This window comes from Diorhabda sublineata, chromosome 10, assembly GCF_026230105.1.
Source record: "Diorhabda sublineata isolate icDioSubl1.1 chromosome 10, icDioSubl1.1, whole genome shotgun sequence".
NCBI lineage: Eukaryota > Metazoa > Arthropoda > Insecta > Coleoptera > Chrysomelidae > Diorhabda > Diorhabda sublineata.
In genome coordinates, this window is record NC_079483.1 from 2,150,293 (window position 1) to 2,438,650 (window position 288,358).

At 34.8% G+C, this 288,358-nt stretch overlaps 1 protein-coding gene across 1 annotated transcript; it reads left to right on the forward strand.

Annotated features, from left to right (window-relative positions):
- Positions 1–287,006: 287,006 nt before the first annotated feature.
- On the forward strand, positions 287,007–287,342 carry LOC130449817 (DNA-binding protein HEXBP-like). Its single transcript, XM_056787851.1, has one exon. It carries the CDS (start codon positions 287,007–287,009, stop codon positions 287,340–287,342), a length of 336 nt encoding a protein of 111 aa, XP_056643829.1.
- Positions 287,343–288,358: the final 1,016 nt, after the last annotated feature.

The following is a 288,358-nucleotide window of genomic DNA, read 5'->3' on the forward strand; positions in this document are numbered from 1 at the left end:
AAAGTGACAATCGACCTCATTGGGCTTCAATGGATGTTAATCGACGATATCTGACGAAGTTAGACTCAAACTAACTCAAATATATGAGAAATGCTGGGACTCGACTTCAAATTAGGAAGATAGACTTTGAAAATTTTCAATCAACACAAAGTGACAGTCGACCTCAGTGGCCTCCAATGGATGTTAATCCACGATATCTGACGAAGTTAGATGCAAACTCTCTCAAATATATGAGAAATGTTGAAATTCGACTTCAAATTAGGAAGATAGACTTTGAAAATTTCCAATTAACACAAAGTGACAATCGACCTCAATGGGCTTCAATGGATGTTAATCGACGATATCTGACAAAGTTAGATGCAAACTAACTCAAATATATGAGAAATGTTGAAACTCGACTTCAAATTAGGAAGATAGACTTTGAAAATTTCCAAACAACACAAAGTGACAATCGACCTCAATGGGCTTCAATGTATGTTAATCGACGATATCTGACGAAGTTAGATGCAAACTCTCTCAAATATATAAGAAATGTTGAAATTCGACTTCAAATTAGGAAGACAGACTTTGAAAATTTTCAATCAACACAAAGTGACAATCGACCTCAATAGGCTCCAATGGATGTTAATCGACGATATCTGACAAAGTTAGATGCAAACTAACTCAAACATATGAGAAATGTTGAAAGTCGACTTCAAATTAGGAAGTTAGACTTTGAAAATTTTCAATCAACACAAAGTGACAATCGACCTCATTGGGCTTCAATGGATGTTAATCGACGATATCAGACGAAGTTAGACTCAAACTAACTCAAATATATGGGAAATGCTGGAACTCGACTTCAAATTAGGAAGATAGACTTTGAAAATTTTCAATCAACACAAAGTGACAATCGACCTCAATAGGCTCCAATGGATGTTAATCGACGATATCTGACAGAGTTAGATGCAAACTAACTCAAACATATGAGAAATGTTGAAACTCGACTTCAAATTAGGAAGTTAGACTTTGAAAATTTTCAATCAACACAAAGTGACAATCGACCTCATTGGGCTTCAATGGATGTTAATCGACGATATCTGACGAAGTTAGACTCAAACTAACTCAAATATATGGGAAATGCTGGAACTCGACTTCAAATTAGGAAGATAGACTTTGAAAATTTTCAATCAACACAAAGTGACAATCGACCTCATTGGGCTTCAATGGATGTTAATCGACGATATCTGACGAAGTTAGACTCAAACTAACTCAAATATATGGGAAATGCTGGAACTCGACTTCAAATTAGGAAGATAGACTTTGAAAATTTTCAATCAACACAAAGTGACAATCGACCTCAATGGGCTTCAATGGATGTTAATCGACGATATCTGACAAAGATGGATGCGAACTCACTCAAATATATCAGAAATGTTGAAACTCGACTTCAAATTAGGAAGATAGACTTTGAAAATTTTCAATCAACACAAAGTGACAATCGACCTCAATGGGCTTCAATTGATGTTAATCGACGATATCTGACAAAGATGGATGCGAACTCACTCAATATATGAGAAATGTTGAAATTCGACTTCAAATTAGGAAGATAGACTTTGAAAATTTCCAATCAACACAAAGTGACAATCGACCTCAATGGGCTTCAATGGATGTTAATCGACGATATCTGACGAAGTTAGATGCAAACTCTCTCAAATATATAAGAAATGTTGAAATTCGACTTCAAATTAGGAAGACAGACTGAAAATTTTCAATCAACACAAAGTGAAAATCGACCTCAATAGGCTCCAATGGATGTAAATCGACGATATCTGACAAAGTTAGATGCAAATTAACTCAAACATATGAGAAATGTTGAAACTCGACTTCAAATAAGGAAGATAGACTTTGAAAATTTTTAATCAACACAAAGTGACAATCGACCTCAATGGGCTTCAATGGATGTTAATCGACGATATCTGACAAAGATGGATGCGAACTCACTCAAATATATGAGAAATGTTGAAACTCGACTTCAAATTAGGAAGATAGACTTTGAAAATTTCCAATCAACACAAAGTGACAATCGACCTCAATGGCCTCCAATGGATGTTAATCGACGATATCTGACAAAGTTAGATGCAAACTCACTCAAATATATGAGAAATGTTGAAATTCGACTTCAAATTAGGAAGATAGACTTTGGAAATTTTTAATCAACATAAAGTGACAATCGACCTCAATGGCCTCCAATGGATTTTAATCGACGATATCTGACGAAGTTAGATGCAAACTCTCTCAAATATATAAGAAATGTTGGAATTCGACTTCAAATTAGGAAGATAGACTTTGAAAATTTTCAATCAACACAAAGTGACAATCGACCTCAATGGGCTTCAATGGATGCTAATCGACGATATCTGACAAAGTTAGATGCAAACTAACTCAAATATATGAGAAATGTTGAAACTCGGCTTCAAATTAGGAAGATAGACTTTGAAAATTTCCAATCAACATAGAGTGACAATCGACCTCAGTGGCCTCCAATGGATGTTAATCCACGATATCTGACGAAGTTAGATGCAAACTCTCTCAAATATATAAGAAATGTTGAAATTCGACTTCAAATTAGGAAGATAGACTTTGAAAATTTCCAATCAACACAAAGTGACAATCGACCTCAATGGCCTCCAATGGATGTTATATGATATCTGACGAAGATGGATGCGAACTCACTCAATATATGAGAAATGTTGAAATTCGACTTCAAATTAGGAAGATAGACTTTGAAAATTTCCAATCAACACAAAGTGACAATCGACCTCAATGGGCTTCAATGGATGTTAATCGACGATATCTGACGAAGTTAGATGCAAACTCTCTCAAATATATAAGAAATGTTGAAATTCGACTTCAAATTAGGAAGACAGACTGAAAATTTTCAATCAACACAAAGTGAAAATCGACCTCAATAGGCTCCAATGGATGTAAATCGACGATATCTGACAAAGTTAGATGCAAATTAACTCAAACATATGAGAAATGTTGAAACTCGACTTCAAATTAGGAAGATAGACTTTGAAAATTTTTAATCAACACAAAGTGACAATCGACCTCAATGGGCTTCAATGGATGTTAATCGACGATATCTGACAAAGATGGATGCGAACTCACTCAAATATATGAGAAATGTTGAAACTCGACTTCAAATTAGGAAGATAGACTTTGAAAATTTCCAATCAACACAAAGTGACAATCGACCTCAATGGCCTCCAATGGATGTTAATCGACGATATCTGACAAAGTTAGATGCAAACTCACTCAAATATATGAGAAATGTTGAAATTCGACTTCAAATTAGGAAGATAGACTTTGGAAATTTTTAATCAACATAAAGTGACAATCGACCTCAATGGCCTCCAATGGATTTTAATCGACGATATCTGACGAAGTTAGATGCAAACTCTCTCAAATATATAAGAAATGTTGGAATTCGACTTCAAATTAGGAAGATAGACTTTGAAAATTTTCAATCAACTCAAAGTGACAATCGACCTCAATGGGCTTCAATGGATGCTAATCGACGATATCTGACAAAGTTAGATGCAAACTAACTCAAATATATGAGAAATGTTGAAACTCGGCTTCAAATTAGGAAGATAGACTTTGAAAATTTCCAATCAACATAAAGTGACAATCAACCTCAGTGGCCTCCAATGGATGTTAATCCACGATATCTGACGAAGTTAGATGCAAACTCTCTCAAATATATAAGAAATGTTGAAATTCGACTTCAAATTAGGAAGATAGACTTTGAAAATTTCCAATCAACACAAAGTGACAATCGACCTCAATGGCCTCCAATGGATGTTATATGATATCTGACGAAGATGGATGCGAACTCACTCAATATATGAGAAATGTTGAAATTCGACTTCAAATTAGGAAGATAGACTTTGAAAATTTCCAATCAACACAAAGTGACAATCGACCTCAATGGGCTTCAATGGATGTTAATCGACGATATCTGACGAAGTTAGATGCAAACTCTCTCAAATATATAAGAAATGTTGAAATTCGACTTCAAATTAGGAAGACAGACTGAAAATTTTCAATCAACACAAAGTGAAAATCGACCTCAATAGGCTCCAATGGATGTAAATCGACGATATCTGACAAAGTTAGATGCAAATTAACTCAAACATATGAGAAATGTTGAAACTCGACTTCAAATTAGGAAGATAGACTTTGAAAATTTTTAATCAACACAAAGTGACAATCGACCTCAATGGGCTTCAATGGATGTTAATCGACGATATCTGACAAAGATGGATGCGAACTCACTCAAATATATGAGAAATGTTGAAACTCGACTTCAAATTAGGAAGATAGACTTTGAAAATTTCCAATCAACACAAAGTGACAATCGACCTCAATGGCCTCCAATGGATGTTAATCGACGATATCTGACAAAGTTAGATGCAAACTCACTCAAATATATGAGAAATGTTGAAATTCGACTTCAAATTAGGAAGATAGACTTTGGAAATTTTTGATCAACATAAAGTGACAATCGACCTCAATGGCCTCCAATGGATTTTAATCGACGATATCTGACGAAGTTAGATGCAAACTCTCTCAAATATATAAGAAATGTTGGAATTCGACTTCAAATTAGGAAGATAGACTTTGAAAATTTTCAATCAACACAAAGTGACAATCGACCTCAATGGGCTTCAATGGATGCTAATCGACGATATCTGACAAAGTTAGATGCAAACTAACTCAAATATATGAGAAATGTTGAAACTCGGCTTCAAATTAGGAAGATAGACTTTGAAAATTTCCAATCAACATAAAGTGACAATCGACCTCAGTGGCCTCCAATGGATGTTAATCCACGATATCTGACGAAGTTAGATGCAAACTCTCTCAAATATATAAGAAATGTTGAAATTCGACTTCAAATTAGGAAGATAGACTTAGAAAATTTCCAATCAACACAAAGTGACAATCGACCTCAATGGCCTCCAATGGATGTTATATGATATCTGACGAAGTTAGATGCGAACTCTCTCAAATATATAAGAAATGTTGAAATTCGACGAATTAGGAAGATAGACTTTGAGAATTTTCGATCAACACCAAGTGACAATCGACCTCATTGGGCTTCAATGGATGTCAATCGACGATATCTGACAAAGTTAGATGCAAACTCTCTCAAATATATAAGGAATGTTGAAATTCGACTTCAAATAAGGAAGATAGACTTTGAAAATTTTCAATCAACACAAAGTGACAATCGACCTCAATGGGCTTCTATGGATGTTAATCGACGATATCTGACAAAGATAGATGCAAACTCACTTAAATATATAAGAAGAGTGGGAATTCGACGAATTAGGAAGATAGACTTCGAAAATTGCCAATCAACACAAAGTGACAATCGACCTCAATGGCCTCCAATGGATGTTAATCGACGATATCTGACGAAGTTAGATGCAAACTCTCTCAAATATATAAGAAATGTTGAAATTCGACGAATTAGGAAGATAGACTTTGAGAATTTTCAATCAACACCAAGTGACAATCGACCTCATTGGGCTTCAATGGATGTCAATCGACGATATCTGACAAAGTTAGATGCGAACTCACTCAAATATATGAGAAATGTTGAAATTCGACTTCAAATTAGGAATATAGACTTTGAAAATTTTTAATCAACACAAAGTGACAGTCGACCTCAATGGGCTTCTATGGATGTTAATCGACGATATCTGACAAAGTTAGATGCGAACTCACTCAAATATATGAGAAATGTTGAAATTCGACTTCAAATTAGGAAGATAGACTTTGAAAATTTTCAATCAACACAAAGTGACAATCGACCTCAATGGGCTTCTATGGATGTTAATCGACGATATCTGACAAAGTTAGATGCAAACTCACTCAAATATATGAGAAATGTTGGAATTCGACTTCAAATTAGGGAGATAGACTTTGAAAATTTTCAATCAACACAAAGTGACAATCGACCTCAATGGGCTTCTATGGATGTTAATCGACGATATCTGACAAAGTTAGATGCAAACTCACTCAAATATATGAGAAATGTTGAAATTCGACTTCAAATTAGGAAGATAGAGTTTGAAAATTTTCAATCAACAAAAAGTGACAGTCGACCTCAATGGGCCTCAGTGGATGTTAATCGACGATATCTGACAAAGTAAGATGCAAACTAACTCAAATATATGAGAAATGTTGAAACTCGACTTCAAATTAGGAATATAGACTTTGAAAATTTTCAATCAACACAAAGTGACAATCGACCTCAATGGCCTCCAATGGATGTTAATCGACGATATCTGACGAAGTTAGATGCAAACTCACTCAAATATATAAGAAAGGTTGAAATTCGACGAATTAGGAAGATAGACTTTGAGAATTTTCAATCAACACCAAGTGACAATCGACCTCATTGGGCTTCAATGGATGTCAATCGACGATATCTGACAAATTTAGATGCAAACTCTCTCAAATATATAAGAAATGTTGAAATTCGACTTCAAATAAGGAAGATAGACTTTGAAAATTTTTAATCAACACAAATTGACACTCGACCTCAATGGGCTTCAATGGATGTTAATCGACGATATCTGACAAAGTTAGATGCGAACTCACTCAAATATATGAGAAATGTTGGAATTCGACTTCAAATTAGGAAGATAGACATTGAAAATTTTCAATCAACACAAAGTGACAGTCGACCTCAATGGGCTTCAATGGATGTTAATCGACGATATCTGACGAAGTTAGATGCGAACTCACTCAAATATATGAGAAATGTTGAAACTCGACTTCAAATTAGGAAGATAGACTTTGAAAATTTCCAATCAACACAAAGTGACAATCGACCTCAATGGCCTCCAATGGATGTTAATCGACGATATCTGACGAAGTTAGATGCAAACTCTCTCAAATATATAAGAAATGTTGAAATTCGACGAATTAGGAAGATAGACTTTGAGAATTTTCAATCAACACCAAGTGACAATCGACCTCATTGGGCTTCAATGGATGTCAATCGACGATATCTGACAAAGTTAGATGCGAACTCACTCAAATATATGAGAAATGTTGAAATTCGACTTCAAATTAGGAAGATAGACATTGAAAATTTTTAATCAACATAAAGTGACAATCGACCTCAATGGGCTTCTATGGATGTTAATCGACGATATCTGACAAAGTTAGATGCGAACTCACTCAAATATATGAGAAATGTTGAAATTCGACTTCAAATTAGGGAGATAGACTTTGAAAATTTTCAATCAACACAAAGTGACAATCGACCTCAATGGGCTTCTATGGATGTTAATCGACGATATCTGACAAAGTTAGATGCAAACTCACTCAAATATATGAGAAATGTTGAAATTCGACTTCAAATTAGGAAGATAGACTTTGAAAATTTTCAATCAACAAAAAGTGACAGTCGACCTCAATGGGCCTCAGTGGATGTTAATCGACGATATCTGACAAAGTAAGATGCAAACTAACTCAAATATATGAGAAATGTTGAAACTCGACTTCAAATTAGGAATATAGACTTTGAAAATTTTCAATCAACACAAAGTGACAATCGACCTCAATGGGCTTCTATGGATGTTAATCGACGATATCTGACAAAGTTAGATGCAAACTCACTCAAATATATGAGAAATGTTGAAATTCGACTTCAAATTAGGAAGATAGAGTTTGAAAATTTTCAATCAACAAAAAGTGACAGTCGACCTCAATGGGCCTCAGTGGATGTTAATCGACGATATCTGACAAAGTAAGATGCAAACTAACTCAAATATATGAGAAATGTTGAAACTCGACTTCAAATTAGGAATATAGACTTTGAAAATTTTCAATCAACACAAAGTGACAATCGACCTCAATGGCCTCCAATGGATGTTAATCGACGATATCTGACGAAGTTAGATGCAAACTCACTCAAATATATAAGAAAGGTTGAAATTCGACGAATTAGGAAGATAGACTTTGAGAATTTTCAATCAACACCAAGTGACAATCGACCTCATTGGGCTTCAATGGATGTCAATCGACGATATCTGACAAAGTTAGATGCAAACTCTCTCAAATATATAAGAAATGTTGAAATTCGACTTCAAATAAGGAAGATAGACTTTGAAAATTTTTAATCAACACAAATTGACACTCGACCTCAATGGGCTTCAATGGATGTTAATCGACGATATCTGACAAAGTTAGATGCGAACTCACTCAAATATATGAGAAATGTTGGAATTCGACTTCAAATTAGGAAGATAGACATTGAAAATTTTCAATCAACACAAAGTGACAGTCGACCTCAATGGGCTTCAATGGATGTTAATCGACGATATCTGACGAAGTTAGATGCGAACTCACTCAAATATATGAGAAATGTTGAAACTCGACTTCAAATTAGGAAGATAGACTTTGAAAATTTCCAATCAACACAAAGTGACAATCGACCTCAATGGCCTCCAATGGATGTTAATCGACGATATCTGACGAAGTTAGATGAAAACTCTCTCAAATTTATAAGAAATGTTGAAATTCGACGAATTAGGAAGATAGACTTTGAGAATTTTCGATCAACACCAAGTGACAATCGACCTCATTGGGCTTCAATGGATGTCAATCGACGATATCTGACAAAGTTAGATGCAAACTCTCTCAAATATATAAGGAATGTTGAAATTCGACTTCAAATAAGGAAGATAGACTTTGAAAATTTTTAATCAACACAAAGTGACAATCGATCTCAATGGGCTTCAATGGATGTTAATCGACGATATCTGACAAAGATAGATGCAAACTCACTTAAATATATAAGAAGAGTGGGAATTCGACGAATTAGGAAGATAGACTTCGAAAATTTCCAATCAACACAAAGTGACAATCGACCTCAATGGGCTTCTATGGATGTTAATCGACGATATCTGACAAAGTTAGATGCAAACTCACTCAAATATATGAGAAATGTTGAAATTCGACTTCAAATTAGGAAGATAGACTTTGAAAATTTTCAATCAACAAAAAGTGACAGTCGACCTCAATGGGCCTCAGTGGATGTTAATCGACGATATCTGACAAAGTAAGATGCAAACTAACTCAAATATATGAGAAATGTTGAAACTCGACTTCAAATTAGGAATATAGACTTTGAAAATTTTCAATCAACACAAAGTGACAATCGACCTCAATGGCCTCCAATGGATGTTAATCGACGATATCTGACGAAGTTAGATGCAAACTCACTCAAATATATAAGAAAGGTTGAAATTCGACGAATTAGGAAGATAGACTTTGAGAATTTTCAATCAACACCAAGTGACAATCGACCTCATTGGGCTTCAATGGATGTCAATCGACGATATCTGACAAAGTTAGATGCGAACTCACTCAAATATATGAGAAATGTTGAAATTCGACTTCAAATTAGGAAGATAGACATTGAAAATTTTCAATCAACACAAAGTGACAGTCGACCTCAATGGGCTTCAATGGATGTTAATCGACGATATCTGACGAAGTTAGATGCGAACTCACTCAAATATATGAGAAATGTTGAAACTCGACTTCAAATTAGGAAGATAGACTTTGAAAATTTCCAATCAACACAAAGTGACAATCGACCTCAATGGCCTCCAATGGATGTTAATCGACGATATTTGACGAAGTTAGATGAAAACTCTCTCAAATATATAAGAAATGTTGAAATTCGACGAATTAGGAAGATAGACTTTGAGAATTTTCGATCAACACCAAGTGACAATCGACCTCATTGGGCTTCAATGGATGTCAATCGACGATATCTGACAAAGTTAGATGCAAACTCTCTCAAATATATAAGGAATGTTGAAATTCGACTTCAAATAAGGAAGATAGAATTTGAAAATTTTTAATCAACACAAAGTGACAATCGATCTCAATGGGCTTCAATGGATGTTAATCGACGATATCTGACAAAGATAGATGCAAACTCACTTAAATATATAAGAAGAGTGGGAATTCGACGAATTAGGAAGATAGACTTTGAAAATTTCCAATCAAAACAAGGTGACAATCGACCTCAATGGCCTCCAATGGATGTTAATCGACGATATCTGACGAAGTTAGATGCAAACTCACTCAAATATATAAGAAAGGTTGAAATTCGACGAATTAGGAAGATAGACTTTGAGAATTTTCAATCAACACCAAGTGACAATCGACCTCATTGGGCTTCAATGGATGTCAATCGACGATATCTGACAAAGTTAGATGCAAACTCTCTCAAATATATAAGAAATGTTGAAATTCGACTTCAAATAAGGAAGATAGACTTTGAAAATTTTTAATCAACACAAATTGACACTCGACCTCAATGGGCTTCAATGGATGTTAATCGACGATATCTGACAAAGATAGATGCAACCTCACTTAAATATATAAGAAGAGTGGGAATTCGACGAATTAGGAAAATAGACTTTGAAAATTTCCAATCAAAACAAGGTGACAATCGACCTCAGTGGCCTCCAATGGATGTTAATCGACGATATCTGACAAAGTTAGATGCAAACTCTCTCAAATATATAAGAAATGTTGAAATTCGACTTCAAATTAGGAAGATAGACTTTGAAAATTTTCAATCAACACAAAGTGACAATCGACCTCAATGGCCTCCAATGGATGTTAATCGACGATATCTGACGAAGTTAGATGCAAACTCTCTCAAATATATAAGAAATGTTGAAATTCGACGAATTAGGAAGATAGACTTTGAGAATTTTCAATCAACACCAAGTGACAATCGACCTCATTGGGCTTCAATGGATGTCAATCGACGATATCTGACTAAGTTAGATGCGAACTCACTCAAATATATGAGAAATGTTGAAATTCGACTTCAAATTAGGAAGATAGACATTGAAAATTTTCAATCAATCCAAAGTGACAGTCGACCTCAATGGGCCTCAGTGGATGTTAATCGACGATATCTGACAAAGTTAGATGCAAACTAACTCAAATATATGAGAAATGTTGAAACTCGACTTCAAATTAGGAATATAGACTTTGAAAATTTTCAATCAACACAAAGTGACAATCCACCTCAATGGCCTCCAATGGATGTTAATCGACGATATCTGACGAAGTTAGATGCAAACTCACTCAAATATATAAGAAAGGTTGAAATTCGACGAATTAGGAAGATAGACTTTGAGAATTTTCAATCAACACCAAGTGACAATCGACCTCATTGGGCTTCAATGGATGTTAATCGACGATATCTGACAAAGTTAGATGCGAACTCACTCAAATATATGAGAAATGTTGGAATTCGACTACAAATTAGGAAGATAGACATTGAAAATTTTCAATCAACACAAAGTGACAGTCCACCTCAATGGGCTTCAATGGATGTTAATCGACGATATCTGACGAAGTTAGATGCAAACTCACTCAAATATATAAGAAATGTTGAAATTCGACTTCAAATAAGGAAGATAGACTTTGAAAATTTTCAATCAACACAAAGTGACAATCGACCTCAATGGCCTCCAATGTATGTTAATCGACGATATCTGACGAAGTTAGATGCAAACTCTCTCAAATATATAAGAAATGTTGAAATTCGACTTCAAATTAGGAAGATAGACTTTGAAAATTTTCAATCAACACAAAGTGACAATCAACCTCAATGGGCTTCAATGGATGTTAATCGACGATATCTGACGAAGTTAGATGCAAACTCTCTCAAATATATGAGAAATGTTGAAATTCGACTTCAAATTAGGAAGATAGACTTTGAAAATTTTCAATCAACACAAAGTGACAATCGACCTCAATGGCCTCCAATGGATGTTAATCGACGATATCTGACAAAGTTAGATGCAAATTCTCTCAAATATATGAGAAATGTTGAAATTCGACTTCAAATTAGGAAGATAGACTTTGAAAATTTTCAATCAACACAAAGTGACAATCGACCTCAATGGGCTTCAATGGATGTTAATCGACGATATCTGACAAAGTTAGATGCAAACTAACTCAAATAATGAGAAATGTTGAAACTCGACTTCGAATTAGGAAGATAGAATTTGAAAATTTCCAATCAACACAAAGTGACAGTCGACCTCAATGGGCTTCAGTGGATGTTAATTGACGATATCTGACAAAGTTAGATGCAAACACACTCGAATATATAAGAAATGTTGAAACTCGACTTCAAATTAGGAAGATAGACTTTGAAAATAATTAATCAACACAAAGTGACAGTCGACCTCAATGGGCTTCAGTGGATGTTAATTGACGATATCTGACAAAGTTAGATGCAAACTCACTCGAATATATAAGAAATGTTGAAACTCGACTTCAAATTAGGAAGATAGACTTTGAAAATAATCAATCAACACAAAGTGACAGTCGACCTCAATGGGCTTCAGTGGATGTTAATTGACGATATCCGACAAAGTTAGATGCAAACTCACTCAAATATATGAGAAATGTTGGAATTCGACTTCAAATTAGGAAGATAGACATTGAAAATTTTCAATCAACACAAAGTGACAGTCGACCTCAATGGGCTTCAGTGGATGTTAATTGACGATATCTGACAAAGTTAGATGCAAACTCACTCGAATATATAAGAAATGTTGAAACTCGACTTCAAATTAGGAAGATAGACTTTGAAAATAATTAATCAACACAAAGTGACAGTCGACCTCAATGGGCTTCAGTGGATGTTAATTGACGATATCTGACAAAGTTAGATGCAAACTCACTCGAATATATAAGAAATGTTGAAATTCGACTTCAAATTAGGAAGATAGACATTGAAAATTTTCAATCACACAAAGTGACAGTCGACCTCAATCGGCTTCAGTGGATGTCAATTGACGATATCTGACAAAGTTAGATGCAATCTCACTCGAATATATGAGAAATGTTGGAATTCGACTTCAAATTAGGAAGATAGACATTGAAAATTTTCAATCAACACAAAGTGACAGTCGACCTCAATGGGCTTCAGTGGATGTTAATTGACGATATCTGACAAAGTTAGATGCAAACTCACTCGAATATATAAGAAATGTTGAAACTCGACTTCAAATTAGGAAGATAGACTTTGAAAATAATTAATCAACACAAAGTGACAGTCGACCTCAATGGGCTTCAGTGGATGTTAATTGACGATATCTGACAAAGTTAGATGCAAACTCACTCGAATATATAAGAAATGTTGAAACTCGACTTCAAATTAGGAAGATAGACTTTGAAAATAATCAATCAACACAAAGTGACAGTCAACCTCAATGGGCTTCAGTGGATGATAGACGACTTATCTGACAAAGTTAGATGAAAACTCACTCAAATATATGAGAAACGTTGAAATTCGACTTCAAATTAGGAAGATAGAATTTGAAAATTTCCAATCAACACAAAGTGACCGTCGACCTCAATGGGCTTCAGTGGATGTTAATTGACGATATCTGACAAAGTTAGATGCAAACTCACTCGAATATATAAGAAATGTTGAAACTCGACTTCAAATTAGGAAGATAGACTTTGAAAATAATTAATCAACACAAAGTGACAGTCGACCTCAATGGGCTTCAGTGGATGTTAATTGACGATATCTGACAAAGTTAGATGCGAACTCACTCGAATATATAAGAAATGTTGAAACTCGACTTCAAATTAGGAAGATAGACTTTGAAAATAATCAATCAACACAAAGTGACAGTCGACCTCAATGGGCTTCAGTGGATGTTAATTGACGATATCCGACAAAGTTAGATGCGAACTCACTCGAATATATGAGAAATGTTGAAATTCGACTTCAAATTAGGAAGATAGACATTGGAAATTTTCAATCAACACAAAGTGACAGTCAACCTCAATGGACTTCAGTGGATGTTAGACGACTTATCTGACAAAGTTAGATGCAAACTCACTCAAATATATGAGAAATGTTGAAATTCGACTTCAAATTAGGAAGATAGACTTTGAAAATTTTCAATCAACACAAAGTGACAGTCGACCTCAGAGGGCTTCAGTGGATGTTAATTGACGATATCTGACAAAGTTAGATGCAAACTCACTCGAATATATAAGAAATGTTGAAACTCGACTTCAAATTAGGAAGATAGACTTTGAAAATTTTCAGTCAACACAAAGTGACAGTCGACCTCAATGGGCTTCAGTGGATATTAATCGACGATATCTCACAAAGTTAGATGCAAACTCACTCAAATATATGAGAAATGTTGAAATTCGACTTCAAATTAGGGAGATAGACATTGAAAATTTTCAATCAACACAAAGTGACAGTCGACCTCAATGGGCTTCAGTGGATGTTAATTGACGATATCCGACAAAGTTAGATGCAAACTCACTCGAATATATGAGAAATGTTGAAATTCGACTTCAAATTAGGAAGATAGACATTGAAAATTTTCAATCAACACAAAGTGACAGTCGACCTCAATGGGCTTCAGTGGATGTTAGTTGACTTATCTGACAAAGTTAGATGCAAACTCACTCAAATATATGAGAAATGTTGAAACTCGACTTCAAATTAGGAAGATAGACTTTGAAAATAATCATTCAACACAAAGTGACAGTCGACCTCAATGGGCTTCAGTGGATGTTAGAAGACTTATCTGACAAAGTTAGATGGAAACTCACTCAAATATATGAGAAATGTTGAAATTCGACTTCAAATTAGGAAGATAGACATTGAAAATTTTCAATTAACACAAAGTGACAGTCGACCTCAATGGGCTTCAGTGGATGTAAATCGACGATATCTCACAAAGTTAGATGCAAACTCACTCAAATATATGAGAAATGTTGAAATTCGACTTCAAATTAGGAAGATAGACTTTGAAAATTTTCAATCAACACAAAGTGACAGTCGACCTCAATGGGCTTCAGTGGATGTTAGACGACTTATCTGACAAAGTTAGATGCAAACTCACTCGAATATATGAGAAATGTTGAAACTCGACTTCAAATTAGGAAGATAGACTTTGAAAATAATCAATCAACACAAAGTGACAGTCGACCTCAATGGGCTTCAGTAGATGTTAGACGACTTATCTGACAAAGTTAGATGCAAACTCACTCAAATATATAAGAAATGTTGAAATTCGACTTCAAATTAGGAGGATAGAATTTGAAAATTTTCAATCAACACAAAGTGACAGTCGACCTCAGAGGGCTTCAGTGGATGTTAATCGACGATACCTCACAAAGGTAGATGCAAACTCACTCAAATATATGAGAAATATTGAAATTCGACTTCAAATTAGGAAGATAGACATTGAAAATTTTCAATTAACACAAAGTGACAGTCGACCTCAATGGGCTTCAGTGGATGTTAATTGACGATATTTGACAAACATAGATGCAAACTATCTCGAATATATAAGAAATGTTGAAACTCGACTTCAAATTAAGAAGATAGACTTTGAAAATTTTCAATCAACACAAAGTGACAGTCGACCTCAATGGGCTTCAGTGGATGTTAGACGACTTATCTGACAAAGTTAGATGCAAACTCACTCAAATATATGAGAAATGTTGAAATTCGACTTCAAATTAGGAAGATAGACTTTGATAATTTTCAATCAACACAGAGTGACAGTCGACCTCAATGGGCTTCAGTGGATGTTAATTGACGATATCCGACAAAGTTAGATGCAAACTCACTGGAATATATGAGAAATGTTGGAATTCGACTCCAAATTAGGAAGATAGACTTTGAAAATAATCAATCAACACAAAGTGACAGTCGACCTCAATGGGCTTCAGTGGATGTTAGACGACTTATCTGACAAAGTTAGATGCAAACTCACTCAAATATATGAGAAATGTTGAAATTCGACTTCAAATTAGGAAGATAGACTTTGAAAATTTTCAATCAACACAAAGTGACAGTCGACCTCAGAGGGCTTCAGTGGATGTTAATCGACGATATCTCACAAAGTTAGATGCAAACTCACTCGAATATATAAGAAATGTTGAAACTCGACTTCAAATTAGGAAGATAGACTTTGAAAATTTTCAATCAACACAAAGTGACAGTCGACCTCAATGGGCTTCAGTGGATGTAAATCGACGATATCTCACAAAGTTAGATGCAAACTCACTCAAATATATGAGAAATGTTGAACTTCGACTTCAAATTAGGAAGATAGACTTTGAAAATTTTCAATCAACACAAAGTGACAGTCGACCTCAATGGGCTTCAGTGGATGTTAGACGACTTATCTGACAAAGTTAGATGCAAACTCACTCGAATATATGAGAAATGTTGAAACTCGACTTCAAATTAGGAAGATAGACTTTGAAAATAATCAATCAACACAAAGTGACAGTCGACCTCAATGGGCTTCAGTAGATGTTAGACGACTTATCTGACAAAGTTAGATGCAAACTCACTCAAATATATAAGAAATGTTGAAATTCGACTTCAAATTAGGAGGATAGAATTTGAAAATTTTCAATCAACACAAAGTGACAGTCGACCTCAGAGGGCTTCAGTGGATGTTAATCGACGATACCTCACAAAGGTAGATGCAAACTCACTCAAATATATGAGAAATATTGAAATTCGACTTCAAATTAGGAAGATAGACATTGAAAATTTTCAATTAACACAAAGTGACAGTCGACCTCAATGGGCTTCAGTGGATGTTAATTGACGATATTTGACAAACATAGATGCAAACTATCTCGAATATATAAGAAATGTTGAAACTCGACTTCAAATTAAGAAGATAGACTTTGAAAATTTTCAAGCAACACAAAGTGACAGTCGACCTCAATGGGCTTCAGTGGATGTTAGACGACTTATCTGACAAAGTTAGATGCAAACTCACTCAAATATATGAGAAATGTTGAAATTCGACTTCAAATTAGGGAGATAGACTTTGATAATTTTCAATCAACACAGAGTGACAGTCGACCTCAATGGGCTTCAGTGGATGTTAATTGACGATATCCGACAAAGTTAGATGCAAACTCACTCGAATATATGAGAAATGTTGGAATTCGACTCCAAATTAGGAAGATAGACTTTGAAAATAATCAATCAACACAAAGTGACAGTCGACCTCATTGGGCTTCAGTGGATGTTAGACGACTTATCTGACAAAGTTAGATGCAAACTCACTCAAATATATGAGAAATGTTGAAATTCGACTTCAAATTAGGAAGATGGACTTTGAAAATTTTCAATCAACACAAAGTGACAGTCGACCTCAGAGGGCTTCAGTGGATGTTAATCGACGATATCTCACAAAGTTAGATGCAAACTCACTCGAATATATAAGAAATGTTGAAACTCGACTTCAAATTAGGAAGATAGACTTTGAAAATTTTCAATCAACACAAAGTGACAGTCGACCTCAATGGGCTTCAGTGGATGTAAATCGACGATATCTCACAAAGTTAGATGCAAACTCACTCAAATATATGAGAAATGTTGAAATTCGACTTCAAATTAGGAAGATAGACTTTGAAAATTTTCTATCAACACAAAGTGACAGTCGACCTCAATGGGCTTCAGTGGATGTTAGACGACTTATCTGACAAAGTTAGATGCAAACTCACTCAAATATATGAGAAATGTTGAAATTCGACTTCAAATTAGGAAGATAGACTTTGAAAATATTCAATCAACACAAAGTGACAGTCGACCTCAGAGGGCTTCAGTGGATGTTAATCGACGATATCTCACAAAGTTAGATGCAAACTCACTCAAATATATGAGAAATGTTGAAATTCGACTTCAAATTAGGAAGATAGACTTTGAAAATTTTCAATCAACACAAAGTGACAGTCGACCTCAATGGGCTTCAGTGGATGTTAGACGACTTATCTGACAAAGTTAGATGCAAAATCACTCAAATATATGAGAAATGTTGAAATTCGACTTCAAATTAGGAAGATAGACTTTGAAAATTTTCAATCAACACAGAGTGACAGTCGACCTCAATGGGCTTCAGTTGATGTTAATTGACGATATCCGATAAAGTTAGATGCAAACTCACTCGAATATATGAGAAATGTTGGAATTCGACTTCAAATTAGGAAGATAGACTTTGAAAATAATCAATCAACACAAAGTGACAGTCGACCTCAGAGGGCTTCAGTGGAAGTAAATCGACGATGTCTCACTAAGTTAGATGCAAACTCACTCAAATATATGAGAAATGTTGAAATTCGACTTCAAATTAGGAAGATAGACTTTGAAAATTTTCAATCAACAAAAGTGACAGTCGACCTCAATGGGCTCCAGTGGATGTTAGACGACTTATCTGACAAAGTTAGATGCAAACTCACTCAAATATATGAGAAATGTTGAAATTCGACTTCAAATTAGGAAGATAGACTTTGAAAATTTTCAATCAACACAAAGTGACAGTCGACCTCAATGGGCTTCAGTGGATGTTAATTGACGATATCCGACAAAGTTAGATGCAAACTCACTCGAATATATGAGAAATGTTGGAATTCGACTTTAAATTAGGAAGATAGACTTTGAAAATAATCAATCAACACAAAGTGACAGTCGCCCTCAATGGGCTTCAGTGGATGTTAGACGACTTATCTGACAAAGTTAGATGCAAACTCACTCGAATATATGAGAAATGTTTAAATTCGACTACAAATTAGGAAGATAGACATTGAAAATTTTCAATCAACACAAAGTGACAGTCGACCTCAGAGGGCTTCAGTGGATGTTAATCGACGATGTCTCACTAAGTTAGATGCAAACTCACTCAAATATATGAGAAATGTTGAAATTCGACTTCAAATTAGGAAGATAAACATTGAAAATTTTCAATCAACACAAAGTGACAGTCGACCTCAATGGGCTTCAGTGGATGTTAGACGACTTATCTGACAAAGTTAGATGCAAACTCACTCAAATATATGAGAAATGTTGAAATTCGACTTCAAATTAGGAAGATAGACTTTGAAAATTTTCAATCAACACAGAGTGACAGTCGACCTCAATGGGCTTCAGTTGATGTTAATTGACGATATCCGATAAAGTTAGATGCAAACTCACTCGAATATATGAGAAATGTCGGAATTCGACTTCAAATTAGGAAGATAGACTTTGAAAATAATCAATCAACACAAAGTGACCGTCGACCTCAATGGGATTCAGTGGATGTTAGACGACTTATCTGACAAAGTTAGATGCAAACTCACTCAAATATATGAGAAATGTTGAAAATCGACTTCAAATTAGGAAGATAGACTTTGAAAATTTTCAATCAACACAGAGTGACAGTCGACCTCAATGGGCTTCAGTGGATGTTAATTGACGATATCCGACAAAGTTAGATGCAAACTCACTCGAATATATGCGAAATGTTGGAATTCGACTTTAAATTAGGAAGATAGACTTTGAAAATAATCAATCAACACAAAGTGACAGTCGACCTCAATGGGCTTCAGTGGATGTTAGACGACTTATCTGACAAAGTTAGATGCAAACTCACTCAAATATATGAGAAATGTTGGAATTCGACTTCAAATTAGGAAGATAGACATTGAAAATTTTCAATCAACACAAAGTGACAGTCGACCTCAGAGGGCTTCAGTGGATGTTAATCGACGATGTCTCACTAAGTTAGATGCAAACTCACTCAAATATATGAGAAATGTTGAAATTCGACTTCAAATTAGGAAGATAGACATTGAAAATTTTCAATCAACAAAAGTGACAGTCGACCTCCATGGGCTACAGTGGATGTTAATTGACGATATCTGAAAAAGTTAGATGCAAACTCACTCGAATATATAAGAAATGTTGAAACTCGACTTCAAATTAGGAAGATAGACTTTGAAAATTTTCAATCAACACAAAGTGACAGTCGACCTCAATGGGCTCCAGTGGATGTTAGACGACTTATCTGACAAAGTTAGATGCAAACTCACTCAAATATATGAGAAATGTTGAAATTCGACTTCAAATTAGGAAGATAGACTTTGAAAATTTTCAATCAACACAAAGTGACAGTCGACCTCAATGGGCTTCAGTGGATGTTAATTGACGATATCCGACAAAGTTAGATGCAAACTCACTCGAATATATGAGAAATGTTGGAATTCGACTTTAAATTAGGAAGATAGACTTTGAAAATTTTCAATCAACACAAAGTGACAGTCGACCTCAATGGGCTTCAATGGATGTTAATTGACGATAACTGACAAAGTTAGATGCAAACTCACTCCAATATATAAGAAATGTTGAAACTCGACTTCAAATTAGGAAGATAGACTTTGAAAATAATCAATCAACACAAAGTGACAGTCAACCTCAATGGGCTTCAGTGGATGATAGACGACTTATCTGACAAAGTTAGATGCAAACTCACTCAAATATATGAGAAACGTTGAAATTCGACTTCAAATTAGGAAGATAGAATTTGAAAATTTCCAATCAACACAAAGTGACCGTCGACCTCAATGGGCTTCAGTGGATGTTAATTGACGATATCTGACAAAGTTAGATGCAAACTCACTCGAATATATAAGAAATGTTGAAACTCGACTTCAAATTAGGAAGATAGACTTTGAAAATAATTAATCAACACAAAGTGACAGTCGACCTCAATGGGCTTCAGTGGATGTTAATTGACGATATCTGACAAAGTTAGATGCAAACTCACTCGAATATATAAGAAATGTTGAAATTCGACTTCAAATTAGGAAGATAGACATTGAAAATTTTCAATCAACAAAAGTGACAGTCGACCTCAATGGGCTACAGTGGATGTTAATTGACGATATCTGAAAAAGTTAGATGCAAACTCACTCGAATATATAAGAAATGTTGAAACTCGACTTCAAATTAGGAAGATAGACTTTGAAAATTTTCAATCAACACAAAGTGACAGTCGACCTCAATGGGCTCCAGTGGATGTTAGACGACTTATCTGACAAAGTTAGATGCAAACTCACTCAAATATATGAGAAATGTTGAAATTCGACTTCAAATTAGGAAGATAGACTTTGAAAATTTTCAATCAACACAAAGTGACAGTCGACCTCAATGGGCTTCAGTGGATGTTAATTGACGATATCCGACAAAGTTAGATGCAAACTCACTCGAATATATGAGAAATGTTGGAATTCGACTTTAAATTAGGAAGATAGACTTTGAAAATAATCAATCAACACAAAGTGACAGTCGACCTCAATGGGCTTCAGTGGATGTTAGACGACTTATCTGACAAAGTTAGATGCAAACTCACTCAAATATATGAGAAATGTTTAAATTCGACTTCAAATTAGGAAGATAGACATTGAAAATTTTCAATCAACACAAAGTGACAGTCGACCTCAGAGGGCTTCAGTGGATGTTAATCGACGATATCTCACAAAGTTAGATGCAAACTCACTCAAATATATGAGAAATGTTGAAATTCGACTTCAAATTAGGAAGATAAACATTGAAAATTTACAATCAACACAAAGTGACAGTCGACCTCAATGGGCTTCAGTGGATGTTAGACGACTTATCTGACAAAGTTAGATGCAAACTCACTCAAATATATGAGAAATGTTGAAATTCGACTTCAAATTAGGAAGATAGACTTTGAAAATTTTCAATCAACACAGAGTGACAGTCGACCTCAATGGGCTTCAGTTGATGTTAATTGACGATATCCGATAAAGTTAGATGCAAACTCACTCGAATATATGAGAAATGTCGGAATTCGACTTCAAATTAGGAAGATAGACTTTGAAAATAATCAATCAACACAAAGTGACAGTCGACCTCAATGGGATTCAGTGGATGTTAGACGACTTATCTGACAAAGTTAGATGCAAACTCACTCAAATATATGAGAAATGTTGAAAATCGACTTCAAATTAGGAAGATAGACTTTGAAAATTTTCAATCAACACAGAGTGACAGTCGACCTCAATGGGCTTCAGTGGATGTTAATTGACGATATCCGACAAAGTTAGATGCAAACTCACTCGAATATATGAGAAATGTTGGAATTCGACTTTAAATTAGGAAGATAGACTTTGAAAATAATCAATCAACACAAAGTGACAGTCGACCTCAATGGGCTTCAGTGGATGTTAGACGACTTATCTGACAAAGTTAGATGCAAACTCACTCAAATATATGAGAAATGTTGGAATACGACTTCAAATTAGGAAGATAGACATTGAAAATTTTCAATCAACACAAAGTGACAGTCGACCTCAGAGGGCTTCAGTGGATGTTAATCGACGATGTCTCACTAAGTTAGATGCAAACTCACTCAAATATATGAGATATGTTGAAATTCGACTTCAAATTAGGAAGATAGACATTGAAAATTTTCAATCAACAAAAGTGACAGTCGACCTCAATGGGCTACAGTGGATGTTAATTGACGATATCTGAAAAAGTTAGATGCAAACTCACTCGAATATATAAGAAATGTTGAAACTCGACTTCAAATTAGGAAGATAGACTTTGAAAATTTTCAATCAACACAAAGTGACAGTCGACCTCAATGGGCTCCAGTGGATGTTAGACGACTTATCTGACAAAGTTAGATGCAAACTCACTCAAATATATGAGAAATGTTGAAATTCGACTTCAAATTAGGAAGATAGACTTTGAAAATTTTCAATCAACACAAAGTGACAGTCGACCTCAATGGGCTTCAGTGGATGTTAATTGACGATATCCGACAAAGTTAGATGCAAACTCACTCGAATATATGAGAAATGTTGGAATTCGACTTTAAATTAGGAAGATAGACTTTGAAAATAATCAATCAACACAAAGTGACAGTCGACCTCAATGGGCTTCAGTGGATGTTAGACGACTTATCTGACAAAGTTAGATGCAAACTCACTCAAATATATGAGAAATGTTTAAATTCGACTTCAAATTAGGAAGATAGACATTGAAAATTTTCAATCAACACAAAGTGACAGTCGACCTCAGAGGGCTTCAGTGGATGTTAATCGACGATATCTCACAAAGTTAGATGCAAACTCACTCAAATATATGAGAAATGTTGAAATTCGACTTCAAATTAGGAAGATAAACATTGAAAATTTACAATCAACACAAAGTGACAGTCGACCTCAATGGGCTTCAGTGGATGTTAGACGACTTATCTGACAAAGTTAGATGCAAACTCACTCAAATATATGAGAAATGTTGAAATTCGACTTCAAATTAGGAAGATAGACTTTGAAAATTTTCAATCAACACAGAGTGACAGTCGACCTCAATGGGCTTCAGTTGATGTTAATTGACGATATCCGATAAAGTTAGATGCAAACTCACTCGAATATATGAGAAATGTCGGAATTCGACTTCAAATTAGGAAGATAGACTTTGAAAATAATCAATCAACACAAAGTGACAGTCGACCTCAATGGGATTCAGTGGATGTTAGACGACTTATCTGACAAAGTTAGATGCAAACTCACTCAAATATATGAGAAATGTTGAAAATCGACTTCAAATTAGGAAGATAGACTTTGAAAATTTTCAATCAACACAGAGTGACAGTCGACCTCAATGGGCTTCAGTGGATGTTAATTGACGATATCCGACAAAGTTAGATGCAAACTCACTCGAATATATGAGAAATGTTGGAATTCGACTTTAAATTAGGAAGATAGACTTTGAAAATAATCAATCAACACAAAGTGACAGTCGACCTCAATGGGCTTCAGTGGATGTTAGACGACTTATCTGACAAAGTTAGATGCAAACTCACTCAAATATATGAGAAATGTTGGAATTCGACTTCAAATTAGGAAGATAGACATTGAAAATTTTCAATCAACACAAAGTGACAGTCGACCTCAGAGGGCTTCAGTGGATGTTAATCGACGATGTCTCACTAAGTTAGATGCAAACTCACTCAAATATATGAGATATGTTGAAATTCGACTTCAAATTAGGAAGATAGACATTGAAAATTTTCAATCAACAAAAGTGACAGTCGACCTCAATGGGCTACAGTGGATGTTAATTGACGATATCTGAAAAAGTTAGATGCAAACTCACTCGAATATATAAGAAATGTTGAAACTCGACTTCAAATTAGGAAGATAGACTTTGAAAATTTTCAATCAACACAAAGTGACAGTCGACCTCAATGGGCTCCAGTGGATGTTAGACGACTTATCTGACAAAGTTAGATGCAAACTCACTCAAATATATGAGAAATGTTGAAATTCGACTTCAAATTAGGAAGATAGACTTTGAAAATTTTCAATCAACACAAAGTGACAGTCGACCTCAATGGGCTTCAGTGGATGTTAATTGACGATATCCGACAAAGTTAGATGCAAATTCACTCGAATATATGAGAAATGTTGGAATTCGACTTTAAATTAGGAAGATAGACTTTGAAAATAATCAATCAACACAAAGTGACAGTCGACCTCAATGGGCTTCAGTGGATGTTAGACGACTTATCTGACAAAGTTAGATGCAAACTCACTCAAATATATGAGAAATGTTTAAATTCGACTTCAAATTAGGAAGATAGACATTGAAAATTTTCAATCAACACAAAGTGACAGTCGACCTCAGAGGGCTTCAGTGGATGTTAATCGACGATGTCTCACTAAGTTAGATGCAAACTCACTCAAATATATGAGAAATGTTGAAATTCGACTTCAAATTAGGAAGATAGACATTGAAAATTTTCAATCAACAAAAGTGACAGTCGATCTCAATGGGCTACAGTGGATGTTAATTGACGATATCTGAAAAAGTTAGATGCAAACTCACTCGAATATATAAGAAATGTTGAAACTCGACTTCAAATTAGGAAGATAGACTTTTGACAGTCGACCTCAATGGGCTTCAGTGGATGTTAGACGACTTATCTGACAAAGTTTAGATGCAAACTCACTCAAATATATGAGAAATGTTGGAATTCGACTTCAAATTAGGAAGATAGACATTGAAAATTTTCAATCAACACAAAGTGACAGTCGACCTCAGAGGGCTTCAGTGGATGTTAATCGACGATGTCTCACTAAGTTAGATGCAAAACTCACTCAAAATATATGAGAAATGTTTGAAATTCGACTTCAAATTAGGAAGATAGACATTGAAAATTTTCAATCAACAAAAGTGACAGTCGACCTCAATGGGCTACAGTGGATGTTTAATTGACGATAATCTGAAAAAAGTTAGATGCAAACCTCACTCGAATATATAAGATATGTTGAAACTCGACTTCAAAATTAGGAAGATAGACTTTGAAATTTTTCAAATTCAACACAAAGTGACAGTCGACCTCAATGGGCTTCAGTGGATGTTAATTGACGATATCCGACAAAAGTTAGATGCAAAACTCACTCGAATATATGAGAAATGTTTGGAATTCGACTTTAAATTATAGGAAGATAGACTTTGAAAATAATCAATCAACAACAAAGTGACAGTCGACCTCAATGGGCTTCAGTGGATGTTAGACGACTTATCTGACAAAGTTAGATGCAAACTCACTCAAAATATATGAGAAAATGTTGAAATTTCGACTTCAAATTTAGGAAGATAGACTTTTGAAAAATTTTCAATCAACACAAAGTGACAGTCGACCTCAGAGGGCTTCAGTGGATGTTAATCGACGATATCTCACAAAGTTAGATGCAAACTCACTCAAATATATGAGAAATGTTGAAATTCGACTTCAAATTAGGAAGATAAACATTGAAAATTTTCAATCAACACAAAGTGACAGTCGACCTCAATGGGCTTCAGTGGATGTTAGACGACTTATCTGACAAAGTTAGATGCAAACTCACTCAAATATATGAGAAATGTTGAAATTCGACTTCAAATTAGGAAGATAGACTTTGAAAATTTTCAATCAACACAGAGTGACAGTCGACCTCAATGGGCTTCAGTTGATGTTAATTGACGATATCCGATAAAGTTAGATGCAAACTCACTCGAATATATGAGAAATGTCGGAATTCGACTTCAAATTAGGAAGATAGACTTTGAAAATAATCAATCAACACAAAGTGACAGTCGACCTCAATGGGATTCAGTGGATGTTAGACGACTTATCTGACAAAGTTAGATGCAAACTCACTCAAATATATGAGAAATGTTGAAAATCGACTTCAAATTAGGAAGATAGACTTTGAAAATTTTCAATCAACACAGAGTGACAGTCGACCTCAATGGGCTTCAGTGGATGTTAATTGACGATATCCGACAAAGTTAGATGCAAACTCACTCGAATATATGAGAAATGTTGGAATTCGACTTTAAATTAGGAAGATAGACTTTGAAAATAATCAATCAACACAAAGTGACAGTCGACCTCAATGGGCTTCAGTGGATGTTAGACGACTTATCTGACAAAGTTAGATGCAAACTCACTCAAATATATGAGAAATGTTGGAATTCGACTTCAAATTAGGAAGATAGACATTGAAAATTTTCAATCAACACAAAGTGACAGTCGACCTCAGAGGGCTTCAGTGGATGTTAATCGACGATGTCTCACTAAGTTAGATGCAAACTCACTCAAATATATGAGATATGTTGAAATTCGACTTCAAATTAGGAAGATAGACATTGAAAATTTTCAATCAACAAAAGTGACAGTCGACCTCAATGGGCTACAGTGGATGTTAATTGACGATATCTGAAAAAGTTAGATGCAAACTCACTCGAATATATAAGAAATGTTGAAACTCGACTTCAAATTAGGAAGATAGACTTTGAAAATTTTCAATCAACACAAAGTGACAGTCGACCTCAATGGGCTTCAGTTGATGTTAATTGACGATATCCGATAAAGTTAGATGCAAACTCACTCGAATATATGAGAAATGTCGGAATTCGACTTCAAATTAGGAAGATAGACTTTGAAAATAATCAATCAACACAAAGTGACAGTCGACCTCAATGGGATTCAGTGGATGTTAGACGACTTATCTGACAAAGTTAGATGCAAACTCACTCAAATATATGAGAAATGTTGAAAATCGACTTCAAATTAGGAAGATAGACTTTGAAAATTTTCAATCAACACAGAGTGACAGTCGACCTCAATGGGCTTCAGTGGATGTTAATTGACGATATCCGACAAAGTTAGATGCAAACTCACTCGAATATATGAGAAATGTTGGAATTCGACTTTAAATTAGGAAGATAGACTTTGAAAATAATCAATCAACACAAAGTGACAGTCGACCTCAATGGGCTTCAGTGGATGTTAGACGACTTATCTGACAAAGTTAGATGCAAACTCACTCAAATATATGAGAAATGTTGGAATTCGACTTCAAATTAGGAAGATAGACATTGAAAATTTTCAATCAACACAAAGTGACAGTCGACCTCAGAGGGCTTCAGTGGATGTTAATCGACGATGTCTCACTAAGTTAGATGCAAACTCACTCAAATATATGAGATATGTTGAAATTCGACTTCAAATTAGGAAGATAGACATTGAAAATTTTCAATCAACAAAAGTGACAGTCGACCTCAATGGGCTACAGTGGATGTTAATTGACGATATCTGAAAAAGTTAGATGCAAACTCACTCGAATATATAAGAAATGTTGAAACTCGACTTCAAATTAGGAAGATAGACTTTGAAAATTTTCAATCAACACAAAGTGACAGTCGACCTCAATGGGCTCCAGTGGATGTTAGACGACTTATCTGACAAAGTTAGATGCAAACTCACTCAAATATATGAGAAATGTTGAAATTCGACTTCAAATTAGGAAGATAGACTTTGAAAATTTTCAATCAACACAAAGTGACAGTCGACCTCAATGGGCTTCAGTGGATGTTAATTGACGATATCCGACAAAGTTAGATGCAAATTCACTCGAATATATGAGAAATGTTGGAATTCGACTTTAAATTAGGAAGATAGACTTTGAAAATAATCAATCAACACAAAGTGACAGTCGACCTCAATGGGCTTCAGTGGATGTTAGACGACTTATCTGACAAAGTTAGATGCAAACTCACTCAAATATATGAGAAATGTTTAAATTCGACTTCAAATTAGGAAGATAGACATTGAAAATTTTCAATCAACACAAAGTGACAGTCGACCTCAGAGGGCTTCAGTGGATGTTAATCGACGATGTCTCACTAAGTTAGATGCAAACTCACTCAAATATATGAGAAATGTTGAAATTCGACTTCAAATTAGGAAGATAGACATTGAAAATTTTCAATCAACAAAAGTGACAGTCGATCTCAATGGGCTACAGTGGATGTTAATTGACGATATCTGAAAAAGTTAGATGCAAACTCTCTCGAATATATAAGAAATGTTGAAACTCGACTTCAAATTAGGAAGATAGACTTTGAAAATTTTCAATCAACACAAAGTGACAGTCGACCTCAATGGGCTTCAGTGGATGTTAGACGACTAATCTGACAAAGTTAGATGCAAACTCACTCAAATATATGAGAAATGTTGGAATTCGACTTCAAATTAGGAAGATAGACATTGAAAATTTTCAATCAACACAAAGTGACAGTCGACCTCAGAGGGCTTCAGTGGATGTTAATCGACGATGTCTCACTAAGTTAGATGCAAACTCACTCAAATATATGAGAAATGTTGAAATTCGACTTCAAATTAGGAAGATAGACATTGAAAATTTTCAATCAACAAAAGTGACAGTCGACCTCAATGGGCTACAGTGGATGTTAATTGACGATATCTGAAAAAGTTAGATGCAAACTCACTCGAATATATAAGAAATGTTGAAACTCGACTTCAAATTAGGAAGATAGACTTTGAAAATTTTCAATCAACACAAAGTGACAGTCGACCTCAATGGGCTTCAGTGGATGTTAATTGACGATATCCGACAAAGTTAGATGCAAACTCACTCGAATATATGAGAAATGTTGGAATTCGACTTTAAATTAGGAAGATAGACTTTGAAAATAATCAATCAACACAAAGTGACAGTCGACCTCAATGGGCTTCAGTGGATGTTAGACGACTTATCTGACAAAGTTAGATGCAAACTCACTCAAATATATGAGAAATGTTGAAATTCGACTTCAAATTAGGAAGATAGACTTTGAAAATTTTCAATCAACACAAAGTGACAGTCGACCTCAGAGGGCTTCAGTGGATGTTAATCGACGATATCTCACAAAGTTAGATGCAAACTCACTCAAATATATGAGAAATGTTGAAATTCGACTTCAAATTAGGAAGATAAACATTGAAAATTTTCAATCAACACAAAGTGACAGTCGACCTCAATGGGCTTCAGTGGATGTTAGACGACTTATCTGACAAAGTTAGATGCAAACTCACTCAAATATATGAGAAATGTTGAAATTCGACTTCAAATTAGGAAGATAGACTTTGAAAATTTTCAATCAACACAGAGTGACAGTCGACCTCAATGGGCTTCAGTTGATGTTAATTGACGATATCCGATAAAGTTAGATGCAAACTCACTCGAATATATGAGAAATGTCGGAATTCGACTTCAAATTAGGAAGATAGACTTTGAAAATAATCAATCAACACAAAGTGACAGTCGACCTCAATGGGATTCAGTGGATGTTAGACGACTTATCTGACAAAGTTAGATGCAAACTCACTCAAATATATGAGAAATGTTGAAAATCGACTTCAAATTAGGAAGATAGACTTTGAAAATTTTCAATCAACACAGAGTGACAGTCGACCTCAATGGGCTTCAGTGGATGTTAATTGACGATATCCGACAAAGTTAGATGCAAACTCACTCGAATATATGAGAAATGTTGGAATTCGACTTTAAATTAGGAAGATAGACTTTGAAAATAATCAATCAACACAAAGTGACAGTCGACCTCAATGGGCTTCAGTGGATGTTAGACGACTTATCTGACAAAGTTAGATGCAAACTCACTCAAATATATGAGAAATGTTGGAATTCGACTTCAAATTAGGAAGATAGACATTGAAAATTTTCAATCAACACAAAGTGACAGTCGACCTCAGAGGGCTTCAGTGGATGTTAATCGACGATGTCTCACTAAGTTAGATGCAAACTCACTCAAATATATGAGAAATGTTGAAATTCGACTTCAAATTAGGAAGATAGACATTGAAAATTTTCAATCAACAAAAGTGACAGTCGACCTCAATGGGCTACAGTGGATGTTAATTGACGATATCTGAAAAAGTTAGATGCAAACTCACTCGAATATATAAGAAATGTTGAAACTCGACTTCAAATTAGGAAGATAGACTTTGAAAATTTTCAATCAACACAAAGTGACAGTCGACCTCAATGGGCTCCAGTGGATGTTAGACGACTTATCTGACAAAGTTAGATGCAAACTCACTCAAATATATGAGAAATGTTGAAATTCGACTTCAAATTAGGAAGATAGACTTTGAAAATTTTCAATCAACACAAAGTGACAGTCGACCTCAATGGGCTTCAGTGGATGTTAATTGACGATATCCGACATAGTTAGATGCAAATTCACTCGAATATATGAGAAATGTTGGAATTCGACTTTAAATTAGGAAGATAGACTTTGAAAATAATCAATCAACACAAAGTGACAGTCGACCTCAATGGGCTTCAGTGGATGTTAGACGACTTATCTGACAAAGTTAGATGCAAACTCACTCAAATATATGAGAAATGTTTAAATTCGACTTCAAATTAGGAAGATAGACTTTGAAAATAATCAATCAACACAAAGTGACAGTCGATCTCAATGGGCTTCAGTGGATGTTAGACGACTTATCTGACAAAGTTAGATGCAAACTCACTCAAATATATGAGAAATGTTGAAATTCGACTTCAAATTAGGAAGATAGACATTGAAAATTTTCAATCAACACAAAGTGACAGTCGACCTCAGAGGGCTTCAGTGGATGTTAATCGACGATGTCTCACTAAGTTAGATGCAAACTCACTCAAATATATGAGAAATGTTGAAATTCGACTTCAAATTAGGAAGATAGACTTTGAAAATTTTCAATCAACACAAAGTGACAGTCGACCTCAATGGGCTTCAGTGGATGTTAGACGACTTATCTGACAAAGTTAGATGCAAACTCACTCAAATATATGAGAAATGTTGAAATTCGACTTCAAATTAGGAAGATAGACTTTGAAAATTTTCAATCAACACAAAGTGACAGTCGACCTCAGAGGGCTTCAGTGGATGTTAATCGACGATATCTCACAAAGTTAGATGCAAACTCACTCAAATATATGAGAAATGTTGAAATTCGACTTCAAATTAGGAAGATAGACATTGAAAATTTTCAATCAACACAAAGTGACAGTCGACCTCAATGGGCTTCAGGGGATGTTAATTGACGATATCCGACAAAGTTAGATGCAAACTCACTCGAATATATGAGAAATGTTGAAATTCGACTTCAAATTAGGAAGATAGACATTGAAAATTTTCAATCAACACAAAGTGACAGTCGACCTCAATGGGCTTCAGTGGATGTTAGACGACTTATCTCACAAAGTTAGATGCAAACTCACTCGAATATATAAGAAATGTTGAAACTCGACTTCAAATTAGGAAGATAGACTTTGAAAATTTTCAATCAACACCAAGTGACAGTCGACCTCAATGGGCTTCAGTGGATGTTAGACGACTTATCTGACAAAGTTAGATGCAAACTCACTCGAATATATAAGAAATGTTGAAACTCGACTTCAAATTAGGAAGATAGACTTTGAAAATAATCAATCAACACAAAGTGACAGTCGACCTCAATGGGCTTCAGTGGATGTTAGACGACTTATCTGACAAAGTTAGATGCAAACTCACTCAAATATATGAGAAATGTTGAAAATCGACTTCAAATTAGGAAGATAGACTTTGAAAATTTTCAATCAACACAGAGTGACAGTCGACCTCAATGGGCTTCAGTGGATGTTAATTGACGATATCCGACAAAGTTAGATGCAAACTCACTCGAATATATGAGAAATGTTGGAATTCGACTTTAAATTAGGAAGATAGACTTTGAAAATAATCAATCAACACAAAGTGACAGTCGACCTCAATGGGCTTCAGTGGATGTTAGAGGACTTATCTGACAAAGTTAGATGCAAACTCACTCAAATATATGAGAAATGTTGAAATTCGACTTCAAATTAGGAAGATAGACATTGAAAATTTTCAATCAACAAAAGTGACAGTCGACCTCAATGGGCTACAGTGGATGTTATTTGACGATATCTGAAAAAGTTAGATGCAAACTCACTCGAATATATAAGAAATGTTGAAACTCGACTTCAAATTAGGAAGATAGACTTTGAAAATTTTCAATCAACACCAAGTGACAGTCGACCTCAATGGGCTTCAGTGGATGTTAATCGACAATGTCTCACTAAGTTAGATGCAAACTCACTCAAATATATGAGAAATGTTGAAATTCGACTTCAAATTAGGAAGATAGACATTGAAAATTTTCAATCAACAAAAGTGACAGTCGACCTCAATGGGCTACAGTGGATGTTATTTGACGATATCTGAAAAAGTTAGATGCAAACTCACTCGAATATATAAGAAATGTTGAAACTCGACTTCAAATTAGGAAGATAGACTTTGAAAATTTTCAATCAACACCAAGTGACAGTCGACCTCAATGGGCTTCAGTGGATGTTAGACGACTTATCTGACAAAGTTAGATGCAAACTCACTCAAATATATGAGAAATGTTGAAATCGACTTCAAATTAGGAAGATAGACTTTGAAAATTTTCAATCAACACAAAGTGACAGTCGACCTCAATGGGCTTCAGTGGATGTTAATTGACGATATCCGACAAAGTTAGATGCAAACTCACTCGAATATATGAGAAATGTTGGAATTCGACTTCAAATTAGGAAGATAGACTTTGAAAATAATCAATCACCACAAAGTGACAGTCGACCTCAATGGGCTTCAGTGGATGTTAGACGACGATGTCTCACTAAGTTAGATGCAAACTCACTCGAATATATGAGAAATGTTGAAATTCGAATTCAAATTAGGAAGATAGACATTGAAAATTTTCAATCAACACAAAGTGACAGTCGACCTCAATGGGCTTCAGTGGATGTTAATTGACGATATCCGACAAAGTTAGATGCAAACTCACTCGAATATATGAGAAATGTTGAAATTCGACTTCAAATTAGGAAGATAGACATTGAAAATTTTCAATCAACACAAAGTGACAGTCGACCTCAATGGGCTTCAGTGGATGTTAATTGACGATATCTGACAGAGTTAGATGCAAACTCACTCGAATATATAAGAAATGTTGAAACTCGACTTCAAATTAGGAAAATAGACTTTGAAAATTTTCAATCAACACAAAGTGACAGTCGACCTCAATGGGCTTCAGTGGATGTTAGACGACTTATCTGACAAAGTTAGATGCAAACTCACTCAAATATATAAGAAATGTTGAAATACGACTTCAACCTAGGAAGATAGACTTTGAAAATTTTCAATAAACACAAAGTGACAGTCGACCTCAGAGGGCTTCAGTGGATGTTAATCGACGATACCTCACAAAGTTAGATGCAAACTCACTCAAATATATGAGAAATGTTGAAATTCGACTTCAAATTAGGAAGATAGACATTGAAAATTTTCAATTAACACAAAGTGACAGTCGACCTCAATGGGCTTCAGTGGATGTTAATTGACAATATTTGACAAACATAGATGCAAACTCTCTCGAATATATAAGAAATGTTGAAACTCGACTTCAAATTAAGAAGATAGACTTTGAAAATTTTCAATCAACACAAAGTGACAGTCGACCTCAATGGGCTTCATTGGATGTTAGACGACTTATCTGACAAAGTTAGATGCAAACTCACTCAAATATATGAGAAATGTTGAAATTCGACTTCAAATTAGGAAGATAGACATTGAAAATTTTCAATCAACACAAAGTGACAGTCGACCTCAATGGGCTTCAGTGGATGTTAATTGACGATATCTGACAAAGTTAGATGCAAAATCACTCGAATATATAAGAAATGTTGAAACTCGACTTCAAATTAGGAAGATAGACTTTGAAAATAATCAATCAACACAAAGTGACAGTCGACCTCAATGGGCTTCAGTGGATGTTAGACGACTTATCTGACATGGTTAGATGCAAACTCACTCAAATATATGAGAAATGTTGAAAATCGACTTCAAATTAGGAAGATAGACTTTGAAAATTTTCAATCAACACAGAGTGACAGTCGACCTCAATGAGCTTCAGTGGATGTTAATTGACGATATCCGACAAAGTTAGATGCAAACTCACTCGAATATATGAGAAATGTTGGAATTCGACTTCAAATTAGGAAGATAGACTTTGAAAATAATCAATCAACACAAAGTGACAGTCGACCTCAATGGGCTTCAGTGGATGTTAATTGACGATATCCGACAAAGTTAGATGCAAACTCACTCGAATATATGAGAAATGTTGGAATTCGACTTTAAATTAGGAAGATAGACTTTGAAAATAATCAATCAACACAAAGTGACAGTCGACCTCAATGGGCTTCAGTGGATGTTAGACGACTTATCTGACAAAGTTAGATGCAAACTCACTCAAATATATGAGAAATGTTGAAATTCGACTTCAAATTAGGAAGATAGACATTGAAAATTTTCAATCAACACAAAGTGACTGTCGACCTCAGAGGGCTTCAGTGGATGTTAATCGACAATGTCTCACTAAGTTAGATGCAAACTCACTCAAATATATGAGAAATGTTGAAATTCGACTTCAAATTAGGAAGATAGACATTGAAAATTTTCAATCAACAAAAGTGACAGTCGACCTCAATGGGCTACAGTGGATGTTATTTGACGATATCTGAAAAAGTTAGATGCAAACTCACTCGAATATATAAGAAATGTTGAAACTCGACTTCAAATTAGGAAGATAGACTTTGAAAATTTTCAATCAACACCAAGTGACAGTCGACCTCAATGGGCTTCAGTGGATGTTAGACGACTTATCTGACAAAGTTAGATGCAAACTCACTCAAATATATGAGAAATGTTGAAATCGACTTCAAATTAGGAAGATAGACTTTGAAAATTTTCAATCAACACAAAGTGACAGTCGACCTCAATGGGCTTCAGTGGATGTTAATTGACGATATCCGACAAAGTTAGATGCAAACTCACTCGAATATATGAGAAATGTTGGAATTCGACTTCAAATTAGGAAGATAGACTTTGAAAATAATCAATCACCACAAAGTGACAGTCGACCTCAATGGGCTTCAGTGGATGTTAGACGACGATGTCTCACTAAGTTAGATGCAAACTCACTCGAATATATGAGAAATGTTGAAATTCGAATTCAAATTAGGAAGATAGACATTGAAAATTTTCAATCAACACAAAGTGACAGTCGACCTCAATGGGCTTCAGTGGATGTTAATTGACGATATCTGACAGAGTTAGATGCAAACTCACTCGAATATATAAGAAATGTTGAAACTCGACTTCAAATTAGGAAAATAGACTTTGAAAATTTTCAATCAACACAAAGTGACAGTCGACCTCAATGGGCTTCAGTGGATGTTAGACGACTTATCTGACAAAGTTAGATGCAAACTCACTCAAATATATAAGAAATGTTGAAATACGACTTCAACCTAGGAAGATAGACTTTGAAAATTTTCAATAAACACAAAGTGACAGTCGACCTCAGAGGGCTTCAGTGGATGTTAATCGACGATACCTCACAAAGTTAGATGCAAACTCACTCAAATATATGAGAAATGTTGAAATTCGACTTCAAATTAGGAAGATAGACATTGAAAATTTTCAATTAACACAAAGTGACAGTCGACCTCAATGGGCTTCAGTGGATGTTAATTGACAATATTTGACAAACATAGATGCAAACTCTCTCGAATATATAAGAAATGTTGAAACTCGACTTCAAATTAAGAAGATAGACTTTGAAAATTTTCAATCAACACAAAGTGACAGTCGACCTCAATGGGCTTCATTGGATGTTAGACGACTTATCTGACAAAGTTAGATGCAAACTCACTCAAATATATGAGAAATGTTGAAATTCGACTTCAAATTAGGAAGATAGACATTGAAAATTTTCAATCAACACAAAGTGACAGTCGACCTCAATGGGCTTCAGTGGATGTTAATTGACGATATCTGACAAAGTTAGATGCAAAATCACTCGAATATATAAGAAATGTTGAAACTCGACTTCAAATTAGGAAGATAGACTTTGAAAATAATCAATCAACACAAAGTGACAGTCGACCTCAATGGGCTTCAGTGGATGTTAGACGACTTATCTGACATGGTTAGATGCAAACTCACTCAAATATATGAGAAATGTTGAAAATCGACTTCAAATTAGGAAGATAGACTTTGAAAATTTTCAATCAACACAGAGTGACAGTCGACCTCAATGAGCTTCAGTGGATGTTAATTGACGATATCCGACAAAGTTAGATGCAAACTCACTCGAATATATGAGAAATGTTGGAATTCGACTTCAAATTAGGAAGATAGACTTTGAAAATAATCAATCAACACAAAGTGACAGTCGACCTCAATGGGCTTCAGTGGATGTTAATTGACGATATCCGACAAAGTTAGATGCAAACTCACTCGAATATATGAGAAATGTTGGAATTCGACTTTAAATTAGGAAGATAGACTTTGAAAATAATCAATCAACACAAAGTGACAGTCGACCTCAATGGGCTTCAGTGGATGTTAGACGACTTATCTGACAAAGTTAGATGCAAACTCACTCAAATATATGAGAAATGTTGAAATTCGACTTGAAATTAGGAAGATAGACATTGAAAATTTTCAATCAACACAAAGTGACTGTCGACCTCAGAGGGCTTCAGTGGATGTTAATCGACAATGTCTCACTAAGTTAGATGCAAACTCACTCAAATATATGAGAAATGTTGAAATTCGACTTCAAATTAGGAAGATAGACATTGAAAATTTTCAATCAACAAAAGTGACAGTCGACCTCAATGGGCTACAGTGGATGTTATTTGACGATATCTGAAAAAGTTAGATGCAAACTCACTCGAATATATAAGAAATGTTGAAACTCGACTTCAAATTAGGAAGATAGACTTTGAAAATTTTCAATCAACACCAAGTGACAGTCGACCTCAATGGGCTTCAGTGGATGTTAGACGACTTATCTGACAAAGTTAGATGCAAACTCACTCAAATATATGAGAAATGTTGAAATCGACTTCAAATTAGGAAGATAGACTTTGAAAATTTTCAATCAACACAAAGTGACAGTCGACCTCAATGGGCTTCAGTGGATGTTAATTGACGATATCCGACAAAGTTAGATGCAAACTCACTCGAATATATGAGAAATGTTGGAATTCGACTTCAAATTAGGAAGATAGACTTTGAAAATAATCAATCACCACAAAGTGACAGTCGACCTCAATGGGCTTCAGTGGATGTTAGACGACGATGTCTCACTAAGTTAGATGCAAACTCACTCGAATATATGAGAAATGTTGAAATTCGAATTCAAATTAGGAAGATAGACATTGAAAATTTTCAATCAACACAAAGTGACAGTCGACCTCAATGGGCTTCAGTGGATGTTAATTGACGATATCTGACAGAGTTAGATGCAAACTCACTCGAATATATAAGAAATGTTGAAACTCGACTTCAAATTAGGAAAATAGACTTTGAAAATTTTCAATCAACACAAAGTGACAGTCGACCTCAATGGGCTTCAGTGGATGTTAGACGACTTATCTGACAAAGTTAGATGCAAACTCACTCAAATATATAAGAAATGTTGAAATACGACTTCAACCTAGGAAGATAGACTTTGAAAATTTTCAATAAACACAAAGTGACAGTCGACCTCAGAGGGCTTCAGTGGATGTTAATCGACGATACCTCACAAAGTTAGATGCAAACTCACTCAAATATATGAGAAATGTTGAAATTCGACTTCAAATTAGGAAGATAGACATTGAAAATTTTCAATTAACACAAAGTGACAGTCGACCTCAATGGGCTTCAGTGGATGTTAATTGACAATATTTGACAAACATAGATGCAAACTCTCTCGAATATATAAGAAATGTTGAAACTCGACTTCAAATTAAGAAGATAGACTTTGAAAATTTTCAATCAACACAAAGTGACAGTCGACCTCAATGGGCTTCATTGGATGTTAGACGACTTATCTGACAAAGTTAGATGCAAACTCACTCAAATATATGAGAAATGTTGAAATTCGACTTCAAATTAGGAAGATAGACATTGAAAATTTTCAATCAACACAAAGTGACAGTCGACCTCAATGGGCTTCAGTGGATGTTAATTGACGATATCTGACAAAGTTAGATGCAAAATCACTCGAATATATAAGAAATGTTGAAACTCGACTTCAAATTAGGAAGATAGACTTTGAAAATAATCAATCAACACAAAGTGACAGTCGACCTCAATGGGCTTCAGTGGATGTTAGACGACTTATCTGACATGGTTAGATGCAAACTCACTCAAATATATGAGAAATGTTGAAAATCGACTTCAAATTAGGAAGATAGACTTTGAAAATTTTCAATCAACACAGAGTGACAGTCGACCTCAATGAGCTTCAGTGGATGTTAATTGACGATATCCGACAAAGTTAGATGCAAACTCACTCGAATATATGAGAAATGTTGGAATTCGACTTCAAATTAGGAAGATAGACTTTGAAAATAATCAATCAACACAAAGTGACAGTCGACCTCAATGGGCTTCAGTGGATGTTAATTGACGATATCCGACAAAGTTAGATGCAAACTCACTCGAATATATGAGAAATGTTGGAATTCGACTTTAAATTAGGAAGATAGACTTTGAAAATAATCAATCAACACAAAGTGACAGTCGACCTCAATGGGCTTCAGTGGATGTTAGACGACTTATCTGACAAAGTTAGATGCAAACTCACTCAAATATATGAGAAATGTTGAAATTCGACTTCAAATTAGGAAGATAGACATTGAAAATTTTCAATCAACACAAAGTGACTGTCGACCTCAGAGGGCTTCAGTGGATGTTAATCGACAATGTCTCACTAAGTTAGATGCAAACTCACTCAAATATATGAGAAATGTTGAAATTCGACTTCAAATTAGGAAGATAGACATTGAAAATTTTCAATCAACAAAAGTGACAGTCGACCTCAATGGGCTACAGTGGATGTTATTTGACGATATCTGAAAAAGTTAGATGCAAACTCACTCGAATATATAAGAAATGTTGAAACTCGACTTCAAATTAGGAAGATAGACTTTGAAAATTTTCAATCAACACCAAGTGACAGTCGACCTCAATGGGCTTCAGTGGATGTTAGACGACTTATCTGACAAAGTTAGATGCAAACTCACTCAAATATATGAGAAATGTTGAAATCGACTTCAAATTAGGAAGATAGACTTTGAAAATTTTCAATCAACACAAAGTGACAGTCGACCTCAATGGGCTTCAGTGGATGTTAATTGACGATATCCGACAAAGTTAGATGCAAACTCACTCGAATATATGAGAAATGTTGGAATTCGACTTCAAATTAGGAAGATAGACTTTGAAAATAATCAATCACCACAAAGTGACAGTCGACCTCAATGGGCTTCAGTGGATGTTAGACGACGATGTCTCACTAAGTTAGATGCAAACTCACTCGAATATATGAGAAATGTTGAAATTCGAATTCAAATTAGGAAGATAGACATTGAAAATTTTCAATCAACACAAAGTGACAGTCGACCTCAATGGGCTTCAGTGGATGTTAATTGACGATATCCGACAAAGTTAGATGCAAACTCACTCGAATATATGAGAAATGTTGAAATTCGACTTCAAATTAGGAAGATAGACATTGAAAATTTTCAATCAACACAAAGTGACAGTCGACCTCAATGGGCTTCAGTGGATGTTAATTGACGATATCTGACAGAGTTAGATGCAAACTCACTCGAATATATAAGAAATGTTGAAACTCGACTTCAAATTAGGAAGATAGACTTTGAAAATTTTCAATCAACACAAAGTGACAGTCGACCTCAATGGGCTTCAGTGGATGTTAGACGACTTATCTGACAAAGTTAGATGCAAACTCACTCAAATATATAAGAAATGTTGAAATACGACTTCAACCTAGGAAGATAGACTTTGAAAATTTTCAATAAACACAAAGTGACAGTCGACCTCAGAGGGCTTCAGTGGATGTTAATCGACGATACCTCACAAAGTTAGATGCAAACTCACTCAAATATATGAGAAATGTTGAAATTCGACTTCAAATTAGGAAGATAGACATTGAAAATTTTTAATTAACACAAAGTGACAGTCGACCTCAATGGGCTTCAGTGGATGTTAATTGACAATATTTGACAAACATAGATGCAAACTCTCTCGAATATATAAGAAATGTTGAAACTCGACTTCAAATTAAGAAGATAGACTTTGAAAATTTTCAATCAACACAAAGTGACAGTCGACCTCAATGGGCTTCATTGGATGTTAGACGACTTATCTGACAAAGTTAGATGCAAACTCACTCAAATATATGAGAAATGTTGAAATTCGACTTCAAATTAGGAAGATAGACATTGAAAATTTTCAATCAACACAAAGTGACAGTCGACCTCAATGGGCTTCAGTGGATGTTAATTGACGATATCTGACAAAGTTAGATGCAAAATCACTCGAATATATAAGAAATGTTGAAACTCGACTTCAAATTAGGAAGATAGACTTTGAAAATAATCAATCAACACAAAGTGACAGTCGACCTCAATGGGCTTCAGTGGATGTTAGACGACTTATCTGACATGGTTAGATGCAAACTCACTCAAATATATGAGAAATGTTGAAAATCGACTTCAAATTAGGAAGATAGACTTTGAAAATTTTCAATCAACACAGAGTGACAGTCGACCTCAATGAGCTTCAGTGGATGTTAATTGACGATATCCGACAAAGTTAGATGCAAACTCACTCGAATATATGAGAAATGTTGGAATTCGACTTCAAATTAGGAAGATAGACTTTGAAAATAATCAATCAACACAAAGTGACAGTCGACCTCAATGGGCTTCAGTGGATGTTAGACGACTTATCTGACAAAGTTAGATGCAAACTCACTCAAATATATGAGAAATGTTGGAATTCGACTTCAAATTAGGAAGATAGACATTGAAAATTTTCAATCAACACAAAGTGACAGTCGACCTCAGAGGGCTTCAGTGGATGTTAATCGACGATGTCTCACTAAGTTAGATGCAAACTCACTCAAATATATGAGAAATGTTGAAAGTCGACTTCAAATTAGGAAGATAGACATTGAAAATTTTCAATCAACAAAAGTGACAGTCGACCATAATGGGCTACAGTGGATGTAAATTGACGATATCTGAAAAAGTTAGATGCAAACTCACTCGAATATATGAGAAATGTTGGAATTCGACTTCAAATTAGGAAGATAGACTTTGAAAATAATCAATCACCACAAAGTGACAGTCGACCTCAATGGGCTTCAGTGGATGTTAGACGACTTATCTGACAAAGTTAGATGCAAACTAACTCAAATATATGGGAAATGTTGAAAATCGACTTCAAATTAGGAAGATAGACTTTGAAAATTTTCAATCAACACAGAGTGACAGTCGACCTCAATGGGCTTCAGTGGATGTTAATTGACGATATCCGACAAAGTTAGATGCAAACTCACTCGAATATATGAGAAATGTTGGAATTCGACTTTAAATTAGGAAGATAGACTTTGAAAATAATCAATCAACACAAAGTGACAGTCGACCTCAGAGGGCTTCAGTGGATGTTAATCGACGATGTCTCACGAAGTTAGATGCAAACTCACTCAAATATATGAGAAATGTTGAAATTCGACTTCAAATTAGGAAGATAGACATTGAAAATTTTCAATCAACAAAAGTGACAGTCGACCTCAATGGGCTACAGTGGATGTTAATTGACGATATCTGAAAAAGTTAGATGCAAACTCACTCGAATATATAAGAAATGTTGAAACTCGACTTCAAATTAGGAAGATAGACTTTGAAAATTTTCAATCAACACAAAGTGACAGTCGACCTCAATGGGCTTCAGTGGATGTTAGACGACTTATCTGACAAAGTTAGATGCAAACTCACTCAAATATATGAGAAATGTTGAAATTCGACTTCAAATTAGGAAGATAGACTTTGAAAATTTTCAATCAACACAAAGTGACAGTCGACCTCAATGGGCTTCAGTGGATGTTAATTGACGATATCCGACAAAGTTAGATGCAAACTCACTCGAATATATGAGAAATGTTGAAATTCGACTTCAAATTAGGAAGATAGACATTGAAAATTTCCAATCAACAAAAGTGACAGTCGACCTCAATGGGCTACAGTGGATGTTAATTGACGATATCTGGAAAAGTTAGATGCAAACTCACTCGAATATATAAGAAATGTTGAAACTCGACTTCAAATTAGGAAGATAGACTTTTAAAATTTTCAATCAACACAGAGTGACAGTCGACCTCAATGGGCTTCAGTGGATGTTAATTGACGATATCCGATAAAGTTAGATGCAAACTCACTCGAATATATGAGAAATGTTGGAATTCGACTTCAAATTAGGAAGATAGACTTTGAAAATAATCAATCACCACAAAGTGACAGTCGACCTCAATGGGCTTCAGTGGATGTTAGACGACTTATTTGACAAAGTTAGATGCAAACTAACTCAAATATATGGGAAATGTTGAAAATCGACTTCAAATTAGGAAGATAGACTTTGAAAATTTTCAATCAACACAGAGTGACAGTCGACCTCAATGGGCTTCAGTGGATGTTAATTGACGATATCCGATAAAGTTAGATGCAAACTCACTCGAATATATGAGAAATGTTGGAATTCGACTTCAAATTAGGAAGATAGACTTTGAAAATAATCAATCACCACAAAGTGACAGTCGACCTCAATGGGCTTCAGTGGATGTTAGACGACTTATCTGACAAAGTTAGATGCAAACTAACTCAAATATATGGGAAATGTTGAAAATCGACTTCAAATTAGGAAGATAGACTTTGAAAATTTTCAATCAACACAGAGTGACAGTCGACCTCAATGGGCTTCAGTGGATGTTAATTGACGATATCCGACAAAGTTAGATGCAAACTCACTCGAATATATGAGAAATGTTGGAATTCGACTTTAAATTAGGAAGATAGACTTTGAAAATAATCAATCAACACAAAGTGACAGTCGACCTCAGAGGGCTTCAGTGGATGTTAATCGACGATGTCTCACGAAGTTAGATGCAAACTCACTCAAATATATGAGAAATGTTGAAATTCGACTTCAAATTAGGAAGATAGACATTGAAAATTTTCAATCAACAAAAGTGACAGTCGACCTCAATGGGCTACAGTGGATGTTAATTGACGATATCTGAAAAAGTTAGATGCAAACTCACTCGAATATATAAGAAATGTTGAAACTCGACTTCAAATTAGGAAGATAGACTTTGAAAATTTTCAATCAACACAAAGTGACAGTCGACCTCAATGGGCTTCAGTGGATGTTAGACGACTTATCTGACAAAGTTAGATGCAAACTCACTCAAATATATGAGAAATGTTGAAATTCGACTTCAAATTAGGAAGATAGACTTTGAAAATTTTCAATCAACACAAAGTGACAGTCGACCTCAATGGGCTTCAGTGGATGTTAATTGACGATATCCGACAAAGTTAGATGCAAACTCACTCGAATATATGAGAAATGTTGAAATTCGACTTCAAATTAGGAAGATAGACATTGAAAATTTCCAATCAACAAAAGTGACAGTCGACCTCAATGGGCTACAGTGGATGTTAATTGACGATATCTGGAAAAGTTAGATGCAAACTCACTCGAATATATAAGAAATGTTGAAACTCGACTTCAAATTAGGAAGATAGACTTTGAAAATTTTCAATCAACACAGAGTGACAGTCGACCTCAATGGGCTTCAGTGGATGTTAATTGACGATATCCGATAAAGTTAGATGCAAACTCACTCGAATATATGAGAAATGTTGGAATTCGACTTCAAATTAGGAAGATAGACTTTGAAAATAATCAATCACCACAAAGTGACAGTCGACCTCAATGGGCTTCAGTGGATGTTAGACGACTTATTTGACAAAGTTAGATGCAAACTAACTCAAATATATGGGAAATGTTGAAAATCGACTTCAAATTAGGAAGATAGACTTTGAAAATTTTCAATCAACACAGAGTGACAGTCGACCTCAATGGGCTTCAGTGGATGTTAATTGACGATATCCGACAAAGTTAGATGCAAACTCACTCGAATATATGAGAAATGTTGGAATTCGACTTTAAATTAGGAAGATAGACTTTGAAAATAATCAATCAACACAAAGTGACAGTCGACCTCAGAGGGCTTCAGTGGATGTTAATCGACGATGTCTCACGAAGTTAGATGCAAACTCACTCAAATATATGAGAAATGTTGAAATTCGACTTCAAATTAGGAAGATAGACATTGAAAATTTTCAATCAACAAAAGTGACAGTCGACCTCAATGGGCTACAGTGGATGTTAATTGACGATATCTGAAAAAGTTAGATGCAAACTCACTCGAATATATAAGAAATGTTGAAACTCGACTTCAAATTAGGAAGATAGACTTTGAAAATTTTCAATCAACACAAAGTGACAGTCGACCTCAATGGGCTTCAGTGGATGTTAGACGACTTATCTGACAAAGTTAGATGCAAACTCACTCAAATATATGAGAAATGTTGAAATTCGACTTCAAATTAGGAAGATAGACTTTGAAAATTTTCAATCAACACAAAGTGACAGTCGACCTCAATGGGCTTCAGTGGATGTTAATTGACGATATCCGACAAAGTTAGATGCAAACTCACTCGAATATATGAGAAATGTTGAAATTCGACTTCAAATTAGGAAGATAGACATTGAAAATTTCCAATCAACAAAAGTGACAGTCGACCTCAATGGGCTACAGTGGATGTTAATTGACGATATCTGAAAAAGTTAGATGCAAACTCACTCGAATATATAAGAAATGTTGAAACTCGACTTCAAATTAGGAAGATAGACTTTGAAAATTTTCAATCAACACAAAGTGACAGTCGACCTCAGAGGGCTTCAGTGGATGTTAATCGATGATATCTCACAAAGTTAGATGCAAACTCACTCAAATATATGAGAAATGTTGAAATTCGACTTCAAATTAGGAAGATAGACATTGAAAATTTTCAATCAACACAAAGTGACAGTCGACCTCAATGGGCTTCAGTGGATGTTAATTGACGATATCCGACAAAGTTAGATGCAAACTCACTCGAATACATGAGAAATGTTGAAATTCGACTTCAAATTAGGAAGATAGACATTGAAAATTTTCAATCAACACAAAGTGACAGTCGACCTCAATGGGCTTCAGTGGATGTTAATTGACGATATCTGACAAAGTTAGATGCAAACTCACTCGAATATATAAGAAATGTTGAAACTCGACTTCAAATTAGGAAGATAGACTTTGAAAATAATCAATCAACACAAAGTGACAGTCGACCTCAATGGGCTTCAGTGGATGTTAGCCGACTTATCTGACAAAGTTAGATGCAAACTCACTCAAATATATGAGAAATGTTGAAAATCGACTTCAAATTAGGAAGATAGACTTTGAAAATTTTCAATCAACACAGAGTGACAGTCGACCTCAATGGGCTTCAGTGGATGTTAATCGACGATATCTGATAAAGTTAGATGCAAACTCACTCAAATATATGAGAAATGTTGAAATTCGACTTCAAATTAGGAAGATTGACTTTGAAAATTTTCAATCAACACAAAGTGACAGTCGACCTCAGAGGGCTTCAGTGGATGTTAATCGACGATATCTCACAAAGTTAGATGCAAACTCACTCGAATATATGAGAAATGTTGAAACTCGACTTCAAATTAGGAAGATAGACTTTGAGAATTTTCAATCAACACAAAGTGACAGTCGACCTCAATGGGCTACAGTGGATGTAAATTGACGATATCTGAAAAAGTTAGATGCAAACTCACTCAAATATATAAGAGATGTTGAAACTCGACTTCAAATTAGGAAGATAGACTTTGAAAATTTTCAATCAACACAAAGTGACAGTCGACCTCAGAGGGCTTCAGTGGATGTTAATCGACGATATCTCACAAAGTTAGATGCAAACTCACTCAAATATATGAGAAATGTTGAAATTCGACTTCAAATTAGGAAGATAGACATTGAAAATTTTCAATCAACACAAAGTGACAGTCGACCTCAATGGGCTTCAGTGGATGTTAATTGACGATATCCGACAAAGTTAGATGCAAACTCACTCGAATATATGAGAAATGTTGAATTTCGACTTCAAATTAGGAAGATAGACATTGAAAATTTTCAATCAACACAAAGTGACAGTCGACCTCAATGGGCTTCAGTGGATGTTAATTGACGATATCTGACAAAGTTAGATGCAAACTCACTCGAATATATAAGAAATGTTGAAACTCGACTTCAAATTAGGAAGATAGACTTTGAAAATTTTCAATCAACACAAAGTGACAGTCGACCTCAATGGGCTTCAGTGGATGTTAATCGACGATATCTGATAAAGTTAGATGCAAACTCACTCAAATATATGAGAAATGTTGAAATTCGACTTCAACCTAGGAAGATAGACTTTGAAAATTTTCAATCAACACAAAGTGACAGTCGACCTCAGAGGGCTTCAGTGGATGTTAATCGACGATGTCTCACTAAGTTAGATGCAAACTCACTCAAATATATGAGAAATGTTGAAATTCGACTTCAAATTAGGAAGATAGACATTGAAAATTTTCAATCAACAAAAGTGACAGTCGACCTCAATGGGCTACAGTGGATGTTAATTGACGATATCTGAAAAAGTTAGATGCAAACTCACTCGAATATATAAGAAATGTTGAAACTCGACATCAAATTAGGAAGATAGACTTTGAAAATTTTCAATCAACACAAAGTGACAGTCGACCTCAATGGGCTTCAGTGGATGTTAGACGACTTATCTGACAAAGTTAGATGCAAACTCACTCAAATATATGAGAAATGTTGAAATTCGACTTCAAATTAGGAAGATAGACATTGAAAATTTTCAATCAACACAAAGTGACAGTCGACCTCAGAGGGCTTCAGTGAATGTTAATTGACGATATCTCACAAAGTTAGATGCAAACTCACTCAAATATATGAAAAATGTTGAAATTCGACTTCAAATTAGGATGATAGACATTGAAAATTTTCAATCAACACAAAGGGACAGTCGACCTCAATGGGCTTCAGTGGATGTTAATTGACGATATCTGATAAAGTTAGATGCAAAATCACTCGAATATATTATAAATGTTGAAACTCGACTTCAAATTAGGAAGATAGACTTTGAAAATAATCAATCAACACAAAGTGACAGTCGACTTCAATGGGCTTTAGTGGATGTTAGACGACTTATCTGACAAAGTTAGATGCAAACTCACTCGAATATATAAGAAATGTTGAAACTAGACTTCAAATTGGTAAGATAGACATTGAAAAGTTTCAATCAACACAAAGTGACAGTCGACCTCAGAGGGCTTCAGTGGATGTTAATCGACGATATCTCACAAAGTTAGATGCAAACTCACTCGAATATATGAGAAATGTTGAAACTCGACTTCAAATTAGGAAGATAGACTTTGAGAATTTTCAATCAACACAAAGTGACAGTCGACCTCAATGGGCTACAGTGGATGTAAATTGACGATATCTGAAAAAGTTAGATGCAAACTCACTCAAATATATAAGAGATGTTGAAACTCGACTTCAAATTAGGAAGATAGACTTTGAAAATTTTCAATCAACACAAAGTGACAGTCGACCTCAGAGGGCTTCAGTGGATGTTAATCGACGATATCTCACAAAGTTAGATGCAAACTCACTCAAATATATGAGAAATGTTGAAATTCGACTTCAAATTAGGAAGATAGACATTGAAAATTTTCAATCAACACAAAGTGACAGTCGACCTCAATGGGCTTCAGTGGATGTTAATTGACGATATCCGACAAAGTTAGATGCAAACTCACTCGAATATATGAGAAATGTTGAATTTCGACTTCAAATTAAGAAGATAGACATTGAAAATTTTCAATCAACACAAAGTGACAGTCGACCTCAATGGGCTTCAGTGGATGTTAATTGACGATATCTGACAAAGTTAGATGCAAACTCACTCGAATATATAAGAAATGTTGAAACTCGACTTCAAATTAGGAAGATAGACTTTGAAAATTTTCAATCAACACAAAGTGACAGTCGACCTCAATGGGCTTCAGTGGATGTTAATCGACGATATCTGATAAAGTTAGATGCAAACTCACTCAAATATATGAGAAATGTTGAAATTCGACTTCAACCTAGGAAGATAGACTTTGAAAATTTTCAATCAACACAAAGTGACAGTCGACCTCAGAGGGCTTCAGTGGATGTTAATCGACGATGTCTCACTAAGTTAGATGCAAACTCACTCAAATATATGAGAAATGTTGAAATTCGACTTCAAATTAGGAAGATAGACATTGAAAATTTTCAATCAACAAAAGTGACAGTCGACCTCAATGGGCTACAGTGGATGTTAATTGACGATATCTGAAAAAGTTAGATGCAAACTCACTCGAATATATAAGAAATGTTGAAACTCGACATCAAATTAGGAAGATAGACTTTGAAAATTTTCAATCAACACAAAGTGACAGTCGACCTCAATGGGCTTCAGTGGATGTTAGACGACTTATCTGACAAAGTTAGATGCAAACTCACTCAAATATATGAGAAATGTTGAAATTCGACTTCAAATTAGGAAGATAGACATTGAAAATTTTCAATCAACACAAAGTGACAGTCGACCTCAGAGGGCTTCAGTGAATGTTAATTGACGATATCTCACAAAGTTAGATGCAAACTCACTCAAATATATGAAAAATGTTGAAATTCGACTTCAAATTAGGATGATAGACATTGAAAATTTTCAATCAACACAAAGGGACAGTCGACCTCAATGGGCTTCAGTGGATGTTAATTGACGATATCTGATAAAGTTAGATGCAAAATCACTCGAATATATTATAAATGTTGAAACTCGACTTCAAATTAGGAAGATAGACTTTGAAAATAATCAATCAACACAAAGTGACAGTCGACTTCAATGGGCTTTAGTGGATGTTAGACGACTTATCTGACAAAGTTAGATGCAAACTCACTCGAATATATAAGAAATGTTGAAACTAGACTTCAAATTGGTAAGATAGACATTGAAAAGTTTCAATCAACACAAAGTGACAGTCGACCTCAGAGGGCTTCAGTGGATGTTAATCGACGATGTCTCACTAAGTTAGATGCAAACTCACTCAAATATATGAGAAATGTTGAAATTCGACTTCAAATTAGGAAGATAGACATTGAAAATTTTCAATCAACACAAAGTGACAGTCGACCTCAATGGTCTTCAGTGAATGTTAATTGACGATATCTGACAAAGTTAGATGCAAACTCACTCGAATATATGAGAAATGTTGGAATTCGACTTCAAATTAGGAAGATAGACATTAAAAATTTTCAATCAACACAAAGTGACAGTCGACCTCAATGGGCTTCAGTGGATGTTAATCGACGATATCTGACAAAGTTAGATGCAAACTCACTAAAATATATGAGAAATGTTGAAATTCGACTTCAAATTAGGAAGATTGAAAATTTTCAATCAACACAAAGTGACAGTCGACCTCAGAGGGCTTCAGTGGATGTTAATCGACGATATCTCACAAAGTTAGATGCAAACTCACTCAAATATATGAGAAATGTTGAAATTCGACTTCAAATTAGGAAGATAGACATTGAAAATTTTCAATCAACACAAAGTGACAGTCGACCTCAATGGTCTTCAGTGAATGTTAATTGACGATATCTGACAAAGTTAGATGCAAACTCACTCGAATATATGAGAAATGTTGGAATTCGACTTCAAATTAGGAAGATAGACATTAAAAATTTTCAATCAACACAAAGTGACAGTCGACCTCAATGGGCTTCAGTGAATGTTAATTGACGATATCTGAGAAAGTTAGATGCAAACTCACTCGAATATATGAGAAATGTTGAAATTCGACTTCAAATTAGGAAGATAGACTTTGAAAATTTTCAATCAACACAAAGTGACAGTCGACCTCAATGGGCTTCAGTGGATGTTAATCGACGATATCTGATAAAGTTAGATGCAAACTCACTCAAATATATGAGAAATGTTGACTTCAAATTAGGAAGATAGACATTGAAAATTTTCAATCAACACAAAGTGACAGTCGACCTCAATGGGCTTCAGTGGATGTTAATTGACGATATCCGACAAAGTTAGATGCAAACTCACTCGAATATATGAGAAATGTTGGAATTCGACTTCAAATTAGGAAGATAGACATTGAAAATTTTCAATCAACACAAAGTGACAGTCGACCTCAGAGGGCTTCAGTGGATGTTAATCGACGATACCTCGCAAAGATAGATGCAAACTCACTCAAATATATGAGAAATGTTGAAATTCGACTTCAAATTAAGAAGATAGACTTTGAAAATTTTCAATCAACACAAAGTGACAGTCGACCTCAATGGGCTTCAGTGGATGTTAGACGACTTATCTGACAAAGTTAGATGCAAACTCACTCAAATATATGAGAAATGTTGAAATTCGACTTCAAATTAGGAAGATAGACATTGAAAATTTTCAATCAACAAAAAGTGACAGTCGACCTCAATGGGCTTCAGTGGATGTTAATTGACGATATCTGACAAAGTTAGATGCAAAATCACTCGAATATATTATAAATGTTGAAACTCGACTTCAAATTAGGAAGATAGACTTTGAAAATTTTCAATCAACACAAAGTGACAGTCGACCTCAATGGGCTTCAGTGGATGTTAATTGACGATATCCGACAAAGGTGGGTGCAAACTCACTCGAATATATGAGAAATGTTGAAATTCGACTTCAAATTAGGAAGATAGACATTGAAAATTTTCAATCAACACAAAGTGACAGTCGACCTCAATGGGCTTCAGTGGATGTTAATTGACGATATCCGACAAAGTTAGATGCAAACTCACTCGAATATATGAGAAATGTTGAAATTCGACTTCAAATTAGGAAGATAGACATTGAAAATTTTCAATCAACACAAAGGGACAGTCGACCTCAATGGGCTTCTGTGGATGTTAATTGACGATATCCGACAAAGTTAGATGCAAACTCACTCGAATATATGAGAAATGTTGAAATTCGACTTCAAATTAGGAAGATAGACATTGAAAATTTTCAATCAACACAAAGTGACAGTCGACCTCAATGGGCTTTAGTGGATGGTAATTGACGATATCTGACAAAGTTAGATGCAAACTCACTCAAATATATGAGAAATGTTGAAATTCGACTTCAAATTAGGAAGATAGACATTGAAAATTTTCAATCAACAAAAGTGACAGTCGACCTCAATGGGCTACAGTGGATGTTAATTGACGATATCTGAAAAAGTTAGATGCAAACTCACTCGAATATATAAGAAATGTTGAAATTCGACTTCAAATTAGGAAGATAGACATTGAAAATTTTCAATCAACACAAAGTGACAGTCGACCTCAATGGGCTTCAGTGGATGTTAATCGACGATATCTGATAAAGTTAGATGCAAACTCACTCAAATATATGAGAAATGTTGAAATTCGACTTCAAATTAGGAAGATAGACTTTGAAAATTTTCAATCAACACAAAGTGACAGTCGACCTCAATGGGCTTCAGTGGATGTTAATTGACGATATCCGACAAAGTTAGATGCAAACTCACTCGAATATATGAGAAATGTTGGAATTCGACTTCAAATTAGGAAGATAGACATTGAAAATTTTCAATCAACACAAAGTGACAGTCGACCTCAATGGGCTTCAGTGGATGTTAATTGACGATATCTGACAAAGTTAGATGCAAACTCACTCGAATATATAAGAAATGTTGAAACTCGACTTCAAATTAGGAAGATAGACTTTGAAAATTTTCAATCAACACAAAGTGACAGTCGACCTCAATGGGCTTCAGTGGATGTTAATTGACGATATCTGACAAAGTTAGATGCAAACTCACTCAAATATATGAGAACTGTTGAAATTCGACTTCAAATTAGGAAGATAGACTTTGAAAATTTTCAATCAACACAAAGTGACAGTCGACCTCAGAGGGCTTCAGTGGATGTTAATCGACGATATCTCACAAAGTTAGATGCAAACTCACTCAAATATATGAGAAATGTTGAAATTCGACTTCAAATTAGGAAGATAGACATTGAAAATTTTCAATCAACACAAAGTGACAGTCGACCTCAATGGGCTTCAGTGGATGTTAATTGACGATATCCGACAAAGTTAGATGCAAACTCACTCGAATATATGAGAAATGTTGAAATTCGACTTCAAATTAGGAAGATAGACATTGAAAATTTTCAATCAACACAAAGTGACAGTCGACCTCAATGGGCTTCAGTGGATGTTAATTGACGATATCTGACAAAGTTAGATGCAATCTCACTCGAATATATAAGAAATGTTGAAACTCGACTTCAAATTAGGAAGATAGACTTTGAAAATTTTCAATCAACACAAAGTGACAGTCGACCTCAATGGGCTTCAGTGGATGTTAGACGACTTATCTGACAAAGTTAGATGGAAATTCACTCAAATATATGAGAAATGTTGAAATTCGACATCAACCTAGGAAGATAGACATTGAAAATTTTCAATCAACACAAAGTGACAGTCGACCTCAGAGGGCTTCAGTGGATGTTAATCGACGATACCTCGCAAAGATAGATGCAAACTCACTCAAATATATGAGAAATGTTGAAATTCGACTTCAAATTAAGAAGATAGACTTTGAAAATTTTCAATCAACACAAAGTGACAGTCGACCTCAATGGGCTTCAGTGGATGTTAGACGACTTATCTGACAAAGTTAGATGCAAACTCACTCAAATATATGAGAAATGTTGAAATTCGACTTCAAATTAGGAAGATAGACATTGAAAATTTTCAATCAACAAAAAGTGACAGTCGACCTCAATGGGCTTCAGTGGATGTTAATTGACGATATCTGACAAAGTTAGATGCAAAATCACTCGAATATATTATAAATGTTGAAACTCGACTTCAAATTAGGAAGATAGACTTTGAAAATTTTCAATCAACACAAAGTGACAGTAGACCTCAATGGGCTTCAGTGGATGTTAATTGACGATATCCGACAAAGGTGGGTGCAAACTCACTCGAATATATGAGAAATGTTGAAATTCGACTTCAAATTAGGAAGATAGACATTGAAAATTTTCAATCAACACAAAGTGACAGTCGACCTCAATGGGCTTCAGTGGATGTTAATTGACGATATCCGACAAAGTTAGATGCAAACTCACTCGAATATATGAGAAATGTTGAAATTCGACTTCAAATTAGGAAGATAGACATTGAAAATTTTCAATCAACACAAAGTGACAGTCGACCTCAATGGGCTTTAGTGGATGTTAATTGACGATATCTGACGAAGTTAGATGCAAACTCACTCAAATATATGAGAAATGTTGAAATTCGACTTCAAATTAGGAAGATACACATTGAAAATTTTCAATCAACAAAAGTGACAGTCGACCTCAATGGGCTACAGTGGATGTTAATTGACGATATCTGAAAAAGTTAGATGCAAACTCACTCGAATATATAAGAAATGTTGAAACTCGACTTCAAATTAGGAAGATAGACTTTGAAAATTTTCAATCAACACAAAAAGTGACAGTCGACCTCAATGGGCTTCAGTGGATGCTAGACGACTTATCTGACAAAGTTAGATGAAAACTCACTCAAATATATGAGAAATGTTGAAATTCGACTTCAATTTAGGAAGATAGACTTTGAAAATTTTCAATCAACACAAAGTGACAGTCGACCTCAGAGGGCTTCAGTGAATGTTAATTGACGATATCTCACAAAGTTAGATGCAAACTCACTCAAATATATGAAAAATGTTGAAATTCGACTTCAAATTAGGATGATAGACATTGAAAATTTTCAATCAACACAAAGGGACAGTCGACCTCAATGGGCTTCAGTGGATGTTAATTGACGATATCCGACAAAGTTAGATGCAAACTCACTCGAATATATGAGAAATGTTGAAATCCGACTTCAAATTAGGAAGATAGACATTGAAAATTTTCAATCAACACAAAGGGACAGTCGACCTCAATGGGCTTCTGTGGATGTTAATTGACGATATCCGACAAAGTTAGATGCAAACTCACTCGAATATATGAGAAATGTTGAAATTCGACTTCAAATTAGGAATATAGACATTGAAAATTTTCAATCAACACAAAGTGACAGTCGACCTCAATGGGCTTTAGTGGATGGTAATTGACGATATCTGACAAAGTTAGATGCAAACTCACTCAAATATATGAGAAATGTTGAAATTCGACTTCAAATTAGGAAGATAGACATTGAAAATTTTCAATCAACACAAAGTGACAGTCGACCTCAATGGGCTTCAGTGGATGTTAATTGACGATATCTGACAAAGTTAGATGCAATCTCACTCGAATATATAAGAAATGTTGAAACTCGACTTCAAATTAGGAAGATAGACTTTGAAAATTTTCAATCAACACAAAGTGACAGTCGACCTCAATGGGCTTCAGTGGATGTTAGACGACTTATCTGACAAAGTTAGATGGAAATTCACTCAAATATATGAGAAATGTTGAAATTCGACATCAACCTAGGAAGATAGACATTGAAAATTTTCAATCAACACAAAGTGACAGTCGACCTCAGAGGGCTTCAGTGGATGTTAATCGACGATACCTCGCAAAGATAGATGCAAACTCACTCAAATATATGAGAAATGTTGAAATTCGACTTCAAATTAAGAAGATAGACTTTGAAAATTTTCAATCAACACAAAGTGACAGTCGACCTCAATGGGCTTCAGTGGATGTTAGACGACTTATCTGACAAAGTTAGATGCAAACTCACTCAAATATATGAGAAATGTTGAAATTCGACTTCAAATTAGGAAGATAGACATTGAAAATTTTCAATCAACAAAAAGTGACAGTCGACCTCAATGGGCTTCAGTGGATGTTAATTGACGATATCTGACAAAGTTAGATGCAAAATCACTCGAATATATTATAAATGTTGAAACTCGACTTCAAATTAGGAAGATAGACTTTGAAAATTTTCAATCAACACAAAGTGACAGTCGACCTCAATGGGCTTCAGTGGATGTTAATTGACGATATCCGACAAAGGTGGGTGCAAACTCACTCGAATATATGAGAAATGTTGAAATTCGACTTCAAATTAGGAAGATAGACATTGAAAATTTTCAATCAACACAAAGTGACAGTCGACCTCAATGGGCTTCAGTGGATGTTAATTGACGATATCCGACAAAGTTAGATGCAAACTCACTCGAATATATGAGAAATGTTGAAATTCGACTTCAAATTAGGAAGATAGACATTGAAAATTTTCAATCAACACAAAGTGACAGTCGACCTCAATGGGCTTTAGTGGATGTTAATTGACGATATCTGACGAAGTTAGATGCAAACTCACTCAAATATATGAGAAATGTTGAAATTCGACTTCAAATTAGGAAGATAGACATTGAAAATTTTCAATCAACAAAAGTGACAGTCGACCTCAATGGGCTACAGTGGATGTTAATTGACGATATCTGAAAAAGTTAGATGCAAACTCACTCGAATATATAAGAAATGTTGAAACTCGACTTCAAATTAGGAAGATAGACTTTGAAAATTTTCAATCAACACAAAAAGTGACAGTCGACCTCAATGGGCTTCAGTGGATGCTAGACGACTTATCTGACAAAGTTAGATGGAAACTCACTCAAATATATGAGAAATGTTGAAATTCGACTTCAATTTAGGAAGATAGACTTTGAAAATTTTCAATCAACACAAAGTGACAGTCGACCTCAGAGGGCTTCAGTGAATGTTAATTGACGATATCTCACAAAGTTAGATGCAAACTCACTCAAATATATGAAAAATGTTGAAATTCGACTTCAAATTAGGATGATAGACATTGAAAATTTTCAATCAACACAAAGGGACAGTCGACCTCAATGGGCTTCAGTGGATGTTAATTGACGATATCCGACAAAGTTAGATGCAAACTCACTCGAATATATGAGAAATGTTGAAATCCGACTTCAAATTAGGAAGATAGACATTGAAAATTTTCAATCAACACAAAGGGACAGTCTACCTCAATGGGCTTCTGTGGATGTTAATTGACGATATCCGACAAAGTTAGATGCAAACTCACTCGAATATATGAGAAATGTTGAAATTCGACTTCAAATTAGGAATATAGACATTGAAAATTTTCAATCAACACAAAGTGACAGTCGACCTCAATGGGCTTTAGTGGATGGTAATTGACGATATCTGACAAAGTTAGATGCAAACTCACTCAAATATATGAGAAATTTTGAAATTCGACTTCAAATTAGGAAGATAGACATTGAAAATTTTCAATCAACAAAAGTGACAGTCGACCTCAATGGGCTACAGTGGATGTTAATTGACGATATCTGAAAAAGTTAGATGCAAACTCACTCGAATATATAAGAAATGTTGAAATTCGACTTCAAATTAGGAAGATAGACATTGAAAATTTTCAATCAACACAAAGTGACAGTCGACCTCAATGGGCTTCAGTGGATGTTAATCGACGATATCTGATAAAGTTAGATGCAAACTCACTCAAATATATGAGAAATGTTGAAATTCGACTTCAAATTAGGAAGATAGACTTTGAAAATTTTCAATCAACACAAAGTGACAGTCGACCTCAGAGGGCTTCAGTGAATGTTAATTGACGATATCTCACAAAGTTAGATGCAAACTAACTCAAATATATGAAAAATGTTGAAATTCGACTTCAAATTAAGATGATAGACATTGAAAATTTTCAATCAACACAAAGGGACAGTCGACCTCAATGGGCTTCAGTGGATGTTAATTGACGATATCTGATAAAGTTAGATGCAAAATCACTCGAATATATTATAAATGTTGAAACTCGACTTCAAATTAGGAAGATAGACTTTGAAAATAATCAATCAACACAAAGTGACAGTCGACCTCAATGGGCTTTAGTGGATGTTAGACGACTTATCTGACAAAGTTAGATGCAAACTCACTCGAATATATAAGAAATGTTGAAACTAGACTTCAAATTGGGAAGATAGACATTGAAAATTTCCAATCAACACAAAGTGACAGTCGACCTCAGAGGGCTTCAGTGGATGTTAATCGACGATGTCTCACTAAGTTAGATGCAAACTCACTCAAATATATGAGAAATGTTGAAATTCGACTTCAAATTAGGAAGATAGACATTGAAAATTTTCAATCAACACAAAGTGACAGTCGACCTCAATGGGCTTCAGTGGATGTTAATCGACGATATCTGACAAAGTTAGATGCAAACTCACTAAAATATATGAGAAATGTTGAAATTCGACTTCAAATTAGGAAGATAGACTTTGAAAATTTTCAATCAACACAAAGTGACAGTCGACCTCAATGGGCTTCAGTGAATGTTAATTGACGATATCTGACAAAGTTAGATGCAAACTCACTCGAATATATGAGAAATGTTGAAATTCGACTTCAAATTAGGAAGATAGACTTTGAAAATTTTCAATCAACACAAAGTGACAGTCGACCTCAATGGGCTTCAGTGGATGTTAATCGACGATATCTGATAAAGTTAGATGCAAACTCACTCAAATATATGAGAAATGTTGAAATTCGACTTCAAATTAGGAAGATAGACTTTGAAAATTTTCAATCAACACAAAGTGACAGTCGACCTCAGAGGGCTTCAGTGGATGTTAATCGACGATATCTCACAAAGTTAGATGCAAACTCACTCGAATATATAAGAAATGTTGAAACTCGACTTCAAATTAGGAAGATAGACTTTGAGAATTTTCAATCAACACAAAGTGACAGTCGACCTCAATGGGCTACAGTGGATGTAAATTGACGATATCTGAAAAAGTTAGATGCAAACTCACTCAAATATATAAGAAATGTTGAAACTCGACTTCAAATTAGGAAGATAGACTGTGAAAATTTTCAATCAACACAAAGTGACAGTCGACCTCAATGGGCTTCAGTGGATGTTAGACGACTTATCTGACAAAGTTAGATGCAAACTCACTCAAATATATGAGAAATGTTGAAATTCGACTTCAAATTAGGAAGATAGACATTGAAAATTTTCAATCAACACAAAGTGACAGTCGACCTCAATGGGCTTCAGTGGATGTTAATTGACGATATCCGACAAAGTTAGATGCAAACTCACTCGAATATATGAGAAATGTTGAAATTCGACTTCAACCTAGGAAGATAGACATTGAAAATTTTCAATCAACACAAAGGGACAGTCGACCTCAATGGGCTTCTGTGGATGTTAATTGACGATATCCGACAAAGTTAGATGCAAACTCACTCGAATATATGAGAAATGTTGAAATTCGACTTCAAATTAGGAAGATAGACTTTGAGAATTTTCAATCAACACAAAGTGACAGTCGACCTCAATGGGCTACAGTGGATGTAAATTGACGATATCTGAAAAAGTTAGATGCAAACTCACTCAAATATATAAGAAATGTTGAAACTCGACTTCAAATTAGGAAGATAGACTTTGAAAATTTTCAATCAACACAAAGTGACAGTCGACCTCAGAGGGCTTCAGTGGATGTTAATCGACGATATCTCACAAAGTTAGATGCAAACTCACTCGAATATATAAGAAATGTTGAAACTCGACTTCAAATTAGGAAGATAGACTTTGAGAATTTTCAATCAACACAAAGTGACAGTCGACCTCAATGGGCTACAGTGGATGTAAATTGACGATATCTGAAAAAGTTAGATGCAAACTCACTCAAATATATAAGAAATGTTGAAACTCGACTTCAAATTAGGAAGATAGACTTTGAAAATTTTCAATCAACACAAAGTGACAGTCGACCTCAATGGGCTTCAGTGGATGTTAGACGACTTATCTGACAAAGTTAGATGCACACTCACTCAAATATATGAGAAATGTTGAAATTCGACTTCAAATTAGGAAGATAGACATTGAAAATTTTCAATCAACACAAAGTGACAGTCGACCTCAATGGGCTTCAGTGGATGTTAATTGACGATATCCGACAAAGTTAGATGCAAACTCACTCGAATATATGAGAAATGTTGAAATTCGACTTCAACCTAGGAAGATAGACTTTGAAAATTTTCAATCAACACAAAGTGACAGTCGACCTCAGAGGGCTTCAGTGGATGTTAATCGACGATGTCTCACTAAGTTAGATGCAAACTCACTCAAATATATGAGAAATGTTGAAATTCGACTTCAAATTAGGAAGATAGACATTGAAAATTTTCAATCAACAAAAGTGACAGTCGACCTCAATGGGCTACAGTGGATGTTAATTGACGATATCTGAAAAAGTTAGATGCAAACTCACTCGAATATATAAGAAATGTTGAAACTCGACATCAAATTAGGAAGATAGACTTTGAAAATTTTCAATCAACACAAAGTGACAGTCGACCTCAATGGGCTTCAGTGGATGTTAGACGACTTATCTGACAAAGTTAGATGCAAACTCACTCAAATATATGAGAAATGTTGAAATTCGACTTCAAATTAGGAAGATAGAATTTGAAAATTTTCAATCAACACAAAGTGACAGTCGACCTCAGAGGGCTTCAGTGGATGTTAATCGACGACATCTCACAAAGTTAGATGCAAACTCACTCAAATATATGAGAAATGTTGAAATCCGACTTCAAATTAGGAAGATAGACATTGAAAATTTTCAATCAACACAAAGGGACAGTCGACCTCAATGGGCTTCAGTGGATGTTAATTGACGATATCCGACAAAGTTAGATGCAAACTCACTCGAATATATGAGAAATGTTGAAATTCGACTTCAAATTAGGAAGATAGACATTGAAAATTTTCAATCAACACAAAGTGACAGTCGACCTCAATGGGCTTTAGTGGATGTTAATTGACGATATCTGACAAAGTTAGATGCAAACTCACTCAAATATATGAGAAATGTTGAAATTCGACTTCAAATTACGAAGATAGACATTGAAAATTTTCAATCAACAAAAGTGACAGTCGACCTCAATGGGCTACAGTGGATGTTAATTGACGATATCTGAAAAAGTTAGATGCAAACTCACTCGAATATATAAGAAATGTTGAAATTCGACTTCAAATTAGGAAGATAGACATTTAAAATTTTCAATCAACACAAAGTGACAGTCGACCTCAATGGGCTTCAGTGGATGTTAATCGACGATATCTGATAAAGTTAGATGCAAACTCACTCAAATATATGAGAAATGTTGAAATTCGACTTCAAATTAGGAAGATAGACTTTGAAAATTTTCAATCAACACAAAGTGACAGTCGACCTCAGAGGGCTTCAGTGAATGTTAATTGACGATATCTCACAAAGTTAGATGCAAACTAACTCAAATATATGAAAAATGTTGAAATTCGACTTCAAATTAGGATGATAGACATTGAAAATTTTCAATCAACACAAAGGGACAGTCGACCTCAATGGGCTTCAGTGGATGTTAATTGACGATATCTGATAAAGTTAGATGCAAAATCACTCGAATATATTATAAATGTTGAAACTCGACTTCAAATTAGGAAGATAGACTTTGAAAATAATCAATCAACACAAAGTGACAGTCGACCTCAATGGGCTTTAGTGGATGTTAGACGACTTATCTGACAAAGTTAGATGCAAACTCACTCGAATATATAAGAAATGTTGAAACTAGACTTCAAATTGGGAAGATAGACATTGAAAATTTCCAATCAACACAAAGTGACAGTCGACCTCAGAGGGCTTCAGTGGATGTTAATCGACGATGTCTCACTAAGTTAGATGCAAACTCACTCAAATATATGAGAAATGTTGAAATTCGACTTCAAATTAGGAAGATAGACATTGAAAATTTTCAATCAACACAAAGTGACAGTCGACCTCAATGGGCTTCAGTGGATGTTAATCGACGATATCTGACAAAGTTAGATGCAAACTCACTAAAATATATGAGAAATGTTGAAATTCGACTTCAAATTAGGAAGATAGACTTTGAAAATTTTCAATCAACACAAAGTGACAGTCGACCTCAATGGGCTTCAGTGAATGTTAATTGACGATATCTGACAAAGTTAGATGCAAACTCACTCGAATATATGAGAAATGTTGAAATTCGACTTCAAATTAGGAAGATAGACTTTGAAAATTTTCAATCAACACAAAGTGACAGTCGACCTCAATGGGCTTCCGTGGATGTTAATCGACGATATCTGATAAAGTTAGATGCAAACTCACTCAAATATATGAGAAATGTTGAAATTCGACTTCAAATTAGGAAGATAGACTTTGAAAATTTTCAATCAACACAAAGTGACAGTCGACCTCAGAGGGCTTCAGTGGATGTTAATCGACGATATCTCACAAAGTTAGATGCAAACTCACTCGAATATATAAGAAATGTTGAAACTCGACTTCAAATTAGGAAGATAGACTTTGAGAATTTTCAATCAACACAAAGTCACAGTCGACCTCAATGGGCTACAGTGGATGTAAATTGACGATATCTGAAAAAGTTAGATGCAAACTCACTCAAATATATAAGAAATGTTGAAACTCGACTTCAAATTAGGAAGATAGACTTTGAAAATTTTCAATCAACACAAAGTGACAGTCGACCTCAATGGGCTTCAGTGGATGTTAGACGACTTATCTGACAAAGTTAGATGCAAACTCACTCAAATATATGAGAAATGTTGAAATTCGACTTCAAATTAGGAAGATAGAATTTGAAAATTTTCAATCAACACAAAGTGACAGTCGACCTCAGAGGGCTTCAGTGGATGTTAATCGACGATATCTCACAAAGTTAGATGCAAACTCACTCAAATATATGAGAAATGTTGAAATTCGACTTCAAATTAGGAAGATAGACATTGAAAATTTTCAATCAACACAAAGTGACAGTCGACCTCAATGGGCTTCAGTGGATGTTAATTGACGATATCCGACAAAGTTAGATGCAAACTCACTCGAATATATGAGAAATGTTGAAATTCGACTTCAACCTAGGAAGATAGACTTTGAAAATTTTCAATCAACACAAAGTGACAGTCGACCTCAGAGGGCTTCAGTGGATGTTAATCGACGATGTCTCACTAAGTTAGATGCAAACTCACTCAAATATATGAGAAATGTTGAAATTCGACTTCAAATTAGGAAGATAGACATTGAAAATTTTCAATCAACAAAAGTGACAGTCGACCTCAATGGGCTACAGTGGATGTTAATTGACGATATCTGAAAAAGTTAGATGCAAACTCACTCGAATATATGAGAAATGTTGAAATTCGACTTCAACCTAGGAAGATAGATTTTGAAAATTTTCAATCAACACAAAGTGACAGTCGACCTCAGAGGGCTTCAGTGGATGTTAATCGACGATGTCTCACTAAGTTAGATGCAAACTCACTCAAATATATGAGAAATGTTGAAATTCGACTTCAAATTAGGAAGATAGACATTGAAAATTTTCAATCAACAAAAGTGACAGTCGACCTCAATGGGCTACAGTGGATGTTAATTGACGATATCTGAAAAAGTTAGATGCAAACTCTCACTCGAATATATAAGAAATGTTGAAACTCGACATCAAATTAGGAAGATAGACTTTGAAAATTTTCAATCAACACAAAGTGACAGTCGACCTCAATGGGCTTCAGTGGATGTTAGACGACTTATCTGACAAAGTTAGATGCAAACTCACTCAAATATATGAGAAATGTTGAAATTCGACTTCAAATTAGGAAGATAGAATTTGAAAATTTTCAATCAACACAAAGTGACAGTCGACCTCAGAGGGCTTCAGTGGATGTTAATCGACGATATCTCACAAAGTTAGATGCAAACTCACTCAAATATATGAGAAATGTTGAAATTCGACTTCAAATTAGGAAGATAGACATTGAAAATTTTCAATCAACACAAAGTGACAGTCGACCTCAATGGGCTTCAGTGGATGTTAATTGACGATATCCGACAAACTTAGATGCAAACTCACTCGAATATATGAGAAATGTTGAAATTCGACTTCAAATTAGGAAGATAGACATTGAAAATTTTCAATCAACACAAAGTGACAGTCGACCTCAATGGGCTTCAGTGGATGTTAATTGACGATATCTGACAAAGTTAGATGCAAATTCACTCAAATATATGAGAAATATTGAAATTCGACTTCAAATTAGGAAGATAGACATTGAAAATTTTCAATCAACAAAAGTGACAGTCGACCTCAATGGGCTACAGTGGATGTTAATTGACGATATCTGAAAAAGTTAGATGCAAACTCACTCGAATATATAAGAAATGTTGAAACTCGACATCAAATTAGGAAGATAGACTTTGAAAATTTTCAATCAACACAAAGTGACAGTCGACCTCAATGGGCTTCAGTGGATGTTAGACGACTTATCTGACAAAGTTAGATGCAAACTCACTCAAATATATGAGATATGTTGAAATTCGACTTCAAATTAGGAAGATAGACTTTAAAAATTTTCAATCAACACAAAGTGACAGTCGACCTCAGAGGGCTTCAGTGGATGTTAATCGACGATATCTCACAAAGTTAGATGCAAACTCACTCAAATATATGAGAAATGTTGAAATTCGACTTCAAATTAGGAAGATAGACATTGAAAATTTTCAATCAACACAAAGTGACAGTCGACCTCAATGGGCTTCAGTGGATGTTAATTGACGATATCCGACAAAGTTAGATGCAAACTCACTCGAATATATGAGAAATGTTGAAATCCGACTTCAAATTAGGAAGATAGACATTGAAAATTTTCAATCAACACAAAGTGACAGTCGACCTCAATGGGCTTCAGTGGATGTTAATTGACGATATCCGACAAAGTTAGATGCAAACTCACTCGAATATATGAGAAATGTTGAAATTCGACTTCAAATTAGGAAGATAGACATTGAAAATTTTCAATCAACACAAAGTGACAGTCGACCTCAATGGGCTTTAGTGGATGTTAATTGACGATATCTGACAAAGTTAGATGCAAACTCACTCAAATATATGAGAAATGTTGAAATTCGACTTCAAATTAGGAAGATAGACATTGAAAATTTTCAATCAACAAAAGTGACAGTCGACCTCAATGGGCTACAGTGGATGTTAATTGACGATATCTGAAAAAGTTAGATGCAAACTCACTCGAATATATAAGAAATGTTGAAATTCGACTTCAAATTAGGAAGATAGACATTGAAAATTTTCAATCAACACAAAGTGACAGTCGACCTCAGAGAGCTTCAGTGAATGTTAATTGACGATATCTCACAAAGTTAGATGCAAACTCACTCAAATATATGAGAAATGTTGAAATTCGACTTCAAATTACGAAGATAGACATTGAAAATTTTCAATCAACAAAAGTGACAGTCGACCTCAATGGGCTACAGTGGATGTTAATTGACGATATCTGAAAAAGTTAGATGCAAACTCACTCGAATATATAAGAAATCTTGAAATTCGACTTCAAATTAGGAAGATAGACTTTGAAAATTTTCAATCAACACAAAGTGACAGTCGACCTCAGAGGGCTTCAGTGAATGTTAATTGACGATATCTCACAAAGTTAGATGCAAACTCACTCAAATATATGAAAAATGTTGAAATTCGACTTCAAATTAGGATGATAGACATTGAAAATTTTCAATCAACACAAAGGGACAGTCGACCTCAATGGGCTTCAGTGGATGTTAATTGACGATATCTGATAAAGTTAGATGCAAAATCACTCGAATATATTATAAATGTTGAAACTCGACTTCAAATTAGGAAGATAGACTTTGAAAATAATCAATCAACACGAAGTGACAGTCGACCTCAATGGGCTTTAGTGGATGTTAGACGACTTATCTGACAAAGTTAGATGCAAACTCACTCGAATATATAAGAAATGTTGAAACTAGACTTCAAATTGGGAAGATAGACATTGAAAATTTCCAATCAACACAAAGTGACAGTCGACCTCAGAGGGCTTCAGTGGATGTTAATCGACGATTTCTCACTAAGTTAGATGCAAACTCACTCAAATATATGAGAAATGTTGAAATTCGACTTCAAATTAGGAAGATAGACATTGAAAATTTTCAATCAACACAAAGTGACAGTCGACCTCAATGGGCTTCAGTGGATGTTAATCGACGATATCTGACAAAGTTAGATGCAAACTCACTAAAATATATGAGAAATGTTGAAATTCGACTTCAAATTAGGAAGATAGACTTTGAAAATTTTCAATCAACACAAAGTGACAGTCGACCTCAGAGGGCTTCAGTGGATGTTAATCGACGATATCTCACAAAGTTAGATGCAAACTCACTCAAATATATGAGAAATGTTGAAATTCGACTTCAAATTAGGAAGATAGACATTAAAAATTTTCAATCAACACAAAGTGACAGTCGACCTCAATGGGCTTCAGTGAATGTTAATTGACGATATCTGACAAAGTTAGATGCAAACTCACTCGAATATATGAGAAATGTTGAAATTCGACTTCAAATTAGGAAGATAGACTTTGAAAATTTTCAATCAATACAAAGTGACAGTCGACCTCAATGGGCTTCAGTGGATGTTAATCGACGATATCTGATAAAGTTAGATGCAAACTCACTCAAATATATGAGAAATGTTGAAATTCGACTTCAAATTAGGAAGATAGACTTTGAAAATTTTCAATCAACACAAAGTGACAGTCGACCTCAGAGGGCTTCAGTGGATGTTAATCGACGATATCTCAAAAAGTTAGATGCAAACTCACTCGAATATATAAGAAATGTTGAAACTCGACTTCAAATTAGGAAGATAGACTTTGAGAATTTTCAATCAACACAAAGTGACAGTCGACCTCAATGGGCTACAGTGGATGTAAATTGACGATATCTGAAAAAGTTAGATGCAAACTCACTCAAATATATAAGAAATGTTGAAACTCGACTTCAAATTAGGAAGATAGACTTTGAAAATTTTCAATCAACACAAAGTGACAGTCGACCTCAATGGGTTTCAGTGGATGTTAGACGACTTATCTGACAAAGTTAGATGCAAACTCACTCAAATATATGAGAAATGTTGAAATTCGACTTCAAATTAGGAAGATAGAATTTGAAAATTTTCAATCAACACAAAGAGACAGTCGACCTCAGAGGGCTTCAGTGGATGTTAATCGACGATATCTCACAAAGTTAGATGCAAACTCACTCAAATATATGAGAAATGTTGAAATTCGACTTCAAATTAGGAAGATAGACATTGAAAATTTTCAATCAACACAAAGTGACAGTCGACCTCAATGGGCTTCAGTGGATGTTAATTGACGATATCCGACTAAGTTAGATGCAAACTCACTCGAATATATGAGAAATGTTGAAATTCGACTTCAAATTAGGAAGATAGACATTGAAAATTTTCAATCAACACAAAGTGACAGTCGACCTCAATGGGCTTCAGTGGATGTTAATTGACGATATCTGACAAAGTTAGATGCAAACTCACTCGAATATATAAGAAATGTTGAAACTCGACTTCAAATTAGGAAGATAGACTTTGAAAATTTTCAATCAACACAAAGTGACAGTCGACCTCAGAGGGCTTCAGTGGATGTTAGTCGACGATATCTCACAAAGTTAGATGCAAACTCACTCAAATATATGAGAAATGTTGAAATTCGACTTCAAATTAGGAAGATAGACATTGAAAATTTTCAATCAACACAAAGTGACAGTCGACCTCAATGGGCTTCAGTGGATGTTAATTGACGATATCCGACAAAGTTAGATGCAAACTCACTCGAATATATGAGAAATGTTGAAATTCGACTTCAAATTAGGAAGATAGACATTGAAAATTTTCAATCAACACAAAGTGACAGTCGACCTCAATGGGCTTCAGTGGATGTTAATTGACGATATCTGACAAAGTTAGATGCAAACTCACTCGAATATATAAGAAATGTTGAAACTCGACTTCAAATTAGGAAGATAGACTTTGAAAATTTTCAATCAACACAAAGTGACAGTCGACCTCAATGGGCTTCAGTGGATGTTAGACGACTTATCTGACAAAGTTAGATGGAAATTCACTCAAATATATGAGAAATGTTGAAATTCGACTTCAACCTAGGAAGATAGACATTGAAAATTTTCAATCAACACAAAGTGACAGTCGACCTCAGAGGGCTTCAGTGGATGTTAATCGACGATACCTCACAAAGATAGATGCAAACTCACTCAAATATATGAGAAATGTTGAAATTCGACTTCAAATTAGGAAGATAGACATTGAAAATTTTCAATTAACACAAAGTGACAGTCGACCTCAATGGGCTTCAGTGGATGTTAATTGACGATATTTGACAAACATAGATGCAAACTCTCTCGAATATATAAGAAATGTTGAATCTCGACTTCAAATTAAGAAGATAGACTTTGAAAATTTTCAATCAACACAAAGTGACAGTCGACCTCAATGGGCTTCAGTGGATGTTAGACGACTTATCTGACAAAGTTAGATGCAAACTCACTCAAATATATGAGAAATGTTGAAATTCGACTTCAAATTAGGAAGATAGACATTGAAAATTTTCAATCAACACAAAGTGACAGTCGACCTCAATGGGCTTCAGTGGATGTTAATTGACGATATCCGACAAAGTTAGATGCAAACTCACTCGAATATATGAGAAATGTTGAATTTCGACTTCAAATTAGGAAGATAGACATTGAAAATTTTCAATCAACACAAAGTGACAGTCGACCTCAATGGGCTTCAGTGGATGTTAATTGACGATATCTGACAAAGTTATATGCAAACTCACTCGAATATATAAGAAATGTTGAAACTCTACTTCAAATTAGGAAGATAGACTTTGAAAATTTTCAATCAACACAAAGTGACAGTCGACCTCAATGGGCTTCAGTGGATGTTAATTGACGATATCCGACAAAGTTAGATGCAAACTCACTCGAATATTAGAGAAATGTTGAAATTCGACTTCAAATTAGGAAGATAGACATTGAAAATTTTCAATCAACACAAAGTGACAGTCGACCTCAATGGGCTTTAGTGGATGTTAATTGACGATATCTGACAAAGTTAGATGCAAACTCACTCAAATATATGAGAAATGTTGAAATTCGACTTCAAATTAGGAAGATAGACATTGAAAATTTTCAATCAACAAAAGTGACAGTCGACCTCAATGGGCTACAGTGGATGTTAATTGACGATATCTGAAAAAGTTAGATGCAAACTCACTCGAATATATAAGAAATGTTGAAACTCGACTTCAAATTAGGAAGATAGACTTTGAAAATTTTCAATCAACACAAAGTGACAGTCGACCTCAGAGGGCTTCAGTGAATGTTAATTGACGATATCTCACAAAGTTAGATGCAAACTCACTCAAATATATGAGAAATGTTGAAATTCGACTTCAAATTACGAAGATAGACATTGAAAATTTTCAATCAACAAAAGTGACAGTCGACCTCAATGGGCTACAGTGGATGTTAATTGACGATATCTGAAAAAGTTAGATGCAAACTCACTCGAATATATAAGAAATCTTGAAATTCGACTTCAAATTAGGAAGATAGACTTTGAAAATTTTCAATCAACACAAAGTGACAGTCGACCTCAGAGGGCTTCAGTGAATGTTAATTGACGATATCTCACAAAGTTAGATGCAAACTCACTCAAATATATGAAAAATGTTGAAATTCGACTTCAAATTAGGATGATAGACATTGAAAATTTTCAATCAACACAAAGGGACAGTCGACCTCAATGGGCTTCAGTGGATGTTAATTGACGATATCTGATAAAGTTAGATGCAAAATCACTCGAATATATTATAAATGTTGAAACTCGACTTCAAATTAGGAAGATAGACTTTGAAAATAATCAATCAACACAAAGTGACAGTCGACCTCAATGGGCTTTAGTGGATGTTAGACGACTTATCTGACAAAGTTAGATGCAAACTCACTCGAATATATAAGAAATGTTGAAACTAGACTTCAAATTGGGAAGATAGACATTGAAAATTTCCAATCAACACAAAGTGACAGTCGACCTCAGAGGGCTTCAGTGGATGTTAATCGACGATGTCTCACTAAGTTAGATGCAAACTCACTCAAATATATGAGAAATGTTGAAATTCGACTTCAAATTAGGAAGATAGACATTGAAAATTTTCAATCAACACAAAGTGACAGTCGACCTCAATAGGCTTCAGTGGATGTTAATCGACGATATCTGACAAAGTTAGATGCAAACTCACTAAAATATATGAGAAATGTTGAAATTCGACTTCAAATTAGGAAGATAGACTTTGAAAATTTTCAATCAACACAAAGTGACAGTCGACCTCAGAGGGCTTCAGTGGATGTTAATCGACGATATCTCACAAAGTTAGATGCAAACTCACTCAAATATATGAGAAATGTTGAAATTCGACTTCAAATTAGGAAGATAGACATTAAAAATTTTCAATCAACACAAAGTGACAGTCGACCTCAATGGGCTTCAGTGAATGTTAATTGACGATATCTGACAAAGTTAGATGCAAACTCACTCGAATATATGAGAAATGTTGAAATTCGACTTCAAATTAGGAAGATAGACTTTGAAAATTTTCAATCAATACAAAGTGACAGTCGACCTCAATGGGCTTCAGTGGATGTTAATCGACGATATCTGATAAAGTTAGATGCAAACTCACTCAAATATATGAGAAATGTTGAAATTCGACTTCAAATTAGGAAGATAGACTTTGAAAATTTTCAATCAACACAAAGTGACAGTCGACCTCAGAGGGCTTCAGTGGATGTTAATCGACGATATCTCACAAAGTTAGATGCAAACTCACTCGAATATATAAGAAATGTTGAAACTCGACTTCAAATTAGGAAGATAGACTTTGAGAATTTTCAATCAACACAAAGTGACAGTCGACCTCAATGGGCTACAGTGGATGTAAATTGACGATATCTGAAAAAGTTAGATGCAAACTCACTCAAATATATAAGAAATGTTGAAACTCGACTTCAAATTAGGAAGATAGACTTTGAAAATTTTCAATCAACACAAAGTGACAGTCGACCTCAATGGGTTTCAGTGGATGTTAGACGACTTATCTGACAAAGTTAGATGCAAACTCACTCAAATATATGAGAAATGTTGAAATTCGACTTCAAATTAGGAAGATAGAATTTGAAAATTTTCAATCAACACAAAGAGACAGTCGACCTCAGAGGGCTTCAGTGGATGTTAATCGACGATATCTCACAAAGTTAGATGCAAACTCACTCAAATATATGAGAAATGTTGAAATTCGACTTCAAATTAGGAAGATAGACATTGAAAATTTTCAATCAACACAAAGTGACAGTCGACCTCAATGGGCTTCAGTGGATGTTAATTGACGATATCCGACTAAGTTAGATGCAAACTCACTCGAATATATGAGAAATGTTGAAATTCGAATTCAACCTAGGAAGATAGACTTTGGAAATTTTCAATCAACACAAAGTGACAGTCGAACTCAGAGGGCTTCAGTGGATGTTAATCGACGATGTCTCACTAAGTTAGATGCAAACTCACTCAAATATATGAGAAATGTTGAAATTCGACTTCAAATTAGGAAGATAGACATTGAAAATTTTCAATCAACAAAAGTGACAGTCGACCTCAATGGGCTACAGTGGATGTTAATTGACGATATCTGAAAAAGTTAGATGCAAACTCACTCGAATATATAAGAAATGTTGAAACTCGACATCAAATTAGGAAGATAGACTTTGAAAATTTTCAATCAACACAAAGTGACAGTCGACCTCAATGGGCTTCAGTGGATGTTAGACGACTTATCTGACAAAGTTAGATGCAAACTCACTCAAATATATGAGAAATGTTGAAATTCGACTTCAAATTAGGAAGATAGACTTTGAAAATTTTCAATCAACACAAAGTGACAGTCGACCTCAATGGGCTTCAGTGGATGTTAGACGACTTATCTGACAAAGTTAGATGCAAACTCACTCAAATATATGAGAAATGTTGAAATTCGACTTCAAATTAGGAAGATAGACTTTGAAAATTTTCAATCAACACAAAGTGACAGTCGACCTCAGAGGGCTTCAGTGGATGTTAATCGACGATATCTCACAAAGTTAGATGCAAACTCACTCAAATATATGAGAAATGTTGAAATTCGACTTCAAATTAGGAAGATAGACATTGAAAATTTTCAATCAACACAAAGTGACAGTCGACCTCAATGGGCTTCAGTGGATGTTAATTGACGATATCCGACAAAGTTAGATGCAAACTCACTCGAATATATGAGAAATGTTGAAATTCGACTTCAAATTAGGAAGATAGAAATTGAAAATTTTCAATCAACACAAAGTGATAGTCGACCTCAATGGGCTTCAGTGGATGTTAATTGACGATATCTGACAAAGTTAGATGCAAACTCACTCAAATATATGAGAAATGTTGAAATTCGACTTCAAATTAGGAAGATAGACATTGAAAATTTTCAATCAACAAAAGTGACAGTCGACCTCAATGGGCTACAGTGGATGTTAATTGACGATATCCGACAAAGTTAGATGCAAACTCACTCGAATATATGAGAAATGTTGAAATTCGACTTCAAATTAGGAAGATAGACATTGAAAATTTTCAATCAACACAAAGTGACAGTCGACCTCAATGGGCTTCAGTGGATGTTAATTGACGATATCTGACAAAGTTAGATGCAAACTCACTCAAATATATGAGAAATGTTGAAATTCGACTTCAAATTAGGAAGATAGACATTGAAAATTTTCAATCAACAAAAGTGACAGTCGACCTCAATGGGCTACAGTGGATGTTAATTGACGATATCTGAAAAAGTTAGATGCAAACTCACTCGAATATATAAGAAATGTTGAAACTCGACTTCAAATTAGGAAGATAGACTTTGAAAATTTTCAATCAACACAAAGTGACAGTCGACCTCAATGGGCTTCAGTGGATGTTAGACGACTTATCTGACAAAGTTAGATGCAAACTCACTCAAATATATGAGAAATGTTGAAATTCGACTTCAAATTAGGAAGATAGACTTTGAAAATTTTCAATCAACACAAAGTGACAGTCGACCTCAGAGGGCTTCAGTGGATGTTAATCGACGATATCTCACAAAGTTAGATGCAAACTCACTCAAATATATGAGAAATGTTGAAATTCGACTTCAAATTAGGAAGATAGACATTGAAAATTTTCAATCAACACAAAGTGACAGTCGACCTCAATGGGCTTCAGTGGATGTTAATTGACGATATCCGACAAAGTTAGATGCAAACTCACTCGAATATATGAGAAATGTTGAAATTCGACTTCAAATTAGGAAGATAGACATTGAAAATTTTCAATCAACACAAAGTGACAGTCGACCTCAATGGGCTTCAGTGGATGTTAATTGACGATATCTGACAAAGTTAGATGCAAACTCACTCAAATATATGAGAAATGTTGAAATTCGACTTCAAATTAGGAAGATAGACATTGAAAATTTTCAATCAACAAAAGTGACAGTCGACCTCAATGGGCTACAGTGGATGTTAATTGACGATATCTGAAAAAGTTAGATGCAAACTCACTCGAATATATAAGAAATGTTGAAACTCGACTTCAAATTAGGAAGATAGACTTTGAAAATTTTCAATCAACACAAAGTGACAGTCGACCTCAATGGGCTTCAGTGGATGTTAATTGACGATATCTGACAAAGTTAGATGCAAACTCACTCAAATATATGAGAAATGTTGAAATTCGACTTCAAATTAGGAAGATAGACATTGAAAATTTTCAATCAACACAAAGTGACAGTCGACCTCAATGGGCTTCAGTGGATGTTAATTGACGATAACTGACAAAGTTAGATGCAAACTCACTCGAATATATAAGAAATGTTGAAACTCGACTTCAAATTAGGAAGATAGACTTTGAAAATTTTCAATCAACACAAAGTGACAGTCGACCTCAGAGGGCTTCAGTGGATGTTAATCGACGATATCTCACAAAGTTAGATGCAAACTCACTCAAATATATGAGAAATGTTGAAATTCGACTTCAAATTAGGAAGATAGACATTGAAAATTTTCAATCAACACAAAGTGACAGTCGACCTCAATGGGCTTCAGTGGATGTTAATTGACGATATCCGACAAAGTTAGATGCAAACTCACTCGAATATATGAGAAATGTTGAAATTCGACTTCAAATTAGGAAGATAGACATTGAAAATTTTCAATCAACACAAAGTGACAGTCGACCTCAATGGGCTTCAGTGGATGTTAATTGACGATATCTGACAAAGTTAGATGCAAACTCACTCGAATATATAAGAAATGTTGAAACTCGACTTCAAATTAGGAAGATAGACTTTGAAAATTTTCAATCAACACAAAGTGACAGTCGACCTCAATGGGCTTCAGTGGATGTTAGACGACTTATCTGACAAAGTTAGATGGAAATTCACTCAAATATATGAGAAATGTTGAAATTCGACTTAAACCTAGGAAGATAGACATTGAAAATTTTCAATCAACACAAAGTGACAGTCGACCTCAGAGGGCTTCAGTGGATGTTAATCGACGATACCTCACAAAGATAGATGCAAACTCACTCAAATATATGAGAAATGTTGAAATTCGACTTCAAATTAGGAAGATAGACATTGAAAATTTTCAATTAACACAAAGTGACAGTCGACCTCTATGGGCTTCAGTGGATGTTAATTGACGATATTTGACAAACATAGATGCAAACTCTCTCGAATATATAAGAAATGTTGAATCTCGACTTCAAATTAAGAAGATAGACTTTGAAAATTTTCAATCAACACAAAGTGACAGTCGACCTCAATGGGCTTCAGTGGATGTTAGACGACTTATCTGACAAAGTTAGATGCAAACTCACTCAAATATATGAGAAATGTTGAAATTCGACTTCAAATTAGGAAGATAGACATTGAAAATTTTCAATCAACACAAAGTGACAGTCGACCTCAATGGGCTTCAGTGGATGTTAATTGACGATATCCGACAAAGTTAGATGCAAACTCACTCGAATATATGAGAAATGTTGAATTTCGACTTCAAATTAGGAAGATAGACATTGAAAATTTTCAATCAACACAAAGTGACAGTCGACCTCAATGGGCTTCAGTGGATGTTAATTGACGATATCCGACAAAGTTAGATGCAAACTCACTCGAATATTAGAGAAATGTTGAAATTCGACTTCAAATTAGGAAGATAGACATTGAAAATTTTCAATCAACACAAAGTGACAGTCGACCTCAATGGGCTTTAGTGGATGTTAATTGACGATATCTGACAAAGTTAGATGCAAACTCACTCAAATATATGAGAAATGTTGAAATTCGACTTCAAATTAGGAAGATAGACATTGAAAATTTTCAATCAACAAAAGTGACAGTCGACCTCAATGGGCTACAGTGGATGTTAATTGACGATATCTGAAAAAGTTAGATGCAAACTCACTCGAATATATAAGAAATGTTGAAACTCGACTTCAAATTAGGAAGATAGACTTTGAAAATTTTCAATCAACACAAAAAGTGACAGTCGACCTCAATGGGCTTCAGTGGATGCTAGACGACTTATCTGACAAAGTTAGATGCAAACTCACTCAAATATATGAGAAATGTTGAAATTAGACTTCAAATTAGGAAGATAGACATTGAAAATTTTCAATCAACACAAAGTGACAGTCGACCTCAATGGGCTTCAGTGGATGTTAATCGACGATATCTGATAAAGTTAGATGCAAACTCATTCAAATATATGAGAAATGTTGAAATTCGACTTCAAATTAGGAAGATAGACTTTGAAAATTTTCAATCAACACAAAGTGACAGTCGACCTCAGAGGGCTTCAGTGAATGTTAATTGACGATATCTCACAAAGTTAGATGCAAACTCACTCAAATATATGAAAAATGTTGAAATTCGACTTCAAATTAGGATGATAGACATTGAAAATTTTCAATCAACACAAAGGGACAGTCGACCTCAATGGGCTTCAGTGGATGTTAATTGACGATATCTGATAAAGTTAGATGCAAAATCACTCGAATATATTATAAATGTTGAAACTCGACTTCAAATTAGGAAGATAGACTTTGAAAATTTTCAATCAACACAAAGTGACAGTCGACCTCAATGGGCTTCAGTGGATGTTAGACGACTTATCTGACAAAGTTAGATGCAAACTCACTCAAATATATGAGAAATGTTGAAATTCGACTTCAAATTAGGAAGATAGACTTTGAAAATTTTCAATCAACACAAAGTGACAGTCGACCTCAGAGGGCTTCAGTGGATGTTAATCGACGATATCTCACAAAGTTAGATGCAAACTCACTCAAATATATGAGAAATGTTGAAATTCGACTTCAAATTAGGAAGATAGACATTGAAAATTTTCAATCAACACAAAGTGACAGTCGACCTCAATGGGCTTCAGTGGATGTTAATTGACGATATCCGACAAAGTTAGATGCAAACTCACTCGAATATATGAGAAATGTTGAAATTCGACTTCAAATTAGGAAGATAGACATTGAAAATTTTCAATCAACACAAAGTGACAGTCGACCTCAATGGGCTTCAGTGGATGTTAATTGACGATATCTGACAAAGTTAGATGCAAACTCACTTAAATATATGAGAAATGTTGAAATTCGACTTCAAATTAGGAAGATAGACATTGAAAATTTTCAATCAACAAAAGTGACAGTCGACCTCAATGGGCTACAGTGGATGTTAATTGACGATATCTGAAAAAGTTAGATGCAAACTCACTCGAATATATAAGAAATGTTGAAACTCGACTTCAAATTAGGAAGATAGACTTTGAAAATTTTCAATCAACACAAAGTGACAGTCGACCTCAATGGGCTTCAGTGGATGTTAATTGACGATATCTGACAAAGTTAGATGCAAACTCACTCAAATATATGAGAAATGTTGAAATTCGACTTCAAATTAGGAAGATAGACATTGAAAATTTTCAATCAACACAAAGTGACAGTCGACCTCAATGGGCTTCAGTGGATGTTAATTGACGATAACTGACAAAGTTAGATGCAAACTCACTCGAATATATAAGAAATGTTGAAACTCGACTTCAAATTAGGAAGATAGACTTTGAAAATTTTCAATCAACACAAAGTGACAGTCGACCTCAGAGGGCTTCAGTGGATGTTAATCGACGATATCTCACAAAGTTAGATGCAAACTCACTCAAATATATGAGAAATGTTGAAATTCGACTTCAAATTAGGAAGATAGACATTGAAAATTTTCAATCAACACAAAGTGACAGTCGACCTCAATGGGCTTCAGTGGATGTTAATTGACGATATCCGACAAAGTTAGATGCAAACTCACTCGAATATATGAGAAATGTTGAAATTCGACTTCAAATTAGGAAGATAGACATTGAAAATTTTCAATCAACACAAAGTGACAGTCGACCTCAATGGGCTTCAGTGGATGTTAATTGACGATATCTGACAAAGTTAGATGCAAACTCACTCGAATATATAAGAAATGTTGAAACTCGACTTCAAATTAGGAAGATAGACTTTGAAAATTTTCAATCAACACAAAGTGACAGTCGACCTCAGAGGGCTTCAGTGGATGTTAATCGACGATATCTCACAAAGTTAGATGCAAACTCACTCAAATATATGAGAAATGTTGAAATTCGACTTCAAATTAGGAAGATAGACATTGAAAATTTTCAATCAACACAAAGTGACAGTCGACCTCTATGGGCTTCAGTGGATGTTAATTGACGATATTTGACAAACATAGATGCAAACTCTCTCGAATATATAAGAAATGTTGAATCTCGACTTCAAATTAAGAAGATAGACTTTGAAAATTTTCAATCAACACAAAGTGACAGTCGACCTCAATGGGCTTCAGTGGATGTTAGACGACTTATCTGACAAAGTTAGATGCAAACTCACTCAAATATATGAGAAATGTTGAAATTCGACTTCAAATTAGGAAGATAGACATTGAAAATTTTCAATCAACACAAAGTGACAGTCGACCTCAATGGGCTTCAGTGGATGTTAATTGACGATATCCGACAAAGTTAGATGCAAACTCACTCGAATATATGAGAAATGTTGAATTTCGACTTCAAATTAGGAAGATAGACATTGAAAATTTTCAATCAACACAAAGTGACAGTCGACCTCAATGGGCTTCAGTGGATGTTAATTGACGATATCCGACAAAGTTAGATGCAAACTCACTCGAATATTAGAGAAATGTTGAAATTCGACTTCAAATTAGGAAGATAGACATTGAAAATTTTCAATCAACACAAAGTGACAGTCGACCTCAATGGGCTTTAGTGGATGTTAATTGACGATATCTGACAAAGTTAGATGCAAACTCACTCAAATATATGAGAAATGTTGAAATTCGACTTCAAATTAGGAAGATAGACATTGAAAATTTTCAATCAACAAAAGTGACAGTCGACCTCAATGGGCTACAGTGGATGTTAATTGACGATATCTGAAAAAGTTAGATGCAAACTCACTCGAATATATAAGAAATGTTGAAACTCGACTTCAAATTAGGAAGATAGACTTTGAAAATTTTCAATCAACACAAAAAGTGACAGTCGACCTCAATGGGCTTCAGTGGATGCTAGACGACTTATCTGACAAAGTTAGATGCAAACTCACTCAAATATATGAGAAATGTTGAAATTAGACTTCAAATTAGGAAGATAGACATTGAAAATTTTCAATCAACACAAAGTGACAGTCGACCTCAATGGGCTTCAGTGGATGTTAATCGACGATATCTGATAAAGTTAGATGCAAACTCATTCAAATATATGAGAAATGTTGAAATTCGACTTCAAATTAGGAAGATAGACTTTGAAAATTTTCAATCAACACAAAGTGACAGTCGACCTCAGAGGGCTTCAGTGAATGTTAATTGACGATATCTCACAAAGTTAGATGCAAACTCACTCAAATATATGAAAAATGTTGAAATTCGACTTCAAATTAGGATGATAGACATTGAAAATTTTCAATCAACACAAAGGGACAGTCGACCTCAATGGGCTTCAGTGGATGTTAATTGACGATATCTGATAAAGTTAGATGCAAAATCACTCGAATATATTATAAATGTTGAAACTCGACTTCAAATTAGGAAGATAGACTTTGAAAATAATCAATCAACACAAAGTGACAGTCGACCTCAATGGGCTTTAGTGGATGTTAGACGACTTATCTGACAAAGTTAGATGCAAACTCACTCGAATATATAAGAAATGTTGGAACTAGACTTCAAATTGGGAAGATAGACATTGAAAATTTCCAATCAACACAAAGTGACAGTCGACCTCAGAGGGCTTCAGTGGATGTTAATCGACGATGTCTCACTAAGTTAGATGCAAACTCACTCAAATATATGAGAAATGTTGAAATTCGACTTCAAATTAGGAAGATAGACATTGAAAATTTTCAATCAACACAAAGTGACAGTCGACCTCAATGGGCTTCAGTGGATGTTAATCGACGATATCTGACAAAGTTAGATGCAAACTCACTCGAATATATAAGAAATGTTGAAACTCGACTTCAAATTAGGAAGATAGACTTTGAAAATTTTCAATCAACACAAAGTGACAGTCGACCTCAGAGGGCTTCAGTGGATGTTAATCGACGATATCTCACAAAGTTAGATGCAAACTCACTCAAATATATGAGAAATGTTGAAATTCGACTTCAAATTAGGAAGATAGACATTGAAAATTTTCAATCAACACAAAGTGACAGTCGACCTCAATGGGCTTCAGTGGATGTTAATTGACGATATCCGACAAAGTTAGATGCAAACTCACTCGAATATATGAGAAATGTTGAAATTCGACTTCAAATTAGGAAGATAGACATTGAAAATTTTCAATCAACACAAAGTGACAGTCGACCTCAATGGGCTTCAGTGGATGTTAATTGACGATATCTGACAAAGTTAGATGCAAACTCACTCGAATATATAAGAAATGTTGAAACTCGACTTCAAATTAGGAAGATAGACTTTGAAAATTTTCAATCAACACAAAGTGACAGTCGACCTCAATGGGCTTCAGTGGATGTTAGACGACTTATCTGACAAAGTTAGATGGAAATTCACTCAAATATATGAGAAATGTTGAAATTCGACTTCAACCTAGGAAGATAGACATTGAAAATTTTCAATCAACACAAAGTGACAGTCGACCTCAGAGGGCTTCAGTGGATGTTAATCGACGATACCTCACAAAGATAGATGCAAACTCACTCAAATATATGAGAAATGTTGAAATTCGACTTCAAATTAGGAAGATAGACATTGAAAATTTTCAATTAACACAAAGTGACAGTCGACCTCAATGGGCTTCAGTGGATGTTAATTGACGATATTTGACAAACATAGATGCAAACTCTCTCGAATATATAAGAAATGTTGAATCTCGACTTCAAATTAAGAAGATAGACTTTGAAAATTTTCAATCAACACAAAGTGACAGTCGACCTCAATGGGCTTCAGTGGATGTTAGACGACTTATCTGACAAAGTTAGATGCAAACTCACTCAAATATATGAGAAATGTTGAAATTCGACTTCAAATTAGGAAGATAGACATTGAAAATTTTCAATCAACACAAAGTGACAGTCGACCTCAATGGGCTTCAGTGGATGTTAATTGACGATATCCGACAAAGTTAGATGCAAACTCACTCGAATATATGAGAAATGTTGAATTTCGACTTCAAATTAGGAAGATAGAAATTGAAAATTTTCAATCAACACAAAGTGACAGTCGACCTCAATGGGCTTCAGTGGATGTTAATTGACGATATCTGACAAAGTTAGATGCAAACTCACTCGAATATATAAGAAATGTTGAAACTCTACTTCAAATTAGGAAGATAGACTTTGAAAATTTTCAATCAACACAAAGTGACAGTCGACCTCAATGGGCTTCAGTGGATGTTAATTGACGATATCCGACAAAGTTAGATGCAAACTCACTCGAATATTAGAGAAATGTTGAAATTCGACTTCAAATTAGGAAGATAGACATTGAAAATTTTCAATCAACACAAAGTGACAGTCGACCTCAATGGGCTTTAGTGGATGTTAATTGACGATATCTGACAAAGTTAGATGCAAACTCACTCAAATATATGAGAAATGTTGAAATTCGACTTCAAATTAGGAAGATAGACATTGAAAATTTTCAATCAACAAAAGTGACAGTCGACCTCAATGGGCTACAGTGGATGTTAATTGACGATATCTGAAAAAGTTAGATGCAAACTCACTCGAATATATAAGAAATGTTGAAACTCGACTTCAAATTAGGAAGATAGACTTTGAAAATTTTCAATCAACACAAAAAGTGACAGTCGACCTCAATGGGCTTCAGTGGATGCTAGACGACTTATCTGACAAAGTTAGATGCAAACTCACTCAAATATATGAGAAATGTTGAAATTAGACTTCAAATTAGGAAGATAGACATTGAAAATTTTCAATCAACACAAAGTGACAGTCGACCTCAATGGGCTTCAGTGGATGTTAATCGACGATATCTGATAAAGTTAGATGCAAACTCATTCAAATATATGAGAAATGTTGAAATTCGACTTCAAATTAGGAAGATAGACTTTGAAAATTTTCAATCAACACAAAGTGACAGTCGACCTCAATGGGCTTCAGTGGATGCTAGACGACTTATCTGACAAAGTTAGATGCAAACTCACTCAAATATATGAGAAATGTTGAAATTAGACTTCAAATTAGGAAGATAGACATTGAAAATTTTCAATCAACACAAAGTGACAGTCGACCTCAATGGGCTTCAGTGGATGTTAGACGACTTATCTGACAAAGTAAGATGCAAACTCACTCAAATATATGAAAAATGTTGAAATTCGACTTCATATTAGGATGATAGACATTGAAAATTTTCAATCAACACAAAGGGACAGTCGACCTCAATGGGCTTCAGTGGATGTTAATTGACGATATCTGATAAAGTTAGATGCAAAATCACTCGAATATATTATAAATGTTGAAACCCGACTTCAAATTAGGAAGATAGACTTTGAAAATAATCAATCAACACAAAGTGACAGTCGACCTCAATGGGCTTTAGTGGATGTTAGACGACTTATCTGACAAAGTTAGATGCAAACTCACTCGAATATATAAGAAATGTTGAAACTAGACTTCAAATTGGGAAGATAGACATTGAAAATTTCCAATCAACACAAAGTGACAGTCGACCTCAGAGGGCTTCAGTGGATGTTAATCGACGATGTCTCACTAAGTTAGATGCAAACTCACTCAAATATATGAGAAATGTTGAAATTCGACTTCAAATTAGGAAGATAGACATTGAAAATTTTCAATCAACACAAAGTGACAGTCGACCTCAATGGGCTTCAGTGGATGTTAATCGACGATATCTGACAAAGTTAGATGCAAACTCACTCGAATATATGAGAAATGTTGAAATTCGACTTCAAATTAGGAAGATAGACTTTGAAAATTTTCAATCAACACAAAGTGACAGTCGACCTCAATGGGCTTCAGTGGATGTTAATCGACGATATCTGATAAAGTTAGATGCAAACTCACTCAAATATATGAGAAATGTTGAAATTCGACTTCAAATTAGGAAGATAGACTTTGAAAATTTTCAATCAACACAAAGTGACAGTCGACCTCAGAGGGCTTCAGTGGATGTTAATCGACGATATCTCACAAAGTTAGATGCAAACTCACTCGAATATATAAGAAATGTTGAAACTCGACTTCAAATTAGGAAGATAGACTTTGAGAATTTTCAATCAACACAAAGTGACAGTCGACCTCAATGGGCTACAGTGGATGTAAATTGACGATATCTGAAAAAGTTAGATGCAAACTCACTCAAATATATAAGAAATGTTGAAACTCGACTTCAAATTAGGAAGATAGACTTTGAAAATTTTCAATCAACACAAAGTGACAGTCGACCTCAATGGGCTTCAGTGGATGTTAGACGACTTATCTGACAAAGTTAGATGCAAACTCACTCAAATATATGAGAAATGTTGAATTCGACTTCAAATTAGGAAGATAGACATTGAAAATTTTCAATCAACACAAAGTGACAGTCGACCTCAGAGGGCTTCAGTGGATGTTAATCGACGATATCTCACAAAGTTAGATGCAAACTCACTCAAATATATGAGAAATGTTGAAATTCGACTTCAAATTAGGAAGATAGACATTGAAAATTTTCAATCAACACAAAGTGACAGTCGACCTCAATGGGCTTCAGTGGATGTTAATTGACGATATCCGACAAAGTTAGATGCAAACGCACTCGAATATATGAGAAATGTTGAATTTCGACTTCAAATTAGGAAGATAGACATTGAAAATTTTCAATCAACACAAAGTGACAGTCGACCTCAATGGGCTTCAGTGGATGTTAATTGACGATATCTGACAAAGTTAGATGCAAACTCACTCGAATATATAAGAAATGTTGAAACTCTACTTCAAATTAGGAAGATAGACTTTGAAAATTTTCAATCAACACAAAGTGACAGTCGACCTCAATGGGCTTCAGTGGATGTTAGACGACTTATCTGACAAAGTTAGATGCAAACTCACTCGAATATATAAGAAATGTTGAAACTCTACTTCAAATTAGGAAGATAGACTTTGAAAATTTTCAATCAACACAAAGTGACAGTCGACCTCAGAGGGCTTCAGTGGATGTTAATCGACGATGTCTCACTAAGTTAGATGCAAACTCACTCAAATATATGAGAAATGTTGAAATTCGACTTCAAATTAGGAAGATAGACATTGAAAATTTTCAATCAACAAAAGTGACAGTCGACCTCAATGGGCTACAGTGGATGTTAATTGACGATATCTGAAAAAGTTAGATGCAAACTCACTCGAATATATAAGAAATGTTGAAACTCGACATCAAATTAGGAAGATAGACTTTGAAAATTTTCAATCAACACAAAGTGACAGTCGACCTCAATGGGCTTCAGTGGATGTTAGACGACTTATCTGACAAAGTTAGATGCAAACTCACTCAAATATATGAGAAATGTTGAAATTCGACTTCAAATTAGGAAGATAGACTTTGAAAATTTTCAATCAACACAAAGTGACAGTCGACCTCAGAGGGCTTCAGTGGATGTTAATCGACGATATCTCACAAAGTTAGATGCAAACTCACTCAAATATATGAGAAATGTTGAAATTCGACTTCAAATTAGGAAGATAGACATTGAAAATTTTCAATCAACACAAAGTGACAGTCGACCTCAATGGGCTTCAGTGGATGTTAATTGACGATATCTGACAAAGTTAGATGCAAACTCACTCAAATATATGAGAAATGTTGAAATTCGACTTCAAATTAGGAAGATAGACATTGAAAATTTTCAATCAACAAAAGTGACAGTCGACCTCAATGGGCTACAGTGGATGTTAATTGACGATATCTGAAAAAGTTAGATGCAAACTCACTCGAATATATAAAAAATGCTGAAACTCGACTTCAAACTAGGAAGATAGACTTTGAAAATTTTCAATCAACACAAAGTGACAGTCGACCTCAATGGGCTTCAGTGGATGTTAATTGACGATATCTGACAAAGTTAGATGCAAACTCACTCAAATATATGAGAAATGTTGAAATTCGACTTCAAATTAGGAAGATAGACATTGAAAATTTCCAATTAACACAAAGTGACAGTCGACCTCAATGGGCTTCAGTGGATGTTAATTGACGATATCTCACAAAGTTAGATGCAAACTCACTCAAATATATGAGAAATGTTGAAATTCGACTTCAAATTAGGAAGATAGACATTGAAAATTTTCAATCAACACAAAGTGACAGTCGACCTCAATGGGCTTCAGTGGATGTTAATTGACGATATCCGACAAAGTTAGATGCAAACTCACTCGAATATATGAGAAATGTTAAAATTCGACTTCAAATTAGGAAGATAGACATTGAAAATTTTCAATCAACACAAAGTGACAGTCGACCTCAATGGGCTTCAGTGGATGTTAATTGACGATATCTGACAAAGTTAGATGCAAACTCACTCGAATATATAAGAAATGTTGAAACTCGACTTCAAATTAGGAAGATAGACTTTGAAAATTTTCAATCAACACAAAGTGACAGTCGACCTCAATGGGCTTCAGTGGATGTTAAACGACTTATCTGACAAAGTTAGATGGAAATTCACTCAAATATATGAGAAATGTCGAAATTCGACTTCAACCTAGGAAGATAGACATTGAAAATTTTCAATCAACACAAAGTGACAGTCGACCTCAGAGGGCTTCAGTGGATGTTAATCGACGATACCTCACAAAGATAGATGCAAACTCACTCAAATATATGAGAAATGTTGAAATTCGACTTCAAATTAGGAAGATAGACAGTGAAAATTTTCAATTAACACAAAGTGACAGTCGACCTCAATGGGCTTCAGTGGATGTTAATTGACGATATTTGACAAACATAGATGCAAACTCTCTCGAATATATAAGAAATGTTGAATCTCGACCTCAAATTAAGAAGATAGACTTTGAAAATTTTCAATCAACACAAAGTGACAGTTGACCTCAATGGGCTTCAGTGGATGTTAGACGACTTATCTGACAAAGTTAGATGCAAACTCACTCAAATATATGAGAAATGTTGAAATTCGACTTCAAATTAGGAAGATAGACATTGAAAATTTTGAATCAACACAAAGTGACAGTCGACCTCAATGGGCTTCAGTGGATGTTAATTGACGATATCCGACAAAGTTAGATGCAAACTCACTCGAATATATGAGAAATGTTGAAATTCGACTTCAAATTAGGAAGATAGACATTGAAAATTTTCAATCAACACAAAGTGACAGTCGACCTCAATGGGCTTCAGTGGATGTTAATTGACGATATCCGACAAAGTTAGATGCAAACTCACTCGAATATATGAGAAATGTTGAAATTCGACTTCAAATTAGGAAGATAGACATTGAAAATTTTCAATCAACACAAAGTGACAGTCGACCTCAATGGGCTTTAGTGGATGTTAATTGACGATATCTGACAAAGTTAGATGCAAACTCACTCAAATATATGAGAAATGTTGAAATTCGACTTCAAATTAGGAAGATAGACATTGAAAATTTTCAATCAACAAAAGTGACAGTCGACCTCAATGGGCTACAGTGGATGTTAATTGACGATATCTGAAAAAGTTAGATGCAAACTCACTCGAATATATAAGAAATGTTGAAATGCGACTTCAAATTAGGAAGATAGACTTTGAAAATTTTCAATCAACACAAAAAGTGACAGTCGACCTCAATGGGCTTCAGTGGATGCTAGACGACTTATCTGATAAAGTTAGATGCAAACTCACTCAAATATATGAGAAATGTTGAAATTCGACTTCAAATTAGGAAGATAGACTTTGAAAATTTTCAATCAACACAAAGTGACAGTCGACCTCAGAGGGCTTCAGTGAATGTTAATTGACGATATCTCACAAAGTTAGATGCAAACTCACTCAAATATATGAAAAATGTTGAAATTCGACTTCAAATTAGGATGATAGACATTGAAAATTTTCAATCAACACAAAGGGACAGTCGACCTCAATGGGCTTCAGTGGATGTTAATTGACGATATCTGATAAAGTTAGATGCAAAATCACTCGAATATATTATAAATGTTGAAACTCGACTTCAAATTAGGAAGATAGACTTTGAAAATAATCAATCAACACAAAGTGACAGTCGACCTCAATGGGCTTTAGTGGATGTTAGACGACTTATCTGACAAAGTTAGATGCAAACTCACTCGAATATATAAGAAATGTTGAAACTAGACTTCAAATTGGGAAGATAGACATTGAAAATTTCCAATCAACACAAAGTGACAGTCGACCTCAGAGGGCTTCAGTGGATATTAATCGACGATGTCTCACTAAGTTAGATGCAAACTCACTCAAATATATGAGAAATGTTGAAATTCGACTTCAAATTAGGAAGATAGACATTGAAAATTTTCAATCAACACAAAGTGACAGTCGACCTCAATGGGCTTCAGTGGATGTTAATTGACGATATCCGACAAAGTTAGATGCAAACTCACTCAAATATATGAGAAATGTTGAAATTCGACTTCAAATTAGGAAGATAGACATTGAAAATTTTCAATCAACAAAAGTGACAGTCGACCTCAATGGGCTACAGTGGATGTTAATTGACGATATCTGAAAAAGTTAGATGCAAACTCACTCGAATATATAAGAAATGTTGAAACTCGACTTCAAATTAGGAAGATAGACTTTGAAAATTTTCAATCAACACAAAGTGACAGTCGACCTCAATGGGCTTCAGTGGATGTTAATTGACGATATCTGACAAAGTTAGATGCAAACTCACTCAAATATATGAGAAATGTTGAAATTCGACTTCAAATTAGGAAGATAGACATTGAAAATTTTCAATTAACACAAAGTGACAGTCGACCTCAATGGGCTTCAGTGGATGTTAATTGACGATATCTCACAAAGTTAGATGCAAACTCACTCAAATATATGAGAAATGTTGAAATTCGACTTCAAATTAGGAAGATAGACATTGAAAATTTTCAATCAACACAAAGTGACAGTCGACATCAATGGGCTTCAGTGGATGTTAATTGACGATATCCGACAAAGTTAGATGCAAACTCACTCGAATATATGAGAAATGTTAAAATTCGACTTCAAATTAGGAAGATAGACATTGAAAATTTTCAATCAACACAAAGTGACAGTCGACCTCAATGGGCTTCAGTGGATGTTCATTGACGATATCTGACAAAGTTAGATGCAAACTCACTCGAATATATAAGAAATGTTGAAACTCGACTTCAAATTAGGAAGATAGACTTTGAAAATTTTCAATCAACACAAAGTGACAGTCGACCTCAATGGGATTCAGTGGATGTTAGACGACTTATCTGACAAAGTTAGATGGAAATTCACTCAAATATATGAGAAATGTTGAAATTCGACTTCAACCTAGGAAGATAGACATTGAAAATTTTCAATCAACACAAAGTGACAGTCGACCTCAGAGGGCTTCAGTGGATGTTAATCGACGATACCTCACAAAGATAGATGCAAACTCACTCAAATATATGAGAAATGTTGAAATTCGACTTCAAATTAGGAAGATAGACATTGAAAATTTTCAATTAACACAAAGTGACAGTCGACCTCAATGGGCTTCAGTGGATGCTAGACGACTTATCTGATAAAGTTAGATGCAAACTCACTCAAATATATGAGAAATGTTGAAATTCGACTTCAAATTAGGAAGATAGACTTTGAAAATTTTCAATCAACACAAAGTGACAGTCGACCTCAGAGGGCTTCAGTGAATGTTAATTGACGATATCTCACAAAGTTAGATGCAAACTCACTCAAATATATGAAAAATGTTGAAATTCGACTTCAAATTAGGATGATAGACATTGAAAATTTTCAATCAACACAAAGGGACAGTCGACCTCAATGGGCTTCAGTGGATGTTAATTGACGATATCTGATAAAGTTAGATGCAAAATCACTCGAATATATTATAAATGTTGAAACTCGACTTCAAATTAGGAAGATAGACTTTGAAAATAATCAATCAACACAAAGTGACAGTCGACCTCAATGGGCTTTAGTGGATGTTAGACGACTTATCTGACAAAGTTAGATGCAAACTCACTCGAATATATAAGAAATGTTGAAACTAGACTTCAAATTGGGAAGATAGACATTGAAAATTTCCAATCAACACAAAGTGACAGTCGACCTCAGAGGGCTTCAGTGGATATTAATCGACGATGTCTCACTAAGTTAGATGCAAACTCACTCAAATATATGAGAAATGTTGAAATTCGACTTCAAATTAGGAAGATAGACATTGAAAATTTTCAATCAACACAAAGTGACAGTCGACCTCAATGGGCTTCAGTGGATGTTAATTGACGATATCCGACAAAGTTAGATGCAAACTCACTCAAATATATGAGAAATGTTGAAATTCGACTTCAAATTAGGAAGATAGACATTGAAAATTTTCAATCAACAAAAGTGACAGTCGACCTCAATGGGCTACAGTGGATGTTAATTGACGATATCTGAAAAAGTTAGATGCAAACTCACTCGAATATATAAGAAATGTTGAAACTCGACTTCAAATTAGGAAGATAGACTTTGAAAATTTTCAATCAACACAAAGTGACAGTCGACCTCAATGGGCTTCAGTGGATGTTAATTGACGATATCTGACAAAGTTAGATGCAAACTCACTCAAATATATGAGAAATGTTGAAATTCGACTTCAAATTAGGAAGATAGACATTGAAAATTTTCAATTAACACAAAGTGACAGTCGACCTCAATGGGCTTCAGTGGATGTTAATTGACGATATCTCACAAAGTTAGATGCAAACTCACTCAAATATATGAGAAATGTTGAAATTCGACTTCAAATTAGGAAGATAGACATTGAAAATTTTCAATCAACACAAAGTGACAGTCGACATCAATGGGCTTCAGTGGATGTTAATTGACGATATCCGACAAAGTTAGATGCAAACTCACTCGAATATATGAGAAATGTTAAAATTCGACTTCAAATTAGGAAGATAGACATTGAAAATTTTCAATCAACACAAAGTGACAGTCGACCTCAATGGGCTTCAGTGGATGTTCATTGACGATATCTGACAAAGTTAGATGCAAACTCACTCGAATATATAAGAAATGTTGAAACTCGACTTCAAATTAGGAAGATAGACTTTGAAAATTTTCAATCAACACAAAGTGACAGTCGACCTCAATGGGATTCAGTGGATGTTAGACGACTTATCTGACAAAGTTAGATGGAAATTCACTCAAATATATGAGAAATGTTGAAATTCGACTTCAACCTAGGAAGATAGACATTGAAAATTTTCAATCAACACAAAGTGACAGTCGACCTCAGAGGGCTTCAGTGGATGTTAATCGACGATACCTCACAAAGATAGATGCAAACTCACTCAAATATATGAGAAATGTTGAAATTCGACTTCAAATTAGGAAGATAGACATTGAAAATTTTCAATTAACACAAAGTGACAGTCGACCTCAATGGGCTTCAGTGGATGTTAATTGACGATATTTGACAAACATAGATGCAAACTCTCTCGAATATATAAGAAATGTTGAATCTCGACTTCAAATTAAGAAGATAGACTTTGAAAATTTTCAATCAACACAAAGTGACAGTCGACCTCAATGGGCTTCAGTGGATGTTAGACGACTTATCTGACAAAGTTAGATGCAAACTCACTCAAATATATGAGAAATGTTGAAATTCGACTTCAAATTAGGAAGATAGACATTGAAAATTTTCAATCAACAAAAAGTGACAGTCGACCTCAATGGGCTTCAGTGGATGTTAATTGACGATATCTGACAAAGTTAGATGCAAAATCACTCGAATATATTATAAATGTTGAAACTCGACTTCAAATTAGGAAGATAGACTTTGAAAATTTTCAATCAACACAAAGTGACAGTCGACCTCAATGGGCTTCAGTGGATGTTAATTGACGATATCCGACAAAGTTAGATGCAAACTCACTCGAATATATGAGAAATGTTGAAATTCAACTTCAAATTAGGAAGACAGACATTGAAAATTTTCAATCAACACAAAGTGACAGTCGACCTCAATGGGCTTCAGTGGATGTTAATTGACGATATCCGACAAAGTTAGATGCAAACTCACTCGAATATATGAGAAATGTTGAAATTCGACTTCAAATTAGGAAGATAGACATTGAAAATTTTCAATCAACACAAAGTGACAGTCGACCTCAATGGGCTTTAGTGGATGTTAATTGACGATATCTGACAAAGTTAGATGCAAACTCACTCAAATATATGAGAAATGTTGAAATTCGACTTCAAATTAGGAAGATAGACATTGAAAATTTTCAATCAAAAAAAGTGACAGTCGACCTCAATGGGCTACAGTGGATGTTAATTGACGATATCTGAAAAAGTTAGATGCAAACTCACTCGAATATATAAGAAATGTTGAAACTCGACTTCAAATTAGGAAGATAGACTTTGAAAATTTTCAATCAACACAAAAAGTGACAGTCGACCTCAATGGGCTTCAGTGGATGCTAGACGACTTATCTGACAAAGTTAGATGCAAACTCACTCAAATATATGAGAAATGTTGAAATTCGACTTCAAATTAGGAAGATAGACTTTGAAAATTTTCAATCAACACAAAGTGACAGTCGACCTCAGAGGGCTTCAGTGAATGTTAATTGACGATATCTCACAAAGTTAGATGCAAACTCACTCAAATATATGAAAAATGTTGAAATTCGACTTCAAATTAGGATGATAGACATTGAAAATTTTCAATCAACACAAAGGGACAGTCGACCTCAATGGGCTTCAGTGGATGTTAATTGACGATATCTGATAAAGTTAGATGCAAAATCACTCGAATATATTATAAATGTTGAAACTCGACTTCAAATTAGGAAGATAGACTTTGAAAATAATCAATCAACACAAAGTGACAGTCGACCTCAATGGGCTTTAGTGGATGTTAGACGACTTATCTGACAAAGTTAGATGCAAACTCACTCGAATATATAAGAAATGTTGAAACTAGACTTCAAATTGGGAAGATAGACATTGAAAATTTCCAATCAACACAAAGTGACAGTCGACCTCAGAGGGCTTCAGTGGATGTTAATCGACGATGTCTCACTAAGTTAGATGCAAACTCACTCAAATATATGAGAAATGTTGAAATTCGACTTCAAATTAGGAAGATAGAATTTGAAAATTTTCAATCAACACAAAGTGACAGTCGACCTCAGAGGGCTTCAGTGGATGTTAATCGACGATATCTCACAAAGTTAGATGCAAACTTACTCAAATATATGAGAAATGTTGAAATACGACTTCAAATTAGGAAGATAGACATTGATAATTTTCAATCAACACAAAGTGACAGTCGACCTCAATGGGCTTCAGTGGATGTTAATTGACGATATCCGACAAAGTTAGATGCAAACTCACTCGAATATATGAGAAATGTTGAATTTCGACTTCAAATTAGGAAGATAGACATTGAAAATTTTCAATCAACACAAAGTGACAGTCGACCTCAATGGGCTTCAGTGGATGTAAATTGACGATATCTGAAAAAGTTAGATGCAAACTCACTCAAATATATAAGAAATGTTGAAACTCGACTTCAAATTAGGAAGATAGAATTTGAAAATTTTCAATCAACACAAAGTGACAGTCGACCTCAGAGGGCTTCAGTGGATGTTAATCGACGATATCTCACAAAGTTAGATGCAAACTTACTCAAATATATGAGAAATGTTGAAATACGACTTCAAATTAGGAAGATAGACATTGATAATTTTCAATCAACACAAAGTGACAGTCGACCTCAATGGGCTTCAGTGGATGTTAATTGACGATATCCGACAAAGTTAGATGCAAACTCACTCGAATATATGAGAAATGTTGAATTTCGACTTCAAATTAGGAAGATAGACATTGAAAATTTTCAATCAACACAAAGTGACAGTCGACCTCAATGGGCTTCAGTGGATGTTAGACGACTTATCTGACAAAGTTAGATGCAAACTCACTCAAATATATGAGAAATGTTGAAATTCGACTTCAAATTAGGAAGATAGACATTGAAAATTTTCAATCAACAAAAAGTGACAGTCGACCTCAATGGGCTTCAGTGGATGTTAATTGACGATATCTGACAAAGTTAGATGCAAAATCACTCGAATATATTATAAATGTTGAAACTCGACTTCAAATTAGGAAGATAGACTTTGAAAATTTTCAATCAACACAAAGTGACAGTCGACCTCAATGGGCTTCAGTGGATGTTAATTGACGATATCCGACAAAGTTAGATGCAAACTCACTCGAATATATGAGAAATGTTGAAATTCGACTTCAAATTAGGAAGATAGACATTGAAAATTTTCAATCAACACAAAGTGACAGTCGACCTCAATGGGCTTCAGTGGATGTTAATTGACGATATCCGACAAAGTTAGATGCAAACTCACTCGAATATATGAGAAATGTTGAAACTCAACTTCAAATTAGGAAGATAGACTTTGAAAATTTTCAATCAACACAAAGTGACAGTCGACCTCAATGGGCTTCAGTGGAAGTTAATTGACGATATCTGACAAAGTTAGATGCAAACTCACTCAAATATATGAGAAATGTTGAAATTCGACTTCAAATTAGGAAGATAGACATTGAAAATTTTCAATTAACACAAAGTGACAGTCGACCTCAATGGGCTTCAGTGGATGTTAATTGACGATATCTCACAAAGTTAGATGCAAACTCACTCAAATATATGAGAAATGTTGAAATTCGACTTCAAATTAGGAAGATAGACATTGAAAATTTTCAATCAACACAAAGTGACAGTCGACCTCAATGGGCTTCAGTGGATGTTAATTGACGATATCCGACAAAGTTAGATGCAAACTCACTCGAATATATGAGAAATGTTAAAATTCGACTTCAAATTAGGAAGATAGACATTGAAAATTTTCAATCAACACAAAGTGACAGTCGACCTCAATTGGCTTCAGTGGATGTTCATTGACGATATCTGACAAAGTTAGATGCAAACTCACTCGAATATATAAGAAATGTTGAAACTCGACTTCAAATTAGGATGATAGACTTTGAAAATTTTCAATCAACACAAAGTGACAGTCGACCTCAATGGGCTTCAGTGGATGTTAGACGACTTATCTGACAAAGTTAGATGGAAATTCACTCAAATATATGAGAAATGTTGAAATTCGACTTCAACCTAGGAAGATAGACATTGAAAATTTTCAATCAACACAAAGTGACAGTCGACCTCAGAGGGCTTCAGTGGATGTTAATCGACGATACCTCACAAAGATAGATGCAAACTCACTCAAATATATGAGAAATGTTGAAATTCGACTTCAAATTAGGAAGATAGACATTGAAAATTTTCAATTAACACAAAGTGACAGTCGACCTCAATGGGCTTCAGTGGATGTTAATTGACGATATTTGACAAACATAGATGCAAACTCTCTCGAATATATAAGAAATGTTGAATCTCGACTTCAAATTAAGAAGATAGACTTTGAAAATTTTCAATCAACACAAAGTGACAGTCGACCTCAATGGGCTTCAGTGGATGTTAGACGACTTATCTGACAAAGTTAGATGCAAACTCACTCAAATATATGAGAAATGTTGAAATTCGACTTCAAATTAGGAAGATAGACATTGAAAATTTTCAATCAACAAAAAGTGACAGTCGACCTCAATGGGCTTCAGTGGATGTTAATTGACGATATCTGACAAAGTTAGATGCAAAATCACTCGAATATATTATAAATGTTGAAACTCGACTTCAAATTAGGAAGATAGACTTTGAAAATTTTCAATCAACACAAAGTGACAGTCGACCTCAATGGGCTTCAGTGGATGTTAATTGACGATATCCGACAAAGTTAGATGCAAACTCACTCGAATATATGAGAAATGTTGAAATTCGACTTCAAATTAGGAAGATAGACATTGAAAATTTTCAATCAACACAAAGTGACAGTCGACCTCAATGGGCTTCAGTGGATGTTAATTGACGATATCCGACAAAGTTAGATGCAAACTCACTCGAATATATGAGAAATGTTGAAATTCGACTTCAAATTAGGAAGATAGACATTGAAAATTTTCAATCAACACAAAGTGACAGTCGACCTCAATGGGCTTTAGTGGATGTTAATTGACGATATCTGACAAAGTTAGATGCAAACTCACTCAAATATATGAGAAATGTTGAAATTCGACTTCAAATTAGGAAGATAGACATTGAAAATTTTCAATCAACAAAAGTGACAGTCGACCTCAATGGGCTACAGTGGATGTTAATTGACGATATCTGAAAAAGTTAGATGCAAACTCACTCGAATATATAAGAAATGTTGAAACTCGACTTCAAATTAGGAAGATAGACTTTGAAAATTTTCAATCAACACAAAAAGTGACAGTCGACCTCAATGGGCTTCAGTGGATGCTAGACGACTTATCTGACAAAGTTAGATGCAAACTCACTCAAATATATGAGAAATGTTGAAATTCGACTTCAAATTAGGAAGATAGACATTGAAAATTTTCAATCAACACAAAGTGACAGTCGACCTCAATGGGCTTCAGTGGATGTTAATCGACGATATCTGACAAAGTTAGATGCAAACTCACTAAAATATATGAGAAATGTTGAAATTCGACTTCAAATTAGGAAGATAGACATTGAAAATTTTCAATCAACACAAAGTGACAGTCGACCTCAATGGGCTTCAGTGAATGTTAATTGACGATATCTGACAAAGTTAGATGCAAACTCACTCGAATATATGAGAAATGTTGGAATTCGACTTCAAATTAGGAAGATAGACATTAAAAATTTTCAATCAACACAAAGTGACAGTCGACCTCAATGGGCTTCAGTGAATGTTAATTGACGATATCTGACAAAGTTAGATGCAAACTCACTCGAATATATGAGAAATGTTGAAATTCGACTTCAAATTAGGAAGATAGACTTTGAAAATTTTCAATCAACACAAAGTGACAGTCGACCTCAATGGGCTTCAGTGGATGTTAATCGACGATATCTGATAAACTTAGATGCAAACTCACTCAAATATATGAGAAATGTTGAAATTCGACTTCAAATTAGGAAGATAGACATTGAAAATTTTCAATCAACACAAACTGACAGTCGACCTCAATGGGCTTCAGTGGATGTTAGACGACTTATCTGACAAAGTTAGATGGAAATTCACTCAAATATATGAGAAATGTTGAAATTCGACTTCAACCTAGGAAGATAGACATTGAAAATTTTCAATCAACACAAAGTGACAGTCGACCTCAGAGGGCTTCAGTGGATGTTAATCGACGATACCTCACAAAGATAGATGCAAACTCACTCAAATATATGAGAAATGTTGAAAATCGACTTCAAATTAGGAAGATAGACATTGAAAATTTTCAATTAACACAAAGTGACAGTCGACCTCAATGGGCTTCAGTGGATGTTAATTGACGATATTTGACAAACATAGATGCAAACTCTCTCGAATATATAAGAAATGTTGAATCTCGACTTCAAATTAAGAAGATAGACTTTGAAAATTTTCAATCAACACAAAGTGACAGTCGACCTCAATGGGCTTCAGTGGATGTTAGACGACTTATCTGACAAAGTTAGATGCAAACTCACTCAAATATATGAGAAATGTTGAAATTCGACTTCAAATTAGGAAGATAGACATTGAAAATTTTCAATCAACAAAAAGTGACAGTCGACCTCAATGGGCTTCAGTGGATGTTAATTGACGATATCTGACAAAGTTAGATGCAAACTCACTCGAATATATGAGAAATGTTGAAATTCGACTTGAAATTAGGAAGATAGACATTGAAAATTTTCAATCAACACAAAGTGACAGTCGACCTCAATGGGCTTTAGTGGATGTTAATCGACGATATCTGACAAAGTTAGATGCAAACTCACTCAAATATATGAGAAATGTTGAAATTCGACTTCAAATTAGGAAGATAGACATTGAAAATTTTCAATCAACAAAAGTGACAGTCGACCTCAATGGGCTACAGTGGATGTTAATTGACGATATCTGAAAAAGTTAGATGCAAACTCACTCGAATATATAAGAAATGTTGAAACTCGACTTCAAATTAGGAAGATAGACTTTGAAAATTTTCAATCAACACAAAAAGTGACAGTCGACCTCAATGGGCTTCAGTGGATGCTAGACGACTTATCTGACAAAGTTAGATGCAAACTCACTCAAATATATGAGAAATGTTGAAATTCGACTTCAAATTAGGAAGATAGACATTAAAAATTTTCAATCAACACAAAGTGACAGTCGACCTCAGAGGGCTTCAGTGGATGTTAATCGACGGTATCTCACAAAGTTAGATGCAAACTCACTCGAATATATAAGAAATGTTGAAACTCGACTTCAAATTAGGAAGATAGACTTTGAGAATTTTCAATCAACACAAAGTGACAGTCGACCTCAATGGGCTACAGTGGATGTAAATTGACGATATCTGAAAAAGTTAGATGCAAACTCACTCAAATATATAAGAAATGTTGAAACTCGACTTCAAATTAGGAAGATAGACTTTGAAAATTTTCAATCAACACAAAGTGACAGTCGACCTCAATGGGCTTCAGTGGATGTTAGACGACTTATCTGACAAAGTTAGATGCAAACTCACTCAAATATATGAGAAATGTTGAAATTCGACTTCAAATTAGGAAGATAGAATTTGAAAATTTTCAATCAACACAAAGTGACCGTCGACCTCAGAGGGCTTCAGTGGATGTTAATCGACGATATCTCACAAAGTTAGATGCAAACTCACTCAAATATATGAGAAATGTTGAAATACGACTTCAAATTAGGAAGATAGACATTGAAAATTTTCAATCAACACAAAGTGACAGTCGACCTCAATGGGCTTCAGTGGATGTTAATTGACGATATCCGACAAAGTTAGATGCAAACTCACTCGAATATAAGAGAAATGTTGAATTTCGACTTCAAATTAGGAAGATAGACATTGAAAATTTTCAATCAACACAAAGTGACAGTCGACCTCAATGGGCTTCAGTGGATGTTAATTGACGATATCTGACAAAGTTAGATGCAAACTCACTCGAATATATAAGAAATGTTGAAACTCTACTTCAAATTAGGAAGATAGACTTTGAAAATTTTCAATCAACACAAAGTGACAGTCGACCTCAATGGGCTTCAGTGGATGTTAGACGACTTATCTGACAAAGTTAGATGCAAACTCACTCGAATATATAAGAAATGTTGAAACTATACTTCAAATTAGGAAGATAGACTTTGAGAATTTTCAATCAACACAAAGTGACAGTCGACCTCAGATGGCTTCAGTGGATGTTAATCGACGATGTCTCACTAAGTTAGATGCAAACTCACTCAAATATATGAGAAATGTTGAAATTCGACTTCAAATTAGGAAGATAGACATTGAAAATTTTCAATCAACAAAAGTGACAGTCGACCTCAATGGGCTACAGTGGATGTTAATTGACGATATCTGAAAAAGTTAGATGCAAACTCACTCGAATATATAAGAAATGTTGAAACTCGACATCAAATTAGGAAGATAGACTTTGAAAATTTTCAATCAACACAAAGTGACAGTCGACCTCAATGGGCTTCAGTGGATATTAGACGACTTATCTGACAAAGTTAGATGCAAACTCACTCAAATATATGAGAAATGTTGAAATTCGACTTCAAATTAGGAAGATAGACTTTGAAAATTTTCAATCAACACAAAGTGACAGTCGACCTCAGAGGGCTTCAGTGGATGTTAATCGACGATATCTCACAAAGTTAGATGCAAACTCACTCAAATATATGAGAAATGTTGAAATTCGACTTCAAATTAGGAAGATAGACATTGAAAATTTTCAATCAACACAAAGTGACAGTCGACCTCAATGGGCTTCAGTGGATGTTAATTGACGATATCCGACAAAGTTAGATGCAAACTCACTCAAATATATGAGAAATGTTGAAATTCGACTTCAAATTAGGAAGATAGACATTGAAAATTTTCAATCAACAAAAGTGACAGTCGACCTCAATGGGCTACAGTGGATGTTAATTGACGATATCTGAAAAAGTTAGATGCAAACTCACTCGAATATATAAGAAATGTTGAAACTCGACTTCAAATTAGGAAGATAGACTTTGAAAATTTTCTATCAACACAAAGTGACAGTCGACCTCAATGGGCTTCAGTGGATGTTAATTGACGATATCTGACAAAGTTAGATGCAAACTCACTCAAATATATGAGAAATGTTGAAATTCGACTTCAAATTAGGAAGATAGACATTGAAAATTTTCAATCAACACAAAGTGACAGTCGACATCAATGGGCTTCAGTGGATGTTAATTGACGATATCTGAAAAAGTTAGATGCAAACTCACTCGAATATATAAGAAATGTTGAAACTCTACTTCAAATTAGGAAGATAGACTTTGAGAATTTTCAATCAACACAAAGTGACAGTCGACCTCAGATGGCTTCAGTGGATGTTAATCGACGATGTCTCACTAAGTTAGATGCAAACTCACTCAAATATATGAGAAATGTTGAAATTCGACTTCAAATTAGGAAGATAGACATTGAAAATTTTTAATCAACAAAAGTGACAGTCGACCTCAATGGGCTACAGTGGATGTTAATTGACGATATCTGAAAAAGTTAGATGCAAACTCACTCGAATATATAAGAAATGTTGAAACTCGACATCAAATTAGGAAGATAGACTTTGAAAATTTTCAATCAACACAAAGTGACAGTCGACCTCAATGGGCTTCAGTGGATGTTAGACGACTTATCTGACAAAGTTAGATGCAAACTCACTCAAATATATGAGAAATGTTGAAATTCGACTTCAAATTAGGAAGATAGACTTTGAAAATTTTCAATCAACACAAAGTGACAGTCGACCTCAGAGGGCTTCAGTGGATGTTAATCGACGATATCTCACAAAGTTAGATGCAAACTCACTCAAATATATGAGAAATGTTGAAATTCGACTTCAAATTAGGAAGATAGACATTGAAAATTTTCAATCAACACAAAGTGACAGTCGACCTCAATGGGCTTCAGTGGATGTTAATTGACGATATCTCACAAAGTTAGATGCAAACTCACTCAAATATATGAGAAATGTTGAAATTCGACTTCAAATTAGGAAGATAGACATTGAAAATTTTCAATTAACACAAAGTGACAGTCGACCTCAATGGGCTTCAGTGGATGTTAATTGACGATATTTGACAAACATAGATGCAAACTCTCTCGAATATATAAGAAATGTTGAATCTCGACTTCAAATTAAGAAGATAGACTTTGAAAATTTTCAATCAACACAAAGTGACAGTCGACCTCAATGGGCTTCAGTGGATGTTAGACGACTTATCTGACAAAGTTAGATGCAAACTCACTCAAATATATGAGAAATGTTGAAATTCGACTTCAAATTAGGAAGATAGACATTGAAAATTTTCAATCAACAAAAAGTGACAGTCGACCTCAATGGGCTTCAGTGGATGTTAGACGACTTATCTGACAAAGTTAGATGCAAACTCACTCAAATATATAAGAAATGTTGAAATTCGACTTCAAATTAGGAAGATAGACATTGAAAATTTTCAATCAACACAAAGTGACAGTCGACCTCAATGGGCTTCAGTGGATGTTAATTGACGATATCTGACAAAGTTAGATGCAAAATCACTCGAATATATTATAAATGTTGAAACTCGACTTCAAATTAGGAAGATAGTCTTTGAAAATTTTCAATCAACACAAAGTGACAGTCGACCTCAATGGGCTTCAGTGGATGTTAATCGACTTATCTGACAAAGTTAGATGCAAACTCACTCAAATATATGAGAAATGTTGAAATTCGACTTCAAATTAGGAAGATAGACTTTGAAAATTTTCAAACAACACAAAGTGACAGTCGACCTCAGAGGGCTTCAGTGGATGTTAATCGACGATATCTCACAAAGTTAGATGCAAACTCACTCAAATATATGAGAAATGTTTAAACTCGACTTCAAATTAGGAAGATAGACATTGAAAATTTTCAATCAACACAAAGTGACAGTCGACCTCAATGGGCTTCAGTGAATGTTAATTGACGATATCTGACAAAGTTAGATGCAAACTCACTCGAATATATGAGAAATGTTGAAATTCGACTTCAAATTAGGAATATAGACATTAAAAATTTTCAATCAACACAAAGTAACAGTCGACCTCAATGGGCTTCAGTGAATGTTAATTAACGATATCTGACAAAGTTAGATGCAAACTCACTCAAATATATGAGAAATGTTGCAATTCGACTTCAAATTAGGAAGATAGACTTTGAAAATTTTCAATCAACACAAAGTGACAGTCGACCTCAATGGGCTTCAGTGGATGTTAATCGACGATATCTGATAAAGTTAGATGCAAACTCACTCAAATATATGAGAAATGTTGAAATTCGACTTCAAATTAGGAAGATAGACTTTGAAAATTTTCAATCAACACAAAGTGACAGTCGACCTCAGAGGGCTTCACTGGATGTTAATCGACGATATCTCACAAAGTTAGATGCAAACTCACTCAAATATATGAGAAATGTTGAAATTCGACTTCAAATTAGGAAGATAGACATTGAAAATTTTCAATCAACACAAAGGGACAGTCGACCTCAATGGGCTTCAGTGGATGTTAGACGACTTATCTGACAAAGTAAGATGCAAACTCACTCAAATATATGAGAAATGTTGAAACTCGACTTCAAATTAGGAAGATAGACTTTGAAAATAATCAATCAACACAAAGTGACAGTCGACCTAAATGGGCTTTAGTGGATGTTAGACGACTTATCTGACAAAGTTAGATGCAAACTCACTCGAATATATCAGAAATGTTGAAACTAGACTTCAAATTGGGAAGATAGACATTGAAAATTTTCAATCAACACAAAGTGACAGTCGACCTCAGAGGGCTTCACTGGATGTTAATCGACGATATCTCACAAAGTTAGATGCAAACTCACTCAAATATATGAGAAATGTTGAAATTCGACTTCAAATTAGGAAGATAGACTTTGAAAATTTTCAATCAACACAAAGTGACAGTCGACCTCAATGGGCTTCAGTGGATGTTAGACGACTTATCTGACAAAGTTAGATGCAAACTCACTCAAATATATGAGAAATGTTGAAATTCGACTTCAAATTAGGAAGATAGACATTGAAAATTTTCAATCAACACAAAGTGACAGTCGACCTCAATGGGCTTCAGTGGATGTTAATTGACGATATCTGACAAAGTTAGATGCAAAATCACTCAAATATATAAGAAATGTTGAAACTCGACTTCAAATTAGGAAGATAGACTTTGAAAATTTTCAATCAACACAAAGTGACAGTCGACCTCAGAGGGCTTCAGTGGATGTTAATCGACGATGTCTCACTAAGTTAGATGCAAACTCACTCAAATATATGAGAAATGTTGAAATTCGACTTCAAATTAGGAAGATAGACATTGAAAATTTTCAATCAACAAAAGTGACAGTCGACCTCAATGGGCTACAGTGGATGTTAATTGACGATATCTGAAAAAGTTAGATGCAAACTCACTCGAATATATAAGAAATGTTGAAACTCGACTTCAAATTAGGAAGATAGACTTTGAAAATTTTCAATCAACACAAAGTGACAGTCGACCTCAATGGGCTTCAGTGGATGTTAGACGACTTATCTGACAAAGTTAGATGCAAACTCACTCAAATATATGAGAAATGTTGAAATTCGACTTAAAATTAGGAAGATAGACTTTGAAAATTTTCAATCAACACAAAAAGTGACAGTCGACCTCAATGGGCTTCAGTGGATGCTAGACGACTTATCTGACAAAGTTAGATGCAAACTCACTCAAATATATGAGAAATGTTGAAATTCGACTTCAAATTAGGAAGATAGACATTAAAAATTTTCAATCAACACAAAGTGACAGTCGACCTCAGAGGGCTTCAGTGGATGTTAATCGACGATATCTCACAAAGTTAGATGCAAACTCACTCGAATATATAAGAAATGTTGAAACTCCACTTCAAATTAGGAAGATAGACTTTGAGAATTTTCAATCAACACAAAGTGACAGTCGACCTCAATGGGCTACAGTGGATGTAAATTGACGATATCTGAAAAAGTTAGATGCAAACTCACTCAAATATATAAGAAATGTTGAAACTCGACTTCAAATTAGGAAGATAGACTTTGAAAATTTTCAATCAACACAAAGTGACAGTCGACCTCAATGGGCTTCAGTGGATGTTAGACGACTTATCTGACAAAGTTAGATGCAAACTCACTCAAATATATGAGAAATGTTGAAATTCGACTTCAAATTAGGAAGATAGAATTTGAAAATTTTCAATCAACACAAAGTGACCGTCGACCTCAGAGGGCTTCAGTGGATGTTAATCGACGATATCTCACAAAGTTAGATGCAAACTCACTCAAATATATGAGAAATGTTGAAATACGACTTCAAATTAGGAAGATAGACATTGAAAATTTTCAATCAACACAAAGTGACAGTCGACCTCAATGGGCTTCAGTGGATGTTAATTGACGATATCCGACAAAGTTAGATGCAAACTCACTCGAATATAAGAGAAATGTTGAATTTCGACTTCAAATTAGGAAGATAGACATTGAAAATTTTCAATCAACACAAAGTGACAGTCGACCTCAATGGGCTTCAGTGGATGTTAATTGACGATATCTGACAAAGTTAGATGCAAACTCACTCGAATATATAAGAAATGTTGAAACTCTACTTCAAATTAGGAAGATAGACTTTGAAAATTTTCAATCAACACAAAGTGACAGTCGACCTCAATGGGCTTCAGTGGATGTTAGACGACTTATCTGACAAAGTTAGATGCAAACTCACTCGAATATATAAGAAATGTTGAAACTCTACTTCAAATTAGGAAGATAGACTTTGAGAATTTTCAATCAACACAAAGTGACAGTCGACCTCAGATGGCTTCAGTGGATGTTAATCGACGATGTCTCACTAAGTTAGATGCAAACTCACTCAAATATATGAGAAATGTTGAAATTCGACTTCAAATTAGGAAGATAGACATTGAAAATTTTCAATCAACAAAAGTGACAGTCGACCTCAATGGGCTACAGTGGATGTTAATTGACGATATCTGAAAAAGTTAGATGCAAACTCACTCGAATATATAAGAAATGTTGAAACTCGACATCAAATTAGGAAGATAGACTTTGAAAATTTTCAATCAACACAAAGTGACAGTCGACCTCAATGGGCTTCAGTGGATATTAGACGACTTATCTGACAAAGTTAGATGCAAACTCACTCAAATATATGAGAAATGTTGAAATTCGACTTCAAATTAGGAAGATAGACTTTGAAAATTTTCAATCAACACAAAGTGACAGTCGACCTCAGAGGGCTTCAGTGGATGTTAATCGACGATATCTCACAAAGTTAGATGCAAACTCACTCAAATATATGAGAAATGTTGAAATTCGACTTCAAATTAGGAAGATAGACATTGAAAATTTTCAATCAACACAAAGTGACAGTCGACCTCAATGGGCTTCAGTGGATGTTAATTGACGATATCCGACAAAGTTAGATGCAAACTCACTCGAATATATGAGAAATGTTGAAATTCGACTTCAAATTAGGAAGATAGACATTGAAAATTTTCAATCAACACAAAGTGACAGTCGACCTCAATGGGCTTCAGTGGATGTTAATTGACGATATCTGACAAAGTTAGATGCAAACTCACTCAAATATATGAGAAATGTTGAAATTCGACTTCAAATTAGGAAGATAGACATTGAAAATTTTCAATCAACAAAAGTGACAGTCGACCTCAATGGGCTACAGTGGATGTTAATTGACGATATCTGAAAAAGTTAGATGCAAACTCACTCGAATATATAAGAAATGTTGAAACTCGACTTCAAATTAGGAAGATAGACTTTGAAAATTTTCAATCAACACAAAGTGACAGTCGACCTCAATGGGCTTCAGTGGATGTTAATTGACGATATCTGACAAAGTTAGATGCAAACTCACTCAAATATATGAGAAATGTTGAAATTCGACTTCAAATTAGGAAGATAGACATTGAAAATTTTCAATCAACACAAAGTGACAGTCGACATCAATGGGCTTCAGTGGATGTTAATTGACGATATCCGACAAAGTTAGATGCAAACTCACTCGAATATATGAGAAATGTTGAAATTCGACTTCAAATTAGGAAGATAGACATTGAAAATTTTCAATCATCACAAAGTGACAGTCGACCTCAATGGGCTTCAGTGGATGTTAGACGACTTATCTGACAAAGTTAGATGCAAACTCACTCGAATATATAAGAAATGTTGAAACTCTACTTCAAATTAGGAAGATAGACTTTGAGAATTTTCAATCAACACAAAGTGACAGTCGACCTCAGATGGCTTCAGTGGATGTTAATCGACGATGTCTCACTAAGTTAGATGCAAACTCACTCAAATATATGAGAAATGTTGAAATTCGACTTCAAATTAGGAAGATAGACATTGAAAATTTTTAATCAACAAAAGTGACAGTCGACCTCAATGGGCTACAGTGGATGTTAATTGACGATATCTGAAAAAGTTAGATGCAAACTCACTCGAATATATAAGAAATGTTGAAACTCGACATCAAATTAGGAAGATAGACTTTGAAAATTTTCAATCAACACAAAGTGACAGTCGACCTCAATGGGCTTCAGTGGATGTTAGACGACTTATCTGACAAAGTTAGATGCAAACTCACTCAAATATATGAGAAATGTTGAAATTCGACTTCAAATTAGGAAGATAGACTTTGAAAATTTTCAATCAACACAAAGTGACAGTCGACCTCAGAGGGCTTCAGTGGATGTTAATCGACGATATCTCACAAAGTTAGATGCAAACTCACTCAAATATATGAGAAATGTTGAAATTCGACTTCAAATTAGGAAGATAGACATTGAAAATTTTCAATCAACACAAAGTGACAGTCGACCTCAATGGGCTTCAGTGGATGTTAATTGACGATATCCGACAAAGTTAGATGCAAACTCAGTCGAAAATATGAGAAATGTTGAAATTCGACTTCAAATTAGGAAGATAGACATTGAAAATTTTCAATCAACACAAAGTGACAGTCGACCTCAATGGGCTTCAGTGGATGTTAGACGACTTATCTGACAAAGTTAGATGCAAACTCACTCGAATATATAAGAAATGTTGAAACTCTACTTCAAATTAGGAAGATAGACTTTGAGAATTTTCAATCAACACAAAGTGACAGTCGACCTCAGATGGCTTCAGTGGATGTTAATCGACGATGTCTCACTAAGTTAGATGCAAACTCACTCAAATATATGAGAAATGTTGAAATTCGACTTCAAATTAGGAAGATAGACATTGAAAATTTTCAATCAACAAAAGTGACAGTCGACCTCAATGGGCTACAGTGGATGTTAATTGACGATATCTGAAAAAGTTAGATGCAAACTCACTCGAATATATAAGAAATGTTGAAACTCGACATCAAATTAGGAAGATAGACTTTGAAAATTTTCAATCAACACAAAGTGACAGTCGACCTCAATGGGCTTCAGTGGATGTTAGACGACTTATCTGACAAAGTTAGATGCAAACTCACTCAAATATATGAGAAATGTTGAAATTCGACTTCAAATTAGGAAGATAGACTTTGAAAATTTTCAATCAACACAAAGTGACAGTCGACCTCAGAGGGCTTCAGTGGATGTTAATCGACGATATCTCACAAAGTTAGATGCAAACTCACTCAAATATATGAGAAATGTTGAAATTCGACTTCAAATTAGGAAGATAGACATTGAAAATTTTCAATCAACACAAAGTGACAGTCGGCCTCAATGGGCTTCAGTGGATGTTAATTGACGATATCCGACAAAGTTAGATGCAAACTCACTCGAATATATGAGAAATGTTGAAATTCGACTTCAAATTAGGAAGATAGACATTGAAAATTTTCAATCAACACAAAGTGACAGTCGACCTCAATGGGCTTCAGTGGATGTTAATTGACGATATCTGACAAAGTTAGATGCAAACTCACTCAAATATATGAGAAATGTTGAAATTCGACTTCAAATTAGGAAGATAGACATTGAAAATTTTCAATCAACAAAAGTGACAGTCGACCTCAATGGGCTACAGTGGATGTTAATTGACGATATCTGAAAAAGTTAGATGCAAACTCACTCGAATATATAAGAAATGTTGAAACTCGACTTCAAATTAGGAAGATAGACTTTGAAAATTTTCAATCAACACAAAGTGACAGTCGACCTCAATGGGCTTCAGTGGATGTTAATTGACGATATCTGACAAAGTTAGATGCAAACTCGCTCAAATATATGAGAAATGTTGAAATTCGACTTCAAATTAGGAAGATAGACATTGAAAATTTTCAATCAACACAAAGTGACAGTCGACCTCAATGGGCTTCAGTGGATGTTAATTGACGATATCCGACAAAGTTAGATGCAAACTCACTCGAATATATGAGAAATGTTGAAATTCGACTTCAAATTAGGAAGATAGACATTGAAAATTTTCAATCATCACAAAGTGACAGTCGACCTCAATGGGCTTCAGTGGATGTTAATTGACGATATCTGACAAAGTTAGATGCAAACTCACTCGAATATATAAGAAATGTTGAAACTCGACTTCAAATTAGGAAGATAGACTTTGAAAATTTTCAATCAACACAAAGTGACAGTCGACCTCAATGGGCTTCAGTGGATGTTAGACGACTTATCTGACAAAGTTAGATGGAAATTAACTCAAATATATGAGAAATGTTGAAATTCGACTTCAACCTAGGAAGATAGACATTGAAAATTTTCAATCAACACAAAGTGACAGTCGACCTCAGAGGGCTTCAGTGGATGTTAATCGACGATACCTCACAAAGATAGATGCAAACTCACTCAAATATATGAGAAATGTTGAAATTCGACTTCAAATTAGGAAGATAGACATTGAAAATTTTCATTTAACACAAGGTGACAGTCGACCTCAATGGGCTTCAGTGGATGTTAATTGACGATATTTGACAAACATAGATGCAAACTCTCTCGAATATATAAGAAATGTTGAATCTCGACTTCAAATTAAGAAGATAGACTTTGAAAATTTTCAATCAACACAAAGTGACAGTCGACCTCAATGGGCTTCAGTGGATGTTAGACGACTTATCTGACAAAGTTAGATGCAAACTCACTCAAATATATGAGAAATGTTGAAATTCGACTTCAAATTAGGAAGATAGACATTGAAAATTTTCAATCAACACAAAGTGACAGTCGACCTCAATGGGCTTCAGTGGATGTTAATTGACGATATCCGAAAAAGTTAGATGCAAACTCACTCGAATATATGAGAAATGTTGAAATTCGACTTCAAATTAGGAAGATAGACTTTGAAAATAATCAATCAACACAAAGTGACAGTCGACCTCAATGGGCTTCAGTGGATGTTAGACGACTTATCTGACAAAGTTAGATGCAAACTCACTCAAATATATGAGAAATGTTGAAATTCGACTTCAAATTAGGAAGATAGACATTGAAAATTTTCAATTAACACAAAGTGACAGTCGACCTCAATGGGCTTCAGTGGATGTTAATTGACGATATCTGACAAAGTTAGATGCAAACTCACTCGAATATATAAGAAATGTTGAAATTCGACTTCAAATTAGGAAGATAGACTTTGAAAATAATCAATCAACACAAAGTGACAGTCGACCTCAATGGGCTTCAGTGGATGTTAGACGACTTATCTGACAAAGTTAGATGCAAACTCACTCAAATGTATAGGAAATGTTGAAATTCGACTTCAAATTAGGAAGATAGAATTTGAAAATTTTCAATCAACACAAAGTGACAGTCGACCTCAGAGGGCTTCAGTGGATGTTAATTGACGATATCTGACAAAGTTAGATGCAAACTCACTGGAATATATGAGAAATGTTGGAATTCGACTTCAAATTAGGAAGATAGACATTGAAAATTTTCAATCAACACAAAGTGACAGTCGACCTCAATGGGCTTCAGTGAATGTTAATTGACGATATCTCACAAAGTTAGATGCAAACTCACTCAAATATATGAGAAATGTTGAAATTCGACTTCAAATTAGGAAGATAGACATTGAAAATTTTCAATCAACACAAAGTGACAGTCGACCTCAATGGGCTTCAGTGGATGTTAATTGACGATATCCGACAAAGTTAGATGCAAACTCAGTCGAATATATGAGAAATGTTGAAATTCGACTTCAAATTAGGAAGATTGACATTGAAAATTTTCAATCAACACAAAGTGACAGTCGACCTCAATGGGCTTCAGTGGATGTTAGACGACTTATCTTACAAAGTTAGATGCAAACTCACTCGAATATATAAGAAATGTTGAAACTCTACTTCAAATTAGGAAGATAGACTTTGAGAATTTTCAATCAACACAAAGTGACAGTCGACCTCAGATGGCTTCAGTGGATGTTAATCGACGATGTCTCACTAAGTTAGATGCAAACTCACTCAAATATATGAGAAATGTTGAAATTCGACTTCAAATTAGGAAGATAGACATTGAAAATTTTCAATCAACAAAAGTGACAGTCGACCTCAATGGGCTACAGTGGATGTTAATTGACGATATCTGAAAAAGTTAGATGCAAACTCACTCGAATATATAAGAAATGTTGAAACTCGACATCAAATTAGGAAGATAGACTTTGAAAATTTTCAATCAACACAAAGTGACAGTCGACCTCAATGGGCTTCAGTGGATGTTAGACGACTTATCTGACAAAGTTAGATGCAAACTCACTCAAATATATGAGAAATGTTGAAATTCGACTTCAAATTAGGAAGATAGACTTTGAAAATTTTCAATCAACACAAAGTGACAGTCGACCTCAGAGGGCTTCAGTGGATGTTAATCGACGATATCTCACAAAGTTAGATGCAAACTCACTCAAATATATGAGAAATGTTGAAATTCGACTTCAAATTAGGAAGATAGACATTGAAAATTTTCAATCAACACAAAGTGACAGTCGACCTCAATGGGCTTCAGTGGATGTTAATTGACGATATCCGACAAAGTTAGATGCAAACTCACTCGAATATATGAGAAATGTTGAAATTCGACTTCAAATTAGGAAGATAGACATTGAAAATTTTCAATCAACACAAAGTGACAGTCGACCTCAATGGGCTTCAGTGGATGTTAATTGACGATATCTGACAAAGTTAGATGCAAACTCACTCAAATATATGAGAAATGTTGAAATTCGACTTCAAATTAGGAAGATAGACATTGAAAATTTTCAATCAACAAAAGTGACAGTCGACCTCAATGGGCTACAGTGGATGTTAATTGACGATATCTGAAAAAGTTAGATGCAAACTCACTCGAATATATAAGAAATGTTGAAACTCGACTTCAAATTAGGAAGATAGACTTTGAAAATTTTCAATCAACACAAAGTGACAGTCGACCTCAATGGGCTTCAGTGGATGTTAATTGACGATATCTGACAAAGTTAGATGCAAACTCACTCAAATATATGAGAAATGTTGAAATTCGACTTCAAATTAGGAAGATAGACATTGAAAATTTTCAATCAACACAAAGTGACAGTCGACCTCAATGGGCTTCAGTGGATGTTAATTGACGATATCCGACAAAGTTAGATGCAAACTCACTCGAATATATGAGAAATGTTGAAATTCGACTTCAAATTAGGAAGATAGACATTGAAAATTTTCAATCATCACAAAGTGACAGTCGACCTCAATGGGCTTCAGTGGATATTAATTGACGATATCTGACAAAGTTAGATGCAAACTCACTCGAATATATAAGAAATGTTGAAACTCGACTTCAAATTAGGAAGATAGACTTTGAAAATTTTCAATCAACACAAAGTGACAGTCGACCTCAATGGGCTTCAGTGGATGTTAGACGACTTATCTGACAAAGTTAGATGGAAATTAACTCAAATATATGAGAAATGTTGAAATTCGACTTCAACCTAGGAAGATAGACATTGAAAATTTTCAATCAACACAAAGTGACAGTCGACCTCAGAGGGCTTCAGTGGATGTTAATCGACGATACCTCACAAAGATAGATGCAAACTCACTCAAATATATGAGAAATGTTGAAATTCGACTTCAAATTAGGAAGATAGACATTGAAAATTTTCATTTAACACAAAGTGACAGTCGACCTCAATGGGCTTCAGTGGATGTTAATTGACGATATTTGACAAACATAGATGCAAACTCTCTCGAATATATAAGAAATGTTGAATCTCGACTTCAAATTAAGAAGATAGACTTTGAAAATTTTCAATCAACACAAAGTGACAGTCGACCTCAATGGGCTTCAGTGGATGTTAGACGACTTATCTGACAAAGTTAGATGCAAACTCACTCAAATATATGAGAAATGTTGAAATTCGACTTCAAATTAGGAAGATAGACATTGAAAATTTTCAATCAACACAAAGTGACAGTCGACCTCAATGGGCTTCAGTGGATGTTAATTGACGATATCCGAAAAAGTTAGATGCAAACTCACTCGAATATATGAGAAATGTTGAAATTCGACTTCAAATTAGGAAGATAGACATTGAAAATTTTCAATTAACACAAAGTGACAGTCGACCTCAATGGGCTTCAGTGGATGTTAATTGACGATATCTGACAAAGTTAGATGCAAACTCACTCGAATATATAAGAAATGTTGAAATTCGACTTCAAATTAGGAAGATAGACTTTGAAAATAATCAATCAACACAAAGTGACAGTCGACCTCAATGGGCTTCAGTGGATGTTAGACGACTTATCTGACAAAGTTAGATGCAAACTCACTCAAATGTATAGGAAATGTTGAAATTCGACTTCAAATTAGGAAGATAGAATTTGAAAATTTTCAATCAACACAAAGTGACAGTCGACCTCAGAGGGCTTCAGTGGATGTTAATTGACGATATCTGACAAAGTTAGATGCAAACTCACTGGAATATATGAGAAATGTTGGAATTCGACTTCAAATTAGGAAGATAGACATTGAAAATTTTCAATCAACACAAAGTGACAGTCGACCTCAATGGGCTTCAGTGAATGTTAATTGACGATATCTGACAAAGTTAGATGCAAACTCACTGGAATATATGAGAAATGTTGGAATTCGACTTCAAATTAGGAAGATAGACATTAAAAATTTTCAATCAACACAAAGTGACAGTCGACCTCAATGGGCTTCAGTGAATGTTAATTGACGATATCTGACAAAGTTAGATGCAAACTCACTGGAATATATGAGAAATGTTGGAATTCGACTTCAAATTAGGAAGATAGACATTAAAAATTTTCAATCAACACAAAGTGACAGTCGACCTCAATGGGCTTCAGTGAATGTTAATTGACGATATCTGACAAAGTTAGATGCAAACTCACTGGAATATATGAGAAATGTTGGAATTCGACTTCAAATTAGGAAGATAGACATTAAAAATTTTCAATCAACACAAAGTGACAGTCGACCTCAATGGGCTTCAGTGGATGTTAATTGACGATATCCGAAAAAGTTAGATGCAAACTCACTCGAATATATGAGAAATGTTGAAATTCGACTTCAAATTAGGAAGATAGACTTTGAAAATAATCAATCAACACAAAGTGACAGTCGACCTCAATGGGCTTCAGTGGATGTTAGACGACTTATCTGACAAAGTTAGATGCAAACTCACTCAAATATATGAGAAATGTTGAAATTCGACTTCAAATTAGGAAGATAGACATTGAAAATTTTCAATTAACACAAAGTGACAGTCGACCTCAATGGGCTTCAGTGGATGTTAATTGACGATATCTGACAAAGTTAGATGCAAACTCACTCGAATATATGAGAAATGTTGAAATTCGACTTCAAATTAGGAAGATAGACATTGAAAATTTTCAATCATCACAAAGTGACAGTCGACCTCAATGGGCTTCAGTGGATATTAATTGACGATATCTGACAAAGTTAGATGCAAACTCACTCGAATATATAAGAAATGTTGAAACTCGACTTCAAATTAGGAAGATAGACTTTGAAAATTTTCAATCAACACAAAGTGACAGTCGACCTCAATGGGCTTCAGTGGATGTTAGACGACTTATCTGACAAAGTTAGATGGAAATTAACTCAAATATATGAGAAATGTTGAAATTCGACTTCAACCTAGGAAGATAGACATTGAAAATTTTCAATCAACACAAAGTGACAGTCGACCTCAGAGGGCTTCAGTGGATGTTAATCGACGATACCTCACAAAGATAGATGCAAACTCACTCGAATATATGAGAAATGTTGAAATTCGACTTCAAATTAGGAAGATAGACATTGAAAATTTTCATTTAACACAAAGTGACAGTCGACCTCAATGGGCTTCAGTGGATGTTAATTGACGATATTTGACAAACATAGATGCAAACTCTCTCGAATATATAAGAAATGTTGAATCTCGACTTCAAATTAAGAAGATAGACTTTGAAAATTTTCAATCAACACAAAGTGACAGTCGACCTCAATGGGCTTCAGTGGATGTTAGACGACTTATCTGACAAAGTTAGATGCAAACTCACTCAAATATATGAGAAATGTTGAAATTCGACTTCAAATTAGGAAGATAGACATTGAAAATTTTCAATCAACACAAAGTGACAGTCGACCTCAATGGGCTTCAGTGGATGTTAATTGACGATATCCGAAAAAGTTAGATGCAAACTCACTCGAATATATGAGAAATGTTGAAATTCGACTTCAAATTAGGAAGATAGACTTTGAAAATAATCAATCAACACAAAGTGACAGTCGACCTCAATGGGCTTCAGTGGATGTTAGACGACTTATCTGACAAAGTTAGATGCAAACTCACTCAAATATATGAGAAATGTTGAAATTCGACTTCAAATTAGGAAGATAGACATTGAAAATTTTCAATTAACACAAAGTGACAGTCGACCTCAATGGGCTTCAGTGGATGTTAATTGACGATATCTGACAAAGTTAGATGCAAACTCACTCGAATATATAAGAAATGTTGAAATTCGACTTCAAATTAGGAAGATAGACTTTGAAAATAATCAATCAACACAAAGTGACAGTCGACCTCAATGGGCTTCAGTGGATGTTAGACGACTTATCTGACAAAGTTAGATGCAAACTCACTCAAATGTATAGGAAATGTTGAAATTCGACTTCAAATTAGGAAGATAGAATTTGAAAATTTTCAATCAACACAAAGTGACAATCGACCTCAGAGGGCTTCAGTGGATGTTAATTGACGATATCTGACAAAGTTAGATGCAAACTCACTGGAATATATGAGAAATGTTGGAATTCGACTTCAAATTAGGAAGATAGACATTGAAAATTTTCAATCAACACAAAGTGACAGTCGACCTCAATGGGCTTCAGTGAATGTTAATTGACGATATCTGACAAAGTTAGATGCAAACTCACTGGAATATATGAGAAATGTTGGAATTCGACTTCAAATTAGGAAGATAGACATTAAAAATTTTCAATCAACACAAAGTGACAGTCGACCTCAATGGGCTTCAGTGAATGTTAATTGACGATATCTGACAAAGTTAGATGCAAACTCACTGGAATATATGAGAAATGTTGGAATTCGACTTCAAATTAGGAAGATAGACATTAAAAATTTTCAATCAACACAAAGTGACAGTCGACCTCAATGGGCTTCAGTGAATGTTAATTGACGATATCTGACAAAGTTAGATGCAAACTCACTGGAATATATGAGAAATGTTGGAATTCGACTTCAAATTAGGAAGATAGACATTAAAAATTTTCAATCAACACAAAGTGACAGTCGACCTCAATGGGCTTCAGTGGATGTTAATTGACGATATCCGAAAAAGTTAGATGCAAACTCACTCGAATATATGAGAAATGTTGAAATTCGACTTCAAATTAGGAAGATAGACTTTGAAAATAATCAATCAACACAAAGTGACAGTCGACCTCAATGGGCTTCAGTGGATGTTAGACGACTTATCTGACAAAGTTAGATGCAAACTCACTCAAATATATGAGAAATGTTGAAATTCGACTTCAAATTAGGAAGATAGACATTGAAAATTTTCAATTAACACAAAGTGACAGTCGACCTCAATGGGCTTCAGTGGATGTTAATTGACGATATCTGACAAAGTTAGATGCAAACTCACTCGAATATATAAGAAATGTTGAAATTCGACTTCAAATTAGGAAGATAGACTTTGAAAATAATCAATCAACACAAAGTGACAGTCGACCTCAATGGGCTTCAGTGGATGTTAGACGACTTATCTGACAAAGTTAGATGCAAACTCACTCAAATGTATAGGAAATGTTGAAATTCGACTTCAAATTAGGAAGATAGAATTTGAAAATTTTCAATCAACACAAAGTGACAGTCGACCTCAGAGGGCTTCAGTGGATGTTAATTGACGATATCTGACAAAGTTAGATGCAAACTCACTGGAATATATGAGAAATGTTGGAATTCGACTTCAAATTAGGAAGATAGACATTGAAAATTTTCAATCAACACAAAGTGACAGTCGACCTCAATGGGCTTCAGTGAATGTTAATTGACGATATCTGACAAAGTTAGATGCAAACTCACTGGAATATATGAGAAATGTTGGAATTCGACTTCAAATTAGGAAGATAGACATTAAAAATTTTCAATCAACACAAAGTGACAGTCGACCTCAATGGGCTTCAGTGAATGTTAATTGACGATATCTGACAAAGTTAGATGCAAACTCACTGGAATATATGAGAAATGTTGGAATTCGACTTCAAATTAGGAAGATAGACATTAAAAATTTTCAATCAACACAAAGTGACAGTCGACCTCAATGGGCTTCAGTGAATGTTAATTGACGATATCTGACAAAGTTAGATGCAAACTCACTCGAATATATGAGAAATGTTGAAATTCGACTTCAAATTAGGAAGATAGACTTTGAAAATTTTCAATCAACACAAAGTGACAGTCGACTTCAATGGGCTTCTGTGGATGTTAGTCGACGATATCTGATAAAGTTAGATGCAAACTCACTCAAATATATGAGAAATGTTGAAATTCGACTTTAAATTAGGAAGATAGAATTTGAAAATTTTCAATCAACACAAAGTGACAGTCGACCTCAGAGGGCTTCAGTGGATGTTAGACGACTTATCTGACAAAGTTAGATGCAAACTCACTCAAATATATAAGAAATGTTGAAATTCGACTTCAAATTAGGAAGATAGACATTGAAAATTTTCAATCAACACAAAGTGACAGTCGACCTCAATGGGCTTCAGTGGATGTTAATTGACGATATCTGACAAAGTTAGATGCAAAATCACTCGAATATATTATAAATGTTGAAACTCGACTTCAAATTAGGAAGATAGACTTTGAAAATTTTCAATCAACACAAAGTGACAGTCGACCTCAATGGGCTTCAGTGGATGTTAATCGACTTATCTGACAAAGTTAGATGCAAACTCACTCAAATATATGAGAAATGTTGAAATTCGACTTCAAATTAGGAAGATATACTTTGAAAATTTTCAAACAACACAAAGTGACAGTCGACCTCAATGGGCTTCAGTGGATGTTAATTGACGATATCTGACAAAGTTAGATGTAAACTCACTCGAGTATATAAGAAATGTTGAAACTCGACTTCAAATTAGGAAGATAGACTTTGAAAATTTTTAATCAACATAAAGTGACAGTCGACCTCAATGGGCTTCAGTGGATGTTAGACGACTTATCTGACAAAGTTAGATGGAAATTCAGTCAAATATATGAGAAATGTTGAAATTCGACTTCAACCTAGGAAGATAGACATTGAAAATTTTCAATCAACACAAAGTGACAGTCGACCTCAATGGGCTTCAGTGGATGTTAATTGACGATATTTGACAAACATAGATGCAAACTCTCTCGAATATATAAGAAATGTTGAATGTCGACTTCAAATTAAGAAGATAGACTTTGAAAATTTTCAATCAACACAAAGTGACAGTCGACCTCAATGGGCTTCAGTGGATGTTAGACGACTTATCTGACAAAGTTAGATGCAAACTCACTCAAATATATGAGAAATGTTGAAATTCGACTTCAAATTAGGAAGATAGACATTGAAAATTTTCAATCAACACAAAGTGACAGTCGACCTCAATGGGCTTCAGTGGATGTTAATTGACGATATCTGACAAAGTTAGATGCAAAATCACTCGAATATATTATAAATGTTGAAACTCGACTTCAAATTAGGAAGATAGACATTGAAAATTTTCAATCAACACAAAGTGACAGTCGACCTCAATGGGCTTCAGTGGATGTTAATTGACGATATCTGACAAAGTTAGATGCAAAATCACTCGAATATATAAGAAATGTTGAAACTCGACTTCAAATTAGGAAGATAGACTTTGAAAATAATCAATCAACACAAAGTGACAGTCGACCTCAATGGGCTTCAGTGGATGTTAGACGACTTATCTGACAAAGTTAGATGCAAACTCACTCAAATATATGAGAAATGTTGAAATTCGACTTCAAATTAGGAAGATAGAATTTGAAAATTTTCAATCAACACAAAGTGACAGTCGAGCTCAATGGGCTTCAGTGGATATTAATTGACGATATCTGACAAAGTTAGATGCAAAAACACTCGAATATATGAGAAATGTTGAAATTCGACTTCAAATTAGGAAGATAGACATTGAAAATTTTCAATCAACACAAATTGACAGTCGACCTCAATGGGCTTCAGTGGATGTTAATTGACGATATCTGACAAAGTTAGATGCAAAATCACTCGAATATATTATAAATGTTGAAACTCGACTTCAAATTAGGAAGATAGACTTTGAAAATTTTCAATCAACACAAAGTGACAGTCGACCTCAATGGGCTTCAGTGGATGTTAATCGACGATATCTGACAAAGTTAGATGCAAAGTCACTCGAATATATGAGAAATGTTGAAATTCGACTTCAAATTAGGAAGATAGACATTAAAAATTTTCAATCAACACAAAGTGACAGTCGACCTCAGAGGGCTTCAGTGGATGTTAATCGACGATATCTCACAAAGTTAGATGCAAACTCTCTCGAATATATAAGAAATGTTGAAACTCGACTTCAAATTAAGAAGATAGACTTTGGAAATTTTCAATCAACACAAAGTGACAGTCGACCTCAATGGGCTTCAGTGGATGTTAGACGACTTATCTGACAAAGTTAGATGCAAACTCACTCAAATATATAAGAAATGTTGAAATTCGACTTCAAATTAGGAAGATAGACATTGAAAATTTTCAATCAACACAAAGTGACAGTCGACCTCAATGGGCTTCAGTGGATGTTAATTGACGATATCTGACAAAGTTAGATGCAAAATCACTCGAATATATTATAAATGTTGAAACTCGACTTCAAATTAGGAAGATAGACTTTGAAAATTTTCAATCAACACAAAGTGACAGTCGACCTCAATGGGCTTCAGTAGATGTTAATTGACGATATCTGACAAAGTTAGATGCAAAATCACTCGAATATATTATAAATGTTGAAACTCGACTTCAAATTAGGAAGATAGACATTGAAAATTTTCAATCAACACAAAGTGACAGTCGACCTCAATGGGCTTCAGTGGATGTTAATTGACGATATCTGACAAACTTAGATGCAAACTCACTCGAATATATAAGAAATGTTGAAACTCGACTTCAAATTAGGAAGATAGACTTTGAAAATAATCAATCAACACAAAGTGACAGTCGACCTCAATGGGCTTCAGCGGATGTTAGACGACTTATCTGACAAAGTTAGATGCAAACTCACTCAAATATATAAGAAATGTTGAAATTCGACTTCAAATTAGGAAGATAGAATTTGAAAATTTTCAATCAACACAAAGTGACAGTCGACCTCAGAGGGCTTCAGTGGATGTTAATCGACGATACCTCACAAAGTTAGATGCAAACTCACTCAAATATATGAGAAATGTTGAAATTCGACTTCAAATTAGGAAGATAGACATTGAAAATTTTCAATTAACACAAAGTGACAGTCGACCTCAATGGGCTTCAGTGGATGTTAATTGACGATATTTGACAAACATAGATGCAAACTCTCTCGAATATATAAGAAATGTTGAAACTCGACTTCAAATTAACAAGATAGACTTTGAAAATTTTCAATCAACACAAAGTGACAGTCGACCTCAATGGGCTTCAGTGGATGTTAGACGACTTATCTGACAAAGTTAGATGCAAACTCACTCAAATATATGAGAAATGTTGAAATTCGACTTCAAATTAGGAAGATAGACATTGAAAATTTTCAATCAACACAAAGTGACAGTCGACCTCAATGGGCTTCAGTGGATGTTAATTGACGATATCTGACAAAGTTAGATGCAAAATCACTCGAATATATGAGAAATGTTGAAATTCGACTTCAAATTAGGAAGATAGACATTGAAAATTTTCAATCAACACAAATTGACAGTCGACCTCAATGGGCTTCAGTGGATGTTAATTGACGATATCTGACAAAGTTAGATGCAAAATCACTCGAATATATTATAAATGTTGAAACTCGACTTCAAATTAGGAAGATAGACTTTGAAAATTTTCAATCAACACAAAGTGACAGTCGACCTCAATGGGCTTCAGTGGATGTTAATCGACGATATCTGACAAAGTTAGATGCAAAGTCACTCGAATATATGAGAAATGTTAAAATTCGACTTCAAATTAGGAAGATAGACATTAAAAATTTTCAATCAACACAAAGTGACAGTCGACCTCAGAGGGCTTCAGTGGATGTTAATCGACGATATCTCACAAAGTTAGATGCAAACTCTCTCGAATATATAAGAAATGTTGAAACTCGACTTCAAATTAAGAAGATAGACTTTGGAAATTTTCAATCAACACAAAGTGACAGTCGACCTCAATGGGCTTCAGTGGATGTTAGACGACTTATCTGACAAAGTTAGATGCAAACTCACTCAAATATATAAGAAATGTTGAAATTCGACTTCAAATTAGGAAGATAGACATTGAAAATTTTCAATCAACACAAAGTGACAGTCGACCTCAATGGGCTTCAGTGGATGTTAATTGACGATATCTGACAAAGTTAGATGCAAAATCACTCGAATATATTATAAATGTTGAAACTCGACTTCAAATTAGGAAGATAGTCTTTGAAAATTTTCAATCAACACAAAGTGACAGTCGACCTCAATGGGCTTCAGTGGATGTTAATCGACTTATCTGACAAAGTTAGATGCAAACTCACTCAAATATATGAGAAATGTTGAAATTCGACTTCAAATTAGGAAGATAGACTTTGAAAATTTTCAAACAACACAAAGTGACAGTCGACCTCAGAGGGCTTCAGTGGATGTTAATCGACGATATCTCACAAAGTTAGATGCAAACTCACTCAAATATATGAGAAATGTTTAAACTCGACTTCAAATTAGGAAGATAGACATTGAAAATTTTCAATCAACACAAAGTGACAGTCGACCTCAATGGGCTTCAGTGAATGTTAATTGACGATATCTGACAAAGTTAGATGCAAACTCACTCGAATATATGAGAAATGTTGAAATTCGACTTCAAATTAGGAATATAGACATTAAAAATTTTCAATCAACACAAAGTAACAGTCGACCTCAATGGGCTTCAGTGAATGTTAATTAACGATATCTGACAAAGTTAGATGCAAACTCACTCAAATATATGAGAAATGTTGCAATTCGACTTCAAATTAGGAAGATAGACTTTGAAAATTTTCAATCAACACAAAGTGACAGTCGACCTCAATGGGCTTCAGTGGATGTTAATCGACGATATCTGATAAAGTTAGATGCAAACTCACTCAAATATATGAGAAATGTTGAAATTCGACTTCAAATTAGGAAGATAGACTTTGAAAATTTTCAATCAACACAAAGTGACAGTCGACCTCAGAGGGCTTCACTGGATGTTAATCGACGATATCTCACAAAGTTAGATGCAAACTCACTCAAATATATGAGAAATGTTGAAATTCGACTTCAAATTAGGAAGATAGACATTGAAAATTTTCAATCAACACAAAGGGACAGTCGACCTCAATGGGCTTCAGTGGATGTTAGACGACTTATCTGACAAAGTAAGATGCAAACTCACTCAAATATATGAGAAATGTTGAAACTCGACTTCAAATTAGGAAGATAGACTTTGAAAATAATCAATCAACACAAAGTGACAGTCGACCTAAATGGGCTTTAGTGGATGTTAGACGACTTATCTGACAAAGTTAGATGCAAACTCACTCGAATATATCAGAAATGTTGAAACTAGACTTCAAATTGGGAAGATAGACATTGAAAATTTTCAATCAACACAAAGTGACAGTCGACCTCAGAGGGCTTCACTGGATGTTAATCGACGATATCTCACAAAGTTAGATGCAAACTCACTCAAATATATGAGAAATGTTGAAATTCGACTTCAAATTAGGAAGATAGACTTTGAAAATTTTCAATCAACACAAAGTGACAGTCGACCTCAATGGGCTTCAGTGGATGTTAGACGACTTATCTGACAAAGTTAGATGCAAACTCACTCAAATATATGAGAAATGTTGAAATTCGACTTCAAATTAGGAAGATAGACATTGAAAATTTTCAATCAACACAAAGTGACAGTCGACCTCAATGGGCTTCAGTGGATGTTAATTGACGATATCTGACAAAGTTAGATGCAAAATCACTCAAATATATAAGAAATGTTGAAACTCGACTTCAAATTAGGAAGATAGACTTTGAAAATTTTCAATCAACACAAAGTGACAGTCGACCTCAGAGGGCTTCAGTGGATGTTAATCGACGATGTCTCACTAAGTTAGATGCAAACTCACTCAAATATATGAGAAATGTTGAAATTCGACTTCAAATTAGGAAGATAGACATTGAAAATTTTCAATCAACAAAAGTGACAGTCGACCTCAATGGGCTACAGTGGATGTTAATTGACGATATCTGAAAAAGTTAGATGCAAACTCACTCGAATATATAAGAAATGTTGAAACTCGACTTCAAATTAGGAAGATAGACTTTGAAAATTTTCAATCAACACAAAGTGACAGTCGACCTCAATGGGCTTCAGTGGATGTTAGACGACTTATCTGACAAAGTTAGATGCAAACTCACTCAAATATATGAGAAATGTTGAAATTCGACTTAAAATTAGGAAGATAGACTTTGAAAATTTTCAATCAACACAAAGTGACAGTCGACCTCAGAGGGCTTCAGTGGATGTTAATCGACGATATCTCACAAAGTTAGATGCAAACTCACTCAAATATATGAGAAATGTTGAAATTCGACTTCAAATTAGGAAGATAGACATTGAAAATTTTCAATCAACACAAAGTGACAGTCGACCTCAATGGGCTTCAGTGGATGTTAATTGACGATATCCGACAAAGTTAGATGCAAACTCACTCGAATATATGAGAAATGTTGAAATTCGACTTCAAATTAGGAAGATAGACATTGAAAATTTTCAATCAACACAAAGTGACAGTCGACCTCAATGGGCTTCAGTGGATGTTAATTGACGATATCTGACAAAGTTAGATGCAAAATCACTCGAATATATTAAAAATGTTGAAACTCGACTTCAAATTAGGAAGATAGACTTTGAAAATTTTCAATCAACACAAAGTGACAGTCGACCTCAGAGGGCTTCAGTGGATGTAAATCGACGATATCTCACAAAGTTAGATGCAAACTCACTCAAATATATGAGAAATGTTGAAATTCGACTTCAAATTAGGAAGATAGACATTGAAAATTTTCAAACAACACAAAGTGACAGTCGACCTCAATGGGCTTCAGTGAATGTTAATTGACGATATCTGACAAAGTTAGATGCAAACTCACTCGAATATATGAGAAATGTTGGAATTCGACTTCAAATTAGGAAGATAGACATTAAAAATTTTCAATCAACACAAAGTGACAGTCGACCTCAATGGGCTTCAGTGAATGTTAATTGACGATATCTGACAAAGTTAGATGCAAACTCACTCGAATATATGAGAAATGTTGAAATTCGACTTCAAATTAGGAAGATAGACTTTGAAAATTTTCAATCAACACAAAGTGACAGTCGACCTCAATGGGCTTCAGTGGATGTTAATCGACGATATCTGATAAAGTTAGATGCAAACTCACTCAAATATATGAGAAATGTTGAAATTCGACTTTAAATTAGGAAGATAGACTTTGAAAATTTTCAATCAACACAAAGTGACAGTCGACCTCAGAGGGCTTCAGTGGATGTTAATCGACGATATCTCACAAAGTTAGATGCAAACTCACTCGAATATATAAGAAATGTTGAAACTCGACTTCAAATTAGGAAGATAGATTTTGAAAATTTTCAATCAACACAAAGTGACAGTCGACCTCAATGGGCTACAGTGGATGTAAATTGACGATATCTGAAAAAGTTAGATGCAAACTCACTCAAATATATAAGAAATGTTGAAACTCGACTTCAAATTAGGAAGATAGACTTTGAAAATTTTCAATCAACACAAAGTGACAGTCGACCTCAATGGGCTTCAGTGGATGTTAGACGACTTATCTGACAAAGTTAGATGCAAACTCACTCAAATATATGAGAAATGTTGAAATTCGACTTCAAATTAGGAAGATAGAATTTGAAAATTTTCAATCAACACAAAGTGACAGTCGACCTCAGAGGGCTTCAGTGGATGTTAATCGACGATATCTCACAAAGTTAGATGCAAACTCACTCAAATATATGAGAAATGTTGAAATTCGACTTCAAATTAGGAAGATAGACATTGAAAATTTTCAATCAACACAAAGTGACAGTCGACCTCAATGGGCTTCAATGGATGTTAATTGACGATATCCGACAAAGTTAGATGCAAACTCACTCGAATATATGAGAAATGTTGAAATTCGACTTCAAATTAGGAAGATAGACATTGAAAATTTTCAATCAACACAAAGTGACAGTCGACCTCAATGGGCTTCAGTGGATGTTAATTGACGATATCTGACAAAGTTAGATGCAAACTCACTCGAATATATAAGAAATGTTGAAACTCGACTTCAAATTAGGAAGATAGACTTTGGAAATTTTCAATCAACACAAAGTGACAGTCGACCTCAATGGGCTTCAGTGGATGTTAGACGACTTATCTGACAAAGTTAGATGGAAATTCACTCAAATATATGAGAAATGTTGAAATTCGACTTCAACCTAGGAAGATAGACTTTGAAAATTTTCAATCAACACAAAGTGACAGTCGACCTCAGAGGGCTTCAGTGGATGTTAATCGACGATGTCTCACTAAGTTAGATGCAAACTCACTCAAATATATGAGAAATGTTGAAATTCGACTTCAAATTAGGAAGATAGACATTGAAAATTTTCAATCAACACAAAGTGACAGTCGACCTCAATGGGCTTCAGTGGATGTTAATTGACGATATCCGACAAAGTTAGATGCAAACTAACTCGAATATATGAGAAATGTTGAAATTCGACTTCGAATTAGGAAGATAGACATTGAAAATTTTCAATCAATACAAAGTGACAGTCGACCTCAATGGGCTTCAGTGGATGTTAATTGACGATATCTGACAAAGTTAGATGCAAACTCACTCGAATATATAAGAAATGTTGAAACTCGACTTCAAATTAGGAAGATAGACTTTGAAAATTTTCAATCAACATAAAGTGACAGTCGACCTCAATGGGCTTCAGTGGATGTTAGACGACTTATCTGACAAAGTTAGATGGAAATTCACTCAAATATATGAGAAATGTTGAAATTCGACTTCAACCTAGGAAGATAGACATTGAAAATTTTCAATCAACACAAAGTGACAGTCGACCTCAGGGGGCTTCAGTGGATGTTAATCGACGATACCTCACAAAGTTAGATGCAAACTCACTCAAATATATGAGAAATGTTGAAATTCGACTTCAAATTAGGAAGATAGACATTGAAAATTTTCAATTAACACAAAGTGACAGTCGACCTCAATGGGCTTCAGTGGATGTTAATTGACGATATTTGACAAACATAGATGCAAACTCTCTCGAATATATAAGAAATGTTGAATGTCGACTTCAAATTAAGAAGATAGACTTTGAAAATTTTCAATCAACACAAAGTGACAGTCGACCTCAATGGGCTTCAGTGGATGTTAGACGACTTATCTGACAAAGTTAGATGCAAACTCACTCAAATATATGAGAAATGTTGAAATTCGACTTCAAATTAGGAAGATAGACATTGAAAATTTTCAATCAACACAAAGTGACAGTCGACCTCAATGGGCTTCAGTGGATGTTAATTGACGATATCTGACAAAGTTAGATGCAAAATCACTCGAATATATTATAAATGTTGAAACTCGACTTCAAATTAGGAAGATAGACATTGAAAATTTTCAATCAACACAAAGTGACAGTCGACCTCAATGGGCTTCAGTGGATGTTAATTGACGATATCTGACAAAGTTAGATGCAAACTCACTCGAATATATAAGAAATGTTGAAACTCGACTTCAAATTAGGAAGATAGACTTTGAAAATAATCAATCAACACAAAGTGACAGTCGACCTCAATGGGCTTCAGTGGATGTTAGACGACTTATCTGACAAAGTTAGATGCAAACTCACTCAAATATATAAGAAATGTTGAAATTCGACTTCAAATTAGGAAGATAGAATTTGAAAATTTTCAATCAACACAAAGTGACAGTCGACCTCAGAGGGCTTCAGTGGATGTTAATCGACGATACCTCACAAAGTTAGATGCAAACTCACTCAAATATATGAGAAATGTTGAAATTCGACTTCAAATTAGGAAGATAGACATTGAAAATTTTCAATTAACACAAAGTGACAGTCGACCTCAATGGGCTTCAGTGGATGTTAATTGACGATATTTGACAAACATAGATGCAAACTCTCTCGAATATATAAGAAATGTTGAAACTCGACTTCAAATTAACAAGATAGACTTTGAAAATTTTCAATCAACACAAAGTGACAGTCGACCTCAATGGGCTTCAGTGGATGTTAGACGACTTATCTGACAAAGTTAGATGCAAACTCACTCAAATATATGAGAAATGTTGAAATTCGACTTCAAATTAGGAAGATAGACATTGAAAATTTTCAATCAACACAAAGTGACAGTCGACCTCAATGGGCTTCAGTGGATGTTAATTGACGATATCTGACAAAGTTAGATGCAAAATCACTCAAATATATAAGAAATGTTGAAACTCGACTTCAAATTAGGAAGATAGACTTTGAAAATTTTCAATCAACACAAAGTGACAGTCGACCTCAATGGGCTTCAGTGGATGTTAATTGACGATATTTGACAAACATAGATGCAAACTCTCTCGAATATATAAGAAATGTTGAATGTCGACTTCAAATTAAGAAGATAGACTTTGAAAATTTTCAATCAACACAAAGTGACAGTCGACCTCAATGGGCTTCAGTGGATGTTAGACGACTTATCTGACAAAGTTAGATGCAAACTCACTCAAATATATGAGAAATGTTGAAATTCGACTTCAAATTAGGAAGATAGACATTGAAAATTTTCAATCAACACAAAGTGACAGTCGACCTCAATGGGCTTCAGTGGATGTTAATTGACGATATCTGACAAAGTTAGATGCAAAATCACTCGAATATATTATAAATGTTGAAACTCGACTTCAAATTAGGAAGATAGACTTTGAAAATTTTCAATCAACACAAAGTGACAGTCGACCTCAATGGGCTTCAGTGGATGTTAATTGACGATATCTGACAAAGTTAGATGCAAACTCACTCGAATATATAAGAAATGTTGAAACTCGACTTCAAATTAGGAAGATAGATTTTGAAAATTTTCAATCAACACAAAGTGACAGTCGACCTCAATGGGCTACAGTGGATGTAAATTGACGATATCTGAAAAAGTTAGATGCAAACTCACTCAAATATATAAGAAATGTTGAAACTCGACTTCAAATTAGGAAGATAGACTTTGAAAATTTTCAATCAACACAAAGTGACAGTCGACCTCAATGGGCTTCAGTGGATGTTAGACGACTTATCTGACAAAGTTAGATGCAAACTCACTCAAATATATGAGAAATGTTGAAATTCGACTTCAAATTAGGAAGATAGAATTTGAAAATTTTCAATCAACACAAAGTGACAGTCGACCTCAGAGGGCTTCAGTGGATGTTAATCGACGATATCTCACAAAGTTAGATGCAAACTCACTCAAATATATGAGAAATGTTGAAATTCGACTTCAAATTAGGAAGATAGACATTGAAAATTTTCAATCAACACAAAGTGACAGTCGACCTCAATGGGCTTCAATGGATGTTAATTGACGATATCCGACAAAGTTAGATGCAAACTCACTCGAATATATGAGAAATGTTGAAATTCGACTTCAAATTAGGAAGATAGACATTGAAAATTTTCAATCAACACAAAGTGACAGTCGACCTCAATGGGCTTCAATGGATGTTAATTGACGATATCCGACAAAGTTAGATGCAAACTCACTCGAATATATGAGAAATGTTGAAATTCGACTTCAAATTAGGAAGATAGAATTTGAAAATTTTCAATCAACACAAAGTGACAGTCGACCTCAGAGGGCTTCAGTGGATGTTAATCGACGATATCTCACAAAGTTAGATGCAAACTCACTCAAATATATGAGAAATGTTGAAATTCGACTTCAAATTAGGAAGATAGACTTTGAAAATTTTCAATCAACACAAAGTGACAGTCGACCTCAGAGGGCTTCAGTGGATGTTAATCGACGATGTCTCACTAAGTTAGATGCAAACTCACTCAAATATATGAGAAATGTTGAAATTCGACTTCAAATTAGGAAGATAGACATTGAAAATTTTCAATCAACACAAAGTGACAGTCGACCTCAATGGGCTTCAGTGGATGTTAATTGACGATATCCGACAAAGTTAGATGCAAACTAACTCGAATATATGAGAAATGTTGAAATTCGACTTCGAATTAGGAAGATAGACATTGAAAATTTTCAATCAATACAAAGTGACAGTCGACCTCAATGGGCTTCAGTGGATGTTAATTGACGATATCTGACAAAGTTAGATGCAAACTCACTCGAATATATAAGAAATGTTGAAACTCGACTTCAAATTAGGAAGATAGACTTTGAAAATTTTCAATCAACATAAAGTGACAGTCGACCTCAATGGGCTTCAGTGGATGTTAGACGACTTATCTGACAAAGTTAGATGGAAATTCACTCAAATATATGAGAAATGTTGAAATTCGACTTCAACCTAGGAAGATAGACATTGAAAATTTTCAATCAACACAAAGTGACAGTCGACCTCAGGGGGCTTCAGTGGATGTTAATCGACGATACCTCACAAAGTTAGATGCAAACTCACTCAAATATATGAGAAATGTTGAAATTCGACTTCAAATTAGGAAGATAGACATTGAAAATTTTCAATTAACACAAAGTGACAGTCGACCTCAATGGGCTTCAGTGGATGTTAATTGACGATATTTGACAAACATAGATGCAAACTCTCTCGAATATATAAGAAATGTTGAATGTCGACTTCAAATTAAGAAGATAGACTTTGAAAATTTTCAATCAACACAAAGTGACAGTCGACCTCAATGGGCTTCAGTGGATGTTAGACGACTTATCTGACAAAGTTAGATGCAAACTCACTCAAATATATGAGAAATGTTGAAATTCGACTTCAAATTAGGAAGATAGACATTGAAAATTTTCAATCAACACAAAGTGACAGTCGACCTCAATGGGCTTCAGTGGATGTTAATTGACGATATCTGACAAAGTTAGATGCAAAATCACTCGAATATATTATAAATGTTGAAACTCGACTTCAAATTAGGAAGATAGACATTGAAAATTTTCAATCAACACAAAGTGACAGTCGACCTCAATGGGCTTCAGTGGATGTTAATTGACGATATCTGACAAAGTTAGATGCAAACTCACTCGAATATATAAGAAATGTTGAAACTCGACTTCAAATTAGGAAGATAGACTTTGAAAATAATCAATCAACACAAAGTGACAGTCGACCTCAATGGGCTTCAGTGGATGTTAGACGACTTATCTGACAAAGTTAGATGCAAACTCACTCAAATATATAAGAAATGTTGAAATTCGACTTCAAATTAGGAAGATAGAATTTGAAAATTTTCAATCAACACAAAGTGACAGTCGACCTCAGAGGGCTTCAGTGGATGTTAATCGACGATACCTCACAAAGTTAGATGCAAACTCACTCAAATATATGAGAAATGTTGAAATTCGACTTCAAATTAGGAAGATAGACATTGAAAATTTTCAATTAACACAAAGTGACAGTCGACCTCAATGGGCTTCAGTGGATGTTAATTGACGATATTTGACAAACATAGATGCAAACTCTCTCGAATATATAAGAAATGTTGAAACTCGACTTCAAATTAACAAGATAGACTTTGAAAATTTTCAATCAACACAAAGTGACAGTCGACCTCAATGGGCTTCAGTGGATGTTAGACGACTTATCTGACAAAGTTAGATGCAAACTCACTCAAATATATGAGAAATGTTGAAATTCGACTTCAAATTAGGAAGATAGACATTGAAAATTTTCAATCAACACAAAGTGACAGTCGACCTCAATGGGCTTCAGTGGATGTTAATTGACGATATCTGACAAAGTAAGATGCAAAATCACTCAAATATATAAGAAATGTTGAAACTCGACTTCAAATTAGGAAGATAGACTTTGAAAATTTTCAATCAACACAAAGTGACAGTCGACCTCAATGGGCTTCAGTGGATGTTAATTGACGATATTTGACAAACATAGATGCAAACTCTCTCGAATATATAAGAAATGTTGAATGTCGACTTCAAATTAAGAAGATAGACTTTGAAAATTTTCAATCAACACAAAGTGACAGTCGACCTCAATGGGCTTCAGTGGATGTTAGACGACTTATCTGACAAAGTTAGATGCAAACTCACTCAAATATATGAGAAATGTTGAAATTCGACTTCAAATTAGGAAGATAGACATTGAAAATTTTCAATCAACACAAAGTGACAGTCGACCTCAATGGGCTTCAGTGGATGTTAATTGACGATATCTGACAAAGTTAGATGCAAAATCACTCGAATATATTATAAATGTTGAAACTCGACTTCAAATTAGGAAGATAGACTTTGAAAATTTTCAATCAACACAAAGTGACAGTCGACCTCAATGGGCTTCAGTGGATGTTAATTGACGATATTTGACAAACATAGATGCAAACTCTCTCGAATATATAAGAAATGTTGAATGTCGACTTCAAATTAAGAAGATAGACTTTGAAAATTTTCAATCAACACAAAGTGACAGTCGACCTCAATGGGCTTCAGTGGATGTTAGACGACTTATCTGACAAAGTTAGATGCAAACTAACTCGAATATATGAGAAATGTTGAAATTCGACTTCGAATTAGGAAGATAGACATTGAAAATTTTCAATCAATACAAAGTGACAGTCGACCTCAATGGGCTTCAGTGGATGTTAATTGACGATATCTGACAAAGTTAGATGCAAACTCACTCGAATATATAAGAAATGTTGAAACTCGACTTCAAATTAGGAAGATAGACTTTGAAAATTTTCAATCAACACAAAGTGACAGTCGACCTCAGAGGGCTTCAGTGGATGTTAATCGACGATATCTCACAAAGTTAGATGCAAACTCACTCAAATATATGAGAAATGTTGAAATTCGACTTCAAATTAGGAAGATAGACATTGAAAATTTTCAATCAACACAAAGTGACAGTCGACCTCAATGGGCTTCAATGGATGTTAATTGACGATATCCGACAAAGTTAGATGCAAACTCACTCAAATATATGAGAAATGTTGAAATTCGACTTCAAATTAGGAAGATAGACATTGAAAATTTTCAATTAACACAAAGTGACAGTCGACCTCAATGGGCTTCAGTGGATGTTAATTGACGATATTTGACAAACATAGATGCAAACTCTCTCGAATATATAAGAAATGTTGAATGTCGACTTCAAATTAAGAAGATAGACTTTGAAAATTTTCAATCAACACAAAGTGACAGTCGACCTCAATGGGCTTCAGTGGATGTTAGACGACTTATCTGACAAAGTTAGATGCAAACTCACTCAAATATATGAGAAATGTTGAAATTCGACTTCAAATTAGGAAGATAGACATTGAAAATTTTCAATCAACACAAAGTGACAGTCGACCTCAATGGGCTTCAGTGGATGTTAATTGACGATATCTGACAAAGTTAGATGCAAAATCACTCGAATATATTATAAATGTTGAAACTCGACTTCAAATTAGGAAGATAGACATTGAAAATTTTCAATCAACACAAAGTGACAGTCGACCTCAATGGGCTTCAGTGGATGTTAATTGACGATATCTGACAAAGTTAGATGCAAACTCACTCGAATATATAAGAAATGTTGAAACTCGACTTCAAATTAGGAAGATAGACTTTGAAAATAATCAATCAACACAAAGTGACAGTCGACCTCAATGGGCTTCAGTGGATGTTAGACGACTTATCTGACAAAGTTAGATGCAAACTCACTCAAATATATAAGAAATGTTGAAATTCGACTTCAAATTAGGAAGATAGAATTTGAAAATTTTCAATCAACACAAAGTGACAGTCGACCTCAGAGGGCTTCAGTGGATGTTAATCGACGATACCTCACAAAGTTAGATGCAAACTCACTCAAATATATGAGAAATGTTGAAATTCGACTTCAAATTAGGAAGATAGACATTGAAAATTTTCAATTAACACAAAGTGACAGTCGACCTCAATGGGCTTCAGTGGATGTTAATTGACGATATTTGACAAACATAGATGCAAACTCTCTCGAATATATAAGAAATGTTGAAACTCGACTTCAAATTAACAAGATAGACTTTGAAAATTTTCAATCAACACAAAGTGACAGTCGACCTCAATGGGCTTCAGTGGATGTTAGACGACTTATCTGACAAAGTTAGATGCAAACTCACTCAAATATATGAGAAATGTTGAAATTCGACTTCAAATTAGGAAGATAGACATTGAAAATTTTCAATCAACACAAAGTGACAGTCGACCTCAATGGGCTTCAGTGGATGTTAATTGACGATATCTGACAAAGTAAGATGCAAAATCACTCAAATATATAAGAAATGTTGAAACTCGACTTCAAATTAGGAAGATAGACTTTGAAAATTTTCAATCAACACAAAGTGACAGTCGACCTCAATGGGCTTCAGTGGATGTTAATTGACGATATTTGACAAACATAGATGCAAACTCTCTCGAATATATAAGAAATGTTGAATGTCGACTTCAAATTAAGAAGATAGACTTTGAAAATTTTCAATCAACACAAAGTGACAGTCGACCTCAATGGGCTTCAGTGGATGTTAGACGACTTATCTGACAAAGTTAGATGCAAACTCACTCAAATATATGAGAAATGTTGAAATTCGACTTCAAATTAGGAAGATAGACATTGAAAATTTTCAATCAACACAAAGTGACAGTCGACCTCAATGGGCTTCAGTGGATGTTAATTGACGATATCTGACAAAGTTAGATGCAAAATCACTCGAATATATTATAAATGTTGAAACTCGACTTCAAATTAGGAAGATAGACTTTGAAAATTTTCAATCAACACAAAGTGACAGTCGACCTCAATGGGCTTCAGTGGATGTTAATTGACGATATCTGACAAAGTTAGATGCAAACTCACTCGAATATATAAGAAATGTTGAAACTCGACTTCAAATTAGGAAGATAGACTTTGAAAATAATCAATCAACACAAAGTGACAGTCGACCTCAATGGGCTTCAGTGGATGTTAGACGACTTATCTGACAAAGTTAGATGCAAACTCACTCAAATATATAAGACATGTTGAAATTCGACTTCAAATTAGGAAGATAGAATTTGAAAATTTTCAATCAACACAAAGTGACAGTCGACCTCAGAGGGCTTCAGTGGATGTTAATCGACGATACCTCACAAAGTTAGATGCAAACTCACTCAAATATATGAGAAATGTTGAAATTCGACTTCAAATTAGGAAGATAGACATTGAAAATTTTCAATTAACACAAAGTGACAGTCGACCTCAATGGGCTTCAGTGGATGTTAATTGACGATATTTGACAAACATAGATGCAAACTCTCTCGAATATATAAGAAATGTTGAAACTCGACTTCAAATTAACAAGATAGACTTTGAAAATTTTCAATCAACACAAAGTGACAGTCGACCTCAATGGGCTTCAGTGGATGTTAGACGACTTATCTGACAAAGTTAGATGCAAACTCACTCAAATATATGAGAAATGTTGAAATTCGACTTCAAATTAGGAAGATAGACATTGAAAATTTTCAATCAACACAAAGTGACAGTCGACCTCAATGGGCTTCAGTGGATGTTAATTGACGATATCTGAGAAAGTTAGATGCAAAATCACTCGAATATATGAGAAATGTTGAAATTCGACTTCAAATTAGGAAGATAGACTTTGAAAATTTCCAATCAACACAAATTGACAGTCGACCTCAATGGTCTTCAGTGGATGTTAATTGACGATATCTGACAAAGTTAGATGCAAAATCACTCGAATATATGAGAAATGTTGAAATTCGACTTCAAATTAGGAAGATAGACATTAAAAATTTTCAATCAACACAAAGTGACAGTCGACCTCAGAGGGCTTCAGTGGATGTTAATCGACGATATCTCACAAAGTTAGATGCAAACTCTCTCGAATATATAAGAAATGTTGAAACTCGACTTCAAATTAAGAAGATAGACTTTGGAAATTTTCAATCAACACAAAGTGACAGTCGACCTCAATGGGCTTCAGTGGATGTTAGACGACTTATCTGACAAAGTTAGATGCAAACTCACTCAAATATATAAGAAATGTTGAAATTCGACTTCAAATTAGGAAGATAGACATTGAAAATTTTCAATCAACACAAAGTGACAGTCGACCTCAATGGGCTTCAGTGGATGTTAATTGACGATATCTGACAAAGTTAGATGCAAAATCACTCGAATATATTATAAATGTTGAAACTCGACTTCAAATTAGGAAGATAGACTTTGAAAATTTTCAATCAACACAAAGTGACAGTCGACCTCAATGGGCTTCAGTGGATGTTAATCGACTTATCTGACAAAGTTAGATGCAAACTCACTCAAATATATGAGAAATGTTGAAATTCGACTTCAAATTAGGAAGATAGACTTTGAAAATTTTCAAACAACACAAAGTGACAGTCGACCTCAGAGGGCTTCAGTGGATGTTAATCGACGATATCTCACAAAGTTAGATGCAAACTCACTCAAATATATGAGAAATGTTTAAACTCGACTTCAAATTAGGAAGAAAGACATTGAAAATTTTCAATCAACACAAAGTGACAGTCGACCTCAATGGGCTTCAGTGAATGTTAATTGCCGATATCTGACAAAGTTAGATGCAAACTCACTCGAATATATGAGAAATGTTGAAATTCGACTTCAAATTAGGAAGATAGACATTAAAAATTTTCAATCAACACAAAGTGACAGTCGACCTCAATGGGCTTCAGTGAATGTTAATTGACGATATCTGACAAAGTTAGATGCAAACTCACTCAAATATATGAGAAATGTTGAAATTCTACTTCAAATTAGGAAGATAGACTTTGAAAATTTTCAATCAACACAAAGTGACAGTCGACCTCAATGGGCTTCAGTGGATGTTAATCGACGATATCTGATGAAGTTAGATGCAAACTCACTCAAATATATGAGAAATGTTGAAATTCGACTTCAAATTAGGAAGATAGACTTTGAAAATTGTCAATCAACACAAAGTGACAGTCGACCTCAGAGGGCTTCACTGGATGTTAATCGACGATATCTGATAAAGTTAGATGCAAACTCACTCAAATATATGAGAAATGTTGGAATTCGACTTCAAATTAGGAAGATAGACTTTGAAAATTTTCAATCAACACAAAGTGACAGTCGACCTCAGAGGGCTTCAGTGGATGTTAATCGACGATATCTCACAAAGTTAGATGCAAACTCACTCAAATATATGAGAAATGTTGAAATTCGACTTCAAATTAGGAAGATAGACATTGAAAATTTTCAATCAACACAAAGGGACAGTCGACCTCAATGGGCTTCAGTGGATGTTAGACGACTTATCTGACAAAGTAAGATGCAAACTCACTCAAATATATGAGAAATGTTGAAACTCGACTTCAAATTAGGAAGATAGACTTTGAAAATAATCAATCAACACAAAGTGACAGTCGACCTCAATGGGCTTCAGTGGATGTTAGACGACTTATCTGACACTGTTAGATGCAAACTCACTCAAATATATGAGAAATGTTGGAATTCGACTTCAAATTAGGAAGATAGACTTCGAAAATTTTCAATCAACACAAAGTGACAGTCGACCTCAGAGGGCTTCAGTGGATGTTAATCGACGATATCTCACAAAGTTAGATGCAAACTCACTCAAATATATGAGAAATGTTGAAATTCGACTTCAAATTAGGAAGATAGACATTGAAAATTTTCAATCAACACAAAGTGACAGTCGACCTCAATGGGCTTCAGTGGATGTTAATTGACGATATCTGACAAAGTTAGATGCAAACTCACTCGAATATATGAGAAATGTTGAAATTCGACTTCAAATTAGGAAGATAGACATTGAAAATTTTCAATCAACACAAAGTGACAGTCGACCTCAATGGGCTTCAGTGGATGTTAATTGACGATATCTCACAAAGTTAGATGCAAACTCTTTCGAATATATTATAAATGTTGAAACTCGACTTCAAATTAGGAAGATAGACATTGAAAATTTTCAATCAACACAAAGTGACAGTCGACCTCAATGGGCTTCAGTGGATGTTAATTGACGATATCCGACAAAGTTATATGCAAACTCACTCGAATATATGAGAAATGTTGGAATTCGACTTCAAATTAGGAAGATAGACTTTGAAAATTTTCAATCAACACGAAGTGACAGTCGAACTCAATGGGCTTCAGTGGATGTTAGACGACTTATCTGACACAGTTAGATGCAAACTCACTCAAATATATGAGAAATGTTGGAATTCGACTTCAAATTAGGAATATAGACTTTGAAAATTTTCAATCAACACAAAGTGACAGTCGACCTCAGAGGGCTTCAGTGGATGTTAATCGACGATATCTCAGAAAGTTAGATGCAAACTCACTCAAATATATAAGAAATGTTGAAATTCGACTTCAAATTAGGAAGATAGACATTGAAAATTTTCAATCAACACAAAGTGACAGTCGACCTCAATGGGCTTCAGTGGATGTTAATTGACGATATCTGACAAAGTTAGATGCAAAATCACTCGAATATATTATAAATGTTGAAACTCGACTTCAAATTAGGAAGATAGACTTTGAAAATTTTCAATCAACACAAAGAGACAGTCGACCTCAATGGGCTTCAGTGGATGTTAATCGACTTATCTGACAAAGTTAGATGCAAACTCACTCAAATATATGAGAAATGTTGAAATTCGACTTCAAATTAGGAAGATAGACTTTGAAAATTTTCAAACAACACAAAGTGACAGTCGACCTCAGAGGGCTTCAGTGGATGTTAATCGACGATATCTCACAAAGTTAGATGCAAACTCATTCAAATATATGAGAAATGTTTAAACTCGACTTCAAATTAGGAAGAAAGACATTGAAAATTTTCAATCAACACAAAGTGACAGTCGACCTCAATGGGCTTCAGTGAATGTTAATTGACGATATCTGACAAAGTTAGATGCAAACTCACTCAAATATATGAGAAATGTTGAAATTCGACTTCAAATTAGGAAGATAGACTTTGAAAATTTTCAATCAACACAAAGTGACAGTCGACCTCAATGGGCTTCAGTGGATGTTAATCGACGATATCTGATGAAGTTAGATGCAAACTCACTCAAATATATGAGAAATGTTGAAATTCGACTTCAAATTAGGAAGATAGACTTTGAAAATTGTCAATCAACACAAAGTGACAGTCGACCTCAGAGGGCTTCACTGGATGTTAATCGACGATATCTGATAAAGTTAGATGCAAACTCACTCAAATATATGAGAAATGTTGGAATTCGACTTCAAATTAGGAAGATAGACATTGAAAATTTTCAATCAACACAAAGTGACAGTCGACCTCAATGGGCTTCAGTGGATGTTAATTGACGATATCTGACAAAGTTAGATGCAAACTCACTCGAATATATGAGAAATGTTGAAATTCGACTTCAAATTAGGAAGATAGACATTGAAAATTTTCAATCAACACAAAGTGACAGTCGACCTCAATGGGCTTCAGTGGATGTTAATTGACGATATCTCACAAAGTTAGATGCAAACTCTTTCGAATATATTATAAATGTTGAAACTCGACTTCAAATTAGGAAGATAGACATTGAAAATTTTCAATCAACACAAAGTGACAGTCGACCTCAGAGGGCTTCAGTGGATGTTAATCGACGATATCTCACAAAGTTAGATGCAAACTCACTCAAATATATGAGAAATGTTGAAATTCGACTTCAAATTAGGAAGATAGACATTGAAAATTTTCAATCAACACAAAGTGACAGTCGACCTCAATGGGCTTCAGTGGATGTTAATCGACGATATCTGATGAAGTTAGATGCAAACTCACTCAAATATATGAGAAATGTTGAAATTCGACTTCAAATTAGGAAGATAGACTTTGAAAATTTTCAATCAACACAAAGTGACAGTCGACCTCAGAGGGCTTCAGTGGATGTTAATCGACGATATCTCACAAAGTTAGATGCAAACTCACTCAAATATATGAGAAATGTTGAAATTCGACTTCAAATTAGGAAGATAGACATTGAAAATTTTCAATCAACACAAAGGGACAGTCGACCTCAATGGGCTTCAGTGGATGTTAGACGACTTATCTGACAAAGTAAGATGCAAACTCACTCAAATATATGAGAAATGTTGAAACTCGACTTCAAATTAGGAAGATAGACTTTGAAAATAATCAATCAACACAAAGTGACAGTCGACCTCAATGGGCTTCAGTGGATGTTAGACGACTTATCTGACACTGTTAGATGCAAACTCACTCAAATATATGAGAAATGTTGGAATTCGACTTCAAATTAGGAAGATAGACTTCGAAAATTTTCAATCAACACAAAGTGACAGTCGACCTCAGAGGGCTTCAGTGGATGTTAATCGACGATATCTCACAAAGTTAGATGCAAACTCACTCAAATATATGAGAAATGTTGAAATTCGACTTCAAATTAGGAAGATAGACATTGAAAATTTTCAATCAACACAAAGTGACAGTCGACCTCAATGGGCTTCAGTGGATGTTAATTGACGATATCTGACAAAGTTAGATGCAAACTCACTCGAATATATGAGAAATGTTGAAATTCGACTTCAAATTAGGAAGATAGACATTGAAAATTTTCAATCAACACAAAGTGACAGTCGACCTCAATGGGCTTCAGTGGATGTTAATTGACGATATCTCACAAAGTTAGATGCAAACTCTTTCGAATATATTATAAATGTTGAAACTCGACTTCAAATTAGGAAGATAGACATTGAAAATTTTCAATCAACACAAAGTGACAGTCGACCTCAATGGGCTTCAGTGGATGTTAATTGACGATATCCGACAAAGTTATATGCAAACTCACTCGAATATATGAGAAATGTTGGAATTCGACTTCAAATTAGGAAGATAGACTTTGAAAATTTTCAATCAACACAAAGTGACAGTCGAACTCAATGGGCTTCAGTGGATGTTAGACGACTTATCTGACACAGTTAGATGCAAACTCACTCAAATATATGAGAAATGTTGGAATTCGACTTCAAATTAGGAAGATAGACTTTGAAAATTTTCAATCAATACAAAGTGACAGTCGACCTCAGAGGGCTTCAGTGGATGTTAATCGACGATATCTCAGAAAGTTAGATGCAAACTCACTCAAATATATGAGAAATGTTGAAATTCGACTTCAAATTAGGAAGATAGACATTGAAAATTTTCAATCAACACAAAGTGACAGTCGACCTCAATGGGCTTCAGTGGATGTTAATTGACGATATCTGACAAAGTTAGATGCAAACTCACTCGAATATATGAGAAATGATGAAATTCGACTTCAAATTAGGAAGATAGACATTGAAAATTTTCAATCAACACAAAGTGACAGTCGTCCTCAATGGGCTTCAGTGGATGTTAATTGACGATATCTCACAAAGTTAGATGCAAACTCTTTCGAATATATTATAAATGTTGAAACTCGACTTCAAATTAGGAAGATAGACATTGAAAATTTTCAATCAACACAAAGTGACAGTCGACCTCAATGGGCTTCAGTGGATGTTAATTGACGATATCCGACAAAGTTAGATGCAAACTCACTCGAATATATGAGAATTGTTGGAATTCGACTTCAAATTAGGAAGATAGACATTGAAAATTTTCAATTAACACAAAGTGACAGTCGACCTCAATGGGCTTCAGTGGATGTTAATTGACGATATCCGACAAAGTTTGATGCAAACTCACTCGAATATATGAGAATTGTTGGAATTCGACTTCAAATTAGGAAGATAGACTTTGAAAATTTTCAATCAACACAAAGTGACAGTCGACCTCAATGGGCTTCAGTGGATGTTAATCGACGATATCTGATAAAGTTAGATGCAAACTCACTCAAATATATGAGAAATGTTGAAATTCGACTTCAAATTAGGAAGATAGACTTTGAAAATTTTCAATCAACACAAAGTGACAGTCGACCTCAGAGGGCTTCAGTGGATGTTAATCGACGATATCTCACAAAGTTAGATGCAAACTCACTCAAATATATGAGAAATGTTGAAATTCGACTTCAAATTAGGAAGATAGACATTGAAAATTTTCAATCAACACAAAGGGACAGTCGACCTCAATGGGCTTCAGTGGATGTAAGACGACTTATCTGACAAAGTAAGATGCAAACTCACTCAAATATATGAGAAATGTTGAAACTCGACTTCAAATTAGGAAGATAGACTTTGAAAATAATCAATCAACACAAAGTGACAGTCGACCTCAATGGGCTTTAGTGGATGTAAGACGACTTATCTGACAAAGTTAGATGCAAACTCACTCGAATATATAAGAAATGTTGAAACTAGACTTAAAATTAGGAAGATAGACATTGAAAATTTTCAATCAACACAAAGTGACAGTCGACCTCAGAGGGCTTCAGTGGATGTTAATCGACGATGTCTCACTAAGTTAGATGCAAACTCACTCAAATATATGAGAAATGTTGAAATTCGACTTCAAATTAGGAAGATAGACATTGAAAATTTTCAATCAACACAAAGTGACAGTCGACCTCAATGGGCTTCAGTGGATGTTAATTGACGATATCTGACAAAGTTAGATGCAAACTCACTCAAATATATGAGAAATGTTGAAATTCGACTTCAAATTAGGAAGATAGACATTGAAAATTTTCAATCAACACAAAGGGACAGTCGACCTCAATGGGCTTCAGTGGATGTTAGACGACTTATCTGACAAAGTAAGATGCAAACTCACTCAAATATATGAGAAATGTTGAAACTCGACTTCAAATTAGGAAGATAGACTTTGAAAATAATCAATCAACACAAAGTGACAGTCGACCTCAATGGGCTTTAGTGGATGTAAGACGACTTATCTGACAAAGTTAGATGCAAACTCACTCGAATATATAAGAAATGTTGAAACTAGACTTAAAATTAGGAAGATAGACATTGAAAATTTTCAATCAACACAAAGTGACAGTCGACCTCAGAGGGCTTCAGTGGATGTTAATCGACGATATATCACAAAGTTAGATGCAAACTCACTCAAATATATGAGAAATGTTGAAATTCGACTTCAAATTAGGAAGATAGACATTGAAAATTTTCAATCAACACAAAGTGACAGTCGACCTCAATGGGCTTCAGTGGATGTTAATTGACGATATCTGACAAAGTTAGATGCAAACTCACTCAAATATATGAGAAATGTTGAAATTCGACTTCAAATTAGGAAGATAGACATTGAAAATTTTCAATCAACACAAAGTGACAGTCGACCTCAATGGGCTTCAGTGGATGTTAATTGACGATATCTGACAAAGTTAGATGCAAACTCACTCGAATATATGAGAAATGTTGAAATTCGACTTCAAATTAGGAAGATAGACATTGAAAATTTTCAATCAACACAAAGTGACAGTCGACCTCAATGGGCTTCAGTGGATGTTAATTGACGATATCTCACAAAGTTAGATGCAAACTCTTTCGAATATATTATAAATGTTGAAACTCGCCTTCAAATTAGGAAAATAGACTTTGAAAATTTTCAATCAACACAAAGTGACAGTCGACCTCAATGGGCTTCAGTGGATGTTAATCGACGATATCTGACAAAGTTAGATGCAAACTCACTCAAATATATGAGAAATGTTGAAATTCGACTTCAAATTAGGAAGATAGACTTTGAAAATTTTCAATCAACACAAAGTGACAGTCGACCTCAGAGGGGTTCAGTGGATGTTAATCGACGATATCTCACAAAGTTAGATGCAAACTCACTCAAATATATGAGAAATGTTGAAATTCGACTTCAAATTAGGAAGATAGACATTGAAAATTTTCAAGCAACACAAAGTGACAGTCGACCTCAATGGGCTTCAGTGGATGTTAATTGACGATATCCGACAAAGTTAGATGCAAACTCACTCGAATATATGGGAAATGTTGGAATTCGACTTCAAATTAGGAAGATAGACATTGAAAATTTTCAATCAACACAAAGTGACAGTCGACCTCAATGGGCTTCAGTGGATGTTAGACGACTTATCTGACAAAGTAAGATGCAAACTCACTCAAATATATGAGAAATGTTGAAACTCGATTTCAAATTAGGAAGATAGACTTTGAATATAATCAATCAACACAAAGTGACAGTCGACCTCAATGGGCTTCAGTGGATGTTAGACGACTTATCTGACAAAGTTAGATGCAAACTCACTCGAATATATAAGAAATGTTGAAACTCGACTTCAAATTAGGAAGATAGACTTTGAAAATTTTCAATCAACACAAAGTGACAGTCGACCTCAATGGGCTTCAGTGGATGTTAGACGACTTATCTGACAAAGTTAGATGCAAACTCACTCGAATATATGAGAAATGTTGAAACTCGACTTCAAATTAGGAAGATAGACATTGAAAATTTTCAATCAACACAAAGTGACAGTCGACCTCAATGGGCTTCAGTGGATGTTAATTGACGATATCTGACAAAGTTAGATGCAAACTCACTCGAATATATAAGAAATGTTGAAACTCGACTTCAAATTAGGAAGATAGACTTTGAAAATTTTCAATCAACACAAAGTGACAGTCGACCTCAATGGGCTTCTGTGGATGTTAGACGACTTATCTGACAAAGTTAGATGCAAACTCACTCAAACATATAAGAAATGTTGAAACTCGACTTCAAATTAGGAAGATAGACTTTGAAAATTTTCAATCAACACAAAGTGACAGTCGACCTCAATGGGCTTCAGTGGATGTTAGACGACTTATCTGACAAAGTTAGATTCAAACTCACTCAAATATATGAGAAATGTTGAAATTCGACTTCAAATTAGGAAGATAGACTTTGAAAATTTTCAATCAACACAAAGTGACAGTCGACCTCAGAGGGCTTCAGTGGATGTTAATCGACCATATCTCACTAAGTTAGATGCAAACTCACTCAAATATATGAGAAATGTTGGAATTCGACTTCAAATTAGGAAGATAGACATTGAAAATTTTCAATCAACACAAAGTGACAGTCGACCTCAATGGGCTTCAGTGGATGTTAATTGACGATATCTGACAAAGTTAGATGCAAACTCACTCGAATATATAAGAAATGTTGAAACTCGACTTCAAATTAGGAAGATAGACTTTGAAAATAATCAATCAACACAAAGTGACAGTCGACCTCAATGGGCTTCAGTGGATGTTAGACGATTTATCTGACAACGTTAGATGCAAACTCACTCAAATATATGTGAAATGTTGAGATTCGACTTCAAATTAGGAAGATAGACATTGAAAATTTTCAATCAACACAAAGTGACAGTCGACCTCAATGGGCTTCAGTGGATGTTAATTGACGATATCTGACAAAGTTAGATGCAAACTCACTCGAATATATGAGAAATGTTGAAATTCGACTTCAAATTAGGAAGATAGACTTTGAAAATTTTCAATCAACATAAAGTGACAGTCGACCTCAATGGGCTTCAGTGGATGTTAATCGACGATATCTGACAAACTTAGATGCAAACTCACTCAAATATATGAGAAATGTTGAAATTCGACTTCAAATTAGGAAGATAGACTTTGAAAATTTTCAATCAACACAAAGTGACAGTCGACCTCAGAGGGCTTCAGTGGATGTTAATCGACGATATCTCACAAAGTTAGATGCAAACTCACTCAAATATATGAGAAATGTGGGAATTCGACTCCAAATTAGGAAGATATACATTGAAAATTTTCAATCAACACAAAGTGACAGTCGACTTCAATGGGCTTCAGTGGATGTTAGACGACTTATCTGACAAAGTAAGATGCAAACTCACTCAAATATATGAGAAATGTTGGAACTCGACTTCAAATTAGGAAGATAGACTTTGAAAATTTTCAATCAACACAAAGTGACAGTCGACTTCAATGGGCTTCAGTGGATGTTAGACGACTTATCTGACAAAGTTAGATGCAAACTCACTCAAATATATGAGAAATGTTGAAATTCGACTTCAAATTAGGAAGATAGACATTGAAAATTTTCAATCAACACAAAGTGACAGTCGAACTCAATGGGCTTCAGTGGATGTTAATTGACGATATCTGACGAAGTTAGATGCAAACTCACTCGAATATATGAGAAATGTTGAAATTCGACTTCAAATTAGGAAGATAGACATTGAAAATTTTCAATAAACACAAAGTGACAGTCGACCTCAGAGGCCTTCAGTGGATGTTAATTGACGATATCTGACGAAGTTAGATGCAAACTCACTCAAATATATGAGAAATGTTGAAATTCGACTTCAAATTAGGAAGATAGACATTGAAAATTTTCAATCAACACAAAGTGACAGTCGACCTCAATGGGCTTCAGTGGATGTTAATTGACGATATCTGACGAAGTTAGATGCAAACTCACTCGAATATATGAGAAATGTTGAAATTCGACTTCAAATTACGAAGATAGAATTTGAAAATTTTCAATCAACACAAAGTGACAGTCGACCTCAGAGGGCTTCAGTGGATGTTAATCGACGATATCTCACAAAGTTAGATGCAAACTCACTCAAATATATGAGAAATGTTGAAATTCGACTTCAAATTAGGAAGATAGACTTTGAAAATTTTCAATCAACACAAAGTGACAGTCGACCTCAGAAGGCTTCAGTGGATGTTAATCGACGATATCTCACAAATTTAGATGCAAACTCACTCAAATATATGAGAAATGTTGAAATTCGACTTCAAATAAGGAAGATAGACATTGAAAATTTTCAATCAACACAAAGTGACCGTCGACCTCAATGGGCTTCAGTGGATGTTAGACGACTTATCTGACAAAGTTAGATTCAAACTCACTCAAATATATGAGAAATGTTGAAATTCGACTTCAAATTAGGAAGATAGACTTTGAAAATTTTCAATCAACACAAAGTGACAGTCGACCTCAGAGGGCTTCAGTGGATGTTAATCGACCATATCTCACTAAGTTAGATGCAAACTCACTCAAATATATGAGAAATGTTGGAATTCGACTTCAAATTAGGAAGATAGACATTGAAAATTTTCAATCAACACAAAGTGACAGTCGACCTCAATGGGCTTCAGTGGATGTTAATTGACGATATCTGACAAAGTTAGATGCAAACTCACTCGAATATATAAGAAATGTTGAAACTCGACTTCAAATTAGGAAGATAGACTTTGAAAATAATCAATCAACACAAAGTGACAGTCGACCTCAATGGGCTTCAGTGGATGTTAGACGATTTATCTGACAACGTTAGATGCAAACTCACTCAAATATATGAGAAATGTTGAGATTCGACTTCAAATTAGGAAGATAGACATTGAAAATTTTCAATCAACACAAAGTGACAGTCGACTTCAATGGGCTTCAGTGGATGTTAGACGACTTATCTGACAAAGTTAGATTCAAACTCACTCAAATATATGAGAAATGTTGAAATTCGACTTCAAATTAGGAAGATAGACTTTGAAAATTTTCAATCAACACAAAGTGACAGTCGACCTCAGAGGGCTTCAGTGGATGTTAATCGACCATATCTCACTAAGTTAGATGCAAACTCACTCAAATATATGAGAAATGTTGGAATTCGACTTCAAATTAGGAAGATAGACATTGAAAATTTTCAATCAACACAAAGTGACAGTCGACCTCAATGGGCTTCAGTGGATGTTAATTGACGATATCTGACAAAGTTAGATGCAAACTCACTCGAATATATAAGAAATGTTGAAACTCGACTTCAAATTAGGAAGATAGACTTTGAAAATAATCAATCAACACAAAGTGACAGTCGACCTCAATGGGCTTCAGTGGATGTTAGACGATTTATCTGACAACGTTAGATGCAAACTCACTCAAATATATGTGAAATGTTGAGATTCGACTTCAAATTAGGAAGATAGACATTGAAAATTTTCAATCAACACAAAGTGACAGTCGACCTCAATGGGCTTCAGTGGATGTTAATTGACGATATCTGACAAAGTTAGATGCAAACTCACTCGAATATATGAGAAATGTTGAAATTCGACTTCAAATTAGGAAGATAGACTTTGAAAATTTTCAATCAACATAAAGTGACAGTCGACCTCAATGGGCTTCAGTGGATGTTAATCGACGATATCTGACAAACTTAGATGCAAACTCACTCAAATATATGAGAAATGTTGAAATTCGACTTCAAATTAGGAAGATAGACTTTGAAAATTTTCAATCAACACAAAGTGACAGTCGACCTCAGAGGGCTTCAGTGGATGTTAATCGACGATATCTCACAAAGTTAGATGCGAACTCACTCAAATATATGAGAAATGTGGGAATTCGACTCCAAATTAGGAAGATATACATTGAAAATTTTCAATCAACACAAAGTGACAGTCGACTTCAATGGGCTTCAGTGGATGTTAGACGACTTATCTGACAAAGTAAGATGCAAACTCACTCAAATATATGAGAAATGTTGGAACTCGACTTCAAATTAGGAAGATAGACTTTGAAAATTTTCAAGCAACACAAAGTGACAGTCGACTTCAATGGGCTTCAGTGGATGTTAGACGACTTATCTGACAAAGTTAGATGCAAACTCACTCAAATATATGAGAAATGTTGAAATTCGACTTCAAATTAGGAAGATAGACATTGAAAATTTTCAATCAACACAAAGTGACAGTCGAACTCAATGGGCTTCAGTGGATGTTAATTGACGATATCTGACGAAGTTAGATGCAAACTCACTCGAATATATGAGAAATGTTGAAATTCGACTTCAAATTAGGAAGATAGACATTGAAAATTTTCAATAAACACAAAGTGACAGTCGACCTCAGAGGCCTTCAGTGGATGTTAATTGACGATATCTGACGAAGTTAGATGCAAACTCACTCAAATATATGAGAAATGTTGAAATTCGACTTCAAATTAGGAAGATAGACATTGAAAATTTTCAATCAACACAAAGTGACAGTCGACCTCAATGGGCTTCAGTGGATGTTAATTGACGATATCTGACGAAGTTAGATGCAAACTCACTCGAATATATGAGAAATGTTGAAATTCGACTTCAAATTACGAAGATAGAATTTGAAAATTTTCAATCAACACAAAGTGACAGTCGACCTCAGAGGGCTTCAGTGGATGTTAATCGACGATATCTCACAAAGTTAGATGCAAACTCACTCAAATATATGAGAAATGTTGAAATTCGACTTCAAATTAGGAAGATAGACTTTGAAAATTTTCAATCAACACAAAGTGACAGTCGACCTCAGAAGGCTTCAGTGGATGTTAATCGACGATATCTCACAAATTTAGATGCAAACTCACTCAAATATATGAGAAATGTTGAAATTCGACTTCAAATAAGGAAGATAGACATTGAAAATTTTCAATCAACACAAAGTGACCGTCGACCTCAATGGGCTTCAGTGGATGTTAGACGACTTATCTGACAAAGTTAGATTCAAACTCACTCAAATATATGAGAAATGTTGAAATTCGACTTCAAATTAGGAAGATAGACTTTGAAAATTTTCAATCAACACAAAGTGACAGTCGACCTCAGAGGGCTTCAGTGGATGTTAATCGACCATATCTCACTAAGTTAGATGCAAACTCACTCAAATATATGAGAAATGTTGGAATTCGACTTCAAATTAGGAAGATAGACATTGAAAATTTTCAATCAACACAAAGTGACAGTCGACCTCAATGGGCTTCAGTGGATGTTAATTGACGATATCTGACAAAGTTAGATGCAAACTCACTCGAATATATAAGAAATGTTGAAACTCGACTTCAAATTAGGAAGATAGACTTTGAAAATAATCAATCAACACAAAGTGACAGTCGACCTCAATGGGCTTCAGTGGATGTTAGACGATTTATCTGACAACGTTAGATGCAAACTCACTCAAATATATGAGAAATGTTGAGATTCGACTTCAAATTAGGAAGATAGACATTGAAAATTTTCAATCAACACAAAGTGACAGTCGACTTCAATGGGCTTCAGTGGATGTTAGACGACTTATCTGACAAAGTTAGATGCAAACTCACTCAAATATATGAGAAATGTTGAAATTCGACTTCAAATTAGGAAGATAGACATTGAAAATTTTCAATCAACACAAAGTGACAGTCGAACTCAATGGGCTTCAGTGGATGTTAATTGACGATATCTGACGAAGTTAGATGCAAACTCACTCGAATATATGAGAAATGTTGAAATTCGACTTCAAATTAGGAAGATAGACATTGAAAATTTTCAATAAACACAAAGTGACAGTCGACCTCAGAGGGCTTCAGTGGATGTTAATTGACGATATCTGACGAAGTTAGATGCAAACTCACTCAAATATATGAGAAATGTTGAAATTCGACTTCAAATTAGGAAGATAGACATTGAAAATTTTCAATCAACACAAAGTGACAGTCGACCTCAATGGGCTTCAGTGGATGTTAATTGACGATATCTGACGAAGTTAGATGCAAACTCACTCGAATATATGAGAAATGTTGAAATTCGACTTCAAATTACGAAGATAGAATTTGAAAATTTTCAATCAACACAAAGTGACAGTCGACCTCAGAGGGCTTCAGTGGATGTTAATCGACGATATCTCACAAAGTTAGATGCAAACTCACTCAAATATATGAGAAATGTTGAAATTCGACTTCAAATTAGGAAGATAGACTTTGAAAATTTTCAATCAACACAAAGTGACAGTCGACCTCAGAGGGCTTCAGTGGATGTTAATCGACGATATCTCACAAATTTAGATGCAAACTCACTCAAATATATGAGAAATGTTGAAATTCGACTTCAAATAAGGAAGATGGACATTGAAAATTTTCAATCAACACAAAGTGACCGTCGACCTCAATGGGCTTCAGTGGATGTTAATTGACGATATCCGACAAAGTTAGATGCAAACTCACTCGAATATATGAGAAATGTTGAAACTCGACTTCAAATTAGGAAGATAGACTTTGAAAATTTTCAATCAACACAAAGTGATAGTCGACCTCAATGGGCTTCAGTGGATGTTAGACGACTTATCTGATAAAGTTAGATGCAAACTCACTCAAATATATGAGAAATGTTGAAATTCGACTTCAAATTAGGAAGATAGACATTGAAAATTTTCAATCAACACAAAGTGACAGTCGACCTCAATGGGCTTCAGTGGATGTTAATTGACGATATCTGACAAAGTTAGATGCAAACTCACTCGAATATATGAGAAATGTTGAAATTCGACTTCAAATTAGGAAGATAGACTTTGAAAATTTTCAATCAACACAAAGTGACAGTCGACCTCAGAGGGCTTCAGTGGATGTTAATCGACGATATCTCACAAAGTTAGATGCAAACTCACTCAAATATATGAGAAATGTTGAAATTCGACTTCAAATTAGGAAGATAGACTTTGAAAATTTTCAATCAACACAAAGTGACAGTCGACCTCAGAGGGCTTCAGTGGATGTTAATCGACGATATCTCACAAATTTAGATGCAAACTCACTCAAATATATGAGAAATGTTGAAATTCGACTTCAAATAAGGAAGATAGACATTGAAAATTTTCAATCAACACAAAGTGACCGTCGACCTCAATGGGCTTCAGTGGATGTTAGACGACTTATCTGACAAAGTTAGATTCAAACTCACTCGAATATATGAGAAATGTTGAAATTCGACTTCAAATTAGGAAGATAGACATTGAAAATTTTCAATCAACACAAAGTGACAGTCGACCTCAGAGGGCTTCAGTGGATGTTAATCGACCATATCTCACTAAGTTAGATGCAAACTCACTCAAATATATGAGAAATGTTGGAATTCGACTTCAAATTAGGAAGATAGACATTGAAAATTTTCAATCAACACAAAGTGACAGTCGACCTCAATGGGCTTCAGTGGATGTTAATTGACGATATCTGACAAAGTTAGATGCAAACTCACTCGAATATATAAGAAATGTTGAAACTCGACTTCAAATTAGGAAGATAGACTTTGAAAATAATCAATCAACACAAAGTGACAGTCGACCTCAATGGGCTTCAGTGGATGTTAGACGATTTATCTGACAACGTTAGATGCAAACTCACTCAAATATATGAGAAATGTTGAGATTCGACTTCAAATTAGGAAGATAGACATTGAAAATTTTCAATCAACACAAAGTGACAGTCGACTTCAATGGGCTTCAGTGGATGTTAGACGACTTATCTGACAAAGTTAGATGCAAACTCACTCAAATATATGAGAAATGTTGAAATTCGACTTCAAATTAGGAAGATAGACATTGAAAATTTTCAATCAACACAAAGTGACAGTCGAACTCAATGGGCTTCAGTGGATGTTAATTGACGATATCTGACGAAGTTAGATGCAAACTCACTCGAATATATGAGAAATGTTGAAATTCGACTTCAAATTAGGAAGATAGACATTGAAAATTTTCAATAAACACAAAGTGACAGTCGACCTCAGAGGGCTTCAGTGGATGTTAATTGACGATATCTGACGAAGTTAGATGCAAACTCACTCAAATATATGAGAAATGTTGAAATTCGACTTCAAATTAGGAAGATAGACATTGAAAATTTTCAATCAACACAAAGTGACAGTCGACCTCAATGGGCTTCAGTGGATGTTAATTGACGATATCTGACGAAGTTAGATGCAAACTCACTCGAATATATGAGAAATGTTGAAATTCGACTTCAAATTACGAAGATAGAATTTGAAAATTTTCAATCAACACAAAGTGACAGTCGACCTCAGAGGGCTTCAGTGGATGTTAATCGACGATATCTCACAAAGTTAGATGCAAACTCACTCAAATATATGAGAAATGTTGAAATTCGACTTCAAATTAGGAAGATAGACTTTGAAAATTTTCAATCAACACAAAGTGACAGTCGACCTCAGAGGGCTTCAGTGGATGTTAATCGACGATATCTCACAAATTTAGATGCAAACTCACTCAAATATATGAGAAATGTTGAAATTCGACTTCAAATAAGGAAGATAGACATTGAAAATTTTCAATCAACACAAAGTGACCGTCGACCTCAATGGGCTTCAGTGGATGTTAATTGACGATATCCGACAAAGTTAGATGCAAACTCACTCGAATATATGAGAAATGTTGAAACTCGACTTCAAATTAGGAAGATAGACTTTGAAAATTTTCAATCAACACAAAGTGATAGTCGACCTCAATGGGCTTCAGTGGATGTTAGACGACTTATCTGATAAAGTTAGATGCAAACTCACTCAAATATATGAGAAATGTTGAAATTCGACTTCAAATTAGGAAGATAGACATTGAAAATTTTCAATCAACACAAAGTGACAGTCGACCTCAATGGGCTTCAGTGGATGTTAATTGACGATATCTGACAAAGTTAGATGCAAACTCACTCGAATATATGAGAAATGTTGAAATTCGACTTCAAATTAGGAAGATAGACATTGAAAATTTTCAATCAACACAAAGTGACAGTCGACCTTAATGGGCTTCAGTGGATGTTAATCGACGATATCTGACAAACTTATATGCAACCTCACTCAAATATATGAGAAATGTTGAAATTCGACTTCAAATTAGGAAGATAGACTTTGAAAATTTTCAATCAACACAAAGTGACAGTCGACCTTAGAGGGCTTCAGTGGATGTTAATCGACGATATCTCACAAAGTTAGATGCAAACTCACTCAAATATATGAGAAATGTTGAAATTCGACTTCAAATTAGGAAGATAGACATTGAAAATTTTCAATCAACACAAAGTGACAGTCGACCTCAATGGGCTTCAGTGGATGTTAATTGACGATATCCGACAAAGTTAGATGCAAACTCACTCGAATATATGAGAAATGTTGGAATTCGACTTCAAATTAGGAAGATAGACATTGAAAATTTTTAATCAACACAAAGTGACAGTCGACCTCAATGGGCTTCAGTGGATGTTAGACGACTTATCTGACAAAGTAAGATGCAAACTCACTCAAATATATGAGAAATGTTGAAACTCGACTTCAAATTAGGAAGATAGACTTTGAAAATAATCAATCAACACAAAGTGACAGTCGACCTCAATGGGCTTCAGTGGATGTTAGACGACTTTTCTGACAAAGTTAGATGCAAACTCAATCGAATATATAAGAAATGTTGAAACTCGACTTCAAATTAGGAAGATAGACTTTGAAAATTTTCAATCAACACAAAGTGACAGTCGACTTCAATGGGCTTCAGTGGATGTTAGACGACTTATCTGACAAAGTTAGATGCAAACTCACTCAAACATATGAGAAATGTTGAAATTCGACTTCAAATTAGGAAGATAGACATTGAAAATTTTCAATCAACACAAAGTGACAGTCGACCTCAATGGGCTTCAGTGGATGTTAATTGACGATATCTGACGAAGTTAGATGCAAACTCACTCGAATATATGAGAAATGTTGAAATTCGACTTCAAATTAGGAAGATAGACATTGAAAATTTTCAATCAACACAAAGTGACAGTCGACCTCAATGGGCTTCAGTGGATGTTAATTGACGATATCTGACAAAGTTAGATGCAAACTCACTCGAATATATTATAAATGTTGAAACTCGACTTCAAATTAGGAAGATAGACTTTGAAAATTTTCAATCAACACAAAGTGACAGTCGACCTCAATGGGCTTCAGTGGATGTTAATCGACGATATCTGACAAGTTAGATGGAAACTCACTCAAATATATGAGAAATGTTGAAATTCGACTTCAAATTAGGAAGATAGACTTTGAAAATTTTCAATCAACACAAAGTGACAGTCGACCTCAGAGGGCTTCAGTGGATGTTAATCGACGATATCTCACAAAGTTAGATGCAAACTCACTCAAATATATGAGAAATGTTGAAATTCGACTTCAAATAAGGAAGATAGACATTGAAAATTTTCAATCAACACAAAGTGACCGTCGACCTCAATGGGCTTCAGTGGATGTTAATTGACGATATCCGACAAAGTTAGATGCAAACTCACTCGAATATATGAGAAATGTTGAAACTCGACTTCAAATTAGGAAGATAGACTTTGAAAATTTTCAATCAACACAAAGTGACAGTCGACTTCAATGGGCTTCAGTGGATGTTAGACGACTTATCTGACAAAGTTAGATGCAAACTCACTCGAATATATGAGAAATGTTGAAATTCGACTTCAAATTAGGAAGATAGACATTGAAAATTTTCAATCAACACAAAGTGACAGTCGACCTCAATGGGCTTCAGTGGATGTTAATTGACGATATCTGACGAAGTTAGATGCAAACTCACTCGAATATATGAGAAATGTTGAAATTCGACTTCAAATTAGGAAGATAGACATTGAAAATTTTCAATCAACACAAAGTGACAGTCGACCTCAATGGGCTTCAGTGGATGTTAATTGACGATATCTGACAAAGTTAGATGCAAACTCACTCGAATATATTATAAATGTTGAAACTCGACTTCAAATTAGGAAGATAGACTTTGAAAATTTTCAATCAACACAAAGTGACAGTCGACCTCAGAGGGCTTCAGTGGATGTTAATTGACGATATCTGACAAAGTTAGATGCAAACTCACTCGAATATATGAGAAATGTTGGAATTCGACTTCAAATTAGGAAGATAGACATTGAAAATTTTTAATCAACACAAAGTGACAGTCGACCTCAATGGGCTTCAGTGGATGTTAGACGACTTATCTGACAAAGTAAGATGCAAACTCACTCAAATATATGAGAAATGTTGAAACTCGACTTCAAATTAGGAAGATAGACTTTGAAAATAATCAATCAACACAAAGTGACAGTCGACCTCAATGGGCTTCAGTGGATGTTAGACGACTTTTCTGACAAAGTTAGATGCAAACTCAATCGAATATATAAGAAATGTTGAAACTCGACTTCAAATTAGGAAGATAGACTTTGAAAATTTTCAATCAACACAAAGTGACAGTCGACTTCAATGGGCTTCAGTGGATGTTAGACGACTTATCTGACAAAGTTAGATGCAAACTCACTCAAACATATGAGAAATGTTGAAATTCGACTTCAAATTAGGAAGATAGACATTGAAAATTTTCAATCAACACAAAGTGACAGTCGACCTCAATGGGCTTCAGTGGATGTTAATTGACGATATCTGACGAAGTTAGATGCAAACTCACTCGAATATATGAGAAATGTTGAAATTCGACTTCAAATTAGGAAGATAGACATTGAAAATTTTCAATCAACACAAAGTGACAGTCGACCTCAATGGGCTTCAGTGGATGTTAATTGACGATATCTGACAAAGTTAGATGCAAACTCACTCGAATATATTATAAATGTTGAAACTCGACTTCAAATTAGGAAGATAGACTTTGAAAATTTTCAATCAACACAAAGTGACAGTCGACCTCAATGGGCTTCAGTGGATGTTAATCGACGATATCTGACAAGTTAGATGGAAACTCACTCAAATATATGAGAAATGTTGAAATTCGACTTCAAATTAGGAAGATAGACTTTGAAAATTTTCAATCAACACAAAGTGACAGTCGACCTCAGAGGGCTTCAGTGGATGTTAATCGACGATATCTCACAAAGTTAGATGCAAACTCACTCAAATATATGAGAAATGTTGAAATTCGACTTCAAATAAGGAAGATAGACATTGAAAATTTTCAATCAACACAAAGTGACCGTCGACCTCAATGGGCTTCAGTGGATGTTAATTGACGATATCCGACAAAGTTAGATGCAAACTCACTCGAATATATGAGAAATGTTGAAACTCGACTTCAAATTAGGAAGATAGACTTTGAAAATTTTCAATCAACACAAAGTGACAGTCGACTTCAATGGGCTTCAGTGGATGTTAGACGACTTATCTGACAAAGTTAGATGCAAACTCACTCGAATATATGAGAAATGTTGAAATTCGACTTCAAATTAGGAAGATAGACATTGAAAATTTTCAATCAACACAAAGTGACAGTCGACCTCAATGGGCTTCAGTGGATGTTAATTGACGATATCTGACGAAGTTAGATGCAAACTCACTCGAATATATGAGAAATGTTGAAATTCGACTTCAAATTAGGAAGATAGACATTGAAAATTTTCAATCAACACAAAGTGACAGTCGACCTCAATGGGCTTCAGTGGATGTTAATTGACGATATCTGACAAAGTTAGATGCAAACTCACTCGAATATATTATAAATGTTGAAACTCGACTTCAAATTAGGAAGATAGACTTTGAAAATTTTCAATCAACACAAAGTGACAGTCGACCTCAGAGGGCTTCAGTGGATGTTAATTGACGATATCTGACAAAGTTAGATGCAAACTCACTCGAATATATGAGAAATGTTGAAATTCGACTTCAAATTAGGAAGATAGACATTGAAAATTTTCAATCAACACAAAGTGACAGTCGACCTCAATGGGCTTCAGTGGATGTTAATTGACGATATCTCACAAAGTTAGATGCAAACTCTTTCGAATATATTATAAATGTTGAAACTCGACTTCAAATTAGGAAGATAGACATTGAAAATTTTCAATCAACACAAAGTGACAGTCGACCTCAATGGGCTTCAGTGGATATTAATTGACGATATCCGACAAAGTTAGATGCAAACTCACTCGAATATATGAGAATTGTTGGAATTCGACTTCAAATTAGGAAGATAGACATTGAAAATTTTCAATTAACACAAAGTGACAGTCGACCTCAATGGGCTTCAGTGGATGTTAATTGACGATATCCGACAAAGTTAGATGCAAACTCACTCGAATATATGAGAATTGTTGGAATTCGACTTCAAATTAGGAAGATAGACTTTGAAAATTTTCAATCAACACAAAGTGACAGTCGACCTCAATGGGCTTCAGTGGATGTTAATCGACGATATCTGATAAAGTTAGATGCAAACTCACTCAAATATATGAGAAATGTTGAAATTCGACTTCAAATTAGGAAGATAGACTTTGAAAATTTTCAATCAACACAAAGTGACAGTCGACCTCAGAGGGCTTCAGTGGATGTTAATCGACGATATCTCACAAAGTTAGATGCAAACTCACTCAAATATATGAGAAATGTTGAAATTCGACTTCAAATTAGGAAGATAGACATTGAAAATTTTCAATCAACACAAAGGGACAGTCGACCTCAATGGGCTTCAGTGGATGTTAGACGACTTATCTGACAAAGTAAGATGCAAACTCACTCAAATATATGAGAAATGTTGAAACTCGACTTCAAATTAGGAAGATAGACTTTGATAATAATCAATCAACACAAAGTGACAGTCGACCTCAATGGGCTTTAGTGGATGTAAGACGACTTATCTGACAAAGTTAGATGCAAACTCACTCGAATATATAAGAAATGTTGAAACTAGACTTAAAATTAGGAAGATAGACATTGAAAATTTTCAATCAACACAAAGTGACAGTCGACCTCAGAGGGCTTCAGTGGATGTTAATCGACGATGTCTCACTAAGTTAGATGCAAACTCACTCAAATATATGAGAAATGTTGAAATTCGACTTCAAATTAGGAAGATAGACATTGAAAATTTTCAATCAACAAAAGTGACAGTCGACCTCAATGGGCTTCAGTGGATGTTAATTGACGATATCTGTAAAAGTTAGATGCAAACTTACTCGAATATATAAGAAATGTTGAAACTCGACTTCAAATTAGGAAGATAGACATTGAAAATTTTCAATCAACACAAAGTGACAGTCGACCTCAATGGGCTTCAGTGGATGTTAGACGACTTATCTGACACAGTTAGATGCAAACTCACTCAAATATATGAGAAATGTTGAAATTCGACTTCAAATTAGGAAGATAGACATTGAAAATTTTCAATCAACACAAAGTGACAGTCGACCTCAATGGGCTTCAGTGGATGTTAATTGACGATATCCGACAAAGTTATATGCAAACTCACTCGAATATATGAGAAATGTTGGAATTCGACTTCAAATTAGGAAGATAGAATTTGAAAATTTTCAATCAACACAAAGTGACAGTCGACCTCAATGGGCTTCAGTGGATGTTAGACGACTTATCTGACAAAGTTAGATGCAGACTCACTCAAATATATGAGAAATGTTGAAATTCGACTTCAAATTAGGAAGATAGACTTTGAAAATTTTCAATCAACACAAAGTGACAGTCGACCTCAGAGGGCTTCAGTGGATGTTAATCGACGATATCTCACAAAGTTAGATGCGAACTCACTCAAATATATGAGAAATGTTGAAATTCGACTTCAAATTAGGAAGATAGACATTGAAAATTTTCAATCAACACAAAGTGACAGTCGACCTCAATGGGCTTCAGTGGATGTTAATTGACGATATCCGACAAAGTTAGATGCGAACTCACTCGAATATATGAGAAATGTTGGAATTCGACTTCAAATTAGGAAGATAGACATTGAAAATTTTTAATCAACACAAAGTGACAGTCGACCTCAATGGGCTTCAGTGGATGTTAGACGACTTATCTGACAAAGTAAGATGCAAACTCACTCAAATATATGAGAAATGTTGAAACTCGACTTCAAATTAGGAAGATAGACTTTGAAAATAATCAATCAACACAAAGTGACAGTCGACCTCAATGGGCTTCAGTGGATGTTAGACGACTTTTCTGACAAAGTTAGATGCAAACTCAATCGAATATATAAGAAATGTTGAAACTCGACTTCAAATTAGGAAGATAGACTTTGAAAATTTTCAATCAACACAAAGTGACAGTCGACTTCAATGGGCTTCAGTGGATGTTAGACGACTTATCTGACAAAGTTAGATGCAAACACACTCAAATATATGAGAAATGTTGAAATTCGACTTCAAATTAGGAAGATAGACATTGGAAATTTTCAATCAACACAAAGTGACAGTCGACCTCAATGGGCTTCAGTGGATGTTAATTGACGATATCGTACGAAGTTAGATGCAAACTCACTCGAATATATGAGAAATGTTGAAATTCGACTTCAAATTAGGAAATAGACATTGAAAATTTTCAATCAACACAAAGTGACAGTCGACCTCAATGGGCTTCAGTGGATGTTAATTGACGATATCTGACAAAGTTAGATGCAAACTCACTCGAATATATTATAAATGTTGAAACTCGACTTCAAATTAGGAAGATAGACTTTGAAAATTTTCAATCAACACAAAGTGACAGTCGACTTCAATGGGCTTCAGTGGATGTTAGACGACTTATCTGACAAAGTTAGATGCAAACTCACTCAAATATATGAGAAATGTTGAAATTCGACTTCAAATTAGGAAGATAGACATTGAAAATTTTCAATCAACACAAAGTGACAGTCGACCTCAATGGGCTTCAGTGGATGTTAATTGACGATATCTGACGAAGTTAGATGCAAACTCACTCGAATATATGAGAAATGTTGAAATTCGACTTCAAATTAGGAAGATAGACATTGAAAATTTTCAATCAACACAAAGTGACAGTCGACCTCAATGGGCTTCAGTGGATGTTAATTGACGATATCTGACAAAGTTAGATGCAAACTCACTCGAATATATTATAAATGTTGAAACTCGACTTCAAATTAGGAAGATAGACTTTGAAAATTTTCAATCAACACAAAGTGACAGTCGACCTCAATGGGCTTCAGTGGATGTTAATCGACGATATCTGACAAGTTAGATGGAAACTCACTCAAATATATGAGAAATGTTGAAATTCGACTTCAAATTAGGAAGATAGACTTTGAAAATTTTCAATCAACACAAAGTGACAGTCGACCTCAGAGGGCTTCAGTGGATGTTAATCGACGATATCTCACAAAGTTAGATGCAAACTCACTCAAATATATGAGAAATGTTGAAATTCGACTTCAAATAAGGAAGATAGACATTGAAAATTTTCAATCAACACAAAGTGACCGTCGACCTCAATGGGCTTCAGTGGATGTTAATTGACGATATCCGACAAAGTTAGATGCAAACTCACTCGAATATATGAGAAATGTTGAAACTCGACTTCAAATTAGGAAGATAGACTTTGAAAATTTTCAATCAACACAAAGTGACAGTCGACCTCAGAGGGCTTCAGTGGATGTTAATTGACGATATCTGACAAAGTTAGATGCAAACTCACTCGAATATATGAGAAATGTTGAAATTCGACTTCAAATTAGGAAGATAGACATTGAAAATTTTCAATCAACACAAAGTGACAGTCGACCTCAATGGGCTTCAGTGGATGTTAATTGACGATATCTCACAAAGTTAGATGCAAACTCTTTCGAATATATTATAAATGTTGAAACTCGACTTCAAATTAGGAAGATAGACATTGAAAATTTTCAATCAACACAAAGTGACAGTCGACCTCAATGGGCTTCAGTGGATGTTAATTGACGATATCCGACAAAGTTAGATGCAAACTCACTCGAATATATGAGAATTGTTGGAATTCGACTTCAAATTAGGAAGATAGACATTGAAAATTTTCAATTAACACAAAGTGACAGTCGACCTCAATGGGCTTCAGTGGATGTTAATTGACGATATCCGACAAAGTTAGATGCAAACTCACTCGAATATATGAGAATTGTTGGAATTCGACTTCAAATTAGGAAGATAGACTTTGAAAATTTTCAATCAACACAAAGTGACAGTCGACCTCAATGGGCTTCAGTGGATGTTAATCGACGATATCTGATAAAGTTAGATGCAAACTCACTCAAATATATGAGAAATGTTGAAATTCGACTTCAAATTAGGAAGATAGACTTTGAAAATTTTCAATCAACACAAAGTGACAGTCGACCTCAGAGGGCTTCAGTGGATGTTAATCGACGATATCTCACAAAGTTAGATGCAAACTCACTCAAATATATGAGAAATGTTGAAATTCGACTTCAAATTAGGAAGATAGACATTGAAAATTTTCAATCAACACAAAGGGACAGTCGACCTCAATGGGCTTCAGTGGATGTTAGACGACTTATCTGACAAAGTAAGATGCAAACTCACTCAAATATATGAGAAATGTTGAAACTCGACTTCAAATTAGGAAGATAGACTTTGAAAATAATCAATCAACACAAAGTGACAGTCGACCTCAATGGGCTTTAGTGGATGTAAGACGACTTATCTGACAAAGTTAGATGCAAACTCACTCGAATATATAAGAAATGTTGAAACTAGACTTAAAATTAGGAAGATAGACATTGAAAATTTTCAATCAACACAAAGTGACAGTCGACCTCAGAGGGCTTCAGTGGATGTTAATCGACGATGTCTCACTAAGTTAGATGCAAACTCACTCAAATATATGAGAAATGTTGAAATTCGACTTCAAATTAGGAAGATAGACATTGAAAATTTTCAATCAACAAAAGTGACAGTCGACCTCAATGGGCTTCAGTGGATGTTAATTGACGATATCTGTAAAAGTTAGATGCAAACTTACTCGAATATATAAGAAATGTTGAAACTCGACTTCAAATTAGGAAGATAGACATTGAAAATTTTCAATCAACACAAAGTGACAGTCGACCTCAATGGGCTTCAGTGGATGTTAGACGACTTATCTGACACAGTTAGATGCAAACTCACTCAAATATATGAGAAATGTTGAAATTCGACTTCAAATTAGGAAGATAGACATTGAAAATTTTCAATCAACACAAAGTGACAGTCGACCTCAATGGGCTTCAGTGGATGTTAATTGACGATATCCGACAAAGTTATATGCAAACTCACTCGAATATATGAGAAATGTTGGAATTCGACTTCAAATTAGGAAGATAGAATTTGAAAATTTTCAATCAACACAAAGTGACAGTCGACCTCAATGGGCTTCAGTGGATGTTAATTGACGATATCTGTAAAAGTTAGATGCAAACTTACTCGAATATATAAGAAATGTTGAAACTCGACTTCAAATTAGGAAGATAGACATTGAAAATTTTCAATCAACACAAAGTGACAGTCGACCTCAATGGGCTTCAGTGGATGTTAGACGACTTATCTGACACAGTTAGATGCAAACTCACTCAAATATATGAGAAATGTTGAAATTCGACTTCAAATTAGGAAGATAGACATTGAAAATTTTCAATCAACACAAAGTGACAGTCGACCTCAATGGGCTTCAGTGGATGTTAATTGACGATATCCGACAAAGTTATATGCAAACTCACTCAAATATATGAGAAATGTTGAAATTCGACTTCAAATTAGGAAGATAGACTTTGAAAATTTTCAATCAACACAAAGTGACAGTCGACCTCAGAGGGCTTCAGTGGATGTTAATCGACGATATCTCACAAAGTTAGATGCAAACTCACTCAAATATATGAGAAATGTTGAAATTCGACTTCAAATTAGGAAGATAGACATTGAAAATTTTCAATCAACACAAAGTGACAGTCGACCTCAATGGGCTTCAGTGGATGTTAATTGACGATATCTGACAAAGTTAGATGCAAACTCACTCAAATATATGAGAAATGTTGAAATTCGACTTCAAATTAGGAAGATAGACATTGAAAATTTTCAATCAACACAAAGTGACACTCGACCTCAATGGGCTTCAGTGGATGTTAATTGACGATATCTGACAAAGTTAGATGCAAACTCACTCGAATATATGAGAAATGTTGAAATTCGACTTCAAATTAGGAAGATAGACATTGAAAATTTTCAATCAACACAAAGTGACAGTCGACCTCAATGGGCTTCAGTGGATGTTAATTGACGATATCTCACAAAGTTAGATGCAAACTCTTTCGAATATATTATAAATGTTGAAACTCGCCTTCAAATTAGGAAGATAGACTTTGAAAATTTTCAATCAACACAAAGTGACAGTCGACCTCAATGGGCTTCAGTGGATGTTAATCGACGATATCTGACAAAGTTAGATGCAAACTCACTCAAATATATGAGAAATGTTGAAATTCGACTTCAAATTAGGAAGATAGACTTTGAAAATTTTCAATCAACACAAAGTGACAGTCGACCTCAGAGGGGTTCAGTGGAAGTTAATCGACGATATCTCACAAAGTTAGATGCAAACTCACTCAAATATATGAGAAATGTTGAAATTCGACTTCAAATTAGGAAGATAGACATTGAAAATTTTCAAGCAACACAAAGTGACAGTCGACCTCAATGGGCTTCAGTGGATGTTAGACGACTTATCTGACAAAGTAAGATGCAAACTCACTCAAATATATGAGAAATGTTGAAACTCGATTTCAAATTAGGAAGATAGACTTTGAATATAATCAATCAACACAAAGTGACAGTCGACCTCAATGGGCTTCAGTGGATGTTAGACGACTTATCTGACAAAGTTAGATGCAAACTCACTCGAATATATAAGAAATGTTGAAACTCGACTTCAAATTAGGAAGATAGACTTTGAAAATTTTCAATCAACACAAAGTGACAGTCGACCTCAATGGGCTTCAGTGGATGTTAGACGACTTATCTGACAAAGTTAGATGCAAACTCACTCGAATATATGAGAAATGTTGAAACTCGACTTCAAATTAGGAAGATAGACATTGAAAATTTTCAATCAACACAAAGTGACAGTCGACCTCAATGGGCTTCAGTGGATGTTAATTGACGATATCTGACAAAGTTAGATGCAAACTCACTCGAATATATAAGAAATGTTGAAACTCGACTTCAAATTAGGAAGATAGACTTTGAAAATTTTCAATCAACACAAAGTGACAGTCGACCTCAATGGGCTTCTGTGGATGTTAGACGACTTATCTGACAAAGTTAGATGCAAACTCACTCGAATATATAAGAAATGTTGAAACTAGACTTCAAATTAGGAAGATAGACTTTGAAAATTTTCAATCAACACAAAGTGACAGTCGACCTCAATGAGCTTCAGTGGATGTTAGACGACTTATCTGACAAAGTTAGATGCAAACTCACTCAAATATATGAGAAATGTTGAAATTCGACTTCAAATTAGGAAGATAGACTTTGAAAATTTTCAATCAACACAAAGTGACAGTCGACCTCAGAGGGCTTCAGTGGATGTTAATCGACCATATCTCACTAAGTTAGATGCAAACTCACTCAAATATATGAGAAATGTTGGAATTCGACTTCAAATTAGGAAGATAGACATTGAAAATTTTCAATCAACACAAAGTGACAGTCGACCTCAATGGGCTTCAGTGGATGTTAATTGACGATATCTGACAAAGTTAGATGCAAACTCACTCGAATATATAAGAAATGTTGAAACTCGACTTCAAATTAGGAAGATAGACTTTGAAAATAATCAATCAACACAAAGTGACAGTCGACCTCAATGGGCTTCAGTGGATGTTAGACGATTTATCTGACAACGTTAGATGCAAACTCACTCAAATATATGAGAAATGTTGAGAATCGACTTCAAATTAGGAAGATAGACATTGAAAATTTTCAATCAACACAAAGTGACAGTCGACCTCAATGGGCTTCAGTGGATGTTAATTGACGATATCTGACAAAGTTAGATGCAAACTCACTCGAATATATGAGAAATGTTGAAACTCGACTTCAAATTAGGAAGATAGACATTGAAAATTTTCAATCAACACAAAGTGACAGTCGACCTCAATGGGCTTCAGTGGATGTTAATTGACGATATCTGACAAAGTTAGATGCAAACTCACTCGAATATATAAGAAATGTTGAAACTCGACTTCAAATTAGGAAGATAGACTTTGAAAATTTTCAATCAACACAAAGTGACAGTCGACCTCAATGGGCTTCTGTGGATGTTAGACGACTTATCTGACAAAGTTAGATGCAAACTCACTCGAATATATAAGAAATGTTGAAACTAGACTTCAAATTAGGAAGATAGACTTTGAAAATTTTCAATCAACACAAAGTGACAGTCGACCTCAATGAGCTTCAGTGGATGTTAGACGACTTATCTGACAAAGTTAGATGCAAACTCACTCAAATATATGAGAAATGTTGAAATTCGACTTCAAATTAGGAAGATAGACTTTGAAAATTTTCAATCAACACAAAGTGACAGTCGACCTCAGAGGGCTTCAGTGGATGTTAATCGACCATATCTCACTAAGTTAGATGCAAACTCACTCAAATATATGAGAAATGTTGGAATTCGACTTCAAATTAGGAAGATAGACATTGAAAATTTTCAATCAACACAAAGTGACAGTCGACCTCAATGGGCTTCAGTGGATGTTAATTGACGATATCTGACAAAGTTAGATGCAAACTCACTCGAATATATAAGAAATGTTGAAACTCGACTTCAAATTAGGAAGATAGACTTTGAAAATAATCAATCAACACAAAGTGACAGTCGACCTCAATGGGCTTCAGTGGATGTTAGACGATTTATCTGACAACGTTAGATGCAAACTCACTCAAATATATGAGAAATGTTGAGAATCGACTTCAAATTAGGAAGATAGACATTGAAAATTTTCAATCAACACAAAGTGACAGTCGACCTCAATGGGCTTCAGTGGATGTTAATTGACGATATCTGACAAAGTTAGATGCAAACTCACTCGAATATATGAGAAATGTTGAAATTCGACTTCAAATTAGGAAGATAGACATTGAAAATTTTCAATCAACACAAAGTGACAGTCGACCTCAATGGGCTTCAGTGGATGTTAATCGACGATATCTGACAAACTTAGATGCAAACTCACTCAAATATATGAGAAATAATGAAATTCGACTTCAAATTAGGAAGATAGACTTTGAAAATTTTCAATCAACACAAAGTGACAGTCGACCTCAGAGGGCTTCAGTGGATGTTAATCAACGATATCTCACAAAGTTAGATGCAAACTCACTCAAATATATGAGAAATGTTGGAATTCGACTTCAAATTAGGAAGATAGACATTGAAAATTTTCAATCAACACAAAGTGACAGTCGACCTCAATGGGCTTCAGTGGATGTTAGACGACTTATCTGACAAAGTTAGATGAAAACTCACTCAAATATATGAGAAATGTTGAAATTCGACTTCAAATTAGGAAGATAGACATTGAAAATTTTCAATCAACACAAAGTGACAGTCGAACTCAATGGGCTTCAGTGGATGTTAATTGACGATATCTGACGAAGTTAGATGCAAACTAACTCGAATATATGAGAAATGTTGAAATTCGGTTTCAAATTAGGAAGATAGACATTGAAAATTTTCAATAAACACAAAGTGACAGTCGACCTCAGAGGGCTTCAGTGGATGTTAATTGACGATATCTGACGAAGTTAGATGCAAACTCACTCAAATATATGAGAAATGTTGAAATTCGACTTCAAATTAGGAAGATAGACATTGAAAATTTTCAATCAACACAAAGTGACAGTCGACCTCAATGGGCTTCAGTGGATGTTAATTGACGATATCTGACGAAGTTAGATGCAAACTCACTCGAATATATGAGAAATGTTGAAATTCGACTTCAAATTAGGAAGATAGAATTTGAAAATTTTCAATCAACACAAAGTGACAGTCGACCTCAGAGGGCTTCAGTGGATGTTAATCGACGATATCTCACAAAGTTAGATGCAAACTCAGTCAAATATATGAGAAATGTTGAAATTCGACTTCAAATTAGGAAGATAGACTTTGAAAATTTTCAATCAACACAAAGTGACAGTCGACCTCAGAGGGCTTCAGTGGATGTTAATCGACGATTTCACAAAGTTAGATGCAAACTCACTCAAATATATGAGAAATGTTGAAATTCGACTTCAAATAAGGAAGATAGACATTGAAAATTTTCAATCAACACAAAGTGACCGTCGACCTCAATGGGCTTCAGTGGATGTTAATTGACGATATCCGACAAAGTTAGATGCAAACTCACTCGAATATATGAGAAATGTTGAAACTCGACTTCAAATTAGGAAGATAGACTTTGAAAATTTTCAATCAACACAAAGTGATAGTCGACCTCAATGGGCTTCAGTGGATGTTAGACGACTTATCTGATAAAGTTAGATGCAAACTCACTCAAATATATGAGAAATGTTGAAATTCGACTTCAAATTAGGAAGATAGACATTGAAAATTTTCAATCAACACAAAGTGACAGTCGACCTCAATGGGCTTCAGTGGATGTTAATTGACGATATCTGACAAAGTTAGATGCAAACTCACTCGAATATATGAGAAATGTTGAAATTCGACTTCAAATTAGGAAGATAGACATTGAAAATTTTCAATCAACACAAAGTGACAGTCGACCTCAATGGGCTTCAGTGGATGTTAATCGACGATATCTGACAAACTTATATGCAACCTCACTCAAATATATGAGAAATGTTGAAATTCGACTTCAAATTAGGAAGATAGATTTTGAAAATTTTCAATCAACACAAAGTGACAGTCGACCTTAGAGGGCTTCAGTGGATGTTAATCGACGATATCTCACAAAGTTAGATGCAAACTCACTCAAATATATGAGAAATGTTGAAATTCGACTTCAAATTAGGAAGATAGACATTGAAAATTTTCAATCAACACAAAGTGACAGTCGACCTCAATGGGCTTCAGTGGATGTTAATTGACGATATCTGACGAAGATAGATGCAAACTCACTCGAATATATGAGAAATGTTGAAATTCGACTTCAAATTAGGAAGATAGACATTGAAAATTTTCAATCAACACAAAGTGACAGTCGACCTCAATGGGCTTCAGTGGATCTTAATTGACGATATCTGACAAAGTTAGATGCAAACCCACTCGAATATATTATAAATGTTGAAACTCGACTTCAAATTAGGAAGATAGACTTTGAAAATTTTCAATCAACACAAAGTGACAGTCGACTTCAATGGGCTTCAGTGGATGTTAGACGACTTATCTGACAAAGTTAGATGCAAACTCACTCAAATATATGAGAAATGTTGAAATTCGACTTCAAATTAGGAAGATAGACATTGAAAATTTTCAATCAACACAAAGTGACAGTCGACCTCAATGGGCTTCAGTGGATCTTAATTGACGATATCTGACAAAGTTAGATGCAAACCCACTCGAATATATTATAAATGTTGAAACTCGACTTCAAATTAGGAAGATAGACTTTGAAAATTTTCAATCAACACAAAGTGACAGTCGACTTCAATGGGCTTCAGTGGATGTTAGACGACTTATCTGACAAAGTTAGATGCAAACTCACTCAAATATATGAGAAATGTTGAAATTCGACTTCAAATTAGGAAGATAGACATTGAAAATTTTCAATCAACACAAAGTGACAGTCGACCTCAATGGGCTTCAGTGGATGTTAATTGACGATATCTGACAAAGTTAGATGCAAACTCACTCAAATATATGAGAAATGTTGAAACTCGACTTCATATTAGGAAGATAGACTTTGAAAATTTTCAATCAACACAAAGTGACAGTCGACCTCAGAGGGCTTTAGTGGATTTTAATCGACGATATCTCACAAAGTTAGATACAAACTCACTCAAATATATGAGAAATGTTGAAATTCGACTTCAAATTAGGAAGATAGACTTTGAAAATTTTCAATCAACACAAAGTGACAGTCGACCTCAGAGGGCTTCAGTGGATGTTAATCGACGATATCTCACAAAGTTAGATGCAAACTCACTCAAATATATGAGAAATGTTGAAATTCGACTTCAAATAAGGAAATAGACATTGAAAATTTTCAATCAAAACAAAGTGACCGTCGACCTCAATGGGCTTCAGTGGATGTTAATTGACGATATCCGTCAAAGTTAGATGCAAACTCACTCGAATATATGAGAAATGTTGAAATTCGACTTCAAATTAGGAAGATAGACATTGAAAATTTTCAATCAACACAAAGTGACAGTCGACCTCAATGGGCTTCAGTGGATGTTAGTTGACGATATCCGACAAAGTTAGATGCAAACTCACTCGAATATATGAGAAATGTTGGAATTCGACTTCAAATTAGGAAGATAGACATTGAAAATTTTCAATCAACACAAAGTGACAGTCGACCTCAATGGGCTTCAGTGGATGTTAGACGACTTATCTGACAAAGTTAGATGCAAACTCAATCGAATATATAAGAAATGTTGAAACTCGACTTCAAATTAGGAAGATAGACTTTGAAAATTTTCAATCAACACAAAGTGACAGTCGACTTCAATAGGCTTCAGTGGATGTTAGACGACTTATCTGACAAAGTTAGATGCAAACTCAATCGAATATATAAGAAATGTTGAAACTCGACTTCAAATTAGGAAGATAGACTTTGAAAATTTTCAATCAACACAAAGTGACAGTCGACTTCAATAGGCTTCAGTGGATGTTAGACGACTTATCTGACAAAGTTAGATGCAAACTCACTCAAATATATGAGAAATGTTGAAACTCGACTTCAAATTAGGAAGATAGACTTTGAAAATTTTCAATCAACACAAAGTGACAGTCGACCTCAATGGGCTTCAGTGGATGTTAGACGACTTATCTGACAAAGTTAGATGCAAACTCACTCAAATATATGAAAAATGTTGAAATTCGACTTCAAATTAGGAAGATAGACTTTGAAAATTTTCAATCAACAAAAAGTGACAGTCGACCTCAGAGGGCTTCAGTGGATGTTAATCGACCATATCTCACTAAGTTAGATGCAAACTCACTCAAATATATGAGAAATGTTGGAATTCGACTTCAAATTAGGAAGATAGACATTGAAAATTTTCAATCAACACAAAGTGACAGTCGACCTCAATGGGCTTCAGTGGATGTTAATTGACGATATCTGACAAAGTTAGATGCAAACTCACTCGAATATATAAGAAATGTTGGAATTCGACTTCAAATTAGGAAGATAGACTTTGAAAATAATCAATCAACACAAAGTGACAGTCGACCTCAATGGGCTTCAGTGGATGTTAGACGATTTATCTGACAACGTTAGATGCAAAATCACTCAAATATATGAGAAATGTTGAGATTCGACTTCAAATTAGGAAGATAGACATTGAAAATTTTCAATCAACACAAAGTGACAGTCGACCTCAATGGGCTTCAGTGGATGTTAATTGACGATATCTGACAAAGTTAGATGCAAACTCACTCAAATATATGAGAAATGTTGAAATTCGACTTCAAATTAGGAAGATAGACATTGAAAATTTTCAATCAACACAAAGTGACAGTCGACCTCAATGGGCTTCAGTGGATGTTAATTGACGATATCTGACAAAGTTAGATGCAAACTCACTCGAATATATTATAAATGTTGAAACTCGACTTCATATTAGGAAGATAGACTTTGAAAATTTTCAATCAACACAAAGTGACAGTCGACCTCAGAGGGCTTCAGTGGATTTTAATCGACGATATCTCACAAAGTTAGATACAAACTCACTCAAATATATGAGAAATGTTGAAATTCGACTTCAAATTAGGAAGATAGACTTTGAAAATTTTCAATCAACACAAAGTGACAGTCGACCTCAGAGGGCTTCAGTGGATGTTAATCGACGATATCTCACAAAGTTAGATGCAAACTCACTCGAATATATGAGAAATGTTGGAATTCGACTTCAAATTAGGAAGATAGACATTGAAAATTTTCAATCAACACAAAGTGACAGTCGACATCAATGGGCTTCAGTGGATGTTAGACGACTTATCTGACAAAGTTAGATGCAAACTCAATCGAATATATAAGAAATGTTGAAACTCGACTTCAAATTAGGAAGATAGACTTTGAAAATTTTCAATCAACACAAAGTGACAGTCGACTTCAATAGGCTTCAGTGGATGTTAGACGACTTATCTGACAAAGTTAGATGCAAACTCACTCAAATATATGAGAAATGTTGAAACTCGACTTCAAATTAGGAAGATAGACTTTGAAAATTTTCAATCAACACAAAGTGACAGTCGACCTCAATGGGCTTCAGTGGATGTTAGACGACTTATCTGACAAAGTTAGATGCAAACTCACTCAAATATATGAGAAATGTTGAAATTCGACTTCAAATAAGGAAATAGACATTGAAAATTTTCAATCAAAACAAAGTGACCGTCGACCTCAATGGGCTTCAGTGGATGTTAATTGACGATATCCGTCAAAGTTAGATGCAAACTCACTCGAATATATGAGAAATGTTGAAATTCGACTTCAAATTAGGAAGATAGACATTGAAAATTTTCAATCAACACAAAGTGACAGTCGACCTCAATGGGCTTCAGTGGATGTTAGTTGACGATATCCGACAAAGTTAGATGCAAACTCACTCGAATATATGAGAAATGTTGGAATTCGACTTCAAATTAGGAAGATAGACATTGAAAATTTTCAATCAACACAAAGTGACAGTCGACCTCAATGGGCTTCAGTGGATGTTAGACGACTTATCTGACAAAGTAAGATGCAAACTCACTCAAATATATGAGAAATGTTGAAACTCGACTTCAAATTAGGAAGATAGACTTTGAAAATAATCAATCAACACAAAGTGACAGTCGACCTCAATGGGCTTCAGTGGATGTTAGACGACTTATCTGACAAAGTTAGATGCAAACTCAATCGAATATATAAGAAATGTTGAAACTCGACTTCAAATTAGGAAGATAGACTTTGAAAATTTTCAATCAACACAAAGTGACAGTCGACTTCAATAGGCTTCAGTGGATGTTAGACGACTTATCTGACAAAGTTAGATGCAAACTCACTCAAATATATGAGAAATGTTGAAACTCGACTTCAAATTAGGAAGATAGACTTTGAAAATTTTCAATCAACACAAAGTGACAGTCGACCTCAATGGGCTTCAGTGGATGTTAGACGACTTATCTGACAAAGTTAGATGCAAACTCACTCAAATATATGAAAAATGTTGAAATTCGACTTCAAATTAGGAAGATAGACTTTGAAAATTTTCAATCAACAAAAAGTGACAGTCGACCTCAGAGGGCTTCAGTGGATGTTAATCGACCATATCTCACTAAGTTAGATGCAAACTCACTCAAATATATGAGAAATGTTGGAATTCGACTTCAAATTAGGAAGATAGACATTGAAAATTTTCAATCAACACAAAGTGACAGTCGACCTCAATGGGCTTCAGTGGATGTTAATTGACGATATCTGACAAAGTTAGATGCAAACTCACTCGAATATATAAGAAATGTTGGAATTCGACTTCAAATTAGGAAGATAGACTTTGAAAATAATCAATCAACACAAAGTGACAGTCGACCTCAATGGGCTTCAGTGGATGTTAGACGATTTATCTGACAACGTTAGATGCAAAATCACTCAAATATATGAGAAATGTTGAGATTCGACTTCAAATTAGGAAGATAGACATTGAAAATTTTCAATCAACACAAAGTGACAGTCGACCTCAATGGGCTTCAGTGGATGTTAATTGACGATATCTGACAAAGTTAGATGCAAACTCACTCGAATATATGAGAAATGTTGAAATTCGACTTCAAATTAGGAAGATAGACATTGAAAATTTTCAATCAACACAAAGTGACAGTCGACCTCAATGGGCTTCAGTGGATGTTAATCGACGATATCTGACAAACTTAGATGCAAACTCACTCAAATATATGAGAAATGTTGAAATTCGACTTCAAATTAGGAAGATAGACTTTGAAAATTTTCAATCAACACAAAGTGACAGTCGACCTCAGAGGGCTTCAGTGGATGTTAATCGACGATATCTCACAAAGTTAGATGCAAACTCACTCAAATATATGAGAAATGTGGGAATTCGACTTCAAATTAGGAAGATAGACATTGAAAATTTTCAATCAACACAAAGTGACAGTCGACCTCAATGGGCTTCAGTGGATGTTAGACGACTTATCTGACAAAGTAAGATGCAAACTCACTCAAATATATGAGAAATGTTGAAACTCGACTTCAAATTAGGAAGATAGACTTCGAAAATAATCAATCAACACAAAGTGACAGTCGACCTCAATGGGCTTCAGTGGATGTTAGACGACTTATCTGACAAAGTTAGATGCAAACTCAATCGAATATATAAGAAATGTTGGAACTCGACTTCAAATTAGGAAGATAGACTTTGAAAATTTTCAATCAACACAAAGTGACAGTCGACTTCAATGGGCTTCAGTGGATGTTAGACGACTTATCTGACAAAGTTAGATGCAAACTCACTCAAATATATGAGAAATGTTGAAATTCGACTTCAAATTAGGAAGATAGACATTGAAAATTTTCAATCAACACAAAGTGACAGTCGAACTCAATGGGCTTCAGTGGATGTTAATTGACGATATCTGACGAAGTTAGATGCAAACTCACTCGAATATATGAGAAATGTTGAAATTCGACTTCAAATTAGGAAGATAGACATTGAAAATTTTCAATAAACACAAAGTGACAGTCGACCTCAGAGGGCTTCAGTGGATGTTAATTGACGATATCTGACGAAGTTAGATGCAAACTCACTCAAATATATGAGAAATGTTGAAATTCGACTTCAAATTAGGAAGATAGACATTGAAAATTTTCAATCAACACAAAGTGACAGTCGACCTCAATGGGCTTCAGTGGATGTTAATTGACGATATCTGACGAAGTTAGATGCAAACTCACTCGAATATATGAGAAATGTTGAAATTCGACTTCAAATTAGGAAGATAGAATTTGAAAATTTTCAATCAACACAAAGTGACAGTCGACCTCAGAGGGCTTCAGTGGATGTTAATCGACGATATCTCACAAAGTTAGATGCAAACTCACTCAAATATATGAGAAATGTTGAAATTCGACTTCAAATTAGGAAGATAGACTTTGAAAATTTTCAATCAACACAAAGTGACAGTCGACCTCAGAGGGCTTCAGTGGATGTTAATCGACGATATCTCACAAAGTTAGATGCAAACTCACTCAAATATATGAGAAATGTTGAAATTCGACTTCAAATAAGGGAGATAGACATTGAAAATTTTCAATCAACACAAAGTGACCGTCGACCTCAATGGGCTTCAGTGGATGTTAATTGACGATATCCGACAAAGTTAGATGCAAACTCACTCGAATATATGAGAAATGTTGAAACTCGACTTCAAATTAGGAAGATAGACTTTGAAAATTTTCAATCAACACAAAGTGATAGTCGACCTCAATGGGCTTCAGTGGATGTTAGACGACTTATCTGATAAAGTTAGATGCAAACTCACTCGAATATATGAGAAATGTTGAAATTCGACTTCAAATTAGGAAGATAGACATTGAAAATTTTCAATCAACACAAAGTGACAGTCGACCTCAATGGGCTTCAGTGGATGTTAATCGACGATATCTGACAAACTTATATGCAACCTCACTCAAATATATGAGAAATGTTGAAATTCGACTTCAAATTAGGAAGATAGACTTTGAAAATTTTCAATCAACACAAAGTGACAGTCGACCTTAGAGGGCTTCAGTGGATGTTAATCGACGATATCTCACAAAGTTAGATGCAAACTCACTCAAATATATGAGAAATGTTGAAATTCGACTTCAAATTAGGAAGATAGACATTGAAAATTTTCAATCAACACAAAGTGACAGTCAACCTCAATGGGCTTCAGTGGATGTTAATTGACGATATCCGACAAAGTTAGATGCAAACTCACTCGAACATATGAGAAATGTTGGAATTCGACTTCAAATTAGGAAGATAGACATTGAAAATTTTTAATCAACACAAAGTGACAGTCGACCTCAATGGGCTTCAGTGGATGTTAGACGACTTATCTGACAAAGTAAGATGCAAACTCACTCAAATATATGAGAAATGTTGAAACTCGACTTCAAATTAGGAAGATAGACTTTGAAAATAATCAATCAACACAAAGTGACAGTCGACCTCAATGGGCTTCAGTGGATGTTAGACGACTTTTCTGACAAAGTTAGATGCAAACTCAATCGAATATATAAGAAATGTTGAAACTCGACTTCAAATTAGGAAGATAGACTTTGAAAATTTTCAATCAACACAAAGTGACAGTCGACTTCAATGGGCTTCAGTGGATGTTAGACGACTTATCTGACAAAGTTAGATGCAAACACACTCAAATATATGAGAAATGTTGAAACTCGACTTCAAATTAGGAAGATAGACATTGAAAATTTTCAATCAACACAAAGTGACAGTCGACCTCAATGGGCTTCAGTGGATGTTAATTGACGATATCGTACGAAGTTAGATGCAAACTCACTCGAATATATGAGAAATGTTGAAATTCGACTTCAAATTAGGAAATAGACATTGAAAATTTTCAATCAACACAAAGTGACAGTCGACTTCAATGGGCTTCAGTGGATGTTAATTGACGATATCTGACAAAGTTAGATGCAAACTCACTCGAATATATTATAAATGTTGAAACTCGACTTCAAATTAGGAAGATAGACTTTGAAAATTTTCAATCAACACAAAGTGACAGTCGACTTCAATGGGCTTCAGTGGATGTTAGACGACTTATCTGACAAAGTTAGATGCAAACTCACTCAAATATATGAGAAATGTTGAAATTCGACTTCAAATTAGGAAGATAGACATTGAAAATTTTCAATCAACACAAAGTGACAGTCGACCTCAATGGGCTTCAGTGGATGTTAATTGACGATATCTGACGAAGTTAGATGCAAACTCACTCGAATATATGAGAAATGTTGAAATTCGACTTCAAATTAGGAAGATAGACATTGAAAATTTTCAATCAACACAAAGTGACAGTCGACCTCAATGGGCTTCAGTGGATGTTAATTGACGATATCTGACAAAGTTAGATGCAAACTCACTCGAATATATTATAAATGTTGAAACTCGACTTCAAATTAGGAAGATAGACTTTGAAAATTTTCAATCAACACAAAGTGACAGTCGACCTCAATGGGCTTCAGTGGATGTTAATCGACGATATCTGACAAGTTAGATGGGAACTCACTCAAATATATGAGAAATGTTGAAATTCGACTTCAAATTAGGAAGATAGACTTTGAAAATTTTCAATCAACACAAAGTGACAGTCGACCTCAGAGGGCTTCAGTGGATGTTAATCGACGATATCTCACAAAGTTAGATGCAAACTCACTCAAATATATGAGAAATGTTGAAATTCGACTTCAAATAAGGAAGATAGACATTGAAAATTTTCAATCAACACAAAGTGACCGTCGACCTCAATGGGCTTCAGTGGATGTTAATTGACGATATCCGACAAAGTTAGATGCAAACTCACTCGAATATATGAGAAATGTTGAAACTCGACTTCAAATTAGGAAGATAGACATTGAAAATTTTCAATCAACACAAAGTGACAGTCGACCTCAATGGGCTTCAGTGGATGTCAATCGACGATATCTGACAAACTTAGATGCAACCTCACTCAAATATATGAGAAATGTTGAAATTCGACTTCAAATTAGGAAGATAGACTTTGAAAATTTTCAATCAACACAAAGTGACAGTCGACCTCAGAGGGCTTCAGTGGATGTTAATCGACGATATCTCACAAAGTTAGATGCAAACTCACTCAAATATATGAGAAATGTTGAAATTCGACTTCAAATTAGGAAGATAGACATTGAAAATTTTCAATCAACACAAAGTGACAGTCGACCTCAATGGGCTTCAGTGGATGTTAATTGACGATATCCGACAAAGTTAGATGCAAACTCACTCGAATATATGAGAAATGTTGGAATTCGACTTCAAATTAGGAAGATAGACATTGAAAATAATCAATCAACACAAAGTGACAGTCGACCTCAATGGGCTTCAGTGGATGTTAGACGACTTATCTGACAAAGTTAGATGCAAACTCGAACGAATATATAAGAAATGTTGAAACTCGACTTCAAATTAGGAAGATAGACTTTGAAAATTTTCAATCAACACAAAGTGACAGTCGACTTCAATAGGCTTCAGTGGATGTTAGACGACTTATCTGACAAAGTTAGATGCAAACTCACTCAAATATATGAGAAATGTTGAAATTCGACTTCAAATTAGGAAGATAGACATTGAAAATTTTCAATCAACACAAAGTGACAGTCGACCTCAATGGGCTTCAGTGGATGTAAATTGACGATATCTGACGAAGTTAGATGCAAACTCACTCGAATATATGAGAAATGTTGAAATTCGACTTCAAATTAGGAAGATAGACATTGAAAATTTTCAATCAACACAAAGTGACAGTCGACCTCAATGGGCTTCAGTGGATGTTAATTGACGATATCTGACAAAGTTAGATGCAAACTCACTCGAATATATTATAAATGTTGAAACTCGACTTCAAATTAGGAAGATAGACTTTGAAAATTTTCAATCAACACAAAGTGACAGTCGACTTCAATGGGCTTCAGTGGATGTTAGACGACTTATCTGACAAAGTTAGATGCAAACTCACTCAAATATATGAGAAATGTTGAAATTCGACTTCAAATTAGGAAGATAGACATTGAAAATTTTCAATCAACACAAAGTGACAGTCGACCTCAATGGGCTTCAGTGGATGTTAATTGACGATATCTGACGAAGTTAGATGCAAACTCACTCGAATATATGAGAAATGTTGAAATTCGACTTCAAATTAGGAAGATAGACATTGAAAATTTTCAATCAACACAAAGTGACAGTCGACCTCAATGGGCTTCAGTGGATGTTAATTGACGATATCTGACGAAGTTAGATGCAAACTCACTCGAATATATTATAAATGTTGAAACTCGACTCCAAATTAGGAAGATAGACTTTGAAAATTTTCAATCAACACAAAGTGACAGTCGACCTCAGAGGGCTTCAGTGGATGTTAATCGACGATATCTGACGAAGTTAGATGCAAACTCACTCGAATATATGAGAAATGTTGAAATTGGACTTCAAATTAGGAAGATAGACATTGAAAATTTTCAATCAACAAAAAGTGACAGTCGACCTCAATGGGCTTCAGTGGATGTTAATTGACGATATCTGACGAAGTTAGATGCAAACTCACTCGAATATATGAGAAATGTTGGAATTCGACTTCAAATTAGGAAGATAGACATTGAAAATTTTCAATCAACACAAAGTGACAGTCGACCTCAATGGGCTTCAGTGGATGTTAATTGACGATATCTGACAAAGTTAGATGCAAACTCACTCGAATATATTATAAATGTTGAAACTCGACTTCATATTAGGAAGATAGACTTTGAAAATTTTCAATCAACACAAAGTGACAGTCGACCTCAGAGGGCTTCAGTGGATGTTAATCGACGATATCTCACAAAGTTAGATACAAACTCACTCAAATATATGAGAAATGTTGAAATTCGACTTCAAATTAGGAAGATAGACTTTGAAAATTTTCAATCAACACAAAGTGACAGTCGACCTCAGAGGGCTTCAGTGGATGTTAATCGACGATATCTCACAAAGTTAGATGCAAACTCACTCAAATATATGAGAAATGTTGAAATTCGACTTCAAATAAGGAAGATAGACATTGAAAATTTTCAATCAAAACAAAGTGACCGTCGACCTCAATGGGCTTCAGTGGATGTTAATTGACGATATCCGTCAAAGTTAGATGCAAACTCACTCGAATATATGAGAAATGTTGAAATTCGACTTCAAATTAGGAAGATAGACATTGAAAATTTTCAATCAACACAAAGTGACAGTCGACCTCAATGGGCTTCAGTGGATGTTAATTGACGATATCCGACAAAGTTAGATGCAAACTCACTCGAATATATGAGAAATGTTGGAATTCGACTTCAAATTAGGAAGATAGACATTGAAAATTTTCAATCAACACAAAGTGACAGTCGACCTCAATGGGCTTCAGTGGATGTTAGACGACTTATCTGACAAAGTAAGATGCAAACTCACTCAAATATATGAGAAATGTTGAAACTCGACTTCAAATTAGGAAGATAGACTTTGAAAATAATCAATCAACACAAAGTGACAGTCGACCTCAATGGGCTTCAGTGGATGTTAGACGACTTATCTGACAAAGTTAGATGCAAACTCAATCGAATATATAAGAAATGTTGAAACTCGACTTCAAATTAGGAAGATAGACTTTGAAAATTTTCAATCAACACAAAGTGACAGTCGACCTCAGAGGGCTTCAGTGGATGTTAATCGACGATATCTCACAAAGTTAGATGCAAACTCACTCAAATATATGAGAAATGTTGAAATTCGACTTCAAATAAGGAAGATAGACATTGAAAATTTTCAATCAAAACAAAGTGACCGTCGACCTCAATGGGCTTCAGTGGATGTTAATTGACGATATCCGTCAAAGTTAGATGCAAACTCACTCGAATATATGAGAAATGTTGAAATTCGACTTCAAATTAGGAAGATAGACATTGAAAATTTTCAATCAACACAAAGTGACAGTCGACCTCAATGGGCTTCAGTGGATGTTAATTGACGATATCCGACAAAGTTAGATGCAAACTCACTCGAATATATGAGAAATGTTGGAATTCGACTTCAAATTAGGAAGATAGACATTGAAAATTTTCAATCAACACAAAGTGACAGTCGACCTCAATGGGCTTCAGTGGATGTTAGACGACTTATCTGACAAAGTTAGATGCAAACTCACTCAAATATATGAGATATGTTGAAATTCGACTTCAAATTAGGAAGATAGACATTGAAAATTTTCTATCAACACAAAGTGACAGTCGACCTCAATGGGCTTCAGTGGATGTTAATTGACGATATCTGACGAAGTTAGATGCAAACTCACTCGAATATATGAGAAATGTTGAAATTCGACTTCAAATTAGGAAGATAGACATTGAAAATTTTCAATCAACACAAAGTGACAGTCGACCTCAATGGGCTTCAGTGGATGTTAATTGACGATATCTGACAAAGTTAGATGCAAACTCACTCGAATATATTATAAATGTTGAAACTCGACTTCAAATTAGGAAGATAGACTTTGAAAATTTTCAATCAACACAAAGTGACAGTCGACTTCAATGGGCTTCAGTGGATGTTAGACGACTTATCTGACAAAGTTAGATGCAAACTCACTCAAATATATGAGAAATGTTGAAATTCGACTTCAAATTAGGAAGATAGACATTGAAAATTTTCAATCAACACAAAGTGACAGTCGACCTCAATGGGCTTCAGTGGATGTTAATTGACGATATCTGACGAAGTTAGATGCAAACTCACTCGAATATATGAGAAATGTAGAAATTCGACTTCAAATTAGGAAGATAGACATTGAAAATTTTCAATCAACACAAAGTGACAGTCGACCTCAATGGGCTTCAGTGGATGTTAATTGACGATATCTGACAAAGTTAGATGCAAACTCACTCGAATATATCATAAATGTTGAAAATCGACTTCAAATTAGGAAGATAGACTTTGAAAATTTTCAATCAACACAAAGTCACAGTCGACCTCAGAGGGCTTCAGTGGATGTTAATCGACGATATCTGACGAAGTTAGATGCAAACTCACTCGAATATATGAGAAATGTTGAAATTCGTCTTCAAATTAGGAAGATAGACATTAAAAATTTTCAATCAACACAAAGTGACAGTCGACCTCAATGGGCTTCAGTGGATGTTAATTGACGATATCTGACGAAGTTAGATGCAAACTCACTCGAATATATGAGAAATGTTGAAATTCGACTTCAAATTAGGAAGATAGACATTAAAAATTTTCAATCAACACAAAGTGACAGTCGACCTCAATAGGCTTCAGTGGATGTTAATTGACGATATCTGACAAAGTTAGATGCAAACTCACTGAAATATATGAGGAATGTTGAAATTCGACTTCAAATTAGGAAGATAGACATTGAAAATTTTCAATCAACACAAAGTGACAGTCGACCTCAATGGGCTTCAGTGGATGTTAGACGACTTATCTGACAAAGTTAGATGCAAACTCACTCGAATATATGAGAAATGTTGGAATTCGACTTCAAATTAGGAAGATAGACATTGAAAATTTTCAATCAACACAAAGTGACAGTCGACCTCAATGGGCTTCAGTGGATGTTAGACGACTTATCTGACAAAGTTAGATGCAAACTCACTCAAATATATGAGATATGTTGAAATTCGACTTCAAATTAGGAAGATAGACATTGAAAATTTTCTATCAACACAAAGTGACAGTCGACCTCAATGGGCTTCAGTGGATGTTAATTGACGATATCTGACGAAGTTAGATGCAAACTCACTCGAATATATGAGAAATGTTGAAATTCGACTTCAAATTAGGAAGATAGACATTGAAAATTTTCAATCAACACAAAGTGACAGTCGACCTCAATGGGCTTCAGTGGATGTTAATTGACGATATCTGACAAAGTTAGATGCAAACTCACTCGAATATATTATAAATGTTGAAACTCGACTTCAAATTAGGAAGATAGACTTTGAAAATTTTCAATCAACACAAAGTGACAGTCGACTTCAATGGGCTTCAGTGGATGTTAGACGACTTATCTGACAAAGTTAGATGCAAACTCACTCAAATATATGAGAAATGTTGAAATTCGACTTCAAATTAGGAAGATAGACATTGAAAATTTTCAATCAACACAAAGTGACAGTCGACCTCAATGGGCTTCAGTGGATGTTAATTGACGATATCTGACGAAGTTAGATGCAAACTCACTCGAATATATGAGAAATGTAGAAATTCGACTTCAAATTAGGAAGATAGACATTGAAAATTTTCAATCAACACAAAGTGACAGTCGACCTCAATGGGCTTCAGTGGATGTTAATTGACGATATCTGACAAAGTTAGATGCAAACTCACTCGAATATATCATAAATGTTGAAAATCGACTTCAAATTAGGAAGATAGACTTTGAAAATTTTCAATCAACACAAAGTCACAGTCGACCTCAGAGGGCTTCAGTGGATGTTAATCGACGATATCTGACGAAGTTAGATGCAAACTCACTCGAATATATGAGAAATGTTGAAATTCGTCTTCAAATTAGGAAGATAGACATTAAAAATTTTCAATCAACACAAAGTGACAGTCGACCTCAATGGGCTTCAGTGGATGTTAATTGACGATATCTGACGAAGTTAGATGCAAACTCACTCGAATATATGAGAAATGTTGAAATTCGACTTCAAATTAGGAAGATAGACATTAAAAATTTTCAATCAACACAAAGTGACAGTCGACCTCAATAGGCTTCAGTGGATGTTAATTGACGATATCTGACAAAGTTAGATGCAAACTCACTCAAATATATGAGGAATGTTGAAATTCGACTTCAAATTAGGAAGATAGACTTTGAAAATAATCAATCAACACAAAGTGACAGTCGACCTCAATGGGCTTCAGTGGATGTTAGACGACTTATCTGACAAAGTTAGATGCAAACTTACTCAAATATATAAGAAATGTTGAAATTCGACTTCAAATTAGGAAGATAGAATTTGAAAATTTTCAATCAACACAAAGTGACAGTCGACCTCAGAGGGCTTCAGTGGATGTTAATCGACGATACCTCACAAAGTTAGATGCAAACTCACTCAAATATATGAGAAATATTGAAATTCGACTTCAAATTAGGAAGATAGACATTGAAAATTTTCAATTAACACAAAGTGACAGTCGACCTCAATGGGCTTCAGTGGATGTTAATCGACGATATCTGACAAGTTAGATGCAAACTCACTGAAATATATGAGAAATGTTGAAATTCGACTTCAAATTAGGAAGATAGACTTTGAAAATTTTCAATCAACACAAAGTGACAGTCGACCTCAATGGGCTTCAATGGATGTTAGACGACTTATCTGACAAGTTAGATGCAAACTCACTCAAATATATGAGAAATGTTGAAATTCGACTTCAAATTAGGAAGATAGACTTTGAAAATTTTCAATCAACACAAAGTGACAGTCGACCTCAATGGGCTTCAGTGGATGTTAGACGACTTATCTGACAAAGTTAGATGCAAACTCACTCAAATATATGAGAAATGTTGAAATTCGACTTCAAATTAGGAAGATAGACATTGAAAATTTTCAATTAACACAAAGTGACAGTCGACCTCAATGGGCTTCAGTGGATGTTAATTGACGATATCTGACAAAGTTAGATGCAAACTCACTCAAATATATGAGAAATGTTGAAATTCGACTTCAAATTAGGAAGATAGACTTTGAAAATTTTCAATCAACACAAAGTGACAGTCGACCACAATGGGCTTCAGTGGATGTTAATTGACGATATCCGACAAAGTTAGATGCAAACTCACTCGAATATATGAGAAATGTTGAAATTCGACTTCAAATTAGGAAGATAGACATTGAAAATTTTCAATCAACACAAAGTGACAGTCGACCTCAATGGGCTTCAGTGGATGTTAATTGACGATATCTGACAAAGTTAGATGCAAACTCACTCAAATATATGAGGAATGTTGAAATTCGACTTCAAATTAGGAAGATAGACTTTGAAAATAATCAATCAACACAAAGTGGCAGTCGACCTCAATGGGCTTCAGTGGATGTTAGACGACTTATCTGACAAAGTTAGATGCAAACTTACTCAAATATATAAGAAATGTTGAAATTCGACTTCAAATTAGGAAGATAGAATTTGAAAATTTTCAATCAACACAAAGTGACAGTCGACCTCAGAGGGCTTCAGTGGATGTTAATCGACGATACCTCACAAAGTTAGATGCAAACTCACTCAAATATATGAGAAATATTGAAATTCGACTTCAAATTAGGAAGATAGACATTGAAAATTTTCAATTAACACAAAGTGACAGTCGACCTCAATGGGCTTCAGTGGATGTTAATTGACGATATTTGACAAACATAGATGCAAACTATCTCGAATATATAAGAAATGTTGAAACTCGACTTCAAATTAAGAAGATAGACTTTGAAAATTATCAACCAACACAAAGTGACAGTCGACCTCAATGGGCTTCAGTGGATGTTAGACGACTTATCTGACAAAGTTAGATGCAAACTCACTCGAATATATAAGAAATGTTGAAACTCGACTTCAAATTAGGAAGATAGACTTTGAAAATTTTCAATCAACACAAAGTGACAGTCGACCTCAATGGGCTTCAGTGGATGTTAGACGACTTATCTGACAAAGTTAGATGCAAACTCACTCAAATATATGAGAAATGTTGAAATTCGACTTCAAATTAGGAAGATAGACGTTGAAAATTTTCAATCAACACAAAGTGACAGTCGACCTCAATGGGCTTCAGTGGATGTTAATCGACGATATCTCACAAAGTTAGATGCAAACTCACTCAAATATGTGAGAAATGTTGAAATTCGACTTCAAATTAGGAAGATAGACATTGAAAATTTTCAATCAACACAAAGTGACAGTCGACCTCAATGGGCTTCAGTGGATGTTAGACGACTTATCTGACAAAGTAAGATGCAAACTCACTCAAATATATGAGAAATGTTGAAACTCGACTCCAAATTAGGAAGATAGACTTTGAAAATTTTCAATCAACACAAAGTGACAGTCGACTTCAATGGGCTTCAGTGGATGTTAGACGACTTATCTGACAAAGTTAGATGCAAACTCACTCAAATATATGAGAAATGTTGAAATTCGACTTCAAATTAGGAAGATAGACATTGAAAATTTTCAATCAACACAAAGTGACAGTCGACCTCAATGGGCTTCAGTGGATGTTAATTGACGATATCTGACAAGTTAGATGCAAACTCACTCAAATATATGAGAAATGTTGAAATTCCACTTCAAATTAGGAAGATAGACGTTGAAAATTTTCAATCAACACAAAGTGACAGTCGACCTCAATGGGCTTCAGTGGATGTTAATCGACGATATCTGACAAGTTAGATGCAAACTCACTCAAATATATGAGAAATGTTGAAATTCGACTTCAAATTAGGAAGATAGACTTTGAAAATTTTCAATCAACACAAAGTGACAGTCGACCTCAATGGGCTTCAGTGGATGTTAGACGACTTATCTGACAAAGTTAGATGCAAACTCACTCGAATATATGAGAAATGTTGAAATTCGACTTTAAATTAGGAAGATAGACATTGAAAATCTTCAATCAACACAAAGTGACAGTCGACCTCAATGGGCTTCAGTGGATGTTAATTGACGATATCTGACAAAGTTAGATGCAAACTCACTCGAATATATGAGAAATGTTGAAATTCGACTTCAAATTAGGAAGATAGACGTTGAAAATTTTCAATCAACACAAAGTGACAGTCGACCTCAGAGGGCTTCAGTGGATGTTTATCGACGATATCTCACAAAGTTAGATGCAAACTCACTCAAATATGTGAGAAATGTTGAAATTCGACTTCAAATTAGGAAGATAGACATTGAAAATTTTCAATCAACACAAAGTGACAGTCGACCTCAATGGGCTTCAGTGGATGTTAGACGACTTATCTGACAAAGTAAGATGCAAACTCACTCAAATATATGAGAAATGTTGAAACTCGTCTCCAAATTAGGAAGATAGACTTTGAAAATTTTCAATCAACACAAAGTGACAGTCGACTTCAATGGGCTTCAGTGGATGTTAGTCGACTTATCTGACAAAGTTAGATGCAAACTCACTCAAATATATAAGAAATGTTGAAATTCGACTTCAAATTAGGAAGATAGACGTTGAAAATTTTCAATCAACACAAAGTGACAGTCGACCTCAATGGGCTTCAGTGGATGTTAATCGACGATATCTGACAAGTTAGATGCAAACTCACTGAAATATATGAGAAATGTTGAAATTCGACTTCAAATTAGGAAGATAGACTTTGAAAATTTTCAATCAACACAAAGTGACAGTCGACCTCAATGGGCTTCAGTGGATGTTAGACGACTTATCTGACAAAGTTAGATGCAAACTCACTCGAATATATGAGAAATGTTGAAATTCGACTTCAAATTAGGAAGATAGACATTGAAAATTTTCAATCAACACAAAGTGACAGTCGACCTCAATGGGCTTCAGTGGATGTTAATTGACGATATCTGACAAAGTTAGATGCAAACTCACTCGAATATATGAGAAATGTTGAAATTCGACTTCAAATTAGGAAGATAGACGTTGAAAATTTTCAATCAACACAAAGTGACAGTCGACCTCAATGGGCTTCAGTGGATGTTAATCGACGATATCCGACAAAGTTAGATGCAAACTCACTCGAATATATGAGAAATGTTGAAACTCGACTTCAAATTAGGAAGATAGACTTTGAAAATAATCAATCAACACAAAGTGACAGTCGACCTCCGAGGGCTTCAGTGGATGTTAATCGACGATACCTCACAAAGTTAGATGCAAACTCACTCAAATATATGAGAAATATTGAAATTCGACTTCAAATTAGGAAGATAGACATTGAAAATTTTCAATTAACACAAAGTGACAGTCGACCTCAATGGGCTTCAGTGGATGTTAATTGACGATATCTGACAAAGTTAGATGCAAACTCACTCAAATATATGAGAAATGTTGAAATTCGACTTCAAATTAGGAAGATAGACTTTGAAAATTTTCAATCAACACAAAGTGACAGTCGACCTCAATGGGCTTCAGTGGATGTTAATCGACGATATCTGACAAGTTAGATGCAAACTCACTGAAATATATGAGAAATGTTGAAATTCGACTTCAAATTAGGAAGATAGACTTTGAAAATTTTCAATCAACACAAAGTGACAGTCGACCTCAGAGGGCTTCAGTGGATGTTAATCGACGATATCTCACAAAGTTAGATGCAAACTCACTCAAATATGTGAGAAATGTTGAAATTCGACTTCAAATTAGGAAGATAGACATTGAAAATTTTCAATCAACACAAAGTGACAGTCGACCTCAATGGGCTTCAGTGGATGTTAGACGACTTATCTGACAAAGTAAGATGCAAACTCACTCAAATATATGAGAAATGTTGAAACTCGACTCCAAATTAGGAAGATAGACTTTGAAAATTTTCAATCAACACAAAGTGACAGTCGACTTCAATGGGCTTCAGTGGATGTTAGACGACTTATCTGACAAAGTTAGATGCAAACTCACTCAAATATATGAGAAATGTTGAAATTCGACTTCAAATTAGGAAGATAGACATTGAAAATTTTCAATCAACACAAAGTGACAGTCGACCTCAATGGGCTTCAGTGGATGTTAATTGACGATATCTGACAAGTTAGATGCAAACTCACTCAAATATATGAGAAATGTTGAAATTCGACTTCAAATTAGGAAGATAGACGTTGAAAATTTTCAATCAACACAAAGTGACAGTCGACCTCAATGGGCTTCAGTGGATGTTAATCGACGATATCTGACAAGTTAGATGCAAACTCACTCAAATATATGAGAAATGTTGAAATTCGACTTCAAATTAGGAAGATAGACTTTGAAAATTTTCAATCAACACAAAGTGACAGTCGACCTCAATGGGCTTCAGTGGATGTTAGACGACTTATCTGACAAAGTTAGATGCAAACTCACTCGAATATATGAGAAATGTTGAAATTCGACTTCAAATTAGGAAGATAGACATTGAAAATTTTCAATCAACACAAAGTGACAGTCGACCTCAATGGGCTTCAGTGGATGTTAATTGACGATATCTGACAAAGTTAGATGCAAACTCACTCGAATATATGAGAAATGTTGAAATTCGACTTCAAATTAGGAAGATAGACGTTGAAAATTTCCAATCAACACAAAGTGACAGTCGACCTCAGAGGGCTTCAGTGGATGTTTATCGACGATATCTCACAAAGTTAGATGCAAACTCACTCAAATATGTGAGAAATGTTGAAATTCGACTTCAAATTAGGAAGATAGACATTGAAAATTTTCAATCAACACAAAGTGACAGTCGACCTCAATGGGCTTCAGTGGATGTTAGACGACTTATCTGACAAAGTAAGATGCAAACTCACTCAAATATATGAGAAATGTTGAAACTCGACTCCAAATTAGGAAGATAGACTTTGAAAATTTTCAATCAACACAAAGTGACAGTCGACTTCAATGGGCTTCAGTGGATGTTAGTCGACTTATCTGACAAAGTTAGATGCAAACTCACTCAAATATATGAGAAATGTTGAAATTCGACTTCAAATTAGGAAGATAGACGTTGAAAATTTTCAATCAACACAAAGTGACAGTCGACCTCAATGGGCTTCAGTGGATGTTAATTGACGATATCTGACAAAGTTAGATGCAAACTCACTCAAATATATGAGAAATGTTGAAATTCGACTTCAAATTAGGAAGATAGACTTTGAAAATTTTCAATCAACACAAAGTGACAGTCGACCACAATGGGCTTCAGTGGATGTTAATTGACGATATCCGACAAAGTTAGATGCAAACTCACTCGAATATATGAGAAATGTTGAAATTCGACTTCAAATTAGGAAGATAGACATTGAAAATTTTCAATCAACACAAAGTGACAGTCGACCTCAATGGGCTTCAGTGGATGTTAATTGACGATATCTGACAAAGTTAGATGCAAACTCACTCAAATATATGAGAAATGTTGAAATTCGACTTCAAATTAGGAAGATAGACTTTGAAAATTTTCAATCAACACAAAGTGACAGTCGACCACAATGGGCTTCAGTGGATGTTAATTGAAGATATCCGACAAAGTTAGATGCAAACTCACTCGAATATATGAGAAATGTTGAAACTCGACTTCAAATTAGGAAGATAGACTTTGAAAATAATCAATCAACACAAAGTGACAGTCGACCTCAATGGGCTTCAGTGGATGTTAGACGACTTATCTGACAAAGTTAGATGCAAACTCACTCAAATATATAAGAAATGTTGAAATTCGACTTCAAATTAGGAAGATAGAATTTGAAAATTTTCAATCAACACAAAGTGACAGTCGACCTCAGAGGGCTTCAGTGGATGTTAATCGACGATACCTCACAAAGTTAGATGCAAACTCACTCAAATATATGAGAAATATTGAAATTCGACTTCAAATTAGGAAGATAGACATTGAAAATTTTCAATCAACACAAAGTGACAGTCGACCTCAATGGGCTTCAGTGGATGTTAATTGACGATATCTGACAAAGTTAGATGCAAACTCACTCAAATATATGAGAAATGTTGAAATTCGACTTCAAATTAGGAAGATAGACTTTGAAAATTTTCAATCAACACAAAGTGACAGTCGACCACAATGGGCTTCAGTGGATGTTAATTGAAGATATCCGACAAAGTTAGATGCAAACTCACTCGAATATATGAGAAATGTTGAAACTCGACTTCAAATTAAGAAGATAGACTTTGAAAATTATCAATCAACACAAAGTGACAGTCGACCTCAATGGGCTTCAGTGGATGTTAGACGACTTATCTGACAAAGTTAGATGCAAACTCACTCGAATATATAAGAAATGTTGAAACTCGACTTCAAATTAGGAAGATAGACTTTGAAAATTTTCAATCAACACAAAGTGACAGTCGACCTCAATGGGCTTCAGTGGATGTTAGACGACTTATCTGACAAAGTTAGATGCAAACTCACTCAAATATATGAGAAATGTTGAAATTCGACTTCAAATTAGGAAGATAGACTTTGAAAATTTTCAATCAACACAAAGTGACAGTCGACCTCAGAGGGCTTCAGTGGATGTTAATTGACGATATCTGACAAAGTTAGATGCAAACTCACTCGAATATATGAGAAATGTTGAAATTCGACTTCAAATTAGAAAGATAGACATTGAAAATTTTAAATCAACACAAAGTGACAGTCGACCTCAGAGGGCTTCAGTGGATGTTAATCGACGATATCTCACAAAGTTAGATGCAAACTCACTCGAATATATGAGAAATGTTGAAATTCGACTTCAAATTAGAAAGATAGACATTGAAAATTTTCAATCAACACAAAGTGACAGTCGACCTCAGAGGGCTTCAGTGGATGTTAATCGACGATATCTCACAAAGTTAGATGCAAACTCACTCGAATATATGAGAAATGTTGAAATTCGACTTCAAATTAGGAAGATAGACGTTGAAAATTTTCAATCAACACAAAGTGACAGTCGACCTCAGAGGGCTTCAGTGGATGTTTATCGACGATATCTCACAAAGTTAGATGCAAACTCACTCAAATATGTGAGAAATGTTGAAATTCGACTTCAAATTAGGAAGATAGACATTGAAAATTTTCAATCAACACAAAGTGACAGTCGACCTCAATGGGCTTCAGTGGATGTTAGACGACTTATCTGACAAAGTAAGATGCAAACTCACTCAAATATATGAGAAATGTTGAAACTCGACTCCAAATTAGGAAGATAGACTTTGAAAATTTTCAATCAACACAAAGAGACAGTCGACTTCAATGGGCTTCAGTGGATGTTAGTCGACTTATCTGACAAAGTTAGATGCAAACTCACTCAAATATATGAGAAATGTTGAAATTCGACTTCAAATTAGGAAGATAGACGTTGAAAATTTTCAATCAACACAAAGTGACAGTCGACCTCAATGGGCTTCAGTGGATGTTAATCGACGATATCTGACAAGTTAGATGCAAACTCACTGAAATATATGAGAAATGTTGAAATTCGACTTCAAATTAGGAAGATAGACTTTGAAAATTTTCAATCAACACAAAGTGACAGTCGACCTCAATGGGCTTCAGTGGATGTTAGACGACTTATCTGACAAAGTTGGATGCAAACTCACTCGAATATATGAGAAATGTTGAAATTCGACTTCAAATTAGGAAGATAGACATTGAAAATTTTCATTCAACACAAAGTGACAGTCGACCTCAATGGGCTTCAGTGGATGTTAATTGACGATATCTGACAAAGTTAGATGCAAACTCACTCGAATATATGAGAAATGTTGAAATTCGACTTCAAATTAGGAAGATAGACGTTGAAAATTTTCAATCAACACAAAGTGACAGTCGACCTCAATGGGCTTCAGTGGATGTTAATCGACGATATCCGACAAAGTTAGATGCAAACTCACTCGAAATATATGAGAAATGTTGAAACGCGACTTCAAATTAGGAAGATAGACTTTGAAAATAATCAATCAACACAAAGTGACAGTCGACCTCAATGGGCTTCAGTGGATGTTAGACGACTTATCTGACAAAGTTAGATGCAAACTCACTCAAATATATAAGAAATGTTGAAATTCGACTTCAAATTAGGAAGATAGAAATTGAAAATTTTCAATCAACACAAAGTGACAGTCGACCTCAGAGGGCTTCAGTGGATGTTAATCGACGATACCTCACAAAGTTAGATGCAAAACTCACTCAAATATATGAGAAATATTGAAATTCGACTTCAAATTAGGAAGATAGACATTGAAAATTTTCAATTAACACAAAGTGACAGTCGACCTCAATGGGCTTCAGTGGATGTTAATTGACGATATCTGACAAAGTTAGATGCAAACTCACTCAAATATATGAGAAATGTTGAAATTCGACTTCAAATTAGGAAGATAGACTTTGAAAATTTTCAATCAACACAAAGTGACAGTCGACCACAATGGGCTTCAGTGGATGTTAATTGACGATATCCGACAAAGTTAGATGCAAACTCACTCGAATATATGAGAAATGTTGAAATTCGACTTCAAATTAGGAAGATAGACATTGAAAATTTTCAATCAACACAAAGTGACAGTCGACCTCAATGGGCTTCAGTGGATGTTAATTGACGATATCTGACAAAGTTAGATGCAAACTCACTCAAATATATGAGAAATGTTGAAATTCGACTTCAAATTAGGAAGATAGACTTTGAAAATTTTCAATCAACACAAAGTGACAGTCGACCACAATGGGCTTCAGTGGATGTTAATTGAAGATATCCGACAAAGTTAGATGCAAACTCACTCGAATATATGAGAAATGTTGAAACTCGACTTCAAATTAGGAAGATAGACTTTGAAAATAATCAATCAACACAAAGTGACAGTCGACCTCAATGGGCTTCAGTGGATGTTAGACGACTTATCTGACAAAGTTAGATGCAAACTCACTCAAATATATAAGAAATGTTGAAATTCGACTTCAAATTAGGAAGATAGAATTTGAAAATTTTCAATCAACACAAAGTGACAGTCGACCTCAGAGGGCTTCAGTGGATGTTAATCGACGATACCTCACAAAGTTAGATGCAAACTCACTCAAATATATGAGAAATATTGAAATTCGACTTCAAATTAGGAAGATAGACATTGAAAATTTTCAATCAACACAAAGTGACAGTCGACCTCAATGGGCTTCAGTGGATGTTAATTGACGATATCTGACAAAGTTAGATGCAAACTCACTCAAATATATGAGAAATGTTGAAATTCGACTTCAAATTAGGAAGATAGACTTTGAAAATTTTCAATCAACACAAAGTGACAGTCGACCACAATGGGCTTCAGTGGATGTTAATTGAAGATATCCGACAAAGTTAGATGCAAACTCACTCGAATATATGAGAAATGTTGAAACTCGACTTCAAATTAAGAAGATAGACTTTGAAAATTATCAATCAACACAAAGTGACAGTCGACCTCAATGGGCTTCAGTGGATGTTAGACGACTTATCTGACAAAGTTAGATGCAAACTCACTCGAATATATAAGAAATGTTGAAACTCGACTTCAAATTAGGAAGATAGACTTTGAAAATTTTCAATCAACACAAAGTGACAGTCGACCTCAATGGGCTTCAGTGGATGTTAGACGACTTATCTGACAAAGTTAGATGCAAACTCACTCAAATATATGAGAAATGTTGAAATTCGACTTCAAATTAGGAAGATAGACTTTGAAAATTTTCAATCAACACAAAGTGACAGTCGACCTCAGAGGGCTTCAGTGGATGTTAATTGACGATATCTGACAAAGTTAGATGCAAACTCACTCGAATATATGAGAAATGTTGAAATTCGACTTCAAATTAGAAAGATAGACATTGAAAATTTTCAATCAACACAAAGTGACAGTCGACCTCAGAGGGCTTCAGTGGATGTTAATCGACGATATCTCACAAAGTTAGATGCAAACTCACTCGAATATATGAGAAATGTTGAAATTCGACTTCAAATTAGAAAGATAGACATTGAAAATTTTCAATCAACACAAAGTGACAGTCGACCTCAGAGGGCTTCAGTGGATGTTAATCGACGATATCTCACAAAGTTAGATGCAAACTCACTCGAATATATGAGAAATGTTGAAATTCGACTTCAAATTAGGAAGATAGACGTTGAAAATTTTCAATCAACACAAAGTGACAGTCGACCTCAGAGGGCTTCAGTGGATGTTTATCGACGATATCTCACAAAGTTAGATGCAAACTCACTCAAATATGTGAGAAATGTTGAAATTCGACTTCAAATTAGGAAGATAGACATTGAAAATTTTCAATCAACACAAAGTGACAGTCGACCTCAATGGGCTTCAGTGGATGTTAGACGACTTATCTGACAAAGTAAGATGCAAACTCACTCAAATATATGAGAAATGTTGAAACTCGACTCCAAATTAGGAAGATAGACTTTGAAAATTTTCAATCAACACAAAGTGACAGTCGACTTCAATGGGCTTCAGTGGATGTTAGTCGACTTATCTGACAAAGTTAGATGCAAACTCACTCAAATATATGAGAAATGTTGAAATTCGACTTCAAATTAGGAAGATAGACGTTGAAAATTTTCAATCAACACAAAGTGACAGTCGACCTCAATGGGCTTCAGTGGATGTTAATCGACGATATCTGACAAGTTAGATGCAAACTCACTGAAATATATGAGAAATGTTGAAATTCGACTTCAAATTAGGAAGATAGACTTTGAAAATTTTCAATCAACACAAAGTGACAGTCGACCTCAATGGGCTTCAGTGGATGTTAGACGACTTATCTGACAAAGTTAGATGCAAACTCACTCGAATATATGAGAAATGTTGAAATTCGACTTCAAATTAGGAAGATAGACATTGAAAATTTTCAATCAACACAAAGTGACAGTCGACCTCAATGGGCTTCAGTGGATGTTAATTGACGATATCTGACAAAGTTAGATGCAAACTCACTCGAATATATGAGAAATGTTGAAATTCGACTTCAAATTAGGAAGATAGACGTTGAAAATTTTCAATCAACACAAAGTGACAGTCGACCTCAATGGGCTTCAGTGGATGTTAATCGACGATATCCGACAAAGTTAGATGCAAACTCACTCGAATATATGAGAAATGTTGAAACTCGACTTCAAATTAGGAAGATAGACTTTGAAAATAATCAATCAACACAAAGTGACAGTCGACCTCAATGGGCTTCAGTGGATGTTAGACGACTTATCTGACAAAGTTAGATGCAAACTCACTCAAATATATAAGAAATGTTGAAATTCGACTTCAAATTAGGAAGATAGAAATTGAAAATTTTCAATCAACACAAAGTGACAGTCGACCTCAGAGGGCTTCAGTGGATGTTAATCGACGATACCTCACAAAGTTAGATGCAAACTCACTCAAATATATGAGAAATATTGAAATTCGACTTCAAATTAGGAAGATAGACATTGAAAATTTTCAATTAACACAAAGTGACAGTCGACCTCAATGGGCTTCAGTGGATGTTAATTGACGATATCTGACAAAGTTAGATGCAAACTCACTCAAATATATGAGAAATGTTGAAATTCGACTTCAAATTAGGAAGATAGACTTTGAAAATTTTCAATCAACACAAAGTGACAGTCGACCACAATGGGCTTCAGTGGATGTTAATTGACGATATCCGACAAAGTTAGATGCAAACTCACTCGAATATATGAGAAATGTTGAAATTCGACTTCAAATTAGGAAGATAGACATTGAAAATTTTCAATCAACACAAAGTGACAGTCGACCTCAATGGGCTTCAGTGGATGTTAATTGACGATATCTGACAAAGTTAGATGCAAACTCACTCAAATATATGAGAAATGTTGAAATTCGACTTCAAATTAGGAAGATAGACTTTGAAAATTTTCAATCAACACAAAGTGACAGTCGACCACAATGGGCTTCAGTGGATGTTAATTGAAGATATCCGACAAAGTTAGATGCAAACTCACTCGAATATATGAGAAATGTTGAAACTCGACTTCAAATTAGGAAGATAGACTTTGAAAATAATCAATCAACACAAAGTGACAGTCGACCTCAATGGGCTTCAGTGGATGTTAGACGACTTATCTGACAAAGTTAGATGCAAACTCACTCAAATATATAAGAAATGTTGAAATTCGACTTCAAATTAGGAAGATAGAATTTGAAAATTTTCAATCAACACAAAGTGACAGTCGACCTCAGAGGGCTTCAGTGGATGTTAATCGACGATACCTCACAAAGTTAGATGCAAACTCACTCAAATATATGAGAAATATTGAAATTCGACTTCAAATTAGGAAGATAGACATTGAAAATTTTCAATCAACACAAAGTGACAGTCGACCTCAATGGGCTTCAGTGGATGTTAATTGACGATATCTGACAAAGTTAGATGCAAACTCACTCAAATATATGAGAAATGTTGAAATTCGACTTCAAATTAGGAAGATAGACTTTGAAAATTTTCAATCAACACAAAGTGACAGTCGACCACAATGGGCTTCAGTGGATGTTAATTGAAGATATCCGACAAAGTTAGATGCAAACTCACTCGAATATATGAGAAATGTTGAAACTCGACTTCAAATTAAGAAGATAGACTTTGAAAATTATCAATCAACACAAAGTGACAGTCGACCTCAATGGGCTTCAGTGGATGTTAGACGACTTATCTGACAAAATTAGATGCAAACTCACTCGAATATATAAGAAATGTTGAAACTCGACTTCAAATTAGGAAGATGGACTTTGAAAATTTTCAATCAACACAAAGTGACAGTCGACCTCAATGGGCTTCAGTGGATGTTAGACGACTTATCTGACAAAGTTAGATGCAAACTCACTCAAATATATGAGAAATGTTGAAATTCGACTTCAAATTAGGAAGATAGACTTTGAAAATTTTCAATCAACACAAAGTGACAGTCGACCTCAGAGGGCTTCAGTGGATGTTAATTGACGATATCTGACAAAGTTAGATGCAAACTCACTCGAATATATGAGAAATGTTGAAATTCGACTTCAAATTAGAAAGATAGACATTGAAAATTTTCAATCAACACAAAGTGACAGTCGACCTCAGAGGGCTTCAGTGGATGTTAATCGACGATATCTCACAGAGTTAGAAGCAAACTCACTCAAATATATGAGAAATGTTGAAATTCGACTTCAAATAAGGAATATAGACATTGAAAATTTTCAATCAACACAAAGTGACAGTCGACCTCAATGGGCTTCAGTGGATGTTAATTGACGATATCCGACAAAGTTAGATGCAAACTCACTCGAATATATGAGAAATGTTGAAATTCGACTTCAAATTAGGAAGATAGACATTGAAAATTTTCAATCAATACAAAGTGACAGTCGACCTCAATGGGCTTCAGTGGATGTTAGACGACTTATCTGACAAAATAAGATGCAAACACACTCAAATATATGAGAAATGTTGAAACTCGACTTCAAATTAGGAAGATAGACTTTGAAAATAATCAATCAACACAAAGTGACAGTCGACCTCAATGGGCTTCAGTAGATGTTAGACGACTTATCTGACAAAGTTAGATGCAAACTCACTCGAATATATAAGAAATGTTGAAACTCGACTTCAAATTAGGAAGATAGACTTTGAAAATTTTCAATCAACACAAAGTGACAGTCGACCTCAGAGGGCTTCAGAGGATGTTAATCGACGATATCTCACAAAGTTAGATGCAAACTCACTCAAATATATGAGAAATGTTGGAATTCGACTTCAAATTAGGAAGATAGACATTGAAAATTTTCAATCAACACAAAGTGACAGTCGACCTCAGAGGGCTTCAGTGGATGTTAATTGACGATATCTGACAAAGTTAGATGCAAACTCACTCGAATATATGAGAAATGTTGAAATTCGACTTCAAATTAGGAAGATAGACATTGAAAATTTTCAATCAACACAAAGTGACAGTCGACCTCAATGGGCTTCAGTGGATGTTAATCGACGATATCTGACAAGTTAGATGCAAACTCACTCAAATATATGAGAAATGTTGAAATTCGACTTCAAATTAGGAAGATAGACATTGAAAATTTTCAATCAACACAAAGTGACAGTCGACCTCAATGGGCTTCAGTGGATGTTAATTGACGATATCCGACAAAGTTAGATGCAAACTCACTCGAATATATGAGAAATGTTGAAATTCGACTTCAAATTAGGAAGATAGACATTGAAAATTTTCAATCAACACAAAGTGACAGTCGACCTCAATGGGCTTCAGTGGATGTTAGACGACTTATCTGACAAAATAAGATGCAAACACACTCAAATATATGAGAAATGTTGAAACTCGACTTCAAATTAGGAAGATAGACTTTGAAAATAATCAATCAACACAAAGTGACAGTCGACCTCAATGGGCTTCAGTGGATGTTAGACGACTTATCTGACAAAGTTAGATGCAAACTCACTCGAATATATAAGAAATGTTGAAACTCGACTTCAAATTAGGAAGATAGACTTTGAAAATTTTCAATCAACACAAAGTGACAGTCGACCTCAATGGGCTTCAGTGGATGTTAGACGACTTATCTGATAAAGTTAGATGCAAACTCACTCAAATATATGAGAAATGTTGAAATTCGACTTCAAATTAGGAAGATACACTTTGAAAATTTTCAATCAACACAAAGTGACAGTCGACCTCAGAGGGCTTCAGAGGATGTTAATTGACGATATCTCACAAAGTTAGATGCGAACTCACTCAAATATATGAGAAATGTTGGAATTCGACTTCAAATTAGGAAGATAGACTTTGAAAATTTTTAATCATTACTAAGTGACAGTTGACCTCAATGGGCTTTAATGGATGTTAGTCGAATATATCTGACAAAGTTGGATGCAAACTCACTCAAATATATGAGAAATGTTGGAATTCGACTTCAAATTAGGAAGATAGACATTGAAAATTTTCAATCAACACAAAGTGACAGTCGACCTCAATGGGCTTCAGTGGATGTTAATCGACGATAACTGACAAGTTAGATGCAAACTCACTCAAATATATGAGAAATGTTGAAATTCGACTTCAAATTAGGAAGATAGACTTTGAAAATTTTCAATCAACACAAAGTGACAGTCGACCTCAGAGTGCTTTAGTGGATGTTAATCGACGATATCTCACAAAGTTAGATGCAAACTCACTCAAATATATGAGAAATGTTGAAATTCGACTTCAAATAAGGAATATAGACATTGAAAATTTTCAATCAACACAAAGTGACAGTCGACCTCAATGGGCTTCAGTAGATGTTAATTGACGATATTTGACAAACATAGATGCAAACTATCTCGAATATATAAGAAATTTTGAAACTCGACTTCAAATTAAGAAGATAGACTTTGAAAATTATCAATCAACACAAAGTGACAGTCGACCTCAATGGGCTTCAGTGGATGTTAGACGACTTATCTGACAAAGTTAGATGCAAACTCACTCGAATATATAAGAAATGTTGAAACTCGACTTCAAATTAGGAAGATAGACTTTGAAAATTTTCAATCAACACAAAGTGACAGTCGACCTCAATGGGCTTCAGTGGATGTTAGACGACTTATCTGACAAAGTTAGATGCAAACTCACTCAAATATATGAGAAATGTTGAAATTCGACTTCAAATTAGGAAGATAGACTTTGAAAATTTTTAATCAACACAAAGTGACAGTCGACCTCAGAGGGCTTCAGTGGATGTTAATTGACGATATCTGACAAAGTTAGATGCAAACTCACTCGAATATATGAGAAATGTTGAAATTCGACTTCAAATTAGAAAGATAGACATTGAAAATTTTCAATCAACACAAAGTGACAGTCGACCTCAATGGGCTTCAGTGGATGTTAATCGAAGATATCTGACAAGTTAGATGCAAACTCACTCAAATATATGAGAAATGTTGAAATTCGACTTCAAATTAGGAAGATAGACTTTGAAAATTTTCAATCAACACAAAGTGACAGTCGACCTCAGAGGGCTTCAGTGGATGTTAATCGTCGATATCTCACAAAGTTAGATGCAAACTCACTCAAATATATGAGAAATGTTGAAATTCGACTTCAAATAAGGAATATAGACATTGAAAATAATCAATCAACACAAAGTGACAGTCGACCTCAATGGGCTTCAGTGGATGTTAGACGACTTATCTGACAAAGTTAGATGCAAACTCACTCGAATATATAAGAAATGTTGAAACTCGACTTCAAATTAGGAAGATAGACTTTGAAAATTTTCAATCAACACAAAGTGACAGTCGACCTCAATGGGCTTCAGTGGATGTTAGACGACTTATCTGACAAAGTTAGATGCAAACTCACTCAAATATATGAGAAATGTTGAAATTCGACTTCAAATTAGGAAGATACACTTTGAAAATTTTCAATCAACACAAAGTGACAGTCGACCTCAGAGGGCTTCAGAGGATGTTAATCGACGATATCTCACAAAGTTAGATGCGAACTCACTCAAATATATGAGAAATGTTGGAATTCGACTTCAAATTAGGAAGATAGACTTTGAAAATTTTTAATCATTACTAAGTGACAGTTGACCTCAATGGGCTTTAATGGATGTTAGTCGAATATATCTGACAAAGTTGGATGCAAACTCACTCGAATATATAAGAAATGTTGAAACTCGACTTCAAATTAGGAAGATAGACTTTGAAAATTTTCAATCAACACAAAGTGACAGTCGACCTCAATGGGCTTCAGTGGATGTTAGACGACTTATCTGACAAAGTTAGATGCAAACTCACTCAAATATATGAGAAATGTTGAAATTCGACTTCAAATTAGGAAGATAGACTTTGAAAATTTTCAATCAACACAAAGTGACAGTCGACCTCAGAGGGCTTCAGTGGATGTTAATTGACGATATCTGACAAAGTTAGATGCAAACTCACTCGAATATATGAGAAATGTTGAAATTCGACTTCAAATAAGGAATATAGACATTGAAAATTTTCAATCAACACAAAGTGACAGTCGACCTCAATGGGCTACAGTAGATGTTAATTGACGATATCCGACAAAGTTAGATGCAAACTCACTCGAATATATGAGAAATGTTGAAATTCGACTTCAAATTAGGAAGATAGACATTGAAAATTTTCAATCAACATAAAGTGACAGTCGACCTCAATGGGCTTCAGTGGATGTTAGACGACTTATCTGACAAAGTAAGATGCAAACACACTCAAATATATGAGAAATGTTGAAACTCGACTTCAAATTAGGAAGATAGACATTGAAAATTTTCAATCAACACAAAGTGACAGTTGACCTCAATGGGCTTCAGTGGATGTTAGACGACTTATCTGACAAAGTTAGATGCAAACTCACTCGAATATATAAGAAATGTTGAAACTCGACTTCAAATTAGGAAAATAGACTTTGAAAATTTTCAATCAACACAAAGTGACAGTCGACCTCAATGGGCTTCAGTGGATGTTAGACGACTTATCTGACGAAGTTAGATGCAAACTCACTCAAATATATGAGAAATGTTGAAATTCGACTTCAAATTAGGAAGATAGACTTTGAAAATTTTTAATCATTACTAAGTGACAGTTGACCTCAATGGGCTTTAATGGATGTTAGTCGAATATATCTGACAAAGTTGGATGCAAACTCACTCAAATATATGAGAAATGTTGAAATTCGACTTCAAATTAGGAAGATAGACTTTGAAAATTTTCAATCAACACAAAGTGACAGTCGACCTCAGAGGGCTTCAGTGGATGTTAATCGACGATATCTCACAAAGTTAGATGCAAACTCACTCAGATATATGAGGAATGTTGAAACTCGACTTCAAATTAGGAAGATAGACTTTGAAAATAATCAATCAACACAAAGTGACAGTCGACCTCAATGGGCTTCAGTGGATGTTAATTGACGATATCTGACAAAGTTAGATGCAAACTTACTCGAATATATGAGAAATGTTGAAATTCGACTTCAAATTAGGAAGATAGACATTGAAAATTTTCAATCAACACAAAGTGACAGTCGACATCAATGGTCTTCAGTGGATGTTAATTGACGATATCTGACAAAGTTAGATGCAAACTCACTCGAATATATTATAAATGTTAAAACTCGACTTCAAATTAGGAAGATAGACATTGAAAATTTTCAATCAACACAAAGTGACAGTCGACCTCAATGGGCTTCAGTGGATGTTAATTGACGATATCTGACAAAGTTAGATGCAAACTCTTTCGAATATATTATAAATGTTGAAACTCGACTTAAAATTAGGAAGATAGACATTGAAAATTTTCAATCAACACAAAGTGACAGTCGACCTCAGAGGGCTTCAGTGGATGTTAATCGACGATATCTCACGAAGTTAGATGCAAACTCACTCAAATATATGAGAAATGTTGAAATTCGACTTCAAATTAGGAAGATAGACATTGAAAATTTTCAATCAACACAAAGTGACAGTCGACCTCAATGGGCTTCAGTGGATGTTAATTGACGATATCCGACAAAGTTAGATGCAAACTCACTCGAATATATGAGAAATGTTGGAATTCTCACTCAAATATATGAGAAATGTTGAAACTCGACTTCAAATTAGGAAGATAGACTTTGAAAATAATCAATCAACACAAAGTGACAGTCGACCTCAATGGGCTTCAGTGGATGTTAGACGACTTATCTGACAAAGTTAGATGCAAACACAATGGAATATATAAGAAATGTTGAAACTCGACTTCAAATTAGGAAGATAGACTTTGAAAATTTTCAATCAACACAAAGTGACAGTCGACCTCAATGGGCTTCAGTGTATGTTAGACGACTTATCTGACAAAGTTAGATGCAAACTCACTCAAATATAAGAGAAATGTTGAAATTCGACTTCAAATTAGGAAGATAGACATTGAAAATTTTCAATCAACACAAAGTGACAGTCGACCTCAATGGGCTTCAGTGGATGTTAATTGACGATATCTGACAAAGTTAGATGCAAACTCACTCGAATATATTATAAATGTTGAAACTAGACTTCAAATTAGGAAGATAGACTTTGAAAATTTTCAATCAACACAAAGTGACAGTCGACCTCAATGGGCTTCAGTGGATATTAATCGACGATATCTGACAAAGTTAGATGCAAACTCACTCAAATATATGAGAAATGCTGAAATTCGACTTCAAATTAGGAAGATAGATTTTGAAAATTTTCAATCAACACAAAGTGACAGTCGACCTCAGAGGGCTTCAGTGGATGTTGATCGACGATATCTCACAAAGTTAGATGCAAACTCACTCGAATATATGAGAAATGTTGAAATTCGACTTCAAATTAGGAAGATAGACTTTGAAAATTTTCAATCAACACAAATTGACAGTTGACCTCAATGGGCTTCAATGGATGTTAGACGACTTATCTGACAAAGTAAGATGCAAACTCACTCAAATATATGAGAAATCTTGAAACTCGACTTCAAATTAGGAAGATAGACTTTGAAAATAATCAATCAACACAAAGTGACAGTCGACCTCAATGGGCTTCAGTTGATGTTAATTGACGATATCTGACAAAGTTAGATGCAAACTCACTCGAATATATGAGAAATGTTGAAATTCGACTTCAAATTAGGAAGATAGACATTGAAAATTTTCAATCAACCCAAAGTGACAGTCGACATCAATGGGCTTCAGTGGATGTTAATTGACGATATCTGACAAAGTTAGATGCAAACTCACTCGAATATATTATGAATGTTGAAACTAGACTTCAAATTAGGAAGATAGACTTTGAAAATTTTCAATCAACACAAAGTGACAGTCGACCTCAATGGGCTTCAGTGGATATTAATCGACGATATCTGACAAAGTTAGATGCAAACTCACTCAAATATATGAGAAATGTTGAAATTCGACTTCAAATTAGGAAGATAGATTTTGAAAATTTTCAATCAACACAAAGTGACAGTCGACCTCAGAGGGCTTCAGTGGATGTTAATCGACGATATCTCACAAAGTTAGATGCAAACTCACTCGAATATATGAGAAATGTTGAAATTCGACTTCAAATTAGGAAGATAGACATTGAAAATTTTCAATCAACACAAAGTGACAGTCGACCTCAATGGGCTTCAGTGGATGTTAGACGACTTATCTGACAAAGTAAGATGCAAACTCACTCAAATATATGAGAAATCTTGAAACTCGACTTCAAATTAGGAAGATAGACATTGAAAATTTTCAATCAACACAAAGTGACAGTCGACATCAATGGGCTTCAGTGGATGTTAATTGACGATATCCGACAAAGTTAGATGCAAACTCACTCGAATATATGAGAAATGTTGGAATTCTCACTCAAATATATGAGAAATGTTGAAACTCGACTTCAAATTAGGAAGATAGACTTTGAAAATAATCAATCAACACAAAGTGACAGTCGACCTCAATGGGCTTCAGTGGATGTAGGACGACTTATCTGACAAAGTTAGATGCAAACTCAATGGAATATATAAGAAATGTTGAAACTCGACTTCAAATTAGGAAGATAGACTTTGAAAATTTTCAATCAACACAAAGTGACAGTCGACCTCAATGGGCTTCAGTGGATGTTAGACGACTTATCTGACAAAGTTGGATGCAAACTCACTCAAATATATGAGAAATGTTGAAATTCGACTTCAAATTAGGAAGATAGACATTGAAAATTTTCAATCAACACAAAGTGACAGTCGACCTCAATGGGCTTCAGTGGATGTTAATTGACGATATCTGTCAAAGTTAGATGCAAACTCACTCGAATATATGAGAAATGTTGGAATTCGACTTTAAATTAGGAAGATAGATTTTGAAAATTTTCAATCAACACAAAGTGACAGTCGACCTCAGAGGGCTTCAGTGGATGTTAATCGACGATATCTCACAAAGTTAGATGCAAACTCACTCGAATATATGAGAAATGTTGAAATTCGACTTCAAATTAGGAAGATAGACATTGAAAATTTTCAATCAACACAAAGTGACAGTCGACCTCAATGGGCTTCAGTGGATGTTAGACGACTTATCTGACAAAGTTAGATGCAAACTCACTCGAATATATTATAAATGTTGAAACTAGACTTCAAATTAGGAAGATAGACTTTGAAAATTTTCAATCAACACAAAGTGACAGTCGACCTCAATGGGCTTCAGTGGATATTAATCGACGATATCTGACAAAGTTAGATGCAAACTCACTCAAATATATGAGAAATGTTGAAATTCGACTTCAAATTAGGAAGATAGATTTTGAAAATTTTCAATCAACACAAAGTGACAGTCGACCTCAGAGGGCTTCAGTGGATGTTAATCGACGATATCTCACAAAGTTAGATGCAAACTCACTCGAATATATGAGAAATTTTGAAATTCGACTTCAAATTAGGAAGATAGACATTGAAAATTTTCAATCAACACAAAGTGACAGTCGACCTCAATGGGCTTCAGTGGATGTTAGACGACTTATCTGACAAAGTAAGATGCAAACTCACTCAAATATATGAGAAATCTTGAAACTCGACTTCAAATTAGGAAGATAGACTTTGAAAATAATCAATCAACACAAAGTGACAGTCGACCTCAATGGGCTTCAGTGGATGTTAATTGACGATATCTGACAAAGTTAGATGCAAACTCACTCGAATATATGAGAAATGTTGAAATTCGACTTCAAATTAGGAAGATAGACATTGAAAATTTTCAATCAACACAAAGTGACAGTCGACATCAATGGGCTTCAGTGGATGTTAATTGACGATATCTGACAAAGTTAGATGCAAACTCACTCGAATATATTATAAATGTTAAAACTCGACTTCAAATTAGGAAGATAGACATTGAAAATTTTCAATCAACACAAAGTGACAGTCGACCTCAATGGGCTTCAGTGGATGTTAATTGACGATATCTGACAAAGTTAGATGCAAACTCACTCGAATATATGAGAAATGTTGAAATTCGACTTCAAATTAGGAAGATAGACATTGAAAATTTTCAATCAACACAAAGTGACAGTCGACCTCAGAGGGCTTCAGTGGATGTTAATCGACGATATCTCACAAAGTTAGATGTAAACTCACTCAAATATATGGGAAATGTTGAAATTCGACTTCAAATTAGGAAGATAGACATTGAAAATTTTCAATCAACACAAAGTGACAGTCGATCTCAATGGGCTTCAGTGGATGTTAATTGACGATATCCGACAAAGTTAGATGCAAACTCACTCGAATATATGAGAAATGTTGGAATTCTCACTCAAATATATGAGAAATGTTGAAACTCGACTTCAAATTAGGAAGATAGACTTTGAAAATAATCAATCAACACAAAGTGACAGTCGACCTCAATGGGCTTCAGTAGATGTTAGACGACTTATCTGACAAAGTTAGATGCAAACTCAATGGAATATATAAGAAATGTTGAAACTCGACTTCAAATTAGGAAGATAGACTTTGAAAATTTTCAATCAACACAAAGTGACAGTCGACCTCAATGGGCTTCAGTGGATGTTAGACGACTTATCTGACAAAGTTAGTTGCAAACTCACTCAAATATATGAGAAATGTTGAAATTCGACTTCAAATTAGGAAGATAGACATTGAAAATTTTCAATCAACACAAAGTGACAGTCGACCTCAATGGGCTTCAGTGGATGTTAATTGACGATATCTGACAAAGTTAGATGCAAACTCACTCGAATATATGAGAAATGTTGGAATTCGACTTTAAATTAGGAAGATAGATTTTGAAAATTTTCAATCAACACAAAGTGACAGTCGACCTCAGAGGGCTTCAGTGGATGTTAATCGACGATATCTCACAAAGTTAGATGCAAACTCACTCGAATATATGAGAAATGTTGAAATTCGACTTCAAATTAGGAAGATAGACATTGAAAATTTTCAATCAACACAAAGTGACAGTCGACCTCAATGGGCTTCAGTGGATGTTAGACGACTTATCTGACAAAGTTAGATGCAAACTCACTCAAATATATGAGAAATGTTGAAACTCGACTTCAAATTAGGAAGATAGACTTTGAAAATTTTCAATCAACACAAAGTGACAGTCGACCTCAATGGGCTTCAGTGGATGTTAGACGACTTATCTGACAAAGTTAGATGCAAACTCACTCAAATATATGAGAAATGTTGAAATTCGACTTCAAATTAGGAAGATAGACATTGAAAATTTTCAATCAACACAAAGTGACAGTCGACCTCAATGGGCTTCAGTGGATGTTAATTGACGATATCTGACAAAGTTAGATGCAAACTCACTCGAATATATTATAAATGTTGAAACTAGACTTCAAATTAGGAAGATAGACTTTGAAAATTTTCAATCAACACAAAGTGACAGTCGACCTCAGAGGGCTTCAGTGGATGTTAATCGACGATATCTCACAAAGTTAGATGCAAACTCACTCAAATATATGGGAAATGTTGAAATTCGACTTCAAATTAGGAAGATAGACATTGAAAATTTTCAATCAACACAAAGTGACAGTCGACATCAATGGGCTTCAGTGGATGTTAATTGACGATATCCGACAAAGTTAGATGCAAACTCACTCGAATATATGAGAAATGTTGGAATTCTCACTCAAATATATGAGAAATGTTGAAACTCGACTTCAAATTAGGAAGATAGACTTTGAAAATAATCAATCAACACAAAGTGACAGTCGACCTCAATGGGCTTCAGTGGATGTTAGACGACTTATCTGACAAAGTTAGATGCAAACTCAATGGAATATATAAGAAATGTTGAAACTCGACTTCAAATTAGGAAGATAGACTTTGAAAATTTTCAATCAACACAAAATGACAGTCGACCTCAATGGGCTTCAGTGGATGTTAGACGACTTATCTGACAAAGTAAGATGCAAACTCACTCAAATATATGAGAAATGTTGAAATTCGACTTCAAATTAGGAAGATAGACATTGAAAATTTTCAATCAACACAAAGTGACAGTCGACCTCAATGGGCTTCAGTGGATGTTAGACGACTTATCTGACAAAGTTAGATGCAAACTCACTCGAATATATTATAAATGTTGAAACTAGACTTCAAATTAGGAAGATAGACTTTGAAAATTTTCAATCAACACAAAGTGACAGTCGACCTCAATGGGCTTCAGTGGATATTAATCGACGATATCTGACAAAGTTAGATGCAAACTCACTCAAATATATGAGAAATGTTGAAATTCGACTTCAAATTAGGAAGATAGATTTTGAAAATTTTCAATCAACACAAAGTGACAGTCGACCTCAGAGGGCTTCAGTGGATGTTAATCGACGATATCTCACAAAGTTAGATGCAAACTCACTCGAATATATGAGAAATGTTGAAATTCGACTTCAAATTAGGAAGATAGACATTGAAAATTTTCAATCAACACAAAGTGACAGTCGACATCAATGGGCTTCAGTGGATGTTAATTGACGATATCTGACAAAGTTAGATGCAAACTCACTCGAATATATTATAAATGTTAAAACTCGACTTCAAATTAGGAAGATAGACATTGAAAATTTTCAATCAACACAAAGTGACAGTCGACCTCAATGGGCTTCAGTGGATGTTAATTGACGATATCTGACAAAGTTAGATGCAAACTCACTCGAATATATGAGAAATGTTGAAATTCGACTTCAAATTAGGAAGATAGACATTGAAAATTTTCAATCAACACAAAGTGACAGTCGACCTCAATGGGCTTCAGTGGATGTTAATTGACGATATCTGACAAAGTTAGATGCAAACTCTTTCGAATATATTATAAATGTTGAAACTCGACTTCAAATTAGGAAGATAGACATTGAAAATTTTCAATCAACACAAAGTGACAGTCGACCTCAGAGGGCTTCAGTGGATGTTAATCGACGATATCTCACAAAGTTAGATGCAAACTCACTCAAATATATGGGAAATGTTGAAATTCGACTTCAAATTAGGAAGATAGACATTGAAAATTTTCAATCAACACAAAGTGACAGTCGACCTCAATGGGCTTCAGTGGATGTTAATTGACGATATCCGACAAAGATAGATGCAAACTCACTCGAATATATGAGAAATGTTGGAATTCTCACTCAAATATATGAGAAATGTTGAAACTCGACTTCAAATTAGGAAGATAGACTTTGAAAATAATCAATCAACACAAAGTGACAGTCGACCTCAATGGGCTTCAGTAGATGTTAGACGACTTATCTGACAAAGTTAGATGCAATCTCAATGGAATATATAAGAAATGTTGAAACTCGACTTCAAATTAGGAAGATAGACTTTGAAAATTTTCAATCAACACAAAGTGACAGTCGACCTCAATGGACTTCAGTGGATGTTAGACGACTTATCTGACAAAGTTAGATGCAAACTCACTCAAATATATGAGAAATGTTGAAATTCGACTTCAAATTAGGAAGATAGACATTGAAAATTTTCAATCAACACAAAGTGACAGTCGACCTCAATGGGCTTCAGTGGATGTTAATTGACGATATCTGACAAAGTTAGATGCAAACTCACTCGAATATATGAGAAATGTTGGAATTCGACTTTAAATTAGGAAGATAGATTTTGAAAATTTTCAATCAACACAAAGTGACAGTCGACCTCAGAGGGCTTCAGTGGATGTTAATCGACGATATCTCACAAAGTTAGATGCAAACTCACTCGAATATATGAGAAATGTTGAAATTCGACTTCAAATTAGGAAGATAGACATTGAAAATTTTCAATCAACACAAAGTGACAGTCGACCTCAATGGGCTTCAGTGGATGTTAGACGACTTATCTGACAAAGTTAGACGCAAACTCACTCAAATATATGAGAAATGTTGAAACTCGACTTCAAATTAGGAAGATAGACTTTGAAAATTTTCAATCAACACAAAGTGACAGTCGACCTCAGAGGGCTTCAGTGGATGTTAGACGACTTATCTGACAAAGTAAGATGCAAACTCACTCAAATATATGAGAAATCTTGAAACTCGACTTCAAATTAGGAAGATAGACTTTGAAAATAATCAATCAACACAAAGTGACAGTCGACCTCAATGGGCTTCAGTGGATGTTAATTGACGATATCTGACAAAGTTAGATGCAAACTCACTCGAATATATTATAAATGTTAAAACTCGACTTCAAATTAGGAAGATAGACATTGAAAATTTTCAATCAACACAAAGTGACAGTCGACATCAATGGGCTTCAGTGGATGTTAATTGACGATATCTGACAAAGTTAGATGCAAACTCACTCGAATATATTATAAATGTTAAAACTCGACTCCAAATTAGGAAGATAGACATTGAAAATTTTCAATCAACACAAAGTGACAGTCGACCTCAATGGGCTTCAGTGGATGTTAGACGACTTATCTGACAAAGTAAGATGCAAACTCACTCAAATATATGAGAAATCTTGAAACTCGACTTCAAATTAGGAAGATAGACTTTGAAAATAATCAATCAACACAAAGTGACAGTCGACCTCAATGGGCTTCAGTGGATGTTAATTGACGATATCTGACAAAGTTAGATGCAAACTCACTCGAATATATTATAAATGTTAAAACTCGACTTCAAATTAGGAAGATAGACATTGAAAATTTTCAATCAACACAAAGTGACAGTCGACATCAATGGGCTTCAGTGGATGTTAATTGACGATATCTGACAAAGTTAGATGCAAACTCACTCGAATATATGAGAAATGTTGAAATTCGACTTCAAATTAGGAAGATAGACATTGAAAATTTTCAATCAACACAAAGTGACAGTCGACATCAATGGGCTTCAGTGGATGTTAATTGACGATATCTGACAAAGTTAGATGCAAACTCACTCGAATATATTATAAATGTTAAAACTTGACTTCAAATTAGGAAGATAGACATTGAAAATTTTCAATCAACACAAAGTGACAGTCGACATCAATGGGCTTCAGTGGATGTTAATTGACGATATCTGACAAAGTTAGATGCAAACTCACTCGAATATATTATAAATGTTAAAACTCGACTCCAAATTAGGAAGATAGACATTGAAAATTTTCAATCAACACAAAGTGACAGTCGACCTCAATGGGCTTCAGTGGATGTTAGACGACTTATCTGACAAAGTAAGATGCAAACTCACTCAAATATATGAGAAATCTTGAAACTCGACTTCAAATTAGGAAGATAGACTTTGAAAATAATCAATCAACACAAAGTGACAGTCGACCTCAATGGGCTTCAGTGGATGTTAATTGACGATATCTGACAAAGTTAGATGCAAACTCACTCGAATATATTATAAATGTTAAAACTCGACTTCAAATTAGGAAGATAGACATTGAAAATTTTCAATCAACACAAAGTGACAGTCGACATCAATGGGCTTCAGTGGATGTTAATTGACGATATCTGACAAAGTTAGATGCAAACTCACTCGAATATATGAGAAATGTTGAAATTCGACTTCAAATTAGAAAGATAGACATTGAAAATTTTCAATCAACACAAAGTGACAGTCGACATCAATGGGCTTCAGTGGATGTTAATTGACGATATCTGACAAAGTTAGATGCAAACTCACTCGAATATATCATAAATGTTAAAACTCGACTTCAAATTAGGAAGATAGACATTGAAAATTTTCAATCAACACAAAGTGACAGTCGACCTCAATGGGCTTCAGTGGATGTTAGACGACTTATCTGACAAAGTTAGATGCAAACTCAATGGAATATATAAGAAATGTTGAAACTCGACTTCAAATTAGGAAGATAGACTTTGAAAATTTTCAATCAACACAAAGTGACAGTCGACCTCAATGGGCTTCAGTGGATGTTAGACGACTTATCTGACAAAGTTAGATGCAAACTCACTCAAATATATGAGAAATGTTGAAATTCGACTTCAAATTAGGAAGATAGACATTGAAAATTTTCAATCAACACAAAGTGACAGTCGACCTCAATGGGCTTCAGTGGATGTTAATTGACGATATCTGACAAAGTTAGATGCAAACTCACTCGAATATATTATAAATGTTGAAACTCGACTTCAAATTAGGAAGATAGACTTTGAAAATTTTCAATCAACACAAAGTGACAGTCGACCTCAGAGGGCTTCAGTGGATGTTAATCGACGATAACCGACAAAGTTAGATGCAAACTCACTCGAATATATGAGAAATGTTGAAATTCGACTTCAAATTAGGAAGATAGACATTGAAAATTTTCAATCAACACAAAGTGACAGTCGACCTCAATGGGCTTCATTGGATGTTAGACGACTTATCTGACAAAGTAAGATGCAAACTCAGTCAAATATATGAGAAATCTTGAAACTCGACTTCAAATTAGGAAGATAGACTTTGAAAATAATCAATCAACACAAAGTGACAGTCGACCTCAATGGGCTTCAGTGGATGTTAGACGACTTATCTGACAAAGTTAGATGCAAACTCACTCAAATATATGAGAAATGTTGAAATTCGACTTCAAATTAAGAAGATAGACATTGAAAATTTTCAATCAACACAAAGTGACAGTCGACCTCAATGGGCTTCAGTGGACGTTAATTGACGATATCTGACAAAGTTAGATGAAAACTCACTCGAATATATTATAAATGTTGAAACTCGACTTCAAATTAGGAAGATAGACTTTGAAAATTTTCAATCAACACAAAGTGACAGTCGATCTCAATGGGCTTCATTGGATATTAATCGACGATATCTGACAAAGTTAGATGCAAACTCACTCAAATATATGAGAAATGTTGAAATTCGACTTCAAATTAGGAAGATAGATTTTGAAAATTTTCAATCAACACAAAGTGACAGTCGACCTCAGAGGGCTTCAGTGGATGTTAATCGACGATATCTCACAAAGTTAGATGCAAACTCACTCAAATATATGAAAAATGTTGAAATTCGACTTCAAATAAGGAAGATAGACATTGAAAATTTTCAATCAACACAAAGTGACAGTCGACCACAATGGGCTTCAGTGGATGTTATTTGACGATATCCGACAAAGTTAGATGCAAACTCACTCGAATATATGAGAAATGTTGAAATTCGACTTCAAATTAGGAAGATAGACATTGAAAATTTTCAATCAACACAAAGTGACAGTCGACCACAATGGGCTTCAGTGGATGTTAGACGACTTATCTGACAAAGTAAGATGCAAACTCACTCAAATATATGAGAAATCTTGAAACTCGACTTCAAATTAGGAAGATAGACTTTGAAAATAATCAATCAACACAAAGTGACAGTCGACCTCAATGGGCTTCAGTGGATGTTAAACGACTTATCTGACAAAGTTAGATGCAAACTCACTCGAATATATAAGAAATGTTGAAACTCGACTTCAAATTTGGAAGATAGACTTTGAAAATTTTCAGACAACACAAAGTGACAGTCGACCTCAATGGGCTTCAGTGGATGTTAGACGACTTATCTGACAAAGTTAGATGCAAACTCACTCAAATATATGAGAAATGTTGGAATTCGACTTCAAATTAGGAAGATAGACTTTGAAAATTTTTAATCATTACTAAGTGACAGTTGACCTCAATGGGCTTTAATGGATGTTAGTCGAATATATCTGACAAAGTTGGATGCAAACTCACTCAAATATATGGGAAATGTTGAAATTCGACTTCAAATTAGGAAGATAGACTTTGAAAATTTTCAATCAACACAAAGTGACAGTCGACCTCAGAGGGCTTCAGTGGATGTTAATCGACGATATCTCACAAAGTTAGATGCAAACTCACTCAGATATATAAGGAATGTTGAAATTCGACTTCAAATTAGGAAGATAGACTTTGAAAATTTTCAATCAACACAAAGTGACAGTCGACCTCAGAGGGCTTCAGTGGATGTTAATCGACGATATCTCACAAAGTTAGATGCAAACTCACTCAAATATATGAGAAATGTTGAAATTCGACTTCAAATTAGGAAGATAGACATTGAAAATTTTCAATCAACACAAAGTGACAGTCGACCTCAATGGGCTTCAGTGGATGTTAATTGACGATATCTGAAAAAGTTAGATGCAAACTCACTCGAATATATTATAAATGTTGAAACTCGACTTCAAATTAGGAAGATAGACTTTGAAAATTTTCAATCAACACTTAGTGACAGTCGACCTCAATGGGCTTCAGTGGATGTTAATCGACGATATCTGACAAAGTTAGATGCAAACTCACTCAAATATATGAGAAATGTTGAAATTCGACTTCAAATTAGGAAGATAGACTTTGAAAATTTTCAATCCACACAAAGTGACAGTCGACCTCAGAGGGCTTCAGTGGATGTTAATCGACGATATCTCACAAAGTTAGATGCAAACTCACTCAAATATATGAGAAATGTTGAAATTCGACTTCAAATAAGGAAGATAGACATTGAAAATTTTCAATCAACACAAAGTGACAGTCGACCACAATGGGCTTCAGTGGATGTTAATTGACGATATCCGACAAAGTTAGATGCAAACTCACTCGAATATATTATAAATGTTGAAACTCGACTTCAAATTAGGAAGATAGACTTTGAAAATTTTCAATCAACACAAAGTGACAGTCGACCTCAATGGGCTTCAGTGGATATTAATCGACGATATCTGACAAAGTTAGATGCAAACTCACTCAAATATATGAGAAATGTTGAAATTCGACTTCAAATTAGGAAGATAGATTTTGAAAATTTTCAATCAACACAAAGTGACAGTCGACCTCAGAGGGCTTCAGTGGATATTAATCGACGATATCTCACAAAGTTAGATGCAAACTCACTCGAATATATGAGAAATGTTGAAATTCGACTTCAAATTAGGAAGATAGACATTGAAAATTTTCAATCAACACAAAGTGACAGTCGACCTCAATGGGCTTCAGTGGATGTTAGACGACTTATCTGACAAAGTAAGATGCAAACTCACTCAAATATATGAGAAATCTTGAAACTCGACTTCAAATTAGGAAGATAGACTTTGAAAATAATCAATCAACACAAAGTGACAGTCGACCTCAATGGGCTTCAGTGGATGTTAGACGACGATATCTCACAAAGTTAGATGCAAACTCACTCAAATATATGAGAAATGTTGAAATTCGACTTCAAATAAGGAAGATAGACATTGAAAATTTTCAATCAACACAAAGTGACAGTCGACCACAATGGGCTTCAGTGGATGTTAATTGACGATATCCGACAAAGTTAGATGCAAACTCACTCGAATATATTATAAATGTTGAAACTCGACTTCAAATTAGGAAGATAGACTTTGAAAATAATCAATCAACACAAAGTGACAGTCGACCTCAATGGGCTTCAGTGGATGTTAATCGACGATATCTCACAAAGTTAGATGCAAACTCACTCAAATATATGAGAAATGTTGAAATTCGACTTCAAATAAGGAAGATAGACATTGAAAATTTTCAATCAACACAAAGTGACAGTCGACCACAATGGGCTTCAGTGGATGTTAATTGACGATATCCGACAAAGTTAGATGCAAACTCACTCGAATATATTATAAATGTTGAAACTCGACTTCAAATTAGGAAGATAGACTTTGAAAATTTTCAATCAACACAAAGTGACAGTCGACCTCAATGGGCTTCAGTGGATATTAATCGACGATATCTGACAAAGTTAGATGCAAACTCACTCAAATATATGAGAAATGTTGAAATTCGACTTCAAATTAGGAAGATAGATTTTGAAAATTTTCAATCAACACAAAGTGACAGTCGACCTCAGAGGGCTTCAGTGGATATTAATCGACGATATCTCACAAAGTTAGATGCAAACTCACTCGAATATATGAGAAATGTTGAAATTCGACTTCAAATTAGGAAGATAGACATTGAAAATTTTCAATCAACACAAAGTGACAGTCGACCACAATGGGCTTCAGTGGATGTTAATTGACGATATCCGACAAAGTAAGATGCAAACTCACTCAAATATATGAGAAATCTTGGAACTCGACTTCAAATTAGGAAGATAGACTTTGAAAATAATCAATCAACACAAAGTGACAGTCGACCTCAATGGGCTTCAGTGGATGTTAATCGACGATATCTCACAAAGTTAGATGCAAACTCACTCAAATATATGAGAAATGTTGAAATTCGACTTCAAATAAGGAAGATAGACATTAAAAATTTTCAATCAACACAAAGTGACAGTCGACCACAATGGGCTTCAGTGGATGTTAATTGACGATATCCGACAAAGTTAGATGCAAACTCACTCGAATATATTATAAATGTTGAAACTCGACTTCAAATTAGGAAGATAGACTTTGAAAATTTTCAATCAACACAAAGTGACAGTCGACCTCAATGGGCTTCAGTGGATATTAATCGACGATATCTGACAAAGTTAGATGCAAACTCACTCAAATATATGAGAAATGTTGAAATTCGACTTCAAATTAGGAAGATGGATTTTGAAAATTTTCAATCAACACAAAGTGACAGTCGACCTCAGAGGGCTTCAGTGGATATTAATCGACGATATCTCACAAAGTTAGATGCAAACTCACTCGAATATATGAGAAATGTTGAAATTCGACTTCAAATTAGGAAGATAGACATTGAAAATTTTCAATCAACACAAAGTGACAGTCGACCACAATGGGCTTCAGTGGATGTTAATTGACGATATCCGACAAAGTAAGATGCAAACTCACTCAAATATATGAGAAATCTTGGAACTCGACTTCAAATTAGGAAGATAGACTTTGAAAATAATCAATCAACACAAAGTGACAGTCGACCTCAATGGGCTTCAGTGGATGTTAATCGACGATATCTCACAAAGTTAGATGCAAACTCACTCAAATATATGAGAAATGTTGAAATTCGACTTCAAATAAGGAAGATAGACATTAAAAATTTTCAATCAACACAAAGTGACAGTCGACCACAATGGGCTTCAGTGGATGTTAATTGACGATATCCGACAAAGTTAGATGCAAACTCACTCGAATATATTATAAATGTTGAAACTCGACTTCAAATTAGGAAGATAGACTTTGAAAATTTTCAATCAACACAAAGTGACAGTCGACCTCAATGGGCTTCAGTGGATATTAATCGACGATATCTGACAAAGTTAGATGCAAACTCACTCAAATATATGAGAAATGTTGAAATTCGACTTCAAATTAGGAAGATGGATTTTGAAAATTTTCAATCAACACAAAGTGACAGTCGACCTCAGAGGGCTTCAGTGGATATTAATCGACGATATCTCACAAAGTTAGATGCAAACTCACTCGAATATATGAGAAATGTTGAAATTCGACTTCAAATTAGGAAGATAGACATTGAAAATTTTCAATCAACACAAAGTGACAGTCGACCTCAATGGGCTTCAGTGGATGTTAGACGACTTATCTGACAAAGTAACATGCAAACTCACTCAAATATATGAGAAATCTTGAAACTCGACTTCAAATTAGGAAGATAGACTTTGAAAATAATCAATCAACACAAAGTGACAGTCGACCTCAATGGGCTTCAGTGGATGTTAGACGACTTATCTGACAAAGTTAGATGCAAACTCACTCGAATATATAAGAAATGTTGAAACTCGACTTCAAATTAGGAAGATAGACTTTGAAAATTTTCAGACAACACAAAGTGACAGTCGACCTCAATGGGCTTCAGTGGATGTTAGACGACTTATCTGACAAAGTTAGATGCAAACTCACTCAAATATATGAGAAATGTTGGAATTCGACTTCAAATTAGGAAGATAGACTTTGAAAATTTTTAATCATTACTAAGTGACAGTTGACCTCAATGGGCTTTAATGGATGTTAGTCGAATATATCTGACAAAGTTGGATGCAAACTCACTCAAATATATGAGAAATGTTGAAATTCGACTTCAAATTAGGAAGATAGACTTTGAAAATTTTCAATCAACACAAAGTGACAGTCGACCTCAGAGGGCTTCAGTGGATGTTATTCGACGATATCTCACAAAGTTAGATGCAAACTCACTCAGATATATAAGGAATGTTGAAATTCGACTTCAAATTAGGAAGATAGACTTTGAAAATTTTCAATCAACACAAAGTGACAGTCGACCTCAGAGGGCTTCAGTGGATGTTAATCGACGATATCTCACAAAGTTAGATGCAAACTCACTCAAATATATGAGAAATGTTGAAATTCGACTTCAAATTAGGAAGATAGACTTTGAAAATTTTCAATCAACACAAAGTGACAGTCGACCTCAGAGGGCTTCAGTGGATGTTAATCGACGATATCTCACAAAGTTAGATGCAAACTCACTCAAATATATGAGAAATGTTGAAATTCGACTTCAAATAAGGAAGATAGACATTGAAAATTTTCAATCAACACAAAGTGACAGTCGACCACAATGGGCTTCAGTGGATGTTAATTGACGATATCCGACAAAGTTAGATGCAAACTCACTCGAATATATTATAAATGTTGAAACTCGACTTCACATTAGGAAGATAGACTTTGAAAATTTTCAATCAACACAAAGTGACAGTCGACCTCAATGGGCTTCAGTGGATGTTAATCGACGATATCTGACAAAGTTAGATGCAAACTCACTCAAATATATGAGAAATGTTGATATTCGACTTCAAATTAGGAAGATAGACATTGAAAATTTTCAATCAACAGAAAGTGACAGTCGACCACAATGGGCTTCAGTGGATGTTAATTGACGATATCCGACAAAGTTAGATGCAAACTCACTCGAATATATGAGAAATGTTGAAATTCGACTCCAAATTAGGAAGATAGACTTTGAAAATTTTCAATCAACACAAAGTGACAGTCGACCTCAATGGGCTTCAGTGGATATTAATCGACGATATCTGACAAAGTTAGATGCAAACTCACTCAAATATATGAGAAATGTTGAAATTCGACTTCAAATTAGGAAGATAGATTTTGAAAATTTTCAATCAACACAAAGTGACAGTCGACCTCAGAGGGCTTCAGTGGATATTAATCGACGATATCTCACAAAGTTAGATGCAAACTCACTCGAATATATGAGAAATGTTGAAATTCGACTTCAAATTAGGAAGATAGACATTGAAAATTTTCAATCAACACAAAGTGACAGTCGACCTCAATGGGCTTCATTGGATGTTAGACGACTTATCTGACAAAGTAAGATGCAAACTCACTCAAATATATGAGAAATCTTGAAACTCGACTTCAAATTAGGAAGATAGACATTGAAAATAATCAATCAACACAAAGTGACAGTCGACCTCAATGGGCTTCAGTGGATATTAGACGACTTATCTGACAAAGTTAGATGCAAACTCACTCAAATATATGAGAAATGTTGAAATTCGACTTCAAATTAGGAAGATAGACATTGAAAATTTTCAATCAACACAAAGTGACAGTCGACCTCAATGGGCTTCAGTGGACGTTAATTGACGATATCTGACAAAGTTAGATGCAAACTCACTCGAATATATTATAAATGTTGAAACTCGACTTCAAATTAGGAAGATAGACTTTGAAAATTTTCAATCAACACAAAGTGACAGTCGACCTCAATGGGCTTCATTGGATATTAATCGAGGATATCTGACAAAGTTAGATGCAAACTCACTCAAATATATGAGAAATGTTGAAATTCGACTTCAAATTAGGAAGATAGATTTTGAAAATTTTCAATCAACACAAAGTGACAGTCGACCTCAGAGGGCTTCAGTGGATGTTAATCGACGATATCTCACAAAGTTAGATGCAAACTCACTCAAATATATGAGAAATGTTGAAATTCGACTTCAAATAAGGAAGATAGACATTGAAAATTTTCAATCAACACAAAGTGACAGTCGACCACAATGGGCTTCAGTGGATGTTATTTGACGATATCCGACAAAGTTAGATGCAAACTCACTCGAATATATGAGAAATGTTGAAATTCGACTTCAAATTAGGAAGATAGACATTGAAAATTTTCAATCAACACAAAGTGACAGTCGACCACAATGGGCTTCAGTGGATGTTAGACGACTTATCTGACAAAGTAAGATGCAAACTCACTCAAATATATGAGAAATCTTGAAACTCGACTTCAAATTAGGAAGATAGACTTTGAAAATAATCAATCAACACAAAGTGACAGTCGACCTCAATGGGCTTCAGTGGATGTTAGACGACTTATCTGACAAAGTTAGATGCAAACTCACTCGAATATATAAGAAATGTTGAAACTCGACTTCAAATTAGGAAGATAGACTTTGAAAATTTTCAGACAACACAAAGTGACAGTCGACCTCAATGGGCTTCAGTGGATGTTAGACGACTTATCTGACAAAGTTAGATGCAAACTCACTCAAATATATGAGAAATGTTGGAATTCGACTTCAAATTAGGAAGATAGACTTTGAAAATTTTTAATCATTACTAAGTGACAGTTGACCTCAATGGGCTTTAATGGATGTTAGTCGAATATATCTGACAAAGTTGGATGCAAACTCACTCAAATATATGGGAAATGTTGAAATTCGACTTCAAATTAGGAAGATAGACTTTGAAAATTTTCAATCAACACAAAGTGACAGTCGACCTCAGAGGGCTTTAGTGGATGTTAATCGACGATATCTCACAAAGTAAGATGCAAACTCACTCAGATATATAAGGAATGTTGAAATTCGACTTCAAATTAGGAAGATAGACTTTGAAAATTTTCAATCAACACAAAGTGACAGTCGACCTCAGAGGGCTTCAGTGGATGTTAATCGACGATATCTCACAAAGTTAGATGCAATCTCACTCAAATATATGAGAAATGTTGAAATTCGACTTCAAATAAGGAAGATAGACATTGAAAATTTTCAATCAACACAAAGTGACAGTCGACCACAATGGGCTTCAGTGGATGTTAATTGACGATATCCGACAAAGTTAGATGCAAACTCACTCGAATATATGAGAAATGTTGAAATTCGACTTCAAATTAGGAAGATAGACATTGAAAATTTTCAATCAACACAAAGTGACAGTCGACCTCAATGGGCTTCATTGGATGTTAGACGACTTATCTGACAAAGTAAGATGCAAACTCACTCAAATATATGAGAAATCTTGTAACTCGACTTCAAATTAGGAAGATAGACATTGAAAATAATCAATCAACACAAAGTGACAGTCGACCTCAATGGGCTTCAGTGGATATTAGACGACTTATCTGACAAAGTTAGATACAAACTCACTCGAATATATAAGAAATGTTGAAACTCGACTTCAAATTAGGAAGATAGACTTTGAAAATTTTCAATCAACACAAAGTGACAGTCGACCTCAATGGGCTTCAGTGGATGTTAGACGACTTATCTGACAAAGTTAGATGCAAACTCACTCAAATATATGAGAAATGTTGAAATTCGACTTCAAATTAGGAAGATAGACATTGAAAATTTTCAATCAACACAAAGTGACAGTCGACCTCAATGGGCTTCAGTGGACGTTAATTGACGATATCTGACAAAGTTAGATGCAAACTCACTCGAATATATTATAAATGTTGAAACTCGACTTCAAATTAGGAAGATAGACTTTGAAAATTTTCAATCAACACAAAGTGACAGTCGACCTCAATGGGCTTCATTGGATATTAATCGACGATATCTGACAAAGTTAGATGCAAACTCACTCAAATATATGAGAAATGTTGAAATTCGACTTCAAATTAGGAAGATAGATTTTGAAAATTTTCAATCAACACAAAGTGACAGTCGACCTCAGAGGGCTTCAGTGGATGTTAATCGACGATATCTCACAAAGTTAGATGCAAACTCACTCAAATATATGAGAAATGTTGAAATTCGACTTCAAATAAGGAAGATAGACATTGAAAATTTTCAATCAACACAAAGTGACAGTCGACCACAATGGGCTTCAGTGGATGTTATTTGACGATATCCGACAAAGTTAGATGCAAACTCACTCGAATATATGAGAAATGTTGAAATTCGACTTCAAATTAGGAAGATAGTCATTGAAAATTTTCAATCAACACAAAGTGACAGTCGACCACAATGGGCTTCAGTGGATGTTAGACGACTTATCTGACAAAGTAAGATGCAAACTCACTCAAATATATGAGAAATCTTGAAACTCGACTTCAAATTAGGACGATAGACTTTGAAAATAATCAATCAACACAAAGTGACAGTCGACCTCAATGGGCTTCAGTGGATGTTAGACGACTTATCTGACAAAGTTAGATGCAAACTCACTCGAATATATAAGAAATGTTGAAACTCGACTTCAAATTAGGAAGATAGACTTTGAAAATTTTTAATCATTACTAAGTGACAGTTGACCTCAATGGGCTTTAATGGATGTTAGTCGAATATATCTGACAAAGTTGGATGCAAACTCACTCAAATATATGGGAAATGTTGAAATTCGACTTCAAATTAGGAAGATAGACTTTGAAAATTTTCAATCAACACAAAGTGACAGTCGACCTCAGAGGGCTTCAGTGGATGTTAATCGACGATATCTCACAAAGTTAGATGCAAACTCACTCAGATATATAAGGAATGTTGAAATTCGACTTCAAATTAGGAAGATAGACTTTGAAAATTTTCAATCAACACAAAGTGACAGTCGACCTCAGAGGGCTTCAGTGGATGTTAATCGACGATATCTCACAAAGTTAGATGCAAACTCACTCAAATATATGAGAAATGTTGAAATTCGACTTCAAATTAGGAAGATAGACATTGAAAATTTTCAATCAACACAAAGTGACAGTCGACCTCAATGGGCTTCAGTGGATGTTAATTGACGATATCTGAAAAAGTTAGATGCAAACTCACTCGAATATATTATAAATGTTGAAACTCGACTTCAAATTAGGAAGATAGACTTTGAAAATTTTCAATCAACACTTAGTGACAGTCGACCTCAATGGGCTTCAGTGGATGTTAATCGACGATATCTGACAAAGTTAGATGCAAACTCACTCAATTATATGAGAAATGTTGAAATTCGACTTCAAATTAGGAAGATAGACTTTGAAAATTTTCAATCAACACAAAGTGACAGTCGACCTCAGAGGGCTTCAGTGGATGTTAATCGACGATATCTCACAAAGTTAGATGCAAACTCACTCAAATATATGAGAAATGTTGAAATTCGACTTCAAATAAGGAAGATAGACATTGAAAATTTTCAATCAACACAAAGTGACAGTCGACCACAATGGGCTTCAGTGGATGTTAATTGACGATATCCGACAAAGTTAGATGCAAACTCACTCGAATATATGAGAAATGTTGAAATTCGACTTCAAATTAGGAAGATAGACATTGAAAATTTTCAATCAACACAAAGTGACAGTCGACCTCAATGGGCTTCAGTGGATGTTAGACGACTTATCTGACAAAGTAAGATGCGAACTCACTCAAATATATGAGAAATGTTGAAACTCGACTTTAAATTAGGAAGATAGACTTTGAAAATAATCAATCAACACAAAGTGACAGTCGACCTCAATGGGCTTCAGTGGATGTTAGACGACTTATCTGACAAAGTTAGATACAAACTCACTCGAATATATAAGAAATGTTGAAACTCGACTTCAAATTAGGAAGATAGACATTGAAAATTTTCAATCAACACAAAGTGACAGTCGACCTCAATGGGCTTCAGTGGACGTTAATTGACGATATCTGACAAAGTTAGATGCAAACTCACTCGAATATATTATAAATGTTGAAACTCGACTTCAAATTAGGAAGATAGACTTTGAAAATTTTCAATCAACACAAAGTGACAGTCGACCTCAATGGGCTTCATTGGATATTAATCGACGATATCTGACAAAGTTAGATGCAAACTCACTCAAATATATGAGAAATGTTGAAATTCGACTTCAAATTAGGAAGATAGATTTTGAAAATTTTCAATCAACACAAAGTGACAGTCGACCTCAGAGGGCTTCAGTGGATGTTAATCGACGATATCTCACAAAGTTAGATGCAAACTCACTCAAATATATGAGAAATGTTGAAATTCGACTTCAAATTAGGAAGATAGATTTTGAAAATTTTCAATCAACACAAAGTGACAGTCGACCTCAGAGGGCTTCAGTGGATGTTAATCGACGATATCTCACAAAGTTAGATGCAAACTCACTCAAATATATGAGAAATGTTGAAATTCGACTTCAAATAAGGAAGATAGACATTGAAAATTTTCAATCAACACAAAGTGACAGTCGACCTCAATGGGCTTCAGTGGATGTTAATTGACGATATCTGAAAAAGTTAGATGCAAACTCACTCGAATATATTATAAATGTTGAAACTCGACTTCAAATTAGGAAGATAGACTTTGAAAATTTTCAATCAACACTTAGTGACAGTCGACCTCAATGGGCTTCAGTGGATGTTAATCGACGATATCTGACAAAGTTAGATGCAAACTCACTCAATTATATGAGAAATGTTGAAATTCGACTTCAAATTAGGAAGATAGACTTTGAAAATTTTCAATCAACACAAAGTGACAGTCGACCTCAGAGGGCTTCAGTGGATGTTAATCGACGATATCTCACAAAGTTAGATGCAAACTCACTCAAATATATGAGAAATGTTGAAATTCGACTTCAAATAAGGAAGATAGACATTGAAAATTTTCAATCAACACAAAGTGACAGTCGACCACAATGGGCTTCAGTGGATGTTAATTGACGATATCCGACAAAGTTAGATGCAAACTCACTCGAATATATGAGAAATGTTGAAATTCGACTTCAAATTAGGAAGATAGACATTGAAAATTTTCAATCAACACAAAGTGACAGTCGACCTCAATGGGCTTCAGTGGATGTTAGACGACTTATCTGACAAAGTAAGATGCGAACTCACTCAAATATATGAGAAATGTTGAAACTCGACTTTAAATTAGGAAGATAGACTTTGAAAATAATCAATCAACACAAAGTGACAGTCGACCTCAATGGGCTTCAGTGGATGTTAGACGACTTATCTGACAAAGTTAGATACAAACTCACTCGAATATATAAGAAATGTTGAAACTCGACTTCAAATTAGGAAGATAGACTTTGAAAATTTTCAATCAACACAAAGTGACAGTCGACCTCAATGGGCTTCAGTGGATGTTAGACGACTTATCTGACAAAGTTAGATGCAAACTCACTCAAATATATGAGAAATGTTGAAATTCGACTTCAAATTAGGAAGATAGACATTGAAAATTTTCAATCAACACAAAGTGACAGTCGACCTCAATGGGCTTCAGTGGACGTTAATTGACGATATCTGACAAAGTTAGATGCAAACTCACTCGAATATATTATAAATGTTGAAACTCGACTTCAAATTAGGAAGATAGACTTTGAAAATTTTCAATCAACACAAAGTGACAGTCGACCTCAATGGGCTTCATTGGATATTAATCGACGATATCTGACAAAGTTAGATGCAAACTCACTCAAATATATGAGAAATGTTGAAATTCGACTTCAAATTAGGAAGATAGATTTTGAAAATTTTCAATCAACACAAAGTGACAGTCGACCTCAGAGGGCTTCAGTGGATGTTAATCGACGATATCTCACAAAGTTAGATGCAAACTCACTCAAATATATGAGAAATGTTGAAATTCGACTTCAAATAAGGAAGATAGACATTGAAAATTTTCAATCAACACAAAGTGACAGTCGACCACAATGGGCTTCAGTGGATGTTATTTGACGATATCCGACAAAGTTAGATGCAAACTCACTCGAATATATGAGAAATGTTGAAATTCGACTTCAAATTAGGAAGATAGACATTGAAAATTTTCAATCAACACAAAGTGACAGTCGACCACAATGGGCTTCAGTGGATGTTAGACGACTTATCTGACAAAGTAAGATGCAAACTCACTCAAATATATGAGAAATCTTGAAACTCGACTCCAAATTAGGAAGATAGACTTTGAAAATAATCAATCAACACAAAGTGACAGTCGACCTCAATGGGCTTCAGTGGATGTTAGACGACATATCTGACAAAGTTAGATGCAAACTCACTCGAATATATAAGAAATGTTGAAACTCGACTTCAAATTAGGAAGATAGACTTTGAAAATTTTCAGACAACACAAAGTGACAGTCGACCTCAATGGGCTTCAGTGGATGTTAGACGACTTATCTGACAAAGTTAGATGCAAACTCACTCAAATATATGAGAAATGTTGGAATTCGACTTCAAATTAGGAAGATAGACTTTGAAAATTTTTAATCATTACTAAGTGACAGTTGACCTCAATGGGCTTTAATGGATGTTAGTCGAATATATCTGACAAAGTTGGATGCAAACTCACTCAAATATATGGGAAATGTTGAAATTCGACTTCAAATTAGGAAGATAGACTTTGAAAATTTTCAATCAACACAAAGTGACAGTCGACCTCAGAGGGCTTCAGTGGATGTTAATCGACGATATCTCACAAAGTTAGATGCAAACTCACTCAGATATATAAGGAATGTTGAAATTCGACTTCAAATTAGGAAGATAGACTTTGAAAATTTTCAATCAACACAAAGTGACAGTCGACCTCAGAGGGCTTCAGTGGATGTTAATCGACGATATCTCACAAAGTTAGATGCAAACTCACTCAAATATATGAGAAATGTTGAAATTCGACTTCAAATTAGGAAGATAGACATTGAAAATTTTCAATCAACACAAAGTGACAGTCGACCTCAATGGGCTTCAGTGGATGTTAATTGACGATATCTGAAAAAGTTAGATGCAAACTCACTCGAATATATTATAAATGTTGAAACTCGACTTCAAATTAGGAAGATAGACTTTGAAAATTTTCAATCAACACTTAGTGACAGTCGACCTCAATGGGCTTCAGTGGATGTTAATCGACGATATCTGACAAAGTTAGATGCAAACTCACTCAAATATATGAGAAATGTTGAAATTCGACTTCAAATTAGGAAGATAGACTTTGAAAATTTTCAATCAACACAAAGTGACAGTCGACCTCAGAGGGCTTCAGTGGATGTTAATCGACGATATCTCACAAAGTTAGATGCAAACTCACTCAGTTATATAAGGAATGTTGAAATTCGACTTCAAATTAGGAAGGTAGACTTTGAAAATTTTCAATCAACACAAAGTGACAGTCGGCCTCAGAGAGCTTCAGTGGATGCTAATCGACGATATCTCACAAAGTTAGATGCAAACTCACTCAAATATATGAGAAATGTTGAAATTCGACTTCAAATTAGGAAGATAGACATTGAAAATTTTCAATCAACACAAAGTGACAGTCGACCTCAATGGGCTTCAGTGGATGTTAATTGACGATATCCGACAAATTTAGATGCAAACTCACTCGAATATATGATAAATGTTGAAATTCGACTTCAAATTAGGAAGATAGACATTGAAAATTTTCATACAACACATAGTGACAGTCGACCTCAATGGGCTTCAGTGGATGTTAGACGACTTATCTGACAAAGTTAGATGCAAACTCACTCGAATATATAAGAAATGTTGAAAGTCGACTTCAAATTAGGAAGATAGACTTTGAAAATTTTCAATCAACAAGAAGTGACAGTCGACCTCAATGGGCTTCAGTGGATGTTAGACGACTTATCTGACAAAGTTAGATGCAAACTCACTCAAATATATGAGAAATGTTGAAATTCGACTTCAAATTAGGAAGATAGACATTGAAAATTTTCAATCAACACAAAGTGACAGTCGACCTCAGAGGGTTTCAGTGGATGTTAATCGACGATATCTCACAAAGTTAGATGCAAACTCACTCAAATATATGAGAAATGTTGAAATTCGACTTCAAATTAGGAAGATAGACTTTGAAAATTTTTAATCATTACTAAGTGACAGTTGACCTCAATGGGCTTTAATGGATGTTAGTCGAATATATCTGACAAAGTTGGATGCAAACTCACTCAAATATATGAGAAATGTTGAAACTCGACTTCAAATTAGGAAGATAGACTTTGAAAATAATCAATCAACACAAAGTGACAGTCGACCTCAATGGGCTTCAGTGGATGTTAATTGACGATATCTGACAAAGTTAGATGCAAACACACTCGAATATATAAGAAATGTTGAAACTCGACTTCAAATTAGGAAGATAGACTTTGAAAATAATCAATCAACACAAAGTGACAGTCGACCTCAATGGGCTTCAGTGGATGTTAATTGACGATATCTGACAAAGTTAGATGCAAACACCCTCGAATATATAAGAAATGTTGAAACTCGACTTCAAATTAGGAAGATAGACATTGAAAATTTTCAATCAACACAAAGTGACAGTCGACCTCAATGGGCTTCAGTGGATGTTAGACGACTTATCTGACAAAGTAAGATGCAAACTCACTCAAATATATGAGAAATGTTGAAACTCGACTTCAAATAAGGAAGATAGACTTTGAAAATTTTCAATCAACACAAAGTGACAGTCGACCTCAGAGGGCTTCAGTGGATGTTAATCGACGATATCTCACAAAGTTAGATGCAAACTCACTCAGATATATAAGGAATGTTGAAATTCGACTTCAAATTAGGAAGATAGACTTTGAAAATTTTCAATCAACACAAAGTGACAGTCGACCTCAGAGGGCTTCAGTGGATGTTAATCGACGATATCTCACAAAGTTAGATGCAAACTCACTCAAATATATGAGAAATGTTGAAATTCGACTTCAAATTAGGAAGATAGACATTGAAAATTTTCAATCAACACAAAGTGACAGTCGACCTCAATGGGCTTCAGTGGATGTTAATTGACGATATCTGAAAAAGTTAGATGCAAACTCACTCGAATATATTATAAATGTTGAAACTCGACTTCAAATTAGGAAAATAGACTTTGAAAATTTTCAATCAACACTTAGTGACAGTCGACCTCAATGGGCTTCAGTGGATGTTAATCGACGTTATCTGACAAAGTTAGATGCAAACTCACTCAAATATATGAGAAATGTTGAAATTCGACTTCAAATTAGGAAGATAGACTTTGAAAATTTTCAATCAACACAAAGTGACAGTCGAACTCAGAGGGCTTCAGTGGATGTTAATCGACGATATCTCACAAAGTTAGATGCAAACTCACTCAAATATATGAGAAATGTTGAAATTCGACTTCAAATAAGGAAGATAGACATTGAAAATTTTCAATCAACACAAAGTGACAGTCGACCACAATGGGCTTCAGTGGATGTTAATTGACGATATCCGACAAAGTTAGATGCAAACTCACTCGAATATATGAGAAATGTTGAAATTCGACTTCAAATTAGGAAGATAGACATTGAAAATTTTCAATCAACACAAAGTGACAGTCGACCTCAATGGGCTTCAGTGGATGTTAGACGACTTATCTGACAAAGTAAGATGCGAACTCACTCAAATATATGAGAAATGTTGAAACTCGACTTTAAATTAGGAAGATAGACTTTGAAAATAATCAATCAACACAAAGTGACAGTCGACCTCAATGGGCTTCAGTGGATGTTAGACGACTTATCTGACAAAGTAAGATGCAAACTCACTCGAATATATAAGAAATGTTGAAACTCGACTTCAAATTATGAAGATAGACTGCGAGAATTTTCAATCAACACAAAGTGACAGTCGACCTCAATGGGCTTCAGTGGATGTAAGACGACTTATCTGACAAAGATAGCTGCAAACTCACTCGAATATATGAGAAATGTTGAAATTCGACTTCAAATTAGGAAGATAGACTTTGAAAATTTTCAATCAACACAAAGTGACAGTCGACCTCAGAGGGCTTCAGTGGATGTTAATCGACGATATCTCACAAAGTTAGATGCAAACTCACTCAGTTATATAAGGAATGTTGAAATTCGACTTCAAATTAGGAAGGTAGACTTTGAAAATTTTCAATCAACACAAAGTGACAGTCGGCCTCAGAGAGCTTCAGTGGATGCTAATCGACGATATCTCACAAAGTTAGATGCAAACTCACTCAAATATATGAGAAATGTTGAAATTCGACTTCAAATTAGGAAGATAGACATTGAAAATTTTCAATCAACACAAAGTGACAGTCGACCTCAATGGGCTTCAGTGGATGTTAATTGACGATATCCGACAAAGTTAGATGCAAACTCACTCGAATATATGAGAAATGTTGAAATTCGACTTCAAATTAGGAAGATAGACATTGAAAATTTTCATACAACACAAAGTGACAGTCGACCTCAATGGGCTTCAGTGGATGTTAGACGACTTATCTGACAAAGTTAGATGCAAACTCACTCGAATATATAAGAAATGTTGAAAGTCGACTTCAAATTAGGAAGATAGACTTTGAAAATTTTCAATCAACAAGAAGTGACAGTCGACCTCAATGGGCTTCAGTGGATGTTAGACGACTTATCTGACAAAGTTAGATGCAAACTCACTCAAATATATGAGAAATGTTGAAATTCGACTTCAAATTAGGAAGATAGACATTGAAAATTTTTAATCAACACAAAGTGACAGTCGACCTCAGAGGGTTTCAGTGGATGTTAATCGACGATATCTCACAAAGTTAGATGCAAACTCACTCAAATATATGAGAAATGTTGAAATTCGACTTCAAATTAGGAAGATAGACTTTGAAAATTTTTAATCATTACTAAGTGACAGTTGACCTCAATGGGCTTTAATGGATGTTAGTCGAATATATCTGACAAAGTTGGATGCAAACTCACTTAAATATATGAGAAATGTTGAAACTCGACTTCAAATTAGGAAGATAGACTTTGAAAATAATCAATCAACACAAAGTGACAGTCGACCTCAATGGGCTTCAGTGGATGTTAATTGACGATAACTGACAAAGTTAGATGCAAACACACTCGAATATATAAGAAATGTTGAAACTCGACTTCAAATTAGGAAGATAGACTTTGAAAATAATCAATCAACACAAAGTGACAGTCGACCTCAATGGGCTTCAGTGGATGTTAATTGACGATATCTGACAAAGTTAGATGCAAACACACTGGAATATATAAGAAATGTTGAAACTCGACTTCAAATTAGGAAGATAGACATTGAAAATTTTCAATCAACACAAAGTGACAGTCGACCTCAATGGGCTTCAGTGGATGTTAGACGACTTATCTGACAAAGTAAGATGCAAACTCACTCAAATATATGAGAAATGTTGAAACTCGACTTCAAATAAGGAAGATAGACTTTGAAAATAATCAATCAACACAAAGTGACAGTCGACCTCAATGGGCTTCAGTGGATGTTAGACCACTTATCTGACAAAGTTAGATGCAAACTCACTCGAATATATAAGAAATGTTGAAACTCGACTTCAAATTATGAAGATAGACTGCGAAAATTTTCAATCAACACAAAGTGACAGTCGACCTCAATGGGCTTCAGTGGATGTTAGACGACTTATCTGACAAAGTTAGATGCAAACTCACTCAAATATATGAGAAATGTTGAAATTCGACTTCAAATTAGGAAGATAGACATTGAAAATTTTCAATCAACACAAAGTGACAGTCGACCTCAGAGGGTTTCAGTGGATGTTAATCGACGATATCTCACAAAGTTAGATGCAAACTCACTCAAATATATGAGAAATGTTGAAATTCGACTTCAAATTAGGAAGATAGACTTTGAAAATTTTTATTCATTACTAAGTGACAGTTGACCTCAATGGGCTTTAATGGATGTTAGTCGAATATATCTGACAAAGTTGGATGCAAACTCACTCAAATATATGAGAAATGTTGAAACTCGACTTCAAATTAGGAAGATAGACTTTGAAAATAATCAATCAACACAAAGTGACAGTCGACCTCAATGGGCTTCAGTGGATGTTAATTGACGATATCTGACAAAGTTAGATGCAAACACCCTCGAATATATAAGAAATGTTGAAACTCGACTTCAAATTAGGAAGATAGACATTGAAAATTTTCAATCAACACAAAGTGACAGTCGACCTCAATGGGCTTCAGTGGATGTTAGACGACTTATCTGACAAAGTAAGATGCAAACTCACTCAGATATATAAGGAATGTTGAAATTCGACTTCAAATTAGGAAGATAGACTTTGAAAATTTTCAATCAACACAAAGTGACAGTCGACCTCAGAGGGCTTCAGTGGATGTTAATCGACGATATCTCACAAAGTTAGATGCAAACTCACTCAAATATATGAGAAATGTTGAAATTCGACTTCAAATTAGGAAGATAGACATTGAAAATTTTCAATCAACACAAAGTGACAGTCGACCTCAATGGGCTTCAGTGGATGTTAATTGACGATATCTGAAAAAGTTAGATGCAAACTCACTCGAATATATTATAAATGTTGAAACTCGACTTCAAATTAGGAAAATAGACTTTGAAAATTTTCAATCAACACTTAGTGACAGTCGACCTCAATGGGCTTCAGTGGATGTTAATCGACGATATCTGACAAAGTTAGATGCAAACTCACTCAAATATATGAGAAATGTTGAAATTCGACTTCAAATTAGGAAGATAGACTTTGAAAATTTTCAATCAACACAAAGTGACAGTCGAACTCAGAGGGCTTCAGTGGATGTTAATCGACGATATCTCACAAAGTTAGATGCAAACTCACTCAAATATATGAGAAATGTTGAAATTCGACTTCAAATAAGGAAGATAGACATTGAAAATTTTCAATCAACACAAAGTGACAGTCGACCACAATGGGCTTCAGTGGATGTTAATTGACGATATCCGACAAAGTTAGATGCAAACTCACTCGAATATATGAGAAATGTTGAAATTCGACTTCAAATTAGGAAGATAGACATTGAAAATTTTCAATCAACACAAAGTGACAGTCGACCTCAATGGGCTTCAGTGGATGTTAGACGACTTATCTGACAAAGTAAGATGCGAACTCACTCAAATATATGAGAAATGTTGAAACTCGACTTTAAATTAGGAAGATAGACTTTGAAAATAATCAATCAACACAAAGTGACAGTCGACCTCAATGGGCTTCAGTGGATGTTAGACGACTTATCTGACAAAGTAAGATGCAAACTCACTCGAATATATAAGAAATGTTGAAACTCGACTTCAAATTATGAAGATAGACTGCGAGAATTTTCAATCAACACAAAGTGACAGTCGACCTCAATGGGCTTCAGTGGATGTAAGACGACTTATCTGACAAAGATAGCTGCAAACTCACTCGAATATATGAGAAATGTTGAAATTCGACTTCAAATTAGGAAGATAGACTTTGAAAATTTTCAATCAACACAAAGTGACAGTCGACCTCAGAGGGCTTCAGTGGATGTTAATCGACGATATCTCACAAAGTTAGATGCAAACTCACTCAGTTATATAAGGAATGTTGAAATTCGACTTCAAATTAGGAAGGTAGACTTTGAAAATTTTCAATCAACACAAAGTGACAGTCGGCCTCAGAGAGCTTCAGTGGATGCTAATCGACGATATCTCACAAAGTTAGATGCAAACTCACTCAAATATATGAGAAATGTTGAAATTCGACTTCAAATTAGGAAGATAGACATTGAAAATTTTCAATCAACACAAAGTGACAGTCGACCTCAATGGGCTTCAGTGGATGTTAATTGACGATATCCGACAAAGTTAGATGCAAACTCACTCGAATATATGAGAAATGTTGAAATTCGACTTCAAATTAGGAAGATAGACATTGAAAATTTTCATACAACACAAAGTGACAGTCGACCTCAATGGGCTTCAGTGGATGTTAGACGACTTATCTGACAAAGTTAGATGCAAACTCACTCGAATATATAAGAAATGTTGAAAGTCGACTTCAAATTAGGAAGATAGACTTTGAAAATTTTCAATCAACAAGAAGTGACAGTCGAACTCAATGGGCTTCAGTGGATGTTAGACGACTTATCTGACAAAGTTAGATGCAAACTCACTCAAATATATGAGAAATGTTGAAATTCGACTTCAAATTAGGAAGATAGACATTGAAAATTTTCAATCAACACAAAGTGACAGTCGACCTCAGAGGGTTTCAGTGGATGTTAATCGACGATATCTCACAAAGTTAGATGCAAACTCACTCAAATATATGAGAAATGTTGAAATTCGACTTCAAATTAGGAAGATAGACTTTGAAAATTTTTAATCATTACTAAGTGACAGTTGACCTCAATGGGCTTTAATGGATGTTAGTCGAATATATCTGACAAAGTTGGATGCAAACTCACTTAAATATATGAGAAATGTAGAAACTCGACTTCAAATTAGGAAGATAGACTTTGAAAATAATCAATCAACACAAAGTGACAGTCGACCTCAATGGGCTTCAGTGGATGTTAATTGACGATAACTGACAAAGTTAGATGCAAACACACTCGAATATATAAGAAATGTTGAAACTCGACTTCAAATTAGGAAGATAGACTTTGAAAATAATCAATCAACACAAAGTGACAGTCGACCTCAATGGGCTTCAGTGGATGTTAATTGACGATATCTGACAAAGTTAGATGCAAACACACTCGAATATATAAGAAATGTTGAAACTCGACTTCAAATTAGGAAGATAGACATTGAAAATTTTCAATCAACACAAAGTGACAGTCGACCTCAATGGGCTTCAGTGGATGTTAGACGACTTATCTGACAAAGTAAGATGCAAACTCACTCAAATATATGAGAAATGTTGAAACTCGACTTCAAATAAGGAAGATAGACTTTGAAAATAATCAATCAACACAAAGTGACAGTCGACCTCAATGGGCTTCAGTGGATGTTAATTGACGATAACTGACAAAGTTAGATGCAAACACACTCGAATATATAAGAAATGTTGAAACTCGACTTCAAATTAGGAAGATAGACTTTGAAAATAATATCAACACAAAGTGACAGTCGACCTCAATGGGCTTCAGTGGATGTTAATTGACGATATCTGACAAAGTTAGATGCAAACTCACTCGAATATATAAGAAATGTTGAAACTCGACTTCAAATTATGAAGATAGACTGCGAAAATTTTCAATCAACACAAAGTGACAGTCGACCTCAATGGGCTTCAGTGGATGTTAGACGACTTATCTGACAAAGTTAGATGCAAACTCACTCAAATATATAAGAAATGTTGAAACTCGACTTCAAATTAGGAAGATAGACTTTGAAAATAATCAATCAACACAAAGTGACAGTCGACCTCAATGGGCTTCAGTGGATGTTAATTGACGATATCTGACAAAGTTAGATGCAAACACACTCGAATATATAAGAAATGTTGAAACTCGACTTCAAATTAGGAAGATAGACTTTGAAAATAATCAATCAACACAAAGTGACAGTCGACCTCAATGGGCTTCAGTGGATGTTAATTGACGATATCTGACAAAGTTAGATGCAAACACACTCGAATATATAAGAAATGTTGAAACTCGACTTCAAATTAGGAAGATAGACATTGAAAATTTTCAATCAACACAAAGTGACAGTCGACCTCAATGGGCTTCAGTGGATGTTAGACGACTTATCTGACAAAGTAAGATGCAAACTCACTCAAATATATGAGAAATGTTGAAACTCGACTTCAAATAAGGAAGATAGACTTTGAAAATAATCAATCAACACAAAGTGACAGTCGACCTCAATGGGCTTCAGTGGATGTTAGACGACTTATCTGACAAAGTTAGATGCAAACTCACTCGAATATATAAGAAATGTTGAAAATCGACTTCAAATTATGGAGATAGACTGCGAAAATTTTCAATCAACACAAAGTGACAGTCGACCTCAATGGGCTTCAGTGGATGTTAGACGACTTATCTGACAAAGTTAGATGCAAACTCACTCAAATATATGAGAAATGTTGAAATTTGACTTCAAATTAGGAAGATAGACTTTGAAAATAATCAATCAACACAAAGTGACAGTCGACCTCAATGGGCTTCAGTGGATGTTAGACGACTTATCTGACAAAGTTAGATGCAAACTCACTCGAATATATAAGAAATGTTGAAAATCGACTTCAAATTATGGAGATAGACTGCGAAAATTTTCAATCAACACAAAGTGACAGTCGACCTCAGAGGGCTTCAGTGGATGTTAATCGACGATATCTCACAAAGTTAGATGCAAACTCACTCAAATATATGAGAAATGTTGAAATTCGACTTCAATTTAGGAAGATAGACTTGAAAATTTTCAATCAACACATAGTGACAGTCGACCTCAGAGGGCTTCAGTGGATGTTAATCGACGATATCTCACAAAGTTAGATGCAAACTCACTCAGATATATAAGGAATGTTGAAATTCGACTTCAAATTAGGAAGATAGACTTTGAAAATTTTCAATCAACACAAAGTGACAGTCGACCTCAGAGGGCTTCAGTGGATGTTAATCGACGATATCTCACAAAGTTAGATGCAAACTCACTCAAATATATGAGGAATGTTGAAATTCGACTTCAAATTAGGAAGATAGACATTGAAAATTTTCAATCAACACAAAGTGAGAGTCGACCTCAATGGGATTCAGTGGATGTTAATTGACGATATCCGACAAAGTTAGATGCAAACTCACTCGAATATATGAGAAATGTTGAAATTCGACTTCAAATGAGGAAGATAGACATTGAAAATTTTCAATCAACACAAAGTGACAGTCGACCTCAATGGGCTTCAGTGGATGTTAGACGACTTATCTGACAAAGTAAGATGCAAACTCACTCAAATATATGAGAAATGTTGAAACTCGACTTCAAATAAGGAAGATAGACTTTGAAAATAATCAATCAACACAAAGTGACAGTCGACCTCAATGGGCTTCAGTGGATGTTAGACGACTTATCTGACAAAGTTAGATGCAAACTCACTCGAATATATAAGAAATGTTGAAAATCGACTTCAAATTATGGAGATAGACTGCGAAAATTTTCAATCAACACAAAGTGACAGTCGACCTCAATGGGCTTCAGTGGATGTTAGACGACTTATCTGACAAAGTTAGATGCAAACTCACTCAAATATATGAGGAATGTTGAAACTCGACTTCAAATTAGGAAGATAGACTTTGAAAATAATCAATCAACACAAAGTGACAGTCGACCTCAATGGGCTTCAGTGGATGTTAGACGACTTATCTGACAAAGTTAGATGCAAACTCACTCGAATATATAAGAAATGTTGAAACTCGACTTCAAATTATGGAGATAGACTGCGAAAATTTTCAATCAACACAAAGTGACAGTCGACCTCAATGGGCTTCAGTGGATGTTAGACGACTTATCTGACAAAGTTAGATGCAAACTCACTCAAATATATGAGAAATGTTGAAATTCGACTTCAAATTAGGAAGATAGACTTTAAAAAATTTCAATCAACACAAAGTGACAGTCGACCTCAGAGGGCTTCAGTGGATGTTAATCGACGATATCTCACAAAGTTGGATGCAAACTCACTCAGATATATAAGGAATGTTGAAATTCGACTTCAAATTAGGAAGATAGACATTGAAAATTTTCAATCAACACAAAGTGAGAGTCGACCTCAATGGGATTCAGTGGATGTTAATTGACGATATCCGACAAAGTTAGATGCAAACTCACTCGAATATATGAGAAATGTTGAAATTCGACTTCAAATTAGGAAGATAGACATTGAAAATTTTCAATCAACACAAAGTGACAGTCGACCTCAATGGGCTTCAGTGGATGTTAGACGACTTATCTGACAAAGTAAGATGCAAACTCACTCAAATATATGAGAAATGTTGAAACTCGACTTCAAATAAGGAAGATAGACTTTGAAAATAATCAATCAACACAAAGTGACAGTCGACCTCAATGGGCTTCAGTGGATGTTAGACGACTTATCTGACAAAGTTAGATGCAAACTCACTCGAATATATAAGAAATGTTGAAAATCGACTTCAAATTATGGAGATAGACTGCGAAAATTTTCAATCAACACAAAGTGACAGTCGACCTCAATGGGCTTCAGTGGATGTTAGACGACTTATCTGACAAAGTTAGATGCAAACTCACTCAAATATATGAGGAATGTTGAAACTCGACTTCAAATTAGGAAGATAGACTTTGAAAATAATCAATCAACACAAAGTGACAGTCGACCTCAATGGGCTTCAGTGGATGTTAGACGACTTATCTGACAAAGTTAGATGCGAACTCACTCGAATATATAAGAAATGTTGAAACTCGACTTCAAATTATGGAGATAGACTGCGAAAATTTTTAATCAACACAAAGTGACAGTCGACCTCAATGGGCTTCAGTGGATGTTAGACGACTTATCTGACAAAGTTAGATGCAAACTCACTCAAATATATGAGAAATGTTGAAATTCGACTTCAAATTAGGAAGATAGACTTTAAAAATTTTCAATCAACACAAAGTGACAGTCGACCTCAGAGGGCTTCAGTGGATGTTAATCGACGATATCTCACAAAGTTGGATGCAAACTCACTCAGATATATAAGGAATGTTGAAATTCGACTTCAAATTAGGAAGATAGACTTTGAAAATTTTCAATCAACACAAAGTGACAGTCGACCTCAGAGGGCTTCAGTGGATGTTAATCGACGATATCTCACAAAGTTAGATGCAAACTCACTCAAATATATGAGAAATGTTGAAATTCGACTTCAAATTAGGAAAGATAGACATTGAAAATTTTCAATCAACATAAAGTGAGAGTCGACCTCAATGGGCTTCAGTGGATGTTAGGCGACTTATCTGACAAAGTAAGATGCAAACTCACTCAAATATATGAGAAATGTTGAAACTCGACTTCAAATTAGGAAGATAGACTTTGAAAATAATCAATCAACACAAAGTGACAGTCGACCTCAATGGGCTTCAGTGGATGTTAGACGACTTATCTGACAAAGTTAGATGCAAACTCACTCGAATATATAAGAAATGTTGAAACTCGACTTCAAATTATGAAGATAGACTGCGAAAATTTTCAATCAACACAAAGTGACAGTCGACCTCAATGGGCTTCAGTGGCTGTTAGACGACTTATCTGACAAAGTTAGATGCAAACTCACTCAAATATATGAGAAATGTTGAAATTCGACTTCAAATTAGGAAGATAGACTTTAAAAATTTTCAATCAACACAAAGTGACAGTCGACCTCAGAGGGCTTCAGTGGATGTTAATCGACGATATCTCACAAAGTTGGATGCAAACTCACTCAGATATATAAGGAATGTTGAAATTCGACTTCAAATTAGGAAGATAGACATTGAAAATTTTCAATCAACACAAAGTGACAGTCGACCTCAATGGGCTTCAGTGGATGTTAATTGACGATATCCGACAAAGTTAGATGCAAACTCACTCGAATATATGAGAAATGTTGGAATTCTCACTCAAATATATGAGAAATGTTGAAACTCGACTTCAAATTAGGAAGATAGACTTTGAAAATAATCAATCAACACAAAGTGACAGTCGACCTCAGAGGGCTTCAGTGATTGTTAATCGACGATATCTCACAAAGTTAGATGCAAACTCACTCGAATATATGAGAAATGTTGAAATTCGACTTCAAATTAGGAAGATAGACATTGAAAATTTTCAATCAACACAAAGTGACAGTCGACCTCAATGGGCTTCAGTGGATGTTAATTGACGATATCCGACAAAGTTAGATGCAAACTCACTCGAATATATGAGAAATGTTGGAATTCGACTTCAAATTAGGAAGATAGACATTGAAAATTTTCAATCAACACAAAGTGACAGTCGACCTCAATGGGCTTCAGTGGATGTTAGACGACTTATCTGACAAAGTAAGATGCAAACTAACTCAAATATATGAGAAATGTTGAAACTCGACTTCAAATTAGGAAGATAGACTTTGAAAATAATCAATCAACACAAAGTGACAGTCGACCTCAATGGGCTTCAGTGGATGTTAGACGACTTATCTGACAAAGTTAGATGCAAACTCACTCGAATATATAAGAAATGTTGAAGCTCGACTTCAAATTAGGAAGATAGACTTTGAAAATTTTCAATCAACACAAAGAGACAGTCGACCTCAATGGGCTTCAGTGGATGTTGGACGACTTATCTGACAAAGTTAGATGCAAACCCACTCAAATATATGAGAAATGTTGAAATTCGACTTCAAATTAGGAAGATAGACTTTGAAAATTTTCAATCAACACAAAGTGACAGTCGACCTCAGAGGGCTTCAGTGGATGTTAGTCGAATATATCTGACAAAGTTGGATGCAAACTCACTCAAATATATGAGAAATGTTGAAATTCGACTTCAAATTAGGAAGATAGACTTTGAAAATTTTCAATCAACACAAAGTGACAGTCGACCTCAGAGGGCTTCAGTGGATGTTAATCGACGATATCTCACAAAGTTAGATGCGAATTCACTCAGATATATAAAGAACGTTGAAATTCGACTTCAAATTAGGAAGATAGACATTGAAAATTTTCAATCAACACAAAGTGACAGTCGACCTCAGAGGGCTTCAGTGGATGTTAATCGACGATATCTCACTAAGTTAGATGCAAACTCACTCAAATATAAGAGAATTGTTGAAATTCGACTTCAAATTAGGAAGATAGACATTGAAAATTTTCAATCAACACAAAGTGACAGTCGACCTCAATGGGCTTCAGTGGATGTTAATTGACGATATCTGACAAAGCTAGATGCAAACACACTCGAATATATAAGAAATGTTGAAACTCGACTTCAAATTAGGAAGATAGACTTTGAAAAAATCAATCAACACAAAGTGACAGTCGACCTCAATGGGCTTCAGTGGATGTTAGACGACTTATCTGACAAAGTTAGATGCAAACTCACTCAAATATATGAGAAATGTTGAAATTCGACTTCAAATTAGGTAGATAGACATTGAAAATTTTCAATCAACACAAAGTGACAGTCGACCTCAATGGGCTTCAATTGATGTTAATTGACGATATCTGACGAAGTTAGATGCAAACTCACTCGAATATATGAGAAATGTTGAAATTCGACTTCAAATTAGGAAGATAGACATTGAAAATTTTCAATCAACACAAAGTGACAGTCGACCTCAATGGGCTTCAGTGGATGTTAGTTGACGATATCTAACAAAGTTAGATGCAAACTCACTCGAATATATAAGAAATGTTGAAACTCGACTTCAAATTAGGAAGATAGACTTTGAAAATTTTCAATCAACACAAAGTGACAGTCGACCTCAATGGGCTTCAGTGGATGTTAGACGACTTATCTGACAAAGTTAGATGCAAACTCACTCAAATATATGAGAAATGTTGAAACTCGACTTCAAATTAGGACGATAGACTTTGAAAATAATCAATCAACACAAAGTGACAGTCGACCTCAATGGGCTTCAGTGGATGTTAGACGACTTATCTGACGAAGTTAGATGCAAACTCACTCGAATATATAAGAAATGTTGAAACTCGACTTCAAATTAGGAAGATAGACTTTGAAAATTTCCAATCAACACAAAGTGACAGTGGACCTCAATGGGCTTCAGTGGATGTTAGACGACTTATCTGACAAAGTTAGATGCAAACTCACTCAAATATATGAGAAATGTTGAAATTTGACTTCAAATTAGGAAGATAGACTTTGAAAATTTTCAATCAACACAAAGTGACAGTCGACCTCAGAGGGCTTCAGTGGATGTTAATCGACGATATCTCACAAAGTTAGATGCAAACTCACTCAAATATATGAGAAATGTTGAAATTCGACTTCAATTTAGGAAGATAGACTTGAAAATTTTCAATCAACACATAGTGACAGTCGACCTCAGAGGGCTTCAGTGGATGTTAATCGACGATATCTCACAAAGTTAGATGCAAACTCACTCAGATATATAAGGAATGTTGAAATTCGACTTCAAATTAGGAAGATAGACTTTGAAAATTTTCAATCAACACAAAGTGACAGTCGACCTCAGAGGGCTTCAGTGGATGTTAATCGACGATATCTCACAAAGTTAGATGCAAACTCACTCAAATATATGAGGAATGTTGAAATTCGACTTCAAATTAGGAAGATAGACATTGAAAATTTTCAATCAACACAAAGTGAGAGTCGACCTCAATGGGATTCAGTGGATGTTAATTGACGATATCCGACAAAGTTAGATGCAAACTCACTCGAATATATGAGAAATGTTGAAATTCGACTTCAAATGAGGAAGATAGACATTGAAAATTTTCAATCAACACAAAGTGACAGTCGACCTCAATGGGCTTCAGTGGATGTTAGACGACTTATCTGACAAAGTAAGATGCAAACTCACTCAAATATATGAGAAATGTTGAAACTCGACTTCAAATAAGGAAGATAGACTTTGAAAATAATCAATCAACACAAAGTGACAGTCGACCTCAATGGGCTTCAGTGGATGTTAGACGACTTATCTGACAAAGTTAGATGCAAACTCACTCGAATATATAAGAAATGTTGAAAATCGACTTCAAATTATGGAGATAGACTGCGAAAATTTTCAATCAACACAAAGTGACAGTCGACCTCAATGGGCTTCAGTGGATGTTAGACGACTTATCTGACAAAGTTAGATGCAAACTCACTCAAATATATGAGGAATGTTGAAACTCGACTTCAAATTAGGAAGATAGACTTTGAAAATAATCAATCAACACAAAGTGACAGTCGACCTCAATGGGCTTCAGTGGATGTTAGACGACTTATCTGACAAAGTTAGATGCAAACTCACTCGAATATATAAGAAATGTTGAAACTCGACTTCAAATTATGGAGATAGACTGCGAAAATTTTCAATCAACACAAAGTGACAGTCGACCTCAATGGGCTTCAGTGGATGTTAGACGACTTATCTGACAAAGTTAGATGCAAACTCACTCAAATATATGAGAAATGTTGAAATTCGACTTCAAATTAGGAAGATAGACTTTAAAAATTTTCAATCAACACAAAGTGACAGTCGACCTCAGAGGGCTTCAGTGGATGTTAATCGACGATATCTCACAAAGTTGGATGCAAACTCACTCAGATATATAAGGAATGTTGAAATTCGACTTCAAATTAGGAAGATAGACATTGAAAATTTTCAATCAACACAAAGTGAGAGTCGACCTCAATGGGATTCAGTGGATGTTAATTGACGATATCCGACAAAGTTAGATGCAAACTCACTCGAATATATGAGAAATGTTGAAATTCGACTTCAAATTAGGAAGATAGACATTGAAAATTTTCAATCAACACAAAGTGACAGTCGACCTCAATGGGCTTCAGTGGATGTTAGACGACTTATCTGACAAAGTAAGATGCAAACTCACTCAAATATATGAGAAATGTTGAAACTCGACTTCAAATAAGGAAGATAGACTTTGAAAATAATCAATCAACACAAAGTGACAGTCGACCTCAATGGGCTTCAGTGGATGTTAGACGACTTATCTGACAAAGTTAGATGCAAACTCACTCGAATATATAAGAAATGTTGAAAATCGACTTCAAATTATGGAGATAGACTGCGAAAATTTTCAATCAACACAAAGTGACAGTCGACCTCAATGGGCTTCAGTGGATGTTAGACGACTTATCTGACAAAGTTAGATGCAAACTCACTCAAATATATGAGGAATGTTGAAACTCGACTTCAAATTAGGAAGATAGACTTTGAAAATAATCAATCAACACAAAGTGACAGTCGACCTCAATGGGCTTCAGTGGATGTTAGACGACTTATCTGACAAAGTTAGATGCGAACTCACTCGAATATATAAGAAATGTTGAAACTCGACTTCAAATTATGGAGATAGACTGCGAAAATTTTTAATCAACACAAAGTGACAGTCGACCTCAATGGGCTTCAGTGGATGTTAGACGACTTATCTGACAAAGTTAGATGCAAACTCACTCAAATATATGAGAAATGTTGAAATTCGACTTCAAATTAGGAAAGATAGACATTGAAAATTTTCAATCAACATAAAGTGAGAGTCGACCTCAATGGGCTTCAGTGGATGTTCATCGACGATATCTCACAAAGTTGGATGCAAACTCACTCAGATATATAAGGAATGTTGAAATTCGACTTCAAATTAGGAAGATAGACTTTGAAAATTTTCAATCAACACAAAGTGACAGTCGACCTCAGAGGGCTTCAGTGGATGTTAATCGACGATATCTCACAAAGTTAGATGCAAACTCACTCAAATATATGAGAAATGTTGAAATTCGACTTCAAATTAGGAAAGATAGACATTGAAAATTTTCAATCAACATAAAGTGAGAGTCGACCTCAATGGGCTTCAGTGGATGTTAGGCGACTTATCTGACAAAGTAAGATGCAAACTCACTCAAATATATGAGAAATGTTGAAACTCGACTTCAAATTAGGAAGATAGACTTTGAAAATAATCAATCAACACAAAGTGACAGTCGACCTCAATGGGCTTCAGTGGATGTTAGACGACTTATCTGACAAAGTTAGATGCAAACTCACTCGAATATATAAGAAATGTTGAAACTCGACTTCAAATTATGAAGATAGACTGCGAAAATTTTCAATCAACACAAAGTGACAGTCGACCTCAATGGGCTTCAGTGGATGTTAGACGACTTATCTGACAAAGTTAGATGCAAACTCACTCAAATATATGAGAAATGTTGAAATTCGACTTCAAATTAGGAAGATAGACTTTAAAAATTTTCAATCAACACAAAGTGACAGTCGACCTCAGAGGGCTTCAGTGGATGTTAATCGACGATATCTCACAAAGTTGGATGCAAACTCACTCAGATATATAAGGAATGTTGAAATTCGACTTCAAATTAGGAAGATAGACATTGAAAATTTTCAATCAACACAAAGTGACAGTCGACCTCAATGGGCTTCAGTGGATGTTAATTGACGATATCCGACAAAGTTAGATGCAAACTCACTCGAATATATGAGAAATGTTGGAATTCTCACTCAAATATATGAGAAATGTTGAAACTCGACTTCAAATTAGGAAGATAGACTTTGAAAATAATCAATCAACACAAAGTGACAGTCGACCTCAGAGGGCTTCAGTGATTGTTAATCGACGATATCTCACAAAGTTAGATGCAAACTCACTCGAATATATGAGAAATGTTGAAATTCGACTTCAAATTAGGAAGATAGACATTGAAAATTTTCAATCAACACAAAGTGACAGTCGACCTCAATGGGCTTCAGTGGATGTTAATTGACGATATCCGACAAAGTTAGATGCAAACTCACTCGAATATATGAGAAATGTTGGAATTCGACTTCAAATTAGGAAGATAGACATTGAAAATTTTCAATCAACACAAAGTGACAGTCGACCTCAATGGGCTTCAGTGGATGTTAGACGACTTATCTGACAAAGTAAGATGCAAACTAACTCAAATATATGAGAAATGTTGAAACTCGACTTCAAATTAGGAAGATAGACTTTGAAAATAATCAATCAACACAAAGTGACAGTCGACCTCAATGGGCTTCAGTGGATGTTGGACGACTTATCTGTGAAAGTTAGATGCAAACCCACTCAAATATATGAGAAATGTTGAAATTCGACTTCAAATTAGGAAGATAGACTTTGAAAATTTTCAATCAACACAAAGTGACAGTCGACCTCAGAGGGCTTCAGTGGATGTTAGTCGAATATATCTGACAAAGTTGGATGCAAACTCACTCAAATATATGAGAAATGTTGAAATTCGACTTCAAATTAGGAAGATAGACTTTGAAAATTTTCAATCAACACAAAGTGACAGTCGACCTCAGAGGGCTTCAGTGGATGTTAATCGACGATATCTCACAAAGTTAGATGCGAATTCACTCAGATATATAAAGAACGTTGAAATTCGACTTCAAATTAGGAAGATAGACATTGAAAATTTTCAATCAACACAAAGTGACAGTCGACCTCAGAGGGCTTCAGTGGATGTTAATCGACGATATCTCACTAAGTTAGATGCAAACTCACTCAAATATAAGAGAATTGTTGAAATTCGACTTCAAATTAGGAAGATAGACATTGAAAATTTTCAATCAACACAAAGTGACAGTCGACCTCAATGGGCTTCAGTGGATGTTAATTGACGATATCTGACAAAGCTAGATGCAAACACACTCGAATATATAAGAAATGTTGAAACTCGACTTCAAATTAGGAAGATAGACTTTGAAAAAATCAATCAACACAAAGTGACAGTCGACCTCAATGGGCTTCAGTGGATGTTAGACGACTTATCTGACAAAGTTAGATGCAAACTCACTCAAATATATGAGAAATGTTGAAATTCGACTTCAAATTAGGTAGATAGACATTGAAAATTTTCAATCAACACAAAGTGACAGTCGACCTCAATGGGCTTCAATTGATGTTAATTGACGATATCTGACAAAGTTAGATGCAAACTCACTCGAATATATGAGAAATGTTGAAATTCGACTTCAAATTAGGAAGATAGACATTGAAAATTTTCAATCAACACAAAGTGACAGTCGACCTCAATGGGCTTCAGTGGATGTTAGTTGACGATATCTGACAAAGTTAGATGCAAACTCACTCGAATATATAAGAAATGTTGAAACTCGACTTCAAATTAGGAAGATAGACTTTGAAAATTTTCAATCAACACAAAGTGACAGTCGACCTCAATGGGCTTCAGTGGATGTTAGACGACTTATCTGACAAAGTTAGATGCAAACTCACTCAAATATATGAGAAATGTTGAAACTCGACTTCAAATTAGGACGATAGACTTTGAAAATAATCAATCAACACAAAGTGACAGTCGACCTCAATGGGCTTCAGTGGATGTTAGACGACTTATCTGACGAAGTTAGATGCAAACTCACTCGAATATATAAGAAATGTTGAAACTCGACTTCAAATTAGGAAGATAGACTTTGAAAATTTCCAATCAACACAAAGTGACAGTGGACCTCAATGGGCTTCAGTGGATGTTAGACGACTTATCTGACAAAGTTAGATGCAAACTCACTCAAATATATGAGAAATGTTGAAATTCGACTTCAAATTAGGAAGATAGACATTGAAAATTTTCAATCAACACAAAGTGACAGTCGACCTCAGAGGGTTTCAGTGGATGTTAATCGACGATATCTCACAAAGTTAGATGCAAACTCACTCAAATATATGAGAAATGTTGAAATTTGACTTCAAATTAGGACGATAGACTTTGAAAATAATCAATCAACACAAAGTGACAGTCGACCTCAATGGGCTTCAGTGGATGTTAGACGACTTATCTGACAAAGTTAGATGCAAACTCACTCGAATATATAAGAAATGTTGAAACTCGACTTCAAATTAGGAAGATAGACTTTGAAAATTTTCAATCAACACAAAGTGACAGTCGACCTCAATGGGCTTCAGTGGATGTTAGACGACTTATCTGACAAAGTTAGATGCAAACTCACTCGAATATATAAGAAATGTTGAAACTCGACTTCAAATTAGGAAGATAGACTTTGAAAATAATCAATCAACACAAAGTGACAGTCGACCTCAATGGGCTTCAGTGGATGTTAGACGACTTATCTGACAAAGTTAGATGCAAACTCACTCGAATATATAAGAAATGTTGAAACTCGACTTCAAATTAGGAAGATAGACTTTGAAAATAATCAATCAACACAAAGTGACAGTCGACCTCAATGGGCTTCAGTGGATGTTAATTGACGATATCTGACAAAGTTAGATGCAAACACACTCGAATAATTAAGAAATGTTGAAACTCGACTTCAAATTAGGAAGATAGACTCTAAAAATAATCAATCAACACAAAGTGACAGTCGACCTCAATGGGCTTCAGTGGATGTTAGACGACTTATCTGACAAAGTTAGATGCAAACCCACTCAAATATATGAGAAATGTTGAAATTCGACTTCAAATTAGGAAGATAGAATTTGAAAATTTTCAATCAACACAAAGTGACAGTCGACCTCAGAGGGCTTCAGTGGATGTTAATCGACGATATCTCACTAAGTTAGATGCAAACTCACTCAAATATATGAGAAATGTTGAAACTCGACTTCAAATTAGGAAGATAGACTTTGAAAATAATCAATCAACACAAAGTGACAGTCGACCTCAATGGACTTCAGTGGATGTTAGACGACTTATCTGACAAAGTTAGATGCAAACTCACTCAAATATATGAGAAATGTTGAAATTCGACTTCAAATTAGGAAGATAGACATTGAAAATTTTCAATCAACACAAAGTGACAGTCGACCTCAATGGGCTTCAGTGGATGTTAGACGACTTATCTGACAAAGTTAGATGCAAACTTACTCAAATATATGAGAAATGTTGAAATTCGACCTTAAATTAGGAAGATAGACTTTGAAAATTTCCAATCAACACAAAATGACAGTTGACCTCAATGGGTTTCAGTGGATGTTAATCGACGATATCTCAAAAAGTTAGATGCAAACTCACTCAAATATATGAGAAATGTTGAAATTCGACTTCAAATTAGGAAGATAGACTTTGAAAATTGTCAATCAACACAAAGTGACAGTCGACCTCAATGGGCTTAAGTGGATGTTAGACGACTTATCTGACAAAGTTAAATGCCATCCCACTCAAATATATGAGAAATGTTGAAATTCGACTTCAAATTAGGAAGATAGACTTTGAAAATTTTCAATCAACACAAAGTGACAGTCGACCTCAGAGGGCTTCAGTGGATGTTAATCGACGATATCTCACTAAGTTAGATGCAAATTCACTCAGATATATAAAGAACGTTGAAATTCGACTTCAAATTAGGAAGATAGACTTTGGAAATTTTCAATCAACACAAAGTGACAATCGACCTCAATGGGCTTCAGTGGATGTTAATTGACGATATCTGACAAAGTTAGATGCTAACCCGTTCAAATATATAAGAAATGTTGAAATTCGACTTCAAATTAGGAAGATAGACTTTGAAAATTTTCAATCAACACAAAGTGACAGTCGACCTCAGAGGGCTTCAGTGGATGTTAATCGACGATATCTCACTAAGTTAGATGCAAACTCACTCAAATATAAGAGAAATGTTGAAATTCGACTTCAAATTAGGAAGATAGACATTGAAAATTTTCAATCAACACAAAGTGACAGTCGACCTCAATGGGCTTCAGTGGATGTTAATTGACGATATCTGACAAAGCTAGATGCAAACACACTCGAATATATAAGAAATGTTGAAACTCGACTTCAAATTAGGAAGATAGACTTTGAAAATAATCAATCAACACAAAGTGACAGTCGACCTCAATGGGCTTCAGTGGATGTTAGACGACTTATCTGACAAAGTTAGATGCAAACTCACTCAAATATATGAGAAATGTTGAAATTCGACTTCAAATTAGGAAGATAGACATTGAAAATTTTCAATCAACACAAAGTGACAGTCGACCTCAATGGGCTTCAGTGGATGTTAATTGACGATATCTGACAAAGTTAGATGCAAACTCACTCGAATATATGAGAAATGTTGAAATTCGACTTCAAATTAGGAAGATAGACATTGAAAATTTTCAATCAACACAAAGTGACAGTCGACCTCAATGGGCTTCAGTGGATGTTAATTGACGATATCTGACAAAGTTAGATGCAAACTCACTCGAATATATAAGAAATGTTGAAACTCGACTTCAAATTAGGAAGATAGACTTTGAAAATTTTCAATCAACACAAAGTGACAGTCGACCTCAATGGGCTTCAGTGGATGTTAGACGACTTATCTGACAAAGTTAGATGCAAACTCACTCAAATATATGAGAAATGTTGAAATTCGACTTCAAATTAGGAAGATAGACATTGAAAATTTTCAATCAACACAAAGTGACAGTCGACCTCAATGGGCTTCAGTGGATGTTAATTGACGATATCTGACAAAGTTAGATGCAAACTCACTCGAATATATGAGAAATGTTGAAATTCGACTTCAAATTAGGAAGATAGACATTGAAAATTTTCAATCAACACAAAGTGACAGTCGACCTCAATGGGCTTCAGTGGATGTTAATTGACGATATCTGACAAAGTTAGATGCAAACTCACTCGAATATATGAGAAATGTTGAAATTCGACTTCAAATTAGGAAGATAGACATTGAAAATTTTCAATCAACACAAAGTGACAGTCGACCTCAATGGGCTTCAGTGGATGTTAATTGACGATATCTGACAAAGTTAGATGCAAACTCACTCGAATATATAAGAAATGTTGAAACTCGACTTCAAATTAGGAAGATAGGCTTTAAAAATTTTTAATCATTACTAAGTGACAGTTGACCTCAATGGGCTTTAATGGATGTTAGTCGAATATCTCTGACAAAGTTGGATGCAAACTCACTCAAATATATGAGAAATGTTGAAATTCGACTTCAAATTAGGAAGATAGACATTGAAAATTTTCAATCAACACAAAGTGACAGTCGACCTCAGAGGGCTTCAGTGGATGTTAATCGACGATATCTCACTAAGTTAGATGCAAACTCACTCAAATATATGAGAAATGTTGAAACTCGACTTCAAATTAGGAAAATAGACTTTGAAAATAATCAATCAACACAAAGTGACAGTCGACCTCAATGGACTTCAGTGGATGTTAGACGACTTATCTGACAAAGTTAGATGCAAACCCACTCAAATATATGAGAAATGTTGAAATTCAACTTCAAATTAGGAAGATAGAATTTGAAAATTTTCAATCAACACAAAGTGACAGTCGACCTCAGAGGGCTTCAGTGGATGTTAATCGACGATATCTCACTAAGTTAGATGCAAACTCACTCAAATATATGAGAAATGTTGAAATTCGACTTCAAATTAGGAAGATAGGCTTTAAAAATTTTTAATCATTACTAAGTGACAGTTGACCTCAATGGGCTTTAATGGATGTTAGTCGAATATCTCTGACAAAGTTGGATGCAAACTCACTCAAATATATGAGAAATGTTGAAACTCGACTTCAAACTAGGAAGATAGACTTTGAAAATAATCAATCAACACAAAGTAACAGTCGACCTCAATGGACTTCAGTGGATGTTAGACGACTTATCTGACAAAGTTAGATGCAAACCCACTCAAATATTTGAGAAATGTTGAAATTCAACTTCAAATTAGGAAGATAGAATTTGAAAATTTTCAATCAACACAAAGTGACAGTCGACCTCAGAGGGCTTCAGTGGATGTTAATCGACGATATCTCACTAAGTTAGATGCAAACTCACTCAAATATATGAGAAATGTTGAAACTCGACTTCAAATTAGGAAAATAGACTTTGAAAATAATCAATCAACACAAAGTGACAGTCGACCTCAATGGACTTCAGTGGATGTTAGACGACTTATCTGACAAAGTTAGATGCAAACTCACTCAAATATATGAGAAATGTTGAAATTCGACTTCAAATTAGGAAGATAGACATTGAAAATTTTCAATCAACACAAAGTGACAGTCGACCTCAATGGGCTTCAGTGGACGTTAATTGACGATATCTGACAAAGTTAGATGCAAACTCACTCGGATATATAAGAAATGTTGAAACTCGACTTCAAATTATGAAGATAGACTGCGAAAATTTTCAATCAACACAAAGTGACAGTCGACCTCAATGGGCTTCAGTGGATGTAAGACGACTTATCTGACAAAGTTAGATGCAAACTCATTCAAATATATGAGAAATGTTGAAATTCGACTTCAAATTAGGAAGATAGACTTCGAAAATTTTCAATCAACACAAAGTGACAGTCGACCTCAGAGGGCTTCAGTGGATGTTAATCGACAATATTTCACAAAGATAGATGCAAACTCACTCAAATATATGAGAAATGTTGAAATTCGACTTCAAATTAGGAAGATAGACTTTGAAAATTTTTAATCAACACAAAGTGACAGTCGACCTCAGAGGGCTTCAGTGGATGTTAATCGACGATATCTCACAAAGTTAGATGCAAACTCACTCAGATATATAAGGAATGTTGAAATTCGACTTCAAATAAGGAAGATAGACTTTGAAAATTTTCAATCAACACAAAGTGACAATCGACCTCAATGGGCTTCAGTGGATGTTAATTCACGATATCTGACAAAGTTAGATGCAAACTCGTTCAAATATATAAGAAATGTTGAAATTCGACTTCAAATTAGGAAGATAGACTTTGAAAAATTTTAATCAACACAAAGTGACAATCGACCTCAATGGGCTTCAATGGATGTTGATCTACGATATCTGACAAAGTTAGATGTAAACTCACTCATATATATAATTAATGTTGAAACTCGACTTCCAATTAGGAAGATAGACTTTGAAAATTTTCAATCAACACAAAGTGACAATCGACCTAAATGGGCTTCAATGGATGTTAATCGACGATATCTGACAAAGTTAGATGCAAACTCACTCAAATATATGAGAAATGTTGAAACTCGACTTCAAATTAAGAAGATAGACTTTGAAAATTTTCAATCAACACAAAGTGACGGTCGACCTCAATGGGCTTCAGTGGATGTTAGACGACTTATCTGACAAAGTTAGATGCAAACTCTGTCGAATATATAAGAAATGTTGAAACTCGACTTCAAATTAAGAAGATAGACTTTGGAAATTTTCAATCAACACAAAGTGACAGTCGACCTCAATGGGCTTCAGTGGATGTTAGACGACTTATCTGACAAAGTTAGATGCAAACTCACTCAAATATATGAGAAATGTTGAAATTCGACTTCAAATTAGGAAGATAGACATTGAAAATTTTCAATCAACACAAAGTAACAGTCGACCTCAGAGGGCTTCAGTGGATGTTAATTGACGATATCTGACAAAGTTAGATGCAAACTCGTTCAAATATATAAGAAATGTTGAAATTCGACTTCAAACTAGGAAGATAGACTTTGAAAAATTTTAATCAACACAAAGTGACAATCGACCTCAATGGGCTTCAATGGATGTTGATCTACGATATCTGACAAAGTTAGATGTAAACTCACTCATATATATAATTAATGTTGAAACTAGACTTCCAATTAGGAAGATAGACTTTGAAAATTTTCAATCAACACAAAGTGACAATCGACCTAAATGGGCTTCAATGGATGTTAATCGACGATATCTGACAAAGTTAGATGCAAACTCACTCAAATATATGAGAAATGTCGAAATTCGACTTCACATTAGGAAGATAGACATTGAAAATTTTCAATCAACACAAAGTGACAGTCGACCTCAGAGGGCTTCAGTGGTTGTTAATCGACGATATCTCACAAAGTTAGATGCAAACTCACTCAGATATATAAGGAATGTTGAAATTCGACTTCAAATTAGGCAGATAGACTTTGAAAATTTTCAATCAACACAAAGTGACAGTCGACTTCAATGGGCTTCAGTGGATGTTAATCGACGATATCTGATAAAGTTAGATGCAAACTCGTTCAAATATATAAGAAATGTTGAAATTCGACTTCAAATTAGGAAGATAGACATTGAAAATTTTCAATCAACACAAAGTGACAGTCGACCTCAATGGGCTTCAGTGGATGTTAATTGACGATATCTGACAAAGCTAGATGCAAACACACTCGAATATATAAGAAATGTTGAAACTCGACTTCAAATTAGGAAGATAGACTTTGAAAAAATCAATCAACATAAAGTGACAGTCGACCTCAATGGGCTTCAGTGGATGTTAGACGACTTATCTGACAAAGTTAGATGCAAACTCACTCAAATATATGAGAAATGTTGAAATTCGACTTCAAATTAGGTAGATAGACATTGAAAATTTTCAATCAACACAAAGTGACAGTCGACCTCAATGGGCTTCAATTGATGTTAATTGACGATATCTGACAAAGTTAGATGCAAACTCACTCGAATATATGAGAAATGTTGAAATTCGACTTCAAATTAGGAAGATAGACATTGAAAATTTTCAATCAACACAAAGTGACAGTCGACCTCAATGGGCTTCAGTGGATGTTAGTTGACGATATCTGACAAAGTTAGATGCAAACTCACTCGAATATATAAGAAATGTTGAAACTCGACTTCAAATTAGGAAGATAGACTTTGAAAATTTTCAATCAACACAAAGTGACAGTCGACCTCAATGGGCTTCAGTGGATGTTAGACGACTTATCTGACAAAGTTAGATGCAAACTCACTCAAATATATGAGAAATGTTGAAACTCGACTTCAAATTAGGACGATAGACTTTGAAAATAATCAATCAACACAAAGTGACAGTCGACCTCAATGGGCTTCAGTGGATGTTAGACGACTTATCTGACGAAGTTAGATGCAAACTCACTCGAATATATAAGAAATGTTGAAACTCGACTTCAAATTAGGAAGATAGACTTTGAAAATTTCCAATCAACACAAAGTGACAGTGGACCTCAATGGGCTTCAGTGGATGTTAGACGACTTATCTGACAAAGTTAGATGCAAACTCACTCAAATATATGAGAAATGTTGAAATTCGACTTCAAATTAGGAAGATAGACATTGAAAATTTTCAATCAACACAAAGTGACAGTCGACCTCAGAGGGTTTCAGTGGATGTTAATCGACGATATCTCACAAAGTTAGATGCAAACTCACTCAAATATATGAGAAATGTTGAAATTTGACTTCAAATTAGGACGATAGACTTTGAAAATAATCAATCAACACAAAGTGACAGTCGACCTCAATGGGCTTCAGTGGATGTTAGACGACTTATCTGACAAAGTTAGATGCAAACTCACTCGAATATATAAGAAATGTTGAAACTCGACTTCAAATTAGGAAGATAGACTTTGAAAATTTTCAATCAACACAAAGTGACAGTCGACCTCAATGGGCTTCAGTGGATGTTAGACGACTTATCTGACAAAGTTAGATGCAAACTCACTCAAATATATGAGAAATGTTGAAACTCGACTTCAAATTAAGAAGATAGACTTTGAAAATTTTCAATCAACACAAAGTGACGGTCGACCTCAATGGGCTTCAGTGGATGTTAGACGACTTATCTGACAAAGTTAGATGCAAACTCTGTCGAATATATAAGAAATGTTGAAACTCGACTTCAAATTAAGAAGATAGACTTTGGAAATTTTCAATCAACACAAAGTGACAGTCGACCTCAATGGGCTTCAGTGGATGTTAGACGACTTATCTGACAAAGTTAGATGCAAACTCACTCAAATATATGAGAAATGTTGAAATTCGACTTCAAATTAGGAAGATAGACATTGAAAATTTTCAATCAACACAAAGTAACAGTCGACCTCAGAGGGCTTCAGTGGATGTTAATTGACGATATCTGACAAAGTTAGATGCAAACTCGTTCAAATATATAAGAAATGTTGAAATTCGACTTCAAACTAGGAAGATAGACTTTGAAAAATTTTAATCAACACAAAGTGACAATCGACCTCAATGGGCTTCAATGGATGTTGATCTACGATATCTGACAAAGTTAGATGCAAACTCACTCAGATATATAAGGAATGTTGAAATTCGACTTCAAATTAGGCAGATAGACTTTGAAAATTTTCAATCAACACAAAGTGACAGTCGACTTCAATGGGCTTCAGTGGATGTTAATCGACGATATCTGATAAAGTTAGATGCAAACTCGTTCAAATATATAAGAAATGTTGAAATTCGACTTCAAATTAGGAAGATAGACATTGAAAATTTTCAATCAACACAAAGTGACAGTCGACCTCAATGGGCTTCAATTGATGTTAATTGACGATATCTGACAAAGTTAGATGCAAACTCACTCGAATATATGAGAAATGTTGAAATTCGACTTCAAATTAGGAAGATAGACATTGAAAATTTTCAATCAACACAAAGTGACAGTCGACCTCAATGGGCTTCAGTGGATGTTAGTTGACGATATCTGACAAAGTTAGATGCAAACTCACTCGAATATATAAGAAATGTTGAAACTCGACTTCAAATTAGGAAGATAGACTTTGAAAATTTTCAATCAACACAAAGTGACAGTCGACCTCAATGGGCTTCAGTGGATGTTAGACGACTTATCTGACAAAGTTAGATGCAAACTCACTCAAATATATGAGAAATGTTGAAACTCGACTTCAAATTAGGACGATAGACTTTGAAAATAATCAATCAACACAAAGTGACAGTCGACCTCAATGGGCTTCAGTGGATGTTAGACGACTTATCTGACGAAGTTAGATGCAAACTCACTCGAATATATAAGAAATGTTGAAACTCGACTTCAAATTAGGAAGATAGACTTTGAAAATTTCCAATCAACACAAAGTGACAGTGGACCTCAATGGGCTTCAGTGGATGTTAGACGACTTATCTGACAAAGTTAGATGCAAACTCACTCAAATATATGAGAAATGTTGAAATTCGACTTCAAATTAGGAAGATAGACATTGAAAATTTTCAATCAACACAAAGTGACAGTCGACCTCAGAGGGTTTCAGTGGATGTTAATCGACGATATCTCACAAAGTTAGATGCAAACTCACTCAAATATATGAGAAATGTTGAAATTTGACTTCAAATTAGGACGATAGACTTTGAAAATAATCAATCAACACAAAGTGACAGTCGACCTCAATGGGCTTCAGTGGATGTTAGACGACTTATCTGACAAAGTTAGATGCAAACTCACTCGAATATATAAGAAATGTTGAAACTCGACTTCAAATTAGGAAGATAGACTTTGAAAATTTTCAATCAACACAAAGTGACAGTCGACCTCAATGGGCTTCAGTGGATGTTAGACGACTTATCTGACAAAGTTAGATGCAAACTCACTCAAATATATGAGAAATGTTGAAACTCGACTTCAAATTAAGAAGATAGACTTTGAAAATTTTCAATCAACACAAAGTGACGGTCGACCTCAATGGGCTTCAGTGGATGTTAGACGACTTATCTGACAAAGTTAGATGCAAACTCTGTCGAATATATAAGAAATGTTGAAACTCGACTTCAAATTAAGAAGATAGACTTTGGAAATTTTCAATCAACACAAAGTGACAGTCGACCTCAATGGGCTTCAGTGGATGTTAGACGACTTATCTGACAAAGTTAGATGCAAACTCACTCAAATATATGAGAAATGTTGAAATTCGACTTCAAATTAGGAAGATAGACATTGAAAATTTTCAATCAACACAAAGTAACAGTCGACCTCAGAGGGCTTCAGTGGATGTTAATTGACGATATCTGACAAAGTTAGATGCAAACTCGTTCAAATATATAAGAAATGTTGAAATTCGACTTCAAACTAGGAAGATAGACTTTGAAAAATTTTAATCAACACAAAGTGACAATCGACCTCAATGGGCTTCAATGGATGTTGATCTACGATATCTGACAAAGTTAGATGCAAACTCACTCAGATATATAAGGAATGTTGAAATTCGACTTCAAATTAGGCAGATAGACTTTGAAAATTTTCAATCAACACAAAGTGACAGTCGACTTCAATGGGCTTCAGTGGATGTTAATCGACGATATCTGATAAAGTTAGATGCAAACTCGTTCAAATATATAAGAAATGTTGAAATTCGACTTCAAATTAGGAAGATAGACATTGAAAATTTTCAATCAACACAAAGTGACAGTCGACCTCAATGGGCTTCAATTGATGTTAATTGACGATATCTGACAAAGTCAGATGCAAACTCACTCGAATATATGAGAAATGTTGAAATTCGACTTCAAATTAGGAAGATAGACATTGAAAATTTTCAATCAACACAAAGTGACAGTCGACCTCAATGGGCTTCAGTGGATGTTAGTTGACGATATCTGACAAAGTTAGATGCAAACTCACTCGAATATATAAGAAATGTTGAAACTCGACTTCAAATTAGGAAGATAGACTTTGAAAATTTTCAATCAACACAAAGTGACAGTCGACCTCAATGGGCTTCAGTGGATGTTAGACGACTTATCTGACAAAGTTAGATGCAAACTCACTCAAATATATGAGAAATGTTGAAACTCGACTTCAAATTAGGACGATAGACTTTGAAAATAATCAATCAACACAAAGTGACAGTCGACCTCAATGGGCTTCAGTGGATGTTAGACGACTTATCTGACGAAGTTAGATGCAAACTCACTCGAATATATAAGAAATGTTGAAACTCGACTTCAAATTAGGAAGATAGACTTTGAAAATTTCCAATCAACACAAAGTGACAGTGGACCTCAATGGGCTTCAGTGGATGTTAGACGACTTATCTGACAAAGTTAGATGCAAACTCACTCAAATATATGAGAAATGTTGAAATTCGACTTCAAATTAGGAAGATAGACATTGAAAATTTTCAATCAACACAAAGTGACAGTCGACCTCAGAGGGTTTCAGTGGATGTTAATCGACGATATCTCACAAAGTTAGATGCAAACTCACTCAAATATATGAGAAATGTTGAAATTTGACTTCAAATTAGGACGATAGACTTTGAAAATAATCAATCAACACAAAGTGACAGTCGACCTCAATGGGCTTCAGTGGATGTTAGACGACTTATCTGACAAAGTTAGATGCAAACTCACTCGAATATATAAGAAATGTTGAAACTCGACTTCAAATTAGGAAGATAGACTTTGAAAATTTTCAATCAACACAAAGTGACAGTCGACCTCAATGGGCTTCAGTGGATGTTAGACGACTTATCTGACAAAGTTAGATGCAAACTCACTCAAATATATGAGAAATGTTGAAATTCGACTTCAAATTAGGAAGATAGACATTGAAAATTTTCAATCAACACAAAGTGACAGTCGACCTCAGAGTGTTTCAGTGGATGTTAATCGACGATATCTCACAAAGTTAGATGCAAACTCACTCAAATATATGAGAAATGTTGAAATTCGACTTCAAATTAGGAAGATAGACTTTGAACATTTTTAATAATTACTAAGTGACAGTTGACCTCAATGGGCTTTAATGGATGTTAGTCGAATATATCTGCCAAAGTTGGATGCAAACTCACTCAAATATATGAGAAATGTTGAAATTTGACTCCAAATTAGGAAGATAGACTTTGAAAATAATCAATCAACACAAAGTGACAGTCGACCTCAATGGGCTTCAGTGGATGTTAGACGACTTATCTGACAAAGTTAGATGCAAACTCATTCAAATATATGAGAAATGTTGAAATTCGACTTCAAATTAGGGAGATAGACTTCGAAAATTTTCAATCAACACAAAGTGACAGTCGACCTCAGAGGGCTTCAGTGGATGTTAATCGACAATATTTCACAAAGATAGATGCAAACTCACTCAAATATATGAGAAATGTTGAAATTCGACTTCAAATTAGGAAGATAGACTTTGAAAATTTTTAATCAACACAAAGTGACAGTCGACCTCAGAGGGCTTCAGTGGATGTTAATCGACGATATCTCACAAAGTTAGATGCAAACTCACTCAGATATATAAGGAATGTTGAAATTCGACTTCAAATAAGGAAGATAGACTTTGAAAATTTTCAATCAACACAAAGTGACAATCGACCTCAATGGGCTTCAGTGGATGTTAATTCACGATATCTGACAAAGTTAGATGCAAACTCGTTCAAATATATAAGAAATGTTGAAATTCGACTTCAAATTAGGAAGATAGACTTTGAAAAATTTTAATCAACACAAAGTGACAGTCGACCTCAATGGGCTTCAGTGGATGTTAGACGACTTATCTGACAAAGTTAGATGCAAACTCACTCAAATATATGAGAAATGTTGAAATTCGACTTCAAATTAGGTAGATAGACATTGAAAATTTTCAATCAACACAAAGTGACAGTCGACCTCAATGGGCTTCAATTGATGTTAATTGACGATATCTGACAAAGTTAGATGCAAACTCACTCGAATATATGAGAAATGTTGAAATTCGACTTCAAATTAGGAAGATAGACATTGAAAATTTTCAATCAACACAAAGTGACAGTCGACCTCAATGGGCTTCAGTGGATGTTAGTTGACGATATCTGACAAAGTTGGATGCAAACTCACTCGAATATATAAGAAATGTTGAAACTCGACTTCAAATTAGGAAGATAGACTTTGAAAATTTTCAATCAACACAAAGTGACAGTCGACCTCAATGGGCTTCAGTGGATGTTAGACGACTTATCTGACAAAGTTAGATGCAAACTCACTCAAATATATGAGAAATGTTGAAACTCGACTTCAAATTAGGACGATAGACTTTGAAAATAATCAATCAACACAAAGTGACAGTCGACCTCAATGGGCTTCAGTGGATGTTAGACGACTTATCTGACGAAGTTAGATGCAAACTCACTCGAATATATAAGAAATGTTGAAACTCGACTTCAAATTAGGAAGATAGACTTTGAAAATTTCCAATCAACACAAAGTGACAGTGGACCTCAATGGGCTTCAGTGGATGTTAGACGACTTATCTGACAAAGTTAGATGCAAACTCACTCAAATATATGAGAAATGTTGAAATTCGACTTCAAATTAGGAAGATAGACATTGAAAATTTTCAATCAACACAAAGTGACAGTCGACCTCAGAGGGTTTCAGTGGATGTTAATCGACGATATCTCACAAAGTTAGATGCAAACTCACTCAAATATATGAGAAATGTTGAAATTTGACTTCAAATTAGGACGATAGACTTTGAAAATAATCAATCAACACAAAGTGACAGTCGACCTCAATGGGCTTCAGTGGATGTTAGACGACTTATCTGACAAAGTTAGATGCAAACTCACTCGAATATATAAGAAATGTTGAAACTCGACTTCAAATTAGGAAGATAGACTTTGAAAATTTTCAATCAACACAAAGTGACAGTCGACCTCAATGGGCTTCAGTGGATGTTAGACGACTTATCTGACAAAGTTAGATGCAAACTCACTCAAATATATGAGAAATGTTGAAATTCGACTTCAAATTAGGAAGATAGACATTGAAAATTTTCAATCAACACAAAGTGACAGTCGACCTCAGAGTGTTTCAGTGGATGTTAATCGACGATATCTCACAAAGTTAGATGCAAACTCACTCAAATATATGAGAAATGTTGAAATTCGACTTCAAATTAGGAAGATAGACTTTGAACATTTTTAATAATTACTAAGTGACAGTTGACCTCAATGGGCTTTAATGGATGTTAGTCGAATATATCTGCCAAAGTTGGATGCAAACTCACTCAAATATATGAGAAATGTTGAAATTTGACTCCAAATTAGGAAGATAGACTTTGAAAATAATCAATCAACACAAAGTGACAGTCGACCTCAATGGGCTTCAGTGGATGTTAGACGACTTATCTGACAAAGTTAGATGCAAACTCATTCAAATATATGAGAAATGTTGAAATTCGACTTCAAATTAGGGAGATAGACTTCGAAAATTTTCAATCAACACAAAGTGACAGTCGACCTCAGAGGGCTTCAGTGGATGTTAATCGACAATATTTCACAAAGATAGATGCAAACTCACTCAAATATATGAGAAATGTTGAAATTCGACTTCAAATTAGGAAGATAGACTTTGAAAATTTTTAATCAACACAAAGTGACAGTCGACCTCAGAGGGCTTCAGTGGATGTTAATCGACGATATCTCACAAAGTTAGATGCAAACTCACTCAGATATATAAGGAATGTTGAAATTCGACTTCAAATAAGGAAGATAGACTTTGAAAATTTTCAATCAACACAAAGTGACAATCGACCTCAATGGGCTTCAGTGGATGTTAATTCACGATATCTGACAAAGTTAGATGCAAACTCGTTCAAATATATAAGAAATGTTGAAATTCGACTTCAAATTAGGAAGATAGACTTTGAAAAATTTTAATCAACACAAAGTGACAGTCGACCTCAATGGGCTTCAGTGGATGTTAGACGACTTATCTGACAAAGTTAGATGCAAACTCACTCAAATATATGAGAAATGTTGAAATTCGACTTCAAATTAGGTAGATAGACATTGAAAATTTTCAATCAACACAAAGTGACAGTCGACCTCAATGGGCTTCAATTGATGTTAATTGACGATATCTGACAAAGTTAGATGCAAACTCACTCGAATATATGAGAAATGTTGAAATTCGACTTCAAATTAGGAAGATAGACATTGAAAATTTTCAATCAACACAAAGTGACAGTCGACCTCAATGGGCTTCAGTGGATGTTAGTTGACGATATCTGACAAAGTTGGATGCAAACTCACTCGAATATATAAGAAATGTTGAAACTCGACTTCAAATTAGGAAGATAGACTTTGAAAATTTTCAATCAACACAAAGTGACAGTCGACCTCAATGGGCTTCAGTGGATGTTAGACGACTTATCTGACAAAGTTAGATGCAAACTCACTCAAATATATGAGAAATGTTGAAACTCGACTTCAAATTAGGACGATAGACTTTGAAAATAATCAATCAACACAAAGTGACAGTCGACCTCAATGGGCTTCAGTGGATGTTAGACGACTTATCTGACGAAGTTAGATGCAAACTCACTCGAATATATAAGAAATGTTGAAACTCGACTTCAAATTAGGAAGATAGACTTTGAAAATTTCCAATCAACACAAAGTGACAGTGGACCTCAATGGGCTTCAGTGGATGTTAGACGACTTATCTGACAAAGTTAGATGCAAACTCACTCAAATATATGAGAAATGTTGAAATTCGACTTCAAATTAGGAAGATAGACATTGAAAATTTTCAATCAACACAAAGTGACAGTCGACCTCAGAGGGTTACAGTGGATGTTAATCGACGATATCTCACAAAGTTAGATGCAAACTCACTCAAATATATGAGAAATGTTGAAATTTGACTTCAAATTAGGACGATAGACTTTGAAAATAATCAATCAACACAAAGTGACAGTCGACCTCAATGGGCTTCAGTGGATGTTAGACGACTTATCTGACAAAGTTAGATGCAAACTCACTCGAATATATAAGAAATGTTGAAACTCGACTTCAAATTAGGAAGATAGACTTTGAAAATTTTCAATCAACACAAAGTGACAGTCGACCTCAATGGGCTTCAGTGGATGTTAGACGACTTATCTGACAAAGTTAGATGCAAACTCACTCAAATATATGAGAAATGTTGAAATTCGACTTCAAATTAGGAAGATAGACATTGAAAATTTTCAATCAACACAAAGTGACAGTCGACCTCAGAGGGTTTCAGTGGATGTTAATCGACGATATCTCACAAAGTTAGATGCAAACTCACTCAAATATATGAGAAATGTTGAAATTCGACTTCAAATTAGGAAGATAGACTTTGAAAATTTTTAATAATTACTAAGTGACAGTTGACCTCAATGGGCTTTAATGGATGTTAGTCGAATATATCTGACAAAGTTGGATGCAAACTCACTCAAATATATGAGAAATGTTGAAATTTGACTCCAAATTAGGAAGATAGACTTTGAAAATAATCAATCAACACAAAGTGACAGTCGACCTCAATGGGCTTCAGTGGATGTTAGACGACTTATCTGACAAAGTTAGATGCAAACTCACTCGAATATATAAGAAATGTTGAAACTCGACTTCAAATTAGGAAGATAGACTTTGAAAATAATCAATCAACACAAAGTGACAGTCGACCTCAATGGGCTTCAGTGGATGTTAGACGACTTATCTGACAAAGTTAGATGCAAACTCACTCGAATATATAAGAAATGTTGAAACTCGACTTCAAATTAGGAAGATAGACTTTGAAAATAATCAATCAACACAAAGTGACAGTCGACCTCAATGGGCTTCAGTGGATGTTAATTGACGATATCTGACAAAGTTAGATGCAAACACACTCGAATATATAAGAAATGTTGAAACTCGACTTCAAATTAGGAAGATAGACTCTAAAAATAATCAATCAACACAAAGTGACAGTCGACCTCAATGGGCTTCAGTGGATGTTAGACGACTTATCTGACAAAGTTAGATGCAAACCCACTCAAATATATGAGAAATGTTGAAATTCGACTTCAAATTAGGAAGATAGAATTTGAAAATTTTCAATCAACACAAAGTGACAGTCGACCTCAGAGGGCTTCAGTGGATGTTAATCGACGATATCTCACTAAGTTAGATGCAAACTCACTCAAATATATGAGAAATGTTGAAACTCGACTTCAAATTAGGAAGATAGACTTTGAAAATAATCAATCAACACAAAGTGACAGTCGACCTCAATGGACTTCAGTGGATGTTAGACGACTTATCTGACAAAGTTAGATGCAAACTCACTCAAATATATGAGAAATGTTGAAATTCGACTTCAAATTAGGAAGATAGACATTGAAAATTTTCAATCAACACAAAGTGACAGTCGACCTCAATGGGCTTCAGTGGATGTTAGACGACTTATCTGACAAAGTTAGATGCAAACTTACTCAAATATATGAGAAATGTTGAAATTCGACCTTAAATTAGGAAGATAGACTTTGAAAATTTCCAATCAACACAAAATGACAGTTGACCTCAATGGGTTTCAGTGGATGTTAATCGACGATATCTCAAAAAGTTAGATGCAAACTCACTCAAATATATGAGAAATGTTGAAATTCGACTTCAAATTAGGAAGATAGACTTTGAAAATTGTCAATCAACACAAAGTGACAGTCGACCTCAATGGGCTTAAGTGGATGTTAGACGACTTATCTGACAAAGTTAAATGCAAACCCACTCAAATATATGAGAAATGTTGAAATTCGACTTCAAATTAGGAAGATAGACTTTGAAAATTTTCAATCAACACAAAGTGACAGTCGACCTCAGAGGGCTTCAGTGGATGTTAATCGACGATATCTCACTAAGTTAGATGCAAATTCACTCAGATATATAAAGAACGTTGAAATTCGACTTCAAATTAGGAAGATAGACTTTGGAAATTTTCAATCAACACAAAGTGACAATCGACCTCAATGGGCTTCAGTGGATGTTAATTGACGATATCTGACAAAGTTAGATGCTAACCCGTTCAAATATATAAGAAATGTTGAAATTCGACTTCAAATTAGGAAGATAGACTTTGAAAATTTTCAATCAACACAAAGTGACAGTCGACCTCAGAGGGCTTCAGTGGATGTTAATCGACGATATCTCACTAAGTTAGATGCAAACTCACTCAAATATAAGAGAAATGTTGAAATTCGACTTCAAATTAGGAAGATAGACATTGAAAATTTTCAATCAACACAAAGTGACAGTCGACCTCAATGGGCTTCAGTGGATGTTAATTGACGATATCTGACAAAGCTAGATGCAAACACACTCGAATATATAAGAAATGTTGAAACTCGACTTCAAATTAGGAAGATAGACTTTGAAAATAATCAATCAACACAAAGTGACAGTCGACCTCAATGGGCTTCAGTGGATGTTAGACGACTTATCTGACAAAGTTAGATGCAAACTCACTCAAATATATGAGAAATGTTGAAATTCGACTTCAAATTAGGAAGATAGACATTGAAAATTTTCAATCAACACAAAGTGACAGTCGACCTCAATGGGCTTCAGTGGATGTTAATTGACGATATCTGACAAAGTTAGATGCAAACTCACTCGAATATATGAGAAATGTTGAAATTCGACTTCAAATTAGGAAGATAGACATTGAAAATTTTCAATCAACACAAAGTGACAGTCGACCTCAATGGGCTTCAGTGGATGTTAATTGACGATATCTGACAAAGTTAGATGCAAACTCACTCGAATATATAAGAAATGTTGAAACTCGACTTCAAATTAGGAAGATAGACTTTGAAAATTTTCAATCAACACAAAGTGACAGTCGACCTCACTGGGCTTCAGTGGATGTTAGACGACTTATCTGACAAAGTTAGATGCAAACTCACTCAAATATATGAGAAATGTTGAAATTCGACTTCAAATTAGGAAGATAGACATTGAAAATTTTCAATCAACACAAAGTGACAGTCGACCTCAATGGGCTTCAGTGGATGTTAATTGACGATATCTGACAAAGTTAGATGCAAACTCACTCGAATATATGAGAAATGTTGAAATTCGACTTCAAATTAGGAAGATAGACATTGAAAATTTTCAATCAACACAAAGTGACAGTCGACCTCAATGGGCTTCAGTGGATGTTAATTGACGATATCTGACAAAGTTAGATGCAAACTCACTCGAATATATAAGAAATGTTGAAACTCGACTTCAAATTAGGAAGATAGGCTTTAAAAATTTTTAATCATTACTAAGTGACAGTTGACCTCAATGGGCTTTAATGGATGTTAGTCGAATATCTCTGACAAAGTTGGATGCAAACTCACTCAAATATATGAGAAATGTTGAAATTCGACTTCAAATTAGGAAGATAGACATTGAAAATTTTCAATCAACACAAAGTGACAGTCGACCTCAGAGGGCTTCAGTGGATGTTAATCGACGATATCTCACTAAGTTAGATGCAAACTCACTCAAATATATGAGAAATGTTGAAACTCGACTTCAAATTAGGAAAATAGACTTTGAAAATAATCAATCAACACAAAGTGACAGTCGACCTCAATGGACTTCAGTGGATGTTAGACGACTTATCTGACAAAGTTAGATGCAAACCCACTCAAATATATGAGAAATGTTGAAATTCAACTTCAAATTAGGAAGATAGAATTTGAAAATTTTCAATCAACACAAAATGACAGTCGACCTCAGAGGGCTTCAGTGGATGTTAATCGACGATATCTCACTAAGTTAGATGCAAACTCACTCAAATATATGAGAAATGTTGAAATTCGACTTCAAATTAGGAAGATAGGCTTTAAAAATTTTTAATCATTACTAAGTGACAGTTGACCTCAATGGGCTCTAATGGATGTTAGTCGAATATCTCTGACAAAGTTGGATGCAAACTCACTCAAATATATGAGAAATGTTGAAACTCGACTTCAAACTAGGAAGATAGACTTTGAAAATAATCAATCAACACAAAGTGACAGTCGACCTCAATGGACTTCAGTGGATGTTAGACGACTTATCTGACAAAGTTAGATGCAAACCCACTCAAATATATGAGAAATGTTGAAATTCAACTTCAAATTAGGAAGATAGAATTTGAAAATTTTCAATCAACACAACGTGACAGTCGACCTCAGAGGGCTTCAGTGGATGTTAATCGACGATATCTCACTAAGTTAGATGCAAACTCACTCAAATATATGAGAAATGTTGAAACTCGACTTCAAATTAGGAAAATAGACTTTGAAAATAATCAATCAACACAAAGTGACAGTCGACCTCAATGGACTTCAGTGGATGTTAGACGACTTATCTGACAAAGTTAGATGCAAACTCACTCAAATATATGAGAAATGTTGAAATTCGACTTCAAATTAGGAAGATAGACATTGAAAATTTTCAATCAACACAAAGTGACAGTCGACCTCAATGGGCTTCAGTGGACGTTAATTGACGATATCTGACAAAGTTAGATGCAAACTCACTCGAATATATAAGAAATGTTGAAACTCGACTTCAAATTAGGAAGATAGACTTTGAAAATTTTCAATCAACACAAAGTGACAGTCGACCTCAATGGGCTTCAGTGGATGTAAGACGACTTATCTGACAAAGTTAGATGCAAACTCATTCAAATATATGAGAAATGTTGAAATTCGACTTCAAATTAGGAAGATAGACTTCGAAAATTTTCAATCAACACAAAGTGACAGTCGACCTCAGAGGGCTTCAGTGGATGTTAATCGACAATATTTCACAAAGATAGATGCAAACTCACTCAAATATATGAGAAATGTTGAAATTCGACTTCTAATTAGGAAGATAGACTTTGAAAATTTTTAATCAACACAAAGTGACAGTCGACCTCAGAGGGCTTCAGTGGATGTTAATCGACGATATCTCACAAAGTTAGATGCAAACTCACTCAGATATATAAGGAATGTTGAAATTCGACTTCAAATAAGGAAGATAGACTTTGAAAATTTTCAATCAACACAAAGTGACAATCGACCTCAATGGGCTTCAGTGGATGTTAATTCACGATATCTGACAAAGTTAGATGCAAACTCGTTCAAATATATAAGAAATGTTGAAATTCGACTTCAAATTAGGAAGATAGACTTTGAAAAATTTTAATCAACACAAAGTGACAATCGACCTCAATGGGCTTCAATGGATGTTGATCTACGATATCTGACAAAGTTAGATGTAAACTCACTCATATATATAATTAATGTTGAAACTCGACTTCCAATTAGGAAGATAGACTTTGAAAATTTTCAATCAACACAAAGTGACAATCGACCTAAATGGGCTTCAATGGATGTTAATCGACGATATCTGACAAAGTTAGATGCAAACTCACTCAAATATATGAGAAATGTTGAAACTCGACTTCAAATTAAGAAGATAGACTTTGAAAATTTTCAATCAACACAAAGTGACGGTCGACCTCAATGGGCTTCAGTGGATGTTAGACGACTTATCTGACAAAGTTAGATGCAAACTCTGTCGAATATATAAGAAATGTTGAAACTCGACTTCAAATTAAGAAGATAGACTTTGGAAATTTTCAATCAACACAAAGTGACAGTCGACCTCAATGGGCTTCAGTGGATGTTAGACGACTTATCTGACAAAGTTAGATGCAAACTCACTCAAATATATGAGAAATGTTGAAATTCGACTTCAAATTAGGAAGATAGACATTGAAAATTTTCAATCAACACAAAGTAACAGTCGACCTCAGAGGGCTTCAGTGGATGTTAATTGACGATATCTGACAAAGTTAGATGCAAACTCGTTCAAATATATAAGAAATGTTGAAATTCGACTTCAAACTAGGAAAAATTTTAATCAACACAAAGTGACAATCGACCTCAATGGGCTTCAATGGATGTTGATCTACGATATCTGACAAAGTTAGATGTAAACTCACTCATATATATAATTAATGTTGAAACTAGACTTCCAATTAGGAAGATAGACTTTGAAAATTTTCAATCAACACAAAGTGACAATCGACCTAAATGGGCTTCAATGGATGTTAATCGACGATATCTGACAAAGTTAGATGCAAACTCACTCAAATATATGAGAAATGTCGAAATTCGACTTCACATTAGGAAGATAGACTTTGAAAATTTTCAATCAACACAAAGTGACAGTCGACCTCAGAGGGCTTCAGTGGTTGTTAATCGACGATATCTCACAAAGTTAGATGCAAACTCACTCAGATATATAAGGAATGTTGAAATTCGACTTCAAATTAGGCAGATAGACTTTGAAAATTTTCAATCAACACAAAGTGACAGTCGACTTCAATGGGCTTCAGTGGATGTTAATCGACGATATCTGATAAAGTTAGATGCAAACTCGTTCAAATATATAAGAAATGTTGAAATTCGACTTCAAATTAGGAAGATAGACTTTGTAAAATTTTAATCAACACAATGTGACAATCGACCTCAATGGGCTTCAATGGATGTTAATCGACGATATCTGACAAAGTTAGATGCAAACTCACTCGAATATATAAGAAATGTTGAAATTCGACTTCAAATTAGGAAGATAGACTTTGAAAATTTTCAATCAACACAAAGTGACAGTCGACCTCAATGGGCTTCAGTGGATGTTAATCGACGATATCTGACAAAGTTAGATGCAAACTCGTTCAAATATAGAAGAAATGTTGAAATTCGACTCCAAATTAGGAAGATAGACTTTGAAAATTTTCAATCAACACAAAGTGACAGTCGACCTCAATGGGCTTCAATGGATGTTAATCAACGATATCTTACAAAGTTAGATGCAAACTCACTCAGATATATAAGAAATGTTAAAATTCGACTTCAAATTAGGAAGATAGACTTTGAAAATTTTCAATCAACACAAAGTGACAGTCGACTTCAATAGGCTTCAGTGGATGTTAATCGACGATATCTGACAAAGTTAGATGCAAACTCGTTCAAATATATAAGAAATGTTGAAACTCGACTTCAAATTAGGAGGATAGACTTTGAAAAATTTTAATCAACACAAAGTGACAATCGACCTCAATGGGCTTCAATGGATGTTAATCGACGATATCTAACAAAGTTAGATGCAAACACACTCAAATATATAAGAAATGTTGAAACTCGACCTCAAATTAGGAAGATAGACTTTGAAAAATTTTAATCAACACAAAGTGACAATCGACCTCAATGGGCTTCAATGGATGTTAATCGACGATATCTAACAAAGTTAGATGGAAACTTACTCAAATATATAAGAAATGTTGAAATTCGACTTCAAATTAGGAAGATAGACTTTGAAAATTTTCAATCAACACAAAGTGACAATCAACCTCAATGGGCTTCGGTGGATGTTAGACGACTTATCTGACAAAGTTAGATGCAAACTCACTCAAATATATGAGAAATGTTGAAATTCGCTTTCAAATTAGGAAGATAGACTTTGAAAATTTTCAATCAACACAAAGTGACAATCGACCTAAATGGGCTTCAATGGATGTTAATCGACGATATCTGACAAAGTTAGATGCAAACTCACTCAAATATATGAGAAATGTTGAAACTCGACTTCAAATTAAGAAGATAGACTTTGAAAACTTTCAATCAACACAAAGTGACAGTCGACCTCAATGGGCTTCAGTGGATGTTAGACGACTTATCTGACAAAGTTAGATGCAAACTCTGTCGAATATATAAGAAATGTTGAAACTCGACTTCAAATTAAGAAGATAGACTTTGGAAATTTTCAATCAACACAAAGTGACAGTCGACCTCAATGGGCTTCAGTGGATGTTAGACGACTTATCTGACAAAGTTAGATGCAAACTCACTCAAATATATGAGAAATGTTGAAATTCGACTTCAAATTAGGAAGATAGACATTGAAAATTTTCAATCAACACAAAGTGACAGTCGACCTCAGAGGGCTTCAGTGGATGTTAATCGACGATATCTCACAAAGTTAGATGCAAACTCACTCATATATATGAGAAATGTTGAAATTCGACTTCAAATTAGGAAGATAGGCTTTAAAAAATTTTTAATCATTACTAAGTGACAGTTGACCTCAATGGGCTTTAATGGATGTTAGTCGAATATATCTGACAAAGTTGGATGCAATCTCACTCAAATATATGAGAAATGTTGAAATTCGACTTCAAATTAGGAAGATAGACTTTGAGAATTTTCAATCAACACAAAGTGACAATCGACCTCAATGGGCTTCAATGGATGTTAATCGACGATATCTAACAAAGTTAGATGCAAACACACTCAAATATATAAGAAATGTTGAAACTCGACCTCAAATTAGGAAGATAGACTTTGAAAAATTTTAATCAACACAAAGTGACAATCGACCTCAATGGGCTTCAATGGATGTTAATCGACGATATCTAACAAAGTTAAATGCAAACACACTCAAATATATAAGAAATGTTGAAACTCGACCTCAAATTAGGAAGATAGACTTTGAAAAATTTTAATCAACACAAAGTGACAATCGACCTCAATGGGCTTCAATGGATGTTAATCGACGATATCTAACAAAGTTAGATGGAAACTTACTCAAATATATAAGAAATGTTGAAATTCGAGTTCAAATTAGGAAGATAGACTTTGAAAATTTTCAATCAACACAAAGAGACAATCGACCTCAATGGGCTTCGGTGGATGTTAGACGACTTATCTGACAAAGTTAGATGCAAACTCACTCAAATATATGAGAAATGTTGAAATTCGCTTTCAAATTAGGAAGATAGACTTTGAAAATTTTCAATCAACACAAAGTGACAATCGACCTAAATGGGCTTCAATGGATGTTAATCGACGATATCTGACAAAGTTAGATGCAAACTCACTCAAATATATGAGAAATGTTGAAACTCGACTTCAAATTAAGAAGATAGACTTTGAAAATTTTCAATCAACACAAAGTGACAGTCGACCTCAATGGGCTTCAGTGGATGTTAGACGACTTATCTGACAAAGTTAGATGCAAACTCTGTCGAATATATAAGAAATGTTGAAACTCGACTTCAAATTAAGAAGATAGACTTTGGAAATTTTCAATCAACACAAAGTGACAGTCGACCTCAATGGGCTTCAGTGGATGTTAGACGACTTATCTGACAAAGTTAGATGCAAACTCACTCAAATATATGAGAAATGTTGAAATTCGACTTCAAATTAGGAAGATAGACATTGAAAATTTTCAATCAACACAAAGTGACAGTCGACCTCAGAGGGCTTCAGTGGATGTTAATCGACGATATCTCACAAAGTTAGATGCAAACTCACTCAAATATATGAGAAATGTTGAAATTCGACTTCAAATTAGGAAGATAGGCTTTAAAAAATTTTTAATCATTACTAAGTGACAGTTGACCTCAATGGGCTTTAATGGATGTTAGTCGAATATATCTGACAAAGTTGGATGCAAACTCACTCAAATATATGAGAAATGTTGAAATTCGACTTCAAATTAGGAAGATAGACTTTGAGAATTTTCAATCAACACAAAGTGACAATCGACCTCAATGGGCTTCAGTGGATGTTAATTGACGATATCTGACAAAGTTAGATGCAAACTCGTTCAAATATATAAGAAATGTTGAAATTCGACTTCAAACTAGGAAGATAGACTTTGAAAAATTTTAATCAACACAAAGTGACAATCGACCTCAATGGGCTTCAATGGATGTTGATCTACGATATCTGACAAAGTTAGATGTAAACTCACTCATATATATAATTAATGTTGAAACTAGACTTCCAATTAGGAAGATAGACTTTGAAAATTTTCAATCAACACAAAGTGACAATCGACCTAAATGGGCTTCAATGGATGTTAATCGACGATATCTGACAAAGTTAGATGCAAACTCACTCAAATATATGAGAAATGTTGAAATTCGACTTCACATTAGGAAGATAGACTTTGAAAATTTTCAATCAACACAAAGTGACAATCGACCTCAATGGGCTTCGGTGGATGTTAGACGACTTATCTGACAAAGTTAGATGCAAACTCACTCAAATATATGAGAAATGTTGAAATTCGCTTTCAAATTAGGAAGATAGACTTTGAAAATTTTCAATCAACACAAAGTGACAATCGACCTAAATGGGCTTCAATGGATGTTAATCGACGATATCTGACAAAGTTAGATGCAAACTCACTCAAATATATGAGAAATGTTGAAACTCGACTTCAAATTAAGAAGATAGACTTTGAAAATTTTCAATCAACACAAAGTGACAGTCGACCTCAATGGGCTTCAGTGGATGTTAGACGACTTATCTGACAAAGTTAGATGCAAACTCTGTCGAATATATAAGAAATGTTGAAACTCGACTTCAAATTAAGAAGATAGACTTTGGAAATTTTCAATCAACACAAAGTGACAGTCGACCTCAATGGGCTTCAGTGGATGTTAGACGACTTATCTGACAAAGTTAGATGCAAACTCACTCAAATATATGAGAAATGTTGAAATTCGACTTCAAATTAGGAAGATAGACATTGAAAATTTTCAATCAACACAAAGTGACAGTCGACCTCAGAGGGCTTCAGTGGATGTTAATCGACGATATCTCACAAAGTTAGATGCAAACTCACTCAAATATATGAGAAATGTTGAAATTCGACTTCAAATTAGGAAGATAGGCTTTAAAAAATTTTTAATCATTACTAAGTGACAGTTGACCTCAATGGGCTTTAATGGATGTTAGTCGAATATATCTGACAAAGTTGGATGCAAACTCACTCAAATATATGAGAAATGTTGAAATTCGACTTCAAATTAGGAAGATAGACTTTGAGAATTTTCAATCAACACAAAGTGACAATCGACCTCAATGGGCTTCAGTGGATGTTAATTGACGATATCTGACAAAGTTAGATGCAAACTCGTTCAAATATATAAGAAATGTTGAAATTCGACTTCAAACTAGGAAGATAGACTTTGAAAAATTTTAATCAACACAAAGTGACAATCGACCTCAATGGGCTTCAATGGATGTTGATCTACGATATCTGACAAAGTTAGATGTAAACTCACTCATATATATAATTAATGTTGAAACTAGACTTCCAATTAGGAAGATAGACTTTGAAAATTTTCAATCAACACAAAGTGACAATCGACCTAAATGGGCTTCAATGGATGTTAATCGACGATATCTGACAAAGTTAGATGCAAACTCACTCAAATATATGAGAAATGTTGAAATTCGACTTCACATTAGGAAGATAGACTTTGAAAATTTTCAATCAACACAAAGTGACAGTCGACCTCAGAGGGCTTCAGTGGTTGTTAATCGACGATATCTCACAAAGTTAGATGCAAACTCACTCAGATATATAAGGAATGTTGAAATTCGACTTCAAATTAGGCAGATAGACTTTGAAAATTTTCAATCAACACAAAGTGACAGTCGACTTCAATGGGCTTCAGTGGATGTTAATCGACGATATCTGATAAAGTTAGATGCAAACTCGTTCAAATATATAAGAAATGTTGAAATTCGACTTCAAATTAGGAAGATAGACTTTGTAAAATTTTAATCAACACAATGTGACAATCGACCTCAATGGGCTTCAATGGATGTTAATCGACGATATCTGACAAAGTTAGATGCAAACTCACTCGAATATATAAGAAATGTTGAAACTCGACTTCAAATTATGAAGATAGACTTTGAAAATTTTCAATCAACACAAAGTGACAGTCGACCTCAATGGGCTTCAGTGGATGTTAATCGACGATATCTGACAAAGTTAGATGCAAACTCGTTCAAATATAGAAGAAATGTTGAAATTCGACTCCAAATTAGGAAGATAGACTTTGAAAATTTTCAATCAACACAAAGTGACAGTCGACTTCAATAGGCTTCAGTGGATGTTAATCGACGATATCTGATAAAGTTAGATGCAAACTCGTTCAAATATATAAGAAATGTTGAAACTCGACTTCAAATTAGGAAGATAGACTTTGAAAAATTTTAATCAACACAAAGTGACAATCGACCTCAATGGGCTTCAATGGATGTTAATCGACGATATCTAACAAAGTTAGATGGAAACTTACTCAAATATATAAGAAATGTTGAAATTCGACATCAAATTAGGAAGATAGACTTTGAAAATTTTCAATCAACACAAAGTGACAATCGACCTCAATGGGCTTCGGTGGATGTTAGACGACTTATCTGACAAAGTTAGATGCAAACTCACTCAAATATATGAGAAATGTTGAAATTCGCTTTCAAATTAGGAAGATAGACTTTGAAAATTTTCAATCAACACAAAGTGACAGTCGACCTCAGAGGGCTTCAGTGGATGTTAATCGATGATATCTCACGAAGTTAGATGCAAACTCACTCAGATATATAAGAAATGTTGAAATTCGACTTCAAATTAGGAAGATAGCCTTTGAAAATTTTCAATCATTACTAAGTGACAGTTGACCTCAATGGGCTTCAATGGATGTTAGTCGAATATATCTGACTAAGTTAGATGCAAACTCACTCAAATATATGAGAAATGTTAAAATTCGACTTCAAATTAGGAAGATAGACTTTGAAAACTTTCAATCAACACAAAGTACAGTCGACCTCAGAGGGCTTCAGTGGATGTTAATCGACGATATCTCACAAAGTTAGATGCAAACTCAATCAGATATATAAGGAATGTTGAAATTCGACTTCAAATTAGGAAGATAGACTTTGAAAATTTTCAATCAACACAAAGTGACAGTCGACCTCAGAGGGCTTCAGTGGATGTTAATCGATGATATCTGACAAAGTTAGATGCAAACTCACTCAGATATATAAGAAATGTTGAAATTCGACTTCAAATTAGGAAGATAGCCTTTGAAAATTTTCAATCATTACTAAGTGACAGTTGACCTCAATGGGCTTCAATGGATGTTAGTCGAATATATCTGACTAAGTTAGATGCAAACTCACTCAAATATATGAGAAATGTTCAAATTCGACTTCAAATTAGGAAATAGACTTTGAAAATTTTCAATCAACACAAAGTACAGTCGACCTCAGAGGGCTTCAGTGGATGTTAATCGACGATATCTCACAAAGTTAGATGCAAACTCAATCAGATATATAAGGAATGTTGAAATTCGACTTCAAATTAGGAAGATAGACTTTGAAAATTTTCAATCAACACAAAGTACAGTCGACCTCAGAGGGCTTCAGTGGATGTTAATCGACGATATCTCACAAAGTTAGATGCAAACTCAATCAGATATATAAGAAATATTGAAATTCGACTTCAAATTAGGAAGATAGACTTTGAGAATTTTCAATCAACACAAAGTGACAATCGACCTCAATGGGCTTCAGTGGATGTTAATTGACGATATCTGACAAAGTTAGATGCAAACTCGTTCAAATATATAAGAAATGTTGAAATTCGACTTCAAACTAGGAAGATAGACTTTGAAAAATTTTAATCAACACAAAGTGACAATCGACCTCAATGGGCTTCAATGGATGTTGATCTACGATATCTGACAAAGTTAGATGTAAACTCACTCATATATATAATTAATGTTGAAACTAGACTTCCAATTAGGAAGATAGACTTTGAAAATTTTCAATCAACACAAAGTGACAATCGACCTAAATGGGCTTCAATGGATGTTAATCGACGATATCTGACAAAGTTAGATGCAAACTCACTCAAATATATGAGAAATGTTGAAATTCGACTTCACATTAGGAAGATAGACTTTGAAAATTTTCAATCAACACAAAGTGACAATCGACCTCAATGGGCTTCGGTGGATGTTAGACGACTTATCTGACAAAGTTAGATGCAAACTCACTCAAATATATGAGAAATGTTGAAATTCGCTTTCAAATTAGGAAGATAGACTTTGAAAATTTTCAATCAACACAAAGTGACAATCGACCTAAATGGGCTTCAATGGATGTTAATCGACGATATCTGACAAAGTTAGATGCAAACTCACTCAAATATATGAGAAATGTTGAAACTCGACTTCAAATTAAGAAGATAGACTTTGAAAATTTTCAATCAACACAAAGTGACAGTCGACCTCAATGGGCTTCAGTGGATGTTAGACGACTTATCTGACAAAGTTAGATGCAAACTCTGTCGAATATATAAGAAATGTTGAAACTCGACTTCAAATTAAGAAGATAGACTTTGGAAATTTTCAATCAACACAAAGTGACAGTCGACCTCAATGGGCTTCAGTGGATGTTAGACGACTTATCTGACAAAGTTAGATGCAAACTCACTCAAATATATGAGAAATGTTGAAATTCGACTTCAAATTAGGAAGATAGACATTGAAAATTTTCAATCAACACAAAGTGACAGTCGACCTCAGAGGGCTTCAGTGGATGTTAATCGACGATATCTCACAAAGTTAGATGCAAACTCACTCAAATATATGAGAAATGTTGAAATTCGACTTCAAATTAGGAAGATAGGCTTTAAAAAATTTTTAATCATTACTAAGTGACAGTTGACCTCAATGGGCTTTAATGGATGTTAGTCGAATATATCTGACAAAGTTGGATGCAAACTCACTCAAATATATGAGAAATGTTGAAATTCGACTTCAAATTAGGAAGATAGACTTTGAGAATTTTCAATCAACACAAAGTGACAATCGACCTCAATGGGCTTCAGTGGATGTTAATTGACGATATCTGACAAAGTTAGATGCAAACTCGTTCAAATATATAAGAAATGTTGAAATTCGACTTCAAACTAGGAAGATAGACTTTGAAAAATTTTAATCAACACAAAGTGACAATCGACCTCAATGGGCTTCAATGGATGTTGATCTACGATATCTGACAAAGTTAGATGTAAACTCACTCATATATATAATTAATGTTGAAACTAGACTTCCAATTAGGAAGATAGACTTTGAAAATTTTCAATCAACACAAAGTGACAATCGACCTAAATGGGCTTCAATGGATGTTAATCGACGATATCTGACAAAGTTAGATGCAAACTCACTCAAATATATGAGAAATGTTGAAATTCGACTTCACATTAGGAAGATAGACTTTGAAAATTTTCAATCAACACAAAGTGACAGTCGACCTCAGAGGGCTTCAGTGGTTGTTAATCGACGATATCTCACAAAGTTAGATGCAAACTCACTCAGATATATAAGGAATGTTGAAATTCGACTTCAAATTAGGCAGATAGACTTTGAAAATTTTCAATCAACACAAAGTGACAGTCGACTTCAATGGGCTTCAGTGGATGTTAATCGACGATATCTGATAAAGTTAGATGCAAACTCGTTCAAATATATAAGAAATGTTGAAATTCGACTTCAAATTAGGAAGATAGACTTTGTAAAATTTTAATCAACACAATGTGACAATCGACCTCAATGGGCTTCAATGGATGTTAATCGACGATATCTGACAAAGTTAGATGCAAACTCACTCGAATATATAAGAAATGTTGAAACTCGACTTCAAATTATGAAGATAGACTTTGAAAATTTTCAATCAACACAAAGTGACAGTCGACCTCAATGGGCTTCAGTGGATGTTAATCGACGATATCTGACAAAGTTAGATGCAAACTCGTTCAAATATAGAAGAAATGTTGAAATTCGACTCCAAATTAGGAAGATAGACTTTGAAAATTTTCAATCAACACAAAGTGACAGTCGACTTCAATAGGCTTCAGTGGATGTTAATCGACGATATCTGATAAAGTTAGATGCAAACTCGTTCAAATATATAAGAAATGTTGAAACTCGACTTCAAATTAGGAAGATAGACTTTGAAAAATTTTAATCAACACAAAGTGACAATCGACCTCAATGGGCTTCAATGGATGTTAATCGACGATATCTAACAAAGTTAGATGGAAACTTACTCAAATATATAAGAAATGTTGAAATTCGACATCAAATTAGGAAGATAGACTTTGAAAATTTTCAATCAACACAAAGTGACAATCGACCTCAATGGGCTTCGGTGGATGTTAGACGACTTATCTGACAAAGTTAGATGCAAACTCACTCAAATATATGAGAAATGTTGAAATTCGCTTTCAAATTAGGAAGATAGACTTTGAAAATTTTCAATCAACACAAAGTGACAGTCGACCTCAGAGGGCTTCAGTGGATGTTAATCGATGATATCTCACGAAGTTAGATGCAAACTCACTCAGATATATAAGAAATGTTGAAATTCGACTTCAAATTAGGAAGATAGCCTTTGAAAATTTTCAATCATTACTAAGTGACAGTTGACCTCAATGGGCTTCAATGGATGTTAGTCGAATATATCTGACTAAGTTAGATGCAAACTCACTCAAATATATGAGAAATGTTAAAATTCGACTTCAAATTAGGAAGATAGACTTTGAAAACTTTCAATCAACACAAAGTACAGTCGACCTCAGAGGGCTTCAGTGGATGTTAATCGACGATATCTCACAAAGTTAGATGCAAACTCAATCAGATATATAAGGAATGTTGAAATTCGACTTCAAATTAGGAAGATAGACTTTGAAAATTTTCAATCAACACAAAGTGACAGTCGACCTCAGAGGGCTTCAGTGGATGTTAATCGATGATATCTGACAAAGTTAGATGCAAACTCACTCAGATATATAAGAAATGTTGAAATTCGACTTCAAATTAGGAAGATAGCCTTTGAAAATTTTCAATCATTACTAAGTGACAGTTGACCTCAATGGGCTTCAATGGATGTTAGTCGAATATATCTGACTAAGTTAGATGCAAACTCACTCAAATATATGAGAAATGTTCAAATTCGACTTCAAATTAGGAAATAGACTTTGAAAATTTTCAATCAACACAAAGTACAGTCGACCTCAGAGGGCTTCAGTGGATGTTAATCGACGATATCTCACAAAGTTAGATGCAAACTCAATCAGATATATAAGGAATGTTGAAATTCGACTTCAAATTAGGAAGATAGACTTTGAAAATTTTCAATCAACACAAAGTACAGTCGACCTCAGAGGGCTTCAGTGGATGTTAATCGACGATATCTCACAAAGTTAGATGCAAACTCAATCAGATATATAAGAAATATTGAAATTCGACTTCAAATTAGGAAGATAGACTTTGAACATTTTCAATCAACACAAAGTGACAATCGACCTCAGAGAGCTTCAGTGGATGTTAATCGACGATATCTCACCAAGTTAGATGCAAACTCACTCAGATATATGAGAAATGTTAAAATTCGACTTCAAATTAGGAAGATAGACTTTGAAAATTTTCAATCAACACAAAGTACAGTCGACCTCAGAGGGCTTCAGTGGATGTTAATCGACGATATCTCACAAAGTTAGATGCAAACTCAATCAGATATATAAGGAATGTTGAAATTCGACTTCAAATTAGGAAGATAGACTTTGAAAATTTTCAATCAACACAAAGTACAGTCGACCTCAGAGGGCTTCAGTGGATGTTAATCGACGATATCTCACAAAGTTAGATGCAAACTTAATCAGATATATAAGAAATGTTGAAATTCGACTTCAAATTAGGAAGAGAGACTTTGAACATTTTCAATCAACACAAAGTGACAATCGACCTCAGAGGGCTTCAGTGGATGTTAATCGACGATATCTCACCAAGTTAGATGCAAACTCACCCAGATATATAAGAAATGTTGAAATTCGACTTTAAATTAGGAAGATAGACTTTGAACATTTTCAATCAACACAAAGTGACAATCGACCTCAATGGGTTTCAATGGATGTATATCGATGATATCTGACCAAGTTAGATTCAAACTCATACAAATATATGAGTATAGATGTGTTTGGACTTGAAATGCCTGAAATAAATTTGGAAAATGTTCAATCAAAACAGAGTGACAATCGACCTCAACTGGCCTTAATTGATGTAATTCGACGATATCTGACCAATTAAGATGTAAATTTACCAAATATATAAGAAATGATGTCATTGGACTTAAAATGGCGGAAATAGATTTCGAAAATGTTCAATCAAAACAAAGTGACAATCGACCTCAACCTGACCTCAATGGATGTAAATCGACGATATCAGACCAAGTTACATGCAAATTCACCAAATATATTAGTATTGATGTTTGCGGACCCAAAATGGCGGAAATAGGTATCGAAAATATTCAATCAAAACAGAGTGACAATCGACCTCAACTGACCTCAATGGATGTAAATTGACGATGAATGACCAAGTTAGATTTGAATTCACCAAATATATAAGAAATGATGTCTTTGGACTTGAATTAAAATACCTGAAATATAATTTCGAAAATGTTCAATCAAAACAGGACAATCGACCTCAATCGGCTTCAATGAGTGTATAAATCGACTATATCTGACCAAGGTAGACGCAATCTCATTCAAGTATATGAGAATTTATGTGTTTGGACTTAAAATGGCGGAAATAAATTTCAAAAATGTTCAATCAAAACAAAATGACATTCGACCTCAACTAGCCTCAATGGATGTAAATCGACATTATCTGACCAAGTAAGATGCAAATTCACCAAATATATAACAAATTATGTGTTTGGACTTAAAATGGCGGAAACAGATTTCGAAAATGTTCAATCAAAACAAATTGACAATCGACCTCATCCTGACCTCAATGGATGTAAATCGACGATAAATGACCAAGTTAGATGCAAATTCACCAAATATATTAGTATTAATGTGTTCGGACTCAAAATTGCGGGATTAGATTTCGAAAATGTTCTATCAAAACAAATTGACAATCGACCTCAACTGGCCTCAATAAATGTATAAATGGACGATATCAGATCAAGTTAGATGCAAATTCACCAAATATATAAAAATGATGTGTTTGGACTTGAATTAAAATACCTGAAATAAATTTCGAATGTGTTCAATCAAAGCAGAGTGTCAATCGACCTCAATAGGCTTCAATGTATGTAAATCGACGATATCTGACCAAGTTTGATGCAAACTCATTCAAATATATGAGAATTGATGTGTTTGGAGTCAAAATGGCGGAAATAGATTTCGACAATTTTCAATCAAAACAAATTGACAATCGACCTCAATGGGCTTCAATGGATGTTAATCGACGATATCTGACAAAGTTAGATGCAAACTCACTCAGATATATAAGAAATGTTGAAATTCGACTTCAAATTAGGAAGATGGACTTTGAAAATTTTCAATCATTACTAAGTGACAGTTGACCTCAATGGGCTTCAGTGGATGTTAGACGACTTATCTGAAAAAGTTAGATGCAAACTCACTCAAATAAATGAGAAATGTTGAAATTCGACTTCAAATTAGGAAGATAGACTTTAAAATTTTCAATCAACACAAAGTGACAATCGAACTCAGAGGGCTTCAGTGGATGTTAATCGACGATATCTCACAAAGTTAGATGCAAACTCACTCAGATATATAAGAAATGTTGAAATTCGACTTCAAATTAGGAAGATAGACTTTGAAAATTTTCAATCAACACAAAGTGACAATCGACCTCAATGGGTTTCAATGGATGTAAATCGACGATATCTGACCAAGTTAGATTCAAACTCATTCAAATATATGAGTATAGATGTGTTTGGACTTGAAATGCCTGAAATAAATTTGGAGAATGTTCAATTAAAACAGAGTGACAATCAACCTCAACTGGCCTTAATTGATGTAATTCGACGATATCTGACCAATTAAGATGTAAATTTACCAAATATATAAGAAATGATGTGTTTGGACTTAAAATGGCGGAAATAGATTTCGAAAATGTTCAATCAAAACAATCTTAACCTGACCTCAATGGATGTAAATCGACGATATCAGACCAAGTTACATGCAAATTCACCAAATTTATTAGTATTGATGTTTGCGGACCCAAAATGGCGGAAATAGATATCGAAAATATTCAATCAAAACAGAGTGACAATCGACCTCAACTGACCTCAATGGATGTAAATTGACGATGAATGACCAAGTTAGATTTAAATTTACCAAATATATAAGAAATGATGTCTTTGGACTTGAATTAAAATACCTGAAATATAATTTCGAAAATGTTCAATCAAAACAGGACAATCGACCTCAATCGGCTTCAATGAGTGTATAAATCGACTATATCTGAGGTACCAAGGTAGACGCAATCTCATTCAAGTATATGAGAATTTATGTGTTTGGACTTAAAATGGCGGAAATAAATTTCAAAAATGTTCAATCAAAACAAAATGACATTCGACCTCAACTAGCCTCAATCGACATTATCTGACCAAGTTAGATGCAAATTCACCAAATATATAACAAATTATGTGTTTGGACTTAAAATGGCGGAAAGAGATTTCGAAAATGTTCAATCAAAACAAATTGACAATCGACCTCATCCTGACCTCAATGGATGTAAATCGACGATAAATGACCAAGCTAGATGCAAATTCACCAAATATATTAGTATTGATGTGTTCGGACTCAAAATTGCGGGATTAGATTTCGAAAATGTTCTATCAAAACAAATTGACAATCGACTTCAACTGGCCTCAATAAATGTATAAATGGACGATATCAGATCAAGTTAGATGCAAATTCACCAAATATATAAAAATGATGTGTTTGGACTTGAATTAAAATACCTGAAATAAATTTCGAATGTGTTCAATCAAAACAGAGTGTCAATCGACCTCAATAGGCTTCAATGTATGTAAATCGACGATATCTGACCAAGTTTGATGCAAACTCATTCAAATATATGAGAATTGATGTGTTTGGAGTCAAAATGGCGGAAATAGATTTCGAAAATTTTCATTCAAAACAAATTGACTATCGACCTCAACTGACCTCAATGGTTGGAAATTGACGATAAATGACCAAGTTACATGCGAATTCACCAAATATATTAGTATTTATGTTTTCGGACTCAAAATGGCGGAAATAGATATCGAAAATATTCAATCAAAACAGAGTGACAATCGACCTCAACTGACCTCAATGGAAGTAAATTGACGATGAATGATCAAGTTAGATGCAAATTCACCTAACATATTAGTACTGATGTGTTCGGACTCAATATGGCTGAAATAAATTTCGAAAATGTTCAATCAAAACAGAGTGACTATCGACCTCAATCGGCTTCAATGGATGTAAATCGACTATATCTGATCAATGTAGACGCAATCTCATTCAAGTATATAAGAATTTATGTGTTTGGACTTAAAATGGCGGAAATAAATTTCGAAAATGTTCAATCAAAACAGAGTGACATTCGACCTCAATATGCTTCAATGGATGTAAATCGACAATATCTGACCAAGTTGGATGCAAATTCTCCAAAAAACATAAGAAATGATGTGTTTGGACTTGAAATGGCGGAAATAGTTTTCGAAAATCTTCAATCAAAACAGAGTGACAATCGACCTTAACTGGCCTCAATGGATGTAATTCGACGATATCTGACCAAGTAAGATGTAAATTCACCAAATATATAAGAAATGATGTGTTTGGACTTAAAATGGTGGAAATAGATTTCGAAAATGTTCAATCAAAACACACTACATTTGCGATTCTCCAATCAAAATCCCTTCAAAATTCTACAAAATCATTCTCACTAAAGCAATATTTTAATATAAAATTCTGTTCGCTTTCGGATTCCAATTATACAAAAATTTCTTTTTTTGTATAATTATCTTATTAGTCGTTTACAACTAAAAGTTTTAAGATTTTTTGTTATTTAACAAAAGAGAGGCCCAATTACATGGAGAAAATATTAGGACCTTTATATAAAACGCAATTGTATTAAATATCATAAACACTTTATCAGCAATTATTTTATTATAAATACACATGATTGTAACAACTTGGCAATAAATATATGTATTGTTCTTGAATATATAGTTCATTCAATGAATATTAGTTAGTTCGCTTGTGAGATTAATTGTATTCATTCAACTTATTGTAATTTTGTGGAAAATAAATTTTCAAAAATAATTTTCGAAAACCGAAAATTATAATTGGCGCAGTTATTCGGATTAGTGCGGTCGCGATTTTTCACGCAAAGTGCGATAAAAAATTCCGACTTAGTACTTCAGTACAGCAGCACTAGATCTACGTGTTCAACGAGGAACTTCAGGACTTCAGATAGCTGTAAGTGCCAAGTTTCCTTATTTTTATTCCTTTTCTTTATCTATCCTTATCAAACTCTGAGTAAGGAAGAGATAATCTAATAATTTTGAAATATGAATATATAATTTTATGAAAGATTTAGATAACTTATTAAATACATTTTATAAATTAAACTTAAAATATAATTCAGATTCCGAAAAAATGGCAACTTCAAGTCTAAAAACCCTAAATTGGAAATTGTTTAAATTAAAACTAGAAAATATCAAACCGTACGACGGAAATATAAATACTTTAAATAAATTCATAAACAGATGTGAAACTTTAATAGAGACGTACTCGGTCTATAATGATCAAGATAGCAATAATCATGTCTTGGAATGTATCCAAGAAAAATTGATTGATAAAGCATAAGTGATGGTAGGAAATAGGATTGAACTAAATACCTGGTTCAAACTAAAAGAAGCTTTAATACAGTGTTTCGCAGACAGACGCGACTTAGATTGTATACTGCAAGAATTGACAAGAGCACGACCATATAAAAATAAGAGTCTGATAGTCTTTGGAAATAGACTTCAATTGCTGAAAAGTCAAACAATCCAAAGAATCACTAATAATTCAAAATTAGGGGAAATTGACAAAAAATGTCAAATAAACCATTGCGAAGAAACAGCTTTGAACACCTTTATAGCAGGATGTTCATGCATCATACGTAAATAACATGTATCTAAAAAAGCCTGTATCTCTAGAGGATGCTACGGCTTATGCTGACGAATTCGAAAATTTTGAAAAACTCTATGACCAATTTTATGAGCCCAGAGTTAAGTATAACAATAACAATAATAGTAACAATGTTCAAAGGAATCAAATAAGAAATAATAGAAATAACCAATATAGTAATTACAATTCTTTTTACCGACAATATTATGATAATAATTATAACATAAATAACTATGAAAACAATCAAAGATATTATAGTAACAACAATAATTATAATAATTTTCCGTGTCAACTGATAAATGTAAATCCTATACCACAAAAGAGACAAAATTATCAACAAACGCGCAGGTTTTTGGCAGCAGGAAAAACGTTTTCCGGCCAAACCAAATACCTGTAAACCGTTTACTAAAACCACTACGACATCAAGAAATTTTACTGATAGACCCAGTAGACATGTAAAAATTAATAATAATAATAATAATAATAATAATAATAATAATAATAATAATAATAATAATAATAATAATAATAATAATAATAATAATAATAATAATAATAATAATAATAATAATAATAATAATAATAATAATAATAATAATAATACTGCCCTCAGGGGGTCGCACTGCGACTACGGGTGTAGCAAGCCCGGGGTACCCTAGCTAGAGCTCCACCCCACTCCCAAGGTGAACTCTTACCAAAAAAAACCCACTATTCCTAGAAGATTCTCCTCCCCCGACGCTATTAGGTTGCGAGGGCTAGGGGGCTTCCTACCTTTTTTTTTCCTGTATCCCGGATTGGTTCTGCGCTGTAGTCTGCTGGGAGTGCATCGCCCTGCTTTCGGTTCGTCACCCAAGTAGTTGCTGATGCTGATGTGAGCTAGTCTCTGCCGAGGTGGATGATGGCGCTGGATCGGAAGCCAGCCACTACCGGCCCTGATCAGATAGTATGTATTGAATGTGGAAGTCGGAAGTTCACATCGCCCCGGGCGAGTCTGGTCCGTCTGTGTGTTCCGGGACTGGCTAAGCGAAGATTGGGCCTCAGTGAACTGGGGTAGGCAACCGCCGAGGGTACACCCGTTCTCAATCAACTCGACCCGCCCCCTTACATACGAAGCGCTGGTGACAAGAAATAAATGGATAGCTATGGTTCAAACGACGAAAAAACTGCACTGTCTTTAGAAGGCAAAGGACAAAATGAAGGAGATATGACCCCAACTGGTTATCACTGGATATTTACTACAGACCCTAGTGTTAAGAGATCCTCATTGGCAAGAACACCACCAATGAATCGCAAAGATTCAATTGCCTCTGCCACGGATGATGTTTTTGTTAGCCTAGAGACAAACTCTGGCACACGTCAAGATGACAAGACTGGGAGCCCCAGTAACACGGCGTACGAAGCAAGTAGCGACAACAGTCACGACGGACTGGCAAAAAATACCAGTCCAGCCAAAAAGAAACGAAAGCGAGACTCACATGTAAAGCATATCCCGGATGATACTAGCCAAGAGATGACTGCTGTTTTGACCACCTTGGGTAGTCTTAATAAAAAAGTTGACGAATTAAAAAATGAAGACAAAGTGAGTACAAAGACAAAAACTGAAATCAATAACGAGAGAGCTTGTAAGCATAATGGCAACCCTGAACAGAAAAATGGATGTTTTAAACATCAGACACACGCAGATGGTGCGAAACAACACTGAGCAATCATCACCAGGTAAGAGCAAAACTGCTAATAATTCAGCTAAACCAGAGGACAATAATCTTAGCTACGCAAGACAAAGTATAGGAGTCCAAGCTGATGAAACCGACATAAGGCGAGAGTTATTCGATCTTACATATGAAATACGCACCAGGGTAGAGACGCAAATAACAGCAAGAAAAGGATGGACAGGGCTAGAAGAGGTAATACATCTCGAGTGGCCAGAAATCTGCTACCAAAGCACCGGTGTTACAGAGCTGGGATCACTTAGAGAGCTACGAGGAGACCTGGTAATAGTAGCAGACCCTGATGTAACCTTGACCACCACTACGGAAAGCGACCTAAAATGCAACTTCCCGGAAATAACAAGCCTTTTGTGCGAAGAGCTTGAGGAAGGGTGTATTGAATATGTGAGGACGAACACCGAGGTCATACTCAGCAAAGGCAAAAATGGAGCAAGGTCAAGAACCATGTACATGCTGCCATACAAGGTCAACCCAGAAGGGAAAAACGACATGGGTCAACTATATCAGTTGCTAGGCAAACTGCAAGCAGAGGTCCAAAACCATGGAGTGACGGAAATTCAAGTAGTAGCCTTCGGCAAAATTGATAAAATATACCTTAGAAAGTGCGCAGAAGGTATCTTCAGGGGATCTGAGGTCAAAGTGCAAGTTATTATACCTAGAGATCCAAGCCGACTAGCACCTAAGTCAAGTAAGGGAGGACCAGCGACGACAACAGAGAAGATTATAATCAAATCTGAAGGAAAGCAATATGCTGACATACTCCGTTCGATCAAGAGGAGTGTGAACATAGACGAGATGGGTGTTAAGGTAAAAGGCATTAAGAAAACAGCTAAGGGTGATGTCCTTATGGAGATACTTGGAGAAAAAAATCAAGTAATCGCCCTCAGACAAGCTATAATGGACAAAGATAAAGATACCCAGGTCGAAATTAAAAGAGATGAAGACATTATTCATATCGCGGACATAGACGGAGATAGCAAACGCAAAAGAAGATGACGTCCGAGTGCTCTCTTGCAGACCAAACCAGAGGGGAAACCAAACTGCTACACTTGCGGTCAAAAGAAGAGTGGCCAGCGAATTACTCAAAATGGATACCGTGAGAATAGGGTGGGCACCGTGCCAGGTCCGAGCAAGGGTCAAAATCACCAGGTGTTTCAAATGTTTGGAGTTTGGCCACCGCACCAAAGAATGCAAAGGAACCGATAACTCGAAGATGTGCCTTAAATGCGGCAAGGATAACCACAAGGCCAGAGACTGCCTTAACAAAAGCTATTGCCTAACATGTAAAAAAGACGGTCACAGAGCTGATCAGACTGCTTGCCCTTACTACCTTAAGCTTGTAAAAGAAAAATCAAAAGCAATTAGTGACACCAGACGCAGGCTCAGCACTGCACGCGGTCAAAACTTTAGTGTTCAATATTAAAATACTTCAAGCCAACGTTGGACGTGCCTATTCAGCTCAAGACATGGCGTATGCCACCGCAGTTCAGCAAGGTATTGATATTTTGGTAACTGGGGAACCGAACAAAAGAAGAACTAAAGAAGCAAACTGGATCAAGGACAGCAGGTATAATGTGAGGGTCCTACTTCTGAATAAAAAGCTTGGCGTAATAAACCACGTAGCCGGAGATGGTCACGTAATTATTAAACTCAAAGATCTTGAGCTGATATGTTGCTATATATCCCCAAACATCAGATTGGAAGACTACAAAACTGAGGTGGACAGAATAATGGAGCACATAACGAACAACAGTGATGCCATTATTCTGGGAGACCTAAATGCCAAGTCCCCAATGTGGGGATCACCTGTAACCGATGAAAAGGGTCAATACTGGGTGAAATGGATCAACGCTCGCGATTTGGTGGTTCTGAATACTGGAAATGAGCCCACATTTATCCGAGGAGATAGCGAGTCCTTTATTGATGTCACCATAGCAACCAATCGTGTATCTCAAAGAGTAACCAACTGGGAGATACTTGATACCGAAACACTGACAGAGCACAGATATATCGCATTCGAAATTAAATTAAATAAAGCGAAGACCAAAACAACTTCAATAAGGCCCCTTATTGATTGGACCGCCTCTAAAGCCTGCATAGAGTTGCTTACCATTACTCCAGATGAAGTGAGTCATGAAACAGGAACCAAGCTGATACAGATGGCAAGCAAGAACAGCACGCAAAATCGAATTCCAAAGACTGAAACACCGTATTGGTGGAATGAAAACATTGCTGAAAAACGGTCACTATGCAACAGATTAAGAAGGGTACAACAACGTGCGGCGAGAAGAAACAACCCAAACCGAGACGATATTGAAGCAATGAAAGAGGCGTACAAGACCAATAGAAGGGAACTCTGCTGCCTAATTAAGGAATCAAAGAAGAAACACTGGAACGACATATGCAAAGAACTTGATAATAATATATGAGGAGATGCGT

Bases quoted from the DNA above. Each gene is read 5' to 3' on its own strand.
- LOC130449817 (XM_056787851.1), top strand. From the start codon at position 287,007: ATGGATACCGTGAGAATAGGGTGGGCACCGTGCCAGGTCCGAGCAAGG.